At 39.1% G+C, this 288,358-nt stretch overlaps 3 protein-coding genes and 1 long non-coding RNA gene across 5 annotated transcripts; 3 read left to right on the top strand and 1 right to left on the bottom strand.

Moving 5' to 3' along the window:
* Positions 1 to 114: 114 nt before the first annotated feature.
* LOC308641686 (lysine-specific demethylase 4D-like) lies at positions 115 to 2,055 on the top strand (the record flags this gene model as incomplete). The annotated part of the gene is made up of 1 exon (XM_081280311.1): positions 115 to 2,055. The coding sequence occupies one exon, from the start codon at positions 115 to 117 to the stop codon at positions 2,053 to 2,055; it is 1,941 nt and encodes a 646-aa protein (XP_081136437.1).
* Positions 2,056 to 35,126: 33,071 nt separating this feature from the next.
* ENDOD1 (endonuclease domain containing 1) lies at positions 35,127 to 62,457 on the top strand. Of its 2 annotated transcripts, none has more exons than XM_081267809.1 (2): positions 35,127 to 35,606; positions 61,224 to 62,457. In XM_081267809.1, exons 1-2 carry the CDS (start codon positions 35,307 to 35,309, stop codon positions 62,424 to 62,426), a joined length of 1,503 nt encoding a protein of 500 aa, XP_081123935.1. In that variant the 5' UTR covers positions 35,127 to 35,306; the 3' UTR covers positions 62,427 to 62,457. The 2 variants fall into 2 exon arrangements, with proteins under 2 accessions (XP_081123935.1, XP_081123934.1); XM_081267808.1 differs by lacking the exon at positions 35,127 to 35,606 and adding an exon at positions 58,209 to 58,399.
* Positions 62,458 to 113,502: 51,045 nt separating this feature from the next.
* Positions 113,503 to 186,108, bottom strand: SESN3 (sestrin 3). The gene is made up of 10 exons (XM_081279317.1): positions 185,972 to 186,108; positions 151,213 to 151,278; positions 148,269 to 148,466; positions 146,491 to 146,673; positions 142,535 to 142,771; positions 141,026 to 141,200; positions 134,801 to 134,919; positions 133,831 to 134,021; positions 131,038 to 131,182; positions 113,503 to 121,530 (listed from the first exon to the last, which is right to left on the bottom strand). Exons 1-10 carry the CDS (start codon positions 186,047 to 186,049, stop codon positions 121,444 to 121,446), a joined length of 1,479 nt encoding a protein of 492 aa, XP_081135443.1. The 5' UTR covers positions 186,050 to 186,108; the 3' UTR covers positions 113,503 to 121,443.
* Positions 186,109 to 187,773: 1,665 nt separating this feature from the next.
* On the top strand, positions 187,774 to 237,018 carry LOC308642878. The gene is made up of 3 exons (XR_014020658.1): positions 187,774 to 187,859; positions 203,689 to 203,730; positions 236,177 to 237,018. It is a non-coding gene; the product is annotated as an uncharacterized lncRNA (long non-coding RNA).
* The last annotated feature ends 51,340 nt before the right edge of the window (positions 237,019 to 288,358 follow it).

Below are 288,358 nucleotides of genomic sequence, written 5' to 3'. Positions count from 1 at the left end.
GGAAGCACAGAAAATAAGGAGGAAGAAGACAAGGAGAAGAAATAATTCCCAAACATTCTCAGGAATCTATAATTCATCTAAGGTTTTAGAATCTGTTGCTGAAAATATTGCACCATGAAGTCTGCTCATTCTGGTACCCAGACAAGAAGTTGCACCATTATGACATTCCACCCAACCATGGAAGAATTCTCAGATTTCAACAATTATATTGCCTACATGGAATCCCAAGGGGCACACAGAGCTGGCCTGGCCAAGGTAATTCCACCCAAGGAATGGAGAGCCAGGCAGTCGTATGATGATGTCAGTGACATCTTAATAGCCACTCCCCTGCAGCAGGTGGTCTCTGGGAAGGCAGGTATGTTCACTCAATACCACAAAAAGAAGAAAGCCATGACAGTGGGAGAGTATCACCTCCTGGCAGACAGCAAAAAGTACAGAACTCCCCTTCACCTGAATTTTGAAGATCTGGAGAGAAAGTACTGGAAGAGCCGCCTCTATGACTCACCAATTTATGGTGCTGACATCAGTGGCTCCTTATTTGATGAGAACACTAAAGAGTGGAACCTGGGACACCTGGGAACCATTCTGGACCTGTTGGAACAGGAATGTGGAGTTGTCATTGAGGGTGTCAACACGCCCTATCTGTACTTTGGCATGTGGAAGACCACTTTTGCGTGGCACACGGAGGACATGGACCTTTACAGCATCAACTACTTGCACTTTGGGGAGCCGAAAACTTGGTATGCGGTGCCCCCTGAATATGGGCAGCGCCTGGAGCGCCTGGCCAGGGAGCTTTTCCCGGGCAGTTCCCAGTGCTGTGAGGCCTTCCTGAGGCACAAGGTGGCCCTCATCTCGCCCACAGTCCTCCATGAGAATGGCATTCCCTTCAATCGCGTGACTCAGGAGGCTGGTGAGTTCATGGTGACATTTCCCTATGGCTACCATGCTGGCTTCAACCATGGCTTCAACTGTGCAGAGGCCATCAATTTCGCCACTCTGAGGTGGATTGATTATGGCAAAGTGGCATCTCAGTGCAGCTGTGGGAAGTTCAGGGTCAGCTTCTCCATGGACCCCTTTGTGCGCATCCTGCAACCCGAGCGCTATGAGCTGTGGAAATGCGGACAAGACAGGGCCGTAGTGGACCACACTGAGCCTACAGCACCTGGTAGACAGGCGAAGACCACCTGGAGGGACGTCCTTTCACGTAGGAAAGCTTCCCCCAGCCTGAGACAGTTCCCACTCTCGCAAGACCCAGCAGCTCTGGACCACACCAAGCCCACCGCATCAGCAAAACAGAAACAGGTTCCTGGGAGACTGGCGCCTAGCCTGAGACACCTCCGCAGGCAGCAAAAAAGATGCCTCAAATGTCCTGTAGCCACATGCCGTGGGAGCTGTGGCTGCACCCCAATATGTCCTGCGTCCTGTAGCATGTCATCCCCAAATGGTTATATGCAGCCCAGGGCTACAGTTAAGGGCTGCTTCCCAAAGTCTGGAAGGATCCCTGTGCGAACCAAAACTGTCAATCATCTTTGTTCTTGGGAATTGGAGGCTCTTGAGCCTACTGTCTTGACAGAGACCAAAAGACTCCAAATGGTGGCCACAGGGAACACAGCTTCAGGTTCTGAGCATCAGCCCTTGCCTGAGGATAGAGCTTTGATGAAGGATTCTGTATCTGTGAGAGCTGGGCCCTATTTTCCTGCCAAGGCTTCTGGATGTTGCTGTGCCCCTGATCTTCAACCCTTGGGTCCCCCACTGGATCCTGACGAACCAATGCACCCTGGCCCATGCTTGCAATCTCTGGATAACATCACGCTGAATCTCCCTGAAATTGTCTCACTGACTCCTCCTGACATCATTCCACTTGTAAGAGTTAATAAGGATGCTACTGGGGACTGCATGACACCTGCTGAGGTTGTAGGCTTGGACCACTCTTATTCCTCTAAGATTCAGGATCCAGCGGAGGTCTCCACATTCTTCTTGCCACTAGAGGGATTTGATCCTTTGACTTTGGAGAAGCCTTGGCCACCAATGGATGCTCTTAATCTTGGCTACTGAGTATATTGTAAATGTGACTGTGTTTTTGACCCCTAGTCCTAGTGTTTTGGTTTAAATATTAATTGTTCCCCTGAACTCATTCAGAAGAATTATTCCTGTATGAGTGTTATTATTTACCTATGATGTGTCCAATAAAAGCTCAAGTGTTAAAATATGCAATAATTTCTATAAGAGAAATGATTAGATCACAATAGGTATGGCCTAATCATTGAATTAATCTAGTGATATGGATTAACTGGGTCAAAACTGTGGGCACATAAGGTGTGGCTAGAGAAAATTAGATCACTGGGGGCCTTTTGATAAGTATTGATTTTTCTCTCTCTGCTTCCTGGTTACCTTGTTCTGAGCTGCTCTTCTCTGCCACACTCTTCCACTGCACTGTTCTGCCTCACTGAGGCCCAGAGCTATGGAGCTGACCAACCATGGAAAGTATAAAACCCTGAGCCACATAAATGTTCCCTAAGTTGTTCTTGCTGGGTCTTTTGTTCACAGTGATGAAAAACCTGATTAAAACAAGGAGTCTTATGTTAATGGTTTTAAGAGAATTGAGAGTTAATCTGTGTATAGTGTTTATGTCTGGGACCTTTAGAGTTTGTGATTAGTTTAGATAAGGTCCTTAGGGTCCAGCTGTCATCACAGAATCCTAGTGACATTATAAGGAGAGGGAAAGAGACCATATATACACAGAGATATATACATGCTCTCCCTACCATATGATGCAACCAGTAGACACCCTTATAAGTGACTGCATCATCCTGTTTGGACTTTCGTTCTCCAAAATCATGAATCAAAGGAAATTCCTATGTTTGCCAAGTAGTCTGCCTTGGATATTCATTATAGCAATGAAGTCCTGGCAAATCCACTCAGGAAACTTGGAAGGAACCACAGAAGTTCTCAGTCATACAGCAATTCTGGCATGGGCCTGTCTCTAGTACCTGTTCCCTGTTACTTTCAAGAATTGACATTTCTGAGGATGCCTGATGCTTTCTCCCTCTATAACAACTAGGGCTCACTGTGGCCTAGGAAGTGGATCTCCCCACCCTATAAGCTGCCACAGGAAGTTGTAGCATCTCTCAGGGACTCTCAGACCACTCCTGAACATGGCTGTGCCTGTGGCCCCTACCATGGTCTAGATGCCATGCCTCCCTCTTGTTTCTTATGTCCTTGTTTCCTCCTCTATGGTATATGCTTCTACCTCCACAATCATGGGTCAACAGTGGATGATGCAGAGAACCTGACTGAGCTTCTTTACTTCATCCCCAAATTCCATCAAGGTGTCTGTCCTTAATAGGCCTTTCCCTGGATCTTGCCACTGCCAAAGTGAGACCCAGTAGCACCTCACAGCCTGACAAGTGTAACATGCTCTGCTTCCCTGGCTACCACCAACCACTGCTCCTGAAGAAACTAAACCTTTTGACCAATTGAGTCTGATTGTTCTACCCCGGGCAGGTTTTGTAACATTATTGCTGTGAAATAAATTTGTTATTTCTAATGTGTACCCACAAAACAAAGAGGGGGAAACCCTTAAAATATATTCTTCATATCAAAATTGTATGAAAGAGATATAGCTAAACAGTGTTTCAAGTAGATAGAAAAAAATATAATTGGCAAAACTGCACCAAGGAAAATGCAAACAAAGAAACCTCACTGGAGTCATGGATCTTAGTATCAGACAAAATGAGACCAAAGTTATGTAGAGGAAGGGTGTGTGTGTGTGTGTGTACTTTTTTCTAGTGTAGATGGACACAAAATATCTATCTTTATTTATTTTTATGTGGTGCTGAGGATGGAACCCAGTGCCTCATGCATGCAAGGCAAGCATTTTACCATTGGGCTACAGACCTGGCCTAGAAAAAGGGCACTTTAAAAAAAACAAATTTTAATTATTAACATATATGAATTGTGCAAATTAATAAGTTTTACTGTGACCTCTCTCAACATGAATATATCATGCTTTGATCATATCCACTGTCTAGAAGGTTCTTCATAATACTAAAGAACTCTTTTTTTTTTTAGAAGAAATTGTAGTTCTTTAATACTGACTTATTGAAAAGAGCATTGTTCCCTTCTACATGGTAAACCAATACTTGACCATCAATCTTTTTAAAAAATTAATTAATTTTACAGAGAATGCATTTTGACATATAGTACACAAATGGAGCACAGCTTCTCATTTTTCTGACTGTACATGGTTCAGAGCCATCCCAGTAGTGTAACTGTACATGTATATAGGGTAATAATGTCTGTCTCTTTCTACAGTCCTTCCCATCCTCACAACCCAACCCCTCCCCTTATTCCCCTCTATACAAATCAAAGTTCCCTGATTCTTCCCTATGTCCCTGCCCCACTATGGATCAATGTCCACTTATCAGAGAAAACATTCAGCTTTTGGTTTTGGGGGATTGGCTTATTTCACTTTAGCATGTTATTCTCTAGTTCCATCCATTTAGCTGCAAATGCCATAATTTCATTCTTCTTAAGGCTGAGTAATATTCCATTATGTATACATACCATACTTTCTTTATCCATTCATCTATTGAAGGGCATCTAGGTTGGTTCCATGATTTAGAATAGTGAATTGAGCTCCTATAAACATTGAAGTGATTGCATCACTGTTGCATGCTGATTTTAGGTCCTTTGTGTACAACCTGAGAAGTGGGATAGCTGAGTCAAATGGTGGTTCCAGTCTAAGTTTTCTGATGTATCTCCATACTGCTTTCCATAGAGATTGCACCAATTTGCAGTTCCACCAACGATGTATGTGTGTACCTTTTTCTCCACATCCTCACCAACACTTATTAATGGTTGTATTCTTTTTTTTATTGATTATTTAAAGCATTACATAGTTCATGATATATCATCTTTCATACATTTGACTCAAATTGTGTTTTGAACTCCCATTTTCACCCCAAATACAGATTGCAGAATCACATCTGTTACATATTCACACTAAAGAACTCTTTAAACACACTTTTCAATGAAAGTAAAGCAGTTATGAACGTCCATGCAACATTTTCTTTCATTAAATTTCAAATATTTTTGTTGTGGTTAAGTATATGTAACATATAATTTATTGTATTAATAATTTTAGTGACTATAAAAGACATTCTAATTATACAACCATCACAACCACTATCCATCTGCAGAACCTTTCCTCACCACAAAGTGGTACTATACCCATTAGGCAGTACTTCATATTACACTCTGCTCCAGCTGCCAGAATCCATTATTCTACTTCATTTCTGTATTAATTTGACTATTATGGCACCTACAACAAGTGGAATGATACAGTATGTGTTGTTTTGTATCTGGTTTGTTTCATTTAGTATAATGTGCTCATTCACATTGTAACATGTATCAGAACTTTCTTCTTCTTCAACACTAGACTCTGTCCCAGTCTGTGTGTACACAACATTTTGTGATCTATTCATCCATTGATGGAATTCATTTTTTTCCACCTTTTGGCTGTTGTGAATAGTGCTGCATGAGCACTCATGTACAAAAATCTTTTAAAGTCCTTATTTAAAGCCATTTTTATCACCCTTTAGATTCAGTTCCCTATTCTTTATTAAAATCATGCATGTATTGACCATATTTCTTACTAAATAACTACAGTATATTACTTTTTATATAATTATTTTTTAATTTAAAAAATTATACCTAAGGTTATTATTTTAGATTTAAAATGAACTGTGGCATTCCTGATGGGCATTGAGAGTCTGCTGAAAGCTACATAACTTCCCCTTTCACAACTCTACACACGTGAAAATCTATAAACATTTCAGGGAACTCTTGGGTCCCTTCTGTTTTATCCTAGGTGACAGGTTTATAATTCTAGTTTCTTTCCATATTTCCTCATTGTGAGGGTCTGAGGCTTTGGAGGAACACATTTCTTCTTCCCTTCATTAGTACAGCCTGGGTATAGGTATGCTCCATGTCTTACTCTTACTGGTAGTCTCTCTAGATTCCATGTGGCTTTTCTGGGTGTGGTAGACAGAAGGCTGTACAGTGCCAAGAAGCTCTTCCCAAGCTTCACACACTCAAGCATGTGGGATCCCATTGCAAGGTGTGGGCTGGACAGTGTAGGGCTCCCCACTTGTGCTGTCAGAGGTCACCAAGTTTCTGACTGTATCCAGAGCAGGTGGGGTGTGCTTGTAGGAGAATGAAGTGGCTTTGCAATATACATCTGAATCTGGAGAGTGGAGTCTCTCTCTGCTTCTAGATCACCATGATGTGAGCTGCTTCCCTCTGCCACACTATTCCACTATGATGTTCAGCCTTACCTTGAGCCCTGAGGAATGGAGCCCGCCTTCTATGGACTCAGACCTCTGAAACCGTGAGCCCTCAAATAAACTCTTCCTTTTCTAGAGTTGTTCTGTTCAGATCATTTAGTCACAGCAGTGAAAAAGCTGACTACAACACTACCTGTTTGCCCATGTTCAATAAGTTTTTCTTATATTCTATTTTGTAAAATCAAGAGACATTGATTAAGAAAACCTTATATACAGATAAGTGTAGAACTCTCTTTGTTCTCTCTACTTTTAGGCTTTTCTTCACTTCTAAGAAATAATGAGTTCTGAGTATCTTCACGGTTGTAAACATAAGTCTGCACACAAAAGTAGTATGTCATTTATGTTTCACCAACTTCTTCCCCACTGCATCATCTTTTTAGAACAATCAATGTACAAAATCTAAGCCTATTGCTACACACACATAGATCCTGGCAACTTCAAGATTCAATGGGAAAAAAAAATTCAATGGGCAATTCTTATTCTATCCCTTCCTCTGCTGTTGGACAAATGGATTACTTTCGCATCATTTTTTTGTTGTTCTATGGATTGAAACCAGTGGCCCTGAATCATAGAGCCATATCCTCAGCCCTTTGTATTTTTTCTTTTGAGAGAGGGTCTCTCTAAGTTGCTTAGGGTCTCACTAAGTTACTGAGGACACTCTGAACTTGTAATCCTTCTGCTTGGGGCCTTCCAAACCACCAGGATTACAAGTGTGCATCACCATGCCCAGCTACTTGCACAGCTTAGCTACCTCATACAGTACTTCACTGAATGTCTTCATACTCAGAAATAAGGTTGATGAGTTGTATTTATGTTTATTTTCAACTTTTCTGGGGACAGCTAGATTGGTTTTCAATTTCTATCTCCATTAGTACTCTGTATCATCACACCTATTAATTTTTCCTAAGTCAGTAAAAAGTACTGTCTCATGCATTTCTCCAGTTATTAGTGATCTTAAACATCTCCACATATATTTTGGCCCTTTGGATTTCTTCTGTTTTGGATGGTCTGTTCTAGGACTTTGCTTACTTTTTTGAGTTGACTATTTTTAAAAAAATCAATCTGTTGTCATTTTTTAATGCTATAATTATTTTTTGCAGTACTAAGGTTGGAACCCAGGGATTCTTTGCCACTGAGCTATACCTTCCAGACCATTTAATTTTTATTTTTGAGACAGGAACTCACTAAGTTGTCCAGTCCTGGCTAGAAATCATGATCCTCCTGCCTTCAGTCTCCTGAGAAGCTGGATTACAGGCTTGTGGCACTATTCCTGACTTCATTTTAGAACACTAATTCATTTTCTCCTTCATGTTCTCTCTTTCTCTGATACCAGGGATTGAACCCAGGTGTGCTTAACCACTAAGCACATACCCAGCTCTTTTTCATATTTTGTTTAGAGACAAGGTCTTGCTAAATTGCTTAGGGCCTTGCTAAATTGCTGAGACTGGATTTGAACTTGTGATCCTCCTGATTCAGCCTGCCAAGCCACTGGGATTGCAGGCCAGGCCAAGCCCCATAGTTTTGAACCTTTAGAACTGTGAGCTGAACAAACTTCTTCAAAAATTATCAAGCCTCAGGAATTTTATTGTACCATTGTAATAGTGGTCCATTTCATGCTTTGAATATAGCCCTTGCTGCTCTGCCAGGGAGGCTTATTTTAAAATGCACATGTTTTTCTTTTCCTCTTCTCCATCTCACCCTCCCTTTCCTGGGAGCAGAAAACTAGATTATCCTTTCCCATCCCAGGCCAAATTATCTGTCTTTGAGCACTGGCTCACAACAGGAAGGAGAGGGAACCAGAAGATCTATAAAGTGACTATCTTCAAAATTAGCAAATAAATTTCAGTACCCATCAGGGCAAACCTGGGATCCCCTGTCAGGGCACCCCTAGAATGTAGAGCTTGAGTAGCTTCTTGAAGAACCTTCTTGGACCCCTTATGGGCAGAATCACAGTCTCTGGGACAGGAGTCCCCTCTGCCTTCCCTTTGCTAGCAAAACAATAAACCTTTTTCCTTTTTCTTAAACTTGTATCTTCCTTATTAAATTTGCACTAAAGACAAGGCATTGGTAACAGCAACACAAAACAGACTAAGACCCTGGCCTGTCTATTTTGTACATACATGTATTTGTCCACTTAAACTCAAATGTCACAGTTTGATAAGTGAAAAGTCACTTTTTTTAAAAGAGAGAGAGAGGATTTTTTTTAATATTTATTTTTTAGTTTTCGGTGGACACAAGATCTTCATTTTTCTTCTTAAATTTTTATGTGGTGCTGAAGGATGGAACCCAGAGCCCCGTGCATGCCAGGCGAGCACGCTACCAATTGAGCCACATCCCCAGCAAGAAAAAGTCACTTTTTTTTTTTAAGAGAAATCAACTTTGAGATTCTTTTTTGAATATATGATATCTTATTTGAATATCATGTCACTTAATGTCTCCATGACTCTATTTCCTCACCTGAAAATAGAGTTCATAAGATTTTCATTGTAAGTTATTGTGAGGATTAAGTCAATGATTTTTTGAAGAGTAAATTAAACAGTGTCTGGCATTTGAAAGTCACCACATAAAACATATGTTCTTTTTAAATGTACTCTCATTAGTTCTCAGGGAAACAGACCTTATTGGGATACCACTATGCCTTTGCCTGACAGCTGAACCCTAGGATTTTTACCTAGGATTTGCAGAGGTGAAGAGCAATGAGCACCCTCATACAAAGCTAGTGGGTGTGATTTGATACTAGGGAGGATTGAACTGAGGGATGCTCTACCACTGAGTTCCATCAAGGCTGGCCTCAATCTTGCAATTTTCCAGCCTCAGCCTCCCTAGTTGCTGGGATTACAGGTGTGCAACCACCACACCAGTTATTTTAGCTATTTTTAGTAATATTTTGATTATGACTGTTGAGGTACTTCCGGTCACCAAAAGGCATGAACAGGAGAGTAAAGACAAACCAAGGAGTGTGAATAGATATTGTAATACTCATATCCAATAAAAAGCTGTATTATCAAGTACATAAAGAGCTATTACAGTTGACTCTCTGTATTCATGGGTTCCACTGCATCTACGGATTCAAGCAGTCATGGAATAAAATTATTTTTAAAAAATGAAATCTGTACTGAACATGTACTCTTGACACTCCCTAAACAATAGAGTATAACAACTGCCTCCATTGGATTTACATTGTATTAGGTATTATAAATAATCTAGACATGATTTAAAGTATATCAGAAGACACATGTAAGTTATATGCAAATACTACACCATTTTATATAAGGACTTGGGCATTCATGGATGTCTATATCTTCAGGGAGTTCTTGGAACCAGTTCCCCCACCCCAGATACTAAGAGATAACTGTACCAAAAAAGAGAACCCAGATTCCTGATATTTACCTATGATTTTCAGAGGTGAAAAGCAATGAGCACCCTCATACAGAGCTAGTGGGTGTGTAATATGGTAAAAAACTGTTGAAAAGCAGTTTGAATGATAGTTTGCATTCATGTTCTATGACCAAGAGATCCATTCATTAATATGAGTCCACATGAACACCTGTACACAGTGTACGAAGTCCAAAAATGATCAGGGTAATTGTAAGAGGCGAAAAGTTGAAAGAATTCAAATGCTCATCAATAGCAGAAATAGTCATACAATTGAATACCTTATAGAAAGAAACTGGAATAAAGTACAGCTACATGGAGCAATATCAGTGTCAAAAAAGTATACATAAAGCATATTTAAATATATAACTACGATTCTTTGTATGTAACGTTCTATAACGTTTTAAAAATGGGCCAAATTTTTGTTTATATAATTTATTAAAATTCTTCTACAGGAAAAAATTGTATTTTCTCTCCAATTTTTAAATTTATTCAACCATTATTTAAATCAGTGTGAACTTGTTTTATACTTTGGATCATACTACAATACTATTTTTATTTCATTGCTTGCTCAGTTTCTTTGAGAGTTGACCATTAGGAATGATTTTATACACCCCTTTCACAGACCCCAATGTTTTTGTTTGTATTTAGCACATCCTTATTTTCAGCATTATAAGACAATGGAGGTTCATTCCATGTATTTCCTGCCACTTTTTTGTAACTTTTTTATAAATGTTTTCCTTTTATTTAAGGAGAGGGTACTAGGGATCAAACCTAGAGCCTCAGGCTGGGACTGTAGCTCAGTGGCAGAAAACTTACTTAGCATGTGTGAAGCACTGGTTTGATCTTTAGCACCACATAAAATAAACAAATGAAGGCATTCTGTCTGTGTACAACTACAAAGGAAATTAAAAAAAAAAAACCTAGATCCTCATACATGTAAGCAAGTGCTTTACCACTGAACTATACATCAGCTCTTTTCATTTATTTATTTTTCATTTTGTGACAGGGTTTTGCCAAGTTGCCCAGGCTGACCTTGAGTCTGACCTCGAACTTGTGATTTTCTTGTCTCAGCCTCCCCAGTAGGTTAAATTATGGGTATGCACCACCATAGCTGGCTGGAAACTTTTTTGATTAATGTTACTAGTACTTTATTTTATTTTTATTTAAAATAATCACATTTCAGATTTATTAATTATTTCTATTTTTTAACAAACTTTTCCTTTTGTTTGTCATTCTGCCATTTTTATATCTCATTTTCTCTTTTTAAGCATTTTTAATACTTATAGATGGATAGAATATCTTTATTTTATTTGTTTCATTTTTATGTGGTACTAAGTGTTGAACCTAGTACCTCACACATGCTAGGCAAGTGCTCTGCCACTGAACTACAGCCCCAGCCCCAATATCTCATTTTCTTAGCAATGTCCTGTTTTGTATGGTTTTACTTTGCTTTTGCTAGCTGTTTGTATTGAACCTAAAAATCAATAGGTTTTAGAAACCTAGATATTAATTTTCAAATAAATATGGTTTTGCTCTTTGTTTTTATTGTTGACTTTAAATTTTACTTTATTGCGATCAAGATCATGTCCAATACATTAATTCTGTGGAATTTAATTAATATTTATTTTGTAGTTTGGGTAAGTTTTTGTAAATGGTTTCTATGCATTGAAAAGCATTTTCCATTCGCTTTGTGGTTGTTGCAGTTTAGTTGATCAAAGTTAAGTCTGTTGCTCAAACTTTTATAGCATTGTTAATGTTCTTCTATGTTATATTGGTCTTTTAAAAAAGCCCTTTGCATGATGTGTTGGTTTTACCTTATAATGCTCAGTCTTGTGTTTCTGTATCTCAGCTCTGTGTGGTTAGGAGCATGAAGTTATTTGCTGCAATGTATTCCTAGTGAGGTTTTTTTTTTTTTCCCCAATAGCAATAACATGTCTCTCTTTGATCTTATAAATCTATTTTGTATTGATATTTTTATCCCAACTGTTTTCTTTTTTTGGTAATCTTTGTTTGCCTTTTCTGATCCTTGATTTTCAACCTCTTGATTTGATTAGACTGGATTAAAAAGGGGGAGAGTAGATGGGTATGGATTAAATGAGATGTAAAATTAGGAACCTAGCTCTGTGATTACATTAAGTGGGTGCTGATTATATTAGAATAGAACTCAGGTGTAAAGCCAGGGTGTTCCTAACCTAGGCTTTCTGTGGATGCAGCTGCCAACAGGAAACTTTCTCTGTGTGCTGGAATATACCCATCTGGATCCAGGTGGTCTTTGGCAAGGCAGATATGTTCACTCAATACCACAAAAAAAAAAAAAAAGTCATGATGGTGGCAGAGTATCACTTCCTGGCAGACAGTGAAAAGTATAGAATTCCCCCACACCTGAATTTTGAAGATCTGGAGAGAAAGTACTGGAAGAGCCGCCTCTATGACTCACCAATTTATGGTGCTGACATCAGTGGCTCCTTATTTGATGAGAACACTAAAGAGTGGAACCTGGGGCACCTGGGAACCATTCAGGACCTGTTGGAACAGGAATGCGGAGTTGTCATTGAGGGTGTCAACACGCCCTATCTGTACTTTGGCATGTGGAAGACCACTTTTGCGTGGCACACGGAGGACATGGACCTTTACAGCATCAACTACTTGCACTTTGGGGAGCCAAAAACGTGGTACGCGGTGCCCCCTGAACATGGGCAGCGCCTGGAGCGCCTGGCCAGGGAGCTTTTCCCGGTCAGTTCCCAGGGCTGTGAGGCCTTCCTGAGGCACAAGGTGGTCCTCATCTCGCCCACAGTCCTCCATGAGAATGGCATTCCCTTCAACCTGGTGACTCAAGAGGCTGGAGAGTTCATGTTGACGTTTCTCTATGGCTACCATGCTGGCTTCAACCATGGCTTCAACTGTGTGGAGGCCATCAATTTCTAAATATCTTTTATCTTATTATCTTCCTATTTTCATGTTTTTTTTTTCCTCCATCATGAAGGCATCTTAACCACCTTCAATTTAACCTTTTAAAGCCTTTTGCAATGTATTTAGACATTTTACAACTTTTTACTTTACCACACAAAGATTATCTCATCTCCCTCTTTTTGGTTTAATAAGTACATTTTAATAGTTTGATGAGTAAAGCAATCTTTTTTCCGCCATGAAGGTATCTCGACCACCTTCAATTTAACCTTTTAAATCCTTCCAGTTATCATCTATACTGTACTTTTAAATGTACGTTTTCACCACCTACAGCTTCACTCTTTTAAACGAGGCTTAGATTCTGTTTAAATCGCTTAATGTTAGTTTACATGGCTGCCCTTCAACCAAAGGCTTTTTTTAAAACTCCATTAAGAAGCTTTGTCTCAATCTGCCATGTACAAATACCTTTTTCTACTTCCTTCCTTTCTCCAGCTTATAAAGTAAGTCTAGTTTCCTCAAAGTCTTTTTAAATGGCATTTTACAACTTTTTACTTTACCACACAGAGATTATCTCATCTAGAAACATTTCTTTTTCCTTTAACCTTTTATATTAAAATATATTTCCACATCTTGAATCTTTTTATACCTTTTTTCTAGCTATTAACCCTTTTTATAAATTCACATTCTGAAACAACTCTTATAAAATTTTTGAATTTAGAAAAATTACTCCACTTTAATAAGATGAAATAATTTCATGTTTTTTATGGTACTATAATATTGTAATTGAAACCCAACTGAAACTTCTTATACTCTTTGTATATAAATTACACATGATAGAATCTTAACACTTAGTAACCTTGTTTCAGCAAAGACACAGACCAGAGCAATATTAAACTTTTTTCTATTTACCAATTTATGAAAACACACATAATGTTTAAATATATTACCTTATGGAACTTAATAAGTAAAGAGTACTTGATTTCATATTTGTGGTTGATATTTTAACACTTTAGCTTTGTAAATTAATCAGATGTCTGTAAAAACCAAGATCTTAGACAAGTATAGTAAACAGAACTAGCCATCTCTTTCTTGTTGAAGAAAAATCCTTCTACAGGATACCATGATGGTCCCATTGATATACTTAATAACTCGTCTCTAAAAAGCCATAGGCTACATTTTTGTATTGTATCAACATATGTCCTAGCTGTTCTTGGTCTCACTGGGGTGCCTCCTTTCTCTAACAATTTCTCTTCCTCGGAGGCGAACAACTTCAAACCTTGAGTCAACCATTTTCCCCAGTTTGCCTGAGAAAGTTCTAGGAACAGGCAACTTGAAACAAAAAAAATCAAAACAAGAACACATTGTTTTTTGAAATGGTCACCCATTTTTTTGCTCTCCTTCAGGAGCGAGCAAATTCACTTACCCCCAAGCTTCAGACGTTCCGCGTACGGACCACCAAATGCCGCAGTCTTGGCTGGGCACAAAATCACGAGCCACTCACAGCTTTGTAGATTCAAACAGCAATTCTTTATTCCCGAACTCACACCGGCCTCTACACACACGTTCTGGGGAAATCCAAGGTCTGCCGCACAATTCACGTCCCAAATACTTTCTCAATTCCACGAGAACTCAACGGGAACTCAGGCAGCAGGATACGCCCTATTCCCAGCAGCAATAACCTTAAACCTGGAACTGCCTTAAATCCAGATTGTCCTAAACTGGGAACGCCCTAAACCCAAATTATCCTAAACCGGGATACTTCCTAAAACCTGCAGGATACACCCTAAACCTGGATCCACCCTCGTCCTTGAGCAGGATCACCTTTCTCAAACACACACGCAATGTCACAGCGAATTTCCAAGGCAAGTCCACTTAACATGGGGTACGCTGGCAAGGAAATTTCGATGCGTCATTCCTACTTGGCAATGGCCCTCAGCATCTCCCCCCTTCTGATTTTTACAATAATGGCATTTTTTCTAGTCATGAAAAAACTTAAAAATATTTTTATAAAAAATAAATTTTCATCAAATCCAAAGGCTCACACATGGTAGGCCTAAGAAAGGGAAAATCAGTTATGGCCATGACATTGTGGTAGCTTTTCCTGTGCAGTAGGTGAGAAAGGAAGGGGCAGTTCATTTCTAGATAACTGGGTGGAGAAATACTGGAGGTGGGGCCAATTTGAGGGGAAAGATCAGATACAGTCATAGCTAAAGTTTGATGTGGAAGGAAAATGTTAGACAAACTGCTTGCACATATGACAAAAATATAGCATGAAAATCAGTAGCTCCTTATATACTAGAAACTTTGAAATCTGGGAACAATTTTGGACCTGTTGGAGCAGGAATATCTCTGATAGGGCACAGTACCTAGTCAAGAACTTCCAATGGAGAGTTGTCATTTGCTCAAATGGAGAATTATTGTTTGCTGAATACAGCATAGATTTGCTTCAGATCCCCAGACCAGTGGTTCTCAAACTTAAATGTGCATTTCAATCACGTGGGGATGTATCACACTGCAGATTTCAATTACGAAATTTGGGCTGGGATCTGAGGTTCTATGTGTTCAAAAAAACCCCAGGTATTATCAATACTGCTGATCATAGATCATTATTTGAGTAGCAAATAATATAGAAGACTCCAGTGCAGTGGTGCATGCCTGTAATGCCAGAGGCGCTGGAGGATCATGAGTTCAAAGCCAACCTCAGCAAAAGCAAGGCACTAAGCAACTCAGTGAGAACCTGTCTCTAAATGAAATACAAAATAGGGCTGGGGATGTGGCTTAGTGGTCAAGTGCCCATGAGTTCAATCCCTGGTACCCCCCCACACACACACCCAATTAAAAAAAATGTAAAATATTTCATTGTGATTCTCCTATGGAAATTTGACAGCCTTCATCAGTGATTCTTGAAGTGTGGTTCCCTTTCTCAGAGTCTCAGTATCATCTGGAACTTGTTAGAAAAGCCAGTCTGGGGTCGCACCTTCCAGACCTATTGAATGAGGAGCTAGGGTAGGACTCAGCACTCCAATTTAACTAGTTCTCTGGATGGTTTTGTTCTCACATGAATTTGGCAACCACTAGAATCCATAAGTTGATGGTTCTAAACCAAGTAATATAATCTCTAGAAAGGGAACCTAGGCATCAACAATGTATATATTTTAAGTTCCAATGCACAAGGGACTCAGATGATTCCAGTGTTCAGTAAAGGATCATTGCCACAGAGCACCCACAGGTGCTGTGAACACAACTGAATCAGCAGAATTTTAAGGGACATGTGTCAAAGCTGCTTTTGCTACAATCCTGATCTGGTGGGAAGTTTTTATTGTTCTGGGCCCAATGTGAAACAGCTTTTTGTTCACCAGGTATATTGTATATGTTGCCTCCAAATTTCTAAAAGACACCTAAAGTTTTGTATCTCTTTCTTAGTATTTTGAAGTCTCAGGGCTCATCCATACATCCTTCACTTTGAAGGAGATACCCAAATGCAGGCCATTCCACTAGATTTAAAAGAACTCCACTGAGTTACACATGTATACTATCAAATCACCAAGAATATTTACTACGTTGTTTTTCCTGGTCCTATGAGAAGGATGTAACCAATAAAATAAATCAGTGTCCTGTGTTTTGGTAAGTTGGTGAAGATTCCATGTGACTAGGTAGTAGCTCAAATCCATAAAGAATAATACTTATGTTATATAAGTAATGTATTTTATCATCTTTCTAGATTAGTGTTCCTTGTGTATTAGAATAAAGAAAAATATTATGCAGATTCATGTGTAGATTGTGCAGTGATCTCTAAGAATAGAGCATTTTGGGCCTGAAAAGAATTAGATTTGCCATCAGACCAAGTTAAAAATCCTAGCTTTATCAAAGTTTATATGGTTATTGGAAATTGAGCAAATCCATTCAATATCTGAGTCTCAGTGTTCTTATCTCTAAAATATGAATAATACACTCACATCAGGGGCTACATAAGGACAATATTAGCTAATCCATGTAAATCATTTTTAACAGTGCCTACCACATACTAAGGGCTCAATTATCCCTTTATCTTATTTGTCATTTTAGAGACCACCAGGGAATATGGGTTTTGCATGGCCTTTGGAAAAGTCTGGGACACAATAAGGAAGAGTTTAGGTAAGTACCCTTAGGAGAATAAAAATAGAAGAGCAGGTCAAAAGACAATTTGTCATTCCCCCTAAGGAGGGAGTCAGAAGTTAGGTCAAGGAGAATAAGGGTTTTATAAAGTGTGTGTGTGTGTGTGTGTGTGTGTGTGTGTGTGTGTGTGAGAGAGAGAGAGAGAGAGAGAGAGAGAGAATTGGCAATGGCTTCTCTTGCAACAACGAGGAATTAAAATTGTTCTGTTTGGATTGACAACGAAGTTGTGGGTAGGGGTTATGTCCTTCTCCACCGAGGATGAAGATAGCAGAATGGGATGAGTGCAGGTACCGAGAGGAAAAACATTGACTGAGTTCCTTGGGTAGACGACAGAGAAGAAATGAGAGTTGGGGAAACCTGCCTGTGCCTGGTAACTCTGCTATAACAAACTCCCTGTGCTGTTCCTCATTGAGTGCTGGAGAGTATGTTCAGAGAGTGCCGCCTTTGCTTTACAGGAGAGCCAGAGTGATGAGGTGAGGCTTTAGATGTCTGCAGAGGTGCCCATCATAGGGGTTGCATGGAGGAAGCGCTGCCTGCCTCCTGCTGGGGCTTCTGCTGTAAGATGGACTTCAGGACAATTGATGGACATCGTTTAGGGACCTGAGACTTGCTGTTGATCTAGGAGGACAATTAGTTCTGTCAGTGGTAATCAAGGAGTGGAGAAAACTCTGTGGTAACCAGAGTTACATAAACCTTTTATAGCATTTGAGATTAACCCGTTAAAAAGATTTAAATAACCATAGTGAAGGGCACTCTGAAAAGACTTCGTACTGCTGCCATAAATGGAAGCATGATTAAGCCCTAGTCCTGAAAGCGTGTAGCTTTCTGCCCTGAGTTCTCCACTGCTTTGTTTCTGTCACTCTGTATTTTGGCATATCTCACCACTGCAACCTCCCATCAGTAAATGGTGTTGAGAGGCCTGCTCTGGATAGACTTGGTGGCTGTGATGTACAGAGCCAGATTCCCCCAGGGCCTCAGTCACTCCCTGCATTGTCACCTGGCTCTCAGGCAACCTTCCCTGGCATGGCTTCAGAGCGGCAGAGGGTTTCCTTCCTCCTTGCCAAAGAGAAGGTGACTCCCAGGAAAGTCTGACTGCTTGTCCATTACCAGTGACCTTGTATCATTGGTATGAGAAATTCCAGGAGGGCAATATCTCCGTGTAGCAATAATGGTTCTCAGTCCATTCCTTCCCCACCACCTTCTCCACAGCCTCTTATTTTTCTTTGAATGGTGAAGTAAATGAATGATGAACCGTTGATGTGGTGTGATACCTTCCTTTCCACAAATAGCCCATTCTCAGGTCAGGTATGAATCACGAGCGCACAGTTGAGCCTGCAGCGTGATGTGTTTAGTGGAGCAGAACTTTCCCTCCATCACTGTTGTCACCTTTCCAGCAGTTAGGGAGGAAAGCTGGGTGGAGTCAGCTTGAATGTGAGCTGTGCAATTTTCTAGTAATGTGACTTTCACAAAAAAATCATTGATTCTCTTAGATCCCAAATTATAATGTAAATTTTATGTGTGTGAAAAGATGCAGTGTGGTGTAAATGTGACAGGCATGTAGCAGGCACTCAATGAATTTGAAAAATAAAAAATGGCTTCTGTATTCCTATACACGAAACCAAAGGCAAACTTTCAAATGCTTTCATTCTGGGACTCGGTTCTACTATTGCCCTCCTCCCCACCCACACAGGCTTACTCATGAATTTTTTTGACAGATTATGTTTTGGAAAGTAGAGTTATCACATACCCTGTCCCTCAACACGTGCACAGAATCTCCCATTATCAACATCCACCACCACAGTGGCATGTTTGTTACACCCAATGACTCTACATTTATACATAGTTATTGCCCCAAGGCCATGGTTTATTTTAGGAATCAATTGTGGTGCATATTTTATGGATTTATAAAACTGTATATAGATATATATACCCGCTCTTATTATATTAGAAAAATAGCTCTACTGCCTAAATATCCTCTGTGTTCCACCTATTCATCCCTCCTTAGCCTCTGGCAATCCTGGATCTTTATGACAACTTTTTCTTTTTCCAGGGTATCATATAGTTGGAATCCCACAGTATGTATGTAGCCTTCTCAGATTAGCTGCTTCTACTACTTGTTGTTCTTGTTCTTCTTCTTCTTCCTCGTCCTCGTCCTTCTCCTTTTTTTTTTTTTTTTTTTTTTTGTTACTGGGGACTGAACCCAGGGGCCCTTTATACTGACTACATCTCCAGCCCTTTTTATTTGAGACAGGGTCTTGCCAAGTTGTTTAGAGCCTTGCTAAGTTCCTGAGGCTGGCTTTGAACTTGCAATCCTGCCTCAGTCTCCCGAGTCACTAGGATTTTAAGCATACGCCATCACACCTGGCTTCAGATTGGCTTCTTTTACTTAATAATATGCAATAAAGTCTCCTCCATGTCTTGTGGCTTGATAGCTTATTTCTTTATATTACTGAATAATATTCCTTTTATTGACATACCACAGATTAAACATTCACATATTGAAGGATTTTTTTAAGAGAGAGGAGAGAGAGAGAGAGAGAGAGAGAGAGAGAGAGAGAGAGAGAGAGAGAGAGAGAGAGAGAATTTTTTTAATATTTATTTTTTAGTTCTCGGCGGACACAACATCTTTTTATGTGGTGCTGAGGATCGAACCTGGGCCACACGCATGCCAGGCAAGCGCACTACCGCTTGAGCCACATCCCCAGCCCCTGAAGGATGTTTTTGTTACTTTCAAGTTTGGGCAATTATGAATAAAAATGCTATAGACATCTATATGCAGGTTTGGGGGTGGATAAATGGTTTCAATTTATTTGGTTAAATACCAAGAAACTCAATTGCTGGATTATATGGTAAGAATATGTTTAGTTTTATAGGAAAGAACCAAATTATTTTCCATCCATCACTTACTGTTCTGTTTTCTCATGATCCAACACATATTTGTACAAAAGGTCACACATGCTTATTTGTAAATTCCAATCCTTGTCATGTTTGGCCTTGTTGCATTGCTACCAGGGCAAGGTCAGGATTTCATAAATAGTCAGGAGCCAAGAGACTCAACCTTTCTTCAGAACTCCTACATTGGCTTTTTGAGTGATCTTTCAAAAAAAAAAAAAATCAGCTCTGTCCTCTGGGTCTCCATTTCCTTATTTAGGCGAAAGAAGCTCCTAGCCACATGACACCTGTGCTGGAGTTGGCACACGGGTTCAGACCAGTGTGAATAGTATTTGTGCTAACTAATCGTTGGCTATTATCAGTATTACTTATAAACTCGAATTTATAAGAGGTACATTAGAAACTGTACTTGAAAGCATACTTGTAGAGGTTTTGTACTTTAAGAGTTTTCTGATACTTCTTAAAATTTTTCAGTTATAGATTTTTTGTGACTACTTGGCTACATTGAATTTTTCATAAAAAATAGCCTATGCTAAATTATTTTTTAATATTTAAACAGTCATTTCCAGATGTTTAGAAATAACTTCACCATGATATTTATTTTGTTGGGTCATAGCCATGTATTTAAAGATTTTTTCTTTCAATGTTTGTGTTACCTATCATTGCTTTAAAAAGAAACACACAAAGAGTGGCTAGAAATTGACTAGAGAGAAGCAGGAAGGAAACAGATCTGAGTTGAACAGAACCCCAGTAAGGAAAAAACTCTCACTCTGGTGGCCTTGGGGTCCTCACTCTGCTCACTGGCTTCTCAGAATAAAATACCCAATGCTCTCTTATTGCTCTCATTGCCACAGAGACCTGTTTCAGTGGCCTGCAGTGACCAACAGGATGATACCTTGAGAATGTTTTCACCAATCCTCAGTGTTGTGGTTTAGTTGTGAAATGTACCCCAAAAGCTCATGTGTGAGAAAGTGCAAGAAAGTTTTAGAGGTGAAATGATTGGGCTGGGAGTGCTTTAACCTGATCAGTGCATTAATCCCCTGATAGGGATTAACTTGGTGGTAACTTCAGGCAGGTAGGATATGGCTAGAGGAGGTGGATCCATGTTGGGGTTTATAGTTTGTCCTTGTTGAGCAGATATCTATCTATCTATCTATCTCTCTCTCTCTCTCTCTCTCTCTCTCTCTCTCTCTCTCTCCTTCCTGGTGCCATGTTCCCAGCTGCTTCCCTCTGCCATCCTCTTCTGCCATGATGTTCTGCCTCTCCTCAAGCTCTGAAGAATGGAGCCACTGTCTATGGACTGAGACCTCTGAAACTGCAAGCCCTAAAATAAACTTCTCCTTCTCTAATTGTTTTCAGTTATTTTGGTCACAGCAACAAAAAGGCTGACTAAAACACTCAGCAAGGATTGGATATTATGGAGATAAGCCATTTCTGGCAGGACAAAGGACGGGCACATAGGGGAAGAGGGCCATTACGGAAGGTACCACCCTCCCAAAAGATTTGTGTGCTGGGTTTCTACATTTCCTTACCTCATCTCTATTTAGGATATTGGGATACTGGTATCCAGTATCCCAATATCCTAAATACTTAGTATCTTCCACCCCCAAAAGAACTGTATCCAGACCTGTGGATCTCAGAGTGTCTTTTCCTACACTCATAAATGCTTTTTTTTCTCCTGTCCCACTCCTCACAGCCTGTTCTTAAAATACCCACATTGTGTCAGTCTAAGTACTTTAGATTCATTCATTCATTCATTCATTCATTCATTCATTCATTCATTCATTCAATGAATGTTTACTGAAAACCTGTTGTGTACCAAGCACTGTTCTTGGAATCGAGGACAACAGTTTAAACTCTCTTGAGCCTACATTCTCATCATGAAGATTGACATAAAATAATATGCCACGTAATCAAAAAGGTCAAGAGAAAAAAATAAAGCACAGTAAAAGGTTAGAGAGTGACAGGGGCTGCCATATTTGGTTGGGTGGTCAGGGATGACATCTTTGGGATGTGGTCTTCAAGTGAACCATGTGGATGTGGAAGTGGAGCATGTTTATGGGAAGAAGGACAGGTACAAACGCCTTGAAGTAGGAACAATGTGCTTGCAGATTAGCAAAGAGGCTGGCATGAAGGGTGAGGGATTGGGAGTCAAGGCAGAGGTCTGGATAGGGCCAGACAGGAAGAATCATCTTGCTCAGGGCAAACTTCTCCAGAACATCACTGAGTGGTTGGAATAGTTGGTGTTTTAGGTAAGCTGGAGTGGAAGAACTTGGGGGCCACAGAGTCTTTGAAAGTACATGTAATATACAACTAATCCTGGAAATGACTGTCTTTCCTGCCAGTTATAAATCCTACTATAGCAGCACTGTTTGGAGGAGAGATTACTGAGGATTGACCCAGAGATGATCTACTACTGAGCTATACTCCTAGCCCTTTTTGTTTTATTTTATTTTATTTTATTTTGAGATAGAGTTTTGCTAAGTTGCTGAATCTCACCTCAGAATTGCGATCTTCCTACCTCAGCCTCCTGAGTTGCTGGGATTATAGGCCTGTGCCATTGTGCCTGGCTAAGAACTGTTGTTGTTGTTGTTGTTGTTTTTTCTGCTGTATCAGGATTCACAGTAGGTAGTTCATACTGGCATTGCATTAGACTGCATTCTGCTAGACACAGAGGATTTCACTATGTTTGCAGTCACATAGGCTGCCTATGAGCAACCCAAAATCAAGGACATGTAGTTGGCATGTCAGAAATTCACTGAGTTTCATATCTGAAGACTATAGAGGGCTATGAAGCTAGTGTGAAGGAAGGAAGGAGACACTTATCTCCCAGGGAGCCGGTGGCAAGAATTGCCTGGAGAGAAGATGTGAGGGAAGGGGAGGGGGGATAGTAGGGGATAGGAAAGGTAGCAGAATACAACAATTACGAATAGGGCATTATGTAAAATTGTGGATGTGTAACCGACGTGATTCTGCAATCTGCATTTGGGGTAAAATTGGGAGTTCATAACCCACTTCAATCTAATGTATGAAATAAGATATGTCAAGAGCTTTGTAATGTTGTGAACAACCAATAAAAAAAAAAAAAGAATTGCCTGGAAAAAGGGCCTTGGTCATGCCGAACAGGAGATCTACCAATGAGCTACATCCCTAGCCTCAGGGGTTTACTTTTAGGATGATAAAAATGTTCTAAAATTAGATCATATACTTTGTGAACATACTAAAACAATTGAATTCTATATTTAAAAGAGTAACATTTATGGTATACGAAGTATATCTCAATAAAGCTGATTCATTATGTAAAAAGTGGATCACAGACTAAATGTAAAAGCTAAATCATAAAACAAAAAAAGAGAATGTTAAAAAAAATTGCCTGGAAAAACAGCTACAGAGCGATCAGGTGCGAGAATAGAACTGGCTATGGATTTGGAGGGTAAAACTACACACAGGGAAACTGAGGCTCCAGATAAGGATAAAATTTGGGAGAGTATTAGAATCAGGAATTGGCAATCATCTCAGTAAGCATTCCTGGTGATTGTCAAGGATTGGCTGAGTAAGTTTCCCATCTGAAACTTACTCCTTAGGAACGAAGCAAACTTATCTTGCTTCTCTTGGGAGGACAACATCTTGATGGGACTTGTATATGGCCCTCTGGCATCCTAGTACTTTATTTTATCTACAGTTGATCTCATTTATTAAATCTAATTAATACAACTGGTTATTGTTTTTCTTACTTTTTTCTGTACAGTGAGGGCTTAATGAGTATTGTTGATTGAATGAATGACTTGAAATCATCAACACAAAGGAAAAAAGGGCCAGCTTTGTAAGAAACACTTATGACAAATAAATTATTGCTTCCACTTTAACTATCTTTTGAAATAAGATATACAGTTATAAGCAAGAGGTTAAAATAAATTGTAGAGCCAGAGAATAAACCATTTCTCACATTGCAACACCAGCCTTTCATTCATTCACCCAACAGTTACTGTTAAGCCAGGCAGTACCCTAGAGGCTAAGTATGGAGCTCAGAGTCTCCTTGGATGGAGTCACAGACAAGCAATTAGGCAGTTTCACCAGAAATGTGTCTTCTGTCAGGAGCGTCAGCCTCAACCTAAGGCCAAAGACACACAGGCCCTTGGAACTTTGTCAATCTGTTTCTGAGCTCTTGGTAGCCCTCTCAGTCCCCTTTTTTCCCAATCGTGACTGAAAATAGACCCACTTTTCTTAGGAGTAATGTCAGGCATAGGATAAGCCTCCAGGGACCTGGGGGTTGGCCTTGATTGGATGCATTGAATGATTTACTCTAGGAAATAGATAGGGTACTACTTACTATCAAATCTTCCATCTGTGCTATAGACATTCCTGGGCTCCTTTTAGTGAGTGTCGTCATTTAAATTCCATTTCCTGTGTTCCATTCTCTCTTGTCTCTACTCATTTCTCTTCCATGGGCTGAACCTTTCCTACCAAAATTCTTGTGTTGAAGCCCTCATCCCCAGTGTCATGACATTTTCAGGTGGGGCTTTGGGGAGGTCATGAAGGCATTGATGCCCTTAAAAGAAGAGACAGGAGAGTAATTTATCTCTATGCTATCTGAGGCTACAGGAAGAGAATGACTTGTCCATAAGTTTCCTTTATTAAGACCTTGACCATGATGGTACCTTGATCCCAACTTTCCAGCCTCCAGAACTGTGGAAAATGAATGCTGTGTAAGTTATTCAGTGTATGGTAAGTTGTTATTGAGGCCTGAGCTGATCAAGACATTCTCCAAACTATTTGTCTAAAGTTCATACTGGATACCCTTGGAGACAGGTAAAAACAAGGAGGGTAAAAGGATCAAGAAACACAGTCACTACATTGTGAGTGTCCACAATGGGCCTGGCTAACACTTTCTGTACCTCACTCATTTTCTCTCCCAAGAGCTCCATCGATATAGTAAGGCCAATGGAGATTCTGAACCCCAGGTCTACCACTTATTAGGCAACTGACTCACAACTCTGAGGCCCCAGCTTCCTGGAAAGACTATAGCAGAGTGGTTACTAGCACAGATTCTCTATTTAAACCCCAGTTCTGTTCTTATAAATGTGTGGTCTTGGCAAGCTGCTTCATCTCTGTGTGTTTCAGCTTCCTTTTTCCAAAAGTAGAAATGAACTAAAATAGCAGTGCCCACAACAAGGGTGGTTATGAAGACTAAATAAGCTAATATAAGTAAAGCACTTTGAGCAATAACCAGCTCAAGGTAAGAATGTTACCAAAGATTCTCAATACTCTGAACATGAGTTTGGAAGTTCATCCCATGGAAAAACCAATGTGCAAGATACAAGAGTTGGGGAGAAAGGAAGGTTTTATTTACGACCAAAGAATGCAGAAGTGGGAAGAGGTGTTCACATTTCAGCTTTTCAATTCCAGAAGGTTGACAGGTTACATAGATCTAGGAAAGGAATAGATTACAGATGTAAGAGAGGTTAGTCAGTTTCCATCATTTTGGCTAAATACCTGAGAAAACCAACTCGACTGATTTTGCCCTATTGTCCCAGATGTAAAACACCTATACAAATTTAAGTATATTATATAATTGTATAATATAATTATATAATAACAATATAACTAAAATAATATTAATATTTTAATCATTAATGTAATATTAAGGCAATAATATATGCTTTAGATCATGATTTCCAATTTTAGATTCCAGCTGTAAAGTATGATTTTAATGCACCTGTATCAATTTCATAGAATTAAAAATTGGAACTTGATGGGAAAGAGGAGATTTATCTTGGATCATAGTGGCAGTCAATGGCCCCACCACTATGGGGGGTGTACCATGGACTGCCACCATGATCCAAGATCTTCATGACAGGGAGGTGTGGTGAAGCAGAGATGGTCACCTCATGGCAGCTGGGAAGCAAAGAGAGAGAAGAGGCGGCTGGGCACAAGAGGTACCCTTCCAGGGAACACCCCTAGTGACATACTTTTTCCAACTAGGCCTTACCTCCTACAGTTCCCATCATCTCCCAATAATCAATCATTTACAAACCCATCAATGGGTTAATCCACTGATGATGTCAGAGCCCTCCTGATGCAATCACTTCCCAAAAGCCCCATTTCTGAACACAGCAGCATTGGGGAATAAGCCTTCAACACATGAGGTTTTGAGGGTCATTCCAGAGTCACACTAAAACAAATAATGAGGAATAGAGACAGGCTAATAAAGATAAGAAATATTTATGTCTATTTTTGGATAGACAGAGATGCTATAGTTTTGGACAAAACATTTCTCAAATGATCAACATCTCTACATACAGAGCCGAGTGGCATCTGACCCAAAGGTTAAGGCAACAAAGTGGACAGACACAAAATGAGAACAGAAATGACAAGTGTTTTCATCCCATTCCAGTCATCCATCAGACATCTGTAGGTCTAAATGAAGAGTCAGTTTTTTTCAATAAAAGTGGCCTTCAGGTCCCTGAAGAGTAACCTAGGCAACCACTATCATCATAACCCACATGGCAGAGGTGTTATCTATAGCAAAGCTAGTGGGAGACTAGTAATGTATGATCTCCATAATTAGTGATTTTTTTCAGTCAACAAAGAGCAAGTGAAAGTAGAAGGTCTATTTTTTTCCCTCAGTAACAAGGACAAACTGTTATTTTGCATCTTCTTGTTGAACATTTAAAAAAAAAGTGTTCTTTAATACAGTGTGTGGCAGGAAAGAAACAACAAAGTCTAGCTATTGTTTATTATTATTATTAGTTTTTATTTTTATTGTTTGAGTATTAATGTTATTATTACTATCATTCTTACTTTCAGACTTGGTGGTAACAGACCTACCTTCTTTCCTACTGGAGAATTTGAAAAGACATTGACAAAGCAGAGGGCTCTGGCTCCTTGTCACTCAAATCATGGGCTGGAATCCCTCTGTCTGGCATCAACTTCAAAAACTTGTTGGAATGAAAAGGCTCAGAATCTGCCTTTTAGACTAGATCCCCAGGTGAGTCATGAGTAAGTTTAAATTTGAGAAGCACTTCTAACATTGGTTCTCAGCCTTGGCTTGGAGACAATGCCTGGGCTCCTCAACCCTGCCCTGCCCCAGAAATTCCATTTTAATTGGCTGGAGCACAAAAGCTTAAAAGGTCCCTGGGTGACACTAATGTGCAGTCAAGGCTGAGAGCCACCCATAGAGAGCATTTGGCTGGGAGGAGTTAGGCTGCAGGGGTGCATGGGAGTTTATTTATTTCAGCAACTGCCAGTGAGAGTTCTGGTTTGTTTTGCTTCTTTTAAGGCCCAAAGAAAGTAGAAATAGGAAGGAAAACAAGGAGGACACATTCTTCCCGACCCACCCCCAACATTCCCCAGTCTTCTTTCCAGCCAACAGGACACGTGACAAGGCTTTTTGTCCAGCATTTCTGTTTCTCTTTGTTGCAGTTCTCAGCATCCAGGCTGTGTTGGTTGGCTTTGTGTCTCTCTCTGAATTTACTGTGCTGAAGGGACTTGTCTTTTCTGTGAAGGAAATTTGTGTTTCCTGGAAATGATGTCCTTCTCCTTGCTTCTTCCTCTCCTACCCATGGTTCATGGTTCATGGTACCCAGAAGCTGTTGGAGAAAACCTGATGGGAGATCTCTCCCTGACCTCTTATGTCAAGCCCTTGACCCCTGATAGAAAATTCATGTTCCCAGTAGGCTCAGGAAAGTTATCTGAGTGAATGCTGCTGTCTAGACAATTGTTCATGCCAGATCATAAAGCTAAGGACTCTTTGGGGCATAGGTGGGAGGCAGGGTCATTCTACATTTTAAAGAGAAGCCGGAAATCTGGAATTTTATGAAGACCCTTCATGTTTTTCAATGTTGTCAGTTAATTAAAAAACACAACAGCTTTGCTGGCCAAATAAAACATTTCCTGAGGTCAGAGCAGACTATGGACCTCTGAGGCATGCCTGGTATTCTAAACTGCCCATTTGGGTTGGAAAAGTTCCTTGAGTTATGGCAACTAAGCTTAGTGATCTTGCTTTACCTTTGGTATTGGTAGAAAACGTAAGATACGAGTATCATGTCTTCTGAGTCATGTAACCAAAGGTTTTTAATTCCAGTGACTTTCTCTGGATTTGTTATTTTGGTATACTCTTGGCCAAAGGCAAATCTTCCATATACACAGGCCCAAATATGGCTGTTTCCTCTATACCATCTAAGTCCTCTGTGTGCCCTAGGGTCACAGTGGACTTCTCTGCCTCACCTGATGCCAGACATTATAGGAGTTAGGCAGATATGTTACAATTTCCTGGGATAGCAAAATAGAAGGAAAGAAAGGAAGGTTTATATTATTCAATCTTCTCCCTCTCCTATAGCTTCCCCTCCCCTGCATAACAGCCCCAGCATTTGACAGAGCTCCTTGTTTAATGCTGCCATGACTCTGCAAGTGACTAAATGTTTCTCCTTCAATATTCTCTTTATACAAGATGACGTGACTTGTGTTTGTTGCTAATATTAGATTTGGAACAGATGCCCTCATTGTTGGGTCCAGGGTACATGCAGAACAGAGTAATAATCCAAAGACAAAGGCCTCAAATGTCCAGTGACTTACTTTTTTTTTTTTTTTTCTTTTTGTGGTGTTAGGGATTGAACCCAGGGCCTCATGCATGCAAAGCAAGCACTCTACCTCGAGGCTACATCCTCAGTTCCAGTGACTTTAATAGCAGAAATTGAGAACTTGCTGCAAGGGACTCTGTCTGGTTCATGCTACATGTTTGGGTCGTGAGACCCAAGAATTAAATACATAGTATAGCTCTCATGGAAATGTAGGCAGAGCTCTTGTGGGGAGGGATGAGGAGTACACAGAACCAAGTGATGACATCTTCATGTGGACATAAGCAACAATACCCAGGCCATCTAATCACCACTGGTTGCCAAAGTTAGGACCAGGGAAACCACATAGCAAGCTTAGGGGATCAATGGATACTTCGGCAGACAAGGCCAATGTCAGGGTTCTTTCTGTTCTTTTCCATTTTTCTCACTATAGCCTTCTTGGAAAAATCAGAGGAGGGAAGTTACAAACTATGAACCTTCTGGGTCCATTATCAACACCTGGGACTTTCTTTCCTCTTCCCTTATTCTCAGAATGCTCTCATGTTTGAGAGGTAATTTGTTTCTTAAGTTCTGCCAATGTGTTTTATTTTTCCTCAGATTTTAGTTGCCTGAACCCTTGTAGAAGTTAAGGTTGCTTGCCTTAGTAGAGAATGTCTGTCTCTGATGCTTTCTGCTCATAGCCACATGCTGCAGATATGGTTCTTAATGAGTACCTTCTGCCCTTGGCAATCCCAGCACTAACACATTGGAAAACTGCCTGAAACTTGGCTAAAGTCAATGGATCAAAAATCTTTTGGTCTCAAGGGGTTGTATTAGAAAGATCCTATGCCATAAAAATTCTCTCTTGATTTGCAATTGAATCATCAGATTAAATCCCTCAGCCAGCCATTTTGCAAACTGAGTGTAACCTTTATGGAAATAAAAACCAGAACCCTAAAATACTTGGCTTATAAAGTTCCAGTTTTTCATTGTCGCCTCCCCACAACCTTAAGTAAAGGTCTAGTGATCTACTTATAGAGGGGGAAGAAAGAACTAGCATTTATTGAGTTTTGCTGTAAGTCAGGTGCTTCACACTGGTTATCTCTCTGGAGAGCTTAAAAAGCTTGTAAGTGGCAGAGGTCATACTTAAACCAATACCTTCTAATACCCAGAAATACGCTTTTTTTTTTCCATTTGTCTATGCTTTTACAGTTCCCTTGCATTTCTCTCATGTTATCATGTGCAGAATAAGATAGACACATACAGATTTAGAGATAGGACTGAATGTTTTCCTTTTTATTTTAGAGATAAAAATAAAACAGCAATTGTTTTAAACTCATAATTAGAACGAAATAGATACTTAGGCTGATAGGTTTTTGAAATAAATGTTTATAGTTCTGTGTTGAAAACAGAAATGACCTGGTAGAAAGCTTATATTGTGGATTCCAAGGGGCCTAAAACCATGTTTTATTCACTCTGTATCCATAATAATTAGCACCAAGCCTGGTCCAAAAGAGTTCACTCAATATTTGTTGAATGAACAGTTTTCTCCTCTATCCCCATCAGCACTGAGAGGGAAATCTTCTGCTTTAAAGATGGGGCAGAGGCTGGGCCTCTTTCACCTACTGAGCAGACTGCTTTCTTCAAAAATACTGCATAATATTAACAGGTATTAGGCAGGAAAGTCCAGCCAGGCAGTTCAGCCACATCTGGAGAAGGTGGCAAGTTGGGTCATCTTGCTGCATCAGAACCTCCACCTCATTTTGTACTTTGGGGAAAAATGAACAAGCACATTGGTGATGCCAGTGAAAGGAAGTCCTCCTGAGAGTTTGTCTTAGCAAATTTATAGCCGTTTCCAAACTGCAACAAATTTAATATTATTTACCTTTTAAAATGTTAATTGTATATCAGAGATGGGCTCAGTTGTCTGTAGGCCAGTCTTTCACTGAAGGCTTATGGGGTGGGGGTTGATGTGTGTGTATGTGTACATGTGTGCATCTTCCATGAGATCTGAAATTGTCTAATATTTTTCTTTTTTTTTTTTCATCCATTCTAAGTGTGGTAAAAAGCACTTAACATAAATTCACCATCTTTATTATTTTTAAGTGTTAAATTCATTTACATTATTGTGAAACATATCTCAAGAACTTTTTCATCTTACAAATCTGAATCTCTGTACTCATAAAACAACAACTAGTATATTACTTTTAAACATCATCTAAGGTCTAATTTTGCTAGAATGAAGACAGCTTTGCTGTCAATTTCAGGAAAGCATGATTCAACCTCCTGTTGCTCATACATTGAGAACCTTCTTGGCTCAGTAAACCACATTCTGCCTTTCACCTGTGGGGTGAACCATGCAGGTCTTAGATTTGGTCATTATTAGGAAAATATATCAGGAATTTTAATCCAAATAAGCACTACTACTCAGCTTCCTCACCTCTCCTCCTCAGCCAAATTGGGCTAACTTCCTCATTGTTTGTGAATTCCTTATGAGTGCCAGAGACTCCACTGAGAGAAGAGTCAAAGACATGGCCCCAGAGGCCTAGAAATTATTATTCTAGTTTACAAGCTATGTTCCAACATGTCTCACAATTATCATTTCCCACGAGTCCCATGGTCTTTCCTGATCTGATCCTCCCCAGATTAGCCTAGGGTGATCCTTCTCCGCAGCATAACAGGATCGCTTTATTTCCTGGTGTGTTCCCTTATCAAAGCATTTCTCACACTGTATTGCAATTGCTTGTCTATCTTTTCTGCCACACCTCGAGTTCTGTGAGACCAAGATGTATATCAATCTTGCTGTGGAATGGAGCTAAATACATTATTAAGTCAATGTTATATAATCTTTGCCAGCTGTGAGAAGGTCCCCCTGCATTGCTATTGCACTTCTCTGGTCCACGGCAGAGCAGCTTGCAGAGTATCACTAAACTTCTGTGAACTGAGATGTGCTGGCATGAGTGCCATGAGAACAGGAGCCAGGTTAAGCTTTGCTGCCCTTGAAGACCCAACATTGAGCACAGTTGCTGGCTCTTGGTAGACATTTAAAAAACATTTTGAAAATGAATGAATCAACTAGAGCAATGAAGAAATAAAGTTTCATAGAGGAAGGATTCTTTTCTCTCTTTTTCTACTGCAGCATGCTTTGATAGAGGCATAGTATTTATGCCAAAGGAGAAGGTAATCATTATGATACAGGGAAAATACTGGGCTAGATAGGTACAATTAGAAGGGGCTCTTAATGGAACATAGGGCAGGAGGGGTGTGATGTGAGGGTAGGCTTGTCAGGAAAGGCCAAGGGGAGTAGTTTATGATGCAAAGGCTCAAAAGCAAGAGAGTACTGCATGTTTGTGGAACTGCAGGAAGTTGAATGCTGCTTAGGGTTTGGGACAAGGTGGGAAGAGAGGAGGCCCAACAGAAGGAGGGGCAGATCTCAGTGGTCTTGAGGTCAGCAGGAGAGGACTAACCTCATCCCAAGTCTAAGGAGAGTGACTGCAGGTGTAAGCATAATATGGCAGATTTATGTTAGAAAGTCACCTCAGCTGGAGGATGGAGTAGAAGGCATCATGGGATAAAACCCAGGCAGGAGAGATGAGGATGGCTTCATCTATGTGGTATCATGTCGGGGCAGGAGGCAAGAAGTGTTTAGAACCAACCAAACTGCAGAAGTACACACCCAACTCATTTTATTCCACAGCAGCCATGACTTTTCCTCTTTAGGCCTTTGTTGAAAGCTATTAACAAAGGATTGATTGGGTGTGAGTGTAGAGACCTAAGAGGATCTGTTTGAAACTTCCTCCTTTGTGGGAAGAATCATCAGAAAAGAAAAGGGACTCTAGGTGACCAAACAGACAGCAGTGACTTTATGATGGTCATTAGGTGTATCACACATGATGCTGCTGCTAAGGACAAGGTCCCCTGGAATGAGCAGCCAGGAGATATTTTAATTAGATCAAGGTGTCCACCTGCATAGTTTGTTCCAGATATTGGGGGTTAAGATATTTGTAATTTGCAAAAGTAAGTTAAAAATTTTAATATAATTTTATCCTTGGGAGGCAAGTACACAAAAAGAATCTCTTTGTCTTGTACTGTAAACTTCTAGAAGATAAACTAGGCAAACTCATTAGTGGGATGGGCACATGTTCTGTGTGTATGTGTTCAGCCACTGATGGGGACTGGAGAAACTCAAATCTGCCATAGAAGGTGGCAGGTAGGGACAGAGATTCTTATGCTTATCATAAAGAGGCAGGAATCAAGAAATTTTTGAGAAATAGTGAATTAAAGTCCCACAGATACTTCAGTCATATGGGCCAACAATTATAGTGTTATAATGTATCTGTTAGTTGAAGTACAATATAATCATGTATTTGACCTCTATTATTTGGGACTTTGTGGCAGCTTCTATGATCCAGAGATTAAGGAGACACTGCTTTGCCCTCATGAGTATACATCTAGTGGAAAAGACACACATAGGAATCATTATTGTCTTAACATGATAAGTACCACAATAGACTCAGTTAAAGAGCATAGAGAAGACAGCTATTGACTCCTAGTTATTGAATTGTTTTATACAGTTCTGTAGGATTGATACTGTAAAACCTATAAGCCTTCAAGCCTTGCAGGAGAGGCATCACTTCCATGAGAGGAATCTGACTGAGGCCTACAAGGATGAGATGACTCGACCGAGATACTACTACCAGATACCCAGGGTCATCACCCCAAATCAAAGGGGCGCTAACTTTAGCCTTTTCTGTGACAACACAGTAAATGTGTCTTTTTTCACAAATTTAGGTTTCATTTCAGGGACTAAATCTAGTCAACATTTCCAGGCCCTGGAATTTGTAACAAATTTGTTAAATTTCAAAGAATGTTCTCAACCTCCAGATTAGACTTAAAGGAAAGGCCATACTTGGGAATCAGAGACCTACTCTAAATTTATTCAGGACTCAACATTTATCTCATCAGGCAAGCGTCAACACAATCTGGTCCTCAGCTTCCCAAGCAGTAAGATTAAATAATAAGATGTCAGTAGAGGAAGCTGGCACTATCTCTGGCTCTATCTTTATCATCAGCACCCTAGTCCAAGTTACCATCTCTCATCTGGATTATTGCAATTGTTTTTTCATTCATTCTGGATCACTCTAATCTACTAGTCTTAGAAAGCAAATGTGATTGTATAACCATCATTGAAAAGATCAACACCCTCCACATGATTTATAATATTCTTTCCAAACTGCACATCATGAACCATGAGTGGATCATAGAAATAATTTCATGAGTCATCACCAGCACTTTAAAAATATATATATATATGTATATTTATAAAAATATATATATATATATAAAATATATATATATATATATATATATATATATATATATATATATATATAATAAAGTAGAGGAGAGATATAAGAATGCAGTGGCAATAATGAGTGTTTTACTCAGCTTTTCCCCACAGTGACCAAAGTACCTGAGAAGAACAATTCAGAGGAGAAAAAGATTATTTTGGTTCATGGTTTCAAAGGTTCAGTCCATGGTCCTTGAACTCCATTGCTCTGGGCCTGAGTGAGGCAGAACATTTTGGTGGAAGGGCATGGCAGAAGAGAGCTGCTCTACTCAGGCAGGGGAAAAGGGAAGGGGGAGAGGGGGAGGGAGTGAGGGAGAAGGGGAGGGAGAGAGATAAAGAGAGAGAAAGGGTCCAGGACAGATATGGCCATGTCCCATTTGTCTATAATTACTACCCAGTAGACCATTCAGCTATCAATCAATTAATCTAGCAAATGTATTAATCTGCTGATGAAGTCAGAACCCTAATCATTGCCTAAAAGCCCCACTTCTGAAACGGTGTTGGAGACCCTGCTTCCAACACTTTCCCCAAGCTTTTCAGGGAGTGTTTCAGATCCAAACCATAACAATAAGCATAAGAACTATTTAATAAAACGTGAGGGCCCAAGCCTACTGAGTGATATGATCTCTGTCTCCTAGCTCCATTTCCTCTAATCTCTGCCCAGTTCTTTGCTCTATCCACAACAATCTTCCTTAAGTTCCTCCAACAAATCATGCTTCCTTCTTCAGGAAGACCCCTTATGTGCTGTTTTCCTCTTCTCTAGTACATAGCAACCTTCAGGTCTCAACTCAGGTGCCACCTTTTCAGGCAAACTTTCCCAGACTATATCTTGAACCCTTATAAGGGTCAGATTCCCACAGTTCCTGTTCGTTTTCAAATTATTATTATTATTATTATTATTATTATTATTATTATTATTTTTAATAGCACGCTTCTTTGGTTAGCGACAATCTTTTCCATTAGGCTGGGGTCTACACGGCTGCAGGGACCCTGCTCTTGTTTAGCATTGTAGTAACCCAGTGCCTAACTCCCCAGGCACCTAGGTATTCAGAGGAGTAATGACTAACCTGTCAGCCAAGGATGCTGGCTGGTCTTTCTTAGCGTTCATTTGGTTTCGCGCTTGCACTAAGTAAACCACTGCTGGGCTGTACTGTCAGCCTAGGTTAGCAACTTCCTTTAACAGGATTCCTTAACTTGGGTGTTAGTGAGGAAGGGGAGACTGATCTTCATCTGGTTTCAGGAGGAGTCTGCTCACCCGATCCAGAGAGCCAGAGCTCCAAGAGCATCTCACGCCGCCCTTCTGCATCCCTGGGGGCCCGTGGGTCGCGTTTGATCAGAGGCTTCTAAGCATCACGCCTAGGCGACCAGCCCGTTCCAGTCCCTCGGACTAGGCCAGCCGGTTCAGACCTTCCACTCGTCGCCGTGCGCATACCCCTGGTATGCTGGACCCAGGCAGTGGCGGCAGGTGACCAGCCTCTCTAGGTTGGGGTGCTTCCACGGAGCCTCTGCAGCCATCTTCTGGGACGCAAAGGAGGAGGCAGAAAAGGGGCGGGGCCTTTGTACAGCCCGCCCCCACCGCTGGAGCCGCCCTGCCTGTCTCTGCTGTGCGCAGCGCCGGGGTTTGGACTTCCCCTCCCAGCTCTGCTCGGCGACGTCGCGCGCTCCCAGCCCAGCCCGCAGAGCCCGCTCCGCGGCCGCCCCGCCGCGCTCTCAGAGGCCGCCATGGGCACCGCGCGATGGTTCGCGCTGGGCAGCCTCCTGGCCCTGGCGCGGCTGCTGGAAGGCCGGCTTGTGGGCGAGGAAGAAGCTGGTTTTGGAGAATGCGACAAATTTTTCTATGCCGAGACCCCTCCTGCCGGGCTGGCTGCCGATTCCCACGTGAAGATCTGTCAGCGCTTCCAGGGCTCCGAGCGTTTTGCCACCCTATACAACACCCGCGATCGCATCCCAGTGTTCTCAGCATTCCGTTCCGCGCGTCCCGCGCCTGGCAGCGCCGAGCAGCGCTGGCTGGTGGAGCCGCAGGTAAGCGAGGTGGTTCCCGAGCCGGGCGGGGCGCCTGGGCCAGTCTCCAAGGGGGGGCTTTGTCGTACCGCCAGGGGCAGTGCCAGGAAAGGCAGTCCTTCACGCCTTTGATATCTTGGACCCGGGTTTCGGATCCACCCCATTGCGCCCGCGTAGTTACAACTAGCCTCACCCATGACGAAGCTACAATAAAAGCTGACGATCTTCGAGCCTTCATTAGAGCCGCAGGGGAGGGAGGTCCCCTGGGGAGGTGGTTCTCCTTACATTTCGGCGCAGACGTCTGCAGTGTCTCCTTCGTTTCCTGAGTAGCGTGGAGTGTGAGACCAAGACCTAGGGAGACCTTGCAGATCCGCGGGAAGCTTAGGAGGGCCACTCACAGGCCTGGGTTCATGTCATTGCTTCAGAATTCATTTGGGGTTGGGTGAGCATTTTCATACCCATTTTACAGAAGAGAAGATAGATGCTCAGGCCGGTGAAGAGTTTCTGATAACCTACCAGCTGGTAAGATCTGGCAGGTCTTGTGGTTAGACCTTTTCTTCTAAGGAAAGCTTCTTCAAAGCCCATCCTAGTGTAGAAATGCTTCCCTCTACACGCAACAGTAAGTACATTAGATCTGAAGTTGTATTGAATTAGAACAATAAAATAAAGGCATGAGTTTTAAGAAATGCCATGGAATAGTTACAAATGGTAGCGAAACATTGATTATCTCCAACTGCTGGGAAGGAGAAACCAGTTTTTCCTGACTCTTTACATCTATATTATCAGACCACCTGGGAATCATGTAACCTTTCATGTGGTTCTGTCTGGTGATAGTGACCAAACATGCCAAGAGGCCCTCAGAGACCCTCAGTACCTGCTGGCCTGTGCCTAACACATCCTGGTTCACCTCTGTCGGTTGGCTTCCTCTCCAGAACATTCAGTCCTGTTGGGCTTTGACCTCTCACCCCATCAGAGCTGCCAGGGGGAGAGTTGTCACATAGCCCTCAGTTCCTGATGGCCATAGCTGCCTAGTACCAGGTGAACAGCCAACTGGCTTTCAGATTCCTCATTCAGAGCCTTCGGGTTGAAATCTCATTCAGACGTTTCTAGTGCTGAGATATTGGCCAGGTCTCAAGCAATCTGCAATCTGGTTTCCTTACCTTCTCCATGTCCTTTCACCAATTTTATCTGAGGACCTATGAAATCAGGTATGTGAAAAAGACTGTGTACATTCTTAAGACATTTTAGTTTAAAATTAGTGTCCCCCACATATGCACTTAGAGCTCGAATACTATGTGACCCCCAGCTCCTTATTATGTACTGTGATTGTGGGCCTAGAAAGAAAATAGATGGCCTGATCCTTTCTTCTTAAGGATCTCTTGCAGATGCAATGTACACAGTAAGAAGTCATGGGAATGCATGCTGAACAAATATCAGTTAAATTCAAAATCATTTAGTAGGCACTTGCTGTATGCCAGACATTTAGTATACCAGAGAAACTCTAGATATATTCAATGTATGACTCCAGAACTCAAGGGCTTCCTAGTTTGTAGGTGGGTTTTTCTGCACGGAGAGGTGATGCAGCATCTGATTAGACACACCAGTGTGGGATCAAATCCTATTTCCTCCCTTGAGTGGCTATAAACTGGGGCAAGTTAACTTGGAGATAATAACACTAGTTATTAGCAGTAGTTATGAGATTAAATGATAAAGTTCTCAGGGAGGTGTCTAATACATAAGCATTAGATGTTACTGTGACATAAGCAAAAAGCCATAATTTAATAAAGATAAACAAAGTCCTACTAGATTTAATCTGTCTTTAAAGTGATAGGGGGCAAAGCCTTGGAGTCAGGATGACATTTGTGCTATTCCTGGAAGGATAAGGTAAAGTTCAGAAGGGAGATGAGGAGGAATGCATTTTAAAACTGAGGAAACATGAGCAACATCGGCAGATTCAGGGCTTATTGGGAGTGGTTGGAACAGGTAAACCATAGAAGTGAGTAGGTTATTACACTGCACTCAGGTGCTCAGAATACAGGGAAATCATGGAAGGGAGGGGCCAGGTAGGAAGGAATCATCAAGGAAGGCTTAGGGAGGCAGAGCAGTTTATAAAGTATTTGAAGGAGTCATAAGGGACATGATATGGCAGAGAAGAAGTGGAGAGGACTGTCACAGAGGTAGTAGAGACCTTGGGCGTGGAAATGAGGGTTGGGATTGGAAAGATAAAAGAGGATGCTGAGGGAGGGGAAATAGTTCCAGATGGCAGTTGAGAGATGAGATGTACAGTGGTTCTGAAAAGTACTGGAGGCCAGAGTACCCACCCTGCTGGGGAGATCAGAATGGCCTGGGAGCTGAGAACTGCAGGATGCTTTTTCCTGCAAGATAAATAGGCTCCCTGTGCCATCCTCCACCCTGAGGTCATTCGGGCAGAGAGGGAGGAAAGAAGAGAGGGAGGGATGGCGATAAGGAGGTTCAGGAGGACTACAGAGCGCATTGCAGCAAACCTGAGACCTGCCTGTCAGCCAAAGTCCCCACTGCAGAGAGCAGCTCAGGGCTCAGTATGTACTTCTAGCTGCTTCCAAGCAATTTATAGTGCCATGTTGCCTTGTTCCCAAATCATCTTCTTCTGAGGTCAGCATTACGAAGAGGCCCAGCAGACAGGGGAGGAAGAGGCAGGCAAGCAAAGGAGCCTAGTGCTGATGAGCCAGGCAGTGCTGATGAGCCAGGCAGGGCTGCACCAACACTGGGATCCTCAGCAGCTTTCAAGGCCGGCCCACAGTTCCCTTTGAAAAAAAGCTTCTAAATCAAAGATCACAGAAAATTATTACTCGTGCTCAAAACCTTTAAGGTTTTGGCTGCCTGACATCATCAGGACAAAGTTCAAACTGCAGAATGCCTTTTCAAGGCCCTGCATAGCCTGGCTTCTGACTCTGGCTCCAGCCCTGTTTCTTACCACACCTCACCTTCACATTTATATCCAAGATGCCTGGAGCTCCTCTCCTAAGCCATGCTGTTGCCAGTCTGTTTCTTTGCTGCTGCTGATTCCCTTTGCCCTGAATGCTCTTTGTATACTTCCTCCATCCTGCCTTTACTTCCTCTCCCTGCTCCATTCTTTATGACTCTGCTATTGGGTCTCCTCATCCAGAAAGATTTCCTCACCTGTTGTGGATCCATCTCCTGAGTCAGGCCCAACTCTTCACTTCTCTTATAATTTCTCCAATTTTGAACTTATAGCATTTTATAATTAATTACCTGCTTATCTATCTGTCCTGGCAGCTGGAGCCCCGAAGGCTAAGAACTGCATTTTATTGCTTATTGTATTCCTAGTGCCTAGCACACAGAAAGCACTTAATAAGTGTTAAATAAAAGAATTTGTTTAGAATAAAGTAGTTAGGATAATCTATCAGGCAGCAGTGGTAAGATGTTCTGCTTGTCTTTTCTCAGCAAGGAGCTTCCTGTTTCAGAAGCTTGTCCCTGTGACTGGCCAGCCACCCCTGTTACAGACATGTTCCATATGCAGAGCTGGAACAATCCTCAAAGGCCACCCCATCAGTCCTTGCTCTGACCTTTGGAGTTATCCCAAATGATTTGGATCTCTTCTCTGCATACCAGTCCTTTGGCATTGGATACAGGATCCCATGTCTGCTCACGCTGTAGGAGTTTAAAAAGAGACCTGAGGAACAGAAATTTAAAGAGAAACCAAAATAAATAAATAAATAAAAACCACAGGCGCCTGTTGTGGTTTTATGTGGAATTTCACCTTTAATTTGAAAATATAGATAAGGTGTGAAAGAGATAGGAGATGTATTCCCATCTGGCATGATGGAGATGGGCTGAAAGGTTTTCATTCTGGTCTCCAGGAACCTGAGACTTGGGATCTGATTAATGCATGGGACTTTAAACCATTCAGCTCAGCTCCTTTCCATGATGCCTTTCTTAAGTACATTCATGCCAGAAAACAAAATATAAGGCCTTATCATTTTCTAAATATGAATGCTAGAAGGAATTGGCCTTATATTCAGTAATAACAGTGTGCATTTATTCAGTCTTACCAAAATACTGCAAGGTAGATGTGTGAGGTAGATAGGAAATTGGTGCAGAAAGCTAGTTGTGGTATCTAAGGTCATGCAGCTTGGATTTGAATGCATGGCTAATTGCTCTTAGGCCTCTGCTCTTTTTATACATCATGGGTATTCTCCGATTTCACAATGGATCCACTGCATTGGTGGTGTTAGGTCTTTAATTATCATCTTTTAAATGAGAATCCTAATCTCAACTCCATTTCTGTTTCTCAGAAATCAAAGGACAAATGGGAGCACATATTTGAAAGCATAAACATTGTTCAAGTTGCAGTGTTTCTAGAGTGAAGAGGATATTTTGATCAACTGAAAAAGCATTTTCCTAGAGAGCATAATAAGGTCATATTTCAAGTCTCAGTAAATGCTTATAAAGTTTTCACAAGTTAGAATCTTGATTAAGTCCCCGATCTCTAATTTCCACCAATGGCTTCTTGCTTACACACCCTGAAACACTTAGAAACACTTTTTAATGGATTCTAAAGCTCAGATCTCTTCATCACATCAGAGGACAGATACATAGAAGACATCACAACTTAAATTTCTGTGTAAGGTAGCAGTGAATAGGACAATACTGATTCTTACTTCCTATTTAGACACTTGATTCAGACTGCTGCTGTGCCATTACAGGCTATATGTGACCTTAAATTCTTCCATACCTGTTTTTCTAGTTGGTTTATTAAAGATAATAACAATGTTTACCTTATAGAGTGGTTGTGACAACTCAACAAGAATAACACATGTAATCATAGTAGTTGGAATATAGTGAGGTCTTGATAAATATTAATTTGAATACTTTTCAAAGATCTTACTCTGACAGATGGTAGACATATACAGAAAGATAAATAGACACGCACACAGAATGTTGGAGTAGATAGGTGACTGCTGCAATTCTACAAAATGCTCCTATCTGTGTATCATCTCAGATGCTTGACCTATGTCCCTCATTCTGTAAGTGCTCAGAAAATGCATGGTGAGAGATTTGATTAAGTAAAAGATTGAATGAACAGATAGGTAGACAGAATTAGGTGATTAAAAAACAAACAGGGCTGTGGCAGTGACTCAGCGATAGTGCACTTGCCTGGCATGTGTGAGGCACTGGGTTTGATTCTCAGCACCACACATAGTTGTCTATCAACAACTAAAAAATAAATAAATAAATATATAAAAAAAAAGAAAAGAAAAGAAAAAACAGCAACAACCAGTTACCAGAGATATCTTCGCCCCCTTTGTCTCAAGCGATGAAGAGCGTGTTGTTGTGTTGTCATGAAACAGTGAGCAGTGGCGTTCTGGTCTATTATGCTGAGTCTGGGTAAGACTGGGAAGCACCTGGCTCTAGAGGATGGTTCAAGGTCATTCACTCACCCCTTGTTCTGTGATGCAGAGAACAGTCCCTCCTGCTGCCCTTCGTTGCTTTTTTCTCCTTTCTTGGCTTTGTCCTTTTTTTTTTTTTTTTTTTTTTTGTCCTTTGTTGTCTTTGAATTTGGCGTTCCCATTTGTTTCACAGATCATGCTCAGGAGCAAGTTAAGATTTTTGCCTCCTATTGGCAGAATGTTTTAGGGACATTTTGTTTGGAAAAAGGTCAGTGTTGATAATTCTCTATTCTTTGGGTTCAAACAAATTTTGACAATCCAGGAAAGGAAATATCATTTATTGATCCTTTACTATATGCGAACGTCTTCACAACCTGACTTATCTACATAATGACTTTAGGTATCATGATCCATGCTCTGTAGTTTAGGAATCTGAAGTTCTTGGAGGTTCAGTCGAGTATCCAAGGTCACCCAGCTGTTGGATGGCAGAGCCCAGACTGGAGCTTTGACCCACTGCAAAGGTTTTTGCTCTTTCTTCTTTATCATGCTTCTTTGCAGTTAAAATGCCTGAATCCTGACGAACTGGATTTGTTCTTTTATTTTTATTTTCCTGAATTAATCCAGTTCTTGGGATGATTTATGACTTCATCCCTATATACTATTCGGAAAATCCCAGCTTCAGATTGCTGTTATCTTAGTTGCCTGTAGATTTTATTCTTTGGGTTTCTAATTTCTCTCTCTCTCTCTGTCTCTCTCAACTTTAAACTCTAAAAGTAAAAATATGAAAAAAAAAAAAAAAAACACACACACACACAAATCTTTCCACTTGCCAGTAGCTCTTATTTCTGGTAGTCTGGTCTTGTTCCTAGAATTTCTGTCCGAGAATACTGGTTTTTTATTTTTCTTCTCCACCATGCATTTCATATCCTTTGAATGGTTACTTGCCCTTATATTCCACAAAACTTTACATCTATCATAGCAATATTGCATTGCCTGCTGGTATATCTCTGTGGCTATAGAAAGGAAGGAGAAATAAAAGAGAGAAACTGATTCATAGGCTGAACAAGAACAGAAGTACTGTTTAGTATTCCAGTCATGTTTTTGTTGACCCAGTGCCTGAAAGAAGTGTGGCTCAATCAAAATAAGTCAAGCTGAGAGCATTTTATATTTTTAATCAAAACCGAAAACGTGAGTACCTTTCATTTTGCAGAACAGAAGACTGCATGCAGGTCCTTGTCTTGAGGTTTGATTGACCTTCAGTTAGCAGGGACAATCAGCAGCTTTAACAAAGCCCTGGGTTCTCTGTTGTTTATCTCATTTAGACAACAGATGTTTATTGAGCCTCTGCTGTGTGTCAGGCACTATACTTAGCAATGGGAATAGATCAGTGAACCAGACAAAAAATTACCTATTATCATGAGGTTTAGTAACTCATAGAGGATACAGATGACAAATAAACAAGTAAAAAACATACCTAGCATGTTAAATAGTTTTAAATGCTAAACAGAAAAATAAAGTAAGGAAAGAGGATACAAGCTATCAGGGCAAAGGTGAAGTTTAAAAATGTTTCCTGGGAAGATATCTTTGAGGAGGCAACTTTGGGGTACAGATCTGAAAGAAGTGACAAAGCCAATCATGCAGATATCTGGGGTAAGAACATTCAGGTAGAAGGAAGACTAAGTAAGGGCAAAGGCCCTGAGGTCTGTGTGATCCTTGTATTTGAGGAAGAACTAAGAGGTCAATGTGGCTAGAGAATGATAAAAGAGAAGAGTGGCAGGAAATGAGGTCAGAAAGGTGGGAAGAGGGGTGGCGGATCATTCAGGTCCTCCTAGGACAATTTGTAAGAAATTTGATTGCTCCTCTGTGAAACAGGAAGCCATTGTGCAAGGTTCTGAGCATAGGGTTTTGACCTGATCTAACTTAGATTGTAATAGAATCATTTTGGCTATGGTATTAAGAACAGATTTATGGGACTGAGGACAGAAGTGGAGAGACCAGTTAGGGGTTTCAGTAATCTGGCAAGAGACAGTGGTGGCTTGACCAAGGTGTAGCAATCTGTTTTGCAGGATGGTGACTCTGTAGTTCTGGATGTCTTTTGAAAGAACCAAGGATCTTTGTGGGGAGATAAAGGGAGGTGTCATAGATGACTCAAGGGGTTGGGCTCACATAGCCAAAAGAATGGAATTTCTGTGAATAAGATGAGGCTTTATAAAGGAGGATCATAAAACTCCTTTGATCATAGAAGTAAGAACAAAATAGTGGTTACCAGAGGCTGGAAGGTGAGTAAATGGGGAACTGTCACTCACTGTGACAATGGACAAATAAGTTCTAGGTATCTATAGTACTGCACGTGCCTCTGGTTGACTGTGCTTGTGTTATACACTTCAGAATTTGTCAAGAGGGTAGTTCTCATGTTAAATGTACCGAACGCACACAAAAGAGGAAATGGAGAATAGACACAAGGAAACCTTGGGAGGTGTCTGTCACTTTGATGGTGATGATGGTATCAGGGTGTTTGCATATGTCCAAAAAGCATCAAATTGTACAGATTAAATATGTACAGTTTTTATATATCAGTCATTCCTCAATAAAGCTTCAAGTGGAAGGAGAGTATAGTTTCAGACAGGCTAAATGTGAGACACCCTCAGGTATTAACTGGGGTTTCAGGTAAGAGACTTGAGCTCACTGTGCAGCAGAAATTTTTCTAGGATTTTTTTTCCTACGTGTAATTTCATGTAATCCTCATATCAACCATAGGAAATAGAGGGTATGGCTATCCTCCCTAGACAGAGGAGGCAAGTGAGGCATATAGAGCTTAAGTTATTATTCCATGTTCACACAGCTAAGAAGGGGTTGGGGTTTGAACAGGAGCTGTCTGATAACAGCATACCCTGAGTTGCCTCTGTTACCAAACCTGTTAATGCATTGGGTTAATTCCTATTTAACTCTTAAATGAAAAGTTATTTTGAAAGTTCATCTGTTTATTTACTGCCAGGGCAGGTTCCCAGTGCCTCAGCCACATGCCACAGAACAACAGTGGTTCACAGACCCCATCCTTTGTGCCTGCAGGGTTGCAGATTCAATAAATATTGCATTGGACCAAGAGGCCTGCTGCCTGCTTGTGCAATCTTGTTCTCTTCTATCCACCTTGGGCACTTCCTATGATCTCTCCTATGCAGACATTTCCCTTAAGGCATAAGGCATCAGATTCAGGAAGGGGGAATAGATCATTTAAAAACTATGTTAGCTATGCTCTGTGAGCAACAGGTATTGTTCTCTAGTCTCAGAGAGAATGGCAGAGATGAGAGGGTGGGGATGCCCTGTTGTATCCACAAGGGTGTGGAGAGGCTATTAGGTTGGCCATGAGGTACAGGACTGAGGAGAGCCCAGCTCCTGACTGAATGCCCACTGCCATGGGAGGTGGGTGCAGACCAACCACACCCTCCCGAGCTGTACCTCTTCAGCAGAGGAACAGGACTCATCTACCCTTCAGCCTCAGTCTGTTCAGGAGTCCTTTGATGCCACCAGGCAGGCTCCTCAGGGAAGTAAAACCACTGTGAAACTTTATGACCCAGTGATGCAGTGAGTTCTACTTAGGGACAACAGTAGAGGGACTTTGCTCCAACTCAGAAATCCTCCCACCCCCTGCCCCCGTGAAAGTGCCAACATTCTTTCTTCTTTTATGACTGCAGTAACCTAAGTCCTCCACCTTTGTAAATTCTTACCTTTGTCCTTAATCCTGACTTCAGCACAGCTTGTCAAATAGGCCTTCCCCGTGTTTGTGAAATGACAGTCTGGTTTTTGGAAATCTGCTTGCCATTATCTTAATGTTAATAACAAGAAAAGGAATTGATCCAAATCAAATATGTTGATTGAATGGACCAGGATGCATGATTAAAGGGACCACATAGGGAAATGGCCACAGTTTTGGAATGCAAAAAGCATGGAAAAAGAACAACAGAGTTCATGAAACACACAAAAAAATTTCTCATTCTTGGATGTTTCTATTTTATATGGCACCATGGTACCCACTATAACAGTGAACTCCTTTGAACATGTGGACTCTTTTGGATAGTTAATGACCTTACTTTCTGCACCTAAGTTGGTCCAAATTCACTTCGGTAATCTTTGCTCTCTCTACTCTCAAATCCAAGCTCCTCTCATCTCTTATCAAGTCTCTGCAAAGCAGCCTGCTGATGTAGCCTATCGCTCCTGGTTGTCCTCTGGCTGTTCTCCACTCTGAAGCTAGAGAAATCCTAACATCCATCTCCTTGCGTCTCCCGTGCCTCTGTGGAAACCCTTTAGAATGCCCTGTTTCTCTCCAGATAAAGACACATCTCTTTATCATGGCCCCCAGAGTCTGCCCCCAGAATGATCCACCATTCCCTCTCCAGCTTTTTCTGGAGAAAAAGCTTGTCAGGCCTTTCACTCTGGCCACTGTGGCTTGGTGGCTCTCTCTCTCTCTCTCTCTCTCTCTCTCTCTCTCTCTCTCTCTCTCTCTCTGTTTTTCTTTTTTAAATGTCCATGTTCCCTCCTATCACAGGGCCTTTGTACCTGCTGGGTTTTGTTTGTTTGTAGCTTTTCATGCTATTCCCACCTAGGTCAACTGCCTCTAATACTCTGTAGTAGCACCTAACACTTTGCCTGTATGTTGCAATTACGTATCTATTTCTGCAACTAATTGTGTGCCAATTGAATAGACTCATAACTTCCATCAAGGTAGGGCCAGGACTCTCATTGCTCATCATTGAATCCTCCTTATCTAACAGGGCATGGCAAACTTTTTCTGTAAATGCCAAATAGCAAACATTTTAGGCTTTGCAGGCTATATAGTCTTCTGCAACTATTCAGCTATGCTGTTTTAGCACAAAAACAGCCATAGTCAACATAAGAAAACTTTACTTATGAAAAAGAGGTGGTAGGTTGGATTTGGCTCATGAGCTTTCATTTGCCAACTAGCTACATAATAGTGCTTAGAATGTAAATAACAGTCAACAAGTATTGAATGTTGGACACTTGGCAAATGTGCACTTAATAGTAGAAGTGACATTTGAAAGCTAAACAGTAATCCTGTTTCTATTATAACCTTAGATGTTGAACTGTGGACAAGTTTCAACTAAACTTTTTATTATAGTGGTGGTGGTTGTTATTTATGATATTTATATTTTTTATGATTATGAAAGTAACATCCTCATGGTAAAAATATTTTTGAACATTTTAGAGTATATAAAAGATCCCACTTCTCACAGATAGCCAGTCTTCAGTGTGTGTGTGTATATATATAAAATATTCCAGAAATTTTCATCCCACCTACTTAAAGACACATGTACTATTTCATACTCTTTATTCTAGTTATCAAAGTCTGTGAGACCACAATAAGGAAACTCCTTAAACAATTGTCAACTCATGGACTTGGAGAGGGTGGGGACCCTATTAATGGATGGGTTTGCACATAAATAATTTATTTCATTAAGCATTTTAATTTAGAAATAGAAGACCTGGGGACTTCAAATGAACAGTCTACTTCATCACATTTTTCTTCCAAGAATATGTCATATATAACTTACAGTTGGCTCAAAACGATGCAGCCCTCTTTCTCCTTTCTGTGTTCTTGCAGAGAGAGGCATTATCCTTTTCCTCTTATAAAGAGAACTCAGATACCCAGGGAATCACTGGTCTGTCAAAAGTCACAAGGCCAGTAAGTGGTAGAGTTGACAGATCTCTGCATCTCTAAACATCTCTAAACCAGATAGCTAGGGAGCCCAATTCACTATCTGTGGCATGGGGCTAGTAAATTGTCCCTATCCTAGAGAGACTCGAGGAAGATTCAGTGAGGCAGTGTGTGCAGAGGTCACTCTACACTGTGTGAAGCACTCAATTGTAACGTTAACTTTAATGAACAAAGAAGTAACCTTCTCTTCCCACACCATGTGTGCCTTAGACACAACCAGGATGTGTGTGCCAAACTCCCAGGGCTGACCCATAGACATTGCTGAAGTGCCCTTAGTTTCACATACTCCTGTTCTCTCGTCACCTTGACAATGACTGGTTTAAGCCTTTTCTGTGGAATCAGCTGCTCTGCATGATCCTGTTATTGTTATCCATTGAACTCTTCTCTTTTGGAAATTTTGGTAGAAATTCCTTCTCTGTTCCCTGGGATGTCTTGCTGATCTGCTTCCAGACTTCTGGCACCAAGACAACTTGTCTCTTCATTTATTCCCCAGTTTTAATCCTGTTATCTAGAAGGTTCCATTGCCTCATAGTCCCTTGTCCCAGTTCTCTCAGGGGCTTACTGGGTTCTGATAAGAATAGGGCTCCCATATTTCAGGCTTCTTGATACATGAATCATGCATGTACCCAAGCCAATCAGGTGAAGGGCAGGGCTGTCTTAAGATAGCCCTGTAAAATTTACAGGCACGGGAAAAGAGATGGTTCTCAAAGGAAGCAGAGCCGGAAAACTTCTAGAAAAAAAAAAATGGTCACAGAGTGTTCCGGGTCCTGTGCCCACTCTCCTTCTGTCTCTTTTCTTTTAAACAGCTCTGCTTTCCCACATGTCAGCCTTGCTGCCAACTCTGAGCTGTCTCTGGAGTCTGTGCACCCTTCACTGACTGTTGTTCATCTCTGAGTTTCTTAGAGAAAAGCCAGGCTGATGGTAGCTGACCAATTGAGTGGCCATTGCTTGTGACTGGCATGGAGGTGGGTAGGAGGGGTCATGTGTCTTCAGAGATCAGGTCAGAAAAACTCCACTGCCGATGTGATTTCTCAGGACTGGGAGAGTTGGGACCATGGAAAAGATTTCACTGAGCTTATATCAGCCATGATCCTGGCTGGAGAAGCAGATGGAACTCAAATAGTTTAAAAAAATGGAATTTAATGAAGAAACTATTTAGAGAGAACTGAAAGAGCCAGCAAGATATGGTCAAGTGTCTAGGGACTAGCACTGGCGGGAAGCTGTGAGGGGTGGAGTTTGGTGAGAACTGTGGCAGCAGAGAAACCACACAGCCAGGCAGGGAGGGGATGAGCAAGACTCTCTCTCTTTTCCTACCTTTAAGAGAATTCAGATGATACAGTCCTGGAAGTCAGCCTCCGAGTACTCAGAGCAAGGCTAAGGAGTCTGGATCTTGAAAGCAAAAGAGACAGTGCAATGGAACCGCGAGCCTGGAGCTCCATCTGAACACCCAGGGGAGGATTTAGGTAGCAGAGAAGAAATGTGAAAGGCACCCCCAGCCAGTGGTGGCAGAACCACTGCACAGAGGGAACAAGGAGTGTTGGCATTCCATCCACAGAAGTGGCATGACAGGCAGCTGGGAATGACCTGTTTTGATTGAATATAAAAGAAGGTTTGAGAGATGAGGTTGAAGGAATTTGGGGGGAAGGGTCATGAATGTGCCAGTTTATTATTAACTGGGACTATTACTATAGGATACTGTTAAAGATGTTAAAATTCAAAAGAGTATAAGTAGCACAGATGGACTTTTCAGTCCATGTATGAATAAGGCAGGAAATCCATATTTGTACTTTTTTTTTTTTTTTGGTACTGGAAATTGAACTTGGGGCACTCAATCACTGAGCCACATCCCCATCCCTATTTTGTGTTTTATTTAGTGACAGGGTCTCACTGAGTTGCTTTAGCTCCTCGCTGTTGCTGAGGTGGCTTTGAACTCTGTGAGCCTCCTGCCTCAGCCTCCCGAGTGACTGGGATTATAGGAGTATGCTGCTTTGCCCAGCTTATACAAGTTATATGATCAAATTATTAGCTAATCTAATAGGTGGATGATCCATATGGCCTACAGTATTTTTCTCCTTACTGTGGCATTATTGTCACAGCCCTTGCAGTCTGTGGATACTGCTCAGCCAGGGCACTCCCCAGGATGATTACAACTTTTGTTTTTCATTGTGGGGGCTCATGGATCCCCAACCCCTCATCAGTGCCACCCATGGTAGAGGTTAGAATGCATATTAGATTAAACCCCCAGGTCTGCTGCTCATATCTCTGTTGTGATGTACAAGAATCTGCATGTTTAACAAGGGCCAGCATTCTTCTGATACAAATTGAATTTTGATTATCATTGATTTAAGGAGACATTGCTAATTTTCTGTAGTGGCTGTCAAGGAGTGAATTATCCCATCAAAGAGCAATAAATGGGAATCTGACAAAGGCCTAGCCCAGTGGCTTCTAATTTGGAATCATATCAGAACCACCTGGGTAACTTTAAAACCATCCTGGTGGGGCTCTTTTTATTATTTATTACTCTGATTTAAGAGGCTTGGGTGAGGCTGATGGTATTTTTAAAGCTTCCAGGTAGCTTTAATGTGCAGCCAGGCATAAGAACCTTTGGTCTTGTCTGAACTCAGAAGGTGGAAAAAATTAGAAATGGAGACTTCTCAATTTAACTGACTTTTCTGAATTCTGTTCCACCTAGTAAATACTGAGAATAATTGCTCTGGAAAAGAAAGCGGAATCCAGAGTGGAAAACAGGCTTCTTGTGAGTAATGAGGAAGGAAACCCAAGAGGACCAGGATGATGTAACCTGAGAAGGTTCTGCTCTCTGGAAAGGTCTTAAAGGAGTAAGGCCTTTTCCTAGGCTGCATTGGAAACTCACTGTGAAAGGAGCAGCCAGAGGAGTTCCTCTGGAGGGGAGTCTCTTTGCCCTGGTGGCCCCCCCTTGGCCTACCCTCATGGATTTCTTGGTGGATTTTATTGCCAAATTAGAGTTGGTGCATTAAAAAAAAAAAAAAAAAAAAAAAGGATTTTTTTTTTAATGTTTCAAATTTTCAAGAAAAAGAAAAGTCTGAGATGGAAGTGGATACCCTTCCTTTGTCTGCATCCTCACAGTTCACCCACTGGGTTCCCCTGGATGTGCACCCCTCAGGCCAGCACTGGAAAGGCCTCATTCTTCCCAAAGCAGGAAGGTGTGTGTGGCCTGGGAGCCCAGAGGAAGGTGATTCACTGGGAGGAAGGTGGAGACATCAGCCCGCAGTCCTTAGAGCCAGAGGGCCAATCAGGAAATGAAAAGCTCTGCATTTCGGTGTCCTAAAAAAAGAAAAAAAGAAAAAAAAAAGGTGGTGGGGGGATCAGTATCCTTCTAATTTGTCTATAATTTGTCTAAAGCTGTTTCTGTTCCCAAGAGGATAAAGAATATTTTAGATGCCAAGAAGATAACTTTTTTTTTTTTTTCTTAAATGGGTGGGTCGGGATATGCTTTCCTGAGAGCTGAAAGGCCTCCTGGTTTATTCCTCCTCCAGTGTCTTAATCAGCTGTGCTGATTTTTTGTGTTTTGTTTTTTTCTTAAAAGCAGCTCTTTCCCTAGCTGGGTTGAGTATTTTCCGTGGTAAGAAGGTTCTCCTGGGACTTCCCCAGATCTCAGGCCTTGTTTATTATACCATGTGACCTCAGAGGATCTTTATGCCCCCATCCATCTCTGATAAGATTATCTGATGTTCTGATCATCCACTTTACTCAGGGTTCCTTGGAAGGAGGGGCTCTCAGGTCTATCCAATGATGCAGAGGTGATAGTGTCTCTTATATCTATGTGTATCCACACACACCATAATTCACACAGAAACAAAATTGGAACATCCATTGTTCAGTTCATCCTATTATTTATCTTGTTGAAAATTAAAATAACCCCCAAAGGAAACAGGCTCTTTGTCCCCCACAGAGTTCGTTAGATAGGGGCTCACTTGGTCTTCTCCTGACCACAGGATCTTGTCTGACTCATCCCCTGCATGCGCTTATCTAGTCTCAGCTTAAAATTCTCCAGGGGAAGGAAACTCCAACCTCTCCATGGTGACTCATTGCCCAATTTAATAACTGCTTTGATGATCCTTCATCAAGACTACCTTTTCCATGGATCATGGGGCAGAAGTAGAGTCTTGTCTGCAAACTGGAGGAAATCCTGTGTGCATCAGAAGATTGTTGTGGAAGTCCAGTGAGATCATCTTTTAACAAATGCCAGTTACTTCCTAATGTGCAGGGCCATCTTGCCAGGTATGGGAGCAGAACAAACTGACACTAGTCCTGACCCTTGAATTCAGTGGGACAGACAGATGGATAAACGTATGCAGTGACAGACCACCATGGCCTTTGTCTTTGGTAGTCATCCTTCTGACATTGCCCACTCACTTGCATCCTGTGCTCCTGGGCTCTGTCTGCACTCATGCCAGCTGCCTACCACCCACAGGTCATGCCTGGCCCCTCCTCCTGCTGATGCACTTCTCCTTCTTCCCAACCTTCTCCCCTTCCTTTTCCTCTGAACCCGTCTTGCTCTTCAGCTGCACCTGCTCAGTCCCTTCACGTCAGTAGTGCCATTAGTTATTACCTGAAACTCTCGGCCCCTGTCCACCTGGGTCTGGAGCCTCAATCTGTTTGCATTGACAGAGTTCCCATATTGCATACCCACCACAGCACCTAGACCAGTTCTTCCTCTGCCACTATCTTGGAGCTACAAATCATTTCAGGGGCACAAAAAGTACAAAAGCTGAAGCCCTGGCCTGGGCAGAGCTGGCCCTGCCCCTCCAGTCTCTGCTGACTTCCCCAGAGCCTCTTTTCTTCTCAGCAGCCCTTCTTTCCTCTAAATTTCCTGGCACAGTGACCTCAGGAGGCTCAAAATCTTCCCTAATCTCTCTGTGCTCAGGCCCCCTGGCTGCCATGGCAAATGCTGACCACCACATCCTGAGGAATTTTCCAATACCAGCCCCTCATTTACCCTTTACTCCTCCCATGGTCTCAGAAGAGAGTCCACTCAGCCTACACTGGCCCCTTTCAATGTGTTCCCCATATACTTGTCCTTATTCTCCGCTCCTCTTATTCCATTATTGCCTTTATGATCATCATCTTCCAAGAGCCTACCTCATGCAGAGCTTGTTAGGAGGACAGAAAAATACAAGAGATGATCCCAACCCTTGAGGAGGCTTCAGTATGTAAAACATACAAGGAGCAAACCCACAGGAGCTCACTTTAGCACACTCATTTCCCCACTCTCTGATAGCTCTTTTCTCTTGACTGTCAAGCCCCCTATTGTACGTGTGTGTGTGTGTGTGTGTGTGTGTGTGTTCTTTAAAGCTGACCTTAGTAGCACATTGAGAGTTTCTCTCCCCTCTCTTCCCCCAAGTCGTCCTAGCCCTCTGTAGAACTTTCTTGTGTTTGGGACATTCTGTCATCCTCTGCCTATTCCCAGGGCTACACTTATTTTGTTTCCCCATGGCACAGTCACCTGACTGATCTTGGAGATCTTGGCTGGGACTCCTAACTCCTCAGAGGAGCTCCCTTTTATCTGCCATGTCTCTGAAGTATGTCAAAGAATATGCTTCTGAAGGTGGTGTGATTCTAGCCTTAGAGGAGCTAGAAAGAGTGGGCGGAAGGAAGAGAGGAGTGGAGCAGGCTGGTGAGCCGCGTTGGTGCTGACAAGCCCTAAATCTCCATCTTTGTGCTTCTGAGGATCATTATCAAAAAGTAACTCCTTTCCCTCCTCAGAGACAAACTCCCCATGGCAAATCTACACTGTGTGACTCTGGCTCATGAGGTTTGTATGGATTTTGCAGCCCAGCAATCTTTGGGGACAACACTCTACTTCATGCTCCCTGCTCCTCCAGTTCATTGCCCTCTAATTGTTCTAGAGCCTCAAGAATCAGCTTTAAGATGCTCCTTTGTGCACAGAGTCAAGTAACCTCAATCTCCCAATGGCCCTTTCATTTGTCCCTGCAAAACCTTGTCTCTGAAGCCACGTTTCTGTTGATCTCCTGCCCTTATCCAAGACTTCCCAAACAAGAGGTCCACTCTGTAGCCTCCTTTTGCCAAAATCCACTCACTTCTACCTGCTGAGCCCTGCCACTACTGATCCCTAGTCATCCAAGTCGTGGCCTTTATTTCCATCCTTCTGTTTCCCCACTGTGGGAGGTGGCACACAGTGTTGATCAGGCTCTGGTCAAAGTGTTCTCCTGTCTTTACTTCTGACATGACACCAGGTTACTATCCTCACAGCTCCATCCTGCCTCTTCTTGTCTTCTCTTGGTGGCCACATGTGGTTCTCAGTTTACTCCTTGGCTGGTGCTGCTACAGGCGTACAGTTAGAAGCTTTAGAATCAGACAAGTGAGGCTTGAGTCTTGGCTTTTCCATGTACTTTTTGGGTGACTTCATTGCTGCCCCCTTATCTGACTTATTTGAGTTTCTTTTTTCCCATGTGTGAAAAGCACATGGTCATAATGTCTACCTTCTGGATTATGTGAAGAGTAAATGGGATGCAACAATATTCTCCGAATTTTTGTTCAGTTGTTTCCAATTAAACCTTGCACTTTTCCTACTGTGAATCCTATTTTCTCAGGCTGCTTCTTCCTGCCTCTAAGCCTTTGTGTAGAAATCTTACTAAACTGTTACTGACCTTTTGATTTCAGTAGATCTATCAAAGTCTAGCACATCCTCCAAGTCTTCCTTCAGGTTTTTTTTTCTTCCCAAGAAGTCTTCTCATAATATAATCATTATGTCCTTCCTTCCACTGAAATTATATTCTTTTTTCCCCTATCATTTATTTAGTGTTGGATATAACCTTTATTATGCTGTTGTTTTTCTCTTGAATTTCTATTTAACTTTGTATCTGTATCTTTTTTCCATAAATAAATGTGACACTCTTGATATGAAGATGTATTTGTAGGAATATAAAACATTAGCTATTGGGTATACTTTTTAAATTAATTTTTTATTTATATATCACAGCAGAATGCATTACAATTCTTACTACACATATAGAGCACAGTTTTTCATATCTCCGGTTGTATACAAAGTATATTCACACCAATTTGTGTCTTCATACATGTACTTTGGATAATAATGTCCATCACATTCCACCACCATTTCTAACCTCATGCCCCCTCTCTTCCCCTCCCATTCTTCTCCCCTATCTAGAGTTCCTCTATTCTTCCCATGCTCCTTCTCCCTAGTTCACACTCTGATCCCACCACATACTAACTGTGTGACCTTGGGCAAGTTATTTAATCTTGATGACCCTTAGTTTCCTCACCTATCAAAAGGCAATACTAATAACACATAGTTGTTATGTTTAGATGTTGTTATGTTATGTTTAGATGAGGGAATGAGTTAGCTTAGTCACTAATTCAATACATGTAAAGCTCTTAGCATAGTATTTGGCAGATAGAAGTCATTAATGTTGGCTTTTATTATCATTACCAATTCCAATGCTTCTTTCTATAGTGATAGGCACATATAATATAGGCTTAATTAATATTGATGACTATTTCCCCTCCAGTATTCCTTTTCAAATTTCTATCCCATTTGTTAAATATTACATTTATATTATCCCCCAAATTGAATGTCTCCCTTCATTTAATTCTGAAACAAAAAAGAAACCCCATGGGGTTAAATAGTTTTTACTATTTGGTATAAGAAAACAGACTAGCTTGTTTACAGAAGCAATGTTTTTCTTGGTACTAAATTTGAAAAGGAATTTATTATAAGATTATTTATGGAGCATGAGGCTGGTGGAATGGGGACAGCTCATTCTTCTAAAACCTACTTAACATGTTGAGATTAGAAAAAAAATTTCCATTAAATACAGCAACTCTATCAAATTACATCAGCAGCCCAGAGGGACTGGGTCACCAGGAGGTGGATCAGACAGAGAGAGCTTTGTATGTTCCCCTACCTCCAGAGGTTCCACTGGGAAGCCAAAGAGTTAAGATTGCAAAAGGACAGGTATAATCTAGAAATTGTAATCTGAAATTACTTCTTACGTCATAGGTCTATTTTTGTCTTTATGGAGCAGAGTTGTCAGTAATTTACTGTAATTGCAATAACCAGATCATTAAACTATGACTGTAGAAAGCATAGAAAAAATGCATCTGTCCTTTCAGTGACAGTAACAAAGAATATACTTGACTGTTTTTGTCAAGTACTATTCCCATTAAAAATCAAGTCTCCGTACCTTAGAGAGGTATTTTAGTCACATGCACACACGGGCATCCCTCAGAAAACAAGAGCTTATCAACATGTACTCGGTTACTTTGTAGAAGGTAGTGAGCATGTTAATGATGGGGAGCTGGCTTACTAATTTTATTTAGATTTTTTTTCACATGATTCTTTAACAAAGGCATTAGCGTGGTAGGACAGAATGGAAATTTAAGCAGTTGAAGAGCTGACAAGCTGTAGTTTTGCATGCTGAAACACAGCAGCTCTCCTTACTGACATTTAACTATAGAGGCTAGCAGCTGCTAACAGGTAACTATAACAGATAACTGCAGTGGCAGAAGCAGGAAACAATGTAGCAGGGACAGAACACCTTTAGGCTTACTGCAGTAAAAGTCTCTAAGCTGTATGAGGTAAGAGACCCTAGGTTGTTGACAAGCATATGCCCATGTAACAAATGTAGAGTGCACCTCTAATAGAATTGCACCAACTCCTTTGCCTTGATGTACCCAAAACTTGCTTACTTATAAAAGTAAAAGCCTTGCTGTGCTTGGGACTCAGAATTTGGGAATTATTCCCCTGGGCCATGGCGCCATTAATATTGTTGCTTCCAGATCTTGGTGCCCCAACCCTTATTTCCTGCTACATTAGAATATCAGTCATCTTGGCATCAGAAGAAAGTTTTGTCATATGTTAAAACACTGCATGTAAACCAGAGATTAGTTTAGCTTTAACAGGCATTTCTCTCAATGGAGGTTAGTTAGTAGGATATTTAAAGATCCTGGGATTTAATATCATTTTATAAGTGATGTGGAAAAGTGACTTCATAATGTAATGTCCAATTTTGGTGGATGATTCCATGTTACAAAATATAAAATCAATGGACATAAATTCCAAGAAAACAGAAATGCATCATGAACAGATGAAAGAGTTGTAAGTAGTAGCTAATGCAGAAGAGTTAGCAGGAAAACAGAATCAAATTGTTTATACTGGCCATTAGGCTTAGGGCAGGTCTGGGAGTCCCTGTACCCTACCCTTGGTGAAGGACTTCAGCCTATAACACTCTTGGCACCATCAGTAAAGGTGCCGAGAAGTGCTGCTCTGCTTATTCTAAACATTTATCCTGAGGTAGTCTACAAGCAGAAAGAAAGAGAGAAATTTAAGCAAAGTAGATAAATTTTGGGATAATAAATCTACAGTGAATTTAAAGGCATACTTTAGGAGACACTTAAGTCTGGGACAAGGGATAAGACTTCTGGCCTAACAGATGTGGAATTCTTTTTCTCCCACTGAAAACACACAGAAATTCTGGATAAAATATATTATTTAAAAAAATTAAATTCCTACTTAAGCAATTCCTTCTTGATGCCATAAATATAAGAAATAGATAGCCAAAGTTATGTGTGGGAAATCACAAAGATATTAGGAACTAGGTCTCTGATATTCCTGGGGACAGAAGTCAAAGCCACATACCACGTGCATGACATGGAACTGGAGCTGGACTCATGGGTGGAGCTGGGAGCTGGGAGCTGGGAAGGTGCTGCAGCACTGGTGAACCAGGCAGGAAAAGTCGACTCACAGGTTGTTATAGAAAGCAGCTACCTACACCATGTCATGAGTGTACACATGGCACCCTCCAGACCTAAGCCTAAAGCCAGCTCCTTCCCTTTGTGTAGGTTCAAATTTGCACTGCCTTCTCCATGTGGAAACCCTGAACTGGGAAGATAACTCAGAGTCAACTGCAATAAGTAATCTTATTGTCCCACCCACCCACCACCAACAGAACATCCTGGGCCTCTTGTGAAGTCAAGTCCAGCAACAAAAACTGCAGAGCACTTGTAAATACCCACCACCTTGAAGTCAGTCAATTGGTCAGAAGCAACAAAATAAACTGGAAAAAAAAAAACCAACAACAAATAAATAGAAAATATTGTAAGGTACTTTAAAATAATTGTGTCTAAACTAATGAAATGTTAAAAAGAATTAGATAGAAATAATTTGAAATAGAAATTCTAGACAAGAAAAATATCATTGAAATGGGAAAAAATCTACATAAACAGGTCAAAAAGACTAAACATAGGGAGGAGAATATAGTTCAGTTGGGAGAGTGCTTGCCTTGCATACACAAGGCCCTGGGTTCAATCCCTAACATCATACACACACAAAAAAGACTAGGCATAGCTAAAGAGAGCCAGTGAATTGGAAGCCAGATCTGAGGAACTCACCTAGAATGCATTATAGAGAGATAATGAGATTAAAATGGGAAAAAGAGGATACGACACAGAAAGGATAGAAGGTTCTCCAAAGAGAGAATAGAAGGCTTATGAAAGATCATCATATCTTCTTATAAAACATTGCTATCATTTTTGTCAGAGATGTAATACTGGATTAGATAAACCTTGGGAAATTTCCCTAGTTTTTAGTTTGTGTTTTAATTTTGTAGTGATATACACATTAATTTGCCCACTTCAGTGTGTTGTACTAGGGCCATGAGCAGACAAGCCAAGTCAACAGTGTGGACACCGCCGGGATTCCCGATGGAGGAGCAGCCTTATGCAGACCACCAGAGTTCTTTCTCCAACACCCAACACAGGGCTGATGGACAGAGGTGGGCATTGGGCTCAAGGACAGCCTGTTTGTCATGGCCTGGCATGAAAAGAAGAGCTGAGGAAATCGGACTCTGTCTTTTTAGCATTTAAGTAGGAAATTAAGTAACAGAAGAGGCTAAAATGGAAGGTTAACGATATGTCAAGTGGCTAGAGAGTGCACAGTGGTCCCTGTGCAAGCTCAGATTATGAAGGAACAGCGATCAAGTGTAAGAAGCAGCCCTGGAGAAGAAAAGAGCTGTGCAGGAAGAAATAGGGGGCGAATCCAGGTAGGAGGGAAAGAGGGCGGCTGACAGGTCGAGTGTGACTGTCTCTCAAAGGCAGGCAGTAGTGTCTGATCAGTCTCAACCACACACCTTCTGCCCAAATTCTCTTGCACTGCCTGGAATCCATTTCTATTTCCAGCAGTAGAGGTATACCACATTTCCTGGGTCTTTGTGGACCCTGTTATTTAAACTTTTCTTGGGTTTCTGTGCCTTTTATCCTTCTAATGAACCCATCATTATAGGGAGAAACTATAATGAGTCTTTGTTCCTTGAAAATAGAAGGTCTTAAGGAACACCAACCAGAGTCCGTTAAGCTATACAATTTACCTAGGTCACCTTGGTTACATAGAGTCCCTTTCCTGTTTAATTCACCCTGTGGAGTGGGAGTGGAGGAGATTGTGATGGGGCTGATTTTCTGATTTTTTCCTCAGAAAGTCTACTGTGCCCGGATGCTTGCTCTTCTGTGTTACCTTTGCTGGTGTGAAGAAGGAAAGGGCAACTGTCAAGGGAGGTGCTAACAGGAACAGTGCCTCCTTCTAGAGAGAAGATGGAATTGCAGACAGTGTGGTCATTTTTCCCTACTTTCTGATAGAGGAAACTGTAGAGCTATGTCCATGAAGATGATGGGAAATGGTATGGCTTAGTGACACATGCTGAAGGCAAGACCCCAGTTCACATCCTAATCCTGCTGACCATTACTGGATGACTAAAAAGTTACTTAATTTTTCTGTGTCTTAGTTTCCCCATCTAAAAAGTAAGTTCAAAACACCTTCTGTATATTATATTAAAAATATTTAAGGTATAATTCAAAGAATATTAGTCTCCAACACCTCCCACATTAGTATGTAGGTAGACTATCCAGGCATTCTATCTCTATTTTAGACATGATATTGTCGTCAAATCTAGGGTTTGTAACAAATATAGTGATCATGGATATGGGGTTCTGAAAAAGTCAGAGGGAAGGGGAGGGAAGATGTGCTTTCTACCTCCAACATGTCCAGTACATATAGTTTCATTAGTTATTCCTAGGAAGGGCTGCTCAGAGGAGCACACAGGGCCCAGTGTGGAATTGGGCCCTGACCTTCCCAGGCACCTGGGCAAGAGTCTTAACCTGGTTGCTGGGTGCATGACTGCAGAAGAAATCTGTAGCCCCGTGAACCCAAGTGAACTGAGAGAATGTAGAAGTACCCAGCTCAGCCTCCTCTGACTGTAGCAACCCAGAGATCATGTTCTGCAGTTTGGAAGTCAACCCAGTATCCTGGTTTCTGCCTAAGAACAGGATACTAAATGCTTGCCTGCCTTCCTCCCCCCACCCATTTTTCTTCCCTTTTCTATTTTTCCCTTTTCTCCTCTTGCCTCCCTCACTTTGCTTCTTTCCCTTTCCTCATCCAAGAATCCCTGTCTTTGCTCTGGTCCCAGGCCTGCCAACTATTCTTGTGGGCACCATTTCACCAGTGGGTGGCCCTTGTGATGAAGGCACTTTGGCAATGCTGCCTCTGCTCTGTCACAGGGCGCCAACTCAGAAACCATCTCCAGAGTTCCCCTAGAACAGCTGAAGACATTACACCAGGTTAAATACCATCTTATACCTAAGGCCCCATGGATCTTAACTCTGCCATATCTTATCTCATGATTTAGGAATGAAGTGAATATTTCCCTGGGGTATATCTATCAGCTGGACAGAGATAGGAGATTTGCAAAATGAATGTGTTTCTTATCTCTGTCTTACAGGGGAGGTGGTGGGAGTGGAGAGCGTCTAGGATCATTGCTCCATCTAAGACTGGGGGAAGAGTGGAGTGAGTGAGTAGCTCAACCTGTGGGTTACTCCATTAGGCTTCAGCAGATATTCCTGTTTTAAGATAAATCACTCATCCATTGCCCTCCCTACCCCTACATGAGCATGCATGAGAGGGAGGGCCTGCACCTGCCACTGCAGAGATGGAAAAATGTGGGGTTGTGCTGTGCCCAGATGGGAGGTACAACACAATCCCTGTGGCTTTGATTACACTGGGGGGTTGTATGATGGATTTAGCGAGTGACACCAGTACTAGGGGGTCAATTCCCTAGGAACCTGTGCATTACATTATTTTAATTAGTTTAATTGTTTGTTGATTTCCTTTTAAAATTACATATATTATAAATAATTTATGGTTTGATGTAGGTAGGGGAAGTACAAAGAGGGAAACAAGAACATCAAGAGGAAACAAACAAACAAAAAACCATCATTTGCATCTCCAAGAAGCAAACAACCACTGTTGGCTTCTTGTGTCTGCTTCCAAAGATTATTGTTGCGTATTTTTGGCTTTTTTAAAACAAATTATGATCATTGAATTTTATATTTTGCATTTTGCTTTCAACATCATAGCATGTAGTTTCCTACCACTGTGAATTTACCATAATTATAAATGCTTTTTAATGGATTTGAGATATTTGTTTGATGAATATAACATTATTTATTTAACTTGCCTTGTTTTTGCAAATGTGGATTTGTTCTCTCACCTGCTATTATAAATACTGCAATGATGAGCATCTCAGGGCCTGAACATGAATAAGAATAGGCCTTGAGCTGGATACTGTGTGTGTCAGGCCTTGAGCTGGATTCTATGGAGACTGTACAGGGCCCCTGGTGTCAAGTAATTTACAGTCTAATTTGGGAAATAAAAATATAGTCCTTGGTTAATCCTGATCTCAAACAGCAGTCAGTCTAATTTGAATTTGAGCTTTGTCTGATATCTAATAATTGACAACAAATTATGTTTTCCTCCCAGTTGGTTTAAATGGTCTGATTAGAGCAGTTGTTTTTATACATCCTAAAATCATAAGTATTTGTGAGGAACCTGTGCATTAAATTGCAGGCAGCACTGACATAATTCTTGAGTGCATTTCTGATTTTTATGGGCCTATTGAGATCTATTCTCCTCTTTTTTTTTTGTTTTTAAAATTACTTTGAATCTCATGGGGAAATATTCCAAAAAAGAACTATGAAATTCCTAAAAGTTGAGGAGATTCAAAAAGAATGCCATGGGCTGGCTTGTAACTTAGTGGTAGAGCATGTGCTAATGTGTATAAGACTCTGGGTTCATTCCTGGGGGGGAAAAAAAGATGCCACAGCTTTGTGTGTTTATGTGTGTGAGTGAGGACATGGAGCTGCAGATCAGGGATGGGGAGACATACAAGGAGTAAAATAGAAAACAACCTTTTTGAAGGATGCTTTCAAATTCCAGGATTGTGAAATACTAGAATGCAATGTATGTATATCTGAGCACCAAGTCTTTTCAAACTCAGCTTTAGAAATGTTAGAGTAATAGGGACTTCCCCAGAGTCTTAGTAGAATGATCCACTGTGTACCCTCTGCTCTGGATGGGGATGCATCTCAGCATCTGTTTTCTTTTTTTTTTTTTCTTTTTTTTTTTTTTTTCATTTTTTTTTTTTTTCAGCATCTGTTTTCTTCTTACAGATCGATGACCCCCACAGCAGCCTTGAGGAGGTGATGAATGAGGCTGAGGCCATCACCTCTGTGAACAAACTGGGAAGCAAGCAAGCCTTGAATACAGATTACCTTGATTCTGTTTATCAAAGAGGACAGCTGTACCCCTTCACCCTCAGCAGTGATCTCCAGATGGCCACATTCACTCTCACAAATTCAGTTCCCATGACCCAGTCCTTCCAAGAACGATGGTACATGAATCTCAACAGCCTGGTGGACCAGGCTTTAGTCCCGCACTGTGGCAACGGGGAGGACCTGTATATCATCACAGGTGCAGTGCCCTCAGGCAGCAAAGTTAAAGACAAAGTGACTATCCCTGAATTTGTCTGGCTGGCAGCCTGTTGTGCTGCCCCTGGAGGAGGCTGGGCCATGGGCTTTGTCAAGCATACGGGAGACAGTGACATCATTGAAGATGTGATGGTGAAAGACCTCGAGAAACTGCTTCCATTTAACCCTCAGCTTTTCAAGAACAACTGTGGTGGGACTGAGCAAGACACAGAGAAAATGAAAAAGATCCTCGAAATGGTTAATCAAGTCCAGGATGAGGAGCGAATGGTGCAATCTCAAGAAAGCTCTAGTCCCCTCCCCAGCACCAAGAGCAAGAGGTCTGCCCTGCTGCCTCCAGAGACACCTGAGGGAAGTCGTAGCTTTTTGGGAAAACTCATAGGTTTCATTGCTACCCCATTCATCATGTTTTTCCAATTAATTTATTATCTTGTGGTGGAAATCCTGAAGAACACTGTCTATTTCCTGTGGTGTGTTACCAAGCAGGTGGTTGATGGCATAGAAAGTTGCCTTTACAGCCTGGGCTCGGCTATCATCTCATACTTCTTAGCTATTGGAGAAGAGTTGGTGAGCATACCCTGGAAGGTGCTCAAGGTCCTGGTCAAGGTCATAAGAGCCATTCTTCGGATCCTTTGTTGTCTGCTGAAGACCGTTTGCCGTGTTCTGAGCATCCCTCTCCGAGTCCTTGTGGATGTAGCCACTTTCCCTGTGTACACTGTGGGTGCACTTCCAGTCGTGTGCAAGGACATTGCCATGGGAATTGGTGGCACTATCGCTCTGCTGTTTGAGACTGCATTTGGCACTATGGGTGGCCTATTTCAGGTTGTTTTTAGTGTTTTCAAGCGGATTGGCTACAAGGTTACTTTTGACAATTCTGGGGAGTTATAGAATTCAAAAAATAAATAGCATCTAGTCAGAGTGAATTTGATCTTTTTTTTAATAGAGAAAGCTGGAATATTTTGTTTTTACAATGGGTTTCTTTTTTTTTTTAAAGAGAGAGTGAGAGAGGAGAGAGGAGAGAGAGAGAGAGAGAGAGAGAGAGAGAGAGAGAGAGAGAGAGAATTTTTTTTAATATTTATTTTTTAGTTCTCGGCGGACACAACATCTTTGTTGGTATGTGGTGCTGAGGATCGAACCCGGGCCGCACGCATGCCAGGCGAGCGCGCTACCGCTTGAGCCACATCCCCAGCCCAATGGGTTTCTATCACTGTTAATTGTCATTATATTTTGGCTCTTGATGAGGGTGTTCACCTATTTTTGCAAAGAAATATGATGCAATTTAGATGACCCAAGAGAAATGCTCAGGGAGGGGTTAGGTATGGGAATCTGCAGTGTATCTCTAGAGATATGTGAAAATTCCAAGCCATTAATAACGTCAGTGATTCACTAATACAGAGTAAAACACCTGAAACATTCTGATGTGCATTTATGATAAGTAAAAATTACAGGGAAAAGAAGCATTAGGATAACTTTTAACCAAAAGCTTTCTGAGAAAAGGAAAAAGAAACCTTGTTCTTCTCATTAAGCTTTGAGATTTAAGGCAGAACCGATCTAAATATCCTCAGCCAATTTCTGAGCCTTTGCTTGTCCTTCTCCCCAACTCAGCTGACCTTGGGAAAGTGCAGAGGATGCTTTTCCATTGAAATAGCTTCTTTAGAGATATAAAACCTGTGATGTCTCTTAGCTTTCCATGGTTCTCAAGAACCTTTAGAGTTTTATTTTCTTCCAAAGTTGAAGATTGCATTTTTATTTTAGATAACGATAAGCATTTTTATGCCAATTGTGGCATAACAAATTTTGGATGCAGCCTTGAATGGAGTAAATACAGCCCCTCAGGTGTAAAAAAAGGGAACACAAGGCTAACAGTGTGCTCTTAAGTGGATGCTGCAGAACCAAGGATATCTTCAGCCAAGCTTGGATTAACTTGATGTATATTAAATTGCTGGCTGACAAGACTGAGCTCAAAGGTCTACATGTTAAATAATATGAAAATTTATACTCTGCAACATACTACATCTTTTTAATGTATCAAGTAAGTACCCAATACAGAAAAACTGTTTGACTTCTCTCCTTAAATAATTGTTATGGTTTATCCATATTGAAATACAAAAATAAAAGAATATTCTGGCCATCCTGGGGAAAATTTTATGTATATAAATACTTAAGAATCTTTATCTCTTAGGAAATTATGTTTTTTTAAAGAGAGAGAGAGAAGAGAGAGAGAAAATTTTTTAATATTTATTTTTCAGTTTTCGGTGGACACAACATCTTTATTTTATTTTTATGTGGTGCTGAGTATTGAACCCAGCACCCCGTGCATGCCAGGCGAGCACGTTACTGCTTGAGCCACATCCCCAGCCCCAGGAAATTATTTTTATAGTGTGTTTGAGGCTAGAAATGCAGGTGAAATTTGAAAGCCATTCCCATTTTTTGGTCAAGCACTTTTCATTTTAAGTCTTGCACTAAACATGGTAACAATAAGAATCAGATTTTGCTTTGCCTTCCACAGCTAGTATAGTCATCTGGATTTTTCTGAGTGTTCTAAAGAGTTTCTGTGACTAGGAAAGGGCCACAGTGGTGAAATACTGAACTTGGTATAGCCCATGAATCATCAGAAAGTTAGATGCAAAAGTTAGGAGTCTGGAAAGGTAACAGATCTGCATGAGAAAGAGTGTAGCAAGAGGTACACTTTGTAGAAAAAGAGTTGAGTTGCACCCAGAGTGAAGCAGGGGCCAGCAGGCTGCCAAGCTGATCAATTTTTGATGCAAGGTTAGGAGGGTGAGCACAAGAATGGTACATGTTAGGGACAGATGACACTTGATTTATCCAAGAGTCCAAAGCAGTATTTGCCTACACTTTTCTATGGGTAAAGAGGAGGGTTAAGATTTGCCTTAGTACATCAGGTCAAGAATCCTGCTGGATGAAAGAAAAGGAATCTTAGAAGTGACCAGAGAGACAGAACTCATGAAGAGCTTGAGGCACAGAGAGGCAACAGGCTTGTCCTCAGTTTTATGACTAGCTGAGAGCAAAGCAGGAGCCAGTGTTGCCCCATTACACCTAGGATGGCAGATATGGAAAAGTGTACTGTCACTCAACTATCTCCTCAAACCATAAGCAGGATTTTCTCATCCACCAAACAGGCTCTAGGCCCTGAATTTCGCATGTGCAATGCTTTCAGATGCTCAATAAATGAAATGAAATAAATGAAAATGATTGTCATCCATATGGTACATCGTGCTTACTGCATTTCATGTAAACTGTTTTCCCTTATAGTACATATTTGCATACGGGAAGGTCCAAATTTGGAAACTGAGAAGCATCTATGGCAGTTTAAGTCACTTAGCATCACGCAAAGAATAGGACATCCAAACTGCTTCTTGAGAACCATTTGGAAATGTCTTCTTTTTTTCCACAGTCATTTCTTTATTGTCTATTTATTTAGACTTTCATGACATTTTTTGAGACCTTAGAAGGAATAATGAAAAAATATTCATGAGGTTAGGTGGCTGAGGCCCTTTACTCTGGACCAATAGTGTTAACTGTACCTCTAGTTCACTGGAACTGGTTGTGTTGGTCTTGAAGCTCCACCAGGTACTAGACTGCAGGCTTGTTCCAAACTTTGGGAACTCTGAGGTAGGAGTTTGGATTACTGAACCTCTGGCTTGAAGATTCTGCTGTGGCTCTGTTCTGTTCTTAGGCCCTGGGGGAAGTCCACCACTCTTACTCATTTATGGAGCCTGATTTTTTTTTTTTTGGGTCTATGGATCAGTCATGCCTTTGGACTCCTCTTTTCCATTGTGCCTTTTGAACGTTGGCTTCTCACTCAGCATCAGTACTTTCAGCAAATTGTAGATTAGGGAGTTGGGAGAAGGAGTGAAAGTGAAGCATTCTTCATTCTTCAATCATTCATTTATGTAGCAAACCTGTATTTAGTTATCAAGACTGTAGAGATTCATAATGCATGGGTTACATCATTAAGGAGTTCAAATATGGTGGGAAGAATGCATGCTACAAACCATATTTGTGAAACATCTTGGTAAGTGCTACATTAAAGCTACTAGCAGCATGCCCTCTAGAGCACAGGAGGAAAAACTATAAAACCATGAAAAATAAGGAGAATTTTCAGAGAGTATGATAGAAGTAACCTGACATTTTCAAGCTGTGTACAATGCTGTACATCTTTCAGATGCTCAATAAAGTAACTATTGGTAACTCATTAGTAGTTCTGAAAGAAGAGAATCTAAATGGTTGAAATGAGGTTTGGGGATTATCTACTGATTTTCAAATATTTTTGATCCATATTAACTCAAGCAATTCCTAGTCACATCTAGCTTTGTTCATTTTTAAAAAATATTGAGTCATACATGAGAAATAGAAGTTTTAATCAGTGAAACAGGGCTTAGAGCTACTTTTCAATGTTATTGGTGTCTTTCACAAATAAAGACCAAAGGCTTATTGCTTCATTGAGTCTGAATCACATAGAAGAGTATAGAAACACTCTAATTTATTGTATTTCCATTAAAAATCTCCCACAGTGTGAGAAATTACAAGCAGTCTCTGAAGGGAGGGCTGGTCGTCTTTGTGGATTTTAGTGGGGTGCCCCTCTGGGTGGAGATGGCAGTAATTCTTGGCTGCCTTTCAGGTAGGTGTGTGTGAGCCATGTGGTGTTCAGCATTCTGCCTAAGTTCACCACCTAAGTGTGTTTTTCCCAACAGCACACTGTAAGCAATAGCATGACCTGCTTGCCCTTCATAAGTGAGTTCTCAGGCTTCTCCTTGGCTCTTTCTATAGGTATTTTCCTCAGATCATTGTTTAATCTCTAACAGTTTACACTCTAAACCAATTTTTAAGCTTCAATTTCAACAAAGAAAGCACTCATGCCCACTTGTCATTGATCCTTGGCTTGTCAAGTGGGAGTACATAGTGAGCTGTTCTTAGGATGTGGACTTCCCAGAAGGTCACTCCTGGAGGCCAGTATTACCTAATAGTTAAGAGCCCAAGTCCCAGAGTCAAAACTACATAGGCTAGAATCCTGGCTTCCCAACTTAATAACTGTGGTCTTAAGATAGTTACTTACCTTGGCTTCTTTACCTATAAAATGGGACTAATTATGAATAATGTATCAGGAGGGTTGTTGTGAACATTAAAGGAGTTAATGAATAGAAAGTTTTCATTACTCTACCTGGTCCATGGAATCGATCAGCACACGGCAATTGTTATAGTCTAGCTGTTGTTGGCAGTAACATCCACATAGCTTGGGTGAAATTGGTTGGAAGTTGCCATAAAGGCCAGGTTTTCTAGATCAAAGCTGGAAGGGCCAGGGTCAAAGTACAGTCTGGGAGTCAAGGTCATGGATGAAAATGAAGGAAGCCAGGGCCTCATCAGAGTGTGAGTGACTTGGAGGATCAGGTGAGTGTTGGACCCTGGAGTCTGGGAAGAAGAGTGTTAGAACACAGGAGTGTATCATGGTTCTAGCACTGCAGAGTAGAAGACATTTTTCCTTCAGGCCCCTGCTGCACTGAGTCCACACTCAGTCCACACTGAGGAAGTTCTGGCTTCCTCAGAACCCTATTACTTACAAGGGAGTGAACTATACAGACAGCATATATATATTTTAGCTGCTATAAAGGATGGTAGCTCTCATCGTAAATAGTCATTATTTTTCAGTCTCTTTGAGTTAAGGCATTATGATTTATATCCCCAAAGATTAATTGATCCTGAAAAATTGATAACAGAGAATTTCTGGACCCCCATATTGGGACCCCTAGACCTATACTTGCACGATCACCTGCTTTCCCCACACCAGTATGCACTCACCAGGTACTTCCTCTTCCTCAGTGTTGCATCTTTCCACACATAGTGTCTACATCCACAGCACGTGCTAACATGTTGGAACATTGGAGGCCTGGGTTTGATACAAAACTACATGATCTCTGCAAATTTTATAATAACATGTCATTTTTAATGAGAAATTATTTTGTTTGATAAAGAAGAACCATGCATTGGATTTTCTAAGCCTTGACCTTTCAAGACTAGTCTCCTCCCTAAAAAGATCATTTTTCAATCCTGAGCCCCTTTCCTTAGGGAAAGCTGCTCAGGCAGCTCCATCCAGAATGGTCTTACCTCATGAGCACCTTAAACACTCAGAAATCTCTGGACAAGGGTAAAAAATTACAAGAGTAATAAGACTTTATCTATGCAACCACCTAAAGTTAAACTTACATGGTTTTAAAGGTATAGGAAAATGCATGTCATGTTTAGTGAGAAGGGCTTATGAGAATTAATACAATAATTTGATGGGGGTTGAGGAGATGCCTGATGTCATGAATCAGCTCTCATTAGTTCTCATGTGTCTGTGAGCCCTTCCTAAATACAAACATATTTTGGACATTCCTTGCTCATTTACAAAAGTATATTGACTTCCTTTTCATCTGAAGATGGCAGTCTCATCCACATAGAGTTTGCAAAAGTACTTTTACTTACAGGGTTTCATCTGATTTTTCCAAACATTGCATAGAATGCAGTATTGGCTAGTGTACTTATATCCATTCAGACTTTGACAGTAGGAGTCTAGAATTTGATTCTATTTTGTGTAGAAAAAGGGCACACTTGCTAAGATAGACCAAGTTGCAATAAAAAATTGATTTTTTAAAAAAAGTTTATGAATGCAAAGAGAAGTTCTGCCTAGTCCTCTGTTAATCAATACCACTTCCAATTTGGAACATTACTATTTAGACCATCCTGTAGAGTTTGGGGTTTTGTTTTGTCTGCCTGTCTGTTTGTTCTTGAGCCCATATTTTGGATTCTGCAGTTATAGTTTACTTAAGACACATTTGGGAGTCTCTAAACCTTTGCAACCTTTCTAAAACTTATCTATAAAATAGGGCTAATAAGAATATAAACCTCATAGGGTTTTATAAAGATCAAATAATCTGCATTAAAACATGATAAAATATCACATAAATGTAAAGATTCAATATTCTAGGAGACTCCAGGGTTGGTCCTATTTATTTAAAAATTGATGCAAAGTTCGTTTTTTAAAAGGTGGTCAGATATCAGTGAAACATATTTGTCCCAAAACCATAAAATGGCTTAGCCAAACATTGGATTTAACAATAAATGTTGAACATTAATGCCTTGGGAAGGCTTTAACTTAAGGTCCTGAGAATTCTGCCTCTTATCTGTCCTTAAGTCTTCCTTTCTTAAAACTCAAAAAATTTCCCTCTGTGGTAAACTACTCCACACACTTCATGCCCATTTGCTGCTCTGTATGAGTCACCCAAGTCCCTTTCATTTAATTGAAATGAAAGACACCATATGAGTCATATAATAATAAGAGCTGCACAAGAAACAAGTGCCAGAGAATGCAAAGTCACAGGTGACTTTCAGAACTGGCAGAAGCCACCAGACTTCCTAGCAACCTATAAATTGCAGGCCAGCTCAGGCCTGCCCCTGAGAACACCATACAGTAACTCCTGGGAGTATGTCCTGAAGGTTGTAGCAAGTGTGTGTTTCCCTAAGATAGTTGCTGATTAGGCCTATTCAGGCATATCCTGTTCACTGCATCCAGAAATAAAATTCCAGAAAAGTATAAGTCCCCAAAGTGAGTAATTAACAGACTGGTGGAAAGGGGAGGGTTCTGTTGGGAAACAGGATACCTGATTTTGCTTTCTGTGATTGACTGCAACTTTTCCAGGGAATGCTATTGGTATATTTACAAAACAAGAAGAGAGGATCAAGCAAGATCATCTCTAGGGCCTTGGAAAATTGTAGATAAAGAATTTTTCAATAAACATTTTCATATCATTGGGCCACAGAGATTCTGATTGAGCTTTATCCACTTATCTCCTATCTGAGGCTTACCAAAAGTCAGAGAAATCCCCTGGGACATTATTGGGAAAGACAATGACAGATTAGTTTTGGAAATATCATCACCATCATCATCATTATTATTATGGGTATTTCTTCTCTCCTGACTTACAGAATTAATTAGCAGGGTAATGTGAGCATTTAACCTGAGGGTATTTCAGAAATTCTGGTAATACTCCTTACTCCCCAATAACTCCCCCAGCAGCCTGCAGTGTTGCCAGAAATCTCACCACTTGGCACTCTTCCTGGAGGCTATGAAAACAAATAGAATGAGGAGAGTTAATATATTGTGTCAATACTAGCCACTTAGAGTAAATGATTTATTATGAAATCCTTCCCACTAGCTGGGAACAACTCCTACACACAAGCAATTGCTCTGAGAGGTAAGAGGTGTGGTGGGAACACTGCACTGAGAGACAGGAGGTGCCTCTCTTAGATCAGCATCCCATGATTGTACATGGAATCTTCCTTACTAAGGCAAGCCTTTTATTAGGAGGGCTGGGAACCAAGTGTGAGGCCTTCTAATGTCTTAGAAATAAGGCCACCAAATTGCCCTCTAAATGTCAAATATAAGATCATCCTCTAATGGACACACCTGAAAGAAACAGCAAGGCCGGAGTCACAGACAGTAGTGCGCTGGTAAATATTGAACAACCAGCTTTCTGGGAGATGGGAAAAGCCTCAATTTGTAATGTTTGCCATTTTCTGTTGTGTAAATGCTCCCACTATGGCTGATGTCAAGCTTCCAGTGTGGAATCACTGAAAGCAGAATAGGGATGATCTGTGAGCAATCTGGGTTCCTGAGCTGGTGGGAATTCCTGGGAACTGGCTTCCCCAACCATGACTTCATAATCCAATTGAGTATATCTAGATATAGATATATCGAAAATTTCCATTAGAAAGGAGTTGAAAAGCTAAAGTATAGCAAAGGAAGGAAAATCACGGAGAACCTTGCCACACCAATGAGAAATAATATTCAGAAGTGGGGTATTTGGGGGCAATTTGTTTTGAATATTTTCAAACCTGAAGGCTTCATCAGCTCTCCTATAAAAGGAATGCGTCAATTTATTTTGGCTCAATGACATTAAATCACTATTTATCTAACACTTCTTTTAAAATCTATTCCAACCAATCATTTAACCATGACCTGGCTTTCTCTGTTGATTTGCTCCTATGGAGAGAGTACATTAAACACACAGATTTTAAACCTCCTTGACAATGCTTTATTACAGCAAAATTGAACAAAGTATTTTTATTGTGTTTCAACTTCCCACAGAGTGTAAGAACATAATGTACTTAAGATGCTAATGAGAGTATTCCTGTCTGTATATCAGTTATAATTTCCAATTTAAATTAATATCATTATAGCATTGCCTTCCATCTCTCATGGGTTTAGTCTGAATTTGTTTCTCAGAGCAGTCTCATTTCTTTGAAAGTTCATTAGAGTCCACATTTGAACTTTTGAATCTAGAAAATACTATGTCATGGTGTCCAAATCAATAGAGAATTCTGTACACCTTGGCTAACTTTCTCTTTCTCCATCTATCTTTCTCTACTGCCACATTTCTATCTCCCAAATCAGACCGTCTTCCTGGGAATCAGATATCATGAAAACTCTGCTGCCATTATATTTCAAGGTAATAGAATGCATTAATCAGGATTCTTTTGGACGCATGCAATAGAAATCCATCTCCATCTAATCTAGTTCAACATTTACTAGATCATTTAACAAATGCTTGGAAAGGCCCTGTTGATATCAGGGACTCAAATGATCACAGAACCCTCTCCCCACCCCTGACCCAGTGTCATCTTCATTCTCCCTTAGACTAGATGGTCCTTTTACAGCAGTGGTCAAGAAGGTGAAATAAAATGATTGATCCCGATATAGTTATGGATGCATGTGATGGTGGTAGACATTGTCATAGAAGGACAAAGAGGGGATGCAAGATAGACATCTGTAATAGGCCCTCATAGATTCACTTACAGTGTTATTTAAAAGATATAATAATGCCCTTTATTTATTTATTTTTATTGTTGGTTGTTCAAAACATTACATAGTTCTTGACATATCATATTTCACATTTTGATTCAAGTGGGTTATGAACTCCCATTTTTACCCCGTATACAGATTGCAGAATCACATCAGTCACACTTCCATTGATTTACATATTGCCATAATAGTGTCTGTTGTATTCTGCTGCCTTTCCTATCCTCTACTATTCCCCCCTCCCCTCCTCTCCTCTCCCCTCTTCTCTCTCTACCCCCTCTACTGTAATTCATTTCTCCCCCTTGTATTATTTTTCCCTTTCCCCTCACTTCCTCTTGTATGTAATTTTGTATAATCCTGAGGCTCTCCTTCCATTTCCATGCAATTTCCCTTCCCTCTCGCTTTCCCTCCCACCTCTCATCCCTGTTTAATGTTAATCTTCTTCTCATGCTCTTCATCCTTACTCTGTTCTTAGTTACTCTCCTTATATCAAAGAAGACATTTGGCATTTGTTTTTTAGGGATTGGCTGGCTTCACTTAGCATAATCTGCTCTAATGCCATCCATTTCCCTCCAAATTCTATGATTTTATCATTTTTTAATGCAGAGTAATACTCCATTGTGTATAGATGCCACATGTTTTTTATCCATTCATCTATTGAAGGGCATCTAGGTTGGTTCCACAGTCTTGCTATTGTGAATTGTGCTGCTATGAACATCGATGTAGCAGTGTCCCTGTAGCATGCTCTTTTTAGGTCTTTAGGGAATAAACTGAGAAGGGGAATAGCTGGGTCAAATGGTGGTTCCATTCCCAGCTTTCCAAGAAATCTCCATACTGCTTTCCAAATTGGCTGCACCAATTTGCAGTCCCACCAACAATGAGCAAGTGTACCCTTTTCCCCACATCCTCGCCAGCACTTGTTGTTGTTTGACTTCCTAATGGCTGCCAATCTTACTGGAGTGAGATGGTATCTTAGGGTGGTTTTGATTTTCATTTCTCTGACTGCTAGCGATGCTGAGCATTTTTTCATGTGCATGTTGATTGATAGTATGTCCTCCTCTGAGAAGTGTCTGTTCAGGTCCTTGGCCCATTTGTTGATTGGGTTATTTGTTATCTTATTGTCTAATTTTTTGAGTTCTTTGTATACTCTGGATATTAGGGCTCTATCTGAAGTGTGAGGAGTAAAGATTTGTTCCCAGGATGTAGGCTCCCTATTTACCTCTCTTATTGTTTCTTTTGCTGAGAAAAAACTTTGTAGTTTGAGTAAGTCCCATTTGTTGATTCTAGTTATTAACTCTTGTGCTATGGGTGTCCTATTGAGGAATTTGGGGCCCTACCCCACAGTATGTAGGTCGTAGCCAACTTTTTCTTCTATCAGACGCTGTGTCTCTGATTTGATATCAAGCTCCTTGATCCATTTTGAGTTAACTTTTGTGCATGGCAAGAGAAAGGGATTCAGTTTCATTTTGATGCATATGGATTTCCAGTTTTCCCAGCACCATATGTTGAAGATGCTATCCTTCCTCCATTGCATGCTTTTAGCCCCTTTATCAAATATAAGATAGTTGTAGTTTTGTGGATTGGTTTCTGTGTCCTCTATTCTGTACCATTGGTCCACCCGCCTGTTTTGGTACCAGTACCATGCTGTTTTTGTTACTATTGCTCTGTAGTATAGTTTGAAGTCTGGTATTGCTATACCGCCTGATTCACACTTCCTGCTTAGCATTGTTTTTGCTATTCTGGGTCTTTTGTTTTTCCATATGAATTTCATGATTGCTTTATCTATTTCTACAAGAAATGCCATTGGGATTTTGACTGCCATTGCATTAAACCTATAGAGAACTTTTGGTAATATCGCCATTTTGATGATGTTAGTTCTGCCTATCCATGAACAGGGTATATTTTTCCATCTTCTAAGATCTTCTTCTATATCTCTCTTTAGGGTTCTGTAGTTTTCATTGTATAAGTCTTTAACCTCTTTTGTTAGGTTGATTCCCAAGTATTTTATTATTTTTGAGGATATTGTGAATGGAGGGTTTTTCCTCATTTCCATTTCAGAGGATTTGTCGCTGATATACAGGAGTGCCTTTGATTTATGCGTGTTGATTTTATATCCTGCCACTTCACTGAATTCATTTATTAGCTCTAATAGTTTCTTTGTAGACCCTTTTGGGTCTGTTAGGTATAGAATCATGTCATCTGCAAATAGTGATAATTTAAGTTCTTCTTTTCCTATTTTTATGCCTTTAATTTCTTTTGTCTGTCTAATTGCTCTGGCCAGTGTTTCGAAGACTATGTTGAAAAGAAGTGGTGAGAGAGGGCATCCCTGTCTTGTTCCAGATTTTAGAGGGAATGCCTTTAATTTTTCTCCATTCAGAATGATGCTAGCCTGGGGCTGGGGATGTGGCTCAAGCGGTAGCGCGCTCGACTGGCATGCGTGCGGCCCGGGTTCGATCCCCAGCACCACATACAAAACAAAGATATTGTGTCCGCCGATAACTAAAAAATAAATGTTAAAATTCTCTCTCTCTCTCTCCCTCTCTCACTCTCTCTTTAAAAAAAAAAAAAAAAGAATGATGCTAGCCTGTGGCTTAGCATAGATTGCTTTTACTATGTTGAGGTATGATCCTGTTATCCCTAATTTTTCTAGAGTTTGGAACATAAAGGGATGCTGTACTTTGTCGAATGCTTTTTCTGCATCTATCGAGATGATCATATGGTTCTTATTTTTAAGTCTATTGATGTGGTGAATAACATTTATTGATTTCCATATATTGAACCAGCCTTGCATCCCAGGGATGAATCCTACTTGATCATGGTGTACAATTTTTTTGATATGTTTTTGAATCCAATTTGCCAGAATTTTATTGAGGATTTTTGCATCTAGGTTCATTAGAGATATTGGTCTGTAGTTTTCTTTCTTTGAAGTGTCTTTGTCTGGTTTAGGCATCAGGGTGATGTTGGCCTCATAGAATGAATTTGGAAGTTCTACCTCTTTTTCTATTTCCTGAAATAGCTTGAAAAGTATTGGTATTAGTTCCTCTTTAAAGGTTTTGTAAAACTCTGCTGTATACCCATCCGGTCCTGGGCTTTTCTTAGTTGGTAGTCTTGATGGTTTCTTCTATTTCCTCAATTGATATTGGTCTGTTTAGGTTGTCTATATCCTCCTGACTCAATCTGGGCAGATCATATGACTTAAGAAATTTATCGATGCCTTCACTATCCTCTATTTTATTGGAGTATAAGGATTCAAAATAATTTCTGATTATCTTCTGTATTTCTGAAGTGTCTGTTGTGATATTGCCTTTTTCATCCCATATGCTACTAATTTGAGTTCTCTCTCTTCTTCTCTTCGTTAGCATGGCTAAGGGTCTGTCGATTTTATTTATTTTTTCAAAGAACCAACTTTTAGTTTTGTCAATTTTTTCAATTGTTTCTTTTGTTTCGATTTCATTAATTTCAGCTCTGATTTTAATTATTTCTTGCCTTCTACTTCTTTTGCTGTTGTTTTGCTCTTCTTTTTCTAGGATTTTGAGATGAAGTATGAGATCATTTATTTGTTGGTTTTTTCTTTTTTTAAGGAATGAACTCCAAGCAATGAATTTTCCTCTTAGAACTGCTTTCAATGTGTCCCATAGATTCCGATATGTTGTGTCTGTGTTTTCATTTAACTCTATGAAGCTTTTAATTTTCTCCTTGATATCTTCTAAAACCCATTGATCATTCAGTAACCTATTGTTCATTCTCCAAGTGATGCATGATTTTTCCTTCCTTCTTTTATCGTTGATTTTCAGTTTCATTCCATTATGATCAGATAAGATGCATGGTATTATCTCTACTCCTTTATATTGTCTAAGAGTTGCCCTGTAGACATCATATATGATCTATTTTTGAGAAGGATCCATGTGCTGCTGAGAAAAAAGTGTAGCTGCTTGATGTTGGGTGGTATATTCTATATATGTCAATTAAGTCTAGGTTATTAATTGTGTTAATGAGTTCTATAGTTTCCTTATTCAACTTTTGTTTGGAAGATCTGTCCAGTGGTGAGAGAGGTGTGTTGAAGTCTCCCATGATTATTGTATGGTGGTCTATTAGACTCTTGAAGTTGAGAAGAGTTTGCTTGATGAACATAGCTGCTCCATTGTTTGGGGCATATATATTTATGATTGTTATGTCTTGTTGGTGTATGGTTCCCTTGAGCAGTATGTAGTGTCCCTCTTTATCCCTTTTGATTAACTTTGGCTTGAAATCTATTTTATTTGATATGAGTATGGACACTCCTGCTTGTTTCCGAAGTCCATATGAGTGATATGATTTTTCCCAACCTTTCACCTTCAGTCTATGTATATCTTTCCCTATCAAATGCGTCTCCTGTAGGCAGCATATTGTTGGGTCTTGTTTTGTGATCCATTCTACTAGCCTGTGTCTCTTAATTGGTGAGTTTAAGCCATTAACATTTAGGGTTATTATTGAGATATGGTTTGTTCTTCTAGCCATTTTTGTTTATTTATGTTACTAAACATGGTTTGTTTTCCTCTTTGATTATTTTCCCCCCTTTACTGTCCTACCTCCCACTGTTGGTTTTCATTATTGTTTTCCATTTCCTCTTCCTGAAATGTTTTGCCATGGATGTTTTGAAGAGATGGTTTTCTAGATGCAAATTCTTTTAACTTTTGTTTATCGTGGAAGGTTTTAATTTCATCTTCCATCCTGAAGCTTAATTTCGCTGAATACACGATTCTTGGTTGGAACCCATTTTCTTTCAGTGTTTGAAATATGTTATTCCAGGATCTTCTAGCTTTCAGAGTCTGTGTTGAGAGATCAGCTGTTATCCTGATTGGTTTACCCCTAAATGTAATCTGCTTCCTTTCTCTTGTAGCTTTTAAAATTCTCTCCTTATTCTGTATGCTGGGCATCTTCATTATAATGTGTCTAGGTGTGGATCTCTTATGATTTTGCAAATTTGGCATACTGTAGGCTTCTAGGATTTGGGATTCTGTCTCATTCTTCAAGTCTGGGAAGTTTTCTCGTATTATTTCATTGAATAGATTGCTCATTCCTTTGGTTTGGACCTCTATACCTTCCTGTATCCCAATGACTCTTAAGTTTGGTCTCTTTATGTTGTCCCATATTTCTTGAATGTTCTGCTCATGGTTCCTTAACAGTCTTGCTGAGCTGTCTATGTTCTTTTCAAGTTGAAATACTTTGTCTTCATTGTCTGATGTTCTATCTTCTAGTGTTCTACTCTGCTGGTAGTATTCTCAATTGAGTTTTTAAGTTGGTTTATTGCTTCCTGCATTTCTAGGATTTCTGTTTGTTTGTTTTTTATTACCTCTCTCTCCCTGTATAGTTGATCTGTTGCTTCTTGGATTTGTTTATGTAATTCATTGTCAAAGTAATCTTTCATTGCCTGATTTTGCTGTCTAATGTCTTCCTTGAGACTCCAGATCATCTGAAGCGTGTATATCCTGAATTCTTTATCTGACATTCTATCTGCTGCAGCTATTACCTCTTCTAAAGTTGAGTTGACCTGCATTGCTTGTGGTCCTTTCTTTCCTTGTCGTTTCATATTGCTCGCGTTTCTTTCTGCTTGGTGAAACTGTTGTGTTTTTGAAATTTTCCCCCTATATTTATATTACTCTTGTATACTTGAAAAGTCTCCCTTGCAGGGCGGGCAGCAGCTGTGCTCCTCCTCCAGTTGGTGTGACGTGTCTACAACGCCTGCGGACCCCTGGGGCTGTTCTGCCGGTCGGTCGCAGGTCTGCCTACCTTGCAGGCACGGGCAGCGGCTTTGCTCTGCCCTTACACCAATTGGGGTGACGTGTCTACCACGCCGGGGGGTCGCTGGGCCTGTGCTGGGCGTGGGTGGCAGCTCTGCTCTGCCCCTACTCCAATTGGTGTGACGTAACTACCACGCTGGCGGGCCACTGGGCCTGTTCAGGGTGCGGGCAGCGGCTGTGCTCTGCCCGTACTCCAATTGGGGTGACGTGACTACCACGCTTGCGGGCCTCTGGGCCTGTCCCGGGCCGGGTGGCGGCTCTCCTCTGCCCCTCCTCCATTTGGTGTGACGTGACTACCATGCCCGCGGGTTGTTGTGTCTGTTCCGGATGCGGGCAGCGGCTCTGCTCTGCCCCTACTCCAATTGGTGTGACGTGTCTACCACACCAGTAGGCTGCTGGGCCTGTCCCATTGGTCGGTCGCAGGTCTGCCTACCTTGCAGGCACGGGTGGCGGCTCTGGTCTGCCCCTTTTCCAATTGGGGTGAAGAGATACCATGCCTGCGGGTCATTGGGTCTGTTCCGGGCGCAGGCGGCAGCTCTGCTCTGCCCCTACTCCAATTGGTGTGACGTGTCTACCATGCCGGCAGGCCGCTGGGCCTGTCCCACTGGTCGGTCGCAGGTCTGCCTACCTTGGAGGCTTGGGCGGCAGCTCTGCTCGGCCCCCAGTGCAGTTGGGGTGAAGCGATACCACGCCGACGGGTCACTAGGCCCACTCCCTGCGCGGGCGGCGGTCCTGCTCTGCCCCTACTCCCATTGGTGTGACGTGTCTACCACGCTGGCAGGCCGCTGGGCCCGTTCCGCCAATCGGCCGGTGGTCTGCCTACCTTGCAGGCTCTGGCGGCAGCTCTGCTCAGCCCCCACCACAGTTGGGGTGAAGTGATACCACACCGGCGGGTTGCTGGGGCTGTTCCAGACACGGGCTGCAGCTCTGCTCTGCCCCTCTGGCCCCCACAGCACTCAGCAGGATCCGGACCGAGAAGCAGTCTCCGTGGGTTCCTCAGCCCTGGGTCAGAGCAGCTCCGGGAGCCAGAATTCGGCCGCTCTTAGCTCGGTGCATGCCCTGACAGGAGCAGGCCCCAAGAAGCAGTTTCCATGGGTTCTTCAGCCCTGGGCCAGAGCAGTTCCGGGAGCCAGAATTCGGCCACCCCGGGCTCCGTGTATGTTCTGATCGGAGCAGGCCCCAAGAAGCAGTTTCCGCGGGTTCTTTAGCACTGCGCCTGAGTACTTTGTCTGCGAGACGCAGGCGAATGGCAGCCTGAAATTACCTGTTCTATGGTTGAATGAGCTGCGATCAGTCGAAAACAGGGATGATGACGTCAACTCTCCAAGATGGTGGCCGCTGGCTTCCTCTGTGGTCTGACCGGTGGAGAACCGAACTGGACCGCTTCCTTCCCCCGTCTCAAACCCAGAATTCAGCACTGTGTACAGTGATTGCACAGCTGGCAGGAGCCCACAGAATCCGCAGCGCTGTATCTTTGCGTTGCTATCTCTTGCTTCCCAGTGCGTGCTGCAGATTCTAGCCGCGGGGCGATTTGCTGAATAAGCGGCGTGACCCTCTGTGCGGACAAATTGCTCGCGTTTGAGTCCCTGTAGCTGATCCTCGTGCGATGAAAATCCTTCCACTAGGTTTTGGAGCACCCCAGTTTTGCTAGAAATTCCTAACAAGATAGTTTTTAGCTGTTCTAACTCATCATTCTCCCGAACAGTGACGTAGTACACGAGAGTGATGCACTCCCTTCGCCGCCATCTTCCCTCAATAATGCCCTTTAAATCTGTAAGGTACCTTAAGATTTATAAAGCTCCTTTGCATTTTTTAGTGGACCACATTTGAACCATTGATAATGTTTAGTTTCTGGGTTATCTTACACACACACACACACACACACACACACACACAAATTCTGGCAATTCTGGGACAGCATTTCTACGAGGCCATAATGCACTGGAGCTGAGAGGGCAGGGTGAGCACTCTGCAGTTTGTCATAGTCACCATCATGTCTCTGTTACTCCTCTGACCTGACCCACTTTGCTTATTTAGTTTATTCCTATGGCTACTTGGATTTGCTGATTCCCAACATGATATCATTGCTTTCACATGTGTCACTAATTGTCCCACTTTACATTTTAAACAAAGATTCAGAGATTCAACTGACCAACCTAGTTTGTCATCCTAGGTGACACTCAGAAGCCAGATCTTAGAGACTGAGGCTGTCGTGTCCCACTGCACAAGGCTGTGCAGATCGTGCACAGGTTTCATGCTGTCTTCTGTGTGAACAGAGCCCTCCAGGGTTGTCTGATCAGCACTGTACCTGGAATCCCTGAGGCAATTTTTCCTTGCATTTCACTGTAGTTATAATACGGTCACAAATTTGATTGAAATAATGCAATTCCTTCAAAATTTACTGTAGAAAAAATGCTCGTGATTAAATGAAGCAATGAATGATCAAGTTGGAAAAATACCTCAGTTATTATATCAGTAAATCCTACCATAGAGCTAGATATTTCCCCTGACTTATGGACAAGATATACTTAAATCTGCTATGAATAACTCACTCTCTAATGGCCACTCTCTAGTGGTAATTTCATTGTCTTGAAATTGCCCTTGCTCCACAAGTAATCCTAATCTCTCAGTTTCCATGATTAAAATGAGAGTTTTTGTCTTCAGCTTTTCTGTTAAGACAGTGATATTTAATCCTGGCTACATATTAGAATCACCAGGGAGATTTATTTTTAAATTGCTGTTTAGGCTTTATCTCCAGCTTTTTTAATAGAAACTTTGCCAAAGAAGATATACACATAGCAAAACAAACAAACAAACAAACACACCTGGAAAGATGACCAGTATCATTAGTCATTAGGAAATTACAAATTCAAGTCACTATGAAATATAGTATTCTCTCATACACCTAAGAGTGGCAAGGATCTGGATCTCTCATTTACTGTTGGTGAAAATGTAAAATGTCACAACCCTTTGAAAAACTGGCACTCTTCTTTTAGGTTTTTACTCCAAATAAAATAAAGCATGCATCCATACAAACACTTGCATATTTACAGCAGCTTTGTTTATGATATCCCCTAAACAGAAATAACTTAAATGTCCAGCAACAGGAGACAAACTATGGTGCATCCACACAATGGAATACTATTTAGTAATAAAAAGGAATTGACACATACAACCACACAGGTAAATCTTAAAGCAATTATGCCATATTGAAGAAGTTAGACAAGGGGCTGGGGATGTGGCTCAAGTGGTAGTGCACTTGCCTGGCCTGTGTGGGGTACTGGGTTCGATCCTCAGCACCACATAAAAATAAAATAAAGATGTTGTGTCCACCGAAAACTCAAAAATAAATATTAAAAAAAATTCTCTATCTCTCTTTAAAAAAAAGAAGTTAGACAAAAGAAAGACATACCTAAATTCTAGAAAATGGAAATTAATTTATAGTTCAGAAATCAGATCAAAGTTTGCCTGGTGGTAGGGATGGAGGATGTAGAAAAGGATTAAAAAGGGCAGAAGGAAACTTTTAGGACTGTATTCTATATATTCATTATCTTTTTTAAAAAAAAATAACCTATTGAAAAAAAAGTGAAACTATTTCTAGCGAGAAAATTTTAAAAAATTTAAATCTTATTCAGTATCTTGATTACAGTTATAAAATAGGATGTATACTTTTGTTATCATTCATCAAATTGATTGTTAAATATATGGAGTTTGATGCATACAGGTGTACCTCAATACAGATATAAGGAAATACTGATGCCAGGATTTCTCAGCCCCAAGATTCTGATTTAATTGGTCTGGATTGGGCCCTAGAATCAGTGTGTATATGTTAAAACGTCACATATTATTTTGTGGGACAGACTGGGTTAGTTCTATAATTTTTAGATCGTTACAGTTGCCCTGGGCTGGGTGGTTTGGGAAAGCCTTCCTACTCGTGGATTAGAGCAGAAAGGAATGGCTCCACAACAGCTTGTCTTTATGAAAAAGTGTGTAAAATGTTCAAATCCATCACTCTCATGTCCAGTGGCTAGGTCTGGCTGCCTGAAAACTGGGGCTACTTTTTGGCCTTTCATAAAACAGAAGCATCCTCCACCCTTGATACCTATTCATCTACTCCCGAAGGCCTGACGCTTTCTTAAGACTTCACTGTCATTTCAAAACTGCCTTTCATGCATGTTGATGATATATATCTAAAGACATTAGTTGAAGGGCTCACATATGTAGAAACAGTGTGACTTAATCCATTCAAACGATGTCAGTACAACCTTGGTCATGATGAGAAGTTGACATCAGATGATCAGGTTTCATAGCTAAGACAGCACACTATTCATCCATAATCCTTAAAGTGAGAGGAGAAATACTCCCAGGCCCAATTCTTCCTACGATGCCAGCAAAACCTGACCAATGTCACTGACCTTGGACCACGGCAGTCAGGAACTCCAACTGGAGGCTGCTCCTTTTTGCCAAAACTCTTTCTACTCAGCCCAGGGACATAAAAAGATTCTGTTCCAAGTTTCACCCTGCCTCTTACTACTTTGAAAAAGTCAACCTCTCTTTGCTTTCATTTCCTCAGCTATAAAATTGAGATACCAAGATTGTCTCTACTTACTGCAGCAAGGTTATTGTGAGGATCAAATAAAAAAAAATGGATGTGATTATAATTTATAAATAGAAAGGCATTATTATTTACCTAGATTATGCCAATGTTTAGTAGAAAGGAAATGGAAAGGCATAGACAAGGTTTTAGGAAACTGGATGAGCCTCATGGGTCTGCAGGGGCCTAAGGAGTCCCTTCATTGCACAGTCTCTAGAAAACTGGACTTGCTGGGGTAATAACAATCAGAATGATAATAATAACAACAACAGTGGCTACAATGTATTAGCACTTATGTTCTAGACATTGTACAGAAGTGAACATCTATTTTACTGAGTTTACAAAGTAAGGCATTGAGGCATCCCCTGGCATGAATCACCCCTTGTTGCAGACAGGTGTTCAACTCCCGGCCTCTCTGAGTATTCCAGTCCCCATTTGAGTTGTTCAATCTCAGAAGACTGTGAAGAATTGTTTCCAGGAAAGTGAAGATTGAATAATGCTCATCACAAGTGTTGTGCAGATCCTGAAAATACCGCATCTGGATGCCCTCTGAGAGAGGATTTGCCCAGGTAGCCTCAGGGGGGGTTATAGCCTTAGCAGTTTGACAGAAAAACAGTCTGGGGAAACTGTACAGTTTCTTGTTGAGACTGTTCCCAGGAGAAATCTAATCTTCCTGTGAGAAGGACCAGAACTTTGGCTGAGGTGGCAGCCTGAACTGCTTCCTGAAGCTCCTCTTGCTTACTTCAGCCTTGAGGCAGTTCAACCAACTGCCCGGAACCTGTCAGCTGAGCATACCCATATGTTGTTCTGCAGAGAGAAAATTGAGTTGGATGAGGCAGCCGTCCTTGAGGAACCTGTGATCAGGTCCCTCTGGTGAGTCAGTTTGTTTATTGTCCCTGCCTTTTAGCTTGCTTACTCTCACATTCCCAGAACAATGCAACCCCAGAGAATTATGCATTTATGACTAGTTAGTTCATTATATGGTGAGAAGTGAGAGGATATATGAAAAGTGCTTAGTTCATGACTGGATACATAAAAAGTGCTTCCTAAATAGCTGATGTCATGCCAGCAGTTATTGGTGACCATCACCCTCTTTCCTGACTCCACTGGCAGGCTGTCCATGCAGGATGTGAAGTCCAGCTGCAGATCTCTGACACTGTCATGAATGCTCACATCCCATAGCCCTTGGAGAAGAGTTGTACACTGCTCCAGCTCCAAGCTGTTGGGCTGGACAAAGAAGACAAGGAAGGTGATCTGATCACCAACACACATTTCTCTCTAGTGCATTTACAAAAGGATTGAATCTCAGAATTACTCATGCTGAGAAATTATATATTGTAGGTATTGTCTCTAAATGATAATATTATGCAAGGACATGGCATTATTATTTTCACAAGGCAAAGGGAAAAGAGTTTTCCATGTTAGCTCAGGTTGAGTCTTGTGAAAAGAGCACAGAAGTGATCAACCGTTAAATAATGAGAAATATGTCCATCTTCACTGAGGGAGACAGCGTTTGCATACAATGAAAACATAACTGATCAATGAAATGAAACTCAGGATCTATCTGGATTTTTCTAATTACTAAAAAAAAAAGCAGACCTTATACCTGGAATCTATTTTATCCCTGACTTTCATCAGACAAATACTCTCTATCTCGAACCAGTAGCATAATCAATCACTTGGACAATGTCCAAACACCTAGGGTTAGCTGGATGTAGGAAAATACTGCAAACATGGCTAAACTTAATCCCACTAATTAAATGGCTTGAATAAAATTATAGAGATCTCCTAAGGGCCTAAGTAAATGATTTCCCAAAGCTGTGAGGTTCTGAGTGGACCTGTTGCTCTGACCTCAAAGCTTTGACCTGGGACCTGAGAAGCTGACTGGAACTTTTGATGTGGTTTCTCCTCCCTGCTCATTAAAGCATAGAAGCCTGACATGCTGCTGTTCTGATGGCTACTCTGCTGCCCTCAGCAATGTTGCATCTGACATATCGCTAATGAGTACTTTGGATCCAGTAACACATATCCCTAAAAGCAGCAGAAGCTCAGCATGGGATGAAGGTTGTGGACCACCATGTGAGCTGATGTTGATGTGAACTGCCTCTAAGCTGGCAAAGGAGGAAGCAGAAGATGATGGGGACTTGCCTGTGGGTTATAAAATGGGTGGGACACAGATGGACTCCTTTCAGATCAAGGCCAATAGAAGAAAGAATGGAGGCCTGTCCTTCCACAGGTATTCTCCCCAGGGCTCTGTGGATCCCTCTTTCTCTAGGAAGGCTGTCATGGTTTCCCAGGAGTGCTCAGCAAAACACCTCAGAGCCATCTTCTTGCAAAAGGTGGATCACAATCCTCTAGACACATGTTAATCCCAATGGGCTCCTGACTGTTTAGAAGTAGTGCAAAGTATGGGAGCACATCAGCTCTTTACAGATGCACCTCTCCCTCAGAAAGCTGATCATGGCTTCCCGGGTCCACTGGACCTTCTCAAACTCTCTAGATACATCTTGAACTAGAAGGACTCCTTAGACACCTCCTTGTGACCCAAGAGAACCTGTAATGATTTCTCAGTTTAGCTTCCAACATCTAACACTTTTCTAGTGAGATACTAGAAAGAACCTCCAGCAAGTCTTTAAAGCAATGGAAGAGCGCCCGATGCCCTCATTAGTCACTCCCAAAGGAAAGCAAAGATAATTTGGACTGTCTTTGCCAATGCAAAATAAGCAAGCAAAATCCCATTATGGAGGTAAGACTACCTTCAGCATGGCTTCAAAGGCTCTTCCCCAGCCTTAGGAAATTTCAGATAAGCTCTTCATCTAGGATTCATACTTTGGACTCTACCTACCACCAGAGAGCAGGTCTCTGACTCAGACCCATCTCTTTGAGGAAAATACTTAGGTCATGGAGCTCTGATTCTGAAAATAAAGGACCAACTCTTTTGATTCCAGTCTGATCCCTAAGTGGGTCAAGTTCCTGGAAATAAGGCTGATCTTAAGCCTTCTGGGGCCCAGACTTAATAGGTAGAGAGAACCTTGGAAGCTTAAGTGAGACAAAAGAAAAAAATGTCAAAACCATATTTTTAATATAAATCTAGTCATATAAGGAACTTGGAGTACGATTTTTTGGAGCAAAAGAGAAAAGCAGAGAAGTAGAGAAGTCTGTCCAGTGGGGAAAGGGGCTGGACCAGAACCAGTCAGAACAACAGAGTGTAGAGATGCAGAAGCCACTGGCACCAGGCTGCTATGCTGTTGAACACCTGGATGGAATGCTCAGAGAACTAGTGAGGAAGAGAAAGGGAGATCATGTGATTGAATATGTTAAGAAGAATAAGCCTAAGGAGAAGAGGGATATGAAGGTAAGGCCTCCTTGCAGTGGCCTGGCATCTCCTTCCAACAGACTCAATATCTGGCTGACCTATCACCAGGATGGAGTAAAAAGATCCAGTGTATTTGAGCCAAAGCATTTTGCAGACTTGCAGGCAAGAAGAAATGGAAGAAAATGCTGGAGTGTTGACTTTGGGTATGGTCATAGAGGGTTAGGCATTCAGCTGCCACATCTGCCTTGTCTAACAATTGGGGTTCACCCAGACCAGCAGCATCTTGTTGGTCTTTGATGCTAGAAGAATTTGGAGCTGGAATTTCTACCTGAATTTCTCAGCTATTCCAATATAAAGGAAACACTGATTTTTCAGTAATCTTAGGACATCTAGAATTTGTTATGCTTAAGATTTTTCTTTTACTTTTAAAAATAATCAAATATCCACATTTATCAGAAAAGCAAAAAGTCCCTGAACTTGTACTTCCAGCATTAAGAAGAGGGTAGATGTGAGACCACACTGGGAGAGAGGATTGTTTTCCTCCCTAGAGAGCAACCAGCAGCACAGACTGCATCTCTGGCAGTTGGCTGCAAAGACCATTGACATCAACAAGTTTTTATGGTTTATGAACAATAACTTGGGTTCATATAAATGCAAGTTTATAAAAACAATACCAAATTTGGCTCAGACAGAAGCCAAAATAACTGCAGCCCAGCTAGTACTGAACAAGGTCAAGGTGGAGAAGGAGAAGTGAATGAAAATCAGCTCTTTTAGGCTATAAAATAACCAAGCACAGAAATTTGGAGACAAAGTGCAGAGCTTACTTTTCTTCCAGATAGGTCATTTAGAGATTTCTATGGGTACCAGGTACTGCCATTGCTTTGTATATGCATAGAAAAAGATAATTGAACCCCTGAATAGGTGCTAAGAGTATCCACTAATGGCCACAGAGTCCTACAAGATCATCATCTTGAAGGTGTGGAGCAGAGGGGCTGATGAGGAGTTTTGGTCATGCTGGAACAGTTTTCCTCCAGTTCCATTTAAGAGGTAGGAGCTACTGCTGGATTTCCTGGTGTGAAGCAGCTCCACTCCTACTCATAAATAGTTTCCCCCCTTGGCCAGCACTGCCCTGAATTTTACCTTCATCTTGGCAGGTGGTCCTGTACTCTCAGGCCCCTGGCCAATTCTGTTGCTTTTTCAGTTCTCCAGGTCTATTTCTGACACCAGGAATTTACCACCAAGTTCTGAGGTCTACTTTTTTTGGGGGGTACCAGGCACTGGACCACTGAGCCACATCCCCACCCGTATTTTGTATTTTATTTAGAGACAGGGTCTTACTGAGTTGTTCAGTGCCTTGCTTTTGCTGAGGCTGACTTTGAACTCGCGATCCTCCTGTCTCAGCCTTACAAGCTGCTGGGATTACCTGGAGTCTACTCTCGGCTCCTGGAGTTCACCCTCCATCGGCTGGTGTTCACACCTTGGTCCAGAAGTCCATCCACCAACCACTGCAGTGTTCCTTAGACCACACAGGCCCTTAGCTTCTGGAATTCACTGCAACCTCTTAGTATCCCACCTACCCAAGAGTGCATACCAATTCTCATCTCCCCAGTGAGGAGTTCTGGAACTTCAGAGGCCCCCACTTAACCTCTACAGCGGTTCCTGGAAACATTTCTCCCTCTTCCAAACAAAAAGCTCTGTCCTTTCCCCGCCAAGTTTCTTTGTTTGTTTTCTAATTTTCCATACTTTCTTCCATAGAAAAGCTTTGTTGATTTTCTACAGGGGACTTCTTTATCTCTAGAAGTGAACAAATAAATTCTCCCTCCTCCTTCATGGCACGACTATATGGTAACAATGAAAATGATAACAAATTGCTTAATGAAAAAGCCCTGTACTGTTTCATATAAACTATCATCACAGGCACCCGGAGAAACATGAACAGAAAAAAACAAGAGAGAAAATTTTCAAATAAGAAGGGCATTAAAAAGGAAAAGAGATCTGACTTGTAGTTAAAGGAAAACTATAGAACAATGAAACAAACTTCTGTTGATTGGTGTGAACTTAGACTGTTGGCAGCACCTTGTGAGTGATGGCTGGAACGCCTTAGTGGTCAGTTAGGCTGAGAATAAAGGGCCCATTCAGATGGCTCCTCCCTCTGCTCTGGGGTAACATCCTCTGTTTCTCAAAAGAAGCAAAGAACTTTCTCAAATGTAACACAGAGTTTAGGATTATCACTGAAAGTTAAAATTCTAACCCCTATTTTTGTGTGAAACTCATGGTCTGTGAATCAATTTTAAAGATGATTTTAAGAAACTATAAAACAAGGCTCTGTGTGGGAAACAGTGATAGCCCATAAACTGTAGCAGCTGTTAACTCTTGGCTGTAACGAACTCAAAGTGAACTCTTCAGGGTTTTTTAAAAAGCTGGTTTCACCTGCCTTTTAAAACCCCAGCCTATTAAAAACTTAAGTAGAGTCAGCTGGGAAACTCAAGAAACAAGCTTCTGCTGTTAATTTTCCTTGATGTAGTTGTTTGAAATAAAGTTGAATTAAAGGAATCTCTAGCATTTTTCTGAACCCATATATATCAGAGTGCATTTTTGTGTTTGTGTGTGTGTGTGTGTGTGTGTGTGTGTGTGTGTTAGTCTTTCTTTCTTTTTCTTGTCCTTTTCCTTCTTCTGGTTTTGTTTGAGTTGTTCTAGGTGCTGAGGGGCTTGGTGAATGAATTAACAATGATGAATTAACAAGACCTGGGAAGAGCTCTGAGGACACCATAAACTGGTTGGCACTTGAGCAGAGATGAATAAATAGGTGACTTCAGGATATGGAGCAAGTAGCCCCAGAACTGTCACTCAAAATTCAGGTTAATACACAGGAAATATATCAGTAGTCTTCAGAGCACAGATAAGTTGAATAATCACAGCTGGCCCAAATTAAAATGACTCACTCCATTCCATGTTTGGGAAGTGTCTCTCTTCTCCGCATTCCTCTCATATAACTCTGTGCAGTAGCTGTCCATATGTTTGCCTTGGCACTGGCCTGTATCTTACTCATTTTTGTATTCCACTTCTTGGCATTGCCATCTACCATACTTCCTGGCACAGAACAGATATTGGTAAATAGTTGTGGGATTAAAGAAATAGTCAAGAAGGAATGTCATCACTGGGTACAAGATTAAACTAGAAGAGCTCCAAAATTTTTTCCTACCTGGAGATTCTATAATCATAATAAAGATCTGACATGAGGCAGGTGTCCATTAAATATTGACTAGAAGATGCTTCATTTGAGGGATTTTATACCTGTATTTTATTTTCTCCTCATAAAAATAGTTTACTTTTTTCAACAAGGGTAGTAATCATTTACAGAGTACTTTATTAATTAATTTGCATTTATTATCTCATTTAATTTTCACAACAACCCTAGGAGATGGCAAGGTTTTTTTCTTTTTCTTTTTTTTTGTACTGGGAATTGAACTCAGGAGCACTTTATCCCCAAGCCACATCCCCAGTCCTATTTTGTATTTTATTTAGAGACAGGGTCTCACTGAGTTGCTTAGCACCTCAGTTTTTTTTTTCCTGAGACTGGCTCTGAACTGGCAATTCTCCTGCCTCAGCCATCTGAGCTGCTGGGATTACAGGTGTGCACCACCGTGACCAGTGGAGATGGTGTTTTGGTTTGTATAACAAACCACCCTATAACTTAATGGCTCAAAAACAGTTTGTTGTCTGTCTTGGTTTGAGCCCATGTGCTCATCTGGATCATTTATTTGGGGTATTGTGGTATTACAGTTAGATGTTGGCTGAGGTCATAGTCATCTGAAGGCAATAGGGGTTTGATGTTCAAGAGGGCTCACTTGCTTGGCTGGCAATTGATGCTGGCTGTCGACCGGCAAGATTAAGCACAGCACTTACACATGGTGTCACTGAGTGCTTAGAATTCTCAGAGCATGGTAGCTAGGTTACAGGAAGTAATGTCCTAAAAGACCCAGACAAGGTCACTTACTTTGCCTTGGAAGACCCAGAACATTATTTCTGCCACATACCAATAATCAAGCAAGTCACTGGGGCTAGCCCAGACACAAGGGGGGCAGAACTGGACTCCATCTATTGGTGGAGAAATAGCAAGTTTATTTCTGAAGAGCAGCTGAGATGGGAAGAATTCTAAAGGCATTTATGGAAAACGCCATCTGCCACAAGTATCAATATCTCTATAGGTAAGAAAATTTCAAAATGACTTAGCTATGTTATATGGTTAATTTGTTTAATGGTTGTAACTATTATACTTTATGTAGGAGGATTGTATTCTAAAACTTTGATAGCAAAGGAGTCACCCTTTCCAAAGGTGCAACATTTTCAAGAATGTAAAAACCATAAATTATGGTAAAAATTGTGAAGTAGATATATAAATTTTAGTAGCACTGGTCATGTTCAAGAAATATTACTGAAGGAGGAACCAGCACTGTGTCAGTGGTCCAGATACTTACAAACTATATGTAAACTTGTTTAATCCTCACAAAAACCTTTTACCCCAGATGAAAATTGGTACTCAGAAGAATTAAGTAACTTGCATCAAATCACATAGCCACTAAGCAACCGAGCTTGGATTTGAACCAAGCCTGTCTCAGTCCATTCTGTGCACTTTACACCTAGCTCTATGTTACTGGTAGGGATTCCTGGGAATCACTCTGAAATGAGATTAACATTAGGAGAAGTTAGTAGAAGTTTACAGAGTGCTTAGGGGTAAGTGAAAAAAAAAATCAGTGACGTGCTAAGCAACTCACTGAGACCCTGTCTCTAAATAAAATACAAAATAGGGCTGGGTATGTGGCTTGTGGGCAAGAAAAAGACACAGGTAAGTGGTAGGAGCCTGCTGGCTATTAAGACAGTGACTTGTGATGCAGTCAAACAAAGTACTCAGGAGACTTTTGGAAGCTCTGAAGCTGGGGCAGCCCTTCAGAGTTGTCCCATGGCAGGCGCCACAGCAAATGCTTGCTGAATAAACAAGTGCATCAAGTGGCTGCTGGAGGTTGATTATAAAGGGATACAGCATTACAGAAAAGAGGCACCGTGACATGAAAAGCCGCCAGTCATAGCCCTGGCCAAGGACGGTCTTTCCTGCTGGAGACTAAAATAGTCAGAGCCCTAACTCCCAGACAATCCTCAAAAGGTGAAGTCAGGTCTCTCAGTCCTAATAAATAACTAAGATAAATGCTACAACTGCCTCCTTGCAACAGGCCCAAGGAGTCCTCAGCACAGGCTGGTTCATTTTTAATGTGTTGAATTCCAACATGGGCACCAAGTTGAATCAACTTACAGTATCGAATTTGTTTACTCTCAGATTCCAAATGGTGACCAGACACCCAATGAGTTCCAAAAAGTAAATAATTCAGAAGCTATTCACTCATAGAGGTAGGTGGTAGGAGCCTGCTGGTTATTAAGACTGTAACAACCAGTCACTGAAGTTATCTTCAAAAGGTCGAGTCCCAAGTAAGTGGAATAAAAGAAAGGAGACAGACCTTTCCCAGACCCCATTCTTCACATCTGTGCCTGATCCCCCTTACCTTCAGCCTCTGGAGAATAGGAGGAAGTATAGCAGATTTAGAAATCAACAGGGAAGCAGGAAAAATGAAAAAAATGAATGGAAATGGAACTAATTTGTTGAATATGTGTTGGCTCACTTAATCTTTATTACAACTCTATGAATTGCTGTGATTGCAAGTTTTCCAGGAAACTGAGATTCAAAAAGACTTATGGAGATCCCATGGGTATGGGAAGAAACAGGGAAGGGAAGAAAAATGGTTGAAAGGAGATGAGTTGGGGGCACATTGGTCAGAAAAGTGGACAATTTTTAAAATATTGCTATAACACCATGCCCCAGAATGTGGGAAACCCAGAGGCAAATGAGCCCCTGGACACTCAGCCCTCATTCTACCTTCCTATTCTCCTCTCTAAATATTTCCAGATCCTGCATGAGGTGTCTAAAGACCTTTGACAGGCAGTCTTTCCAGGGGTTTCTAGATAACATGATCACAAAAGTCATTCCTGCCTTCACTTCTAATAGAATTTCAGCACTGAGATTAACATTTACTGAGCACTTCTTATACATCATGAACTTACATATTTCTGTTTTTGTGGAAGATGAATCTGAAGGTCAGAGAGGAAAAGTATATGGTCCTAAATCACGCAGTATCAGAACCACTGATTTAAACCAGGTTGCAGCCTACATACTTCTCACTTGCTCCTCAGGCCTCAAGGCTACTGAGGTCTATGAGCCCCATAGACACTGCTCTGGCCTTGCTTTTGGTTGACCTGAACATTCAAAGCCAAACAGGAATTACAAATTCTGCTCAATTACTGAGTTAGCCAGTACTGGGAATTTAGTTTCTATTTACTTGTGTGTGTATGTGTTTGTGTATGTGGTTGTTGGTACCCATATATCATGCAGGCCTCCTTCACATTAACTTCCCTGTATTGAGCCATTTCACATGCAGTAGCAGCCCACAGGCATAACAAATAGGAGCAGTGCAGGAAAAGAGAGAAGAGGGAGAAGAATTTTGTTACATGAAGCTGTGAGTCCAAGTATCCCAAATTACCAACACCCTCATGCTGATATTCCCTCAAGAAGTAATTGAGTCACTTCTTGGTTATTTCAGAACCAGCATCTACTGCCCTGAGCCCTAAGCAGTCATGCTTGCACTGGGACCACCTCTTGCCTATATGGATATTTATAGATGTTAATAGTTCCTCAAAGTTGGTACCATTATTCATAGCACCCCTAAATTTCTGCAGGACAGATGGGAATCTCTGGACCTTCTCAAGTCCTGGCAGTAGGGCAGAAAGATTTGCCAGAGCATTGACAGAAGGCAGGTGAGCCAGACCCTGAAAGAAAGGGACCATTCTACAAGCACATCCCTTCCAATCTGAGCATGGAGGAAAAGGGTATATGGGATCTGGCACCAAAACACTCCAACTGTGATCCCAAGTGCTACCAAGCAACAAAGTTGGTGAGTGACACATTGGCTGGGAAGATGCTATTTACCGTGGCACATGGTAGAACTGGAGCCAAGAAATGCCAGCTACAGCTTTTGGAGGGGTAGTGGTGTTGGGAGGGTGGATTGGGGACAATGATGGGTTGGGGACAATGTCTAAATGTGTCAACTTTGAATGGTGGAAAATGTCTGTCTATCTATCTGTCTATCTATCTATCTATCATCTTCTCCAATTCAGACAGTGCTGGGTTTGTAACCCCCTCTGTCAATCACTGATTGCAGGACCTTGCACAAGATACATAATGTAACATAATGTAATGAGGGCCTGTCCCTTCTGGGAGGGCTATCAGGAAGGATTTGAGTGCTGGCACAAAATCAAAGTGCAGAAGTTCATCTCTTCTCTTCCCCTCCCTCAGGGGGTTAGAAAGAGAGACCTCAAAGAAGAGGGAAGCTTGTGGCTATCTTTGGAATCCTCTAGGGGGAAGGAGTCCCAGCACTGGAGGGGCGGGACCAGCCACTGCAGAATTGAGGACAAAAGAACATTGTTTCTGGGGGCCATCCTGCCGGCGTGGGCATTTGAGAAAAGTCCTTCATCTTGGCGCCCGATGACCAACCCCAAACAATAGTTTTATCAAAATTCAAGAATGCAGGAAAGTGTCAGCAACTGTACCCTTCCCCCCCCTCCCCCGCCCCCTGCCCTGGGTAGATGGGGAGAAAGCAGCTCTTCCCCCCCCCCCCCCCCCCCCCGTCTGGATGGAGTCAGCCGCACCTGTGGTGTGGTTTGTTGTGTGGAGTTGGGAGGACTTCAGGATGGCTGCCAGGTGGCAGCACCACCCATTCCTCTTTAATTACACCTCCGAGCCTCTCTTAATTTGCTTCCTCTGTGCCAAATGCAGATTCTGATACTTAGGATGCAGAGGTCAGAAATGAAAGGAGGATGAAAGAAATACCATAATAGGCCTGGCACAGAGCAGGCCCGCCTCAAATGCAAGCTCTCCTCCTCATTTCTCCCCGAATCCCACGCCCAGTACAGGGAGTGAGTGGATGCTCAGTTCCAAAAGTTAAGCTAGCTTATATTTTTCCATCTTCTAAGATCTTCTTCTACTTCTCTTTTTAGGGTTTTGTAGTTTTCATTGTATAAATCTTTCACCTCTTTTGTTAGGTTGATTCCCAATTATTTTATTGTTTTGTCGCTGATATACAGAAATGCCTTTGATTTATGCATGTTAATTTTATATCCTGCCACTTTGATGAATTCATTTATTAGCTCTAATAGTTTTTCTGTAGACCCTTTTGGGTCTTCTAGGTATAAAATCATGTCATCCGCAAATAGTGATAATTTCCATGGAATATTACGCAGCACTAAAAAATGACAAAGTCATGGAATTTGCAGGGAAATGGATGGCACTAGAGCAGATTATGCTTAGTGAAGCTAGCCAATCCCTAAAAAACAAATACCAAATGTCTTCTTTGATATAATGAGAACAACTAAGAACAGAGCAGGGAGGAAGAGCAGGAAGAAAAGATCAACATTAAACAGATACATTAGGTGGGAGGGAAAGGGAGAGAAAAGGGAAATTGCATGGTAATAGAGGGAGACCCTCATTGTTATGCAAAATTACACATAAGAGGTTGTGAGGGGAACGGGAAAATAAACAAGGAGAGAAATGAATTACAGTAGATGGGGTAGAGAGAGAAGATGGGAGGGGAGGGGAGGGGGGATAGTAGGGGATAGGAAAGGTAGCAGAATACAACAATTACTAATAGGGCATTATGTAAAATTGTGGATGTGATTCTGCAATCTGCATTTGGGGTAAAAATGGGAGTTCATAACCCACTTGAATCTAATGTATGAAATATGATATGTCAAGAGCTTTGTAATGTTTTGAACAACCAATAATAATAATAAAAAAAAGATGTTGTGTCCACCGAAAACTAAAAAAATAAATATTAAAAAATTAAAAAAAAGAAAAAAAGTTAAGCTAGCAATCCTGTCATTGCAACAGCGGGGGTGGGGGGGGTGGGGGGAGATGAATATATATCGTGTCCATCTGCAAAGAAACCTGGTAACTCCTTTGACAAACTACTCTGGGGTTCCAGGATGGGGGCGGTGCAAGACAGATTCTCAGCTTGGATACTAGCGACTGCCTCTTGGGTCCTCAGCGGGTGCCTGGGCCTCTCTTTCCAGGGCTCAGGCCCCAGAGCTCAGGGAAGGGGATGTTGAAACCTGGTTAAGGAATCAAGGTTTTCCACTAGGTTTCGTGGGGGTCGGGGCCTGCCTCCCAGCAGCTGGCCCTGGGCTGGCAAGGGCTGCAGAAGTGGCCCTCACCTCTGTTCTGACACCTACGCTGCCCCCACGCTCCCCCCCCCCGCCCCCGCGCATCTCTGGTGACTCTTGCTGCAGTGAAGACAGACTAAAAAGTAGACAGAGGTCCCTTCCTGCTGGGTGGGTCTTTGTTCATCCTCCAGATGGGAGGCTTAGAGAATAGAGGGAAACCTTGAATCTGTCCAGAAAAAGAGATCTTTATCTACCTCTTCTCTCGAATTATCCTGTGGGGCTCTGGACCTGCTGAAGACTCTAGTGGGTCAGATCGTACCTGGAGGCCTCTGGGTTAGTTCAGTCTCTCCTGTCCCTACTGGGGCAAGCGTTTGGGTAGGTCCAGGTAGTGCCAGGTAGCAGCAGATCTCCGAGGCCTCGCCCTGTGATTCCGCCTGCAGAATGGTCCCCTCTCTAGAGGCGGTGGGAGGTGAGGGGACCCAGAGCAGAAGAAGTTGCGGGAAGACAGCCCACTCAGAGTAGAGCTAGTCAGATGTAGAGCTAGTCAGATGAATTCAAGGTGCTCTAACAGCCTGTTGCCGTATCTCAAGGTAGCCAGCTCCCAGCTCCACAGGGCCCTCCTTGCCTAGAGGCATGCCCCCTTTTTTGACGCATTATAATCAATGTTATAAATTTATTTTTGATGACAAATCATCATCTGTTAATAAATGTAATCAGGTTACAGTTTAGGCGACTGTCTTGGCACACAGGTCTGTCTCTGCACTCTTTCTCTTGGAGCTCATTTCCTAGCTTCACCTGCAGAGGGCAACCTTATTCCAAGTTCTTGAGCATCTCTTCTCTCCCTACCTAACTGGTGCAGTGGCACTCAAGGATCTTCCAGATGTCAGGCATTTCCTTCTCAGGGTTTCTCTCTCTTCCGGGTCTTAGGCATTGGATATACTTCAGTAAACCTAGTAGGTTGGGCTTCTCCTACACCCACATGAAGGTTTAGGGGAGAAAGTACTGCACTTTCTGTCTCTGCAGAGCCAGTGTGAATGGAACTGGCTCTGTGGAGGTGATGTTCTTTCTTTTATCCCTCCTCCTGAAAACTGTTGTTTTAAGAAGCTGAAGAGTATGCATCATAAAGAAGTGAGCCATGAGGGCTGGGATTGTGGCTCAGTGGCAGAGTGCTTGCCTCATACATGTGAGGCACTGGGTTTGATCCTCAGCACCACATAAAAATAAACAAAGATATTGTGTCCATGTATAACTAAAATAATATATATTTTAAAAAGAAGTGAGTTATGAAAAAACAGTGTGTGTGTGTGTGTGTGTGTGTGTGTGTGTGTTGTGTGTGCATATGGAGCACCTCTGAGCCTGGCACACTTTTGTAGTTTTCTTAATGGAACTCTGGGTTTGCAGCTGTAAAAACTAGTTGGAATTCTAGCTCTTCCATATGAATTTTCCCTTTAGTTTCCTCTTATAGTAGTACATCCTTTTCATAGCCATTGAATGCTTATATAATCATTTTATCATTTAATATATATTTATGGAGTACCTACTATGTGCCATTAAGTTAACCTTTAATTGTCTAAGCAGACACATGTCTGGAGAGGGCTGGGCAGGAAATAGAAAAGTGAGGTTGACAGGGTACAAACAGACTAAAAACCATGGGACTGGAGCAACTATTTAGAGAATGAGCAGAGACAGAGGAGTCTAAGCCTGGAGCCCTGGGACCTTTTCTGCTGGACCACAATTCACATGATCCTCTCTCATTCACAGCTACATCTCAGTACCTGCTCAGAGAACATTAAATGAACAAATCCAACTTCTCTAACTTGTACTTTTGTTACATGAAAAATGAGTATCAACACGATCCCTTATAAGGTTGCTGTCAGGAGAAGTTAAATGAGGTAATGAAACTGAAAATGCCTTATAAATAGTAGGAACTTGGTATGTTTCTAAAATATTGATTGCATTATCTCACTCTCTGCTCCCTTTTTTATACCTCAAACTTATTTGAACTCTATGGTTTATGTTACTTGATTATATCTCCATGGTTTCTGATGCATGCATGGAAAGCACTGTTATTCTCATATTATAGGTGAGAAAAGTAGGCTCAGTGAGGTAAAATAACTTCTTGAAGGTGCATATCTAATGGTATACCAGTGACTAGCCTACATGAGCATATCTGTCAGGCATCATGTTAACGATTTTGCTTGTGTTATCTTGTGACAACACTCTTTGGTGGTGGGCATTATTATCAGCACTTGCAAATGAAGCAATAAAAGCTTAGGGAGGCTGGTTTACTCAGCCAAGTTTCTACAGTGGGTGGGTGGCAGAGCCTGGCTCATGAAGCATACATAGCTCCTCATCCTGACCTCATAGCTTCTCTTCCTCATTCTCCTGCTGGACTCCTGCCAGGACTGGGCCTCATCATTTTTTGTCTTGAAGCTGGCATTTTTTTTTTCTCTCCTCACACTTCCTTTCTATCAAGCCTACTGCAGGTTCTAAAAATTCAGTCACCTCTTGAGAACTTTCTGGAGCAAACTAGGTCAAAACATTTTGGATTGATGTTCCTTCCCTCTGGCATGCTCTTTCCTTTCTTCTCTGCTTGGCTAGCTCCTGTGTATTTTACTACACCCTGGTAAACTTCTATGTGTCTTTCCAAATCCAATTCATATGTCAATTCATATGTGAAGCCTCCCCTGACAGCTTAGTTCACATGACACTTTGTACCTCTGCAACAAGAAAACGACCATTTTCTATGGATTTGACAGATGCTCCTGTAAAACTGTGATATCTCCTAGGAAAGGTTTTTTTTTTACTGTTTTCATGTCTTTGTATCCACTATGGTATTAAGTGACTTGCTCAAAGTCACTCAACTGATTAAATACTGAAGTCTGAGCTTCACAGAGGTAAGGAGATTGTATCTTATGAAATTTCCTGATAATTGGTGAAGCCCAGAGACTTCAAGCTCCAATTTCCTCCTTTTTCCTCTGCCAACCAGGGTCCTGGAACCTTCCCTAAAATGATCCAGCAGGTGGCAATAGAGGCCAAGGAAGATGAAGAATTCTGTGGGGACCTCCAGGATGGGGTATGAGAGGATGAGCTCCATAAGGGCAGGGTCAAGGTGACTTAAAAAATTCAGGAAAGAGAGGAGTATTTTATGCATCTATCGTTTGTAACTAGAAAGAAACTGTTTAGATGTTTTAGTGTGAGCACTGGTCTTTAAGTCAACATGAGGGAAAGAAAAGGCAGTCAACAGAAAAGGAGAGCAAGTAGCGAAATGCCTCATCTGTGGATAGAAAAGCTACTGAATGTCCCAAATCACTGACTTAGAAAGTAGTAGGAGTCTATCTTAGGGCCCACTGTATCTCTTGTCTGCAGAGCACAGAGGAAACAAGGTTAAGATATTGGTGCATTAGGTTGGACCTGGTGGGGTTTATTCTTGGGCTGATGGCTGCTTGGAGGGTTAGAACTTCTAGCTTACTGTGGGGCTTTATCCCCAACTCTGTCCTAATAGATAGTTTTTTAGTGAAGCTCACTAAAAAAAAAAAAAATAGTGGAAAGGTCAGTGCATCTGCCAAGGACATGAAGCTCTGAGTACTTGCAGTTGCCCATGCAGAAGTACATGGAATTGTACAAGGTCAAGCCCTATGAGTCTGTGGGGAAATGGAAAAAGGTAGCATATGTTCAAAATAATTGGATAAGGCTAGCAAATAAGAGGCATGACTTAGGAGTGTGAGAAAAAGAATGGGGTTGGGCTTTTATTACAACCACTAACCTCTGTAAGGCATTTTTATCAACTCTTTATTCCTCACAACATACCAGTGAGGTATGTGAATTGTGAATTGCACCTCTGTAATTCCGGAGTTACTTCTCTGTTTTTGCTAATAACTTGCATGTTCTGCTCATTCTTTTTCTTCAGAACATCTCTCCCATACAAAAGCTATCCCTGCATTAGAGGAGTGCACCCCTCTTGTTCTGTAGCTACTGCACATTCTCTTCGTTTAATCTTACCCTAACTTTCCTCCCATTCAGTTATTTTATGTCACATGAATTGAGTTGCCAGATTTAGCAAAAAACAAAAACAGCATGCTCAGTTAAATTCAAATTTAGGAAAACAACACGTTTTATAGTATGAGACATATTTATGTTGAAAATTATCTGTTGCTTTTACAAAATTTAAATTTTACTGGGTATCCTGTATTTTACATGGTAGCCCTGTATATCAGTAACTGTTCTGAGATATTTCCATCATGCTAAAAATATCCAGTAGTTTCTTGTCACTTACAGGGCTACGGCCACATAATCAAATTCTTACAAGTAGGTAACATAAGTGTGTGGATTGGGTGATCAATAGGAAAAGTGGGCCAAAAGGTAAATTGGAAATTGAAGAGCAGATGTTTCCCCAGCCAGAAATCCATATTTAGATTTCAAAAATAAATAATTAATGTAATGAAAGCAAACACACATTTGCGCTTGCACACATGCTGTGGCTTCTAGTCTGAAGCCTGGGCTAAGCCAAACAACATGGTCTGGAATAAGAGGCCCCAGGTTGGACTTTCTGCTCTTGACACTTGCTGTGTCCCAACATGTGCCCTGTCCTCCCCTGCTCTCATTCTTCCTCCACTGTCTAATCATGGCCCAGTTCACTACATCTTCCCACCAGGCCAATCTCACTGCTCCTCATATCCACAGTGGTATTTCCCTTCCTGTAGTCTATCTCTAGATGCCACATCGTTTTTCTTTCCAATGGTCCTAAGAGAAGACAAGAAATGACATTGAGAGGCTCCTACCATGTGTTAAATGGGATTGTATGTGAGTTATACTATACTGCGCCAAGTCCTCTGTGCAGATCTTTGCTTATTTTTGTCCCTTCTCTTCTTAGTGATTTGGCGAATTGCTCATATACCTTCAAATGCCATAGTGAGTGTTGCTATAAAACACATGCTCAGTGTGTACTTAACCAGCAGGTCCAAGAACGTACAGATGCATGAACTCAATAACTGCAGACTGAAAGCAAATCTCAGGTCCGTGCTTCCCCCACCCCCACACTTCCTCACCACACCTCTGTCACCTCCTTCCAAGCACTTTTCAAGGCTGAGGCTTTAGCCCAAGTTTAAGCTTTGCCTTAAATAATCTATTTTTTACAGAAGTGAGTGGAACCTGAATTTGGAAGATGGTTCTTTTTTTGACCTGTCTTGCTGGGTAGATTTGCTTTACTAGAAAATTAGAAATAGCACCTACAAAGCCCTCCTCTGGTGCATGTAGAACTAAGCTAGATGTTGAGCTTTAAAAAGAATGTCTTTTAATCTTGGCAAATCCCACCTTTTATTTCTAAGGAAGAAAATGCCCAAGGAACACAGATAACTTGGGGATCATTTGTACCTAGGCCTGATTCACTGTTGATGGGGAGTCAGAATCCTATAAATACAGAGATTACACACTAGCTGGGACGGAAGAAACAAGTACTGACCAGGCAACCTTCAGTTTTGATAACAAAGATTTTTAAAATATCATACCCCCCTTCTGATTCCTTGACCTGCCCAGCTATACTCTGGCTGAGATGTGGTGGGTGGGGCTGGGATGCTGGCTCTGGGTCTGGTTTGTAGCCAGCTGTGCCTTCAAAGAATCCTTCTTCAAGACTCCAACTTCAGATTCTACAGCTGCTTCTACGAGCTGTGAGTCCAGGGACAGACCTTCTAAAAGTCCTGTTGCTTTTGAACTCTGTTATTCATAAGGTCTCTTTCTTGGGAAAAGGTGTCATAACAAATGCATGTCTCTATTTTACCATTGGGCTCCAAAGTTATCCAAGGGAAAAATGTGTGTGTGTGTGTGTGTGTGTGTGTGTGTGTGTGTAGTTTAATTGAATAAACTAGAAGTTCTTTATTATTCCTTAACTTCAAAGATACTACACTAGGCTCCTTGGACAGGACTACAGAGCAGTATTTCCCAATTGGAAATTATGACCAGAAACATGCAGAGACCATTTGAGGGACTTTTACTGAATTAGTGGTTTTCCTTAATTATCTAGTTAGTGTTTGGGAGGAGAGGAGGTTGAGTGTGCTTGTGTGCCAGGTGCTGGCAGTGCTGCAAGCTGGAGATGTAGAAATGGGTAAAATATAATCCCTGGCTCTCCCCACCTGGTGGGGGAGATAGAGTCAGCATCCTGTGGACAGGAGTAAGCAGTTTGGTGCAGTGATTAGGAGCTCTTGTCTGGAGTCAGAGGGCGTGGTTTGTGCACTGGCTGTGCCACTTATGGGCTGTGTGGCATTGAACAGATTACTTAACTTCTCTTTGCCTTCTGTTTTGCATCCTAAAATGGTGTTAATTTTAAAACCCACGTTACAAGGTTCTTGTGATGATTTAGTGAGTTAACGTATTAAGCACAGAATTTGGCACTTGCAAGTGTTTATCACTATCATTAAGGAGGTGTGGAGGAAGTGTGTGGGGGCACAGAGTAGGTGTAACTGGCTGCTTGGATGAGGCAAAGGAGGCTTCAAAGAGGAAGTGACCTTTGATTTGTACTCTGAAAGATGAGTAGGAGTAGACATGGGTGATATGAGGGAATCCAGGCACTGGGTGTGCGTTCAAAGGCAGAGGGGAGGGATGGCTATCAGGAGTGACAGAGAGGCCCATATGGCTGTAGCCAGGGACATGGACTTGGCTGTGGAAGTGGAGTGAAAGCTTAAACTTGGAATCTGGCAGGGTGATTTCAGGTAGATTGGGAATGACTTTGTGCCTTCTCACAATATTTAAGGCTGCTGCCTTAAAACAGTGCTTCCCATTTGCTAAGTATATAAGAATTATACTATACTGTTTACTCTTTAAGAAATAAAATAAAGGAACCTAATAAAGCAGCCTGACATGGACTACATACCATAAAATAAATACCAAACCTTAGGCTGGGGTATATTTCAGGAAATCTAGGTAGAAAACTCTCTGGCTGTATCCCCAAGGTTCAGGCCCCAGAAGTGTAGCCATCTGACAGGCTGGTACCCCAGCACACAAAAAAAAAAAATCGCCATGGCAACCCCAGCTAGTATTTCTTTGGAGTCTACTTGGCTATGTGAGTGTTACCCAACAGTTTCTAGGTCACTTTGCTTTAACCAAGACATCATTCCCTTAGGGGCGAGTCACAGACCAGGTTGAGCAGCTCTTCAGGCCTCAGAGAAGTGTCCAAACACCCTCCAACTGGACCAGGGTCTGTGATACCTCCTCTCCAACCCCCTCATGGGCTGAGCTTTTTTTTGCCTGAGTGGATTCTGCAGCAACTCTCCCCTTGCTTCAAGAGACATTCACTGGTCAAAGCATTTAGTCCATATATCTCCTGCACCTCCTGGAAGGTTTTGGGAAGGGAAGATCAAGGCCCCAGTAGGAAAGCAAACACAGGCGGTTCCTCCTGGAATTCCCCTTTCATAAACACTTCCCAGTTATTGTGTATTGGTGTCTTCAAGCCAGAGTTTAAGAAATCACATGGGCCCCCTGGGGCAGCTGTCCCTAATTAGCATCCCAGTGCAGATTGGCTGATCTGCAGAGAGCTCTTTCCTGACTCACAATTTATTCTTATTCCTTGACTTTCCCTTTGCTCCAATTTATAGTTATTATAATTTTGTGGTTTTCTTACTTACTGTCTACCGACTTCACACCTTTCCCTGACCGTAAGCTCTATGCAGGCAGGGGCCACATGTATTTTATTTCCTGCTGTAAACAGCTCTAAAGGCAGGCTGGCATGTGTCTTTTCTCTGCATCATTTAGCAATTTCATTTTAGTCTTTTCACTGGTTCAGGGCATCCTCCTCCTCCTGACCTTTAAGTAGAGTCCCTCAAGACTGGCTCTTAGGTTACTTTCATCTCTCACTCTTTAGCCATTTCACGTATAGAGCTTTAATTAGTCTACTTGACAAATCTGTATTTCTTAAATGCATCTCAAATTCCCAGCTACTAAGGCAACACACATTATCTTCTCACTAGAACTTGGAGTCTTTCCAGTGGGTTCTCTGAGTAAACAGTTTCACCAGACAGCAAAATGGGCAAGCCAAAAACTTAGGAGTCATCCTGATACCTCTGCAGTGTTTATCCTCCCCCAAGTCAATTACTCAGACACAGTTTTTTTTTTTTTTTTTTTTTTTTTTTTTTTTTGCCTCTTATACATCTCTCAAACCCAACTACTTCTCCCTATCTCTGTACTAACCACCCCTTTACCTGATTGGCTTACAACATAACTTCTTGCTTTATTCTGGTCCCCCCACCCCATGGTCCAGTCAGAGTGTCCTTGAAATGCAAATCTGATCATGTCACTATCATTACAGGGCATCTCCTCACCCCACCCCTGGGTGCACTCATGATTTAAAAGTCTTCTACAGCTTCCATTGCTCTTATGATAAAATCCAACATCTTTGCATGGACATTAAAGCCCTGAATAGTCTAAACCATACTGAATTGGAAGACATATGCTTTGGTGAATCTCCTGTGATTCCCCCAGCCTTTGGCCTTTGTGTGCCTATGTGTTGGGGGCCAGTATCCCTTCAACATGGCTTCACCTGATTACCTTCCAGGCCAAGGGTAGCCTCCCTTGGCCAACAGAAGGCTCAAACATCCTTGCTATGCCAAATGTTGGAGGGACAGTGGTTCTTGCTGCAGTGCTATTTTGAACAGGACCTGCCACTATGGGCAGCTTGTGCCACAGTTTGGCCTGTGTGCTTTCTTTTAGATTGAAGTTTTCCCCAATCCCTTGACCTTGACCCACTCTTTTTGACCTCTTACCCTCTCATTCATACCCTGTACATATCAGGGACATTAGCTCAGCTTCAGTCTACAGAGGTTTCTTCTGTAAGGGAAGACTCTGAAAGGCACCCCCAACCCTGGATGGAAGCAGGGGAGACCTCAGTGCTGCCAGACTCTGGCCAGGTGGGGCAGCCATGTTTCTCAATCCCTTTGCTGCCATTAAGTAGTGAGAGTACTTACTTTTTTGCTCAAAAGCCCCTTGGCTGTCTTGGCCTTGCCCTTCACTAAGTCTTGGTTTAGCAGGAGAGTATTCCTGCCTCATCTCATCAAAGCCAGCAATGAATGAATTAATGAAGAAGATGCAGTTTATCACAGTGTTGTGACTTCAGAGGGGCAGCCTATGCACCTTGAAAGGGGTATAAATTGATACAGTCTTTCTGGAAAGTGATACAGAAGTATGTATCAAGAGCATTAAATGTGTTTTTGCCTTTTTGTTGATAAATTCCATTTTAGGTATCTTCATTACAGAAGCAGTGTCTAGTAGAGTCTTGTAATGGAGTTTATTTTCACCATGGGGAATGCATCTTTGATGTTGCTTCTTTTGGTTTCTATTTGATTTGCTGTTTTAATGACATTTAAAACTTCTTCACTTTCACAGTTATATATGGAGCATAGAGGGGAGGTGCAGGCAGTCAAGGTGAATTTAAAGCCATGTAACTCTGGATAATCTCATCTGAGAGATGATTCCAAAAAGACATAGGGTTCCCAAAAGGTGACTAGCATGGTGCTCAGTGTGTAATACTTGTGGGGGAGCTAGTAGAAAGGAAACTGTGTGAGTCCTGCACCTCCCATTCTGATTCAGTGAGTCACAGTGGTTTTCAGGAATTTCTGCTTTTAACAAGCTTTCCTCATTTTGATTCTCAGATAGAAGGTCTGATAGTCACTATCTACCATAGTCCATTTAGGTTTTAAGGAATTCCCCTAGATCCTACTTCATTGAATATTGTGTGTCACCTGGGATCTATGCATTCACAAACTGTCTGCAATATCAGAGAAGGATTCTAGCATTCTTACCACAAAGTTAAGGGAGAAGTGTAATTATAAATAACAACAACAACAACAAAAATAATATAACCCATATACCACACTCATCAGTGCACACAATGCACATAGATATAGAGAAATCTAGAACAACAGCAGTATGCACAAGTATTCTGCTCACTAGCAAGCAGGGGCACTTGATTTTTTTCTTCTAAGGGTCCTAGGAAATGGGTTTATTTCTCTTTCACCTTCCCAGCATTCCTGAGACTTCACCATAAGGAAATGGATGGTCTTAGAAAGAGCTGAAAATATTTTTGTATCTGTCTAAATCCAACTGTCTGTTCTCCATTTTGCCTGCAGGTTAGTTTGGTAAACTAGAGCTGCAAGTCTTTCTACTGTTAGGAATATGTTTATTTGATGGGATTAATAACATAATTTTTCCCAGTGGTTTTAAAAAATTTTTTTAAATGTGCTGTTTGTGAGAATCACCAGGAGAGCTTCTAAAAACCACATGTCCTAGATATACCTCAGAGGAAGTACATCAGAATCTCAAGGTGGGTGTAAGTTCTCAGTGTCAGTATTTTTAAAGTCCTCAGCTAGTTCTAGATGCAGCAAGTTTGGCAGCTATTAATTTGGCCTGAAGTCCATTTGAGGTAGCAGATCCTTCGTTGAAAAGTCAGGATAAAAAGATCTCTTTTCTTTGTGTCCTATACCCATTTATGATTTCGTGATGACTTGGGTGTCTTGATGTGCCTGCTTGTCTTCTGTGCTTTTTTCTGGTTCGCTTTTTTTTCCTCTTCACACCCTTCCATTATCACTGTGTGTACCTGTATTAAAGTTTTATTATATTTAGGACTGGAAAACTCTCTCTATGATCTACCATTTTCCCTCAAAGCCTGATCATGTATCTCCCAGTTACCCAGGATGCTTTTTAAAAGCAGAGGATCCTATACTCACCAAATCAGAATTTCTGCAGGTACTTCTGTATATCTGGATTTTTTGATAAGTTCCTTAGTGTTTTAGTCAGTGTTGTTCAGAGAGGAAGAACTGATAGTGTGTGTAGAGAGATATGAAGGATCTGTTAGAATAATTATCTCACTTGAATATAGAAGTTCAGAAGTTCTATGATTGGCCATCTGTGGAGGGGTCTGCTGGTGGTACTCCCAGTGTCCAAGTCCAGAGAACTTGGAGTTGTGATGTTCCAGGATAGAAGAAAAAGGGTAGCCCATCTCCAGAAGATAGAGCAAGAATTCTTCCTTCTTTTACTTTTTTCTTATGAAGACTCTCAGCTGATTGGATGGTACCCATCGTAATGAAAGTGGATCTCCTTCATTTAAATGCTAATCAACTTAAATGCTAATCAATCTCAAGAAACACCCTCAGAGACACACATGGGGTAGCCCAATCATTCTAAGCAAATAACAAACCACCTGGATTTACCTTTCAGCAGAAGAGACTAGGGCTTAGTGCCCACTGAAGCATTGTGAATAATTCATGCTTTACCAGCTATCTGGGCAACACTTAATCCTACCAAATTGACACCCCAAAGCACCATCATACTATTGATACTTACATTCTAATGTTTCAGTATTCATACTCTAAACTCAACAGTATGGAAACACTGATATGTAGAGATAAAAACATTGAGGATGAAGATCTATGAAGAAGCTTAACAGGGCTGTGATATATTTTAACCCTGCAAAGATGGACATTCTGAGGTCAAGGGAAAACAAGGGCCTGATCATTAGGTTACTAACTATATTGTCTCTGATTTAAGACTATTCAAGGCTGCTCCTCTTGCTAGACTGTGGTATAAGGAAGAAATTTCCCAATCTAGATTCTTTAGATGAAGTGTCAGCCACCTCCATCATTTACATTAAATCAGTTATCTATTGCTACAGCAATACAATATGGTCTACAACCAGAAACCCCCAGTAGAGCATGAGTTTTGCTCATGTCGTGAGTTTGTGGGTCGGCTGGGTGTTTTAGCCGATTAGCACAGGGCACCTTCATGAGTCTTGCAGTCAGTTGTATGTAAGCTGGTTGACTTTACTGGTCTTGGATGGGCTTTCTCATATGTCTGAGATTTTGGACAGAACATCTAGGATAACTCAGTTACTCAAGGTGGCAAATTCTCTAGTGGCTTTACTTAGATATGTCAGAGGTGTGTGTGTGTGTGTGTGTGTGTGTGTGTGTGAGAGAGAGAGAGAGAGAGAGAGAGAGAGAGAGAGAACGTGCAAACATGTTATTTTAGAACCTAGATCTGAAACTTGTAAAATGTTACTTCTGCTGTATTTTATTGGCCAACTCAAGTCATAGGATGAGCCCAGATTCCAGGGAGTGAGAAAGAGAATACCTCTTGGCAAGAGAAGTTGTAAAGTCATATTCCATGGGTGTGGATGCAGGAAGGACAATGATTGGAGCTATTTATGCAAAGAATCATTGGGGTTATTTATTAAAACCATAAACTGCATCTATTAAAATTTATCTATTTTCTGAAGGCTGCCATATTGGTCCTGAGCGTCAAAAGAGTTTATATGCATATGCACGAGAAGGTAAAGTTGTATGTCAACTTAGAGTAAGAATCTTAAACTTTCCCAATAATAGGCTTGTGTATATCACCAAGGGGGATGTTAAAAAGTAATCTGGAAAATTTTCAAGATATTCAGGAAATTCCCCTGTGCCTAAAGAAGGAATTGTGGCTACCTTGAAGATCTTGTTTGATTGCTGTCCTGAAATTCTTATCAGATTCTAATTATCAAGGAAATGCTATTCTTTCAAAATGGGACACATAATTGTATGAAAGACTCATTTAAATGACTTTCATGAATCTGTCTCAATCTGGATTTTACCTCCTTTTTAAAAAAGAATTTAAAAAGTTTAACCCATAATCTTTTAGACCCTACAATCTGTCCAAATCACACTTTCTAAATTTATCTTCTGATGTAAAATTCCACACATATGCTCTCAATATCAAACGGTGGGTTTCTGTTCTTTCTGCCCCTTCTACCTACAATGTAATAGTCCAGAGTCTCTTCACATCTAAATCTTAGTAATCCTGTAAGTACTTGTTTAAATATTACTTGTTTTTAAAGCCTTCACTAACAACAACAAAGATGCACCATTTTCCTCTTTATATGGAATAAAGGAAAAAGTATAGCAATGAAAGTCAGACAGACCTGAGAACAGTTCTGCCATTCACTTATTGCTTGACCTTAAACAAAGTGCTTAATTTTGCTAAGCTTATTTTTCTTAACTTTTCAAAGTGGGAATAATACTCACTTCCATAGTGATTATAGTAAAATACTCTATTTAAACTTTCTAACGTTTAGCAGGTTCTTGATAAGAGAGGGCTGTTTTATTTTTTAATCCTTGTACAAACCATTACCTTATTATTTTCTGTGGCATATGATACTTATCTCTCCTACCTGTACTTCCTCATTCTTAAGGACGAGGGTTATGTATGTCTTCTTTCTTATTACTGTCCTCCTCATTTTATAGATGAGGCAACTGAGGAGCCACAAGATTAAGTAACTTGTTCAAGGCCAGATAGTTAGCAAATGTAGACTTGAGATTTGAATTTATTCTAGGCTCTGTTTTTTAACCCCCTACCCTTTACTGCTTTGTGTTAGTCTGAGGTCCCTGGCAAATGAAACCCAAGATCCAGGTTTATTTGGAGGAAGAGTGGAGGACAAGGGAGTGAAACTGGAATATGAAAGGAATGAAAATCTTAAGAATTGGACTGCTTTTCCATCCCACCAGGCCCTCTGAGTTCAAACTGTGGTTTAGGGGATGAAAGAAAGTAGTATTGTCATGGGAAAATAAGTGTTAACTGCCTGTACTTTCAGTTGTGCATGCTTGGTGGAAAGACAGTACCCTCTGACATCCTACCACATGCAGGAAAGCCCAAGGCAGGAACCAGAAGTAAGCAATTCAGGGACATAAGAACTGTACCTGTGACAATATGACCTAAGCTGATGGGAGCTGGTTGCCACAGTACTGGTGCAGGAGGTAGAAATGGGCCATGGTGACTGGTAAGTGGCACACAGAAGGTATGTGCTACATGCATCTTAGCTAGTAAAGAAGAGAGTCAATGTGTGTAGAAAAGTACTGTAGCCACTTTTCTTGAATTTCAACATTGATGTGAAAATGACAGAATTGTTTAATTTTATGTTAGGAGTAGTCTAGTGAAAGAGGGAGCATTAAGAATTCTTGCCTCAAAAATTCAGAGTTTCATGGAAAATTTGATATTGATCTATAGTTTTCATCATTTGTTGTGCTCTTGTCAGGTTTTGGTAACAGTAACTCTGGCTCCATGCAATGAGTTTGGAAGGGTTCCCTTCCTTCTGATTCTATGGAACAGTGTGAAAAGCATTGGTACTAATTCCTCTAAAGAAGTTTGGTAAAATTTAGCAGTGAAGCCATGTGACTCTGGGCTTTTTTTTTTTTTTTTTGTAGGTAGATTTTTTTATTGCTGATTCAATATCATTACTTGTTATTGATGTACTCAGGTTTTTTGCATCGTCTTGGTGGTTCAGTTTTGGTAGATCAAATATGTTTAGAAATTTTTCCACTTTTTCTACATTTTCTAATTGGTTAGCAAATAGTTTTCCAAGGTAATCCTTTGTGATCCTTTGAATTTCTTTGTTATCAGTGGTAATATCTCACTTCTCACCTGTAATTTTATTTTATTTTTTTTTTGTTTTGTTTTTGGTTGATCTAGCTAAAGGTTTATCCATTTTTTGGCCTTTTCAAAGAAACAATTCTGTTTCATTGATCTGTTATATTATTTTTTAGACGATTTCATTTCTTTGTGCTTTCATCTTTATTATTTATTTTCTTCTATTTTAAGGTAAAGTTCTTTTCTAAGACTTTGATATGCATCATTACATTGTTTATTTGAGGTCTATTTTTTTTTTATGCAGGCACTATTTGCTATAAACTTCCCTTTTATTATTGCTTTTTCTGTATCCCAAGGGTTTGTTGTCTTTCCATTTCCTTTCATTTTGAGGAATTTTTAAATTTCTCTCTTCCTTAATAACCTACTGTTCACTCAAAAGTGTGTTGTTTAATATCCATCTGTTTATATAATTTCTAAAGTTGTTTTTGCTTTTGGTTTCTAGTTTCATTCTATTGTGCTCAGAAAGTATACAAGATATGATTTTATCTCTTTAAAAATTTCGTTGAGACATTTTGTGGCCTAATAAATGATCTACAATAGAGAAAGTTCCATGCACTATTTATGTGTATTCTGTAGTTGATGGGTGGAATGTTCTGTAAATGTTAAGTCCATTTGATCTATTGTGTAGTTTAACTGTGAGTTTCTTTGTTGATTTTTGTCTGGATGATCTACCCATTGGTGGGAGTGGAATACCAAAATCTCCCTCTATTATTGTGTTGAAACTTATCTTTCCTTTTAGGTCTAGGAGTGCTTGTTTTATAAAACTGGATGCTCTGACATTAGGTAAATACAAATTTATAATTATTGGAGCTTCTTGATAGGTTGATCCCCTGATTATTATATAGTGACCTTCTTTTCTGTTCTGTTTTTGTCTTAAAGTCTATTTTGTCAGATATAACTATAGCCATATCTTCTTGTTTTCAGATTCCATTCTCTTGGAATATCATTTTCCATCCTTTCCCTGTCAGCCTATATATGTCCTTACTGTTTATGTGAATTTCTTGTAGGCAGGATATTTTTTAATAAATCCATTCAGCTGGCTTATGCCTTTAAATTTTATCATTAATGAAAAGTATGAAAATGCCTATTATGCTGATTATCTTCTAATTGTTTTGAATATTTTTTATTCCTCTTTTATTCATTTTTTGTGGTTTGATGATTTATGGCATTGATAATATTTATTTTCTATTTGTCATTTGTGTATCTATTCTTTTAGGGTGATATATACTTTTATATGCTAGCATGATGATAGCTATCTTTCCTCAAATTCTGGATGCATAAGTCCCTTAAGTATCTTTTGTGACACTGGCCAGGTGGTTATGAATACACGTAGTTTTTGCTTATCTTTGAAGGTGTTTATTTCTTCTTCAATTCTGAATAGCTTTGTTGGATATAATAAGAAGAATGTTGGTTGATAGTATTTTCTTTTAGGACTTGATCTACATCATTCCATGCCCTCACAGTATATAGGATTTCTTCTGAGAAATCTTCTATTAGTGCAATGGAATTGCCCTTAGTGAGTAGGCAATTTTGCAGATTTTAAAATTCTTTGTCCTGTACTTTGGAAAGTTTGACTATAATATATCATGAGGAGGATCTTTTCTGAACATGTCTATTTGGGGTTCTATAAGCCTTGTGTACTTGAATGTTCATGTCTTTCCCAAGATTAGAGAAGTTTTCTGTTATTTCATTGAATATATTTTCTATACCCTCAATCTTTATTTCCTCTCCTTCAGGTATGCCAATGATGCAGACATTTGATCTTTTAATGGTGTCCCAAAGAGCTTATATTTTCTCTATTTTTATATTCTATCTGAATGTGATATTTTGAAAGACCTTGAGTTCCATTCTTTCTTCTGTGTCATCTATTATGTTCTTGAGGCTTTTAATTGAATTTTTATCTGACTTAAGTTTTCCATTATTAAGATTTCTGAAAAAAATTTAATAAGATCTCTATTCTCTTTGATGAATTTCTCATCTATGTGCTGCATTGTCTTCCTAATTTCATTTAAGTGATCTGTATTAACTTGGATGTCATTGAGCTTTTTAAAAATCATTCTTTTGATTTCATTTTTTATACATTTTGATATCTTTGGAATATGTTACTACAGAGTTATAATCTTTAAAAGGTGTTATATTGTCATATTTTTTCATATTTCTGTGTTTCTATGTTGAGATTTGTGCATCTAATGGAATAAATGGTTCTATCACTTATGAAATATACTTCCTAATGACTTTCTCCTAAAGATGTGTCTTGGGTATCAGTTTGTTGTGTAATGTTGAGTTTATTTACAGCTGTATTCCGTAGTGTATTCTCCCAGTACCTTCTTTGGCTGTGATTAGTGAGTTTGACACAGTGTACACCATATTGGAGTCAGAGAGATCCACTATCTCTATGGGTCAGCCAGTTGTTTGGACACTGTAGCTGTGAAGGCAGAGAGGCTGTAGACAACAGTGTGTGGAATGCACAATGGGAGTTGTCAATAGACAATTGAGTGACGAGAGTTTCCTCAGGCACTGTTGATGTTGGCTCTCTTGCTTGGGAAGGTCTCTGGTACTGGGTGAAGCACTTATCCTGATTTGACACTAGTGTAGATCCAGGTGTTTCCTGGGAAGAGGTGGCTGATGGTATCACAATGTTCCCTCTGTGGCATTTACACTCATTCTTCTCTATAGTGCATGATCAGACAAGGGGTGAATTATGCAGGGGATCCATCATACAACAGCAAAATTGTATTATTATTTTCTGTTGCTACTGTGAACTTGCTTCCCCAGGATCAGGACTTCAGGACTCCTCCTTCCATTATGTGCATACTTGGGGATGGGGCTTTTCTTTCCCATATTATCCAAACCATAGTGTCCACCAAGGATCAAGTAGTTCTATCACTTATGATAGTGTGGGTCAGGGAAAATAGAACCCAGTGATATTCCTCTCAGCTGAGGCACTTACAGGAGTGGACAGGAGCAGAACACAGCTGGTGCCCATCAAATTTTCTTTCTGGACCTTCTTAGGCTGCATGCCAAGGTACAGATTGATGGCCTGTGGCTTTTCTCCCCATGATTTTTTTCAGTTGTAGTACCCATTAGGGTTGGTGCAAGAATGGATCACATCTAAAACTGAGCAAAATTCCCCTTGGCAGAGGTACTAGGGGAGTGAGTGGGAAAAGAACATGGCCAGCACCAGGCAAATTATCTCTAGACACTCTCAGGCTTTGTGCCCTGGGGGTGGGGCAATGGTTGCCACCTCCCACCCCTTTTGATTTTCTTAGTAGTAGTACCTGGCACGGATCAAGTGGGAGTGGGTCATGTCTGGAGCCAGGCAAAATTCCTCTCAGTTGAGTGAGAGTGGAATGTGGCCAAACAGGGCAAGGTATCTCTCCAGTCTTCCTAGACTGTTCCCTGGGGCAGGCTATAGCTGGAGCTGCAGTGGTATTGCTCCATCACAGCTCTCTGTATGGGCAGAACAAACAGTAGAACCTTAGTTCTTTCTCTGCCTTTTTAGTGACAGGCACCCATGCATAACTCTGGGAGAGAAGTGGCAGGAACCGTGGGGCAACTGCCCACTGTCCTGGCACTGTATGAAACCACAGGCAACTGGTCATACCCCTGGTCTTAGAGGCAGGTTTCTGATCCCCCAGTTCTTGAGGGTAGCACCTACTACTCCCATGTGTCACACCTCCCGAGTAGCACTCCACTGAGCCAGCTATCAGTTGATTCACTGCTGTAGAAGGTCTGAGGGATCCCAGAGGTGGGAATATGAAGTAGCTGATGCCTGGAGCAGTCCAAATTCAGACAATAGGTTCTTTCTTAAGATGCCTCCTGGTTCCAGCCCTCTGGAAGTTCTATGGGAGTTGAAAGTGAATTCCTATTTTAGTCAGATGACTGTGAAGATTTCAGGCATTCTGTGTATTTAGGCTGTAGGTCTGTAAAGACCATGAAACTTCCTAATAGCTAAGATTGCCACTATCTCTGATGTTAGAGGTTGCTAGGACTCTTTTTATCTTTGCCCCTCCTGAGGGGAGACTTCCCTTCCCTTCTGCTGTAGAAATAGGTAGTAGGTGATGGAATATTTTGTTTTTCTAGGCTCCTGTCCCAGGTTTCTGGATTTTACAAGATTTCCATTCTTCTACTGTTGAATTCCAGTGTTCTTTCAAGGTCATTGACCTCCCAAGGTCATCCACCTGTTTGGTTTTTCTTTGTTAAGAAGCAGGGGTGCTGGGTGCATCTATTCAAACCACCTTCTGACTCTACATAATTAATATATAAAGGAAACAATAATTAGTTTTTGAACTATAATAGTTCACTAATGCAATATCTAGTGATTTTTAAAAATGTCAGAAGAAACCGGGCGTAGTGGTGCACACCTATAATTCCAGCCACTGGGGAGGCTGAAACAGGAGAATATTGAGTTCAAAGCCAGACTCAGCAACTGCAAGGTGCTAAGCAACTCAGTGAGACTCTATCTCTGAGTAAAACACAAAATAGGGCTGAGATGTGGCTCAGTGGTTGAGTGCCCCAGAATTCAATCCCTTGTACCAAAAAAAAAAAAAAAAAGAAAGAAAGAAAAAAAGAAAGAAATGTCATAAGAAAAGTGTGGGTCAGGGAAAATAATGAGTCCTACAATTCTGATGTCTTTCAGAAGGCATGTTTCAATGATCAAGGAGAAACAAACCTAGGTGAAAATGCTACTTTAATAATATAAATAAAGAAAGAAAATAATTGGGTTCAGTTTTGCCAATTTTATTGAACCAATAAAATTCCTACTAATAACAATGAAATAAATTTCTGCAAGTATAAATGTGATACAGTTTAACAAAACCCATTGTTCTGTACCTATAAATAGATTTTCAAAATGTCATAAAAAGTGCAGTTATGAATTGTTAACATGTTAATACACAATTCCTTTATTTCAAATGTGTTTGTCTTGACTCACTAACAGTTCCTTCCACATCTGTTCAAATAATATTACCCATCCCTCCAAAAACACAAAATAAAAAAACAAAAAGAGTCATTAAAGCACTAGAATATTATAAACTGACCCATTCAGGTCAGCTTTAGTCAGAATTGTAAAATCAGCAACATAAAAAAAATAAAACCTAGTTATACATACAAAAAGCTTTCATGGGTTCTAAAATCTCCTTAACTGCTGACTCATGTGGCATTTAAGAGTTGAAAAGGCTTATACGGTTAACTACCTTAGACTATATCTACAGCAGGGTCTGGTTTGCCAGAACAAGTTTAAAGTGGCTGTTTTATTAAATTTTCTATTTTCAGAATTGAAACTATAAATATAAGACTGCCATTTGACACTGAAACTTGCGTGAATCCTAAACTGCATCAATGATCTATTTGATAAAAGCTTATTCTAATTTAAATCCTTATAGAGTAAGAGACTGATATATATATGTGTATATATATATATATTAGCAGTCTTAAAGATCATATCATCCGCCTTAACATTAGTCCAAAGTCACGTGCTTCGTAGAAAAAAAAAATTACAGTAACAAAGCACAGGACTACAAAGGCAAAACATCACAGCTTTTGATTACACTGAATAAAAAGTACCAAGGAACGCAAAGGATAATTCTGTATTAATACTGATGAATTAAAGAACTATAACAGACGTTTCACAGCATGCTACATATATTGCTCACAACTTAAGGATAAAATGATGCCTATAATTGAAAAGTCAAGAAGTTGGCAATCTGATTTCATGTGCAATTCAGCTACAAATTCTTAATATATACATTCATTATGTAGCTGCCTTGCAAAATCAGGATTAATAAAAAGAGTTTTCAAGTTCAAATTCTATTTCATAAGTTAAAGGATACATCCAGTTCTTCCATGACCAGGAAAGTTGTTTTCAGGTTTGAAGGAACTAATTCAAGTGGCAAGGCCACGTTCCAAGGTGACCTGACAGAGTTCTTGTTTACCTTGCTCAGACTGTGTGTGGATGTGTATATTCTATAAGCACTGCGAAGATGCCAAACTGGCTTATGATTTGCTTTCACTGTCTATCTTATTTTGGGTTAAAAGAGTTAATGTGAAGAGAAAGAGGGAGGGAAAAATTGTACTTTCTTTCTCTCCAGAGAAGACATATGAATGCAAAGGAAATATTTGCACTAGAAATAGAGTTTGGATCACTTTCCTTGGCGAACAAGGGTACCGTTTAACTCGGTTTTTATTTTAGAGAACCAGTAAAATTCATAAAGGAGAAAATAGTTTCTCAACTTTACAAAGGAAAATCCTTGGCCACCTAACTGATATATTTCCTTTATCCTATCTTTTGATTCTTATCAGAGTTGGGAGATCCAGTTGAAAATGGTGAAGACTGATTAAGAAAGAAATGTGTAATTAGTTTTATTATATATCATAATGTATGCACTTAATGATTTGGGATCCATGAAGAATATTTGAACATTAAAGACTGGAGATCCTCTCTCCTTCTTTAATAGTCTTTCTGTAGAAATTATACATTCATTTTTTTAAGAGGCTAACTTGAGGGGTGCAAGAAAATAGACTGTTTTTAGCAAAATTTTACATACCAAAATTATATTTTATTATATTTAAGACTTACTAATGCTTGATGATGTCCCATGACTATAACATGGAGTCTTTGTTCTAAAGGCTATTTTATGTTATGCACTGCATTATTTCAGAGTATTCCACAAGCACTCAAAAGAACTAGGTACTCTATTTTTCCCCCTATATATTTTTTTCTATTTCAGTTCTGTACTTCATGGTGGTACAGTCATAGTTAGGTTAAAGCTAGAATGAACATTTTATGACACATGATTTAACAACTCTATCAGTCTCCAAGTTGTACTAGGTCACCAGTTCATTCCTGGGTCCTTAGGGCATTTATTGAACACTGCTTCCAGGTTGGGCTATTTATGATTGAGATGGAAAACATCAAATACCACAAGAGAACATAATAATCTACACTTTCAAATAGGGTTCATCTTCAGATGAGATAAGCATCTGTAGAAACACATTCTCCATGTTAGAAACTTGTTTCCTATATGTTAGAAACACACATTTTATAGTGTGAGCCATACTGAATGTACATCAACTAGAGGAGAATTTTCAGTTTCCTCCTCTCTGCATTTCCTCTTTTTAAAATTATATTATGAGAATTTATATTTTCCCTCTCTCTGCATTTCCTCTTTTTTAAATGACAGGAATGGGGGACAGGATTAACATAACCCAGCAAGTCCTGGTCAAACCCTCATGTGTCCAGTCTTGTGGGATTTTATCTCCATTAAATCAAATGGTCTTCTGTGTTCCACTCAGACTGTATAAATACCTCTTTTCATATGTCCTTTTATGGCAAATGTGTCAAGGCCCAAACACCACCAATAAAACAAATGTCTGAAAAACCACCCTATTTGTATGCCAGAAATTTCCTGTTCCACTAAAGGGTTACAGGTCAGTCTGGATTGCTAGATAATTTTAACTTTACATTCAAATAACTTGGTCTAACATCCGTATTCATTATCTAATATAGATCCAAGTTTAGGATGGCAATTCAATCACTTTAAAATCCTGCTAAATGCTAAATTCTGCATGGTAGAAATAGTTCAATTTCTGTATCATGTATAAATATAAAGATTCCTATTCTGATAGAAGGCAAAAATCTTTTACGATTTATTTAAAATATGGAAGTAGTATTACTGAACAACAGAGAGTGAACCCATGAAAAGGTTGGATACTCTAAATTTATAGGCTCTTTGGGGATGAGGTAGAGGAGAGCAAGATATTTTGGCAGCTGGGAAAAGGGTAGAAACAGTATGGGGTGGACAAGATTACACTTGATGCTGCATAACATCTGGTAGGGCATCTAGGGCAAAAGTTGGCCCAAGTATATATAGATGGATGGATGAGGGATTTAGAGGGAACTGAGACACAGCCATTTTCTTAATGAATGAGGAAAAGTAACTCAGAAAAGTAAATGCTGGTGACTATCAGCAGGTGGCTGGTGATGTTTGGTTTGGATTGTGAAAGGCATTCAGACCAAGAAAGGCTGAGGAAAGGGGAGCAGAGTGCATGTACAGAGGTTGAGGCACTTGGAGGATGAGAAAGCAGGCAGGAAAGGGTGGGCTTAGCAGGTAGGAGCTCCATGTGGGAAATGTTTCCTTTGTATTAGGTACACAACACTGAGGACAGCCACAGTGTCAGCTTTATGTTCCATGTGATCTTTGAAAGCGATTCATTCCTCACAGGGTTCTGCCTCGACATATACCTCTACCTCATAATCTACTTTGCCCCGGCTATTTTTGTTCTAGGTATCCCCTGAGCAGATACTGCTGACTATGCCAAATTAGCACTGAAGTAAGCTCCACATACAGTGGGCATTTAAATTCTGTTGACTGAGATAAATACATTCAGGTTACAGTACTGCTTTGAGGAAAGACTACTTAATTTGATTCTCAGTCTCCACACAGGTACATTAGGGAAACACAGTTTAGGATGATGGCCACCTAGAATGGGTTCTGATTATACAAATTACATAATTTCAAACTCAATCTGGGGTGTGTGGCTCAGCAACAGAGTGCTTGCCTAGCCATATATGAGGTCCTGGGTTCAATCCCCAGCATCACAAAAACAAAAAAACAAAAATCCAAGATCAAACCCTTTAATCTAGGGCTAGGGATGTAGCTTCATGATAGGATACTTGTCTAGCATGTGCAAGTCAATGGTTCAATCCCCAGTAATAAAAAAAAATTTTAAAAAAGCAGAAAACTTGATTTGAACAGGGAGCAGAGTAATCACATGTCTTTCAGTTTGGTGTTGAACTATGCTATTTGTACAGCATTACTATTGTGTGCTTTTTACTCCATGTAAGACCATTTCTTTGCATTTAAGATGAACAAGACCTATGAGATAAAAAGAATAATTTAAACTCTTGCTTTTTAGAAAAATTATATAGAATTCTTTTTAAAGCAATATAACACAAAACAAAAAGCCTCATATGCACTGAATTTTGTGATTTTCCCTGATGAATTGTCTTTAGTGTTTAAAAAGAATCTCACCATATTTGCATGCACTCTCCACTAAAAATGGTGAACTATTTTAAGTTCAGATCTTTGTTTGCTGATAAATTTATTTTGCTGCGGCACAGAAATCTAAGTTTTTCATTAAAAAAACTTCATAATGTGGGAAAGGAAAAAGTTGCCCTACTAATATTAATTAGATTTTAGATGTATTTAAAGTCTTTAGGAGACATTAAAGCACAAATAAAATAGGGGCTCTGGTTCAAATTTTACATGATATTTTAAATAAACTTTACATTTGAGTTTTCTGTTCTAAAAACAGCCCTGTGTTGCTCTGCCATTATTTGGGTTTAAAACCATAATTAAAAGCCAAGGAATTGTCCCAGATTCCATGTTTGCCAACTTTGATTTAAAGAGTAGCCCATGTGGGACAAATTCTTCCTGAGATTGAGACAATATACTTAGTTCATAAAGGTGAAGCAGTCCCATCTCTAAAACCCATTTCCCTTTTATTGTCACAAGCCCACCTGAGGAAACCTAACCTGAAGGTTCTGAGGCACATGCCTGGACCTTTCCATAGTCAAGGGGTTAAAGAACAGGTTTAATTTCACATGGGTGGAGGAGGGGGGCATTTTAATATTTCCTAAGGTGATCTGAAAAATTAAGAGTTACCATCAAAGCTGGAAAACTTGGAATTCCAAAGTAGATATTACTCAAGCACACATGAGTGGATTATTAGACTGATTTTAACATAATAAGCATGTAATTAAAGAATTCACATTCATATGTGCTTTTTTTCACATATATTTGCACATTTAAGTTTGGCACAATGTGAGCCCAAGGTGTAGATTAGCATATCAGATAATCACTTCGTTATACCAATTGAACCAGATATCTCTTTTTAAAAATATCACATTTTTAATATAAAAACTACACTATAAATTACTACATAGTAAATTCAATACTTTGAAAAAATACCACCCTGCAAAACCGCATCAGAATTTCAAGTTTGCACTGGATAAAGAGAGTGGACAGCAAACTCCTGGTCAGATGGGAGCCAAGCCTGGAATGCTGTGCATGCTGCATCCTAACAGGTGCTTTGGCACCTTCACTAGTCAGTTCCTCTAGGCTGGTTCATTGAGGTTTATTAATATATTATCTTATTTCTGTTTATAGTTCCAAGTCAACTTATTTTCCTGATTATTAATAAGACAGATCAATGTTGAGCTAAAAAGAAACTTTGCTAGGAAAAAGATCTATTAAAGGCACTAATATTTCTATAACCCAACCTCTAACTACTTATATTTCTGGGGAAAAAGTAAAAAGGAAAAATTAAGTGGCCATTTTAGTTATTTAAACTTTGTTTCCTCTTTTGGTCTAAAGCTCATCTGGTGTCCTGTGAGAATTTCTCTTTCTATTCAATACATAAAAATCATTTTTCTTCCTGTAATACAATTCACCTGCACAAAAATATAGGGCTATTATTTGAAAAGATTCTAAAAAGAAAACAAACACAAGAATAAAAGATATCCTCAACTTGAAAATCCTAAGGTAAGGGAAATCTAATGAACATTTATGCTGCCATCTGTGTTTTGCCATTCTCCTAAATACTTTCCTTGCAGCTAATATGTATCTATATAATTTGATATTGAAGAAAATCAACATATGGTATATGCAATAAACAAAACACAAAGAGATCTGGTGTGAGTTCTTTGAATAGTCTCTTTAAATAAACCACCCTGTCTTCAAAAATATTAGTAACTTTTTTCCTCACATGGAAGATTTCAAATAAGATCCTGGAATCCAAAAATGCAAACTATCTTATATGTTAACAGGTGTATAGTCATCTTTGTTTTCTTATCTGGAACAAAGCTAAAGCAAAGCAACTTAATGTACTGTACCAGAGAAGGATGGCAAATGGAATGGGAAAGTGATTTAACAAAACACTACCCCATGATCCTTTCGTGAGAGAAAAAAAGTAGGTCCTATATAATAAGTAAGTATATATAAACTGAAATCTTTGTGGGAAATATAACGGAAAATTTTAGCTATATTATTTACTATTAAAAATGAATATGTTTTTTAAAAACTAATATGTATGTGTAAAATTCAAGTCACCCTTAATTAACCAAAAAGTGTTTAAGCAGTGCAGTTGTGTCCTACTGGATAGTTGTAAGCATCTCTTTAGGCACTTCACTGGTTCATTAACATAATACAAATTAAAGCTATAAACACATAATGTTGTGCTCTCTGAAGATAGTCTAATAAGCAACATAAACCAATGCAAAAATGTGACTTTTTGGCTGCTTATTCCTCCCCTATGACTTGACATCTTTTTTTAACCAGTTGTCCAAAGAGATTTTTTCTGGGGAAGAGAAATGCTTTGGCATTATGAAAAGAACATTTTGAACCCCAGTAAGGTAAAATTGAAAAAAGCCTAGTTCAATAAAGAAATTTACACAAAATTTCTTTATGGCTCTGTTTAAAAGGACACTTCTGCAGTGACTTAATAGGGGGAAGTTGAGTATTTCTTAGAACATATTGCACTCATTTTTTGTTGTTGTTTAATCACATTAATGCATAGAAACACAATTTTTAACCTTTGAATAATAATATGTTTAATCTATTATAGGAAGAAAATCATGGAAACAATTTCTAAAAGCCTAATTGGAAAAATATAGGCATGTAACCTTCTTTTGCTTACCATAATATAGAAAAAACTATAAGAAAGGAAAATGTGCAAAGAAAATTTTTGGTCAGTCTTGTGTGGGTACAGGTTTATATGTGCCAACTGAAAGAACTGTGAGCAGCACTGTGACCACTGATTATTTAAGGTGACTGAGAAGTACTGTCAGTGATAGGAAGGATTGTGCATAATTCTGCTTTTCATATATACATCTGATATGGAAAACTGAAAATTCCGGTTTAGAAGAGAAAGAAAATTGCTAAATTTGGCATTTCAGTAGCATGCGATAGAATTCATCATGATTAACTTCACATTAAATTATGGACAATGGCTGTATCACATTTCACGTTATCGCTAATAGCAGGAAAAAAAAAAACCAAACCCCAAAACAAACAAACAAACAAACAAAAACACAGTGCCTGACAAATAATTTCCTGGGGACACAAATTTGTGTCCATTGAGCAGCTTGGTTCAACAGCGCATGCTTTTCCTCCACCAGACTTAGGACACAACATGAAAATTTTAGAATGGCCAGAGGAGGTCATTCTTTGCTGAATTCCAATATCTGAAAAAAATTAGCTTGACCAGATTGTAAGCGCTTTTCCTTATTTAAAAAAAATGAGGGGCAAAGAAAAAAGTATACATACACACAAACCCCTAAGCATTGAAGTTAAGCATTAACAAACCAGGTTCATGATTTATGATCAGTATCCAAAAATCCAATTATAAACAATGCAAAGTAGTGCTCCTCAGTATTATTTTTGCAATTGTTAGTAATGTTAAGCATCAAGAAAAATAAAACACATCATTGCACATTACAGCCGGAAAAAGAAAAACAACAACAACAACAACAAAAAAAAAAAACAACGACTAATCTTTGACACTAGAGAATTGGATAATTTTTGATGCTATATCACAAATAGTTTCTGATGTAAATCATATGTGAAAAGGTCTTTACACACATGCCATTCTCCCTGGTCAATGGTTCAGGTCAAATGCCGAGTTATAGCCCGAAGGGCATAAAGCAGTTCAGCTTGCATCCTTGCTTCCATTAAAAGTAGATTTACGTGAACCTGGAAAGGAAAATATTATCAGGTTAGTGAACATAATACCCAAAGGGAAAATCTTTAAGGTTTTTCCCACATATCACATTTACAAACATTCTTTATGTGTATAGAGATTATATACAAACATACATGCCTGGGTATATCTATGCATATACAAATGTAACATTCAAATGTGTATTTATAAAGATAGTTCTGCAAGTAGTAAAAACAACCCATAATATCTATAAAATTCTATAATCTTGTTAAGACTATACATTATGTAAAGCCAATTAACCTTTTCAATAACAAAACTAATTTTTATAAATTATAATTTTCCTACAAATTATACTTCCAAGTCATAAAATTTGACATGGCTAAAAATTAACCCTACATTTTTCACATCATATATCTCTCTATATATATGATGTGTATACATATTATATATGCATATATATATATATATATATATATATATATATATATATGTTTATACACACACACACACACACACACACCATGAAAAGCTCTTCAAAATTTTACTAGTATTTACTTTTAAAGTGAAACTCTGATGCTGGACACTTTTTCTATGTAGTGTCTGTTATTTATTAGCTATGCATAGTTTCCTTAGAGTCTTTCAGGTAAAATTGTGAAAAGCACTTCTTTTAGGAATACTTCTCAGCTGACAGTTAAAAGAATACATGCAAGTTTTCAAAATGTACTATAAGGAAATATAATGTTTTGATATCTTTCTACCAGTTGAATATATTGTTGGATATAGTTTCCTGATTAGTAAAGAAAATTTCTAGATAGAATCTAGAAAAGGAGAAAAAGCTATTGCAAACATATAAACAGGGCATAAAGATCCACCAAGAGATGCTGAAGATAAAATGGGAAATTACCTGAGTGTGACTGGCTTTAAGACTTCAAAAAAATCTGTCAGATACTGAGGTCATAACATTTCTATGCCAAGGTCATAACAGCTAATTAGTGTCTGTTGGAACCCTAGAAATATTTCTTATTCTCAAGTGTAGATATAAATGAGACTCTTGGATTTAAGGATTAAAAGGCCTAATACATAAAGCTAGCTTTTTATATTTTAATGTTGGTTAAAAATCCAAACATTTATTAGGTTTTAATTTAAATATGATTCCTATATATTTCCTGCAAAAAATATTCTTATATAATAATATATTTGTCTAAAAGGTCCTATATTATATTATCAAAATACCAGATTATATGGGCTGGAATGTAGCTCAGTGGTAGAGTGCTTGCCTAGCATGTGTGAGGCACTGGGTTTGATTCTCAGCACTGCATATAAATAAATAAAAAATAAATAAGGATCTATCTATAACTTAAATACCAGTTATTAAATTGAGATGATAAACTATTGTTCTAATAATTCTTGTGGCTAGCTAAAGAATCTTTAAATGGATATGCTTCTAAGTCAAGATACAATTATACCACTAAAACTTATTAGTAGGTTTTTTTTTTTTTAAAGAGAGAGTGAGAGAGGAGAGAGAGAGAGAGAGAGAGAGAGAATTTTTTTTAATATTTATTTTTTAGTTCTCGGCGGACACAACATCTTTGTTGGTATGTGGTGCTGAGGATCGAACCCAGGCCGCACGCATGCCAGGCGAGCGCGCTACCGCTTGAGCCACATCCCCAGCCCCGCAGTAGGTTTGGTTTTTATTGAAAGTTAGAATGGTAGATAGGTTCTCATATTTTTTTCTGTGCAAACATTTATTTTACTTTTTTTAAAATTGCTTTTATTTTTTAAATACACGACAGCAGAATGCATCACAATTCTTATTACACATATAGAACACAATTTTTCATATCTCTGTTTGTATATAAAATATGCTCACACCAATTCATGTCTTCATACATGTAAAGCTGTTTTTTCCTTTTTTTTTTTTTGATAGAATGCTAGGATTCAATCTATATTAAGAAAAATCTGGATTACAGAGGTAACTTTCATCCTCTTAAATCAATAACTTATCATTATTTTTTTTTTGGTCGTTCAAAACATTACATAGTTCTTGATATATCATATTTCACAGTTTGATTCAAGTGGGTTATGAACTCCCATTTTTACCCAGTATATAGATTGCTGAATCACATCAGTTACACTTCTATTGATCTACACATTGCCATTCTAGTGTCTGTTGTATTCTGCTGCCTTTCCTATCCTCTACTATCTCCCCTCCCCTCTCCCCCCCTCCCCTCTTCTCTCTCTACCCCCTCTACTGTAAATCATTTCTTCCACTTGTATTATTCTTCCCTTACCCCTCACTTCCTCTTGTATGTAATTTTGTATAACCCTGAGGATCACCTTCCATCTCCATACAATTTCCCTTCTCTCTCCCTTTCCCTCCCACCTCTCATCCCTGTTTAATGTTAATCTTCTTCCCATGCTCTTCGTCCCTACTCTGTCCTTAGTTACTCCCCTTATATCAAAGCAGACATTTGGCATTTGTTTTATAGGGATTGGCTAGCTTCACTTAGCATAATCTGCTCTAATGCCATCCATTTCCCTCCAAATTCTATGATTTTGTCATTTTTTAATGCAGAGTAATACTCCATTGTGTATAAATGCCACATTTTTTTTATCCATTCGTCTATTGAAGGGCATCTAGGTTGGTTCCACAATCTTGCTATCGTGAATTCTGCTGCTATGAACATCGATGTAGCAGTGTCCCTGTAGCATGCTCTTATTAGGTCTTTAGGGAATAGACCGAGAAGGGGAATAGCTGGGTCAAATGGTGGTTCCATTCCCAGCTTTCCAAGAAATCTCCATACTGCTTCCAAATTGGCTGCACCAATTTGCAGTCCCACCAACAATGAACAAGTGTACCCTTTTCCCCACATCCTCGCCAGCACTTGTTGTTTGACTTCATAATGGCTGCCAATCTTACTGGAGTGAGATGGTATCTTAGGGTGGTTTTCATTTGCATTTCTCTGACTGCTAGAGATGGTGAGCATTTTTTCATGTACTTGTTGATTGATAGTATGTCCTCCTCTGAGAAGTGTCTGTTCAGGTCCTTGGCCCATTTGTTGATTGGGTTATTTGTTATCTTATTGTCTAATTTTTTGAGTTCTTTGTATATTCTGGATATTAGGGCTCTATCTGAAGTGTGAGGAGTAAAGATTTGTTCCCAGGATGTAGGCTCCCTATTTACCTCTCTTATTGTTTCTTTTGCTGAGAAAAAACTTTTTAGTTTGAGTAAGTCCCATTTGTTGATTCTAGTTATTAACTCTTGCGCTATGGGTGTCCTATTGAGGAATTTGGAGCCTGACCCCACAATATGTAGATCATAGCCTACTTTTTCTTCTATCAGACGCCGTGTCTCTGATTTGATATCAAGCTCCTTGATCCATTTTGAGTTAACTTTTGTGCATGGGGAGAGAAAGGGATTCAGTTTCATTTTGATGCAAATGGATTTCCAGTTTTCCCAGCACCATTTGTTGAAGATGCTATCCTTCCTCCATTGCATGCTTTTAGCCCCTTTATCAAATATAAGATAGTTGTAGTTTTGTGGATTGGTTTCTGTGTCCTCTATTCTGTACCATTGGTCCACCCGCCTGTTTTGGTACCAGTACCATGCTGTTTTTGTTACTATTGCTCTGTAGTATAGTTTGAAGTCTGGTATCGCTATACCACCTGATTCACACTTCCTGCTTAGCATTGTTTTTGCTATTCTGGGTCTTTTATTTTTCCATATGAATTTCACGATTGCTTTATCTATTTCTACAAGAAATGCCGTTGGGATTTTGATTGGCATTGCATTGAACTTATAGAGAACTTTTGTTAATATCGCCATTTTGATGATGTTAGTTCTGCCTATCCATGAACAGGGTATATTTTTCCATCTTCTAAGATCTTCTTCTATATCTCTCTTTAGGGTTCTGTAGTTTTCATTGTATAAGTCTTTCACCTCTTTTGTTAGGTTGATTCCCAAGTATTTTATTTTATTTTTTTGAGGATATTGTGAATGGAGTAGTTGTCCTCATTTCTATTTCAGAGGATGTGTCGCTGATATACAGGAGTGCCTTTGATTTATGCATGTTGATTTTATATCCTGCCACTTTACTGAATTCATTTATTAGCTCTAATAGTTTCTTTGTAGACCCTTTTGGGTCTGTTAGGTATAGAATCATGTCATCTGCAAATAGTGATAATTTAAGTTCTTCTTTTCCTATTTTTATGCCTTTAATTTCTTTTGTCTGTCTAATTGCTCTGGCCAGTGTTTCGAGGACTATGTTGAAAAAAGTGGCGAGAGAGGGCATCCCTGTCTTGTTCCAGATTTTAGAGGGAATGCCTTCAATTTTTCTCCATTCAGAATGATGCTAGCCTGTGGCTTAGCATAGATTGCTTTTACTATGTTGAAGTATGATCCTGTTATCCCTAATTTTTTTAGAGTTTTGAACATAAAGGGATGCTGTACTTTGTCGAATGCTTTTTCTGCATCTATCGAGATGATCATATGGTTCTTATTTTTAAGTCTATTGATGTGGTGAATAACATTTATTGATTTCCATATATTGAACCAGCCTTGCATCCCAGGGATGAATCCTACTTGATCATGGTGTACAATTTTTTTGATATGTTTTTGAATCCAATTCGCCAGAATTTTATTGAGGATTTTTGCATCTAGGTTCATTAGAGATATTGGTCTGTAGTTTTCTTTCTTTGAAGTGTCTTTGTCTGGTTTAGGCATCAGGGTGATGTTGGCCTCATAGAATGAATTTGGAAGTTCTCCCTCTTTTTCTATTTCCTGAAATAGCTTGAAAAGTATTGGTATTAGTTCCTCTTTAAAGGTTTTGTAAAACTCTGCTTTATACCCATCTGGTCCTGGGCTTTTCTTAGTTGGTAGTCTATTGATGGTTTCTTCTAGTTCCTCAATTGTTATTGGTCTGTTTAGGTTGTCTATATCCTCCTGACTCAATCTGGGCAGATCATATGACTTAAGAAATTTATCGATGCCTTCACTATCCTCTATTTTATTGGAGTATAAGGATTCAAAATAATTTCTGATTATCTTCTGTATTTCTGAAGTGTCTGTTGTGATATTGCCTTTTTCATCCCATATGCTACTAATTTGAGTTCTCTCTCTTCTTCTCTTCGTTAGCATGGCTAAGGGTCGATTTTATTTATTTTTTCAAAGAACCAACTTTTAGTTTTATCAATTTTTTCAATTGTTTCTTTTGTTTCGATTTCATTAATTTCAGCTCTGATTTTAATTATTTCTTGCCTTCTACTTCTTTTGCTGTTGTTTTGCTCTTCTTTTTCTAGGATTTTGAGATGAAGTATGAGATCATTTATTTGTTGGTTTTTTCTTTTATTAAGGAATGAACTCCAAGCAATGAATTTTCCTCTTAGAACTGCTTTCAATGTGTCCCATAGTTTCCGATATGTTGTGTCTGAGTTTTCAATTAACTCTAAGAATTTTTTAATTTCCTCCTTGATGTCTTCTAAAACCCATTGATCATTCAGTAACCTATTGTTCATTCTCCAAGTGATGCATGGTTTTTTCCTTCCTTCTTTTATCGTTGATTTTCAGTTTCGTTCCATTATGGTCAGATAAGATGCATGGTATTATCTCTACTCCTTTATATTGTCTAAGAGTTGCCCTGCGACATAATATATGATCTCTTTTTGAGAAGGATCCATGTGCTGCTGAGAAAAAAGTGTAACTGTTTGATGTTGGGTGGTATATTCTATATATGTCAATTAAGTCTAGGTTGTTAATTGTATTATTGAGTTCTATAGTTTCCTTATTCAACTTTTGTTTGGAAGATCTGTCCAGTGGTGAGAGAGGTGTGTTGAAGTCTCCCATGATTATTGTATGGTGGTCTATTAGACTCTTGAAGTTGAGAAGAGTTTGCTTGATGAACATAGCTGCTCCATTGTTTGGGGCATATATATTTATGATTATTATGTCTTGTTGGTGTATGGTTCCCTTGAGCAGTATGTAGTGTCCCTCTTTATCCCTTTTTATCCCTTTGGCTTGAAATCTATTTTATTTGATATGAGTATGGACACTCCTGCTTGTTTCCGCAGTCCATATGAGTGATATGATTTTTCCCAACCTTTCACCTTCAGTCTATGTATGTCTTTTTCTATCAAATTTGTCTCCTGTAGGCAGCATTTTGTTGGGTCTTGTTTTGTGATCCATTCTACTAGCCTGTGTCTCTTAATTGGTGAGTTTAAGCCATTAACATTTAGGGTTATTATTGAAATATGGTTTGTTCTTCCAGCCATATTTGTTTATTAATGTTACTAAACCTGATTTGTTTTCTTCTTTGATTATTTCCCCCCTTTATTGTCCTACCTCCCACTGTTGGTTTTCATTGTTATTTTCCATTTCCTCTTCCTGTAATATTTTGCCAAGAATTTTTTGAAGAGATGGTTTTCTAGCTGCAAATTCTTTTTACTTTTGTTTATCGTGGAAGGTTTTAATTTCATCTTCTATCCTGAAGCTTAATTTCGCCGGCCGGATACACGATTCTTTGCTGGAACCCATTTTCTTTCAGTGTTTGAAATATGTTATTCCAGGATCTTCTAGCTTTCAGAGTCTGTGTTGAAAGATCAGCTGTTATCCTGATTGGTTTACCCCTAAATGTAATCTGCTTCCTTTCTCTTGTAGCTTTTAAAATTCTCTCCTTATTCTGTATGTTGGGCATCTTCATTATATTGTGTCTAGGTGTGGATCTCTTATGATTTTGCACATTCGGAGTCCTGTAGGCTTCTAGGATTTGGGATTCTGTCTCATTCTTCAAGTCTGGGAAGTTTTCTCATATTATTTCATTGAATAGATTGCTCATTCCTTTAGTTTGGACCTCCATGCCTTCCTGTATCCCAATGACTCTTAAGTTTGGTCTCTTTATGTTATCCCATATCTCTTGGATGTTCTGCTCATGGTTACTTAACTGTCTTGCTGAGCTGTCTATGTTCTTTTCAAGTTGAAATATTTTGTCTTCATTGTCTGATGTTCTATCTTCTAAGTGTTCTACTCTGCTGGTAGTATTCTCAATTGAGTTTTTAAGTTGGTTTATTGCTTCCTGCATTTCTAGGATTTCTATTTGTTTGTTTTTTATTACCTCTATCTCCCTGTATAATTGATCCTTTGATTCTTGGATTTTTTTATGTAATTCCTTATCAAAGTGATCTTTCATTGTCTGATTTTGCTGTCTCATGTCTTCCTTGAGACTCCAGATCATCTGAAGCATGTATATCCTGAACTCTTTATCTGACATTCCATCTGTTGCAGCCATTACCTCTTCTAAAGTTGAGTTGACCTGCATTGCTTGTGGTCCTTTCTTGCCTTGTCTTTTCGTACTTCTTGCGTTTCTTTCTGCTTGGTAAAACTGTTGTTTTTTTGAAATTTTCCCCCTATTTATTATATTGGTCTTGTATAGTTGAAAAATATCCCTTGCAGAGCGGGTAGTGGCTGTGCTCCTCCTCCAATTGGGGTGATCTGTCTAGTATGCTGGCGGGCCGCTAGGCCTGCTCTGCCGGTCGTCGCAGGTCTGCCCACCCTGCGGGCGCAGGTGGCGGCTCTGCTCTGGCCCCACACCAATTGTGGTGACGTGACTACCAAGCCCACGGGTTGTTGTGTCTGATCCGGATGCGGGCGGCGGCTCTGCTCGGCCCCTACTCCAATTGGTGTGACGTGTCTACCATGCTGGCAGTCCTCTGGGCCTGTTTCGCTGGTGGGTCGCAGGTCTGCCTATCTTGCGGGCTCGGGCGGCAGTTTTGCTCGGCCCCCACTCCAAATGGTGCTACCTAACTGCCACTCCCGCGGGTCGCTGGGCCTTTTCCGGACACGGGCGGCGGCTCTGCTCCGCCTCCACTCCGACCAGTGTGACGTGTCTGTCTCGCCGGCCGGCCGCTGGGCCCGTTCCGCCTGTGGGCTGCCGGTCTGCCTACCTTGCAAGCTTGGGCGGCGGCTCTGCTCGGCCCCCACTCCAAATGGGGTGACTTGACTGCCATGCCGGTGGGTTGCTGGGCCTTTTCCGGGCACAGGCAGTGGCCCCGCTCAGCCCCCACTCCAATCTGTGTGACGTGTCCACCCCGCTGGCAGGCCACCGGGCCTGTCCTGCCAGTGGGTCGCAGGTCTGCCTACCTTGCAGGCTCGGGCGGCGGCTCTGCTCGGCCTCTACTCCAAATGGGGTGACTTGACTACCATGCCATCGGGTCACTGGACCTGATCCAGGCGTGGGCGGCTGCTCTCTTCAGCCCCAGCTGCAGTTGGGGTGACATGATACCACGCCGGCGGGTCGCTTGGCCTGTTCTGGGCACAGGCGGCAGTTCCACTCTGCCCCTCTGGCCCCCACAGCACCCAGCAGGACCCGGACCGAGAAGCAGTTTCCGCGGGATCCCCAGCCCAGTGCCAAAGCAGCTCCAGGAGCCAGAACCTGGCCGTCCCAAGCTTGGTGCACGCTCTGCTGGGAGCAGGCTCCAAGAAGCAGACTCCGCGGGTTCCCCCAGCCCTGGGCCAAAACAGTTCCGGGAGCCAGAACCCGGCTGCTCAGAGCTCGGTGCACGGTCTGCTAGGAGCAGGCTCCAAAAAGCAGTCCCTGTGGGTTCCCCAGCCCTGGACCAAAGCAGCTCCAGGAACCAGAACCCGGCTGCTCAGAGCTTGGAGCACACTCTTCTAGGGGCGAGCTCCAAGAAGCCGTCTCTGCGGGTTCTCTAGCCCTGAGCCTGAGCTATCTGTCTGTGAGACGCAGGCAAATAACAGCCTGAAATCACCTGTTCCGTAGCTGAATGAGCTGAGATCAGTAGAAAACAGGGATGATTACGTCAGCTCTCCAAGATGGCAGCCGCTGGCTTCCTCCGTGGACTGACCGGTGTGGAGAACCGAACTGGACTGCTTCCCTCCTCCGTCTCAAACCCAGAACTAAGCACTGAGCGCAGCCATTCCACCGTTGGCAGAAGCCCACAGAATCCGCAGCGCTGCACCTCCTCGCCGCCACCTCTCTGCTTCCCAGCGCGCGCCGCTGACTCCGGCTGCGGGGCAATCTGCCGAACAAGCCGTGCGACCCTCCGTGTGGAGAAATCGCCCGCGACCGAGCCCCCGCCGCCGATCCTCACGCGATGAAAATCCCTCCACTAGATTCTGGAGCACCTCAATTTCGCTGGAAATTCCCAACAAGACAGCCTTCAGCTGTTTTAACTCGTCATTCTCCCGCACAGTGACGCGGCACACGGGGGTGATGCACTCCCTTCGCCGCCATCTTCCCTTCCTCAGTTTCTCATATTTTAAAGACATTAAAGACACTATTTGAAAGATACACTCTATCACAGACTGATGCTAAAATTTACTTTAGACACTATGATAGACAAAGCATCCAACTAAAATTTAGTTAATATTCAATAACTCTGAATTTAAAAACATAAAATGCTAGATAATTCCACTTCAATTTCAAAAGCACAAATTTATTAGTACAGCACTTGCGTCATTTTTCATAATCATTACTTATTATACTGAATATCTGTCTATGGTATAATGCTTTGTCATGAAACTTTACCTTTTCTGAGTGTTTGAACTGCCGCCAGTAACTATCATACATGCGCTTTGTAGTTCTCTCAGGATAGCAGGTTACTGTCTTAATGTAAACCTTCAGGCTTCGTTCAAGTAATTGGTTAACTTCTCCATAGTCATAATCATCATACCTATGAGCAACAGGACAACAGCTTTATTATGATACAATTAAAATTTTTAATTTCTAATGTTGTAGAAAGATTGTCTAATAACTATATACCACTAAGCTCATTAATTAATTAATTTAACAAATATTTGCCGAGTGACTTCTATATGCCCTGCACCTTTCTAGGTACTGGGGATTCGCTGATGAACATAGAAAAAAATCAATCCCTGATCTCATTGACTTTAAATTCTATATGGAGAAAAAAATTTAAAAGATAAAGCATGTAGTATACAGATGGTGATAACTGCTAGGCAGAGAAAATGAAATCTGTGGTCTAGGAGGAAAGAAGTTATGATTTTAAATAGGGTGGGCAGGATGGCTTCTCTGAGAGATTGACATTTGAACAAGTACCATAAGGTGAAGAAGGAACAAGCATAAAGGCCCTAAGGCTGGAATCAAGTGTTTCAAGGATGACAGAGTCATCATATATCTAATATGCTGCTAAACAATCAGATAAGTAATAATTGCAGACTGACCACGGGAAGTAGCTAGCAGAAGTTATTGGTAACCTCAATAAGCACAGTTTTGTAGGCATGGTAGGAGAAAAAGCCTAACTGTGTAAGTTCAAGAGAGAATGGGATATGAGAAAATGGTGACAGTAAATGCAATTTTTTTTCAAAGAAATCTGCTATGCATAGGAGTAGAAAAATGAGGTAGCAGCCAGAAGGAAAAGGAGGATGAAAGAATTTTCTTTAGTGATGGGAGAAATAATAGCATGTTCCATACTGCTGGAAAAGATACAGGAAAGTAAAGCTGACTATGTGGGAGAGAGGAGGGAGAAGTGAGGACAGAGATCTTCAGAAGTGAGAGGATGTGGGAGTTTGTGTCTAAGTGCACAGCAGCATAGACAGGCATCCACAGAAACAGAAGAGAGAGAGCAGAAAGAATAGGCACAGGCACTGATGGGAGGGGGTCTGTGGTCCTGGAAGCTTTTGCAATTTATCTCCTATATTTTTAAATCCAAAGTATTGCTTTAAATACATGATATCTTGATGATTTCATAAAAACTTTATTTAGTAGCATCCAATGGATTAAATATGATTACAACATTTGTTACTTATTGCCTTGTATACTATCAATATTTATTGGACTTAAATTTTATTAGTGTTTATTTTTCTTAACTATGTAACTATAATGTGTGTGTATGTATGTATGTTTTATATAACATCAGTAATCACTGGAGATAGAATTAAGACTAAATTTGAGAATCCTTCCTGGAAAATGGACTAGTTAAAAAAAAAGTATATTGTGCCCCTTTATATATTACATATGGTTTATATACACATATTATGTGTGTATATATATACATTATATACACTATATGTATATATATATACACTATACTCTTCCACATAATAGTGTACATTATATATACACTATAGTATATTTTTATGTGTGTGTATATATATATTTATATATATATATATATATATATGATATATGTTTAAACATACAATAATTCTTTGATAATTTATTGTTCAGGATAGTCAATGGACAAATAGCATAATTATTATACACCATCATAATGCAGGATGAGAATCCCTGCTCCAAAATGAGTGTGATCAGAAATGTTTCAGAGTTCTAAGTTTTTTAGATGTTGGTATACTTGCATAGACTTTATCAAACATTCCTAATCAGAAAATCTGAAATCTCAATTTCTCTAAAACCCCCCAAATTTTAATAAGATAAAAAGTTTAGGATTTTAAAGTATTTTGATGTCAAATTTTCAGATTTAGGATGCTCAACCTGTAGTGGTTTTCTTTTGTTTGTTTGTTTGTTTGTTTGTTTGTTTACATAGAATGTTTCATTATTAGTTGATTAATCGGGAAATTTTGTGATCCTTTAGCTAAAATTACAGAAAATACTCTGCTTAACAAATTGAATTCTAATTTCATTCCAAAAAGGCTTTCACATAATATATAAGAAAAGATACACTATACAGTCAAGTTAAATGTATTCATAACTGCAATTTTTTTTCTGTAAATCTATTCCATAAAAAGCCTTCCAAACTCAGCCCCAAAAAGCACTTCTCCAAAAAAGAGCTTTCTTGATTAGCCCATTCAATCTCCTTCCCGCATTTACTCACTATCATCTCAATGCTAATTTCCTAAACTTAGAAGCCTTAATTTATATTGACTGATATGTTTCATTTCAGTATTCTTATGTGAGCTTACATAAGCTTTATGAGGACAAAATCTATTCTAGTTTTGCTTATGCCCCAATTACCATTCCTTCAAAAATAAATTTAAAAAAAAACAATTTATTACAGTGATCTAAAGAGACACAATACACATTTTTTAAAAAAACTAATCTATTTTCCAGGAAGGATTCTCAACTTTAGTCTGATTCTATCCTATCCCAGTGATTACTGATGCTGTTTCTCCTTTCCTCAGTAAATTCTTCCTGCTGCCCTTATATGTACATCATTGTTAAGATTTGCAACACTTAAATGAAGAAAAATGCTCTTTATAAAACAGAATTTTTTTAAAATCAGAAGTTCACATATATTATTCTCTCCCCAGAATCCTATAATTACAAAGTGGGATATAAATAAGACTCATGTCAGAATTTTCACTTAAAAATAGTATAAAACTTTATGCACATAGAACATACCTGATTCCAAACATACAGTGAACATAGTTAAATAAAGCTCTGCGCAGTGTGGTTGTGTCAACATCCTCATGGGTGGCCATAGTGTTATAGGTGAGATTGTAGACCATTCTAAACTTCTCATCAAGAAGATGTCCAATGTCTGAATAAAGTCTGTTCACCAGGGAGAACCCATGATTTTCCCAGGTGTAGTCCTAAGTGAACAAAATGTATCCAATATGTTTTTATTGAATTAAACTACTGAAGCTAGTAAGTGAGCATACTTCTAATTCAGTTCTAGGTTTGCAGCTTCACTATGGCTTTAACAAGAATCCTTCACAACGGTTTGCAGATTGGAGTGCCAGAATGTTTGCCCAGTGTTTGTCATGTTTAGTAATGAACTCTGGCCACCTCTGATGATCAGGTACCATGCACACTATACCTGAATCTGAAAGGAACCTCGAAGATCTTGGAATATCCCTATGTCACCAAACTGTTACATGGACTGTTAGCATAGAAATCATCTAAAATAGGCATAAAAGAATCTGTGTAATTCAAACCTACACTCTCTTTAGGACTCGCCTAACTATAGTTGGCTACATTTTCAGGAGTGGGAGGGTGCCCTTAAGCCCATGCCTGCTGGTATATGATCTTATTACAAAATACCTTTTTACATATAAACATGACCATACCATTTGATTTCCTCCCTGCTTCCTTTAGAAAAACACATGAACAATGTACAACTACCATGTAATAATGAAAGTAACTAAATAAAGCAGATAGTTTCCTTTTGCCTTCTTAGGGGGAAATGCTAAAATAACTATTCACTTATTGGGATACCAAATTATATGAGACTGAAAAGGAGGATAAATGCCAAGATTTATAGATACTATCAAATGACCAATTTATTTTGAAGTCAATTTATTTATATTTCAACAGTTAATAGTTAAAATGGCAGTTAAAGTGGCTACTCTGAATTAAAGACATCTTATACCTGAGCTCGGAATGTTGGCAAATGTTCTTCTCCTCGTCTCGCAAAGTCTTCATACCCAAAACCAGGGTCTTCAATATATCGCGAGACATCAGATGTTACAATCATGTCATCTTCAAAATCTAGAGAAAATAATGAACAATCCAGTTCATAAGGATATTGAACCTGGATAAGATAATAAAACAGAACCCCATTTTCCACTACTTTTTAGCTTTATCATTAATTTATTAACAATAATTAATTAACATTAATTAATGATTAATTAATTAACATTAATTAATGTTGATTAATTAATTAACATTAATTAATTAACAATATTGACTATGTGGCTTAAATTCATATTCAAAACTTCAGCAGCAGATATTTTATATAATTTCATTTCTAAATTCTGGGAATTAAATTTAACTCTAGTTATCCAGGCAAAAAATTGACTAAATTTAAAAAGTCTAAACAATAGTAGCAAAAGACTAATACACTAATTTTACTAATTTAGAAATGGAAGATAGGATGGGCCTGTGAATATAAAGTTTAAACATCCTTTTGTTCTCTCCAGGTGATAAAGGGGATGTGACGAAGGAGAGGAGATGAAGGTACAAGACCATTTTAGATTTAAGATAAACTGTGCTTAAATTACATATTGTTTCATCTTGACCTATTCACAGTAAAAATCAGTTCAATAAAGTTTGTTTTTAGCTTACAATGTGGTATGTTATAAGGAAAAGGGTCAGGAAAGAAGCTCCAGGGAGGGGAGAGTGGACTTTTGAATGACACTATCATTCTTTTTATTCAACTGGGTGCTAAACAGGAGGGTTCAGTTTGTGAACATTCATTGAGCTTTACACGCAATGTGTGTTCATTTTTTCTGAGCACATGAAAATAAAAACATACACGTGAAGTAAATAACTTGCTTTAATAAGACTGTGAGTAGACTAGTACCAAACTGGCAGTCAGGAAGATAGACAATAATAACATTTTAAGACAGGTGACAACTACATAGTTGATGATATTAAAAATTTACCACTGGAAAAATTTAAATGTTCAATGCATATTAATTTAGCTTGAAGATAATCATCTTCTAATTCACTGGTTTTTTAAATATTTATTTTTCAGTTTTCGGTGGACACAACATCTTTATTTTATGTGGTCTGAGGATGGAACCCATCGCCCCACGCATGCCAGGCGAGCATGTTACCACTTGAGCCACATCCCCAGTTCCTAATTCACTGTTTTGTTTTTTTTTTTTACTTTAGTCTGTATTTTTAATTACTTTTTCCTGATTTCAACCATTAAAATGGAATGCATGAGCTTCATTTTCTTCTTTTTGCTCTAGAAAATAAGTATATATTTCCCAAAATTAAAGAAAAAAATAAGCTCCTATGTAAGCATATTTTCTTAACTAGTATTTTAATTAATATTAAATATTTTTCGTATTTAATAAATAATAAATTTTAAATACAGTTAATAAAAAGTTTTGAAGCATAGTAAAAACTATAATTCTTATCTAGTCAAAATTTGGGGAAGTTTAAAAAATAAGTGCAATTATAGTAATTCTTCTGAAACATTGTTAGACTAATGAATAGGACACTTCATTATGTTTAATATTTGCTATTTCACAACAATCCCAACAATAAGTATTCTTTCTTCCTAAGTTTTTTCCTTTCTTAAGGTTGCTGTCATAGAATTATTGGAGTTCTTTTTTTTTTTTTTTTTCCACTAAGGAATGAACCCAGGAGCTCTTTACCCCTCTGGGCTACATCCCCAGTCCTTTTCACTCTTTATTTTGAGATAAGGATTCACAAAGTTGCTGAGGCTTGGCCTTGACCTTGCAATTTTCCTGTCTCAGCCTCCCAAATTGCTGGGATTACAGGTGTGCACCACCACCATGCCCAGCCAGTGTGCTTCATAATAGTAGGAAAGGCTATTCAACTTTAGATATATCTTGTTAAAAAGGACTTGTAATCAGCACACTATGGTGACATGACCCCATCCATGTTTATAGCTAAGCTATGGAACCAACTTAGGTGTCTGCCTTTCAGCAGATAAATGGATTAAAACTTTTTTTTTTGGCATATATACACAATGGAGTATTGCTCAGTCATAAAGAAGAAGGACATTATGGCATTTGCTGGTGAATGGACGGAACTGGAGACTATCATGCTAAGTTAAATAAGCCAATCCCAAAAAACCAAAGGCCGAATGTTTCTCTGACATGTGGATACTAACACATGGGGGGCAGGGGGGGGGAATAGAAAATTACTGGATTAAACAAAGAGGAATGAAGAAAGGGGAATGATGAAAAGGAGGGGCCTGTGAATAGAAAAGACAGTAGAATGACTTGGACATAACTTTCCTCTGTTCACATATGAATACACAACCAGTATCAAACTCCACAATCATGTACAACTACAAGAATGAGAAGTTACACTCCATGTATGTATAATATGTCAAAATACAGTCTATGTCTGTAAATCTCAAAAGGACAAATAAAAAATTTAATCCCCAAAAATTCTCATTAAAATAAGAATTTTAAAACTTCTTTATTACACATAAAGAGAATAAACTTTGTTGAGTAATTACTAGAATGCCAGTTATTATGCTATACTCTTAATATCTATTTTTGCTTCATTAATACAAAAACAAATGTCAACTAAAGAAATGAATAAATTTATTCATAATAAACTTACTATAAGTTATTAATACTCCTGTCAATACTAAATGTCAGTGAGAAATTCAATGTGAATTAATATATGATGATGTGGAAAAGTAGTTTAATGTCTAAACATTAAACTACTTAAATTGACCTGAAGTTTTTAAGTGGCTTTCAATTCTCTAAAAAGAAATTCTAGGCTTATTCCTACCCCAAACCCATAACCACTTTGTATTCTCCTTGTGCTTCAGCACTCTGTTAAAATGAATAGAAACACTACCAATAGCATTTTCAATGCATTATCTCTTAATGTAAAAGTCTCTTATTTTTCCAAGTAAATTTCATAATTGCATTTTTTATTTCTATAAGGAATGACATTGGGATTTTAATTGGAATCACATTGAATCTGTATAGTGCTTTGGGTAGTATGGCCATTTTGACAGTATTAATTTTGGCTATCCAAAAGCATGGGAGATCTTTTCATCTTCTAAGGCCTTCTTCAATTTCTTTAGTGTTCTGTAGCTTTCATTGTAGAGATCTTTCACCTATTTTGTTGATTCCCAAGTATTTTTTTAAGGCTATTTTAAATGGGATTAGTTTTACTAATTTCTCTTTAGCAGATTCATCACTGGTTTATAGAAATGTATTTGATTTATGGGTACTGATTTTATATCCTGCTACTTTGCTGAATTAATTCTAGAAGTTTTCTGGTGGAGTTTTTTGGATCCTCTAAGTATAGAATCATGTCATTAGCAAATAATGATAGTTTCAGTTCTTTTTTTCCTATGTGTATCCCTTTAATTTCTTTCATCTGTCTAATTGCTCTGGCTAAAGTTTCAAGGACTATGTTGAATAGAAGTGGTGAAAGAGGGCATCCCTGTTTTGTTCCAGTTTATAGAGGGAATGCTTCCAATTTTTTGCCATTTAGAATGATGTTGGCCTTGGGTAAGCTCTAGTTATCTTAAAGAAGTTCTTAAAAACTAACGTCTGAAAGCAAACAGATATTACTAATCTTAATAAGAATGTTTACATTTTAAAATACTGGCTTATTAGAAGGTTCATCCCAGCTTCATTATTTTCCTTTGTCTCTGCTTGTTCTCCCTGGGTTTCTATAATCAACTTTGATTTTAGCCCTGAGTTACATGCTGATAATTTCCAAAAATTCTCATGAAGGTTGTAACCCTCTCCTCATCTCCTGTGCTATTTCAAGTGCAGTTTACAGATTGGTAGCACTGACATCACTCCCGGGCTTCATGGAAATGTGGTCTCTTGGGCCACCCAGACTGACTGAAAACATCTGCATCCCAAGGATACCCAGTGACTCTTGAGCACACTGCAGTTGAAGAAACACTGCTGGATGTCTCTAGAGTGGATGTTTTACAAACATGTCAGGTCAAAATGTCCAAACATGAAAGCTTACATGCTCAAGATTAGAAAGGCCATTATGATAAGGCTGATATCTACCTAACCAACTTCCTCTTCTTACTGCCTACCTCATGATTTATGTCCTAAAAATATAAAAGTACTGTTCCCATATGCTGCATCCTGTTTCCTTATCATCATGCCTTTCCTCAGGTCTGGATGTTATTGACCTCAGGAGTCCTCTTGTGCCCCTGCCACACTCAGCCACTGCTTGGCTTCCTCACACTCAACTCCCAAGACATTTAAGAGTCAAAAGAACTACTACTCTTTCTCCTCTAGGTTCCCATCAGTCCATGCTCTTTCCCTACCATGTTTGGGTTCATCGCTCTCTTCTATGCCCAGATTTTTCACTTTCTACTGTGTATTATAATTATTTCTCCTTTTCTCACTAGCATAAAAGTTCCCTGAGGCAGGAATCATGTCTTATTTAGTCTTAAAACCTTAGTTCCTACCATAGCACTGAGACTATGTTGGGTACTCAACAAATAAATATTAAACCAAAACAATAGGTTTCTTTTTTGGGGGATTTCCTGTTGAGTAAATGTCTGATTTACAGTTATAGTAGCCTTCAATGAAGTAAATGAATTAAAATGGCTATCCAATAGGGTAGATAAAAATCTTTCATGAAAAAAGATCATTAGTGTTTTGGGTTTTTTTTCAACACTAGGGAACGAATCCAGGAATACTCTACTCCTGAACTTTTTTTTTAGGGGTAATCATGAAAAGGGTTCTTGTTCTTTCTGTAAACTTTTCAAAGTTATAGATCAATGCATTTTTGGCAGTAAAAAGTTAAAGCCAAAACAATTCTCCAAAATTAAGATTGACAAGCCTAGCCTTAACACAGTAATTTCTATTTTAAAAAGAAATGTTATGAAGAATTATGACTTCTAAGAGTTTCAGCTTTGGGTTGAGAGTTTATGGTATTTTAATAAAATTTACTATGTGGTGTTCAATATCCTTTGGAGTTAAAATTGAAAAGTTTCCTTTCTATTTCAAAGTCTCATAGAGTATTAGAAAAAGTGCATTTTTAAGACAGGAATTCTAGCTTTCGATACAAAAATGAATATTTTTTCAATACAAAGTGCATTTTTAAGACAGGAATTCTAGCTTTCAATACAAAATGAATATTTTTTCAATACAAAGTTCATTTTTAAGACAGGAATTCTAGCTTTCAATACAAAATGAATTCTTCCAAATTCAATATAAGACAATGACCTAAAAAATACATTTTTAAAAAATTCCAAAGAATGCAAGTATAATGTAATTTTAGAACTAATCTGGAAAAGTAACTGAGAGAATGATCCTCCCCCACATATGCCACCCACAAAAATGGCAATGAATTTTTAAAACTTTACCTATTAAAACAGAATTTCACTTATTTTTTAAGTCACAAAAGTACAATGAATTAAATATTCCTATCTAACTTTATAAATGATTGGTTTGCTTTAAATAATATTTTATCCAAGATAGAATGCAGACAACAAGCCTAGAAGTTTGTCCCAACTGAATCTGAAATATAGTCCCAATACTTCATGGTAAGATTTTTGTTAAGGATGTATTACATTTACAAAGGTGATACCATAAGATTATAATGGAGCTGATTGCCTTTGATGTAGTTATGGCAATATTGGAGTGCACTTCTGACGTTTGTGGTGATGCTGATGTAAACAAATCCAGTGTACTGCCAGTCATATAAAAGTACAGCAAATACACAATTATGTATGGGTTATATACTACACTGTGTTTTTTGTTACTTTTGAGTATACTCCTACTTGTAAAAAGAGCTTACTACAAAACAGTATGCCATGTTATGCTGGTAGTAACCTCATACATCTCATGTTTACTGTTATGTCTTGTTTGCATTAAGAGGCCATCTCAAGGGTCTGACCTACACCACCTAGGTTTACGTAGGTATACTCTACAATGTTCCCTCAATGCATTTATCAGAACATATTGTCATTCTAAAGTGATACATAACTATACATTCAAAGATGCACCGCCTAAAAGGGCAAATAATAGGCAAAGTAGAAGAGCAAAACTAAATTAAAGGAAGATGGTAACAGTTATTTTTACATACTCATATGAAAAATACTAAAGATCATTCAGTAAGGTTCTACAAACAACTAAAAATAAAAGACAGTGGTGGTGGGGAGAAGCACCTGAATGAGGAAATGAATGAAAAGTATCTCCAGAGACCACAAAAAGACTTTCTTTCTTCTCCTTCTCAAATCGCGTGGTCATTTCTTCCTGAGATGCCTCTTCATCTTCCCTTTCTTCTTGAAGCCTTTTCATCCTTTCCATTAAGGCTTCTAGCTCACTTAGAGAATCCACAATCTGGAACCACATAAGATAATGTCAGATGCTATTAATATGAAAAATTTTTCTGGTAAACATCTTCATCTTCCAGTCACTCTATTATGTATAGTGGGTCAGGCACACTTATTAAGATTGTAGGAGAGATGTTTGTCAAATTATAAGTAATTACAATTAGATACATTTTTAAAAATGTGTCTAGAATTGGAAAATATGTAGTGACAGAATATAGATAAGTAGTTGCCAGGGGCTCAGAATTAGGGAAGGATGGGGCAGAGGAGAGAAATGGGATATGACTACTAATGATTATGGAATTACTTTTTTGTTCTAATTAGTTACACATGACAGCAGAATGCATTTTGATTTACTGTACATAAATGGAGCACAACTTTTCATTTCTCTGGCTGTACATGATGTAGAATCACACCATATGAGTAGCCATACATTTTCCTAGGGTAATGATGTTCATCTCATTCTACCATCTCTCCTGCCCCCATGACCCCTCCCCTTCCTTCCCTCCCCTGGAATTTCTTTTTTATGTTATAGTAATATTCTAAAATTTATTATGGTGATGGATGTACAACTCTGATCACACTAAGCACTACTGGATTACTTTAAATAGGTGAAATGGATGATATATGAATTATTTTTTATTAAAATTATTTTTAAAAAGTCATAAGTGAGTTTTTCACTAACTACAAAGAGAAACACATGACGGATTCAGTTAAAAAGTTTACAAGTACATATATACATGTGCATATAGATATATATTTTTAAATGTAGAATTACAGCATTTGGTATATATGAAATTATATTATAATTTATTGAAAAATGAGGCATCCTTAAATTTTCTACTTTCTGCTTTCATATATTTTCTGTTAACTGTTCCAGCATCTTATAGAAACAGATACATTGTTTTGAAATTGGGCATGTAAAGGATCTAAATTAAAAGCCTATGATTAGGGGCTGGGGTTGTGGCTCAGTGGTGGAGTGCTTGCCTAACATGTGTGAGGCACTGGGTTCAATCCTCAGCACCACATACAAATAAATAAATAAATAAATAAAATAAAGGTGATGTGTCCATCTATAACTAAAGATATTTTTTTAAAAAGCCTATAATCTCTAAAATCCATCAGTGTTTAGTTTTTATGATTTTTAATCTTATCTATTTGCTTTAAAAAGGCCTCTTGAAGACAAATCAGAACTTTAGGTATTAAAGTTTTATAGTAATAAAAATTATGCAAAAATATTTCAAGTATATGATATCCTATTTAGTCAGAAAATATCTCTAGACATTTTTAACATTAAAAAATTTAAAGCAAAAATGGTAAAGAAACATAATTAAGAAAACTAACCCCAAAGTTGTTGCCTGTAAGGGATGCGTTTTCTATGTTGTTGTCATTAGCAAGATCACAAACACAGAAATTGTTGACTGATATTAGCCTGAATCCATTGGAAATTTCTGGATCTCTTTCTGGATTGATGCCACTACCAAAAACAAAGCTTGCCAAAGCATGATAATGTGCCAATAGGACCACAGCATGTACCAGCTCAGGCAGAGACCAATTATTTTCTCCAGTTTTGACAAGTTTCTGAAATGAGAAAGCAAATCAGAGTAAATATGAAAATTATAGAATACTACAAAGCAATTTTAAAAAGCACAGAAAATCTAACAGGTTTCATATACCTATTTATAGTAATGTATTTAAAACTCAATTTAAAATTTTTCACAGGCTCTAGATTCTGCTTTGGTCAAACAATGTTACATTAATAACTTTCATACATAATAATATAATTATGTTATAGCTTCTTCTAAATGCCTTATTACATGATCCATCTACTGCTTCCAAAGCCTTTTATACCTTATGTTATTTTAATGAGATATTTCATGGAATCAAAGAACATTACAGTTAGAAGAAACTTTAAAGATCTTATAGCAAAACCATTCACTTTTTGAGGTTTTGGAAACTATATCCCACAAAATCACCTGAAAAATCCAACTTAGCAAGTCAGCTTTTAGATATCCTTTGGATACCCTCCAATAAAGATCCTATAGCCAATGATAGACTGTAGAATACTCCCTTACATTTGAATAAAAGCATATGCTTTTTTACTCAATGCTCCACCTGAATGATAAATTAAAGCCATTAGAAATAGTAATTCCTTCCCCCCCCCCATTTTCTCTAGGAGTGAATTCCATCAGTAAATCCACCAGGGATTCTTTCCCATCAGTTCACACATTCACTCACATGTATGCCTCCTCCCACCCCGTGTGTGTGTTTGTGTGTGGGAGGTGTGTGGGTTTCCTTTTCCTTCCTTTCACTTTCATTTGGCTCATTTCACTGCTAAATCAGAAAAAAAAAAAACTGCTTTCTTTTGCTTTGCTCTCTATTGTTCAACAAAATACACACCTACACACACACACACACACACACACACACACAATTTAATATATTAATAAAAGCTCAGGAAAAAGAAATGGAAAAGATCAGTTAAATTCTTAAAATTCTACCACACTAATAGAACTTTTACTTTTTTTATAGTCATGATTACAAGTTAAAACTATAAACATCTATTTCTATGCTTTTCAAATCTGATATTTTGACATGTTGACTTTTCATGGAGCTACAATGTCATATGAGTTTTTAAGTCTATGCCTACATGATACATGAAAACATATACATGACTATTTCTCCATTCCTGTACTATTAGTTAAATTGCTTCAATTTTTTGCTATAATAAATAGTTTCCTCATGCTACACTTTTGTTCATGTTTTGGAAACATTTCCTAATAGGATTTTTAGGATAAAGAGTATTAATATGTTTATGATATTTTTATAATACTGCCAAGAACTTTTGAAAATCACTGGTAGAATTTACAGTGCTTTGGCCAATCTTTGCAGGATTATCATTAAACCTGAAAATATAGCCAACATTCATCATCTGTAATTTCTCACTTCCTCACATTCATTTCTACTTTATAAATTCACTATAATCTGATTTTTTTCCAACAAACTTCTAAAATTACATTTACTAAAGTCATACATGATGACCTTTCAAATGGCCCAATCTGACTATTTCATTTTAGTCTGTGTCCTGTTTGGTCTTTGCAGAGTTTACTTTGTTCACTTCCTCCCTTCCTGAAATTCATCTCCTGACTACAATAATTATACCTTTTCTACGCTGAGATGGATCTTTCTCTCACTCACAGCCAGCCCTCATTGTTATTACTTGCCTTCAAAATGTTGGCTTGCCCTGGTCCATCCACAATCTTCTTTCCTTGTACAGTATCTTAAGACCTGAATGGACAGTTCATAACTATTGGATTTTACTTCTAATCCACCCTTTTTTATCTTGAACTATAGACCTGTATTTCCTTTACTAACTGGACATAACCTTGTGGGTGTTAATAATCTTCTCAGTCCTATAAATGCTCATTTCATGAACCTCAGAGTCATTTTCCTCCCCTACCCCCTTCCTCCATCTTCATATTCTGCCAGTTACCAGGTCTTGCTTATTTTCATGTAGAATAATTACTATAGTCTTGTTCCTTCTCTTTATCTTAACATGACTTTTTTTTTAAAAAAAGTCAGCTCTTAAGTATAGTACTGAGTAGTCAGCTTCTAGTCTGTTACCACTTGTAATTTACCTTCTACATCACCAAATAAGTTTATATTATAACTTGGAACAAATACCTTTAATGATCTCAATTGTCTAATACAGTGATCTCTTTTGATCATATACATTTCTGACAGTGACAATTAAAGGGTCCAACCCCTAATTTTATAAATATATACTTATAAATTATATTTTATTTAGAACAGATACATATATGCACTGTAATAATAGTACAAAATACACCAAGAAATCTTTTAAAGATAACAATATATGAACACACATATTTTCTAATGTTTTGAAGGACTGTCTCCCTACCCCATGAGGTACTGTAACATAACTTTGAAGACCATAACTTTCTGAGGATAAAAACATAAATTCTATAATAATATAGAATTTAATGGGTCATACAATATTATCCCAATTCTTCCCATTTCCCATCCCTTACCTTACATATATATCCCTATACTTCAATAACCTGAATGTATTAGCTATTCTTCTCACAAATCATACATGCATACTCTACTTGAAAACCTCCACTTTTTTGAGACCTAGCTCAAATGTCACCTATTTTAAGAAACATTCTGATCCTATTCTCTTTATCCATATATTTGAACATGATTTTGGTAAGATTACTGTCATTACCCTCTGACTCTTCTCCCCTGGGCTCCAAGCACATCCAGGGGCAAAGTCTTTATCTTCTTAGCCCTCCAAAGTATTTCACAAAGTAAGATATAACATAAGAACAATGGTTAATTAATTTCCTAATGTGCTATCAAATCAGAACATAAGCCTTAGGATAGCATTGTGTTCACAGATTCCCAGAAAGATCCTCAGAATCTAAGAGTATACAGATTGACATACGCTACATTTGGTTAAATAACTGGGCAAATAACCAATAAAAATATGGTTCAATAGGATAACAAAAAAAAGAACATTTTAATGCATTAGAAACAGGGGTTTAAATAACTAATGCTTCTACGGATAATAATTTAAATGACAGCTCCTATTTATTTAATAATTACCATGTACCAAGCAAAGTGCTAAATATACTGTATAATGACCTCACCCTGTTGGCCTTTGATGGAAACTCCTTTTGAAATTCAAGTGCTCTTATTCAATCACAACAACTCTATTTCTCATCTAGGCTCTAGTTTCTGGAGGCATTTAAGTATTCACATACCAGCTGGCAAATCATTTTTTATTTGCAAAATTATTTTTTGTGAATCTTAAAATGATGAAATGTTACTACTACTAGAAAGAATTTAGAATTATTTAATCTAGACCCCTCACATTACCAAAGGGGAGAACTGAGGTCTATAGAAATTGCTAAAGGGTATAAACTTGTGAATAACAAAGACCCTAGAACCCAGGCATCCTGTCATGATTCTATAGTTTCTTTGTTCTATCTACTGCTTGAAAATATAGCCAACTTTTCTCCTACTGCTCACCAAAGTTCTAGTACAAGCTAATTAGTCACTACTTAAGGAGGATAAGTATTCATTTGTACTTAAAGTAAACCCACTGACTTCCTAAATTTACCACTGCTTCACAGATTAATTTATTGGGTTTTTTTTTTCTTTTCAAGTTCCTAATATGCAAATGTTAAAATTAAGTCTTAAGAAAAAACTCAACCAAAAAATTAACTCAGAATCATTAGTAAACTTCCTTTTTATTTCAAAGAAATGCTCAGTACCTGAATGTGCTCTTTTGTGATCAGCCAGGGTCGGTGTGCTAGCAGCTTATTTATCTCATTAAGATTTTTCAGTCTTTGTGGTACATATTCCAAACCATTCAACCATTCAGCAATACCTCCAGTCTTTAAAAATTCATCCACATGCATGTTTATTAAGTAAGAACACTGATGTCTAGCTGCAGCCTAAAGCACAAAGAAAAGAATTTGATGTTAAAAAAAATCAAAATAGAGTCTCATTCAACTATTTATGAACAACTCAGATGGAGTTAATGGTTTTTATAGCTAACAACTCTTTTATTACAGAATCTTCTTTCAGAATGTTTATCATACTGCTGCAATAGATTCTTGAATCAATATATTAAGCTGATATGTACTTGTAAAAGCAAATAATTATCACATGAAGCCAATTACTTCTTCATCCAGAAGTTTATATTGATTAACCCAGAGCCCACTTTCTAGCTATTTTAAGGAAATACATACCCATTTCAGTATAAACATATACTGTATTCTTATTTAAAATAACACCATAACATTTTATTAACTTATATTCTAACAATTCAGAATTCATACTAATTGAGTACTTCTCTTATTCACTTTATGATAACTGTGAGCTAAGCGCAGTGGTGCATGCTTATAGTCCCAGCTATTTGGGAGTCTAAGGCAGGAGGACTGGTTGAACCAAGGAGTTTTGAAACTAGCCTAGATAAGACAGTGCTCAAGTCAGAAAACACACACACACACACACACACACACACACACACACACACACACACAGCTATAATATCAGTCACATCTATCTACACTGTCCTACTCAGATGACACTGAACTTGCTGATTGTTTCCTTTCTATGTAGTCAAAATCAGTCTCAGTGGCCAACAACTTAGTATAATTCATGTAAATCAGACTTTTGACTTCTCCTTGCCTTAGGGATACTTCTCAGTAAAATAGTATTTTTTTTAGTATTGTTTTTTTCTTTCCATTTTCTATGTCTGGGTTCTCTCTTAGTTTGTGAGTATTCTAAGTCTGCTTTTTCAGCCTTAATGTCACCAAAGCTGAAAAATTAAAATTATCATCTTAGTCAAGTTCATTATTCAATAAAACACAGAATTCTTTTTGTTATTGTTCAAAACTTCAGTGAGAATATAAAAAAAGATAATCAAATCACACTTGGTAAACACTAATCTACTAAATCCTGGCTAGCTCTGCTATTTCTGTCAGCCCAGCTGTTCCCCTAACCTCTCCAAACATATAAAACTTGCATCATGTTCTCCTTTTTCTCCATTAGCAGTCCAACTATAGCATTATTCTTTCTACTTTTCTCATGCTTACTGCTTGTTATCCAAATTTATAATTCTCCTCCATGACACCCATCACCTGCCAATAACATTAGCTAGTTAATTAGTGTATAACAAGAACGATAGAAGTGTCATCATTCATTTAAAAACAAAACTTATGAGATATTATTTTAGACCCTAGGAACATCTTGAACAATAAGAGATTAAATACGTAAAATGATTTTACTGAAAATTAAATGAAAAACATTCAATATATTAAGTGGCTTAAAGTACCCCAAATGTATCCAAAGGACTTGGTGTTCAGAAAGCAATAGGCATCTTCAATTTTTATGTCCATAAAGTTATACTTAGTTTTCTGCATATATATGATGTGTGTGCACTCATGCACATGTACACACAAACACAGATATGCTTTTAGAAGGTAGGAAGAAAAGGGGAAGATGTCACATGAAAATAGGAAAAACTAGGAAAATGGGCACTTACCATTATGGCGATGTAGTGCCTGTATGGTAGAGGAAGGGGACCATCCATGCGCAACATGTAAAACTGGCTCCGCAAGAAAGACTCCAGGTACTGAGTGTGTAAACTCATGACCTGAGTAATGTTGTCCAAACGACCAGATGTAGAATATTCTTCCACAAGAAAGTTTGTTCGTTCATCCACTGTGTTTGCTTGGACAACCTATAACAAAGAAAACCACAAAAGAGCTATTGTGATGTAAACATATCCTTGGTTTACATAAATTTTGCTACTATTGAAGCAAATGAATATTCATTTACTATTTGCAGACAGAGAAATTATGCAGTTGCTCATCATAGCATTTTTTAAAAAGTTCCATTCATTTTTGGCTCTGGTGCCACAATTTATTAAACAACAAATGTTAAATCATCAAACATTAAATATACAGCTATAAAATTGAAGAAAAAAAGCTTCCATCTGCTTTGCTAGGCGTATATTAGGCAGATTTTCAGAGCCCACTTGCCTGGCCATTGTCACACCAATTTGTGGTGAGGCAAAGGGAGCAGCATTTGACTACATAAATTTATAATTTAATCTCATCAGCTTGTGAAGACAATCACATTATTATTTTGTGTGTGTGTGTTTGGGGGTGGGTAACCAGGGATTAAACTCAGAGTTACTCAACCACTGAGACACATCCCCAGCTGTATTTTGCATTTATTTAGAGATAGGGTCTCACTGAATTGTTTAGTGCCTTGCTGTTGCTCAGGCTGGCTTTGTACTAGCAATCCTCCTGTCTCCACCCTCCGAGCAGCTGGGACCCTGCTTACTTTTAAACAAATAATTTTAAATCATTCTTTGCTTGTTTTTGTTATTTAACATCTAAAAAGTTTTCTGAAGTCTTTTACGGGGCATAGAAACATATGATAGTTTCTAGGAAAGTGTTAATAAAAAGTTAGTAAGGTCATAAGAATTCTCTTGTTGGTAGTTTGAGCCTAAAATTTTAATTACTAAAAACAAGTTAAGTTAGTAAAATGGACAGGCTTTATCTTAATGAATCCAAAGAGCTTTCTGAAAAGTAGATTACTTATATAGTTTTATATACAATAAGAGTTTGGGCATTACACCAAGAACTGGCTCTGAAGGCATGAATAGCTTATTAATACCTTGTGGAAAGATGACTCATTCTCAGAACTGATGAACATATAATGCATAATTCTAGTATTGGTTCATTGTTTATATGTATTTAGAATTACAGTTCTAGACTTTTTCTAGACTTAAGATGAATATGTTTCTTATTTTAGAGATAAGGAAACAGAGTCTAGATGAAATTCAAGTTCATGCACCTAGTTAATAGCAAAATCTGGTTTGGAATCTAGATCTCCTAGAGATCAAAGTAATAGTCTTTTCAAAGATTCACACTGTTATCAAGAAACTCTGCTTACTCTTCAGTGCTAGCTTCACATAATTTTTTTCTGAAAAATAAGAACAAATTATACAGAGGTACTAATGACTGAGGGAAATTAAAAATCAAAGGACTATGTTTGAAAAATACTAATTTACTATGTTAAAAAAAAAAAGGCAGTTTCACTGAAGCTCAGTTAACCTTCAACTGCCCACTTTCTCCTACTCTGTCAACTATAGGAATCAAGATGATAGTTAAAAATATAAAAAGATCTAGATGAACCATACATAGTTAGGGATAGAATATTTGTTGTTTTTTAATTTGCTTTTTCCAGCAGACATTTCTTAAGTCTAACTGGATGCCTAAGATACATTAATAAATTGATGTGATGCAATAGATCCTGAAAAACCAGAATAGCTTCAAATATATACTGTGAAAATGTGCTTTGGAAGCATTTTATATGTATTAAGCAATCTCTGGACATGAGGAAAACAGGAATACACATGGCAGCCTGGCCAATCTAGGTGGTGGCCAGCCTATAGACAAGGCTGGCCACCACCTAGATTGGCTATTGTCACCAAGCTCTGGAAAGTTTACTGTTACTTTAAATTTTCATTCAATGAGAAGGTCACTAAAAATGTGAGATGAAGATAAAGAACTGCTGACTCTGGCAATGATCTGGTTTTATTTTAATTCTATTAGTCTCTTTAAAACAATGTCTGGCATATAATAGGTACTCGTTATTTGTTGACTAATTTCAGAACAATAAAGGAATAATCCTATTGCTTTAAGATAAAATATGTCTATGCAAATAGTAAACAGTGAACCTGAATATATGATAACTATATTTGGTATGCATGAATAACTCCTTAAAGCAGAGAAAAACTCCTTTATCAATGATTTAAACTGTTCTTAGCCTAAGTATATCTAAGAGTGATCTAGGAATCTAGAGAGTCCTGCAGATGGTTGTTATTTTTAAGAGATCAATACCAACAAAATAGGCACCGACTTTGTATTGATTGTAATCTCCTTTATATCATTTTAACCCTCTTCCTTGCATTTACCATCTTGACTCCCCACCCTCACTAAAGGTACACAATTGTTTGGAGATCCTGTGACATGTTTTCCAATCAAAGAACAAAATGTATCTTATTTTAGATTTTTAGTTAGGAAACTCATTTTTTCATTTCAAAATATCTTTTCTAAACGTTATTTCACAGTGAGTATAGTTTACATCAAACAATAAACTTTTTAAAACCAAAAACCTTCAATTTAGTATTAAATTTTATTATTCTTAGCTACATATTTTATTTGATTCTATATATCAAATAAAATATTGTTAATTTTTTTTGTCTTTTTAACTTTTCAGTACTCCCTAACTTTAATAAGTCACACTTAGATTTCTAAGTGAAGTTGAAAAGAACATCACTGTGGTTTTCTGACATAGGAATAAAAAGCTCAAGAGTGAAACACATTATTATCTCCATATTGAGAAGAGATATTCTTTGATAAAATGAAGTTATTTTAAATGACATTTCATGAATTTTAAACAGATAAACTTACTTCTTTCTCTGGAATAAAGGCACTTGGTCCTCTTGACAAGGGTTGAGATACTCTTATTCTTTTATCCTATAAGAAAAGTTTAATGTATTAATATTGACTTTTTCTAAGAAATGTTAAGTTGATACATATTTATTCTTAAGGTATTAAAATAAATAAATAAACAATAGAATAATGTGGAATCAGAATAAGTTTTTGGTCCCGATTAAGAAAATCCAGAGAGACATTATGTGGATAAGGTAATAGGACCACAGTGCTGGGTGCATGGTAAGGCTCAGCAAAATATCATTTACCCCAGTCATATTCTACATCCATATATTTTTAGCCCATATTTTACATCACTGAAAATTCATTAACCTCCATAATAAAATCGTATCTGATAGTATCCCAGTACAAGAGTATTCTGTTAGATATTAATCTGAAAGCTGAAGAACATGTTTAAACTCAGAGGATTGCTAGCAAATTGACAAAGCAATCACCTGACTTATGGGTTTTTTTTCTGAATAAGATATCAAGGAACATATCAATATAAATTTATTGAACTTTAAGAAAAAATGTAAAACTTGGGTGAAGCAGAGATTAACTGGATTTAAGAAATGAAGAATACTATAATTCTTACTGTTCTACTTGCTTGTCAATTGTCAAATGTCTAAGTGGTAGATTTTTTTTAAGTTTTAAATTTTTTTTAAAGTTTAAATTTGACAATGTTTTGGTGTCCTCATTTAAATTATATACAAAATATGTAATTATATGCAAGCCATGAAAATTCCAATCAAAGAATTGCTTCCTTTTCCACAGGCATGTTTTAAAGAAGGGATAGTCTGAGGAAGCCTATGATATTTTTAATTCCTTCTTAGCCAGGTGAAGAAAGAGGGGTAAATGACTATTTAATTATTAAAATAAACCTCATCAAATCGTATATTTATTTTTATGTGGTGCTGAAAATGAAACCCAGTGCCTCACTCATGCCAGGCAAGCACTCTACCACTAAGCCACAATCCCCAACCCAACCACTTAATTTTTTTTTTTTAGTTGTGAATGGACATGATACCTTTATTTTTATTTATTTTTATGTGGTGCTGAGGATCAAACCCAGTGCCTTATACGTGCTGGGCAAGCACTCTATCACTGAGCCACAGCCACAGCCCCCTAACCACTTAATTTTTTAACAATAAAATATCCTAAGGTTTTGAAAAAGAAGTCCTACAAAGCTAAGAACTATGCCATGGTTTATAAAGATAATAAAGACTGAGTGGGTTTGTATTTGGGGTAAAAACGGGAGTTCATAACCCACGTGAATCAAATGTATGAAAGATGATATGACATGAGCTTTGTAATGTTTGAACAACCAATAAAAAAAAAAAAAAGACTGAGTGGGAAAAACTGAGGAATAACGGAGCACATATCTATTAGAAAATAGTGTATAAAGCTTCAGATATCACCAAATCCTCCCAAGGAAACTTCTAAGCTGAAAATAACTCAGATATTTCCTTATCTGAAAATGCAGTATCTCTTTCACTTGAACTGGTCTCCCAGCCACATCTGACCAGAGCAAGATCCCTACCAGTCAAAATAGAAGCTGATCTGCAGCCCATGGAACCTTGATGTAAAAGTTCTGCCTAGAGTTGACAGTACTTAGCAGAATAATTTTCCTCTTAGGACTATGTACTAGAGTTATGTGAAAGCAATGTCATCTTACAGAAGAGAAACAAAATAGTACTCAGAATAAGAGGCAGAGAGGAATAAATGAAAAACACCAGGCAGGTATCAAGAGATACCTGCTTCTAAGGAGGGAAAAGCACCAGTTTCTATGGGTTCCTAGAAAAAGTAAAACTTAGTCATGTTCATTTATATTCATGCTTCCTTTTCTACTGGTAGGTAACTTAAGTCTTTTTTGTTCCTTACAAATCAAAGAGACTACCAAAGACCGAGTAGTTATTTAAACACCGAAAATCCCTTACAGCAGTTACAAAACAAACTAACAAAGTAAGACATTCAATAATTTTTTTGAGAGTGATAGACTTTGAGGATATTTGGTAAGGAGGAAATACATGGTCCCATTCCTCATGAGTTTAGCACATACTCTTCATATATTTTCAGGGTTCAACTGAAATAAATAAATAGATTACATAATGACAACCTTAAATGGCTTATGTTTTAGAAAAAAATATGGCATCTAGATTATAAAGTGATGATAATAAGTCTCAATTTACTGGTCAAGCATGCTAGAGGTCTATATGTAAAATGGATTCAGAATTTCCAGTATTGGCACTTCTTGTCTAAGTAACCATAATATAGATTGATTGAGAAAAAGAACTTATAAGAGGATAATAGATTTCTTTTCTTTGCTTCCCTATAGAAAATAAAATTTCAGAAATTCTCTACTACTATGTGAAAAGCAATTTCCTGGGCATATTTTATGGTGTTTAAAATTGTTTCTTTAGAAAGATTCCCAGAAGCAGATTTAACTAGGATTTAAGTTGTAAGTATCTTTAACCTTCTTGTTGTTTATTGCCAATGTACTAACAAAAATGTTTTAACAATTTTGTTTTCATCGGTTCTCTTCACTACTAATTTCAAAAGTGTGATTGAGAACTTTTATTACATGTTGATTTGTAGTAAAAAATTCTTAAGCAGAGATGTGATTTAGATTTGTGTTTTTAGTAATACAATTCTAGGGGTGAGGTAGTACATGGGCCACAGACCAAAAAACCAGCTGGGAAGCTATGGTAACAGTCCAGGAGGAAAACTATGCAGAATGACCTAAGAGAATTGTTTACTCATTGACTAGAAAATTAATTTTAAAGTTTTTCATCATGTATGGTTCCTTAATTGTATTTTTCAATGGCATCAATTTTAAAATAATCAGCCTGGTTTTTACATCTGTACATGATGGATGACTATTTTGTATATTCATAATGATGAAAAACATTTTTTAAATATGATCAAAGCAATTCATAAATTCTACTCTCAACTCATTGTACTTTGAAAAGAAATTTTGCCAACCTCTATTTGTGTATGTTTTTAACATTCATTAGGTTCAAACACAAAAGAAATATACATCACAATATCCAAAAGATTCATTTTAAACCATAAACTGGAGATCCAGTCATACCCTTTCCTTAACTTTTAATTCAAATCCCATGCCAAGGACTGCATTCCTACTTCATTCACACTCTGATGAACTTTCTTGAAGTCTCTAGACCCGTGTTGTTCAATATGAGAGCCATGAGCCACATATGATAAAATTTAAATTAAAATTAAATAAAATTTCTCAATTTCATTAGTCATACTTCAGGTTTTCAACAACCACCTGTGGTACAGCTCCCAAAGGATGGTGCTGACATCTCTATCTGCCTCTGCAAAGTGCTCTCTACTGGACATGCTGCTCCGGAATCTTCCTTTGGTTTTTCTTTTTTCTTAAATCACATCTTCAGGCATGTTTATGCCTTTTGAAATGATAAACTATAGCTCTACAGAGTTATGGTCATTCCTATTCAATCCCAGGATCAAGAACTTTAGCATAACTGTAGAAATGTTCTGGACCAAATCAAGAGTAAACCCAGAGAGTGCCAAATTGGGAAAAGAAAAAAAAAAATCCACCAGTTCCCAGGATCTTTGTTTCAATTCCTGTTCATACTACAGTCTCCAGGAAAGTATCAAGGACTCTTTCTTTATCTTTCTATAAAAAAAACACATGAGATCTACCCTTTAACAAGTGAGCATACAATACAGTGATGTTAACTGTAAGTACTTGATTGTATAGCAGATCTCTAGGGCTTTTTCATCCTGCATAACTGAAACTTTACACTATTTAACAGCAACTCCCTATCTCCCCTCACCTCCACCTATGGGTACCACCATTCTATTTCTGCTTTTTATGTAAGCACATTCTTCAGATTATAGCTGAGTTTCTCACAGGCTTCTATTCTTAAACAATTCAGATCACCACCTTCTGTGCAATGCTCCCTGTGTTCAGCTTCCACATGAACCATCCAATCAACTAACCTGTTTGAGAGCTAACCATTATAATTTTTCTTTGTCACATTTCTTCCCCCTATGTTCACTCTTTCAAGTGAGCTTCTCTTTCATGGCTTGCATCATTATACAAACAAAATTCTACTGAAATTTGTTACAGTTATAGTACTGGGAAGATGGTGGAGCAGATGAGGGGAAAATAAGGGCTTGAAATATGAAAATGAACATGCCATGTGACTTCTGAAATTTCCTATATTTGCCCAACAAGCTAGCCTTTTTCTGCCCATAAGTCTTGTCTTTGGGGCATTTTGTGACATCATCTGGATGAAACATTAGCACCTTAAAATCAGGCTTAAACCAATCTTTTCCCCTAAACTAATTGTTGTTCTTCACTTTCCTTTACAGGTTATAAAGTCACCATATTCAGCAGTAACCCTGGCTCAGACTCACAGGATTATCTTTGGATCTTTATCTAAGAAGCTTGATATAGCAGACAAACCCTGTAATCACCTTTTTCCAACTGAATTTCCCCTGCTCCCCATGCCCCAGTACAGGAGATTGAACCTGGGGGGGTGCTTTACCATTGAGCTGCATCTTCAGCCCTTTTTAAAAAATTTTGAAACAGGGTCTTGCTAAATTTCCTAGGCTGACTTCAGACTTCTGACCCTCCCAATTCAATGTCCCAAACTGCTGGGATTACAGGCGTGCACCACTGCACCCAGCTCCCAACTAAATCTTTTAAGTCATCCTTTTATAGCCCCTTCTCAATGTAAGAATTTCTCTCATGCTGAGAAGTATTTTCTCCTCACAATGTCAATTCTGGGCCTCAGCTTTCCCCATTTAGAAAGATTTGAGAAAACCTAAAAAATGTAAAAACTGCAAAGCACAATACAAAATAAAGTATGTTTTATTTTTCCTTCTGCCCATTTCCCCCAATGTCAAATGCGTGCACACACACACACACACACACAAGAAAAAAATCCCACCATTTCAATCAAGATACACTAGTTATAAAATACTTTCTATATGTCATTTCTATGTTCTAAAAGATTATTTTCCCAGACTTGTGATCTTAATAATGCTAACAAAGAAGTTTTTTTCAGATACAGCTGAAATAATCAGTTGAGAATGTGTATTCAGTAATTATCTGCTGGGGAAACAAAAAACACTGAAAAGGATAGAGTTGAATTATATTTAGAAAATTACTTATTTTGACAATAGCTGAATAGTTTACTAGATCACTTTATATAAATTAATCCCAATAGAAATGAAGATACTTAGAAGTTAGGAACTCTTAAAATTATGAGTCTTTAGGAATAATCAGCAAATTACTTGCCCCTAAAGGGTGACTGCGGATTAGAATTAGTTGCTGCATTTTTAAACTACATAATGCTTTAAAATAAATTATTAAATGTAATGTTTACTTTACTTTTCTTCAGTTTATTCCACTAGGAACTGGAAAAGCAAAAAGTGTGCATTTGTATACATTAAAATGTAAAAGCTGCTTATGTATTTATCTCCATAGGAGAAAAGAATACTAATAGTAAAATGTGTAATTAATTTTCCATAGAGACATTTAAAGAAGAGACTTAAAAAAATTCTGGCAAAGTGTAATCTGACTAGTCTGAACATATTAACCTCACAATTTTTAAAGACATCCTTAAGAGACAGTTTAATAACCTCAACATTTGAATATACCATAATGACAAAATATCTTAAACATGAAACATATGGACCAAACAAAAATTTTGGTTGTAAATGTAAAGAAAGCCAGTTGTAATTGTAAATACAAATAGTATATTTTAGTTGTTGACTCTACTTTGTTGTTTGTAGATGTCCCATTTTGTCAGAAATATTGAAAAAGGAACAGAGATGTTGGCTCAATGCTATGAAATAATGCAGGTGCCATGTATTTATTCCTTGGCAAATAATTTCAAGTAATAGAACTTTTTGTAGAAATTAATGATATTGCATATTTCAAGGGAAAGAGCAAATGGAAAAGAACACAAAAAATTGCTTTAAAAACTCTCTAACCCTACAGGAGAAAAGAATAGTTTTTAAATTAGATTAATTGTAATGGAGTGTAATTTTATAAGAAATTCAACTTTAAATGTCAGTCATTATCTGGAACATACAACTGTTCCTCCCATCCCTAAAGGATTATTTTTAAAAATTGTGACATCCCATGCTGGATTAAAACATGTATTGTAATTTGCAGTATTATTAAAAACTAAGATCCAAGGTCATTTGGCAAGAAAAGATCTCGAAACATAAAATGGCAATGGCACTGAGGCTGAGTATCTTCCAAATCACACCAATATCTTTCTGCTTATTTGGAGATAGAGTGGTTCAAGGAACCACTGAGTATCAGGAGCTCAGAGAGGCACTACAGAGAGTGGAAGTTCACTGATACCTCAAAGAGCACTCAAAATTTCCCTTCATACTGGGAATCCCATCTCATTCTTAGAGCTTGAGACTCAGGAATAGACTGCTTTTAATTGAGTTATTAAAACCAAGGCTATCAAGTCCTTCCTTCTGGGTAGAGTAACTTGAGTATCACAAAAATTCTGTTAATTTACATTGTAAAATTTAGCCTTCTTCAACAATACATATGGATTGTCAAAAATCTCAAACATTTCCACTCAAAAGCATTTTCTTTATTAGAACTGTAGCCAGCAATTTCTTTATCTTCTCTCTCCCCTATTAAGCCAATTCCTAACAGACTGGAATAGTCCTTTGTTCATCTTTGTGTGCTTCAACTTTAGTATGGCAGATAGTGGAAATTAGCAGTGTTTCTTGTAGAAGCAGTAAAATATTCAAAGATGAATGGGACTCATCTCAGAACTAAAAGGATTAAATTGTACGAAGAATTAAAAATGTATATCCATATAGCAAAAGGTAGCTAATGAATTAAGTATGCACCACAGTATACCTAAGTTTCTAAACAAGCTTTCCCTTGGCTAGTAACAAAATCCCTTAAATATTACTCAGTAGAAAACTGAACCTGTTCAAAGTGCAGTCAAGTTTTCATATTTAGTGGATGCTCCACATTTTACAATGGTTCAACTTATAATTTCTTTTTTAATTTATGTTGGTACAAAAAGCAATAAGCATTCAGTAGAAATCATACTTTAATGGTGAATATCTATACAACTATTCCAATTTTTGCTTCATTATAGTACTCAATAAATCACGAGATATTCAACATTTGACCTTAATATATCAATTTCTAACACAGTATCTGTAGCGTCATAGCACAACAAAGTAAAAATAATAGAATCTCAAATATTTATTGAATTGGATTTAAAAGTCTGGCTATAGCCCCTTGCATCCCTTTTTCTCTTCTTTAAACAGAATAAGAGCATTTTTTTGAAATTAAGGAAGTTCTCTTATTATTAGAAACATGAATAAATTAAACTAATAAGTTAAACATAGTACTGGACATCAATCTACTTTTCATGGATTCTTTCTTTAGTTTCTTACATTGTTAAAACAAATAGTACCTGAAGTTTCCCATATTTGTACAATTTTCTTAGGAATCAGTAATAAAATTGCAACCTGTGACACTAATCTTGGGCAACAAAGGCTCCTACACAAGCTTTTAAATATTTGGCACTTTGGAGATGTAGAGCTACAAAACATAATTGTTGAATATGCTATTAAAATTTTGAACTAAAGCCCAAAAAAATGAGAAGAGGACTACAAATCTTACACCTGAGATAATGTAAGCTCATAATAACCACCTACCTCAATGCTTCCCTATTAACACATAAACAATATACTTTAATACTACTAATTATAAGATCAAATCCCATAGAAATATTAAAAAGAGTTTGCTTTTACACAGTTTCTAAAGTTTCTGTACCGTGTAATAAAACTTCACCCTGAGTTTTAGAAAGCATTACCTACTAAAATTGTATCCAAATTAGATTAAGAATTAAATTAAAATTGAGAGTTTTAGAAAGTAAAATTCTTATTAGAGGCAATTTCAGTTACATAACATTCTAATATTGCTCCATAGAGATGCTTGATAGCTACTAGTCTTTTTTGAGAAACAAACAAACAAAAATATGCTGTGAATGTACTTATCTTGGTATGAGGGAAAAGCAGAGTTTTAAATTAAGCCTTCATATACAGCATCTACTAGCTTGACTATAAAAACAATTAAAGGGCTTAGATTATTCCAATGGAAAACAGAATGACAGAATAGTTTTAAGGTCTTTTTAAACACAATGATGACAAAATACAAGTCATAAAGGAGAAAAGCAAGTACTGTAATTCATATATCAGGTTGGTTTGAATCCAAGTTAGGCAGTGTACTTATTCAGAGTTTAAGGGAACGTGTAGTTTCAAAATGGTTATAAATGGTTATAAGAATGCAAAACTAAACACCCCTATGGAGAGGAATTTGAAAGTTTAGTAAAATCGCATATGCATTTTTCCTTTGTAATCCCACGTAACAGGAATCCATTCCATCAATTTAAAATACCATAAAAAAGATGAGGGAAATATCTATATTCCAAAAAACAAACAAAAAATCTTGAACATGAATCTAATCAGACCTTTAATATTAACTTTGAACGAAAAGGAAATACTGGGTTTAGAAGAGTAAATTGAATGTCAACACAAAGCAGAATTTAAAAAGTATGAAATTTAATACTATGACTCTTATAAGAAGAACTATTGATTCACTCAACAGATTTTTTTAAGGCTATTATGGACAAAATATTTGTTTGTGCCCCCTCCCCCAATTTATAAATTAAAACTCTAACTCCCAGCATGATGATATTAGGAGTGGAGCCTTTGGGAGATGATTAGGTCATAAAGCTGGAGCCCTAGGAATGGGAATAGTGCGCTTACAAAAGAGAACACAGGGATCTCCAGACACAGTAAGACAGTTCTTCACAATGAACCAAAAAGTGGGCCCTCATCAGACACCAAACCTGTTGGCACCAGGACTTCTTAGCCACCAGAACTGTAGAAATAAAAATGTTGTTTCACTCACCCAATCTTTGATTTTTGTCATAGCATCCTTAATGAAATAGGCTTATTACCTGTAAGATCTTGAGCTAAGTACTAGAAGTTCAAAGATAAATAAAGCATATGTGCTAACCTCAAGGAAACATTAAGTAAAATTCCTTGACACTAATCTTGGGCAACAAAGGCTCCTACACAAGCTTTTAAATATTTGGCACTTTCTTTGGAGATGTAGAGCTACAAAACATAATTGTTGAATATGCTATTAAAATTTTGAACTAAAGCCCAAGAAAATGAGAAGAGAATAAATATGAATGCACAATTATAATACATATTAGGAACTATAACAGCTGTGGCCAAAATAGGAATGCCTAACTTCGCCTGAAGGACTTCAGATCAAAAAAACCTTCGAGATAAGATAGAATTTTAAGAAGGAAAGTGTCAGGCTACTAGAAAAGTATAGATAGGTCTAAGTATGCACAACATGTCAGGCAAAAGGAAAAGCAAATACAAAGGTATGACACACTTTGGGAACTATATGTTATATATGACCCCTGAAAATTTGTCACAGAATAAGACTAGAGACATAGGCAAGAGTTATATCATAAATGCCATACTAAAGAGGTTTCAGGTCATATATAAACAATGGGTAATAGTAAAATGACTGTCTTTTAGGAAAATATTTCTGACATCTGTTAAAAAATGGACTGGGTTGTGGTACTCAGAAGGAAACAGATCTATTAGGTAAACTACTACAGTTCTCTAGGAAAGAGAAGATTTGGGTTACCTAGGCAGTATAGATTTAGGAAAGAAACTGTTGAAAACTACTTGGGAAACAAACAAACAAAAAAAAAAAAACAATTGAGTGACTGACTGGATGTGAAGGTACTAAAGCAATGAGAGAAGTTTAAAGTGCTTTACAGAATCCTGCATTGGATGACTGTGTGGGTGAATAATGGAGTCACTGACATAAAATAAGTCATCACAATGAAGTAGTATTGAAGTTGATTCTAATAATCCTGTGATATATGTTTGTAAAGCAGGAATATAGGTAGATATGAGTTTCAAGGAGGTGGAAGTGCTGGCAAGAGTCAAATATTTAATTAATTTGTATTTAAAGACCTACTAAACATTTAACACTCTATAATGACAACTTCACATTTAGGTTATCTTGCCACTTGCTCACATTTTTTTTTCAATGACTCAGTATGCTTTCTAACCACCACTACTCCCCATTATTCTATCATTTTATCCTCAGAAATGGGGGTTAGAGTAGGACAGGGGTTATAAAAAAGGTAAGATTTCAACATTTTGTCACCTAACCTAGCTTTCCAACTTTTGTTTCTCAAGTGTTCCTCATATGAGCACTTCACTTCAGCTACTGAGATCTGTTGACTCCCTAACATTCCTTTACATTCCTGTGTCTTAGTTCCTTTTTTCTTGAATTCCTCTGTGGAATGGCAAATCTCTTCATATTTATTGCAATATTACCAACTTATCAACATGAGGCTCAACTCAGTTCTTGCATGCTCTATAATGAGTCGTGCAAACCAATAGTGAGTTTTCCCCTCTTGTAGTTTCTCATTTATATGAAACCTAGTATTGTTTTATAATCAAATTAGTGTTCTAAATGAGTATTATCAGGTCAGTTGCTCAATAAATTGTTGACTGATAGCATGCTATTTCTATATATTACTGAGCCTATTATACATTTAATGACATGAATAACTATTTTTGGACAAAAACCACTTTAAAATTATTTTGGCACACAGGACTCTTGCCATTCCTAAAATACACACACACACACACACACACACACACACACACACACACATTAAATAAAATTATTTTATAACATCTGAAGATATTGATTCATGTTTTGACAACAAAATTCTCAGAATATAGTTTTTGATTGAGTGAGCTGTTATGCTACAATTAAGATCTGTGAAAGTAATTATCTTCTAATAATTATAAGGACTTTCTTTAATTTGTCATTTTCCTTACATCTTCTCCCATTTTCCAGACTGGGTTGCACACAGGTGTGATTTAGGTACTTCATTCTATTTTAACCAACTTATTTTAATTAAGGATAACAGGCTTTGCTCTATTTAGCCTATACTTAAGCCTTGAATGTTAGCATACTAAATCCTTAGTTTTTCAGTTAACGTACAACAAATAAGATCATTGATATGATCTAAGCATTACTAAGATTTAAGCAATAAAAGGACATCTAATGGGGACCAGAGCCTTGCACTAGGCATTCTAATTTAAAAACATACTTTCATATCAACGAAAGCAACTAACCAGTATATACAAACTGAATTTTCATTGTTAAGCAGTTTATATAGAGACTGGTATTAAGAAAGACCATGCAAAGTATAAAGGGACATACAAACTAGTTGGTATAATTAGACATAGATACCCAAGCAATAATAATCAGAATGTCATATGACTCAATGCTAAGTGACATAATGAAAAGAGTACTAATAATCAGAGTTCTTTTCCCTTATTGAACATTGGAAGACCTTGATTAGTTTCCAGGGCATCAATTTTTCTCATCTGAAAAGTGAAAAAGACAATCCCTGAGAGTCTTTTTGCATTAACATTGTATGGTTATAGAGAATGCTATGAGAAATTCTAAATGCTACAGAAAGTTTTCAGAAACAAAATACATAATATTTTAAAAATTACTTCCCCACTATTTTTACTAGTTTAAAATAAATATTTTATTATTTTCAAAAAAACATTTTAATTAATCTACTAATAAACTGATAAGCCTTAAAGTTCTGGAATTTGATAAAATGAAGATTAAGAAAAAAACCTTATATTACAGATACAAATATTATATTACAGATACAAAGCAATTTTGAAAATTATATATTTACTTATTTTAATAAAAGAATCACTTTAATTTTAAATACATCTAAGATTCTTTTCAATGTTCTATACTCTGTTCTCTATAAATGATCCAATCAAGAAAATAAACCACTCTAAAATAATTAAAAATAAAAATATATTGTCAGGATTTATGATGCTTAGTGATTTTCTTCTTTCTTTAGTTTTTTTCCCAAATAAATCCAATGATTACAATAAGAAATCTTATATGTGATGAAGGTTGTTTTTAAAATAATCTTTATAAGATGAATAATCTTTGTTACTTTACAATCTTTATAATATACAACATATTACAAATAATTTTTGAAAGTCTTTTACAAAATAATGAATGGATTTGTCATTCTCAGATATTTCCATTAAAAATTATGGAATTTTAACTTTAGCATTCAAGATTAAGATGGCCTGATATATCGAGTTTTAACTTTTCAAGCTTTTGTTAGGGAATTCATATAATGCTACCAGGCCTTTAAATACAGCTGCTCTTTTCCTAGAACAAAATTTCCAAAAATACATTTTTCTCTTCTAAAAGAAGAACTAGATGATCATCAGTGTGCCAAGCATGTTCACAGCTATTGAGGCATATGGGTTGGCTGGTAGGTTGAAATGCTTCATTCCAATGGCTGGCAGCCGGTACTGGCTGCTGGTGGGAGTGCCTTGCTTCTCCTTCACAAGGACTGCTATTGCTTTCTCAGAACTTGGGAGTGTGGGTCCAAACAGAAGCACCCAAAAGGGCAAAGGCTGAAGCTGCAAATGTTCCTTCTGAGTTTTTACCATTAGCCCTTCAAAAGCTAATTTTATTTTGTAATGCAAAGAATGTTAGTTTCCCTGGTTGTACCCCAAATTATCAATTCCTCTAAGATGAGTGTATCACACTGGGAACAACTATGACATTTTTCAGCACAGTTACATGAGTGGTAACAAATCCTAAGAATTAAGTTTCATTGACAAAGTTCATTTCCAAGCCAATAAAACTAATCGAATGATAGTTTTTAGAAGCCTCAGACTAATCATATGATGACTTGACTTTATAATCAATAGCAGTGAATTTACCAAAGTTAAGTCACTCTTACTTTTAATGTGAATAAAATTATTTTAAAAATGGTTTGCATAGGCATACACGATGATTTAATCTTCTAAATTTATAGGCATATGTTTTAAATACACACCAAGATGTCTGTATTTCATATAGCACATATAAATACAAAATACTTGTGTATTTTGTTAATGTTAATTGATTTCTTAGAGAAATGCATGAAAATATATAACAGGTTGATTTCATTAATAAGTAAAATTTATTTCTGTATTGGCAAAACATGAAATATAGATACATAAGTCTTGAGTGGCAATATTCCATTAAGTTAAAAAGCAATCCTTTGCCACAAAAGGTAACAACCTTTTTTCCCTAGAAAATATGTGCTTCTTCTAACTTAAGAGAATAAGATGGCTGTTTTCTCCTTATTACAAATAAAAAAACAAGTGAAATGCTCCCCAAATACACATTTTCCCAGAGAAAAAGAAAAGTATTATGGTATGATTATATTAGTGCAACATCCAACCTGTAGGTAAATATTTAATCTCTTTAAATGTTAATGTATTCTTTCATGCAGTAGGGATGACATCTCAACTTCACAAGATTGTTATGTGAATTAAATAAAACAAGATATAAAGAAAAGAATCTAGTGCTCTGTCAAGAATTTAGTAACCACAAAATGAAATATAGCTGTATGTTCAAATTTTAGATAGAATTATACCTGGCAAGATTTATTAATTTCCCCTCAATACAGATTGTATTTTTCCAAGAGCTTCATTAAGAAATAAATTAAAATACTGTATCTCCCCAACATCTATTTGTGTACACTATCTCTCTCTGTAGTTTTTCTTTTTCTTTTTTTTCTTGACTATAAAACTTTGTCCAGGTGGTATAAATAAACAAATAAAAATCCTTTATAATATCAACATACAAAAATAACCACTGTTGGGCTGGGAATAATAGCTCAGTTTGTAGAGTGTTTGCCTTACTTGCACAAGGTCCTGGGTTCAATACCCAGCACCACAAAACAACAACAACAACTGTTAACATGGTTTATTTTATCTTTCCAAGGTGTGTAGGTACACACACACACACACACACACAGACACATATTTAATAAAAAATGCTAGAGATCATAATGTGAAATTTTTATGCTTTTTCTCCATAATATCCCCCTGAAGCAAAATTTTAATAATTTCACAATAATTAACAGTGCTTTTATTATACATTGGTGAAGTTCCATATTGTGCCCTCACAGGTGTTAAAGGTTGAAGACATCTGTGTTCTAAAGTGATTCAATTAAAAGAAAAAAAGAAACCACTGAATTCCTATACCTAATTTTTACATTTATAATTAGTACAGATTATCCTGAATTAATCATATTATTATAATAAAATTAACTAAAATCCAAAGATAAATTTTAAAATGAAGATAACATTTTTAATTATAATCATTCTGCTGTAACACAACATGTTGGGCCTAAAAACAAACAAACAAAAATCCCTGCAAAAAATAATGCAATAAAAAACACAGTACTTACAGGGAAAATGAAGTTGAGGGCATGACACACACGCGCGCGCGCACACACACACACAAAATATCACTTATAGATTTTTTTAAAGGAATGTACTAAAAATGGCACCAGGGTTTTATGTAGGTTAAGTGGTTTAAAAAACCTGAAAGAAATATATGTCACTTTATATTGAAAAAGGCCTGAGTTTACTTAAAAAAGTGTGTGTTGGAAGGGCTACAGCTTGTAAGTTATTCAGCTGAGAAGGGAGGATATCTGAAATTGAATGGACTGTTGTGATAGCATATGTAGACGGACAGAGCTAATAATAGACTTGCAGAATAATATTAAAATTCACTGTTTTGCTAAAACTATTTCCTAATCTATATAATGAAACAAACTGCATAAATGTTAAAGCAGAACTGACATGATGCTTTCTACCACTACATTACCTAAGCATATTCTTACTAAAACAAAAAGGAGGCAAAAGAAACTTATTATCCCAATATACTAGATTCATGAATCTTTACTAAATAAAGGTCTAAATTGTTCTTATATTCAAAAATTTAATTTGACAAAGTTCACAGGCAAGGTGAAAGAAATGAAGAAAACTCGAATGTACAAAATGTGCTTTATGACATACAGTTAATTATAAATAATATTTTATAAATAAATACTTGCCTTCCTTGTATCAAGGCTTTGGCCATGCTTTAAAAAAATTAAAATCAAAAGCAGAATTAGTTGAAGCATCTTATTATTACATTTTCATTATTTGAAAACCAAATTCACACACACAAAATATCCAATTTTATCAAGAGAAGGATGAGCTGCTCTGACATAATTAGAGTGAAAGGAAGTCCATCCCAGATAATCATCAACTATTTCCTGGCATATAGAAAAGTATATTTTTAAAACAATAATGACAAATCAACTCAGACGGACATTCTCAATATCTAAAAAGGAAAGCATATGAAAATTCAAAGTTTTACCTCCATTTCTATCTTATTAATAGAAGTTAATTATCTTACTATTTATTATTAATTGCCAAGGCGTTTTCATCCAAGAGCCTGATGATTCTATCTCCTTTCCATTCATAATTCTGTGTATCTGATATCCTCATTTATAAAATGGAGGACAATAATAACACATACCTTATAGGGTAGTGTGGTATAAAGCCTAAAATTAGAGCTCAATATTATGTGCTGCCTTGACATCAATATCATAAGGACCTGAAACACCTAACTGCAAGATCTCTTCCCCACTCTACTCATGTAGTTAAGGTCCCCTGGTCAAACATCCTCCTAATCAAGTGAACTAGGTATAATTTCTACTTATTCCTCAGTAACAGGCTTCAGTTCACTGCCAGCCCATGGAATTATTCAAACAAGCCAATCACAGCTTCCTGCAGAAACTAGGGAGCTCTTCATCCTTTTGATTCTACAAAGCTTGCTTCCCACTGCTCCTGGCTGCTCACTCTGTATCCAAGTGCACTTTCCATGTGGCCTTGCATGGATGAAATGTCCTCCTCCCCTGGGCTGTGAGTATATATGACTAATAAATTGATGTTGATCTCATCTGTCCAGTGATGGGTGTTGCATGGTCAGTCACCCTCATGATTCAAGGTTGGGAATCCTTCCCTCACCAGTGGAATGAATAGGAAGGCTAACAAAACAGACAGTGGAAATAGTATGTGAATAAATACCTGTAAAGCTCTTAAAATAGTGTGATTTTATCTACTGCATAAACATTTGCTAACAGAAATATGCCATATTGACAGCATAAAGTACAATATAACTAAATTGAAATGTTTAAAGATCATCTAACAAACGATTTATAAAATGGACTTGGTTTAGAAAAATTATTTGGCTCACAGGAATCCCTTGATTCACTATATTGCTCAACAAATGATTCAAAGTGTTAAAAATGTAAAAGAAAGACACTTAAGAAACACTCATTTATAAAATAACAGATTAAAGCAAATCTATAATATTACCTATAACATTAATTTTTCCATTTTCAAGAATTAAAATTTAGATTTTAAAAAGTTATTAAGAATAAAGAATGTCATCAAAAGCACATCTTTCTCCCTTGAAAACTAGAACAAGTATTTAACTACCCTTCTTTACCACATTGTAACATCCTTGGATGACTGAATTTTTCCCGTGCCTTCACAATTGTTGATGATAAATAATAATCTATGAATATCTATAAAAAGTCAAAAGGGGGTTGCTGGAGTTGTGGCTCAGTGGTGGAGCACTTGCCTAGTATATGTGAGGCATTGGATTTGATTCTTAGCATCACATAAAAATAAATGTAAATAAAGGTTCATCCATAACTAAATATATGTCAAAAGAGTATATTTTTCCATTTTTACCTCTCTTTATAGTTATTTATAGAAACATCTTTCTCTCCAACCACACAATAAGCTCTCTAAAATCCAAGGTCAGATTCTGGATACATTTTATTCTTTTAAAAAACCTTAGAACATACATAACATTGAACAACTCTCTAAATTTTTATAAAATAACTATATTTTTCTATCTTCAGGTCTAGATAACATCTCTACATCCAATTACATATTTGATGTTTCTAAAATTTGTGCTTAAAAGAGAATAAAATTATGGCATTTGCAGGTAAATGGATGGAGTTAGAGAATATCATGCTAAGCTAAGTAAGCCAATGCCAAAACACCAAAGGCCGAATGTTCTCACTGATAAGTGGATGCTGATCCGTAATGGGGCGGGGAGGGGGGAGGCGGGGGAAGCTGAGGAAAATGGAGGAAGTTTGATGGGGCAAAGGGGAGGGAGGTGGGAGTGGGTATTCGGGCAGGAAAGATGGTAGATGAGATGAACATTATTACCCTAGGTATATGTATGACTACACATATGGTGCCACATTACATCGTGTACAATCAGAGAAATGAAAAGTTGTGCTGAAATTGTGTACAATGAATCAAAATGCATTCTGCTGTCATGTACACCTAATTAAAATAAATTAATTTTAAAAAATAAAATTTGTGCAATGTCTTGTTAACTACCACATGCTATAAAAATAGAACAATATGACTTCAGCTATCTTTTAAATTGGAAATTAAGGAGAAATACTGATTTTCTGATGAAATATTAGTAAATATTTCAGGTTCCTGAAGAAAAATCCTAGCACAAATGATATGACAGCATAAAGGAATATGCTATATAGACAGCCACAATAACTTCATTCAGTTCATTATATATATCAAAGTTTACATATGAGTTCTTATTAGTCACATATACATATACTATTATTCCCTTGGTGATTTACTCAAAGCTTCTATGAACTTTTGTTTTCATCCAAATATAAATGCATCTTAAATTTAAATTTATCATCTCATTTGAATTTCCTCTCTTCACTATCCTTCACTTACGTTATTTGTTCTTCTCTATTATTTAAAAGCAGTAATAGCCTTTAAATTTTTTTAAAAAATACATGTTTAACGTTAAAAACAAAAAGATAATGAAGTACTTGGTAAAAATAATCTCCTACAATCCTTTTCACTAAGAAATCAATACTGTTAATTTTTGACTCCATCCTTCTGTACTCTTTTTTAAAAAATGAAAATAAAAACTTCATATACTTTCAAAACCAGCCTTTTCCACTCAATAACCTACTAGACATTTGTCTACTTCTACACATAGATCTACATCCTGAAAGTTGCCCAGTTTTGCACTGTATTTATGACACGTCATTTGTTCAACCAATTCCCTCCTTAAGAGCAACCTTAGAGGGTTGGGTTTATGGCTCAGTGGTAGAGTGCTCCTAGCATGCATGAGGCACTGGGTTTGATCCTCAGCACCACATAAATATAAAATAAAGATATTGTGTCTATCTAAAACTAAAAAATAAATTTAAAAAAGAGTAACCTCAGAGTGTTAAGTATTTATAAGTGATCCTTTAAAGATGAAAACTGATTCAACTAGAAACATTATAATTCTATACTGAGATAAGGCTTAGTCAAAGAGGAATCAACTATAAAAATGGAAAAAACAAAGATTATAAATGATAACATGGTCTTACTTTCTAGCCTCTAGTCTAGAGGACCCTCACCGATCTTTACTGGAGGGAAGATGACCCAACTACTAGAATCAAAGAGCTCTGCTTCTTCAGTCGGTGTGGATACAAAAAGAAAACAAGGGAGGCAGATTGCCAGTGGAACAGGATAAGTGATCTGTATACCCCAAACTGTAGGAACTGTTTAAATACAATATATATAATTCTGTTTAAATATAATCTAGAATGACCATAATTTATTCAGCATTTACTCTTTAGAAAAATAAAATTCTTTAGAAGGATAAAATTACAACTGGTGCAAAGCAACCTTTCTTTCTCAGGCATGGGCCCCAATCCTAAGCTTATTTCTGAGCTTCTTTAGTTTCTTATCAGTCTCAAGACAACGTTTATCATTCATTAATTAAGAGAAGGAATGTTACAGCATTTCAAAATGCTCAGATGAAGTGCTATGTTAAAAAAGAAAAGAGATGTTCTGCTAGCTTAATCAGTCATGCAATAACTGACAGGAAATATTCTCATACCTTACTTTTTGCCATACTGCTATTTTAGACCATGAAAATGCTTTTATAAATTTCCTTTTTTATGAAACTCAAAGTCAAAAGCTGACTGCCCATTGCCATGGAAACAGTTCTATTTAAGGTACTGTATTAGTCCTTTCCTCACAGAAGATAGAAAAATGGTCAATAGAAAAGCATCACTCTTCACGGTTTAGAATTAAGTAACTGCATACACTTCTGATGCAGCTACTACACAAGAGAACTTGGAAGTATGGTGGGGGCAATTTAATAGAACCCATTATTTTTCCTAAATAAGATCAATACAGGCTAAATTTTAGTACTAAATTAGAGACAATATGAGGAAAACAGCCATTACCTCAAAATTAGATGCAAGCAAACAATAAAATATAATTATAGTCACTGTCCTAGATAGACCTGAAAATAAGTGAGACAATTTTTTCCTTTTCAAAGAACAACCTTCTATTTGTCTAGGGTCCATGTATAATATATATATATGTATCCTAGATATGTTGTCTTTTAATTTGTAGACCTCCTGATGTGACTTTCTGATATACCATTTGTAATTAAAAAGCAAACTACTGTAATTGAAAAAGAATAACCATAATATATAAAGAATAACCATAATATTCATATGTAGATACATGTGTATGTATATATATACACATACACATATATATATGTGTACCTGTGCTCTTGATTCAAAAGAATTTTTAAAAATGAATTCAAAAGAATTTTAAAAAATGAATAAATCCTAAATCTGTCTTTAGGACAAATGTTATAATTTCTTCTTTGATTTAAGAAAAAAAGTCCTTCTCTTCACAAAAGATTAGATTGATAAATCTCCTTTGAAATACAAATAATCTTAGATAGAAAGACCCACCAGAGTCTACCAATGTTAGTATTGAAGCACTAATTTTTATGTAAGCAAGAAATGTCAAGAGATATTTTCACTTTAGTAATAAATAAGTTTTAAAACCCAGTTCTTTTTCTTCTTAAGCCAAAGTTCAGAATCTAGTAACAATAGGGTATTTTCATAAGATAAAAGCAGATTATACCTGAAAGTTTTAAATTGGTGACCTTTTTTTAACATAAGCAAAACAACTGTTAATCCACGTTAAAGATGAAATGAATGTAAATAATTTCCATTTGTAGAAGCATTTGATTTAGTAATCCTAGATGAGTGGTTCTCAGTTCTCAGAGTGCATCAGAATCACATGATAGAATTATTAAATACAGATGGTTGGTTCTCACCTCCAAAATTTCTGATAGAGCAGATTCAGGGGTGGTGTCCTAGGAACCTAACAAATTCCCAAGTGATGCTGATGTTGCTGGTTCCAGAAACACGTTTCAGAACCTTGTCCTAGACAAGCTTATTAGCCAATGGAACTGTTAATCTCTGTTAACAAATAGTTTAATCACCCCAATCACCCACCCAATGGAAGTTTTAGTTGGAGTGGGAAAGCATAATGACAATCATAGGAACTTACAAAGGATATCTAATTCAGTCAAGAAGCTGAGACTGTAGCTCAGTGAGGAGTATATGCTTAGCATACATGAGGCCCAGAGCTCAACCACCAGCACCAAAAAAAGGAAAAAGGTAAAAAACACCTTCACTTAGTCAAGACCTACTTAATTCCTACAAATTGCTGTCCAATGTTTTGCAAACTGCTGTGAGTTATGACATTAAGAATAAAACCCTGCTGAGTAGTAAATATCTCTGTCACCTATGAGTTCAATTGACCTTAAAAAACAAACATCTACTATAAAATGGTGAAGAGGAACTTAGTATTTGTATGTAAATTTTTCTTAGATATAATTGTAAACCAGCTATGTTTTACATATGTTCCAGAAAAGATATGTATCAGGTTTCTGTGAGTCCAATTTAGCTTTTCCACTTACACCTTCATTTTAAAAATCCTTTATCTTGGATTATCTATAATAAACAGCACCTTACATTTTAGTTTTCAAGTGCTCCATAGTTTCTGCCAAACAGTTCATTGTTTGTGAAGATTAAAATGACGAAGATATAGGTATAATAAAAGGGAATGAGCTTTATGTAAAAATGTAGCCCTCTCCTCTTTTTAAAAAATGTTTTTATTAGTGCACTATAGTTACATGTAATAGTGAGGTTCATTTTGACATATGAATACAGACATGGAATATAATTTGCTCCTTTGCAACACCTAGTACTTCTATTTTACCTCCCCTCTTCCCTCCCCTTGCTCTCCTTCCTCTTTTCTACTGGTCTTCCTTCTATTCATTTGTTTTTTTAAAATTGGTGCTTTATAAAGTTGGAATTCACTGTGACATATTTATATATTTACGTAGCAGAATTTGGTCAATTTCATTCCACAGTTCTTCCCTTTCCCCATCCCTCCTCCTTCCCTCTCAATCCCATTCTTCTACTCAACTGATCTCTCTTTTATTTTCTTGGGATCCCCCATTTTTTATGTTTTCTTATTTCTCTCTAGCTTCTGCATGAGACCTTTGACCTTCTGAGTCTAGCTTATTTCACTTAGCATGGTATTCTTCAGCTCCAGCCATTTACAAGCAAATACCATAACTTCATTCTTCTCTATGACTGGTAAAACTTCATTATATATATATATATACCACTTTCTTCATCCATTCTTCTGTTGGTTGGTACCAGAGTTGTTCCATAACTTGGTTGTTGTGAATTGTGCTATCAACATTGATATGCCTGTATCACTGGGGCATGCTGATTTTAATTTTTTTGCATAAATACTAAGGAGTAGGATAACAGGATCCTATGGTGGTTCCATTTCTAGTTCTTTGTTTTTTGTTTATTTTTTTTTAAACCAGGGATGAAACTGAGGGGCACTTAACCACTGACCCACATCCCCAGCACATTTTATTTTTATTTTGAGATAGGGTCTCACTATGTTTCTCAGAGCTTCTCTTGAGTTTCTGAGGCTGATTTTGAACTTCTAATCCTCTTGCCTCAGCCTTCCAAGCCCATTCCTAATCTTCTGAGGAATCTATGTTTTAATCCGTTTTGTTGTTGTTGTTGTTGCTATGACCAAAAGAACAGTGTAGAAGAGGAAAAGTTAATTTTGCCTCATGGTTTCAGAGGCCTCAGTCCATAGATAACTGACTCCATAGGTCTGGGCCCAAGGTAAAGCAGAACATCATGGAAGAAGTACATGGTGGAGCAGCTCAGGACATGTCAACAAGTAAGTATAGTTCCATTCACCAAAGACAAAATATAAACTCCAGTCATGACCCCAGTGACCTATTTTCTCTAGTCACCTTACTTGCCTAGAGTTACCACCCAACTAATCCATCAGTGGCTTAATCCACTGATCAGGTCACAAAGCTCATAAACTTATTTCATCTCTGAACCTTCTTCTTTGTTTCACACATGAGCTTTGGGGGAGAACCTCATATCTAAACCATAATACTCCATACTGCTTTCCAAAGTAGTTGTACTCGTTTGGATTTCCAACATCATATGAGTGTAACTTTTCCCTCACTTCCTCACCAGCATTTATTATTTGTATTCCTGATGTTTGCCATTCCAACTGGGGTGTGATGAAATGTCAAGGTAGTTTTGATTTGCATTTCCCTATTGCTAAGGATGTTGAACATTTTTCCATATATTTTTTGGCCATTTGTATTTTCTTCTTTTGAGAAATGTCCATTTAGTTTTTTGCCCATTTACTGATGAGTTATTCAAGGTTTCTTTTTTTTGTGGTGTTTTAATTCTTTATACATTCTGGATATTAATCCCCTGTTGGAAGAGTAGCTAGCTGACAAAGATTCCCTCTCATTCTGTAGGTTCTCTATTCATTTTTTTTTTTTTTGCTTCCTTTGCTGTGCAGAAAAGCTTTTTAATTTGAAACCATGTACTTACTGATTCTTGTTTTCATTTCTTGAGCTTTCAGGGTCTTGTTAAGGAAGTTGGTGTCTGTGTAAGTACATTGAAGAATCAATTTTCTATGAGCCAAATCTAGCTTTTCCACTGACTTACATCTTCATTTTAGAAATTCTTTTATCTTGAATTGATTGACCTACAATAAACAGTGCCTTACATTTTAGTTTTCTAGTGGTGTACAGCTTCTGCCAAACAGTTAATGAACTGTTAATGAAGCAGGAATATTAAAATGATGTTGAAGATAAAGGTAGAATAAAAGGAAATGGGCTTTATATAACAATACATTCCTCTATTTTTTTTCCTAGTATGGGGATTGAACCCAGGAGTTCACATATCCTAGGTAAGTGTTCCACCCCTGAGCAACACACCCAATTCTTTTTTATTTAGAGACATGATCTTGCTAAGGCATCCATCCTTGCTGGCCTCAACTTTCAATCCTCCTGCCTCAGCCTCCCAAGTAGCTGGGATTACAGGTGTGTGCTTCCATGCCTGGCTTCTCTCCCTCTTTTCTCATTATGTAATGAATACCTGCCACTGAAAAAAAGGTTGGACAAGTTAGGAATTAGAATACAGATCACATTTCATTTTTATGACATCAGAGTATTTTTTATGAACAGAACAGTGGTTTTTTTAAAGGCATGCTGCTACAGTTCATTTGAATTTTAGTAGCAATCTAAAATGGAAGCAGGAATACCCTGTAGCACATTCATAGCAATATGCAAGTTAGTTACTTGGTATTTTAAAAATCTAGTTGTTAGATTTGTATCCCACAAAAAAATTGAGTTGTTTCTATAAGTATCTGAAGTTAAATAAGTTATCAAGGTAAATATTAATTATAAATGTCTTCCATTTTCCACTGTGATAAATATGTTCGCTGTAATACCTCTAATAAAGATTTAGTCATCAGTATACATCAGTATAATTTTTTTCATGTTCATATATAATGGGATTTTTTTTAAACCAGAAGCATCAGATTAGTGATTACTTCTTAAGATAAAAGAGAACAGAAAGATAACCACATGAGCATATGGTCTCCCATAGATAATCATAACAAGAACTAGCCAAAGAACTTCCCACTAGATTTAACTGGAGATCAGACCCAGAATGCTTTACAGGAGATATATCCCCCATCCTTTGAGATAGTTTTACATTGAGTTGCCCAGGCTGTTCTAAAACTTGCAATGCTCCTGCCTTAGTCTCCCAAGTAGCTGGAATTATTGGTGTTTGCCACTGTGCCTAGCTATTTTCCATCATTTTTAAGAGTACCAAATATTAAGTAGCCTCCTATAAAATAAAAAGAATATCCACTATTTCATGCTATTTCTAGGTGTTCAACAATACACTTTGCCTAAGGAATGTGTGAATCTACAACTTATGTTTAACAGCTACACATGTATTTCATGAGATTATTAATGGTGTATTTCAAAATCTACTAAAACAATAAAACTATAATGCAAATAGATATTCCAAAACATGAGAATTTAATCTTAAGATTCAAAAATTTATGGTAGGAGAATTGGAATTTTTATACCCAAATTATTACCCTATTAATGTGGAATGAACAAGGTAGAAAAGACAGCTTCAAGTGAAGCAGTTATTTAGATTTTGGGATGTATTTTCCTTTGAAAACAATGTTACAGCAGCTAGGTTTCCAGGCTAATCAGTAAATGTTAGATATGTTAAATTTATTATAATCAGTAAATGCTGGATATATCTCTAATATTACTCTGGAACTTAACTACGTATCTTACTGTGCTTCTATGGAAAACTCAAGAGTTGTAATCCATAAATAACAGCCCTACATCTGCCATAATTTCCTCTCTCCAAAACAAATCTTTTGTAAGACTGGAAACTCTTCTGTAGAGGTAGTATTTTTTTGTAAGGAATGTGAATAGGAAAAAAAAAAGGAGGGAAAGGATGCCCATTGTAGGGTTTTTGCTTTGTTTTGCTCCCATAACTAACATTTTTGCCTTATACAGAAAGCCAAAGTGAATGGTGGAAATGAGCACTAATGTTATTTTTTATTTTCATAAATAACCATGAAAAATTTACCACAAAAAAATGTAACAAAAAGAAAATATTTCTTAGAAGTCCTATTCAAGAAACACAATACTCAAATTCAAAATGTTTATAGGGGATAGGATTGTAGATCAGTGGTAGAGCACTTGCCTAGCACATGTGAGGCACAGGGTTGGATCCTCAGCACCACGTAAAAAATAAATAAAATAAAGGTATTGTGTCCATCTACATCTAAAAATATTTTTTAAAAAATGTTTCTAGACACTGTTGTCAAAAGTACTACAGCAGTACTGAATGATTCAGTGCCACTGAAATGATGAATGACTAGTTGGTAGGAAGTGATGTGCAAAATATGCTAGGAAGTTAGGGGAAAAAATTATGAAAGAATGCTCACATAATAGTGGATTTATGGAGATAAAAGAGAAAAGTCCAAGAGATTAAAACTCTTCAATAAGATTGTTTCATTTTTAATGAGAAAATAATAGAATACATCTCAATGAGGAACTTTAGTCCTTTTACACAATTTTATACTTGATAAATCATCTGCATAAAGAAAAACACAGTGCTTATATCTGAATAATATGTTAATCTTCAGAGTTCAAACTGGTTTCAATCCTGAGTCTATCATTTATTGGTACTTTAACCTTTAGTAAGTTACTAAAGCCCTCTGAGCCAGGTTCTTCATCCATAAAGTGTGAGTAATAGTTCCTCATCATTTATTATGATACTTAAATATGGTAGAATATGTAGAACTTAAAAATAGCACAGACCAAGGGCTGTGTGTGGTGGTGCACACTGGTAATCCCAGCAGCTTGGGAAGTGTTAAACAACTCAGTAAGACCCTGTCTCTAAATAAAATACAAAATAAGGTTGGGTATGTGGTTCAGTGATTGAGTGACCAAATTCAATCCCCAGTACCACCACTGCAAAAAAATAGTACAGACTATGGTATACAGGCAGTATTCAATAGAAGCTACTGTTATTGATGTTACAAAATATATCCTGAAACTAAGAGTCAGTCTCAGATAATTATAATGATCTCCCACAAAATCCACCTTTAGTTACTCATGAGGTATATTTAATCATTCTAAATATTCAGTATGTATCTATAATTGGAAAGATAAATTTCTTCAACTGACCATCTTTACGGTAGAGTAAGATGTGAAAATAAAATAGACATCTAGAAATAAGATGGTATTCTTCATTATAAGTAGTATTAATTAGCAGAGAAAAAAAGTGAAAGTATTTCTTACTAGCCATATTTTATATCTGCTCATTCTTCTTTATGACATTTTCAATATTGTCTTTAAGACACGTAATGTAAAAACGCCAGTCATACCTTATCATAAGTTTTGAGCAGGAAAATGAAAGGTTTTTCTGCCCAACATAAGGGTAAAATATGTCATAATATTTATATCCATAATATTCATAATATCCCCTCAGGGGCAGCCAATATCCTGGCCCACAGACCAATGAATGATTCACTTCTGGGTGGATCTAAAAAATAAAGGCTAGTTATAGGGTAGTCCAAGCCTAAGAACAATTCTGTTTCATAGTTACCAAGGGAGTGCCTGCTGGCCAAGGGGATTGCAGCTGGCTTGGGAGATTTCCAAGGTAAAGGGCTGGGGGTATGTGGGGGAGGAAAAAGTTTAATCAGAATTCTATAGTCAACCTGGAACTTTAGGAGGTAGCTTACAGAGAATCTTGGAAGTTTGAAGATATGCCCTTAAACACTCTAAACTAGCCAATTCCCAACAGAACTCAAGCAGATTCCAAGAGGAAGAACATGTGTCCACATGAAAACAATGGCCCCTTTACATTTCTGAGAAAGACCAGCAGTTATGGCTAGTGTCCTGATGCCTCTCTTGGTGGGCAAATATTCTTACTCCCTGTCAAAACTCCCTTCAAAAAGTAGTATGATAGTTAACTGAAACATTCTTACAATCACAAAGACAATGAAACAAAAACAAAAAACCCAGGCACCAGTGCACTTTTTTTTCTCAAATAATCCTTACTATTGCACTTCTGAAACTGTTTCTTAAAATGACAACAAAATAGGGCTGTAAAGAGCAAACACTTTGGGGCTGGAGTTGTAGCTCAGCGGTAGAGTCCTAGCCTAGCATGTGTGATGCACTGGGTTCGATCCTTAGCACCATATAAAAAAAGTAAATAGACAAAATAAAGGTGTCCTGTCCATTTATAACTTAAAAATTTAGGGATTTCATATCCTAAAAAAAATATCTAACTTATTGTAGAAAATGAGAAATTTTCATTGTATTAGCTCAACTATATTGTACCCAATACAAAAATACCACCAGTATTTGTCTTTAAATCAAAGTCACACTTTGCTAAAAAATATTTTCCATTAACCAGATCTCAAATAAGACAATTTATGTTACGGAAAAAAAAGTGTTAACTTGTTAGTTATAATTCAATATGACAATTCATCATTAATGCTAGTTACAACTAAATTATTATTGTTATTATATACCAATAAATACAGTATAATTGGATGGCATTGCAATCTAGAGGATAAGCAGAAGGGGGAAGAAAGTTGGAAGATTAGGAAAGGCTTTGGGGAGATGTCACAAGTGTTTTGAAAAAATAACTGAAGAACAAATAAAAATTCCATACATGAACTGTGGATATATTTTTTAAAATAGTTTATAGCCAACCTACTGATGGGTTTAAGGAAACTGCATGGGAAACATAACTAAATGTCTGATATTTTAGTGTATATAGCAAATTTCACTTCCTTCCCCATCCTCATTTCCATTGCAGTGATGTCTAAGGGACAGGTTAGATATTGGTAGTCATAAGGTCTCACCAAATCTAAACAGATAGAATAAATGAACCTTTATCCTCATCTTCGAGACCACACTGCAGGCAGTTGTAGGCTGCCATAGCTTTTGTGTAGAGTGTACAAACCTGACACACACACTTCACACTGGAAAGTTCCCTATAGGTTTGAGAAATATGATTAGGGACTATCATATTCAGAGCTATCCTATCTTTTGTCTATACTGAGGATTTTGCTTTTGTGATAACAATGCTTGTTATCAGTAGCATATATTGACACTTTTGTCTGATTGTATTTTGTCCCTTCCACTGCTGTTTCTCCCACATTCTCAGCTTTTAGCTGTACTACTCAGGGTCTTTCTCTCCTTTGCAGCCAAGCATCAATCACTGGAGCATAATGTTCAAATCTGACATTTCTTCAGTTATTGCACAGTACTAGGGAGAACAGTCCTTACTGTCAGTAAACTCTGGCTTAGCCATTCTCAAAGGTTTTGTTCTCAGATTCCTTTGTACACTCAAAAAATTGAAGACACCAAAGAAGTTTTACTTATGTGTGGGTTACTAATAGAAATTAAAGTTGAGAAAAGTTTAAATGTTAAATTCACTGAAAATAATAACATTCATTACATGCTAACACAAGTCATATATTTTTTATGGAAATAACTTTATTTCCCAAAACAAAATAGTCAGATTGATATTTACATTTTTTACAAATCTCTTTAATGTGTGTTTATTACAAGACAACTGGATTTTCTCCATTCATCTATTGTGATATGTTTTGATTGAAGTATGTGAGGGAAATCTAGCCTGACACAGACATGTAGTTGGAAAAAGTAGATAATGATGATTACTCTTTGATACAACAGAACTTGATAACTATACCTTCTGCAAGGCTAATTGCAATATGGAATGTGAAACCACATCTGTGAACTTAACATTCTATATTACATTAATATCATTTAGTTCATCTTGCATTTTGAATGGCTCTTTTACTCATGTATGATTTTGGTAAACATCTAAAAAATGAGTAACGTGATCCTGAAAATTCAAGGACAACAAATGACAATATGCACTGCCAGGGATAAAAAGAATGGCTAGATTTAAGATTTTGTGTCCATTATGCTTTAACTGGTTGTTCCCTGGTGAAAAAAACGAAAGGCCCTGAGTATCAATGACTTTATACAGGGGTCATTTAGAAAATACTGATTCAATGAGTTGTACAGATCTTCCAAATGTTGACACACTTTATTACACAATATCAAAAAATCACATTTATTAATAACATCCTTGATCTCAAGGGGAGCACCTTTAAGAACGGGGAAGGTTTCTAGCTTAATGAAGGCAGATATATGTTCTCCAAACTTAGTTTTTCCTTGCATGCTGAGCTTTATCACTAGCAACATTGTCAATTATTTTCCTTGAACTTTCAGTTCAAATTACTCATCTTTAAGATAAAAATTTATTAAATACCCAAGTCTGAGTAACCAGTTTGTCTGTAAAAATGGGGTTCCATGAAAAAGTGGCTAGTTCAGCTTGTAACTAAAATAACTGCCCAAGTTTGCCCAGGAGACAACCAGTTTGATATGAAATAGAAGCACTTTATAAACTTCCCATTTCATCAACAGGTAAAAAGATGTGAGTACTCAACAGTCAGGATTTAAACAAAATTTAAGTTTTCACTGTCCTCCAAGGACATTCTTCAGAGAAAGTGACAATTTTTCCCCCAGTGTTGTGTAGTGAAGGAAACAGTGATCACTATTTTGGGCCACTATCTTGATTTACATTAAGGGGCCAGCATAGTTATACCCCCATTGCTTTGTACACAGAAAAATGACAAAAAAAAAATTATGAACATAAGTTTGATCTCCTAGGATCACTGAAAGAGTCTTGGATACCCACAGGGGTCTAAGGACCATATTTTGAGAACTATTACACTGTCTTATTAAAAAAAATTAACCAAACAACTGCTAGACATATAATAAAAGTAGCCAGCTTACTCTACTCTCCTTCTCCTCCAATTGATCTGCAATAGTATGTTAAAAAGTGGCTAATTTTCGGGGCTGGGGATGTGGCTCAAGCGGTAGCGCGCTCGCCTGGCATGCGTGCGGCCCGGGTTCGATCCTCAGCACCACATACCAACAAAGATGTTGTGTCTGCCGAGAACTAAGAAATAAATACTAAAAATTCTCTCTCTCTCTCCTCTCTCACTCTCTCTTTAAGAAAAAAAAAAAAAGTACCAATCAACCAACCAACCAAATAAAGAAACAAAAACTGAGGTACTAATAAAAAAAAAAAAAAAGTGGCTAATTTTCAATTCCCAATCATTATTATCTGGAGAATTTTAGGTACCTATGGGTACTCCACAGATGCTACGATATTCCACGGAAACCTTAATACTGCAGGAGACAATTTGAATAGTTTATTACAGAGACAGCATTAGATTTAAGTGGACTTCCTGGTTGTATGTCAGAGATAATGTAAAAGTACTCTTAAAGTTGTGAAGATCATTACAAACCTAAATTGTTAGAATCCAATCTTTCCAAGGGAGAAAATGAAAAGAACAGAGATGGGAAGAAAAGATTAAGACTTTTAGTTTTATAACTCTTCTCCTGAACTAATTAAAAAATCTGTATTTTATGCTAAGTTTATCCCCATCCTTTATTAAGCACAAACAACCTTAACTCTTAATCTTTTTGCACTAAAAAGCAATTTCCCTTAACTGCTGAAGTATCAGAGGTAATTTAATTATTTGAAAATCCAAAAACAATGCACTTCATTACCATTTAACTAAGGGGTATGTGGAGTGAGAGAATTGAAATATGGAAATAAAAATATGAAAAATGATCATTCTAACTAAAAGCATAATCTTTAACTCTCATGCAGGCAACAAATTGAAGAGAAAAGTGAACATTAACCAAATTACTCAGCATGTACTGAACAACACAAAAAGAACTTAAGATGTTCTGGAAAAAGTATAAATATATAGTCTTTTCCTTTCCTTTTTGTGTTTATAGTTGTACTTTGTGATTTACAAAGTACTTAAGACACATTATCTTCCTTGAGCTATGAAGCAACCTGTGGAGCAGGTAGACATTATCCACATTTTCCAAAGAAAACTAGGTTTTAAGGACATTGGCTATTTTGCTCAAAATTAAAAGACCTGTTATAAGATTCAATTGTAAACACATCTTTATGGCTTCCAGTATCACTACATTAGCAGATAGGCCTTTTTTAATTTTGGTGGTAGAGAGCTGGGGGAAGTAGCAGAATTGCTTTTATAAATTAAATCTCATATTGAACTTAAATTATGAAGCATATAAATATACAAAAAAATGGATACATATTTTAGTTATAAAGTAACAATTACTGATAACAGTATTTGTGTTCTCACAGAAATTTAACATGAGCAGATATGTACAGGAATTTTTTTTAAAGGCCAATGCCTTCATAATTAATGAGAATCTTTCCTGTAGATAACAGCAACAAAAAAGTTTAAATATATGTACAAAGATAACAGAACAAGTTTAATTTAAAGGCCTGCATAAGAATAATCTTGTTACAAAAGATAACTGTGATATGCTCCAATGTGGTGGATTATGTATACATGTTATAAGCAGCTATATTCTTAAATTTTTAAAATAATTTAAAAGATACTTAAAATTTCAATCCAATTTAAGTATTTTAAAACCCTGAAGCATCTTATAAAGTAGTTTGAAAACCACTGCATAAAACTTTGCTGTCATAAATTCATTGTTTGATTTCCTCTTAGGTTATTTAAGATAATAATCAAGTAAAAAACTGCTTTTGACAATCAAAACTGTGTAACACAAGAAACCTGATTAACCAAAGCAGAATAAATTACTAGTCCATAGTATAAGTAAACCCATTCTATTGGTTGAAATACATAAAAGTATTAATATTTAATAAGCTTCCTAATCTAAAATTTTCAAATTTGACAGTATCTATGCTTACAAAACATTAAAGTGTTGTCAAAATTTGTGATTTTATAAAGAAAATTAAAAAGCATAATAATCACACAAAGATATATCACTAGAACTCCTACACATACCAACAAATTTTAAATGTTAGAGTAATAATAAGAGTTCAATACTCAAAATACATTGTAATATACCAACTTTTCTTTACTGGAAGATGACTGGACTGACAATTACCTACCTTCCTTAGTTTCACATTCCACTTTTCAAATTAAAGGATCAGATTCATCTCAGTGTCACTGGAATTTCTTCAAGTAAAATATGTCACATTTCAAAACTTGTTAACCTTACAAAGTAAATAGAGGAATTTCCTGTTTCATTAAAAACTTTATTAAACTATGTGACAATGGAGTAAGTTAGACTTAATAGGAGTTTTGAATATGATGATAGTTTGTTCATTTGTTCCTAGAGATAAGTTAGTACCTAAGTTATAAATTTGGTACATTTAATATTTAAGAAGATACTGAATCAAATTTGTAAGGACACTTCTATGAATAAATATGATTCTCATCCAATATAAAATTGAATATTCAAGTACTGGATTAAAACAAATAGGTTTACTTGACTGTGAATTCAGTTCTTTTTAAAGTTTCTCCCAAATTAAACATATTGCCACATAAAAAGGTGACCTTTCCCTCATCATTAATGAGGGTTTATAACAGCAAAGTATAATTTACACTAGATACACATGATTTTCATTCTTCCATTGTAAGCTACACTGAACTAAAATTCAAAGTGCTATGATCCATTTGTTTATTAGTGTACACTGCATTAGTGGAAAACACAAGATAAACTCACAGAATCACATTTTTTTAAAGTGACAGATGAATTTTACTTACATTCTATCAAAAAGAAAAATATGTCCTTATTAGAAATAAACCCTTACATGCTATTCTTAGAATGATGAAAAATTTAAATTGCTAGACACTGATTTAAGAGCACTTAAGAAAGGCAATCTTAAAAAGCTACAAATGTTGCCAAGTCATGTCATAACTGGCACAAACAATTCTATTTCCATCTAAATTCATTTCATGCTACTACATGAATCAACATTAAATACCTTGTAGTTACTAAAAACTGGAGTACTGGCAGAGATGTGCATAGCAATTATAAAATATAAAAATGTTCACATCCATTTTCCATATTTTCTCAATAATGTCTAAAAATGAAGATGTTCTTTCTAGGTAAACAAATACTAGTTTTTAACAAACTAAGAGAAATAAATAAAGATGTTTTAACTAGTAAAATGTCATGGATCCATAGCCACAGTTTTCTCAAAAGAAAAATAAAATAGTTTGAAGCCCTATATCACCTTCAAAGCTTTTGTTAGCCTAACAAATTGCCATAGGCATTAAAAAATCTTTTTTCAGTCAATAACAGCACATCTTTTTCTTATTTGATTAAAAAAAAACTTGCTGTCATTTTAACTAAGTTTAAGTTTAATCAAAATATGTCTTAAAGACATTTTTTTTATGTCAAAGACAACCTTTCACTTTTAAAGTAAGGGAATAATATTTTTTAAGAACTAAATTCAGATGACAACTGGCCCTGCAGTGAAAGAGTTAACATTCAACTAACCTGATCTGCACTTCTGATCCATTACATTTCTCACAAGCTGCCCTACAATGAGCTGAGCAAGTATCAACTGTAATTTGATCCCGAAGTTTATGGAAAAAAATAACTGCACATACTCAACATGCACATTTAATAAAAATCTGTTTCAAGAGAAACATATCCAATAAACACAATTTAAGGCATATTTAATTCTTTGATTAACTTCAAATCTGCAATCTCTTTGCTTTCCTCAAGCTCTCAAATAAAATAGGAGGAAAAAAAAAAGCAGCAGCCCTACTGCAGGGAAAAGAGGCTTGAAAAACAACTTTGATTGGCACTTGGCCTGACCCACAGAGGAAGAAAAACAGTTTTTGGACAAAGAGCGCAAATATTTGAGCTTGCTTACTTATGTGCTTTCTTGCTTTCTTTCTTTCATATATAAAGAACAATCCCAAAGTGACTGTATATGGAGAAATTGTGTGTGTGTGTGTGTGGGGGGGGGGGGTACCATATTCATTTTAGCTCTCAGACCCGGTGCATTTGCACAGCTCAGCAATTTTAATTCATTTGTACTGGACAAACAGAAACACCTCATCTAAGGTTTCCACTTAATGCAATGCAAAAAAATAAGAGTTTGGAGAAGAATAAACTGATTATAATATTACTCGTGGAGGCAGTTAAAATCTAATTTTAAAACTCTTCTCAGTCTAAAGAGACAGTTTTTCATCTCCTTCTTCCATCCTATCCTCCCCATCCCCCACGGAGTGATTAAGCCAAGTAATCTAAACAATACTGGAGTAAACTTTCTCTCAGTCCCTATGGGAAGCATTAAGCTGATGGTGCGTCTGATTTTTCTGCATCAACACGGGGTGGGGGTGCTAAGGAGGGAGACAACCCATGTCCATCTCGGTCTTCTCCCGTAACCCCAACAGAGGAACTGTAAGATCGAACAGCATTTCCCATGGGCATAAAGTTCAAGATGCCTTAATAGTTCCTTCGTGACTGAACTATAGACACAGGACTACCATCAAAAGAATGTGAAAAGGGGGAGTCCGGCACGGCGTGCAAAGCAAAGGCAACAGAATAAACAAAAACAGCACCCATCAGAGTTAGCCACAGCAGAGAGGGAGCCAGGGTTCCTCAAGACCAGACCAGGCTGCTCTGATTTCATCCCAACCTCCATCTACGGCTAAACTGCACAGGGAGGAGGCTCCAACCAGTCCCTCCCTCAGTCTGACCAAGGAGCAGACCGGGGATAGCCAGGTACCCAGGCGAGCTGAAAACAGACCACAGGCATTCCCCCACCCCCAAATCCCAACCCCTCGGGACTAGCTTCTGTCCCGGCGGAGATAAAAAGCAGCAAACGCCCGAACCCTCCACCCTCAACTCACACCCCCTGTTTCTGTTTCCGTGCATGAACCAAGCCAGGGATCTTTTTGAGCCTCGCAGGGACGATGCCAGGGATCCCTTCGAGCCTCGCCCCGAGCAGCCCGACCCCGGCCGGCAGGCGCCCATCTCCGGCCGGACCTCAGGCTAAGCCCGTACCTTCCGCAGCACTTTCCGGCAGTTGGTACAGAGCAGGTAGTTGGCGGCGGCCGACGGACTGCTGCCGCCTCGGTTCATGGTGGCTGCGGGCGCCGAGAGTGAAGGCTAGGGCGGGCGGCGGGTCGGGCCGGGCTGTCACTGCCGCCAGTCGCGCAGATGCAGGGCCGGACCGTCCCCCGGTCGAGCTTCAGCCTCAGCTTCCTCCGGGCGGGATGTGGAGATGGAAGGCAGCGGCCCGAAAGCAAGCCGGGGTGCGCGAGGCGACCACCGGCGACGGCTGTCGGAGCGACGGCAGAGACGGCGGCGGCTGCTCCTCACCGGCCCGTTGTTCCTCCCGCCCCCATCCTCAGACCCCCGCCCCCGCCAGCCTAGGACGAGCAGCCGCCACCACAGCCGCCGCCGCCGCCGCAGCGCCTCAGTGCGGGCCCCGCCCCCGCCGTCCCACCACCTTCACCACCACCACACTCCGGTACCGCCCCCTCCCGCTAATCGGCAGCTCTAGCCACGCCCCCGGAGCGCTTGGCCGCAGCCAATGAGCTTCTAGGGCTTGGCTGAGAGCCTCACCGGCCAATCGCAGAGGCTGAAAATGCCTTGAATCTCCGGGCAAGTTAAGTTTATCTCCGAGGCTCAGAACTGAAGGGAGATGGCGGGTTAGGTAGTGATGTGGGAGGGAATACAATGTGCACGGCTCCGCCAATAAGAAAAAGAGGGTGTGTTATATGCAAATAACACTGGCAGATCAGCTCCACCCCCAAATCAAGCCACGCCCCTCTCCTAGGTCTCTACAGAAATGGTGAGGAAAGTGAGATAAATAGCTGGAAGCTAGAGCTCGCTAGAGCGTCTACGATTGAGCTAAACATTTTCTGATTTCTGGAGAAAGGGGTGGTGTGGGGGTGAGAGAAGGGTAGAGATTAAGGCGTTCCTTCCTTCGGGGCAGTGGTGGGCTTTCCCTCAGCCAAAAATCTAAGCTTAGCTCTAAAGGAGGCTGCAGTCTTGATGCACTTTGCATCCAGAGATCTCAAAGAACTTTATGCGTCATTTATTGTGAGACTTGTGTAAAAGACTAGTTCGTTACCTGAGGCTTGAGAATGGGATGGGGGTAGATGTCTGAGGCATATTTATACAATAATCCAGTTGGTGGGGGAGGGGGGAGACATATCGGGTTTAGCAGTTTCCGCTTCTTCTCTGAAGCACCTTCTCACAGTACTCTTAGCAGTGAAAACACGAAATGACCAAAGAGAGGTTTTTCTTCTTACTCCAAAGTCCATTCTTAAGCAGCCGGTCAGATACATGCAGAGCACAGAGCCCTCCCTGGGAAGGTAGCTTCGGAGAACAAATTGCCACCTAAAACGATTGGGCAGGACCAGCTTCTCCCAAAGCTAAAAATGGTGAGTCAAGGGTTTTACGTCCACTCTGAGGCAAGAAGGCAGATGTAACAGCTGAAAGCTCTGGCTGACAAGGTGCGGAGGGACAAACAAATGCGGGTGCCAGGTATACCGAGGGGGCCAGCAACGCGCGTGCGGGCAGAATGCGTATTGCGGGGGATGATAGATGCCCGAAACCTGCTCCCCAGTGAGAACAAAGGCAGGAGCTGAGCAAGAACCTGATTGGTGCCGGGTGCTCACCGGTGACCGCCGGGCCCCGGAGATAACTCGGATTGCCGGCTGGCGCAGAGCTCGGTGCTCTTTGGAGCCGCAGCTCCCCACGCGGCCTTGGCAGTGATCACACAGGAGTGTGCGTTATGACATCACCTGTTTTCGCTTTTTAGAACCTGATCAGTATTCTTGGCTTCTCCTCTTTTAAAGGTCTCTAGTGTACCAGGATTTGTGCGGGCCTGCAGCTCGTAGAATGAATCTGTTGGAGATGATTTAAAAGAACCGTTCCACTGGTTTGCATTTCTTTTTATTTTTAATTTTAAAAATCTATCGTGGCTTCCTTTGGGATTCGGTGTGTTGTGATGCAAAATCAGGAAGGTACACTTGGAGGAGCTAGCAAGTTTAGCATATCAAAGCTATTAGACCAAATTGCGTGTTTATAACTGCCAATCTCCTCATTTCTCAACAGCTGTCTCCACTCTCCCTTTTAGAGACTAACACGTTAAACCAAGTCTACACAAGGAACAAAGGAAATGAAAATCTGCTGGTGTCAGGTTTATATAGATTAAATTAGACTGGAAAATCCCCAAACGGTCTAAGTTTTGTGGTTGGGTAAATGTCTCGATCCATTTAGTTAGTGATTGCTGAAGGTTGCTTGATGATTGTGTAGACCTACATAACCTAGAATAGCAATAGTGTGGGAAAGGTGCTTAACATTCAGTTAGAAGAAGAAACTGTAAAAGCAAGAAAATTTATCGGAGGGAGAAATTACCACATGCCCTTCAGTGCAGAGAACCAAGAAATCCAGGCAAAAAGTCAGCAAGGCACAGTTTTTCCAAGAACTAAAACACATATGTGTCCTCATTTAGTGGTAAATTTCTTGGGCTATATTCCTGGCTTGTTCTGTCTTTTAAAGCATATTTTATATGAGTACATTTTAGAAGGAAGGAGAGTTGATGGATGAAGTGAATTTTTGTACACAGTTTGAATTTTCTCAAATAGTGTTTTAACTTCAAATTATTTTCTAATATGTTCTTTTTATAAGTTTTTTTTTTTCGCCTAACAGCTCAAACCCTTTTGCAATAAATGATAGGCAAGAGGGCCAATCCTGCACAATTATGCCCTCTAACAAAGATGACCAAAAGGGAAGTTTTAGGGCCTGAATATCTTCAGTGATACCTGGTCAGATACCTGAGGGGCTCTGTCCACTACAACGCTCCTCCAAACTTTAATAACATCTTTTTAGTGCTCTTCATTTGGCTATTAATCAGGTAGTGCATCAGGACAGTTCTTAATTTCCATCCTTTCAATTCTCAATGCTGGTAACTCATTCTCAGTACACAGCAGCTACCCTTTCTGGTCTTCACACCCTCAATTCTCACTCCCATCATATTTGTTCCCTCTCCTGGGAGAATCCAGCATCTGAACACTTCCTCACCTGGTCTTCTTTTAGGTCCTGGCCAGCATGGATACAATCATGAGAATGTGACTTAGTAAATGATTTGCCCCAAGTCAGGATCACTGATAAGAGGAAAAGAATTGAAAGTAAATTCCTTTGATTTCACACAAAACAAACAGAAACTCCTCCCATTTCATTTTCTGGTATGTCTAAAATAAGGAAGAACTTTAGAAAAATAGGATATGGGTGAAAATTATAAACAAGGTTGAGGGCTGGGGATGTGGCTCAAGCGGTAGCGCGCTCACCTGGCGTGCGTGCGGCCCGGGTTCGATCCTCAGCACCACATACAAAGATGTTGTGTCCGCCAAAAAAAACAAAAAATAAATAAATAAATATTTAAAAAAAAAAAAAAACAAGGTTGAGAGCTTTTTGTTTTTATTACAATTAGGATGACACTTCATGAAACATTTTCCATCATCTTGAAATGTATTTCATATTCATTTTTGCTTGTTTTGAAATATTATTTCAAACTGTGATTTTCTTTTTTTAATGAGGAATACATAAAATCGCTTGATGATTGTGTAGACCTATGGCTTGGACGTACCGTAAGTTTGTTTAACCATTACTCATTGATGAACATGGGGATTGTTTCTGACTATAATAATGCTGTGATACACTTCCTCATATATAAATTTCTGGCAGCATCTCTGATTCCTAGACTTGCAATTTCTGAGTAAAAAGGTATGAATATATTTTAAGGCTCTTGAGTGACTTGCTAAAAATATTTTGTGAAATGGTTTGAAAAAGAACATAGGAAAAAGCAATCATTTGAAAGCACAAATTTTATCTGTCATTCTCCTGCATAAGGTCATTAATATTCCACCTACCTCTGCCTCTAATGCCTTTCCCCTCCTTCTGCTTGGTAATTGATTTTCTTTTGCTGTTCAATGATTTCCTGATAGAGTCAAGCATCAGTCCAAGTATCCATGGAGAGCCAAGCTTCTTTACCAACAAACTCACTACCGAAATGATTGGTGTAAACTGTTTTCTCTTTAGGCTTTGAACCCCTGGAGGGCAGGGAAGGAGTTACATTTAGTTTGCATGCTTGGCTTCTCGCTCAGCCTGCAGCTAAGTCCTTAAAAATGGATAAAATCTTGAATTAGCGCTCTTACTTTTCTAAATAAACCATACATTCTTTCAGGGTCTCTCTAATAACAGATATTGGATCTTATAAAATGATTCTGGTAAACATTTATGAATAGAATTGTTTATAAAAACTACTTATGTGGAGCAGAAAGATTGAGTTAATGTCTTTGTCACTGATGCTCTTTGTTACATTAAACATTGGTTATTGCCACAGTCTGGCTAGGCACAATTCAGGAGCCACTTGTCAAAAGAAACGAACTTTATTTTTAGAACCACACATGCCAAACAAAACAGCTCCTCAGGAAAACCTTCAGAGCCCAACTGCCACCACCACCGGCTTCCCACAAACCTCTCCCACTAACACAAGCCTCACCACCTCCCACAATCCTCCTGCTGTTGATGCCGATTGGCTGGGTCGTGTGGGCGGAGCCAAAGAAGTCCCCCAATGAGCATCACCGCAGAGGAGCCAATCAGCTAGATGTTACTGGGGCCACTGTGAGCCAATCATCAGCTGGCAGTCTGAAAGTTTGCTGGCAGCTGGAAGTTTGCTGGGGCCCCTTGGGCTGTGGCTCTCCACATGTGATTATGGCTTGTGGCTTACTATCTCTTTTTTAGAATGAAGTTCTTGGCACAAATTAGGGATATAGGGAGGACTGAGGGAAAATTTTTATGTTCAGCTCTTTTGAAAGAAGATACCCAGTCAATCATATACTGTGACTAAGGATTTGAATTGTTTGTTTACTTTCTAGACACTCTCATTCTATTGACCTAAAAACTGGGACCCCCTATATTTCCTAAGAATTTAATGGAGAAAATCAATTACTAAAGATACTTTTAAAATTTCATTTCTTGGGTCAATAGGTTATTTTCCTAGCATTTTCCTTTTTCAAATTTGTTTTTATTTTTCTGGAGAAACCCAATACATTCAGGAAAAAGTGCTATATTGTTTACAAATTTGCAAATACTGTAATTTATTTCTTGCCCAAAGGAATTTGCACTTCACACAATTGTAAATTGATTGCTACCTTAGAGCTGTTAATTAGGTTCTTGCTATTTTTCCTTATGGTCCAAGACCAATACTACTCCAAAGGGGGAAAGAAGAGGATCAGCTCCAAAAAGGCCACTGGTTTAATTAGTTCCCATTCCATCCCTCAATCATCCACCTCCACCACATAAATTATTCTAACCAAAGTACATTTTTCAAAAAACAAATATTCCACTAATTCTTTTCAGCCTTTTTAACTTGCCATCTCAGATTTTTCTGACTTCACCCATTATAAAACAGGCTACAAATAAAAGTCCTACAGATGTGAAGTTTGTTTGTTTGTTTGTTTGGCCTGCAGTGTCAGCTGGTTTAGTGCTTTTTAAAAATGAACTGCTTTAATATGGAGATTCCTTGGAAATCTGGGAATGGAACCACCATTTGACCCAAGCTATCCCTCTCTTCAGTCTATACCCAAAGGACTTAAAAACAGCATACTACAGGGACACAGCCACATCAATGTTTATAGCAGCACAATTCACAATAGCTAAACTGTGGAGCCAACCTAGATGCCCTTCAGTGGATGAATGAATAAAAAAAAATGTGGCATATATACACAATGGAATTTTACTCAGCAATAAAAGAGAATAAAATTATGGCATTTGCAGGTAAATGGATGGCATTGGAGAAGATAGTGCTAAGTGAAGTCAGCCAATTCCAAAAAAAAAAACAAATGCTGAATGTTTCCTCTGATATAAGGAGGCTGACTCATAGTAGGGTAGGGAGGGGGAGCATGGGAGGAATAGATGAATTCTAGGTAGGGCAGAGGGGTGGGAGGGAAAGGGAGGGGGCAGGGGGTTAACAAGGATGGTGGAATGTGATGAACATCATTATTCAAAGTACATGTATGAAGATACGAATTGGTGTCAACATACTTTAAATACAACCAGAGATATGAAAAATTGTGCTGTATATGTGTAATAAGAATTGTAATGCATTCTGCTGTCATTTATTTTTTTAAAAAATCAATTTAAAAAGCAAAAAAATAAAATAAAAATGAACTGCTTTAAAATATTTACAATTTAGGAGATATGCTTATACCAAAAATCTAGATTTTTTTTTTAATTGTCAGATCTAGTCACCCTGGGTTCATATTCCCACCTGGCAACCCTCTGTTGCTCTCAGTATCTGCTATTCGGTTTAGATGTGCACTTTCTACTCTACTATTATCCCTGACACACCCTGGCATTACATTCTTGCTATTTTATTTGTATTATTTTCCCTAACCTTAGTATGGATTTGAGTTTGCTACTTCTATAAACTTTCCCCAGTATCTAAATTACATATCTGTTCATAGTTATTCATAATTTTATCATAGAACATAAATTAAAAATGAATTTGTCATCTCTTGACCATTGCAAAAGTTGAAGAAAGGGGTCAAGTGAAAGGAACATCTTGGTGTATGATGATGGCAGGTGCCCTGATTTTAGGTATACACAGTATGTATATCAGAATTGCCAGGACAGGGCCTACTATTCTTTATGCTGCTATCCCCATTCCTGATCCTAACCCTGTCCACATGCCCATTCCAATTGTTGCTTTAAAAGAAAGAAACCATAGGGAATGGATGTGGCAATAATGGAAGGTCAAGGAAACCATGGCAGGTGCATTGAGGATATTTTTTTTTTTTTTTTTTTGATGGGCAGTATCACATAGAAGCTAAGAGCCCAGACTTTGGAGTCAGAGATGAATCAAGTACTTACTTTGCCCCTTACTTACTTAAAATGACTAAATATCTCTATACTTAAATTTCTTCAACTGCAAGATAAGAGTCATGCTACATATCTCAAAGGGTGATTGTAAAGATAGAATACTATAATGAATTGTAATGCTTGGCAAAGTGACTGTAACACTGTAAGCACTCAATAAATGTTTGCTGCAAGCTGCCACAAAACAAAGAATGTCATGCTTTCCCCACACTGTGTGAACTCGGTCTGTATGCTTCACCATTTTTTAAAAAAATATTTTTTAGTTGGAGGTGGACACAATACCTTTATTTATTTTTAAGTGGTTCTGAGGATCAAAGGACTCAGTGCCTCACATGTACTAGACAAGCGCTCTATCACTAAGCCACAACTCTAGCCTTGCTTCACCTTTTTGTTTCAATTTTCATTATCTGAAAAATGAGGATAATATGATTAGCTTAGTCATGAAATTGTTTTGAAGATTGAGTTCTTGGGCTGGGGATGTGGCTCAAGCGGTAGTGCGCTCGCCTGGCGTGCGTGCGGCCCGGGTTCGATCCTCAGCACCACATACAAACAAAGATGTTGTGTCCGCCGAGAATTAAGAAAAAATAAATAAATATTAAAAATTCTCTCTCTCTCTCTCTCTCTCTCTCTCTCTCTCTCTCCCCCTCTCTCTAACTCTCTCTTTAAAAAAAAAAAAAAAAAAAAAAGATTGAGTTCTATGTAAGCACCTTAAAACAACCACTAGCATATAAGAAATGCTATATAAGTCCTATTATTATAAATTGTCATCAGGAGATTTCTTTACTTGCCTTTTTTTTTTCATTGAAGGTCTTTGACTTTCATGATACTTATTCTCAAAAGTGAAACAATATAGGGTAATAACAGCAATGGAGAGGAAGTCAGAAGGTCTGGAGTTTGTACAGTGCTGCTATGAACTATATGATATTGGCCTTCAGTTTTCTTGAAATGTGAAGAGAACTCTTCTAAAGATGAAGGGATAATTAAGTTGGATCAGGGACAAATCCAGGTTCTGTGGGGACTTGAAACTTACATACTATGGGATCTTCTTTGAGAAAAGAATTTAATATTGTAGATGCAAAATTAGTTATGAAAGTAAATATTTATTTTAAATTCAGTAACAAAATCATAGTTAAAAAGCTAAAAATACCAAACAAATCACAAAATTGGATTAATAAGAAAATGTTATTAACTGCCTGGCACAACCCTAAATTAATTACTACATCTTTGGAGCTGAATAGTCTGATTTCCTTTTCATATGATAATAATTTTTTGCAATATCATCTTTTTTTTAGAGAGAATGGAAAGATATCCAGTCTTTCCACTAGCAAATACTCTCAGTGCTGTGTGTTCTGGGACACATGTTTATCACGAAATGTGAATAACCCTGCCTTGTGACATGATGCTTGACCTAGTGCATATTGGAAATATTACTTGAACCCATTCTTCCATAGGGACTAACTAGAAATGACTTATCATACTCTGAAATGACTGCGATCCACATAAATATAGCTCACTCTAACAAGATAAACTTATGCCCATCTCAACCTCCCCTTCACCAGATCAACAAATATAACCACAGCTTCTCCAGTGCCTCCAGCATGAGGAAAAAGATGAAAATCAGAATACAAAGAAACTGTGGTCTTAGCCAACAATGGTAAAAGAGTTTACTTTTTAAAATTTGACCTTGTGAATACATTGCTTGGACCTCTCCCAGGGCCATGAGAGGAGTCGATGGTAGTGATGAACCCTAACGTTGAAACTTCACTGAATTCATGATTAAACCAGATCTGAGTTAAGATTTTTAAAGAGCTCCTTGGACTTTTCAAAATATGATTTTGAACTATAATTCTGTGAATTTGTTTTGTCTTAGTATTTCTATGAGAAGCTAGTGTAAACAGAAGAAATGGGAGAATTTCTTCAAGTAGGCAGAGAGAAAGAAAAAAGGAGTCTATTCTCCAGACTCTCTACAAGTGTGTTGGTTTTCCTTTGTTTGCTGAGGGATTTTCCCTCTTTACCTCCTTGATGTTCTACATTTACTGTCCCAAGTTTTCAATGTCTTTTTGAGACAGAAATATTTTGTATGTCTCACAGAAAGATAACCATGAAATACACAGTCTAGGTTTTAGAAAAGGAGAACTATAGAATAAAATAGAAAAATCCACATGAGAATAAGGTAGCTTGGAGTAAAGGCTAGTTAATGGGACTATGGAGGGGTTATAATTTGTTGAATTAGAAGTCTTATTCTGTTGTAAGGTATTTGCAGGGAACCAACACATAGGACTGAAGAGGGATTGGAGGGAACCCCTAGAAGGGAATATTCTGAATGTCACCTTTCAGATCCTACAAATGTGGCTATGGTACATCCAGACTTTGAGCATCTTCAGCAGTGAGTCTTATTCATCTGAGTTTTTCCACTACTTGGAATCTGAGAGGTGTTCAAAAGGCTCATTGGATGAAATGATTGACCGTACCAGAGTTTGTTAACTAGAAATCAATTGAACACATCATTTTTACCTACAAAAAGTTCTCAAATTATCTTTAAATTATAAACATACTTTCATGCAAAGGTAAAACTGAACTTGTTAGCAAGAAGAAAATCTCTGTAACACCAAATGATAACAACAAAGATAGCACTTCAAAGATAAAAATTTGGCTTCAGTTGATGCATTCCTGTATCACCTGAAAGCTTGGAATCAACAGCAATGTGAGATTCTAGAAGGCTGCCAGGTTGGAAGAGTATACCTTGAGATATATGCTGTCAAGATACTCCTTAATTCACTCATTATAAGACAAGCTTCTAATCTCATAGTGAGTCTTTGCATTGGTATAAAGGATAAATAGAATATGGAGAATAGAGAAAAAAAGAGATTATTAGCAAAGAACTCAGAAAGATCTTTTGAACATGTTTGTCTGTAACTGGATGCCTTCCCGTGGTAGTGTTGCTGTGTTTCAGTACAGTTTACAGTGTCAACAGGAAGATAGGATTAGCCCCTATAAACACTAGAGAACAATACAGAACAGCATATGATGCAATCACCTCTTAATTCCATGTTAATTACTCAACTCATTCTTGCATTAATGCATTTGTTCATTCAGCATATGTTTATGTAGTGCTTACCATGTGCCAGACACTTGGCTAATCAGAGTGGTAAGCATGAGAGTCAGAATCTAAAACTGCCAAGAAAATGGACTCTAAACAAGTAATGCCCCTATGTAATGATTGTTATAGTAGAGAAAACACAGGCAGGCAATACCCAGCAAGGAACTCTAACCAGGTCTAGGCTTCCCAGACAAAGTGAAATGTATACCCAACTAGTGTGCATACCCTCCCTAGTTTTCAACAGTAACTCTCAAGTATTGCATCTAAGAGGACTCCTCTCCTCTTGCAACTCTCACCTTAATGCTTCAATTTCCCCTTTTATTATAGTTCATGCTCCATTTACAAAACTCCTATAAATCTTGGCTATAGTATGAGATCCCTCATTGTTTTTCCTAAGAGCACTACCCCTATTAAAACTTCACTAGAATTTTAACTTCCTTTTCCTGATTAAAGAATATTAGTTAGCTTTATTGTCTCACATTTAGTATTTTACACTTAACCTACCACTCTTCTGAGTTCCTTTTATGTGTTGCAAGTTATATGTATGCACTCAAAACTGTAAAGTTCTTGAAAATAGAACCCTTATATCTCTAATCTGTGTTTTCTAATCCCTGTAATACCCATGGTGTTGATAATCATCATATATAGAGTAATAGAAGCAGCCACTTCCATTTACTGAGTATTTACTACATGTCAATCATGCAGTAGCTTACATACATTATCTTGCCTACTATTTATAAAACCTTTGTCAAGTGGTTATATAATCTGCATTTTTTATGATTCAAAGGGATGAAAGTTTGATCAAAGTCACACAGTTTTTCAAAGCAGAGCTGTGATCTGAACCCAGATTTTCTTCATATAACCTGCATTTACAGTGTTATATGATTCCACCTTGGCATTATTCAGTCATTATTATAATATTCTTTGAATAAATTCTCTGTGTTAGGTTGCTGAACTGTCAGGTTAATTGACTTAGAGCTCCCATATATTCACCCAATATAGTTTGGTCACCTCTGTGAATTGGATTTCTATTGAAATGAATTCTATGGGATCAAGCGAAGAAGTATTCATTATCCCTATTTTAATATGTTATTTCCCACTAGTATGTTACTCTAACATAAAGCAAATAAGTGATCTTTACATAAGGAAAAGTATGTTCATTGGCACTCTAAAATTCCAAATGTTTGAGATAAAAGTCTGAAGACTTTTAGTTGTGGGAAAGGTGCTTTTGTTATTTTCACATGCTATATCAAGGCAAATCCAGGTCTATTGCAACTAACTCAATTTTGCTAATAAACTTGTTCCCACATAATCTGCCAACACATTTGAAATGTTTATGTCAACTTCACACCAATTCTATCCTTCTCTAAGGAAGTCTTTGAGCTGGTGGCCTCATTCTGCACAGTCATACTCAATATCATCCTCTATTAAATGTGGTTGTACCTTGTCTAAGATGAGCAAACCAAGGGGTAGATATTTGACCTGCAGAACCATTCTTTGGCCTGGCCATTCTTTGTATGGAATAGTTTAAAATGATAGTCTGAACCAATCAGATCCCTTTCTTGGAAAATCAACACTGATAAACTAAATACTAAGCCAGTTGACAGCAAAGTCAGATTGTCAGAGAATGTTATAACCATACGTGAACTAAAACTATGCAGAAACAGATCAGAGAGTAAAGAGCTGGCAGGGGAAGAAGGGTGAGGCAAGGCATAGAAAGATGGCAAAGACATGAAGACTCCAGTACTTAGAATTGCCTTACATTTTGGTGTGTTCCACTTCTAGTCCCTGTGTATCCTTGTAATAATTCCCTTCACACAACCTAATCTCCTCCCACTGCTAATTTTTGAAGTAACTAAATGTACCTGGGATCCTTTCAACCAAAAGAAACTGACCAAAACAGTCTTCCTTCTTTTTCATTATTGGGCACTTATAAATATGAAATATTACTCTTAGTTCTCATTAGTAAATGGATGTGAAAGTAAGACATTCTGAAAGACAGAACTAGAACTGACTGGACCAGAAAGCCCCATGTAAGTTTTTGCACATAAAATATTCTTACAGCCTATGTTTCATGAAGAAAATCTGCTCTGCTGAAACCTCAAATTATAGAACCTCTTTTTGTTATTCATTAGAGAAGAGTGATCTGTAATCTTTTACTTAAATTGCTTCTCCTCTTCAGAGTTAATACGAAAGTAATTCTAATATGTATATGCTATCAATTGCCTCAAAAGAAAACTTGGAAAGGTAAAAGTGTTCTCCCTTTCCACTCATTATCCTTCATTCAGACTTAATACCTGCAGGCCCAGTTTAATAATTTTCTAGAGTTTATGAACCAAAAAGATTTTTTAAAAAGTAAAAGAAAAATTTTCCAAGAATTAAGTAGTCAAGAAAAAAGATAAAGTGAATGAGGACAGTTTTCTGTCAGGAGATAGGTTAAAGATCACTGTGATGTTTCTGTGGGGTACAAAGGGGATCTATCAGGTATATACTAGGAAGTCATTTTGTTTTGGAAATACAAACATGTATAAACATTTTCCTTTGACCCAATTTTCCAGATGAGGAATGTGCCTTAACAGCTAACTGATATGTTTCTATAGAACTAATCACTAGCTTTAGAGGAGCAAGTCTTAGCCAATCTTAGTAGATCTGGAATTTTCTTGGTTTCCATTCCTGTATACCATATTCCTGGTCTCTGCTGGAGCCACACTCTTAATCACTCTGTCTCTCTCTTGTTTATACTAGGCTCACTTTCATAGTTAACTCTTGCAACCCTTGAACCCATTTGCTATCTCCTAGGTGAAATTGTTCTTAGGATTTGCTAAGCCCGTGGAAGATAAAGGAGGTACTTGTCTTGCCCCATGAGCTCATCTTTGCAGGAATGGTGAAGAAAAGCAAAAGGCCTCCCTGGGCAATACTAGAAGGGCTGTGATTGTGCTGGCCTTGATGTTGAGAAAATGGGCTGCTCTTTCTGTATATACAAGACTTGTCACTTTGTACTTTGTTTCTTTGTGAAGACATGAACATCTAGAGATTGAGGTCTATGGGGAACTACAATGTCTAGGAATGGAAGCAGATGGAAACAGTTTCATATTATACACATAATTTTAACTGTGACCTGAGATGGATTGTCCAGTACTTCTATAAAGGCAAAACTGAAATTTTTGTGGCTGTTTTCTGCTGTCATATTGTATAATCTAGTCACTATTCAAAAACTCTTCAAACTTCAGTTTTTAGTACTTATTTCATAGAATTTTGTGAGGAATAAATGCAAAGAACAAGTAAAGGGCTTAGAACAGTGTCTCTCCTATTATGAGTGTTAGCTACATTTATTATTTTAAAAATTCATATAACAATAATGTATCTTCTTCAGTAGTGATTGAACCTTCCTTAAATTTTAATGTCCCTGATTTTAGGTTCCCTGATACTTTTACCAAGGTAGGTTGTTTTGATTTAAAAGTCCTCAAGTGCTTGATAACATGCAGGGTTTATCATTAAACATTTTTATTGCATGTGTATTTGCAAAGTACATTTTGGTCTTCTATGAGTCTACCCAATCACCTTCTAAGAGAAAACTTAGTGTCAGAATACTGTTGAATAATGATGAGGCTAAGGACGTGGAAAATTAAATGACAAGAATGCATCTTTCATTCAAATCTCTCAAGGAAGATGTCTAGAGTTTGGGTTTGCATGTGTCTACAAATAAGTGTATGTGGGCATCCAGTGTGAGTATATAACATTTATGAGTCCTATTATCAACATTTTTTTTCCTAAGTTAAAATAGGAATCATTCTTTAAGCTTTTGGATAAAGAATTTCAGTTTACCAGGTAATGGAAAGGAAATGTTATTACCACTTAAGGGCTGGAACTCTGAGGTAGAGTGCTTTGGAATAATTCAAGATTGCTTACTAGTCACAGCTAATGATTCCAATTTTACTCTGCAGGAGGCAACTACCATTTGCAATGTGAACAACATCAAAAGGGTAGTATGGGGGCTGGGGCTGGGGCTTAGTGAGGCACTGAGGCACGTGTGAGACAGTGCACTGGGTTCAATCCTCAGCACCACATAAAAATAAAATAAAGGTATTGTGTCCACCTACAACTAAAATACCCCTTATTACTCTGGAAAGAGCCTAACCATATTATAAATAGGCCTGGCTTTTTTAAAGATAGGGCTGGACTGAGAGGGTTCTCTGGTTGGTATAAGCAGTAGGTATGGAAAGCCTACACCATCTGCCATGGGTTCTGCCTTCTTCTGTTTATAGAAATTTATTTGTGAGTCTGTATTGGTCATCAGGCAAATGCCTTATTTGTTTCCTGATTGTTTATAAAACCAAGAAGCCAGGCGACAGGATATTTATACTGTTGTTTATCAAAGCATTCACTGTGAGAAGAGACAAGCAATTCATCTGCCAAAAATATTGTGGTCTTTGAATTATGAGGGCACATGTGTAGGGTCACTGCATTACTAGGTCGTAAGTAAATGATTTTGCTCTCTTAAACTAATGATGCACCTCATTTAGGTTGACTTCTCTGTCCTCAGACTTATAAGCAAAATTTCTGCCTTTCACTTACAGCTTTTTAGCCCATCAAGCAGTTGCTTCTCCACATCCTTATTCAGAACTTCAACATCATTTGCCCCCCTTCTAGAGTGAGATCAGGTGAATTCCAGAGCTAATCAGACTGTGTCATCCCTGCTTCTGGTTTCCATGAGCAGTTTCAACAATGTTTTGTGATTACAAGACCTTTTAATGTCTCCTCCCTTTCACCCTATCACTTATCTGATCTACTTCTAATTTTTCATGTTCCAGGCTTATATTCCTTTTATTAATCTGCTTCTTTCTTCATCATCTGCCCTACCTCTGCCACTTTGTAACTATAGCAAACTACTAAACTCCAGAACTTGGGCTCTGTTGTTCAAATTCTCAAAAGTCATCCAAATTATTCTGGTAGCAAAGTAGAAGAGCTTAAAAATATTTTTAAGCTTAGAAAGACTCACCTAAACATGGCCTGCTTGCTACCTGTAGTCACACTCCTGTCTCGGGGGAAGTTGTGGGTGGGATTTTACCTGAACATTCTTTGGACATTCTGTGTTTGGTGCTGCCCACATTGAATCAGCTATTTTTAAAACAAGTGTCCTTGAGGGGTAGTAATGGAAATACTTGGAGTTTACCTCTGGCTTTGTCCAGGAACAAAATCTCAACCCCAGCCATATTCTTTAGAAAGAAAAGACCATTTTTACTGTTAGACTGTAAGCTCCCTGGGGGGACATATCTCTAGGATCTGTTCATCATGTATACCAAATGCCATGGAATGGAGCCTTTTCCATTGTATGTATTCAGTACCTCTTTGTTCATTTGAATTTCTATAATTTCTATCTGATGAAGGTATTAGTCTAGTATTGCATTGCAATAAGGCTATTTTCCATTAAATTGAGGACTATATTCTCTCTTTTTCCCAGTGTCAAATAGGTATGACTGAGTAAACTTTAATATAGCAATTAAAATACACAGGAGAAAAAGATCATTTTATCCATCAAAGTGCTTTGCATATACATAGATTTCTGAGGATTATAAACATATCTCAGAGACCAGGATTAGTGGCAATGTAGAAATATGCCAAAATTTAAGAGATATCTCAAACATGAAGGATAGTGGATAAAGAAAAAATTTATGTTTTAAAAAAGTTATAGAAATACAAAATTGATGAGTTCCCTGTATATCTGCACATCAAGTATTTTCCAAGGATCTTATTACGTTACTCCTAAACAATTTTTTAAATAAAATAAAAGATTTATTTTGGTATCTTACTAGATCCTTCACAAATTTAAAAATTATGGTATTATGATTATAGATTATTGAAAATTATAGAACATAAAAACTGAAGACTTCATTCTCTTTTTGGAATGGGATTACTGTGGAACAGAGTCTTGACCTAAAGTTGATGGTTGTACTACCTTGTATATTTGAGTTTCCTAAATCTGTATATAAACATTTTGTATATGTGCATTTTTTCCATGAGGAACAAGGATCCATAGTTTTAATCAAATTCCCAAGGTAGTTAGAGACCCCAAAACTTTATAAAACTATGGGGTTATAGTATTTTGTCTTTCTACAAGATGTAGCAGAACTGTTGTGTGTCAGTTTTATGCTAAACATTTATATGCATTAACTATTTCACCCTAACTTCATAATATCATAAGTAAGGAAGATTTTTGTACAGTTGATAAGAGGTAGAGCTGGAATACCAGCCCAGGCAGAACCAAAGGGCCCTGCTTTTATTCATTACATAGGACTACCTTTTGGGTAGAGATAGCATATGTCAAAAACCAGAGCCTTCTCAGTCTAAGCCATCATTTCCCCTTAAATCATCCTTTATATAGTAACTGCTTCCTAAGCTTCCTAAAGCTTTAGCACACTCAAGCAGCCCTCCTCAAAGTAACAAGCCTTCTAAGGCACAGAAGCCACTCTCTCCAAACTGCTCACCTCAGTTTTTTTCCATTGTACAGCTAGGCTGCAGTAAGCAACATTTTATTTTAACTGTCTATTGGAGACTCAAGTCTTCCCACATGGCACAAATGAACAACCCATATATTTGGAGAGTCTCCAAAAAATCCATCCCAAGCACTGAATGATCCTGGCTCAGTTCCAAAATTTTACTAACCTTCCACAAATTGTGATTCCAGACACGTTTATACCTTGGCCCCCAGGATAATGGAAGCCACAAAAGAGGCAGAAATTAAAATGTCCGTCCAGCTGGGCCCACAATGTGGGCCAGCAATTACAATGGAACCCATTGCCTCTTAGGTCACCTGAGGGTAGCACATCTGTGCTTTCTGCAAAAGGAGTAACAAAGTTATTCACAGCAATTTTCTAGATTTAAAAAAAAAAAAAAAAAAAAAACCCTCTGTAAATACAGTGCACTACTTATCAACAACAACCAAGACTTTAAAAAGCAATAGGAACACATTAAAAAAAAATCAGGTGAAAAGCAGAAATCAGAATTGTGGTAAGCCAGGTTTCCACCATTATTTAGGAGCAAAATAAACTGACTATATGGCCAAGTCTGGAGAGGGAAGTAAGAGAAAGCATTTATGTTCTAAGAAAAGAATGATAATCACCTTCTCATTTAGCTCAGATTCTGGGAGAAGGAGTAGCATGTCCTGTCACTGCAGACAAAAAAAAAAAAAGAAAAGAAAAAGAAAAACATATGCATATATATCTGCAGCAAAGATAATACCTGAGAGATCATAACTTTGTGGGAATGCAAAAAAAAATTGAAGCAGCAACCCAAGAAAAATAAGTGAATACAGAGGACCCAAGTCAGAACCATGAGTAACAGAAGGGATGGAATAGCATGGGAATCATGACACTGCTAATCTCCTCATTTTCTCCCCTTTTTTGGCAGGGGATACTGGGGATTAAATTCAGGGGCACTCAACCACTGAGCCACATTCCCAGCCCTATTTTGTATTTTATTTAGAGACAGGGACTCATTGAGTTGCTGTTGCTGAGGCTGGCTTTGAACTAACAAACCTCCCATGCCAATGGGATTACAGGCCTGCACCACTACACCCTGCTCCCTTTCTCCTATTTTATTCCTTATAGCTCCAGACTTTGATGAGTATCACTCGTTTGACCTGAAGTCATTGGTTGTGTTTTCTGTGTCTCTAGAAGGTGCTGATTTCAGTGTGAGTGTTGTAATGTCATATTTATCTCTTTGTTAGGTTTGAAATTGAGACTCCAAGCAAGCAGATTCTTTTCTTCTGGTATGTATGCCAGTGGGGGAAATGGATGGTACTCCAGCAAAAATAACCTTCCTCCCAATCTGCTTTATAACTCGAAGAGACACCTAGTCAAGTAAATGAAGAAAACTGATATTTAATCATAAAGAAGCTTAATTAAACTGTTTCATTTTATCCTTTTATATCTCTATACAATAAAATAGATATAGTTTTCTTCATTATAGTATTTTTCACCTGCTTTGTGATTGTTTTTTTTTACTTGGCTTCCTTCTGCATAAGATTATGGGCTTTTCAAGGAGAGTTTTCTTCATCATTCTATCCTTAATTGAATAACTTTTTAAGAATAAATTAATAAATAAAGTCAGCATCAAAAAGTCTTCTAGTCTGTGTGATAGGAATAGTGAATTATTATCAGGTTAGTGAAATGTGGGTTGTGTTTCTTGGGAGTATATAATAAACAGTAGTTGTAAGCTGAATTTACATTATATGTAAATGCAATGTTGAATCTTAGTTGTAAGTTTTGGAATAAGAACAATTGTTTAGGTCTGTGGTGAATAACTATTATTTTTGTCATCCAGCTATCATTTTTCATTTGGGTAACTCTTGGCAGTTGGGGTCTGGGAAACTGCTCTCTCTCAACCAGGCCCTTGTCTTCTTGCAGTAGGAGCCTCCTTCCCCAGGTATGGTGGGTCCAACGTTGGTATGTGATACTCTGTTCCTTCAGGAAACTGCCTTTCTCAGGACCACAAAGGTTTTTTTAGCCACAGTCCCAGCTGGTCCTATCAGAGCACTTCTGGAGCAGGAGGCTGTTTTGTCTTTACTCTGGGAAGAAATGAATTAGATCTGTGAGATCCCTCCATGGGCAGCCACACAGATGGGAACTGGGGACAGAAAGGGAAAGGGGAGGGTTCTTTTGATACCTTTAGGAGCCAATAAGTCACCAACATCTTAGTTTTTTCTCTCATTTGCCACAAAATTTTTACTAACTAGTTCCGAGATGGCATTGTTACTTAGTTTTTATAAAAAGAAAAGGATCATTTTAGAAGGCTCTAAAAGAAAGTAAAATTTGGTAAGTTCTTGGTCTTGTTAGGAAATTCGTCATTTTATTGGACTGAAATCTTCTACCCTAGATATAATATTCTAGTTTCTGGAACTACAGATAATTCACATGCATGTAATCTCTCTTCAACCTGACAGCTCCATATGGAGAGAGCAATTATGACTCATTTGTTCATTCTTTCATTCAATAAATATTTATTGAGTACTTACTGTGTGCATGCACATCTTTCATTCAGATTATATATTTAGACTGTCTTTGAACTGTTTCTCATATCACAGGGATTCTAGGCCAGTATTGCTGTTTGTTCTTTAGAACTTCCTTGTGTCAAGTCACCTAATATTGCTATTCCTTCTTTAGATTCCACTGTGTCAAATCATCGCCTTGAAAATATGGTATCTGGAGCAGAATATGATGGCCTTGTCTCATTTATGTTGCATATATTTTAAGTGCCAACCAAGTCCTAGGCCCAAAGGAAACAACAATGAACTAGACACAGCGTTGTGCTCAGAGGACTCCCTGACCAGAGGGAAAATGCTGTGTGAATAAACTAGGACAGCACAGGGGGCTATAGCAGATGCAGAGGAGGGAACTGACAGTTCTGTCTATAGAGCTGAATCCCTAAAGTGCTTTTGATGCTGAAAAAGTGAGCTAGGAAGTAGGGTAGACCTTTTTTTTTTTTATTGGTTGTTCAAAACATTACATAGTTCTTGATATATCATATTTCACACTTTGATTCAAGTGGGTTATGAACTCCCATTTTTACCCCGTATACAGATTGCAGAATCACATCAGTTACACTTCCACTGATTTACATATTGACATACTCAAGTCTGTTGTATTCTGCTGCCTTTCCTATCCTCTATCATCCCCCCTCCCCTCCCCTCCCCTCCCCTCCCCTCTTCTCTCTCTACCCCCCTCTACTGTAAATCATTTCTCTCCCTTGTATTATTTTTCCCTTTCCCCTCACTTCCTCTTGTATGTAATTTTGTATAACCCTGAGGGTCTCCTTCCATTTCCAAGCAATTTCCCTTCTCTCTCCCTTTCCCTCCCACCTCTCATCCCTGTTTAATGTTAGTCATCTTCTCATGCTCTTCTTCCCTACTCTGTTCTTAGTTACTCTCCTTATATCAAAGAAGACATTTGGCATTTGTTTTTTAGGGATTGGCTAGCTTCACTTAGCATAATCTGCTCTAATGCCATCCATTTCCCTCCAAATTCTATAATTTTGTCATTTTTAATGCAGAGTAATACTCCATTGTGTATAGATGCCACATTTTTTTTTATCCATTCGTCTATTGAAGGGCATCTAGGTTGCTTCCACAGTCTTGCTATTGTGAATTGTACTGCTATGAACATCAATGTAGCAGTGTCCCTGTAGCATGCTGTTTTTAGGTCTTTAGGGAATAGACCGAGAAGGGGAATAGCTGGGTCAAATGGTGGTTCCATTCCCAGCTTTCCAAGAAAACTCCATACTGCTTTCCAAATTGGCTGCACCAATTTGCAGTCCCACCAACAATGAACAAGTGTACCCTTTTCCCCACATCCTCGCCAGCACTTGTTGTTGTTTGACTTCATAATGGCTGCCAATCTTACTGGAGTGAGATGATATCTTAGGGTGGTTTTGATTTGCATTTCTCTGACTGCTAGAGATGGTGAGCATTTTTTCATGTACTTGTTGATTGATTGTATGTCCTCTGAGAAGTGTCTGTTTAGGTCCTTGGCCCATTTGTTGATTGGGTTATTTGTTATCTTATTGTCTAATTTTTTGAGTTCTTTATATACTCTGGATATTAGGGCTCTATCTGAAGTGTGAGGAGTAAGATTTGTTCCCATGATGTAGGCTCCCTATTTACCTCTCTTATTGTTTCTTTTGCTGAGAAAAAACTTTTTAGTTTGAGTAAGTCCCATTTTTTGATTCTAGATATTAACTCTTGTGCTATGGGTGTCCTATTGAGGAATTTGGAGCCCAACCCCACAGTATGTAGGTCGTAGCCAACTTTTTCTTCTATCAGATGCCTTGTCTCTGATTTGATATCAAGCTCCTTGATCCATTTTGAGTTAACTTTTGTGCATGGCGAGAGAAAGGGATTCAGTTTCATTTTGTTGCATATGCATTTCCAGTTTTCCCAGCACCATTTGTTGAAGATGCTATCCTTCCTCCATTGCATGCTTTTAGCCCCTTTATCAAATATAAGAAAGTTGTAGTTTTGTGGGTTGGTTTCTGTGTCCTCTATTCTGTACCATTGGTCCACCCGCCTGTTTTGGTACCAATACCATGCTGTTTTTGTTACTATTGCTCTGTAGTATAGTTTGAAGTCTGGTATCGCTATACCACCTGATTCACACTTCCTGCTTAGCATTGTTTTTGCTATTCTGGGTCTTTTATTTTTCCATATGAATTTCACGATTGCTTTATCTATTTCTACAAGAAATGCCGTTGGGATTTTGATTGGCATTGCATTGAACTTTATCTCTAAGAATTTTTTAATTTCCTCCTTGATGTCTTCTATAACCCATTGATCTTTCAGTAACCTATTGTTCATTCTCCAAGTGATGCATGATTTTTCCTTCCTTCTTTTATCGTTGATTTTCAGTTTCGTTCCATTATGGTCAGATAAGATGCATGGTATTATCTCTACTCCTTTATATTGTCTAAGAGTTGCCCTGTGACATAATATATGATCTATATTTGAGAAGGATCCATGTGCTGCTGAGAAAAAAGTGTAACTGCTTGATGTTGGGTGGTATATTCTGTATATGTCCATTAAGTCTAGGTTGTTAATTGTGTTATTGAGTTCTATAGTTTCCTTATTCAACTTTTGTTTGGAAGATCTGTCCAGTGGTGAGAGAGGTGTTTTGAAGTCTCCCATGATTACTGTATGGTGGTCTATTAGACTCTTGAGCTTGAGAAGAGTTTGTTTGATGAACATAGCTGCACCATTGTTTGGGGCATATATATTTATGATTGTTATGTCTTGTTGGTGTATGGTTCCCTTGAGCAGTATATATTGTCCCTCTTTATCCCTTTTGATTAACTTTGGCTTGAAATCTATTTTATTTGATATGAGTATGGACACTCCTGCTTGTTTCCGAAGTCCATATGAGTGATATGATTTTTCCCAACCTTTCACCTTCAGTCTATGTATGTCTTTTCCTATCAAATGCGTCTCCTGTAGGCAGCATATTGTTGGGTCATGTTTTGTGATCCATTCTACTAGCCTGTGTCTCTTAATTGGTGAGTTTAAGCCATTAACATTTAGGGTTATTATTGAGATATGGGTTATCGTTCCAGCCATATTTGTTTATTTATGTTACTGAATATGATTTGTTTTCCTCTTTGATTATTTTCCCCCCTTTACTGTCCTACCTCCCACTGTTGGTTTTCATTGTTATTTTCCATATCCTCTTCCTGTAATGTTTTGCCGAGGATTTTTTGGAGAGATGGTTTTCTAGCTGCAAATTCTTTTAACTTTTGTTTATCGTGGAAGGTTTTAATTTCATCTTCCATCTTGAAGCTTAATTTTGCTGGATACACAATTCTTGGTTGGAACCCATTTTCTTTCAGTGTTTGAAATATGTTTTTCCAGGCTCTTCTAGCTTTCAAAGTCTGTGTTGAGAGATCAGCTGTTATCCTGATTGGTTTACCCCTAAATGTAATCTGCTTCCTTTCTCTTGTAGCTTTTAAAATTCTCTCCTTATTCTGTATGTTGGGCATCTTCATTATAATGTGTCTAGGTGTGGATCTCTTATGATTTTGCACATTCGGCATCCTGTAGGCTTCTAGGATTTGGGATTCTGTCTCATTCTTCAAGTCTGGGAAGTTTTCTCGTATTATTTCATTGAATATATTGCTCATTCCTTTGGTTTGGACCTCTATACCTTCCTGTATCCCAATGACTCTTAAGTTTGGTCTCTTTATGTTATCCCATATCTCTTGGATGTTCTGCTCATGGTTGCTTAACAGTCTTGCTGAGCTGTCTATGTTCTTTTCAAATTGAAATACTTTGTCTTCATTGTCTGATGTTCTATCTTCTAAGTATTCTACTCTGCTGGTAGTATTCTCAATTGAGTTTTTAAGTTGGTTTATTGCTTCCTGCATTTCTAGGATTTCTGTTTGTTTGTTTTTTATAACCTCTCTCTCCCTGTATAGTTGATCTTTTGCTTCCTGGATTTGTTTATGTAATTCATTGTTGAAGAGATCTTTCATTGTCTGATTTTGCTGTCTAATGTCTTCCTTGAGACTCCAGATCATCTGAAGCACGTATCTCCTGAATTCTTTATCTGACATCCCTTCTGCTGCAGATATTACCTCTTCTAACGTTGAGTTGACCTGCATTGCTTGTGGTCCTTTCTTCCCTTGTCTCTTCATACTGTTCGCGTTTCTTTCTGCTTACTGAGACTGTTGTGTTATTGAATTTTCCCCCTATATATTTGTATTACTCTTGTATAGTTGCAAAGTCTTCTGCACAGGCGCGGGCAGGGGCTCTGCTCCTCCTCTAATTGGGGCAATGTGCCTACCACATCGGCAGGCCGCTGGGCCTGTTCTGCTAGTTGGTAGCAGGTGCGCCTACCTTGCAGGTGCGGGTGGCGGCTCTGCCCATCTGCGGGCCGCTAGGCCTGTCCTGTTGGTGGTCGCAGTTCCGCCTCCTTTGCAGTCGTGGGCAGCAGCTCTGCCCCTCTGAAAGCCACTGGGCCTGTTCTGCCGGTGGGTCACAGGTCCACCTACCTTGCAGGCGCGGGTGGCGGCTCTGCCCCTCTGCGGGTCGCTGGGCCTGTTCTGTCAGTGGTCACAGTTCCGCCTACCTTGCAGGCATGGGGGGGGGGCAGCTCTGCCCCTCCGCATGCCGCTGGGTCTGTTCTGCTGGTGGGTCACAGGTCCGCCTACCTTGCAGGCGCGGGAGGCGGCTCTGCCCTTCTGCAGGCCACTGGGACTGTTCTGTTGGTGGGTCGCAGGTCCGCCTACCTTGCAGGCAAGTGGGGTGGCTCTGCCCCTCTGTGGGTTCCTGGGCCTATTCTGCCGGTCGGTCACAGGTCCGCCTACCTTGCAGGCGTGGTTGGCAGCTTTGCCCCTCCGTGGGCCACTGGGCCTGTTCTGTTGATGGTCACAGTTCTGCTTACCTTGCTGGCGCGGGGGGAGGGGGCAGATCTGCCCCTCAGCAGGCCGCTGGGCCTGCTCTGCTTGTGGGTCGCAGATCCGCCTACCTTGCAGGCGCGGGGGGAGGGCGCGGCTCTGCCCCTCAGCAGGCCGCTGGGCCTGATCTGCTGGTGGGTTGCAGGTCCGCCTACCTTGCAGGCGCGTGGGGCGGCTCTGTCCCTCCGCAGGTTGCTGGGCCTACTCTGCTGGTGGGTCGCAGGTCCGCCTACTTTGCAGGCGTTGTTGGCAGCTCTGCCCCTCCACAGGCCACTGAGCCTGTTCTGTTGGTGGTCACAGTTCCGCCTACCTTGCTGGCGTGGGGGGAGGGGGTAGCTCTGCCCCTCAGCAGGCCGCTGGGCTTGGTCTGCTGGTGGATCGCAGGTCTGCCTACCTTGCAGGCGCATGGGGCGGCTGTGCCACTCCCAGGTTGCTGGGCCTGACCTGCTGGTGGGTTGCAGGTCCGCCTACCTTGCAGGCGCGGGGGGAGGGCGCACACCTATTTGCATTTAGACAGTTACGCGAAATGGAGGACGTAATGCTTGGGATGAAAGTTGGGGGGAAGGGGAAGGTAGGTGCTCTTGAAAAGAAAGAAGGAGAGGGAGATAGATAGCATAGAGGAGAATGGAAAGAGCAGTAAAACTTGGAAGGGGAGAGAGAGGGAAAAGGGAGAGAAAAAAATAAAATGAAATAGGAAATAAAATTAGGTCTTAGAGAGATCCATTTTTTTCTCTTCCCGTAGGCAAAGCTGTGCCCTCCGGGCTGAGTTTTGCCCTCAATGTGTCAACAGCAATCCCTGTAAGGCGGTTCCTGGGAGTCTCTCAATCCTGTTGGTCCAGAGCCGTTTCACTCCTATGGCCCCTCCTCCCCTTCCTCCTGCCAGCCAGCCAGGTCCTGCTCACCGGAGGCAGTTCCCCAAGGATTTGGTTACACTTTCAGCCCCACCGAGTGCTCTATTTCCCTAACTACTGAGCACTCTCTCTGTCATTCATCTAAGCCCCAGTGCTGTGGAGATGTGGTCTGGGAGTCAATTGTTTAATTTTTCCGGACCCCTTTGGTGGGCACACCTTCGGGATCTGGCAGCTAAGACCATTGGTGTCGCTGCTGGTGGTAATAGGAGTTGGGGGTCGAGGATCCCCTCTACTTCCCTCAGCCCCTAGAGTCACAACCACTCTGCTGGCGGTAGGAGGAGTTGGGGGTCTGGAGTGTCCTCTGTTTCCCTCCGCCCCTACCGTCACACCCTCTCAGTTCGCGGTTGGGGGAGTTGGGGGTGGGGAGTCTTCTCTGCTTCCCTCTGCCCCTACAGTCACGCCCACGTCACTGGCAGTAGGGGGAGTTGGGAGTTGAGAGTCCTTTGGCCCTTAGGGTCACGCCCACGGAGAGATTTTGAAGTTTCCCGGTTGTTTGTATCTGATGTGGGTGGGAGTCACACACCTGCTAAAGTAGATTCCGCTGGGAAGGAATCTCTTTGGCCGAACTTTGGTGACTTCCCCTCTCTGCTATGGCGGGCCCCTGGCTCCTTGCCAGAGTGTCCGAAGGGAGGGGTGGAACTGGCTTGTCTCTGGTGTGACACAATCTCTGGTTTTAGTTCCCAGTTCGCTATTTCGTAAAGGGTTGGTTAGATTCCCTTCACACTGTGGGGGGGGGAGCCGTTCGCCGGGTGGGCGGGGCCGCCAGGAGAGCCAGGATGGCAGGGGCCATCTGCCAGCCAGGCGGGGACCCCTTTTGCTCAGCCAGGCCACCGGGGAGCGTCTGTAGAGCTGGGCAGCTGCGGCCGCATGGCTAAGATCCGGGCGGGCGGGGTGGCCATTCGCTGAGCGAGAGCGGGGCCTCCCGGGAGGGCCAGGATGGCGGGTGCCGTCTGCGGGTTCGGGCGGGCCGCGGGTCACCGGCCGCTTGCGGAAGCGGCTGGTGGCTGCGGGACTGGACCTCTGCACCCGTGTGGCTGGCCAAGATCCACTTGTCTGGGACAAACTGACACTTCCAATAAAACTACCAATTCCCGGCAGGTCCCCTCTTAATGGAATTTTGCTAGAAGTTCCTCAGTAGGTAGACTGCAGCTGTTCCAATGGGTCTTTCTGATCCCGTTAATGTGGAGACATTGGAATCGCTGCTTCCTCGCCAGCGGCCATGTTGGATCCCGAGGGTAGACCTTTGACAGGTGGCTGGGGTTGGGAGAGGTTATTCTAGGGAGAGTCGGAGGCCTGAGCAAAGCAAAATGGAATAAAGACGGTATAGAACAGCTTAGTGAGTGCAAGGTCCTACAAACGCTTTGACAGGAGAGGGGGATGTGGGAGGGAGATATAAAAGAGGTGAGACTAGAAAAGTCATCAGGGATATAAGCTCATGATAGAGCCTTGAATGCTTCACTAAGGAGATGGGTTTTTTTCCATGAAGTGACATGGAGTCTCTGAAGGTTTTGAAGAAAGGAGATGACATGATTACATTTCCATTTTAGAAAGACATTTTGAAGATGTATGATCTAGGGGATGGACCTCTAGAAAACCAAGTCAGGAAAACAAGCTGGGGGACTAGATTGGGTGGGAGGTGAGGAAGAAGATGGGTTAAAGCCAGTGAGGATATGCAGGCAGGCTGTGCTGCAGACCTTTGCTGCTCAAAGTGGGTGAGAGGACAGGGGGCATCAGCAGTGCCTGTAAGCTTGTAAAAAAAAAAAACATGCAGAATTTAAGGCCTCCCCAATCAGAATCTGCAGGTTAACAAGATCCCTAGGTCATTCACAAGCACATTAAAGTTGGAGGGACACTGACATAGCTCCTCAGCATACAGTGATGAAGACAGCTTAGGTCCCTGCCCTTGTGGGGTCACACCCCAGCAGGGAGGTAGATTTAAAACAATAATTCCACAGCTGACATTGAATGATGGCTGTGATTAGTGCCAGAAAGGTGAAACATAGGGAACTGGGCAAGCATCCAATTGAGGGACCCACCCTGGGTCTGTGGGTTCAGGGAAGGTTTCCCTGAGGTAAGTTTAAACTGACAAGCACCAGTGAACCAGATAAAGCAAGTATTGAGTGTTGGATGTGGTGTGTGTGTGTGTGTGTGTGTGTGTGTAAGTAAGTATAAGAATCTTCCATGCAAATACCAGTGTCTTAGAGTTAACAGAAAGAGCCAGAAGAAGCAGTATGTGAGTCAGGAGGAGTGTAGGAGTGGGGCCTGAGGTCAGGCAGGGGATCAGGTCCAGCCTTACTATCATGCAAAAGAGATTTGATTTTATCTTCAGAAGGAAATGGGAGGAGAAAGCCCAGAGCAGTATCGGGAAGCCCACCCAGAAGAGAACTGACATAGCCTTCTCTGGGGTTCTGAGCACAGCCCCTTCATTATGGAGACTATTGCTTTAGGTGTTTTAGTTTTGACTTTTAGTTTTCACACAGTTTAAGAATGACTTGTTGAACATGGTCTCTGTACTAGGCCTTCTGTGAACAAGGGGGAGATATTAAAATATGTGAGATGCAATCCCCACCTTTAAAGATATTCCAGTTTAGTAAAGATATTCTGCTCCATTAAAGAAACTCATACATAATAAAACCAGGAAGAACTTCCAACTAGTTAATCATCGACTATGTCTACTCACCCAGACTGCTTCAGAGACAGTTTTCCCACCTCCTGTTCTGATATACAGTGTTTGATTTTTTTAAATTTTTTTTAAGTTGTCAATGGACCTTTATTTTATTTATTGATACATGGTGCTGAGAATCAAACCCAGTGCCTCACACATGCTAGGCAAGCACTCTACCACTGAGCCACAGACCCAGTCCTTGATTTTTTTTAGTACAAAATTTTACATTTTTCTTGGTTTCAGCTATCCTCCCAAATTGTCCTTTTAAAATCTTGCTTCAATCATCAATTTATTAGCTCTCTCTTTCAACTCTCACCTATATGTAGATCTGATGAACATGTCTTCTTTTTGTTAGTTTAAGGCCCTACTTAAAAAAAAAAATGTTGACAGATCTCAGGGGCCCCTTAATTCCCTTAGCTTGGCAGTAGTAGAAATTCCCTTCCAGGGAATGATTAGCCAATATTGGTTAGTGCCATATGGCATTTTTTTTTTTTCTGAAACATGGTTCCCTATCTTGTTGATAGAGATAAATGCCCTATTTATGGGTACCCACAACACCTGTGAATACCTACTTTACAGTACTTGTGACATTACATTTTAATTTTGCTATATTGCTATTGGTAAGGGAGTGCTCTTTTACTTATTCGTGTATTGTCAATACTGAGCACAGTACATTTCATATGATGGGCATTCAATAAGTATTTGTTCAGTAACTTAACCTGCATAACTTTTATAGATGTGAAGAAATTGTGTAAAACAGACAGACAATTAGATATATTTTGAGGACTGAAATATAAAATTTATCCCTGCACATGGTTCCCAGGTCTGTGGACAGTTCAGGTCTATGTAAGTGAGTAACTGGGGCTCAAGTTGATTTCTCAGATTGGCTCCACAGTATTATATACTTTGCTTTCTGGAGTATTTCCTGACATTCTGTAGAAATTTTAGCCTCTTTGGTTTATCCTAGAGGTTCTACAAGTAATGCAGTGAAATCAAGAGTAAAGAGATGTGTAACTGCTCATATACATGACTGATCCCCAATTTCATGGACAGTAAGTGTCAAAGAGCCTGGATTTTGCTAGTAGAACTCTGGTTAGCAGGTATACAGAACATAATAATATGGGAAAACTGTCAAAATAATAAATATCCTCCTTTTTTATGTTAATCATCTTAAGGTGTTTGTAGATTTTCATTTTGTCCTGGCAAGTCTCACTGTTCTCTTGATTAATTAAATTATAGATATCACAGACACTTATTTTTAAAATTTACTTTTATTAATTCCTCACTGCCTTGATTCTATTTTATCCTCTTACTATATCTGGTTTGGCAAAAAAATACTTGATAATATCAGTTGGGACTTTTCTGCATTCTACATTCCTTTCCTGTATTATGGATTTCATAGGCATGGGCCAATTCAATCCTCATCAATGAGAGACAGGAATACTATTCTTCTTAGTTTATGAAAAATGAAATGGACAGGGGGGTGGTTAAATCAGTCATATAATTGTTTCCATCCCTCTTGCTAGTATGGTGGCATGTTTCAGAGCTGAGGTTTGAATGATACCTGATTCTAGAGCCTGAATTCAGCATACACAAGTCTGCAGAGGGCCAAAGACATAGGATGCCACCTTGAAAGTACCTTTAGAGATTATCTAGCTCAGAACACGATGCATGCTTGTGGATTTGATTGGCTCTGTCACTTTCTGGGCAAAATGAAACCCCCATTGGAGACCAAAAGGCATGTAGAAGAGAGGGTTAGAAGAAGGCTGTGGGTGGTGTAGGTTAAATCTAATCCCAGACTTCCAGGAAAGGATTTGCATTTCTGGAGCTTTTGAATTGTATGGATATTCTGCAAAATTTCTTTCTTTTCTTTTTTTTTCTTTTTCACCTTTTAAAAATAAACTTTGATTCTACAAATTTTTAAACCTACATTGATTGATATGTTTTCTCATCAATAAAATACTGAATAAGTAAGATTGCCATCTCATTTTAGCTTTAACTGCCACCAGTTAGCTATGTGACCATAAGGTTTTTTGTTTTGTTTAACATTTACTGAGTGCTTCTGTGCCTTTTTTAGAGAAATACATTTCAGGCAAGAAAGGCAACAAGAGCACACATGTGCTGTTCCACTGAGCAGAGGGGACAGTGGGATAAAGGGACTTCCCAGGTTCACTCTGGAGAGTCAATGAGACAAAGATTCTGTGTTTTGATATGGAAAAACTGCTTGTTACTTTAACACAGAAAGAAAAACAAAAAGCTGTAAATTTCTATTTTCATAGGCAGTGAAAATGTGAAGATCTGAGCCATATGAAATGAAGCCAGTTTTCAGTGAGTGCATTTTGCTGAAACTAAGAGTGACCTGTGTGTGTCCATGACTTCTAGAAGTTGATAATTGAGTAGTCCTTTGTCACACAAAGGAAGCAAAAGACCTGAGGATCAGGGGGACACATGACTCACAACACCCTCCAAGGCAAAAAGGACAAGTATTAGGAAGGTGAGAGAAGCATGCAAGGTGTATGCATCAGCTATGCCCATGATGCAGTTCAAGCCAGAGTGCTATGAATTGAGGCCACTAGCACAAAGGTCAAGGTAGAAAATAAAAACCTCCACCTCCATTTCTAAGTAATGTGTGTCCCTCGCTCTCTCATTCCTTTCCTCCAACATTTTAGCTTCATAAGCCTTTGTTGAAGGATTTTCTGTCTCATTTAAAAATAAAGGTGGGTGAGAGAGTGTTGTTTTCAGATGAGCAGGCCAGATGCGACAGCCTCCGTGGAGTAAATACATATTCTCATTTTTTTTGTTTGTTTGTTCTGCTTATATAAAAATAACTTATGGAAGCTGAAATATTGCAAGTGTATATTAAAAGCTGAAGAGACAAGGGTTTGGAGCAATGAATGAGATGAAAGAGAAAGCTGCTTTAGGCAAGATGAAAGCCAAGCAAAGGGCGGTTAATCATCCCAGCTGGAGATAAACAAGAGAAAAACAGTGTCTCCTCAGAGGCGAGGAGGAGCCCCACTATCCACCGTGGAAATGTCTCTGACATGGAAGTTGCTGAGCTGGTTACTAAGCTTTCTATTTCTGCTCTGTCAAAGTCATCCCATTAAAACTTAAAATAAGCCTGCAACTGGATAATCTTACCCTTATAGAAGCCTTATGTAATATATGCAAATGTGCATTTGAATTATTAGGCTTTTATTTTTTTTCCCTCAAAGCTGCACTTAAGTAAAAGTGTGTTAAAGCCTAGAGATTTCTAAAACAAATGTGTTTTTAGGTGCATCTCTAAAGAAAACCTGAAGAACAAGGTTATCTTGAGAAAACCTAAGAGGTTTAGAAGAAAAGGCCCTGTATGGAGGACTAGAATTGCTGCGTCCTCGTGCTGGTTTTTCTGCTTTAGATTGGCTCTTGCAAATCATTTAGCTCCCAGGACTGAAAGATGCTTTTCAAGTAGAAAGAGTTCAGAAACTAGGGACAAGAAGCCTGAGTTTGAGTCCCATTTATGACCTAGGTAGCTAGCAAAGAATTTAATATTTGGGGTCTTTTGTGTGTGTGTGTGTGTGTGTGTGTGTGTGTGTGTGTGTGTGGTGCTGGGGATTGAACTCATGGCCTTGTACATTTGAGGCAAGCACTCTGAGCTAAATCCAACTGAGCTAAATTCCTAAACCTGGAGTCTTGTTTTCTTATCTATAAAATGGGAGAGGTAATAGTACCTAATAATACCTAATTGTTAGGACTGTTCTAACATATGAGTAACATATGAGAGTACATATGAGACTATATATATATATATATATATATATATATATATATATATATATATATGGAGTGCTTTGCAAACTGTAAATAGGCAACTTGACCAAATAGATTAGTTGGCCTTTGCCATCATTTTCCTAGTTGATCTATGCCTCACAGAATGGTGGGAGAATAAATGAGAGCTAAAATGCCATTTATTACAGAAAAGTCATAAATACTACTCCACAATTAATTTTAGCAAGTGAGGACATACTTTAATTCGATTGGTAAAGGCAGACATAAACCAATCAGAAACCCAGCCCCATCTGGGTGATGTGTAAAACACCTTCCATCTACAGTAAAAGAAATATATTAAGGTTCTTTCCTTAGTGTCTTGAATTCTAGAGGGCATTGGGGGTTGGGTGGCTTAAGGTGGCTTAGAGAAGACAGTGCAACACAAAAGCATTTGCTAGGTTATGGGGAGGGGTGTGGGGGGGCGCTATGCTTTAAGAGCCATAAGATGACTGGAGTAATCACACAAAAAGGAGATTTTCTAATTCCATTCGAGCTATAATCTGATTTCGCTGTTGAGTACAATGTCCCTTTCACAAGAATCTGAAGTCAGTATCAAGGGCTGCGCTGCAGAAGTTTTCCACCCAGCAACAGGATGATGTCAGCGGCCAGGAAGAACAACCAATCAGCAAGCAGAATGAATCAGAGTGTACTGGGATTTTGCTCAACTGTCTCCTAGCAAAGCTAGCTCAGCTCTAAAGTGCAGGGGCTATTTGCACTTCCTCTGCACTTGAAGCTGAGACTGAATGGCTTCTTAGCTGAAAGGGTACCTATGGGTGTGCAAGCAGTTATGATTATTTTTGTTGAAACAGTCTTATGGGTAATAAGATTCATAACGTTGCTTTTCTGCAAGTGTTTTTTTTTGGGGGGGGGCAATGAAAAAGTCAACATTAATAAATATTTTAAAGGTTCGATTTATAGATTGTGCCTTATAATTGTTTGGAACTTGTTTCATGCATTAAGTGCTGCTGAGCAGCTAATGAGCTAATCACACATGAGCCGAATGTAAAGTTCAGCATATACTCCATAAACCTTATAGTGTTTGAATTTGCTTGTGATATATCAAGTCCTCCCTTTAATGACAAGCACTCTGGAAATCAACAGCTGTTTCATATCTGGGTCAAAACCTCTACTTCTTTGATTCCAGTAAAATGTATTGTGTATGCCTTAAAGATAAGTCTAAATGAAAAGGTTACAATGTGGCTTGTAGGCATTGCTTCATAGGTAAGGGGAGACTTTGTAGTGTTTCTGAAAACATGAAGTTATCTCAAATATTTTGTCAGTTCTCTTTGATACACAGTGATCCCAGTATTAGAAGAGGGAACAATTGAAGGGTTAAAGTTACCCAACCAGCATCTCAGTATATCACACCTCTTCTGAGCTAGCTAAGGTTGGAAGGCAGTCTCTTCCTTAAGTGGTGAAAACATATCTTTCCCAAAAAAAAGGCTATATAACAGAGAGGGAGTGATTTTTCCATCTTGTCTTCTTTCAGAGTCTTTGTAGGACTCAGGAAACATCAGACTAGGATTTATTAGCCCAGACCTGCCCTAATCCCTTTCTTTTTATATAGTTTGCTTCTTGGCTGAATGCCTCCTTTCCTTCATTACTGAAATGAAAACAGGATTTATAAAAATGAGCTAATTTGAGCTAATTAGGGACACATCACAACCTGGAATGTTGAGACGGGATTCGAAGATATTCTTTGGAGAGACGCAGACTTAATAAGGTCAGAGGTCCAAACCAGGCAGGAGGGGAACACACAGGTTGGTTTTCCTGGGTTTGCATCTCAGCTCCATCACTTACCAGCTCTGTAACTCAGGCCAAATCCCCATTCCACAAGAGCAAACTAGGGCAGTGGAATGGGGATTGCAAGGATGGTTGTGAAGATAAATAATCTTTCACTGAGCAGGGGCAGAACACATAGTAGCTACTCAATAATTCATAGACCCTCCACCTCCTTTAAACTGGAAATAAACAACTTGTTGGCAAATAGAAATCCCAGAGAGACCCACTTTCACAAATACTGTGGGACTTATAATTAGCATGTAAAAGGATTGCTTCCAAGCCCTGAAAGCATGCTGTCCTTTAAAGGCTCTTAGGCAGGCTCCGGAAGCCTTGTTTACATTTTGGCATTAATTTGCTTAGCAAATCCACACTGGTAGAGCAAAATTAAATTTCAGTTTAGACTCTGTTTGATTGACCCCAAACTCCGAATGATGGTGGCCTTACTGTGATCTCAGTTTCACTTTTCTGAGAGCCATCAGATTAATTGCAACTGGCCTTCTAACATTCTATAACATCAGTGGTCTTTACTAGAAAGATACAAAACATGAAATATCTGAACCAATGTTGTCATGACTATTTCCCCTTCTCCATCTGAATCCCTCAAAGGGACATACTTCCAATGCTAAGGAAATTTAGAAAAGCTGTCTGCAGAACAGGTTAGACCAGAAGCTTGTGCTAGGCAAAAGCCCCAGGGCAGGTTAGAGGTCACAGCAGCTGTGGTGCCCAGAGAAGAAGGCAGAAGGAAGTCGGTGGGGGATGCACTTCCTGGGTGAGGCCGAATCAGCTATTTTGGACTCTGGTTCCTCATTAGTCAATAACCAAGAAGACTACAGAAATGGTCCGCTGGGCCCTTCTCCTGAACAATGCATTTGCTGACTAAGATGAAATGTTGTATTTGTTGTTCATTCAAGGCACTGATCTCTGTACCATGGAGAAGCCCCATTTTTTCCCACTGTACAGAACCATAAACGAGACTGATAGATCACTTGGGGGTTTCTGAAGGTTCATATTAGGACAGCAGGGTGCAGAAGCCGAATGGGAAAACCATCAAACAGGAAGTTGGGATCTCCTGACAGCACCTCACTGTTCCAATCACTTTGAGTCCAAATGGAGGAGTTAGAAAAGGGTATAAACTGCCACTGCAGCTGTAACCAAGAGTCAAGACCTGCCTATTTTTTAAATGAATGAGTCACTGTATACAGTGCCACATCTTTACCTGTACTTAGGCAAGGGGAAGCCAATTTATTCCAATAGTGTCTACTTACAGATCTGTATCTACAAAGATTCCCCACCACTTTACAGGTTGGAGTATAGAGCAGTTTTGCCGTTCTCCAGGCAAGAAGTAACTGCTCTACACTCCAACCTGTAAAGTGTGTGGGGAATCTTTGTAGATACAGATCTGTAAGTAGGATTCCCTTACACATACCTCTATAGCCTGGTTTTGCCTAGAGAATATGTCAGAAATCTAGTTTGGCATCAGCTTCTTCACATATGGACCAAATATCCCCCTTCAGGCTTGTTTCCTACCAACCCTCTCCAAGTTCAAGTTCCTTCCCCTTATCCCCACATTTCATGTATCTTAACCACACTAAAATAGTATTTCCCAAACAAGCCATGATGGTCCCTTTTCTAGAATCCTGTACCTACCTCCTCCCTGGAGGCTTCCCACCTCCCTTTTCCCACAAAACAATAAGCAGTTTGAGGACAGGACCTCTCTCATTCACTGTTTCTTCTCTATCACTCAGTACTTTCCTTAGCATATAGGAGAAGCTTGACAACTATGAATTAAATTGAAGAAGGGAGCCTTCAAGACTCATTCCAAACTTTTACCCCCATTTGAATACCTGAATTAGGAGTTCCTTCCCAGATGCCATTGCCTTCTTTCATGACTTTCTTATATCAATTCTATCCCCTCCATGAATCTCACCAGATCCATGCATGGTATTTTGCAAATAAGTATAGACAGTCCCTGACTCATGATGGCTCAACTTAAGGTCTTTTTGCCTTTGTGATGGTACAAAAGCATTTAGAAGAAAACAAACTTGGAATTTTTTTTTGAGAATTTTTTAATATTTATTTTTTTAGTTTTCGGCGGACACAACATCTTTGTTTGTATGTGGTGCTGAGGATCAAACCCGGGCTGCACGCATGCCAGGCGAGCGCGCTACCGCTTGAGCCACATCCCCAGCCCCAAACTTGGAATTTTGAATTTTGATCTTTTCCTGGTGGTATGATACTCTTTTGTAATGGGCCATGAGAGAAAACCACAGCTCCCAGCCAGCAGCACTATCAGATGATCATCACATATAAAATAGACTTTGTGTTAGATGATTTTACCCAACTATACAGTCATGTCAGTGTTCTTAGCATGTTTAAGATAAAGTAGGCTAAGCTATGATGTTTCATATTCAATGTATTTTCAACTTAGGATGTGTTCAATTTATGATGGACATGTTTGGATATAACTCCATCAGAAATGGAGTTTATATTTATACTAAATAAATGTCCATTTATTTAGTATATATTTATGCTAAATAAATGCTTAAATAATAAATCTTGACTATTGTGTTTATGTGTGGTGTTTGTTTAGTGTGAAAATCTTTAACTCATCTGAAGTTAGTGGAAAAATTTAACCTCGACTCCATCGACTTGCTTAATCAGACTGTGGCAGTAGTTGTTTAGTTCAGAGAACTGGTTTCCTGTAGAGACCTGCCCTTCTTTGGAGTCAGTTGCAGTTAGCTCCCTAAACCCAAGTGATACTGGGAAACTGTAGGGCAGGGCCTCTTCCTCCATTTCAAGGGCAGAGTGAAAATGTACAGAGGGGTCAGCACTCACCATGATGGTCAGCAGCTCAGCCTAAGGACAGTGGCTAAGAGCTGGATAGTTACTAAAAATGAGCTCTACTCAATGTGGGTATCTTCTCTATTGTGCCCTCATTTTCTCCTTCTGCATGGCTCAGTTTGTCCAAACAAGGTGGGAGAAAGTGAAGTGTCCTGGAAAGTGATAAGTCTTCTTAGTAAATGGTCCCAGTGGTGGGCATCAGCTGCTGGGTCTGATCTTACACATAGGCAGTCAGGAGAATCATTTACTGAATTATAATTATTTCCAATATGTGCATTGGAAACTTACTACGTGCCAAGTTTTTCTCTCTCTCACTTTCTCTGATTTCAGTAAATTCAACTTAAGTCTTCATTATGAGAATTGAGGCTGAAAATCGTCAATTGATGTGTCCAAGGTCATGCAGCTAGCAAGGTGCAAACCCAGGAACTGAAATCTGTTTTATTCAACCAAACTTGTTCTTTACCACTGAACATCTGCTTTCCAGGCCATTGCATTGTGTCCAATTAATTAATTAATTAAGTACACATTATTTATTTAATACCTACTATCCAGTTGTAGTTGAGGTTCTAGAGTTAATGTGGTAAACATTACTGATAAAGTCCCTGCTCTCACAGAGCTTATGTTCTGGAGAAGGGAGATAGACAATAAAAATAAAAGGAAGTAATTTTAAAATCAAAGAAAATAAAATATGTCAGAAAGTCTGATTGGAGCCTCTGCAATGGTCACAAATAATCTCTGCCTGTAGTGTTGATGCCCTTTTATAATTACTTGAACATCAACTGAATTGTGATTTACCTCTGATGAACAGAACAAGGCAAAGATGCAGGGATGGTATTTCTGAAAATCTGGTTCCAAAGAGAATTTTGTATTTTTGAAATACTTTAGGCATGTAGGATTAAGTAAGATGCACATAGTACAATAAGTAACATTGCTATTAATTTACATTTGTTATATTAAATAAATATTTGCTTTTGAGACAAACCTAAAACTTTCAACTATTTTGTAGAAGGAACTCCTCCAACTGATGATACCATGTGTTTCACTTTCTTGAACCAGAAGACCAACAGATTTTGATACCCTCTGCTCAACTTTCTTTCATGTCTCTTGCCAGGTCATTCCAGCTCTCAAGGCAGACAGGGAGCCCATTATGATTTTCTACAATTACCCAGGTTTCTGAGAGCTGGAAATATTAAAGTCTGACCTTGACTTTATGGGTACTGAAAGGCAACATTAAGAGTTTCAGGGAATATTTTTGATATTCATTTTCTCAAGCTATGAAGAAATATGGAATGAGAATTTTTTTCAATTAGACAAGGTCTCGAATAAGAGTTTAAAAATTAAACATTTATGAATAATAAATATGTGAAAAGGTATAACCTCACCAGAAATCAAAGAAATATAAAGGCAATGATGAGATGTGATTTTTCACCTTTCAAATCAGGAACTATAATTCTTCATGCACATAGGGATTCAGTGAGATGCAAAGTCGTAGACAGCTCCTGAGGAAGAATTACGGGGCAAGCCTTTCAAGTGCAGCAGATGGTCATATGTCGAGATCCTTAACCCTATTTATCTCTTTTGACCCAGTGACACCAATGGTATCCTGAACCCCTCAACTGCAGCTGGCACCTAGTAGATTTTTAGTATTTAAGGAATTAACTAGTTAATTAAATCTGATGTCAACCTAACAAAGCTTAAAAAATATATCAGTTATAAAAATGTACAAAGATGTTAATTGAAGCATTTATTTTAATAAGGGAAGTGAAAATGATATGAATACTTAAAGCAGAGGCTTGTTTAAATAAATTATAGCATGTCCATTTGGTGGAACATTTTTCTGCTCTTAAAATGAGGTTTTAGAAAGATTTTTAATAAAAAGAGATATGGGCAAATGCCAAGACATTAACTGGATATCATGATCTCCAAAATGCATATTGAAGAGGAAAATAGTAATTTATACAGAGAAAAAAGTAATTTACAAGGAAATACTCTAAAATAATGATTATCTCATAAATGATTTTTCCTGTGGGTTTTTTTTTTTTTGTAGTACTGGGGATTAAACTCAGGGACTCTTATATGTTAGGCAAGTGCTCCAACACTGAACTATTTCCCCAGCCTTTTTCCAATTTTATTTTGAGAAACTGTCTTGTTAAGTTGCCCAGACTGGCCTTGAATTTGTGATCTTCTTGCCTCAGCTTCCCAAGTAGCTGGGTTTATAGATGTGCACCACTCACCCAGCTCCTATATGTATTTAAATTGTTTTCTACAATGATATTGATATAGATTTATGGTTAGGAAAATAGCAGAGCATGTACTTTCACAATAATTTTTCAAAGCTAATCCTACAGAATTGAAGCCACTAAACCTATGCATATATATTGAACCAAAAATTTACAGTTAAAAGAAAAAAAGCTTATTGGTTTTTCCTAATTATTGGAGTCATGCTAGTTTTTCTTCTTTTATTTCTTTTAAATCAACCAAATCAATTTGGGTAAACACAGAAGAAGGCCATATGGAAAAGTGGTTAAGAGCCTATTCTCTGGATCCACGCTTTCTTCATTTAACCTGGGCTCTGATACTTACCAGCTGAGTGACCTTTGGCAAATTATTTAGCCTCAGCTTCTCTGTAAAATGGCAATATTAATTGTATCTATCTCACAGGATGATTGCATATATTACATGAGAATGATGTATGTGAAGCACTTAGAAGCATCCTGGCACCTGGTGAATGCTACTTGTGTTTGCTTTTGCCACAGTGATGATTTCTAACCAAGTATAGCTCTGTTTAGTGTTAACGTTTGAAACCCAAATCTTCTACCTGCTCTCTTTTAACCAAGAGAATCTAAATGAGCCTTTGAAATTATTTTGATATTCATATGTGCCTGATTTATAGAAGAAATGACAAAGATGATAAATTGAAAGGATGTAGATGAACTGAACCTTAAATGTCATAGCTTTTTAAAGCAAGCACTTTGGAATGTACTTTTATGGGCACTTGGAGTTCTCTTGCCATTAAAATGTCCAAAATAATACCAAGCTCTAAATCCACAGAGGGTTCTCTCAAACTAAATAGACAAACAGAAAAAGCACAGGCATTTTTTTTGCCTGTGAAATTAAAGTGTCTTTGAACCCTGAATGAACATCTGAGGTCTATCATATTCTTCCTTCTCCAGGAAGTCTGCTCAACCTGCTCAGCAAGACCAAATTCCTCTCTCTTCTGAAGTCCCTGAGCCCCCTTTTTAGAGCTCTTTGATGACTGTTCCTATTCCTATCTCATTTTATTTTTTAATGTGTCAATGTAGACCTTAAGTTTCACAGTTTATTCTTGCTGATAATGCCCAACTGTACCTAGCATAATTGAACCTGAATAATTCAATTAAAAGAATTAATTATTAGGACTAATTATAGAACTCCAAATTTTTAATGAAATAAATAAATAACGTAGACATTTAGAGCTGGGAGAGGATCTTAAAGATGGCATTTTAGAGCTGAAGGTCTGGAGGCGTGCTAAAAACTAATTTGCAAGGAGATCCAGGGGCTTAATCACACATAGGCTGTGTGATTTTGGAAAACTTCCTAACCTTTCTGATAATCACCGTCCTTATCTGTAACAGCAGAGAACAGCAATACCTATCTCACACATAAGAGGATGGAAAGATAATTAACACACAAGTTGTCATCCCTCAGTAACACAAGTGAAAAATTTTGCTCATGGCCACATAGCTTGGTCGCTACTTAAGCTGCTGTCACTCTTTCTTCTTTCTCTTTCTTTGATCAACTTTGAAGTTCTGCTTAAATTCTGTTAACTGTTGTGAGAATCTAAGAGGAGAGGAAGTAACCTTTAATGATATTCTGCTATGTATTGGACAACTGTGCAGGAGATTTGCCTATAACTTCTGAAGCTGCCTTTGGGGGCAAAGTCTATGGGTGAAAAATCCAATGAGCAGACCTGATCATCTCACTTCAAGTATTCTTCCTTATCTTCTTGGGAGAACTTGCTCACTTGATTCCCTTCCTGTTGTGGTTGGATGAGAGGTGTCCCCCAAAAGTTCATGTGTGAGACAATGCAAAAAGGTGCAGAGAAGAAATGATTGGGTTACAAGAGCCTTAACCCAATCAGTCAATTAATTCCCCTGATGGGATTAATTGAATGGTAACTGAAGGCAGGTAGGGTGTGGCTGGAGGAGATGGGCATTGGGGGCATGGCTTTGGGGTACATATTTTATATTTGGTTAGTAAAGTCTCTCTGCCTGCTTCCTGAGCATCATGTGATTTTGGAAAACTGCTTCTCTCTGTGCCATACTCTTTCACCATGATGAAGCTGCTGGATATGGACTGAACCCTCTGAAACTATGAGCCCTTAAATAAATTTTTCTCCCCTACAATTATTTAGGTTGGGTCCTGAAGTCACAGGAGTGGATAAACTGACTAAAATACTTCCTTCAGAACTCAACAACCAAGGTTCCTAGAGATAGCAGATTGAATCATGGGATTGAAAACTGAGAAATAGAGCAACATTTACTTATTTGAGATAACTGGAATTTCTGGTCCTTGAAACTCCCTCCATTATAAATGTCTCAGAGCTAAGGGGGCTAAATGGATTTACAGGCTTTCCCTGAGTCCTGCAGGGAATATTTCAAGCAGTGAATAACCTGGCCAATGTCGTAGGGAGTACCATAGCCAATGTTCTGCATTGATTGTTCTCAGTTATTTTTTTAAAAATAATGCATTTGTCTATTCATTTTACTTAACAAACATTGAATGAGTATGTTTCAGACATAAAATAGGGAAAATATAGAGTTCAAAGGAATTTTTCCCCCAAGGAAGCTCCCTCTGCAGTACCCTTATTTTAAGGCCCTTGGGACTCTGCCACTAAGGTCAGCTGATTCTGTTTGTATCTAGTTGCCCAAAGAATGATTTTGAATAAAATCTCATCACATCCTAGGAGAGCCATCTTTGCTGAAATTGCGAGTTTTTAGAAGGTAATTTACAAGCTAATCATTGACTCAGTGTGGGGAATATGGGAACATTGTGAGCAGCTGGTCCTAGTAGGTGTGTGGGGCATGGCCATCCTGCCAAGAGTTTAGGCTGTGACTGCATGTAACACAGTTGACTCCAAATTAATGATGACTGTACTCCTAACAGGTACTCTGAACAAGGGAACTGTTGGTAACACATTTTTCTGAATGTAGTAATTGAAATTGTTGAAGTTTATGGAGCAAATGTTTTCAGTTGACAATGTATGTCAAAAGAAGTGTTGAAATGAAGGCTGGTTTCAGGGAACCTGTTCAATGAAAAAAAAAAAAAAAAACAACCATACTGTGGGTCACGTGGCTTTCTCTGTTGACATCAGAATCTTGTCCCAAAGCTTATGGTGGTATAATACAGTGGTTGATAGATGTCTTTGAAGTTAAGAAGAACTGGGTTCAAATCTCAGCCTTCTGTTTCACTTACCCTCTAGTACTTGGATACACTAAATCCTCTTATATTTAGCTTTCATGAGGCATCATCCTCAAATGTAATACACTTTCCTACTTCTTAGCATTGTTGTGCGGATCAAATGAAATTATTTCTGTTATGATACATACATAGCACAGTTCCCAATAAATAGTAACACTATCAAGAGCTCACAAAGTATGAGCTCCTCAGTGGTGCACTGTGGTGGACATTTATAATCCTGGTAACTGGGGAGGCTGAGACAAGAAGATTGCAAGTTCCAGCCTCAGTAATTTAGCCTCTGTCTCAAAATAAAGGGACTGAGGACGTAGCTCAGTAGTAAAACACTCCTTGGTTCAATCCCCAGCACCACAAAAAAAAAAAAAAAAAAAAAAAAAAAAAAAAAAAAAACCAAAACAACAACAACAAAACGAGCGTCTCAACAACAAGGATTTTGTCTATTTAATCACCTGTGTATCCCTCACATCTGGAACAGTGCCTGGCCCACACTGGAAAGTTAGTAAATATTTGTTGAATAAATGAATTCTCTAGATCAGTCATTCAACCTTTAGTATCTATTGTGAAGTTCTGTCAATGTTATGGAAGGCACAGAAATGAATAACATGGGTTTCTTTTCCTAGAATTAGAAGAGTGAAATGTGTAAATGGAAAATGACAATCCAAAGTGATACTTTGAAAAAGTTAAAAACTTCAAGCTGGGATTTAGAGAAGAAGGAAGAGGGATATGGGAAAGCAAGCAAAAACTACAAGTTGAAATGGGAAACTTAAATAGATAATAGAATATTGACAAATATAAATAATAGAGGAAGGTTGTGGGAGGGCAGGCAGGGAATGGAGATGGCATTCCTGGAAACAAGCATCATGAGCAAAGGTCTAAAAGCTGGAAAGAACCAGGTATGTTTGGAAATAAGGAGAAAGCCAATTTCACTAACAAATAGAAGACTTGGAGAGAACTTAAGGACAGGGACTGTGTTTCTGGAACACTTTGTACAGAGCTCAGAATCCCATCTAAGGTTCAGTGAATGAGCTATGAGTCATTGCAATGGAGGGCTGTTGAAATGAACATCCGGAAGGCCGTGAGGAGATTGCTTAGCCACAAGAAAGGAGAGGACTTGGGCACAGGGATGACTATAGACCAGTGATGAAGCATGGGATTGATTATTGTGTTGTTTCTAAACCCACCCAACTGCAGTGTCTGGGAGGATTTCACCAAATTCTAGGAAATTAGAACTTTGAAAACCTGGGTTGATTGGCTTGGGAATAGCCTGTCTTTTCGTTTTTCACTCTAAATAAAAAATATTGGTATTTTAATCACATGCATTCATTCATTTGGAAGAGGACACAGTTCTGAAGAACAACTGTGTAACACAGCTGTGTCTACCAAGTGGCATGGAGCCCCATCCATACTACTTCATCTTGGTGGTTAGAGCCAATGGGAAAAAAATACTATCAAAATTCTGCACCACCAAAGAGTATACAGAACTGAGAGCAGTGGATAAACTCTGATCTTCTTCAAGGGTCTACAATTGTTATGTAGCAAGATCAAGCACCCTCACCCTGCCTGCAACTTTTCCTCCTGCCTGGATTAGTAGAGGACAGTAACAGCTAAACTTTTCTAAGTGTAGTTCTATGTGCCAGACACTGTGCATTATCCCATTTCATTTAACTTCAACCCAATGAAGTGGCTTCTACTAATCTCACTATTATATAGTTGAGAAAATAAAGTTTTGTGAGGTTAAATTGCTTAAGCAATAAAATACAAAGCTTAGACTCAAAGCCAGGTTTACTTGATGAGTTAATTGCATTTCATTGCAATCATAGAAAAAACATTTCAAAAAGTTAAAGAAGATTTTATCTTATAGATATAAAGAACTACAAAACTTCCTGGAATCAGGGCTGAACTAAATGGGGAGGAAATGGGAGTCTCAGAATGCACAAGAGGCAGAAGTCAAAGGTCAGCAAATGGAGAGGAGATAATTACAAATCTAACAACCCCTGCTTTTTCTCCTAAGGTGTCAATAGCTCCCCTCCCTAATAGTGAGGTGGAGGTGGCTGCTTCAAACTGGTTTCATGGTTTCCCTGGCAAGTGCCAGATATTTTTAATAAAGCCACATTGTGCATCAGGTCTATGTTCAGGGCCACAAGGGTAAGGCTGCCAGGCCTCCCTGAGACACGGCCATTCTGAGTCCTGGGTACCCACCCCACAGAGCCCTCTGGGGTCATTCTAATTAATTATTAAGCCTGCAGATTTGTACTTAGGAGACACAAGCCAAGTTCCAGACCCATGACATAGGAGCTTACATTTCTCACGCCTCACCAGCCTGGTGTACTTCCTGGAGTGAGCTCCACCTACCATCCCAGATCAGCAGCCACCTCTGGAGCCCAGGGAAGAGGAAGGAGCTGGTCATGTGGGTTTGGAGGCTTGTAAGCGACCGGAAATGGAGTAGGAAACTGAAAAGGCAAGCTGCGGTTGGTTGGTTGGCTGTGCCAAGATTTCCAGTTTGGAATTAAGTCAGCAGAGTGGAGTGGAGGCAAAACCCACCACTTTTAACAAAGGGAAATGTCTCCAAACTGTTTTTATGTTTTGAATTGAAATTTAAGGTCCTATTTAAAACTGAGTGCTCAGTCACATGTGCTCTGTAAACCCCAGGCTCTTAGTGTAAGTTTTTCCCAAAGATTCCTGTTACCATTCAGCCTAAAGTTTGAGTGGATAAAAGCACAAAAGGTCCCAGATAATTAAACTGAATTGTGAGGGTGGAAGGGAAGAGGCTCAAGATGCAGACCCTGCTTAGAGTATTTGCATTTGGGGCAAGAGAAAACAAAGCAAAATGGAAATCAGATCTTTGACTAATCTGTCAGCCTGGAGTTGCCTCTGCAGGATGAACAATTGGCTAAGTATTCAGACTCTGGGCATATCCAGGAATGGCAATCAGTTTACCATTCCCCTGTCTAAAATGGCTTTCCTTTGCTCTTAGGAGAGGGATGAATATCTTTAATGCATTTATGAGGTCCTGCACAATCTGGTCTCTGTCCTTTCTGTTACAGGGCTGTAGTCATATTGACCTTCTCTCTGTTACTGAACAGCCCAGCACCATGTTCCAGTCATACCCAGCCTTAAGCTTGCAAATGCTTTACTTCCAGTGTGTTTCTTTCCTCCCTCTCTCCTCACCACACCAAACAAAACAAAACAAAACAAAATCATCTCTTTTCCTCCCTGAAAGAGAGGATTAACAACTTGGGTACAAGGACCATGTTGTTCTTGTTCCCATTCTAATCCTACACCTAGAATAATTCCTGGTTTGTAATCAGTGCTCAATAAATATCTATTAAATGAATGAATGCAACCAGGTTGTTTCCAACAGTCACAGTTTCGTGGCATAGTATTGATCTGTTAGATAAACATTATGAACATAAAGGCTGGTCACATTTCATTCTTCTGCAGTATGCCAAAAACTAGATGTCGATCAATGAGCAACTCACATCTATAGGGCACCAAATTCTATGCTTAGAGCTATCAACCTTACAATTGAACAATATGATGGGCTCCAAGGCTCCAGAGGAAAACCTTAAGGAGGTGGTGGTGGGGAGGAGAATCCAGGGAGAATGCTTGTGTCTTTCCTGCCCCAAATAGAGAAAAATATAAATGAGCAGTGTGACATTTTTAGTATAGACAGGGAACTAGCTCATAGGGATAGAGTATCTTTGATTCAGCATTCATTCAATAATTAAAATATTGAGAATTTACTTGATTCTCTGGTGAAGGAATACCAAACAAAACTGACAAGCCTAGGGGAACTAAGGTTCTGATCTACAGGAACTTCCAAACTGGTGCTATAATACATACCTGGTTTCTGCCTGATGCAGCCTGATGGCCTTGTCTTTGTATTGCTTAGCATCCTCTTCCATTCTCTTCGGTGAAAACATTCTCATTATATCCTCTACCCTCTCTTCTATTCATAGTCAGTACCTGATCTCAACTCCCACTTCTAGAAAAAAGAGTTCTTGAGATCTGAACTTCCTTGATTTCCTTTAACTGAATATTTATCCTCAACTTTATCCAACTTTTTTTCTTCCATTCAGTTGTAGGATATGAAGAGTCTTTTCTTCATTCCACTGTTCTAATTAGTGGGACATGAATCAACCTAGTGGGTTGTGACTAGTATTTTTTTTTTTTTTGAAAGAAAGAAAAAAAAAGAACAGATAAGAAAATGTCAGGGTATAAAATATGTAGTGAGGGTAAATATTATTTCACAAACTTATATTACACAAGTGATCATGTATACTTCTTTGTGTATGTACTGGTCTTGAGTTAGATATTTCTTACAATGGAATATGGTTAGAAATTAAAAGCTCTATCCTCTTCAAGGATATTCTCCCCACCTCTTCATGCTCCACAGAGCTCTCACTCCTGTGACTGCCTTCTCTACATATTTAATTGCTTACTTTCTAGGGATTCTTCCCCTCAGTCTATAATGCTCTCTCATTGCTTTCAGCAATGATCTAGGTTTCCTTCAACTCATTGCTTTTCTTAGTCAAAAAGCACAATTTAAGCTCCAGCTATTCTTCCTTTTACCCCTGGCCTCCATACTATTGAGCTTGCCTTTTTAAAGTGTGCAAGCTCTCATCATGGTACTAAATGGAATGGGTATTACTTTAGGCCCCTATTAGCTGTACTTTTGTGTTTATTTGTTGTTGTGGGCTGTCTGCTTAACTTTCAGATTCTGTATTTCTGGTTCTTCTTCTCTGAATCAGGTCTCTGCTGCCCCTTCATAAATTCTTCATCTTTTCCCTGCCCCTTAAGCCTGGGCATTCCACCTTGATATGTTTCCTGGCTTTTTCTTCTCTATATCAGTTGAAGGCTGCCAAATCTGTATACCCAACCCCAACTCTTTCCTGGGCTTGGATTTGTTATATCAAGATTCACGCTAGGGCGAGGCCCAGTGTCAAAGGCCTGTAATCCCAGAGGTTTGGGAGGTTGATACAGGAGGATCTCGAAGTTCAAAGCCAGCCTCAGCAAAAGCGAGATGCTAAGCAACTCAGTGAGACCCTGTCTCTAAATAAAATACAAAATAAAATACAAAATAGGCTGGGGATATGGCTCAATGGTTGAGTGCCCCTAAGTTCAATCCCTGAAATTGAAACAGGGTGTCACTGAATAGCTGAGCACCTCCCAAAAAGATTCCTTCTAGGTTTCTTTCTTTCTCTCACAACAGGTTCCAAGCTGGGATCATCATTGCCCCTGAATCTGCAGCCCCTCTATTTCTGTGATCAGGCTGGTCCTTGTGTCTGCAATACCCTTGCCTGCCTTGATTCACATGGCTGACTCTTATATGTCTTTAAAACTCAGTGTAAGTTTCATCTCTTCAAAGAAGCCAAGGTGTGCCAGAAGTTCCACATCACCTACCAAATTGTATCGGCGTGGTTTATGTGCCTGTCTTTCTCACTAGACTCTAAGCACCTTAAGGGCAGAGGATTTTGAGTAATTTTTGTGCTCCTAATGCATAAGTGCTTGGCATGTTGTGTTAATAAATAAATATTTCTGGGAGCTGTTGTCCTAGTAAAGAAACAGAAACTCATATGAATTCATAATCCACAAATAGACCCTCAGATCATTTTAAATTAAGTGGTCTGCCCCAGGCAGATAGAGAGGCTGATGTGACCTATTGGTTAGCTTTCCCAGATTTACTGTTTAATTGTCCTGCTTTTTAATTGCTTTGTGTTGTGTAGACCTGGATAAAAATGCAAAGAGGAAATTTGATATAAAAAAAATAAGACTCAATTAGCTGTTAACTAAAACTAATGACTTGGAGAATAGACATTACACATCTTATCTAAGTTATTGAATATCCCAAAGGAAAAGAATCAAGATATGGTTGAATTTGTTCAGAGCCTAATTAGAGAAACTCTTTAAAATTGTATCACATCCATTAGGGATTTAATCATGCTCCCCAATTGTTGCCAAGACAAGTTTATTCTATTTTTCATGGCAGGCCTGTGATAGAGTTACAGCATGTCTGTCTAGGCTTATGACTGAAATGCTATTGTGTGCTTTCTGTGCCATGCATCTGAAAGGTCACTCCAAGACTTTGGTGGTCTCTCCCACTTCCTTCAGTACTTTGTATATTTGGTGCTCAGCTGTAATGTTAAAATCTAGGAAATTGTTAAAATCTAGGGAATTGAGAAATTGGTGTTGGGTGAGTTTGGAATGAGCTTCAGATGCATTTTTTAAAAATCAGCTTCTTAGAGGTAGGATTTGTTCAGGGTGGGGACAATGGCACTACACTTAGTCTATGTAATTATTACCATAAACTACTTAACAAACACTTGAATTAATAAGAGCATGCTCTGCTGATTTCATTAGTTCTAATGATGCTTGCAGTGAATAGTGATTTAATTTTCTCCCACATGAGTTGATTTGTAGGATCAGAGAGCCAGTGATATATTGGAAATGCCATTATGTCATGATTTAAATTTATACTGATTTAGATTTCTCATATTTCTTCCATTGCTTCATCAGATTATAAAATGTGGTCTCAAAAATAAATGAGGAGCCCCCTGTAGTTCAATAGAAAACATTAATAACTCTGCATATTAGACTAGCCCTGTGTGGATTGTCCAGAATTTTATACATATTACTTCACTAAATTCTCAAAGCAACTCTCATAAATATTTCTGATTTAAAATAATTTAGTTACAATTCAGAGAGGTTAGAGTGACTTGTCCAAAGTCATCATTAGTGCCAGAGCCCCAATATTATTTGAAAGTAAGAATTTTAAATTTTTATTTATATTTTTGGTGCTGAGAATTGAACCCAGGGGTGCATTACCATTGAGTTACATCCTAGCACCCTGGCTTTTGAGGGAGGCAGGGTCTTGTGTAGTTGCTGAGAGTCTCACTAAGTTGTTGAGGCTGACATTGAACTTTCCATCTTTCTGCCTCAGCCCCCCAAATTACTGGGCTTACAGGGATGCACCAGTGCATCTGGCTCTGAAAGCAAGAATTTTTCAACAAAAAGCTTTTGAAATCTAGTTTAATTCAGTACTAGATTTAGGGTAAAATATTTTAAAAACCCGAATTGACCAATAGCTCTTACCCAAGAATTATATGTTCTTTCTGATTTCTGATTATCATAAAATATTTGTTGAGGTAGATTTCTTATGCTGCTTCTCATATTTCCTGACTTTTTCTGTAGTTAGTATTGGCATAGAAATGTCCTCAGTTTTACCTTCGGCGGGGGGGGGGGGGGGGGGTTAAAATGAGTGGGATTTATGTTCACCTCATCCCATCCACTAGTTCAATGATAAAATAAAACCCCTAATCATTTGTTGTCTCTAATCCCCTCACAAACTGTCAAAAGACCATTAGAGCTAGAAGATTCAAGAGACCATATTGTTCCACCTCTGGCACATCATTTCATTCATTTTTCTTTCTCATTCCTGTACATTTTTACAGCATATGTTAAAATAAGATCATGAGACAGTTGAGCTTGGTGGGAGAAAAAGCCATAATGGATCAGCAATGCCAGCCACTTCTAAACTTTGGGTTCATTTTTATTCTTCTTTCTTTTGCTATTTAACTTCAGCCTGTCAGGAAGTACTATCAGTTAAACTTCTAAACTATATCCCTGATTACTTTTCAACATTTCTATAATTAGTACCTTCATCTGTTAGGATATGCTAGATTGTTCTGTGGCTTCATGACCACGGGAGGAGATCTGCTCCACTTCTTCCTCACTTGGGGCCCTTGAGTGAAAAGGGTCCTGATTTGGAATATCAGCAGTCGCACCGTATGTGGTAAGGGAACGTGGTCTCACCCAGCGTCAGTGCTCCAGTCTGCGGTAACGCACATCATCTCTTCTCCAGTGTGCTGGCCAGAACTAGTCACATGGCACCACCCAACTGCAAAGGAAACAAAGAAATAAAATTCTTTGTGCCTGAAAGGAGAGTAAAATAGACATTGGGCTACAGTTCTAAGCAACTAGCATTTCTCACATGGATCCTAACTAGTCTCTTTGCTTTTGTTCTTGCCCCACTGAAGTACATTCTTCATAGTGCAAAAAGAAAATTTATTGAATATATAAATTATAATATCTACCTTCAGAGAGCCAGCCAACTGACACATGGGAAGAACTTTTCTTTGGGAAAGGAACTTCTATTGTGTCCATAGCACCTTCTGTGTTGCCGTATGTTTCTATAAACCTGTTGGTCTCTTAAATCTTCTCTTTTGAACAGGAATGAGTCAGCATATCTTCTCACCAAAACACAAGGAGGTGGGTAAAAGGGAGTCCTTATACAGAGCGGCCTTTTATGTTGTTTTCTTGTGGAAACCCAAGAGGAGTTGCTGTAGGGAGGTGAGGGCTGTGTCTACTGTTATGTGGGGTGCTCTAAGGTGAGGCTAGTGGCCCTAACTTCATCACCCATGTCCTGCTCCCTGGTGCCAGCTATCCTGGTTCAACTTGGTGTAAGAGTTTGAAGGAAGTAGGCAGTGACTTGTTTTCCCTCTAAACACAAGCAGGACAAAATGGTGTCCAAAAGACAAAGACCTAGTCCTTTCTCTTTTCATAGTTTGTTTCCTGCTTTCAATATCCCTAGATCATCTGAATCTTCCAAAGCTCTTTGATAGAAAGCAATCCTCCAAAATTTTTGCCAGTGTCTTACTTGAGGAAGTATCTGATTTCACCAGTATTACTTTTCTCATTATTTTGACAATAATGAGCACCTATAGGCCTAGATACCCATATTAAGAGGGAAATAAATGCATAAAAAATAAAGAAGCTCTGTCATAAAGTATGATCTCTCCTTAATGTTTTCTGTTTTTCAGAGCTATTATTATGCATTCTCTGACCTCAGACACTGGACTTTGTCTCCACCACCTTACTGCTCTGGATGATTTGCTTGGGCCTGACTTCTGACCTGTGGAGATTTATGTGGTATGGCAAACCTTTTTAGTCTTGAGTACTTCTCCAGAGTCACTCCCCAGATGTTTTCTCTTGTATAATTTCATTTTACTATGTCAATCAGTTTCCTTGGTCATGTATCTGGCCTCAATATCCAATAACTATACCAACGTATTTTGTTTGAGTAGGTCTCAACATGACGTATATCTTGGGGGAGAAGCTTACGTCTCATCATATCACCATATCCTAGAAAGAAATGCTCTGAGAAATATAATTCATGTAATTTGGAAAAATTGTGGAATTTCTGAAATATTTCTCCAAAGTATTTAAAGTAATTTCATAAATGTGAATTCACATAAAAATATAGAGCTGGAAAAAACATAGAAATATAGAGATTGCCTAGTTATATTCTAATGTATAATTTTGAGGAAATTGAAGCCAAGAAAGAACAAATAAATCTCCAATATCACAGAGTTAGCTCGTGTTGTGCTGCAATCCAGATTCCTGGATCTGGGGCACTTGGCCTCTCCTCTCTGTGATGCTATCTTTGAGTTTTACATTAAAATCTTTAAAATGTTGATGTCCAAGTGTTCATTAGCAAACTGAATATATTTTAGGGGGGAGATTCATCTTTACAGCATAGAATTGTATAAATAAGGAAAAAGATATACCCACTTGTAGGATGTAGTCATAAAAATTTTAAACAATATATTTTTGGTATGATATTGTCCAAATCATATTGTTATATTGTATGCATATAAATATATAACAAATTCCATCAATATGTACAACTATAATTTACCAATAAAAATGTGGAAAAATACAATTTTCATAAAAGTACTGTAAAATAAAGGCAACAAAATAAGAAATTAAAAAAATGAAAGATATATATTGGGTTTCCACATTACAATTCTCCTTTTTTTATATTAGAAAACTCTGGAATTTCTATCATCACCAAGTACAAATCAAATCTAGATAGGGCATAAGAATTCAAATTATTATTTGGTAGAACCAAAAAAATATCAGTGATAGAAAAAATATGGCAATTTGTTGTCTAACATATTTTCCTTCCTATTTTTTCTAATTAAAAAAAAATAGTTGCTCCTATGAGCCACAAATGTCAATACAATTTTCCCATTCTCTGAAAATTTTCGTGGTGTGACATCATTCTCGTCCACATTTGGCTTGTAATACATCTACCCACTATTATACCCTGCTTACTCAGAAAAATTTCAAAGTGTTTAGAAGCTCAAAATCTCCTTTATGAAAATAAAACACATCTCCAAAAGGCATGAAGCATGGAAGCTAAGCAGTTCAAGCCTCCCAAATAGAAAACAGATGACCAAACTGTCAATTTCTCTGAATTTTAAATACTTTATAGGTTTCAATTCTACATACTAATTACCCCAAATTCCATTTTATTCTGATCTAGGTGGCTGCAAATGCTACCCTGGAAAGATGATCACTCTTTACCTACACATGTTTTCTGCCTATTCTTGACCAGTAGAATAAGATACAGCTAGTGAGAGACCAGAGTCAAAACAGGTTTCTATCAGTGACTTTCTCTCTCAGTCATGGTGAAAGCTGTGGCTTTGTACAAGATAAAAATTCAAAAGTCTGAAGCACAGGTAAGGAATTTGAAAGGCTTGGGTCTAATGAAGCCGTGTTATGTGGCCTTGGGGAATGTCACTCAATGTCTGGATGTTTTCATCAATCAACAGAGTAGGTCAACAGGTATCTGTTTCCCCATAGTGCTAAGAATTTGCTTTCAGTCATGATGGCAGTGAAATGTATGGAAAGACTCTTCAGTATGTGAACTTCTAAGTCAGACTCTGGTCAGAATGTGAAGAGACAGCCAATTTGGGAAAGGAGAGACTGTTTATCTCATATAAATTTGAGGGATTATATACTTGAGATTAATTGCATATTCTGAATAAATGAGCACAAGCCACTAAATCTCTTTTGTTTTATTTTTGTCATTAAAACTGTTTCTGAATAACTGAATGAACTCCTGCATGAATGTAGAATTCTGGAGTTAGAACTGTATTCAGATAATGTGGAATGTATTAAATATATAAGCATTCACCTATATCAACTTGAGTAAAACAGAGCTGATAATTACCTTGCAAATTGGTTGTGAATATAAGATTAAGTCAAATGGATATAAGATCTCAAAAACAAAGCATGGGTCAATAACCCCAAATATCTTAGGTTGAGTTACTGAGCAGCCGAGACAGGGATTTTTATGCTAGAGATTTTTTTAGAGAGTGTTCTTGCTCTCAGGTAGAACTTGTCAGGGAGTGAGTGAGAGAAGCAGGAAGAGGAAGAACCAGATGAAAGTGGGCAATCAATCACCTTGATCCCCTGGGGAGATGGTGAATTATAGCACAAAGGGGGTGGGCTATGTTGGGACGCTTTTATAATCATCAGCTATTTGCCTCCTCTAGAGATATTGTGCAACCTCCCTGGCTTTTCTGGGAGAGATGTTCCATCCACTGAAGGCAATTCTCAGGAGAAGGGGCTACACTGAGCTGTTAGCAGTCAACACCTCAAGCAATTTTGGGATGAAGGCAGGAGTCTGGTCGAGGAGATGGGCAGGACACAAAAAGCATCTTCTATAATAAAAATAAATAGATCCTTATTGAGAGCAGAGACTATAGCTGATGTGTTTTTACATTTCCTTATTCACTTATCAATCAATCATTCCCTCAGCAATTGTCGATCATGTGCCACCTCTATGCTGAACACTCCCTGGGTGCATGGGATACATCAGTGAATGAATGAAAGACATTTTCTTACATTACAGTGGGAGAGAGATAATAGAGTAAATAATTACATACCATGTTATATGGTAATAAGTACTATGGTAAATGGATAACAGCATTTTTTTCCCCATCACTAAAAATGTACACCTTTTTTGACTTGATGTGTAAACTACAATCTCTTTGTGGAGTAGTATAGACATACATTATATAGAACCATATTGGCATTTTTTATAGTGGAACATCATGGTTTGTATATGAAGTGTTCTCAAAAGCTCCTATGTCAATGCAGGTATGTCTGAAAGTAAAATGATCAGATTATGAGAGCCATAACTGAATCAGTCCATCTCAATTTGAATGGACTAACTGGGTGGTAACTGAAGGCAGGTGGGGCTTGGTTAGAGGAGATGGGTGACTTGGAGTGTACCCTGGGAACATTCGTCTCTCCTGCAGTTCCTTCCTCTTTCTCTCTACCTCTTGGCTATAAAGCCCTAAGCAGTGTTCTTCCATATGCTCCACCACCACAATGCTATGTCACCTTGAGCCCAAAGCAATGGATCATGATGATTGTGGACTGAAACCTTTGAAATTACCAGCCAACATAAACTGATAATTTCCTCTTAAAGTTGTTCTTGGTCAGATATTTTGGTCACAGTGATGAAAAACCAACTACCACATGGAAAAAACCATGGAGATTAAATTTAAGCTTTGATTAAATTTGCACTGATCCCTGGCCATATCTTAATTTGTATTTTGAGCATATGTTTGATATGATTTATTTTGTCTTTTTTTTCTTCCAAAGTTGGAGTGTTGTTACTTTTCAGTTAATTACATGCTTTCTGATAATTTGAATTTATTTATTCACAAATTCTATAAACAGCATTTTAAATGTCTACCATGTACTAAACACTGATGAAATTTGGGAAGGATAAGACAAAAGTCTCTGACCCAGGAGCATGATATAGTATGAAAGATAAGCTGAGTATATTAATTTCTTGACCACAAGAAAGAAAGCACCAGAGTCAAGACACCTACACCCAAAGCCTGTGGAAGAGTCAGAGATTACTCAGTAGCCATGAGGGTTCAAATAAACCATCTGGAGAAAGCTCCCCTTGGGGCTCAGAGAGGCTAGCTGGCATGTAGACACGCAGACATGTAGGTGATGGGTCTTTGGAGCAAAGAGAATCTATAACCAAGAAATAGAGGCAGCAAGAGGCTGAATGTATTTGCAGAACTTTGGTTTGGTCTGTTTTTTGAGGTTAAATAGCAGATTGAAAAGATAAATTATGACTCAATTGAGAAAGACTTGATGGTATTCTATCCAAGGATATTTTGATAGGAAAAAACAGAAACACATTTCAGTTAATACATATTAAGAATTTGGTAAAATAAAATAGGGAAATTCAAGAAAGAAAGTACAATTAGGCCTCATCAAAACTTGTTGTAGGAAATTTCAAGGGATCTCACCATTTCCCAGGAACTGAATACTTCTTATTTGTCTACTTTACCTTTCTCTTTCCTTTATGGGTTTCCTGTATTTTTTTTTTTTTTTCATAACCCAGCCCAGGATAGCCACTTAATCTCTCAAGTCTCATGACTCAAAGTTTTGCAAGACAGTTTCTCGCTGGCTGCCTTTGGACAGTATGCCCACCCTCGTCAAGCCACCTTGCGCTGGAAGAGTCTTTATGAACCTGCTGCTGTCTACTGAACCACCTCTGGGTTCAGTGTCCTTGAAAGGGAATCCCGGCAGGGCAGGCAGGTCTGAGCATTTGCAATGCAGTTGGCTGAGTAGATCCCTTCTGTAGGAAGAGTTGGGAGTCTGGGGAACTTTCCCAATAGGAGGCTCCAGTTTATTTATTTATTTACTACAGTTGCTTTGTTTCTCAGTTTCATGAACTGCTAGTAACATTGTTATCCTTCAAAACTATGTCAACCTTGCATATAGGAACATCTGAAAACAGAAAGTAGATGGCCTTAGGGTTTGTCAAGGGTTCAACTGCATTAGGGGCTTCTCTGGGAGTGATACCACAACCTCTCAGTAGACTCACTACATTCAATTGAAAATTATGTCTCTGAGTCTCTCTCCCTGTTAGGCTGTGGGTTCCTTAAAAAGGCAAAGAGAGAACCCTAGCACTGTTACTAAATAACAAAAACAAAATAGCACAAACCAGGATTTAGGAAGATTTTGGACTTTGAAATAAGCAGTTTGGGGTTTGAATTCCAATTTGCCATTTCCTGATTGTTACGACCTAGGGCAAGTTACTTATTTGGTAAGTCTTACTTTCCATTTTTTCATCTATAAAATGGGAATACAGGTTAAGTATCTCTTATCTGAAATGCCTGGGAGCAGAAGTAATTGCGGATTTTTTCAAATTTTGAAATATTTGCATATACAAAATGAGGTATCTGAGGAATGAGACCAAAGTATAAACATGAAATTCATTTGTTTTTATACCTTACATGTAGCCTGAAGGTAAATTTAGAGCATACTTAAGTGTGTCTTAGTTTGAATTCACCTGTCACGTGAGCTCAGGTGTGGAATTTTCCACTTGTGGCATGATTTCAGAGCTTGAAAAGTTGCAGATTTTGGAACAACTTGGGTTTGGAATTTTTGGACTATGGATGTTAAATTGGTAATATATATTATTTATATATGGGCAAGTTTGTGTGAGATAATAAATGTGAAACTCCAAGTACAGTGTCTGATACATAAAAATTCCAACAATTATAGCTACTATTAATATCAGTCCCTGGACTTTTTACCATGAAAAAAACTATGATAAATCGTCTTCCTATAAAGCAGAATTCTGAAAAAAAAAAAAAAAAGAGGAGGGAGTGGTTCCCCAATAGGCTTATAACACAATGATTAAGCACAAATTTTGTGTCCAATCATATCCTGAGCAAATTAGGCCTCAATTTTCTCCTCTGTAAAATGGGGATAGTAATAAACCCTGCCTCTGTAAGGTTTGGAGGGAACTCGAAAATTAAATACAAGAATGCATGAACAGTACTTAGCAGTGGGCCTGGTGCATAGAAAGTTCTCAATGAATATTGATTTAAAGCAGCAGCTCTTTCTCTCTTGGTGTCTCCCTCTCACACTTACTACCACCACCACCAAGCTGATCAAATATCTTGTCTTTGCTTCATTTGGTTCTTATTCCATATGGACCAATATGGTTCTATGATCATTAGTAAACATTACACAGAAGGGCTGAGGGAAAAATAAAAAGAAGTGTTTGTACTTTATGCATGTAAGAAGAAACATTTAAGGCTATCACAAGATTCAGAATAATTCTTTCAGAGACCCTGAGCAAAGGCAGTGAAAAATCAAAGCAGCTAAATCCCCCTCAATCCCAAACCAAGTGTTTACCTCCCTAGCAAAACAAAGCTACTGAAAAGGAATCAGCAGAACAAAGGCAGAGACTTGGAAAGCAACTTTGAGAGATATTGGAGGGAATTGCAAAGAACCTGTCCTTTCTAATCCCAGACTTGCTGAAACTACAGAAAAGCCAGTGGAAATTAACTGTTTGTGTTGCAGGCAGAACACCATATGCTGCTTGCCTTCCCTGGAGAAAGAGCGGCAAGCAATTGCTTCCCACTCCCCAGCGGGGCTGCTGAGCTCAGCCTGCGCTCCCTTGGACGCTCTAATGAAATGCAATTCAACAAGCCAGGCCCCAGCATGCTTAACCTTTGGACCACAGATGCCAATGTTTCTCTGGAGAAAGAGCCAGTTGTGCTTGTCTTGGTGACTGTGATGCAACCACTGAAGGGAAAAAAAGGCTTATACCCACTATGATTTTGCAATGCCTCCAACAAAGGGCTTAAAGGATTTCAGATGCATTTGGAAATTAAACTCTGCTGGCCCTCCTGAGCCAGCATCTCTTCTGAATACCAGAGGGACTGACAATGACAAAATCCAGACCCAACTGCTGATGCAAGCTTGGTGGTATTTGGATTGTCTAGTCATGACAAGGCATAAACAAATCTCTTTGCCACTGTTTGCCCGTGAAAAAAATAGCACCTCATCCAGCTGCTTTCTACCCAGCTCCATTGGCAGGTTGCCCCAATACTCTCACCCCGCACTCCCCAAAGAATCTTTGGGAAATTGACCTTGAACACAAAACATGAAATTTTTAAAGGGGATCTATGCTCTCATTCCCTCTATAGTTATAGAGATATTTCTGGTCAAAGGCAGATGACAGTAAGAGATTCAGGATGGCGGGACAAGAGGTCAGCTCCTGCTGGCATCAGTGAAAAGGGTGGCGTCTGAGTCAGAAGGAAATGAAAACTGAGAGCTTGCTATAAGCTTTTTTTTTTAAGTACATTTTTTAACATAGCAATTTCTTCTGATATGTACTCTATACATCTAAGACAGGGACCAGATTTCTGTAACCTGGACAAGAGAAAGAAAGGGGGCGAATGTGTGGCAGGGGTCAGGAATTTTGTTGCCATTTGTGAGGGCATGGAGAGTCACACATGGAGAACACTGGGCTCTAATTTCATTTGTTCTACTCCAAATTCTGGGATGTGAGTTAAAAGACAGATTTTTTGCGTAATGAAAGATGGCTAGGATCCTACACCAAAGAGTCTAATTAGGCTGAGTCAGGAGGTATGAATGGTCTGGGACTTATGATAGTGCAGCTTACAATTTTTTCGCTTTCTAACGCAGTTAGTAGAAACCGAATTTTGAATTTTGATATTTTTTTGGTGTGTTACTCTCTTGTGATGCCAAGAGTGGCCGTGAACTATAGCTACCAGTCAGCTATCAAACCACGAGGGAAAACATCTAATATTCTACAGCGGACTGCCTTGCTAAACTATGGTATCAGTGGATTGGATATATTAGATGCATTTTCAGCTTATAATATTTCCAACTTACCATGGTTTATTGGATTGTCACCTTATCATACATCAAGGAACATGAGTGTTGCTCAATAAATATTTGTTGAATTGAATGGTCATATTTCCAGATTCACATTTTTTGTCACCGTGACTTTCTAAAGTGAAATAGTCTCATCATAACATGACTCACTGACATACAAAATCACACTCTGCTTACCACCCACGACTTCAATATAACACTGCACAAGTACAAAGCAGCGGGTGAAGGAGGTTCAGGCTCTTCCAACTCCACCTGTGCAGGGACTTCCTCCACATCTAGTGGGTGGGGAGGCAAACTGAGTCATGGCTGCTGTACACAGGAGTCTGGGGAGTCAGTCTCTGCCAGACCCCAAATAACTAAAGGGATGCATTGCCTTTACTCTTGTCTTCCTGCCTTTACTAATAGTAATAATAATAATAATAATAATAATAATAATAATAATAATAATAAATTTTACTTATTTCCCTCTATGTAAATTTGGCTTGTTAGACTTTCACATCAGAACATGAAAATAGACTGTGTGGTATGAGTGAAAAAGAAAGACATGAGGGGAGAGAAAGGACTAGGAGGAGGAGGAGGAGGAGGGGGAGGGAGGAAGGGAGATAAAAACAATATATACATGATAGAAGAAAGCAAACAGTTTTAAGAAGTCAGATCTACAGTGAAGTTGGCTACTCAAGAACCAGAAGTTATATTTGAGCTAGACATAAAAATCAAAAAAGAATTGCATGTGCATGCGTGTGTGCATGTGTCAAGGTAGATACAGTCACACCAGGTCACCCCAGCACATGCCAGCTCCAGCACCCACAGTGGAAACTCTAGCCATCTTACAAGTAGAAACTTGTAAGGAGAACCTTTTCTTGACCCCAACATCAAGGGAATTATTGGGTTCTCTGATTACCTGCGTTAGTCTGGTTTCCAGCAAAACAAAGCCAGAGACAAGTCCTATGGACAGTGGTTTATTTGACAGTGGACCCAGGGAACAGTGAGAGGGAAGGAGAATGAACAGAGAAGGAGAATGAGCTGAAACAAGGTTATGTTACTGACTTGGCCAATGCTGCAAATTCTTGTTCTTGAAGGATCTTTTGTGTGTGTGTGTGTGTGGGGGGGGTACCAGGAATTGAACCCAGGGGTACTTGGCCACTAAGCCACATTCATAGCCCTATTATGTATTTTATTTACAGACAGGGTCTTACTGAATTGCTTAGCACTTTGCTTTTGCTGAGGCTGGCTTTGAACTTGAGATCCTCCTGCCTCAGCCTCCCAAGCCACTGGGAAGCAAGCGCCACTGTGCCTGGCTTGCAGGATCTTTTGAGGAGCATTGTGAAATGTATCAGAAGGGTCCTTGCAGGGGACTCCTGTCTACCATCACTCAAGTCTTGCCCCGTGAGCATTTGTATCTTCGTAAAGCTGCAGTGTGTATGAGATTTTGCAGGGTGGATTTTTGGAATGCTCCATGCAGCAACATCAGAGAAATTTGGTCAAGGACTGTGGAGTACATGGCCTGCAACTGGTTTGCACCAGGAGCTAGTTAAAGTTTGCACAGAAAAGACAACTGCAGCAGTGGTGAGGGTATAGAATGGGCTAGGGAGGATCTGAAGTAGTGCACAAGAAGTAACTTTTTCCTACTGTCACTGCTTTAGGGCATCACTTGCCTGAGTAATTACAGTAGCCTCCTAATTGATTTCTCTGTCTGTAATTCTCTTTCCCTTCAAATTCACTATTCAATACTGCCAGAATCATCTTTCTAAAACCCAGATCTTATTATATCACCCCTTCCTTTAAAATCTTCTTCTCCCTCACTCATTTCTTTTTTATTCATTTCATTCCATTGTACATTTCTTGACTTTCCTCTGAGGTTTTGGTATGGCACAGAGGTAGTTTTCAAAATTTTGCCCCAATACCTCCCTGATCTCATTTCTCACACTAGTACTGATGCTTCCAACCTGTGTACTCCAGAGTCCTATGGGATTATTTAAAAAATAAGTATATCAAGATTTTTTTTTACCTGAATAAGTAATGTGACCTAAATATCAGTTGTACGTTTACAAAACTTAACACACTTCTCGGATATGTAGAGAAAATGGTATTTTGTAATTTGGTTTAAATCTAATCCAGTTTCTTTCATGACATTTTCTTATTCCATGTTTTGCTAGTAGTGGTCAAAAATATTAGCCCATTTAAGAGAAAGTGATATTTCTTTCTTTGGTCATATTTGCCTGGGGTCAGGTGGTGGTCCTGAGTGATGTACTAAGGGTAAGATCAGGAACTGGCCTGCCACTGATAGGCTCTCAGCCTTGGGGAATTGTCCTTTCTTTCTATGAACCTACAAGGTGTCCTCATTTTAAGGTAAATAAGTTCTCGAGGACCCCATGCAGATCCCTGCCAAGACCAAATCTCAGCAAAAGTTAGATCTCAGTTAAGCAAACCACATAGCACAGAGCCTGATGATTGTTTTTCTTTCTGCTACCTTGTTCTCATGCACAACACAATGGTATTTCTCTTTCTAGTCTCTCATGACAGCTCCCTTATCTTGTCCTTTCCCTGAAGCTCTCTAAATCTTGCCCATCTGGTCACCTTCCCCACCCTTCCTTGGGAAGATTTCTTCTTGGGGTGGAATGGGGTGGGGAATATTGAGTTCCACCTGGATTTACCTAACAACAAAACACTTCATCATTATGAAATTTCAAGTTTTTTTCTTCTGAAGATAATTTGGCCCATTCCCACCTGAGAAATACAACCCTCAGTTTAAATAGCAGTGATTCTATTAACTGCAAAATAATAATGCTGGAATTATTATATTAAGAGAATAGCACCGGCTGCATGAATGCAGGAACATTTGTTGTTTATAAGTGATATCTAAGCACCTGGATATATTTATCCTAATATTTTAAATGAAACTATCCTTAAAATATGTGTTACTGCCCATAACACATAATCAGATAAACTCTTCTTCCCTCCCTTACTCCCTTCCTTCCTTTTTTCTTACTTTTCCCTTTTATATTAGTTTTTTTTCCCCATTGTGCCCAAAAGACCTGACAAGAACAATTAGAGAAATAAATGTTTATTTGAGTGCTCACAGTTTCAGAGATCCGAGTCCACAGATGGTAGACTCCATTCCTCCTGGCCCAATATGAGGCAGAACGTCATAGTAAAAGGGTGTGGCAGACAAAAGTAGCTCAGGACATGGCTCCTGGAAGCAGAGAGAGATTCTGCTCTCAGAGACCAAATATATACCTCAAAGGCACACCACCAATAACCTGCCTCCTCCAACCACAAACTATCTGCCTATAGTTACCACCTAGTTAATCCCTATCAGTGGAGTAATTCAGTGATTAGGTTAAGACTCTCACAACCCAATTATTTCACCTCTAAACTTTCTTGCATGATCTCTCTTTTGGGGGACACCTCAAGTTTGAACATAACACTCTTTCTTTTCTCCGTGCTTCCCTCCCTTCCCTTTCTTTCTTTCTTCAATGCCTCTCCACCTAGAGCTCCATCTACCCCTTCCTTAAATAATTCTAGTGGGTAGTGAGGACTTGATGAGAATGGTGTCTCAATTCTGTCAATATGTTACAATATTTTAAGGATAGTTTCATTAAAAATATTAGGAGAAATATATCTGTATTTTGTGCTCTCTCTCTCTCTCTCTTTAAAGAACAAGAGACGAGAGAAGAAACTCTTTCATCTTAGAGGTGGTTGCCTGGTTTCATGTCATAGAGTCAGTCACTGCTTTCAAGCTGTTTTAATTTTACTGTAACTACATACCTTTATTTGCACCTCTATTTCTTGTTATCACATCATGGAGAGAATTATTGACTCTTTGTTATGAAAGACCACGAACTCACCACCCCTTGTGCTTCCTTTCTTCTTGTTTCCTCTTCTTTCTCACATATTTTTTTTATTTTTTTCCTTTTTAGATCTGAATTTTAGGAACTCTCCTTGACTTTATCTGATTTAATCATCTGTTATATTCATTGTTTTATTTGACCCACTTATTGAATGTCTTTTCTTAGAAATTTTAATATCTAAGAACTATTTCCTGTTTTAGATGATTTTCCTTTTTAAATATGGCATCCTGTTTTTATTTAATGGATGCAACATCTTGAATCTCTGAGGATTCTAATTTAAAAAAAATTAAGCTTATTTAGTGTTTCCTGGATTATATTTCCTCTGTGATCATTTGCTTAGTATTTGGGTTCTTTTCTTTGCAATTGGTTTAAGAACATCTGTTGATAATTCCCAGGTTATATTTGTAAGAGTTAGGCCATTGTCACCGGATTGGAGAGAGGGGACTGGGGGAAGGAAAGGGGGATGGGAATGGGAAAAACAGTAGAATGAATCAGATATAACTTTTCTATGTTTACATATGAATACATTACCAGTGTAATTCCACATCATGTACAATCACAAAAATGGGAAGTTATTTTCCATGTATGTATGATATGTCAAAATACATTCTACTGTCATGTATAACAAATAAAAAAAGATTAAAAAAAAGAGTTAGTCTATTGGATATATTTTCTCTGCACCTGTATAGATCCTTGAGCTTATAAAGGCTGCTTATGGGACCTTTCCTAAATAGGTAGGTTTTCCTCCAGAAGGCATTTAGGAACCCCTACTGCAAAAATACTTTGCTTTGGTGCCAGAGAACTTTGGTACGTTGCCTTTCACTCATGCATAGAGTTGCTTCTCTTTGTGGCTTCTCAACTGATCACTCTTCCCCTATCCCTGACACATGACTGATTATCTACCGCAGTCAGGCTGCAGCAAAATGACCGGGGAAGGCGGGGGGGGGGGGGGGGGGGGGGGGAGGGGGGACGAGCAACTTGTGTAGATGGATACAGCAGGAGTGGGAGCCGTTTATTGTAGGACAGGAGGGGTATATATACATTCCACACAGCTTATCTCCATTTTAATTTTAACGGAACACTTAGGGAAAGGCAAGGCAAATTAATCTGATATCATCTATTATTATATTTGGACTGTACATTAATGTTGTGATTAATAAAACACATATTAGTTTAATAATTTAAATACATATGTGGTATATTTTGTTGTGATATTCAATCGGGATGCTAAAGCTGCAACTATTTTCATATAAGGGTGAATAAGACTGATAATAACATTGTTGGGTATATTTTTATTTTGCATTTCTCCTTTTTATTATTTTTTATTGGAGCACAACACGATTATTCTATAGAATAGTGTGTTTCATTATGACACATTCATACATACACGTAGCATACTTTGATTAATATCAATCCTCAGTACCTCCCCTTGACCTCTCCTTCTCCCTCCTCTTGACTTCCCTCCTTTTCTTTATTGGTCTCCCTTCTATTTTCAAGAGATCACTTTCTGTCTTTTTTTCTCTCTAGCTTCCATATACGAGAGAAAACATACAACCTTTGACTTTCTGAGTCTGGCTCTTTTCAGGACTATCTATCTTAACCACTTGGTCTTGATCATCCTGGAAGTGATGCATACTTGATAACTTCATGCTATTGTCTCACTTGGAATACACATATAGCCTCTTCCAATTGCAAAACCCTACCATCTTGAAGGGCTAGCTCAAGGACCAATTTCCTTGTGAAGTTTTCCTCCATGCTCTGAGACAGAATTAATTGCTCCATCTTCATTATTCCCCGAACACTCTGTCCATCCCCCAGCATAGCAATTACCATGGAGTATGGCAGTTGTTTACATTCTCTCTCACTACACTCCCGTCTTATTAATCTTTTAATTTTTTAATCTCCAGTACTGAACACAGAATGAATATGTGTTGACTTACATTGAAATACAGATTTTGATCTTATGATGTCTAGTGATTCCAACTGACTATTTATGAACTAAAGAAGGCCATAAAAGAGGGTTGTTTTTAACCTCAACCCTGTGAAGATTTCCAGGGATAGACCAGTTATCTGAATCATCATTCCTAGTATTTTTTAAAGTTGTGTAAAGAAAAAGTTCCTGCTTACATGTGTCTGCTTAGATTATTCATATTCCTTACAAAGGCTACATAAGAGTAAAAACTCTTCTTAAATATCTTAAAAAGAAATGAGAAAGAGAATTAAATAATATTCATTGAAGGCAAGAGTAGGGGAAATGAGAAGAGAATGTGTCTCTTTCCATTGTCCAAAAGTTCCCTTAGAATAGGACTTGTGTTCATTATTGCCTTTGTTTCTTTCATTCATTCTTCTGTATACTTGATCAAACTTTGTTAAGTGCCTGTGGAAGGCCAGGCACTGTGTCTGGCCTTAGGAAAATGCTGAACATGGTAGACCAGGTCCCTGTTCTTATGCAGCTTACAATCTCCTGGACATTTCACAGTGTTGTAGAATGACTCCTGGGGAAGTTATCCCTAGGGCATGTAAATAGGCAATTAGCCAATGGTACTTGTTGTGTATTTCTTATGGATTCATCCAGTGCTAGGCTTTGTAAGTAGTTTAGAAGTATAATAAATCTTATATGTAAGAAATTTAAAATCAGTAGAGACCTATGCAAAATGGCATAAATAATCAATAAATTAAATGGTTTATAAAACAAGTAAATTAGCAGTTTGCAGAGTCCCAGAGATGAGTTTCTTTGGAAGTGCTGTAGATGGAAATGTGGGAAGTCTTTTGATGATCCCCTTAGGCCCCTTTCCTTCTCTCCCTTAACACACAGACTTGCCTGAAGAAAGAGTCAAAAGTGTTTGCATAGTTGAAAACCTGTGTAACTGTGGATCCAGATGCACAGCCAAGTTTCACAGGAAGTGACAAGGAGCTTGAGACCTGAAGGGTAAGGAATAAAAGGCTTGTGATGAGGCAGAAGATTTCAGGAAGAGTGAAAACATGTGCGAAGCCCTGCAGGAGGCAAAGAACATAGTTTTCAAGGACTCAATTCTGCCAGTATGGTAGGAGTGTAGAAAAGGCAGTGGAGGTATGGCATGAGATCAGCCTGGAAAGAGAGTTAGGAGCTAAATCATGGTGAATTTTGTCATTTGATGGTGTTATCCAAGATAGAAGCCAGCCAACAGTCCTCTGCCTGCCTAATGCCCATTATGACATGATATACTATAAACTAGTTTCTGACTTCAGGTTTGGCAAACCTACACATTTATATATACACCCCCAAACTCCACACACACAGACACACACACAGTTATATGAACAAGCACTTAATAATTGAAGTCCTTCGGTGACAAAAAAAAAAAAAAAAAAAAAAAAAAAAAAAAAAAAAAAAAAATTCAGGTGGGTGGTTACTTTTGTTTTAGCTTTGCAATGTTGACAAAAGGATAAAGCAAGCAAGTCTCAAGACAAAATGAGTCTATTGAACAGGGCAGATGGTTAAGTATGAAGACAAAGCACAGGACGATTGTTATGGAAAAAGGAAAAAAACAATAGTACCCAGTATAAGAAATACCCTTTGTGTGCAACTCAACTCCAGCTTATAGTGAGTTCTATTCTTGTATCTGTCACAGGAGGAATCTGGAAAGGACCTCATCTTCCTCCTCTTCTAGGTTTGCTGAAGGGAGAAAAGCTAGCCTATTTTTTTTTCTTACAAAACAACAGAACTTGCTCTGGAGAGTGTATTAGCCAATTACAGCTGCATACTTAGAAATGCAGACAGCTTTCAATTACTGGAATGGAGAGCAATGAGGATGCAAAAAAGCCTAACAACAGATAATCCAAAAGTCATTGAATCTTGGCTTTTGAATGAATTGTATTGTTTTCTTGCAGCAGATTTGTGTTCCTAATTAGCCTTGCTTAAGCCAATATTAAAATGAGTTTGCATTCCCAGAGAAAGCACACACCAGCTGGGCAAAGAAAGGAGAGGGCCTGAAAACTTGCTGAGTGACAGGGTAGGGGTTGTTGTGAGGAAAGAACCTAGGACTTGCGGTAATCATCAAGAAGAGCTCCCCCAAATTCCTCCTAACCCCCAAAATAAGTTATAGGCACACATATACATACACATGTGCATGTTTATTATTGCCAAATCAAGGAACCAAATAAAAGGCACAACTTTATAGATGAACAAAATAATTTAATGTTTAGGATCATCCTGTATTATGAAAGCTAAATTACCTTTTTTTGTAATTTGGGGTGGATCAGGGAGAAGATCACATTTGAAAGTTGCTTGACCTCAGTGGAATTTAAACTTTAATTATCACTTAACCTATGAAAGCTCTGCCAGTATTATAACAGCAAGTCCCTTCAGAACCGTAATTAAATTTCTGCCTGTGGGTTATATGGGTAAATCCTGTAAGAGGGGCAAATCAATTATGTGATCATTTAAGTGAACTATAAAATCCATGGTTCCTTCTGGAGACAAGAACTCCTAAGTGTTGGAGGATTCTAGGATTGTGTCAAAAGAATGATTTTACCATCTTTTCTAGAAATAACTAAGATTGATTACTGGGCCTAGGAAGGGAGGGCTTGGATCTTAGCCACAGAATTTATGTTAAGAGTCATAGAATATCAGAGCTCTAATGCTGATAAGTAACAGCAAGGGGTTGGGGTTGTAATTCAGGGGTAGAGTGCTTGCCTCACATGTTGGAAGGCACTGGGTTTGATTCTCAGCACCACATAAAAATAAAATAGAGATATTATGTCCATCTACAACTAAAAAAAAAAAAAAAAGTAACAGCAAGATGCAGAGGGTGTCTGTCTTGGGCCCTGCCTAGTTCTGAGTGGTTGACCTGTGATACTGTGTCCTGCATTCACTCTTAAAGGCGAGGAAACTGGGACATTAGGGACAAGGAATGGGCAGAGGCAGACTGGAGAACAAGATTTCAGATGCCTAACTCTGGGCTTTCTTTCTATACCAGATTCCTTTTCTGTTGGTTGGCAGATCCTGTCAATTGATCACCCCTGCAGGCTTTTTAATTTATTTTTATTTTTATTTTTTTGAACATTTATTTTTTAATTGTCAGCAGACACAACATCTTTGTTTGTATGTGGTGCTGAGGATCGAACCTGGGTCGCACACATGCCAAGCGAGGGTGTTACCGCTTGAGCCACATCCCCAGCCCCTCTGCAGGCTTTTTTAATTTTTTAAAAATGAGATAAATGTGATGAATTTAGTGGAAATGCACAGGCTTGACAGTCTGACCTGCATTTGGTTGCTCCTTTCCTGCTTGTGAGCATGGCCTCCTGCATCACTATTCTGTCTCTCCATGGCTCCTGTTCCTCTGGGACTACCTAGAATACAGTCCAGCTTTCTGACTTGCCCTGTGATACTGGCCTGTGTGGCTCTAAGCTATACTAATCTTGCCTTGTGCCACCTCTCACCTTTGCTCTAGCTGTTGTGGCTGTTTTCAATTCTCTGAGGGCCTTGCCTCCCTCCAGCATGGAGGATCTATGGTGCTGGGATTATGTACTTGTCTCTCTCATGAAGAATTTCTCAGGTCAAAGCTTTGGTCTCATTTCCTCAGGAAAGTCTTCTTGAATCCTATGACAGTCAAGTTCCCTTGTGACATCTTCTCGTGGCATCCTTACTTGCCCTCTGTAAAGTCTTATTTTTACCAAAACTCGTTGATTACTTGTGTCGGTGTTTAATTGACACTCCTCTACAAGAATAGAAGTTCTGCCAAGGGCAGAGACAGGGTCTTTGTTATCAGTACAGTATTCCTAGTGTTGAAGTGCATCAGAGGCACTTGGCAAATGTCATATGAATGAAGGAATCCATCTAGAGCCTCAGTTTTTTCTTCTGTAAAGTGGAGATAATGAACATTGAGGATTGTCGGTGTTAAAAGGCACATTGAAACCATCCAGTGTAGTGTCAGCAGTATAGAACTTGGTAAGTGAGAATTTTGTTTCAATGCACCCCCTTCCTTTTAGGACACTGTCATGAGGCACCATGCCTGCAGAATACCTAAAATCATGGAATTCTTCTCTGGATAGTTATGGTAAAAGTATATTATTTATGTCTTCTGGGTCTTTGAGTATGGTTGCCCACTGATGATGGTCTATGTTAGCCCTCCATGAACCAGTGTACTTGACAAAGCAGAATACCTTGCTCCCCAGCTGGACATGACAAGGGTTCAGTGTAGGCTTATTCCTCTCAGGGTCAGAGACTTAAACTAACCCCTGCTGAATAGGGGACCCATGAAGGGGGCAGCTGCTCTTAGCTGATGAGTTGCTGGAGCTTGAACCAGTTGGCTTTCAGGGCTCTTTCCTCTAAACCCAGACAGTGACAAGGAGGCTGCTCATATTTGTGCTGACAGGGAATGTCTGGCGTGCAGTGCTTTCCTTTGGAAGGAAAGGCTTTCTCTCCCTTCCCCCAAGGCTGGACTCCAGACTCCCGCAGACAGTGCACTTTGTTTCCAACTCAGCAGGCTCTCCTGTGGATTGCAACTCTCCTGCAGCCCTTGACCCTCTGCAGCTTTGAAAACTCAGTGGGGAGTGTGGGAGAGGAAACTGATGCTATGGGAGTTTGCCCCACCACTTTTTTTGTAACATGAGGGAAGGTGAGGACTAGCACGTTCAGGGATGTAGGCAACAGAGAAGGCACGTCCCAGAACCTTTAGAAACAAACTATGGATGGGTCAAGTGTGGGTTTACATTAAAGAGAAAGGAAAAATCTCAATGTATTTTAAGGCAATATAGCGGTGGTGTTTAAGACTTAATTTAAGTCTTTAAGACTTGGAACCAAGATTTGACACTTATTATCTGTGTGACCTGTTTAATTACTTTTCTAAAACTCAGTTTTCTCCTCTGCAAAGTGGGCATAATTTCAGTGTTTTCATAGGGCAGGAGTTCAGTAAAATTGTTTTGAAAAGGATTAGATAGTAAATATTTTAGGCTTTGTGGCATATATAGAGTCTTTTGTGCATAGTTTTTATTGTTTGTTTTTATAAGCCATTAAAAATGTAGAAAACTATTCTTAGCTCAAAGACCATACAAAAACAGGTCCAGAAAGAATAAATAAACAAACAAATGGATGAACTTTTTAAAAAGAAAAAAAAAGGCCCAGGACCAGATTTGGCAGTTCCTGTTGTCTAGGGTGAGCAAATTAAGCCTGTAATCTCAGCTACTTTGGAGGCTGAGGCAGGAGATTTGCAAATTCAAGTCCAGACTGGGTAATATAGTGAGATCCTGTCTCAAAGTTAAAAATAAAAAGGCCTGGGGATGTAGCTCAGTGGTAGTGCAGCCCTGTGTGCAATTCCCAGTACCTCCAAAAAAAAAGAGGATTAGAAAATTAAATGAGATAGCATACGTAAAATGGTTTACCTTGAACCTAAAACAGGAAATTTTCAATAAATAGTGACTATGATAATTCACATTGGTGACCGAATGGGAGACTAACTAAAGGTGTGAAGGCATGAAGCTTCTGGCTCATATTGGGTAGCAACCCTGCCGCACACCCATCAGAAAAGACATTTAAAAAAGGAAAATACAACTCATACAAGTTAGAATAATTATTTGATCTCATTATTTGATTTTAAGCATTTGAATATTACACATGGTCAAGAGGGTTGGGGTGAATGGACATTTCTGGGTGCCAGCTGTTTTACCTTGCCCTTTCATGTGTTATTTTATAGCATTCCTGCTGGGTTTTTAAAAGTCATCCATCTTACAGAAGAGGAGCAGAGGCTTGGGGAAGAGAACTACCCTTGGAAAACAGGTCTGTCTCCTGAGAGCTCATGTTGTGCATCCTGCACAGCTGGACACAGTGGCCCTCTGACCCGAATGCACATTCCCTTTCTAATACACACTGATTCACGTCATCTCTTGACCCCTGCCCCTGGACTAAATGACCACCTCCTGAATGGACTTTAAGAAAAGGATTTCGTGCTTAGCCTGGCACATAGTAGGGCTCAGCAGGCCTGCCTGACTTTACCACTCTGTTCTGTTTTCCCACTTTGTTCTGCTTCTAATATCCTGATGACCAGGTCATAGCCTAGACTAAAGCTGTTCAAAGGCTGTTTCTAATTGTATTCCTCTTATGTGCCAAGCCTTGTGCTACACACTAGCATTAAAGAAATAAAACAACAACAACAAAAAAACCTGTCTGGCACAATCCCTCTGGTTGAAGAGCTCAGACTTTGGCAGGAAAGACATCACTTGTATGGCTGGCTCATCATAACATATTATGAAAGTATTCTATTAGTAGTGTTCAGCAGAAAGTTCCCTAAGTCAAGCCTTTGTCTTTGGAAAACCAATGTGACAACGCTAGGATTTATATTAAAAACACCCAACTTTGATTCTATCACAATCGGCCCACTCTGATATAAAATTTTCATTGGCTCCCTATTACCCAACAAATAAAGTTCAAACTTCTTGGATCAGATTCAAGGCTTTATACCAGAGCTTCCCAGTGGGAATGCCAGATGGGGAGGTTGCCCATCCATCCCATGAGCAGCAGCCTCGCTCATTTCCCCTGCTGGGCACCACAAATACGATCATTTTTCTACATGAGCTTCAATCTGAAGTGGTTTGGGAAACACTGTCTTTTACAACCTGTCAATGACCTACATTTCCTGCCTATTTCTTTCTTTCTTTCTTTCTTTTTTTTTTTTTCAGTATGGGGCGCTTAACCACTGAGCCACATCACCAGCCCTTTTTTATATTTTACTTAGAGACAGAGTCTCTCTGAGTTGCTTAGGGCCTCACTGAATTGCTTAGACTGGCTTTGACCTCATAATCCTCCTACCTCAGCTTCTGGAGCAGCCGGGATTATAGGCCTGAGCCCCTGAGTTCAGCTGCCTGCCCATATCTCTCAACTGGGTTCCGTACTTGCAGTCTGTTTTCTGTTCCTTACACCTTCTTCACTTTTTGCACCTCCTCCCATTGGCTCATGTGGTTCTTTCTGCCTACAAGTGTGCCCTACTGCTTTGACCACTTCTGCATAGTTTGTAAATTCTTAAAACAATCATCTAGAAGTTACCTATTTTGTGAAGAATTCCCTGAGTTCATTGTCCTTTGAACTTCAGTAGCATTTTATCTTTTCAATGGCACATGCTCTGGGTTCCATTCTTTGGAGTGAAAGAATTGAGTTCTGAGTCTGGCTCACAGTAGGGCTCAGTTGGCCTGCCTGCCTTTTCCATCCTACTTAAACAACCTTAGGGAAATTACTTAAGTAAGTTGTTCTTAAGTGTGGCTAAGCATTAGAATTGTCTTAAGAGGCTTTTTTGTTTGTTCTGTTTTAATATTCTGATGACCAGGCCATGGCCTGAGCCAATTAAACCAGAAACCCTAGCGGGTGGGTTCTCTCTGTCAAAGCTCCCCAGGTGACTTCAAGATGCAGTCAAGGGGCTGGGGCTGGGGCTCAGTAGTAGCGCACTTGCCTGGCATGCGTGAGGCACTGGGTTTGATTCTCAGCACCACATATAAATAAATAAAATAAAAGGCTACCAACAACTAAAAAAAATATTTAAAAAAAAAGATGCAGTCAAGGTTGTGAGCCACTGGGTAAAACAATCTGAGCCTTATTTCCAGGGTTGCTGTGAAAATTAAATGTAATATTTGCAAAAGCTTTGTAAAGTGCCTGGCACTTAGTGAGTGTGCAGGAACTGCTAATCATTGCACTGTGTTTTACCCTGGCTTTGCATTTCGCTGCCAACAAAGTCTTACACATAGTAGTAACAGAATAAATGCTGGTCGAATGAGAAAGCCACAGCAGGTTGCTACAGAGAGCTGGTTTTAGTGGGGAAGGGAAGACTGTGCTAGAGCAGAGGCCTGGAGAAGGCTGAGGGGCAGGTGATCTGTCATGGGTGTGGGTCATGGGATTAGGGGAGCAGGGAGTGGACATTGTCTTTACTGGATTGAAAAAAACAATGATAAACAAATAAATATTGGTCTGCTTTTTATTATCATCATGAATTGGAAATTCTCAACAAAACAGTGATAACATGTTTTTTGCAGGAACAGACTTCTCCCAGCCTCAGCCTTACCTAGGCACACCACTGGCCTGGAGCCCAGCAAGAAAGGACTGCAGAGTTCTTATAGTCAGCACTATTAATGAGCTAAATGGCTTGAGAAAGAAACAAGGGAGCTGTAAATTATATTTATAAATTAAGTCACATAAAGCTGGACTAAGTAATTAAACTGTGCACCCATAATTAAATACTTGTCTAGCTTTTGGGCCTTGAGATTTCTTTCTGCTGTAATAAACTAGCTTTGACCTCAAAATGTTTGGCAGTCTATGTGGTGGGCTGATGACTCATACAGAGGTCCTGGGACAAGGTGATGCCAAGGTCAGTCTCCAAACAGAAGGATCCTTGAGGGATATCCTTGGATATGGTCACAGGTTTGTGAAAGCAATATATAGAGAAGTGAGAGAAGGTCCTCAGACCCCCAGCAGCATCTGAGGAGCAGTATTAGCATCCCAGATTGGTGAAGGAGGGCCAAGTACTCTCAGGCTGATCACAGAGGGAGGGCCTTTGTGTTTTTGCTCCAAACAACCCTCCCACTTCCATTTCCTATCCCCCACTTCAGCTGCCTCACCCAAAGCCTCAGAGAGGCACTATGCATTCTTTGAATGCAGTCTGCTTGTCTCTCTGCCCTTGTGGTTCCTGCTTGCTTTTCCCTTCTGCTTGTCTTACCTGGCCATTGAGTCCCTCAAGATTTAGCTCCCAAGTGCCTTGTGAGCAGGCAGTAAACCTTCCTCTGGCTTCTACAGTTATACTGCGGTACAACCCGCAGTCTCTCCCCTGTTAGATGCAAACACTATCTAGCAGAATGGAAGGTGCTTCAAATATATCTGCTGAGTTACTGAGTGAAGAGCAGCTCTGTGAAGAAAGGAAGGTGGGCTTCTCATTTTTCAGATAGAAGAGTTAGACTGTAACCTCTTGAGGCCAGGATCTGTGTCTCATTCACCCAGCATGGTGCTATTGCTTCATGAACCTTTACTGGGTAAACAGGAGACAATCAAAAAAAAAAAAAAAAAAAAAAAAAACAGACTTAGGCACAAATGCCCCTCCTTCCATCCCCCAGTGAGAATATCACCAGGACAAGTGTCAGTGTCAACTGGTGTTCACATAACACTGTTGTCTGAGTTAATTAAAATATGGAAGGCCAAGAGATGTGCACCAGATCTATGATCCAAAGGAGATGTGTCTGGGAGGGTGGAGGGGAGACAGGAGGGAGGAATGTGGGAGGCTGGTGGGCCCTGGTGTGGGAATCCAGGGGAAGGAGGAGAAGAAGACTGCAATGAAAAGGAGCTAGAGCAGCCTCGGAAAGGAGGTCACAAAAGAGAGGAAGAGTTAGGAGGGAGGGGTTTAGGAGGAAGGAGATCAGCTGTGAGGTGTGCAGCTTGAATGGCAGAGGCTTTCAGGTGGTGCTGATGGGGAGAAAACAGGGAGGGGTGGGGACTAGACCAGGAGTGCTGAGAAAGACCAAGCAGGGAAGCCCCCATCTGTCTTGCCCACAAGCACCCCGGGTGGTTTGGACACACACTGAGGTCTGGGACCTGCTGGTATTGCATAAAGAACTGAGATGCTGGACACAGACTGAGATGCCTGGGGTAAAGGCCTGCCTCTGCTCTTTATTACATGTGTGACCTTGGAGATGTTGCTTCAAATTTCTAGATCTCAGTTTCCTTACACATAAAATGGGAATACTATAATAAATATGTCTACCTGCTTGGCACACAATGAAAGCTCTATAAACATCAGCAATAATAAATATATATATAACACCTAATTTGACATTTTACTTGCTAACCCATGTTTTTCTGTACCCTTCTACCTCCAGGGAAGGGAATACCAAAAGGGTCTCTGTGCATCCCTTATTTCTGTAGGTCACAGATGCAAGAAGCTGGAGGGGAGGGAAAAAGATATTCCTTAAGCGTTGATTTCACTAGGGCTTCATTACATCCATTTGGTTATAAAACTATTGTTTCCCATGAGGAAGCATAATAGGCAGCTGTGTGACCTTGGGGAAGTGACCTGTCCTCTCTGAGCCAGTTTACCCATGTATGACTTCGGAAGGATGATTCTCTAGCCTCCAATAGCCCTTCCCACTGTAACATTCCATGATACTATCAAAGATAAATCAGTCAGGAGTTGAGATGAGAGTGGGAAGGAGTCTGGAGAGTGAGATTGGGACCAATTTTGGGTGCCAGGAACATGTCAGCTCTGTATGAAGTTGAACAACTGCCAGGGTCCTTAGGCTGAGTCCTTGAGAATTCCCAGAATGGCTTCATATGCTATAGTGGGGGAGGGGCAAAGGGGGGACTGACCCAGAGTACCTCTACTCTGGTCACATGGTGACCATGAAACATTCACTGGGGAACGCACCAAGGAAGAAGAAATGCTGCAGGAGGACATCATGCACGAGGAGCCTTGGTCTGCTGTAGCCCTGCACTGGAGGATGTCAGGCGCCACAACTGTTTCATCACAACTGTTCCAGCGGTATGTGCTAGCGCAAACGCCCTCCCTCCTAATCCTGACAGAGAGCACCCTGCACTCTCTGCTTATGCCATCACCTTCATTTAGTTCCTCTGCAATTTGAGAAGATGTCCCCAATAGTCAAAGGCTCTTTCTGATGCTTCTCTCTCTTTCTCTTTCTCTTTATTTGCTGTAAATACTGCAGCTCAGCTCTGAATCGCAGATCAAAGGATCTCTTCTTCATTCATCTTTTGAGGCCAAATTGCAATTTATAATGTGTGTGGTTTATACTAATCTGTTTCCATGTCATCTCGCTTTAAATCAACAGAAAGCAGCTCACAATGACACACTGGAGCTGCCCTGCGGAGGCAGGGTGTGTAATTTGAGCAGCACATTATTGAGTCTCAGTACCCACAGGTAGAAATATCTAGAGCCTTTATTATACCCGGCATTAATCTTGGTAAACAACTTGTTTTGATGAAAGCTGAAAACCAGATGAAACAACGAAATTGTGAACAAAACGAAGCAAAACGTGACCCCATTCTCCTCCCCTCCCTCCTGCACTTATCAGTGACATTTAAGGTCAGGTTAGACCTAATAAAGGAACGGTGGAAGCGGGGCTGTTTCCCTCAGAGAATATGCCTATAGACAGTTCTGGAACCTTCTGAGAACTGAACATTTGTAGAGCCAGGGTCATAATCCAGGCCTGGGAGGAATTCTGCAGAGCTATAGGTTTTGATTATTTTGTTTTCCTCCTCAGAAGAAAACATTTCTGATGGTCATTGTTATACCTTGTTTTTTTTTTTTTTTTTTTTTTTTTAACTCTAGCTGCTTGTCTCTGACATTAATTGTGTTCACCTCAGGTTTCCGTTGAAACAGGGTCCCCTAGCAGCTCTGGGGTCTGGTAAGAGTGTGATACACCAAGAACACATGCACTAATGGGAAACATTTGCTCAGACAGGCTAAAGTTGAACACAGCCAGCACAGAACAAAAACCGTATTGTAATGCACATCAGTTTTCAAAAAATGCTGGATAAAAATGATAGTATGAATAATATTTATCATTGCTGAATTTCTCTGGGAGACTTTAAGGAGCTTATTTGTCACTTAGGCCAAGGAATGAAAGGTTGGTGATTTACCAACTCCAAGGCTCAGGAGTGCCTGAGGGTTTAATTCCAGGCCCAACTTCCTCCAGGCTGAATAGAGTCTGCCCTACTTTCCCAGAGACAGAAACGGTAAGGATTCCCTTGTTTGATTTTCTCCTGGGGAATATAATGACCATGGAAAGGGGCAGCGGGGTGGGTGGAAGGATGGGGGAGGGGAAGTTATAACACCAGTCCAGTCTTTCCTAGAAGGAGAGGTACCATCAAAACAACTTATGGGGTCTGGGGCTGTAGCCCAGTGGCAGAGCACTTGCCTAGCATGTGTAAGGCACTGGGATGGATCCTCAGCACCACATAAAAATAAATAAATAAATAAAATAAAGGCATTCTATCCATCTACAACTACAAAACAATTCAAAACAAACAAACACTTTATGGTATGCTTCAGTTTACCAAGAAATTTCAGATTAAAAAGTCCTACATAGGATAAGCAGGACAGGGGACATTATTTTTATTTTATAGATGAAGAAACTGAATCTTTGAGAGATTAAGGTAAACTAAGTACCCATGATCGTACAATTAGCAAGCGGCAAAGGGAAAGTGCTAAAGCCAGTGTAGATCAAACTGCCTATGAATAAACTTGGAGCTGGGTCCTTGGAGGTTTAGCAGGTCATTCAAATCCACTGTAACTGGGCGAGACTGATGTTATTTTCCCATTGTACAGGTGGGTGAACTGAACTTTGGAGTGTTTAAACCTTCCCAGTGTCACTTACTCGTCAGTGGCAGAGGTTGGATTTGAACACAAGTCTTCTGATCCTAAGTTCAGTTCTCTTTATCACTTTATTGGGGATAGGAAAATCATTCTGGAAGTAAGGGGGGGGGGAATCCCTTTTGCTCTCTTGAATTATCTGGATTGATTGTCTATAATAGGAAACTGATGAAAATTTGCCTTTAGCTTTATAGTTATATTAGATTGTGTTGAACAATCTGTTGTCCTAATTATGTGCAGTTTGATTTTGTTCCTTTCTTCTGAAGACAAAGGCTACCTAAAGGATGTACATGCCAGTGTAGTTGGGGAATGATTATCTTATAATGTTGGAGATGGATTTTCAGGCCCGTCAGTAAGTTGGACAGGACAGGACAATGAGCAATGTAGACTCAAAAGTCTCACGTGATTTTAAAAAAGAAGGGTTTGAGAAGGAATAAATGACTAGAAGCAAGGATTGTGGACATTTTGAATGGTAAGAAGTGGAGCAGTTTAATTACCCTAGGAGAAGTGAGATCCCAAGCAGAGTGGCTAAGGGAATCCCTTGAGAGCAAAGACTCAAGTACACAGGCCACCACCTTCTTAGCTGACACCCAGATTAAGCACCCTTGCCTAGAGGCAAGACAAAAGAGGATTTAAGGACCATTTATTAATCTCAGTTTGCCAGTGAAGCATCAAGAATTTGGTCTTGTTTAGGGGCAGAGGGAGTGAATCCAGGAAAGCAAGAAATTGTTATGGGATTTATCATTTGGATCTGGAAGGAAGACTTGCATTTGAAAGTAGAAGAAAACCTGATGCCCCCCAAATCAAAGCTGAGCCAGGCAAATGACATCACAAAGCACTTAGCCAACCTGATGGCCAGGTCTGCCAAGGGGATCCATGCCAGGCAGGATTGGTGATTAACCTGGGAACAGCATTTATAATTTATTTATCAGTTACAATCACATACTTTGACCTGCTCCATGTTGTAGCCAAGTCAATCTTCTTTCAATGGAGTCCTGAGAACATGCTGCTTATTGAGTCACAGCATAAGAAATGGGGTGAGGGCACGTGCCAAGCTACCACACCCATGACACCATGAGGAGAGGAGCAGGTACCTGTATTCGGGAGGGAAGCTGAAGCTGATGGTGCCATCAGTGATTTGTTTCCCAAAGTCCAAAGTTGCCTTGCTGAGGGTGGTCCTGCTCAGAGATATGTATGGGAAATTATTGGGGTGTCAGCTTTTAACTTCCTACTTGTCAGCTGGTCTTTTCAGCAGATGTGTCAGTTTTAAGACGAGTGGCACTTTTAGAAACTCTCTGCTCTTTAAAGTTTTAGGTGTTTCTCTGAAGGTTATTCTGTTCATCTGGCCTGGCAAAGTTAGGGAGTCAGGGAAGGGGATGCTTTAATGCTGAAGTAGGGTGTAGCTGAAACAGAAGTAGAACTAGCTGGATTACCCTATGCTCTTCTTCAAAGGAGGAAAGGAACCCACTGCTCATTCCTCCCTATGTGGTACTTTGGAGAATGTAACTGACAGGTGATTTAGACAAATGAAAGATATAAACAAAAGCTGCTCAGTCAAACCTTTTCTGTAGGAGCTAGGAGCAGACAATCAAGATTTATTCAATGACACTTAACTGTCACTAAACTACCATCCCTACTTTGGCCAGGTGCTGAATGTGTTACATGGGGCCAGGGATTGTACAGTCCTTTCCGTATGTGGACAAAACTTGTTAACTGCTAGCATGAAGCAGAATCAAATAAATGGGAATAATGGATTTGGGTAGCAATCTGGAGTTACAATTAATTTTGACCTATGGCAATTAAAGACGGTCTTATCTGGTTGTGATTTGAAGTGAGTGAATTTGGGATCTTTCGTCTAGGAAGAAGAAAAACACAAGTCAGCAAATGGACCTCTGGTTTTGGAAAGCCAAGAGAAGACTGATGGGGATCGCTGGAGCTGGGCTGAGGTTAGAGAGGAGGTACACTGCTCCCATTTCAGACCCTCACAAAGAAGATTCATGGCACCCAGGTAGGTCTTGAAGCTTGAGTAGCATTTTCATGATCAGGATTTCTCAATATTATGAGCATTTGAGGCTAGGTAATTCTTGGTTGTTGGGGACTATTCTGTACATTGCAGGATGTTTAACAGCATCCTTAACCTCTGCCTACTAGATGCCACTAGCATGTTCTACCCGACCCATGACTTCAGGCATTGCTAGATGACCCCCAGCTGAGTACTGCTAGAATAGCTACTAGAGGCAAGATGAAAACATCTTAAGGAGAAAGGAGACTTGTGGAGGTTCAGTGGTGTGCTTCTGTCTGGGCATTTTGGGGAATGTTGTAGTAAGGAGTCAGGGACATAAGAATCTAGAAAGTAGTTTAGAGATACATTGAAAATCTTTGCTAATAAATTAGTCCTGATTTTGCAGATAGTTAAAAGAGGATGAGATTTGGGGGGAGGAGAATGATAGGAAGACGTATGTGGCAGGAGTATGGAGATTAGAGGGGGGTAGTTGTGAGGTGAAGACAGAAGATCAGAAACCTTGCCTGCCTCAGATAGAGGTAAAGGGGACTGAACTCAGTGAAATGGGTGTGGAAGATCTGCATCAGGGAGATTTTGGAACCTGTTGACAGCCAGGATGTGGTAGGGGAGGGCAAGGGAAGAATCAGATGGGTGAGGGGAAAGATAGTGATGCCCTTGACTTAGAGAAGAAGATTTGAGGAGGAGGAGGAAGAGATCTGACATTTAAAAATGATTTCCTAAACCCTGCTTCAGTCTGTGCCTATGTATGGGCATGTGGTATGCACTCAGTAAACCCTTTGTAATGGCTCTTGAATCACGAGTTATTGGTGCAGTGGAACAAGTCATATGTTCAACGGGGGCAAAGACAACCACCATGTCAATGATGCTATCATTTATTTAGCACTAAGTGCCAGATCCTAAGCCAGGCTTTTACTCACTATCTCATGGGTCAGTCCCACAGAAACTCCCAGGAAGATACAAATGGAAAACTCCCTTACAAGGCAGGTCTCAGGCCCAGTGCTGGCACTTGGGAATTCTAGAATGCAGAGCCTGGATGTGAGGAGGGGTGGCATGTATTTCTGAGTGACAGATTATTGAATTATCAAGAGTTCATCTGGTTCCTGTGTGCTTCCCTGATCTCAGCTCTACGCAACCCCAATCAGCCAGGTGTTTCATTCCTGAGTTATAGCCAGGATCCCAAATTTCTGTTACGTCCATAAGAAATAAGGTGAGTCCGTGGAAAGCTACCTTCATCTATCTTTAACCTTACCTAGTTTATACATTTTGTACTACTCATTAGCTGCCCTCTCAGTTAAACAAAATAATATCAGCTATAATCTAAGTCCAAATGTATCATTCTTGTTCACCCTTGATCCCAGACCAGACTCTGCTGTGATCTAGCTTATTTATTTGAGGACTTGTTTATTTAATTATTCGCAGTACTAGGCATTGAACCCAGGTGTGTTTTACCTCTGACCTTTATCTCCAGCCCTTTTTATTTTTATTTTGAGACAAGAGTTTCACTAAGTTATTCAGGCTGGCCTCAAACTTGTGATCCTTCTGTCTCAGCCTCCCGAGTAGCTGGGACTTCATGTGTGCATCACTGTACCCATCCCCTATTTAATGTTTTGCCTGGACCAGGGGCAGTGGCCTTACACCACTGGCCACATTCCTGCCCTAATTCAGTTGAGGACAGAGTTGCCAGTTTACATACCTGGGTGAAAGCTCTGCTCTTTCTCAAGAGGAAGAGGAATAGTCCAGCTTTGATCTCACTCTCGAGCAGGAAGGACGGCTGCTTTGCACCGTACAGGCCTGGGGCCTGAGGGTTTTGTCTGTGACATAAAACATCTAGTTTGTGGCAGTTCATACTGGGGATTGGTGTTCACTGCCCCACACTGGGGAGGAAAAGTCAAACTGATTGGATACGGAATGCACAAACTTGGCTTTGGGGCCCTGTACATTCAAATCAGTCAAAAAGCTTTTGGTCACAGTATAACTGAAACAATGATACAAGTGTTTGCTTGTAAAATAAAGGAGTCTGGAGTGGCTGCAGGTTAGACTGGAGCCCAACAGCATTATTCAAGGTTGCTTCTGACTCTCCATCTGTCACCTCAGTGTTGGCTTCATCCTTACACTGGTGATAAAATGGCTGCTGCACTCCCAGCCATCACTCCTGGGCCAATAATGGCCAGAAGAAAAAGAAAGGTTTGTTTTCTATTTTTAGAAACAAGGAAACTTTCCCAGAAGCCTCCTAGCAGATTTTATTCTCAAGTCGAATGGGTCAGAATGCCCATTTCTCCACACACCCTTCTTTAAGGGAATGGGGCTACTATGGCTGGCTTTTGACACACCAGAGTAACCATCTGGAGCTGAGTTTAGCCTAGCTTCTGCTGAAGCACATAGCTGTGTGAAGGAAGGGGCAAACCTGAGCCAGATCTCACTTTTGTTCGAAAGGAGGGAGAGAGGTGGGCAACGGATCTTGGTTGAGCAGCCAGGAGATTTTGCCTCAACAGCTCATCCTCCAGTTCCCACACGTCCCAGGCTGTCTGCACACCAGAGAGGGGAAGCTACTTGCCCCTGTATCTTCCCTTACTCAGCCCTACCCTGGGGCCTCCACATCTGATGCCTCTCGATTGTGCCAGCTGGGCTAGTTATAATCTTACTTTGTACTCAGGAAAAGGCCTTTCTTCCAGTAAGCTCCAGGCACTTTTGCAAACTTGATGACCTCTGCCCAAAGGATTATTATCTTCCATTTATAGAGGTGGTGTGAGGGTCACGAGGCAGTCCCCAAGGCCCAATCTGGAGGCAGAACACATCCTCCTCTGGGTTCTCCAATAGGAGTGACAGCCTAGAAGGACTCCACCCACAAGGAGGGCTCTGGATGCAGACCTGCAGTCTCCAAACAAAGACTTCCTTTGTTTGACTGGAGTTTCTGGAAGAAGTTAGCTCTCCAGCAGTCTTGGAGAGGTGCTCTGTGATTACACAGAGGCAGAATGGATTAGAAAGGCTGAAGTCAGTATTTGTCTATCTTGGCTCATTCTAGTTCATTCCCTTGCCTTTCTGCAAAACCATATGAAGCCATGGGAGTCTTTCAAGTGATATTCAATCTCTTTTCTTTGGTGGTCACTATTCTAGGCACTGGACACATAGCCATGAACAAGACATGGTTCCTGACCTCAAAGAAATTGTGGGGAAGAAAACTCAGAGAACAAGCAAAGTCAATACAATAGGATAAGTGCTTTGGTCTCCCTCTATTGAGTGCAGGGCTTCCAGGGAGAGCAGTTTATGCTAAGATTTAAGGAACAGGGAGGAGCAAAATATTGTCTGTTTCCAAGAAAGATGGTACCTTTTTCAGTGTTTGAGGAACATTAATTGTACAGGTAACTTAAATCAATGGGGTGGGGGAAGCATAGACAGTTAGATAAATTTGAGACGAGATGGAGTAAAAATCTGAAGGACTTCACCTAGCTTTTAATAAATGTACTAATGATACCCATGAATCACCCTGAGAGCTGTGGAGTATATATTTCCCAATCATATGTGACCACAAAATCCTTTTCCCTCTCTTCTTTCCAAGATGAGTGATTTCAATGCTGAGAATTCAGAGCATCGTGAGTTGAGACTGAGGGTAAGGGTGGACAGTGGGTCTGAGGAAGCACTATGGTTCTGCTCTGAAAAGTACCAGGGCCAACTTTTGACATAATTGCTGTTCTTACAGGCTTATTTATATTCATTATTGTACACTATGGTCTCCCTAAATAATTTGACTCACCCAATTTTGGCAAACATATTCTTATAATAAATAGTTAGCAATGAACATGTGGCTCCATTTTCTGGCCAATGAGATGAAAAAGGAAATAGGGAAAGTTTCCTGCACTAAGATGAGAATCAGGAAGAGGCAGCTGCTATTCTTCCTGGGGGTATTGGTGTCTGAATGTGATAGTTGCCAACAGCCTGAGGATAAAGCCAATACCCCAGATGGTAGAGCAGAGACTGAAGCAACCTAAGGCTTGATGACAGTGTTGAGCTACTCACTGACCAAACCAGCAGCCTGTTGCATCTGTTGACTTAACTTTGACTTCTTGCATTAAGACATTCACTTATCTTTTAACTACTTCCAGCCAAGCCTTCATATTATTTATAGTTAGAAGCGTGCTGGCTAAGGAACTTTCTTATTTTAATCTTCTCCCATGCTTTTTCCACTGGCATATGGTTACTTTCTTGATCAAAGCTAATGATTTAGACTCTCAGAGTGGAGGTAGAGTTGTCTTGGACTCAAGTGTCTCATGCAGCAGGTGATAATGATGCCAAGAGCAGAATCAATACTTACCTGGTGTAAAATGGAGATGGTTGTGGCCCACATTGCAGGAGACCTGGTTGATGCATGGGTCTGAAGAGCTGAAGGGGCCTCCTAAGACAACAAGGCAGCTGGGACTCAGGAGTCACAGCACAGGTAGAGGAGAAGGAGGTTGCTCTGCCCCTGCTCTGAAAAAAGTCTGTGTTCTCATACAAGGTTGCATACCAATGGCCCCTCCTTTTGCCACCTGGAGACATAGAGAGAATTTTGCTTCAACATATCTTCCATTTTCCTTCTTCAGTAGTAACTATACTTTAATGTTTAGTAGCTTCTTTTATTTGTTATCAATTTTTAATGGTTCACATTTATTTTTTTTCACATTTATTTTTATACATGCTTGATGAAATGCCTTTTGGGAGGAAGGTAATGATCTTTTAATATGATTTATTGGCAATTGAGTTCATTACTTTTAAAAAAGCCATCTTTGCCCTTTTTAAGAGTATGACCCAGTAGTGGGAAGTACTTCACATTGTGAGACAGATACTCAGAACTTTTTTTGTCTTGTGTGATGGTAAATTTTGTGTCATTAATTCTAACACAATTTTGTGTTAATTTTGGGTCATGTGATGCTTAGAGTAAGCAGCATCTCTGGGAGTGTCTGTGAGGATGTTTCCAAAAGATGTTAGCATTCAAATCTGGGGATTTAGTAAAGGGAACTACTCTTACCAAAGTGGCTGGGCATCATCTCATCATCTAATGTATGGCCTGGATAGAACAAAAAGAGAAGGGAGGAAAGTTTATCTCTTCTGCCTGCTCACTTGTCTCCTGTCCTTGCACTGGAATTTATAACATCAGCTCCCTTGGTTCTCAGGCCTTTGCACTCAAACTAGAATTACACCACTGACTTTCCTGGGTCTCCAGCTTGTACAAGACAGTTTATGGGACCTCCCAGCCTCTATTGTTGCATGAGCCAGTTTTTCATTATGTGTAATATTGTTTCTGATATATATGTGTCTATACATATATTCTCTATATATGTGTGTGTATATATATATATATATCACATACATATATATATCACATACACATCCTATTGTTTCTGTTTCTCTGAGAACCCTGACTAGTAATAGATATTGCAAAACTTAAATTCTATGCCCCTAACTCCCTTTCCCCTCTCCTGCCATGGTAACCACTATCTACTTTCTCTTTCTACAAATTTGACTATTTAATATCTTACATATGTATAATTATACAATAATGATCTCTTAGTTACTGGCTTATTTTACTTAGCATATTCTTCTGAACATAGCATATGAAATAATATTTCATTGTGTTTATATACTATTATATTCTATTTATCTGTTCATCTACCTGTGGACATTTGAGTTGTTTTTACCTTTTAGCCTTAGCATCACTTTTGCCTATTGGTTGACTGAGGCTTAGGTTTCTAATTCTATTACTTATGTTTCATTTTGACCAGATTTCTCTATTGTGATTCATGGAAGCCAATGCCCAAGAGATACTTCATCCTTATAAGGATGATTTTGCCAATTCGTTTTTTAAAGAAAATAATTTATTTTGAAAATATACTCCCTAAAGTCAATTCCTATGTGTTATATGTATGGCTTTCAAAATGTATAAAGTAGGAGTTAAATACCCTTTTTTAAATGTAACATCTTCTCAAATTTACTTAGTATTCATAATCCCAGCTGAAACGTAAAGTTATTTAAACATTCATTTCCTTACCCATAAAAGGTAATACAAGGTCAGTAAAAAAAAAAATTAAAATAGCAATAAAAACTATCATTCAATGAGGTCATATTTTGTGCAGGCCACTCTACCAGGCACTTTAAAGTTATTCTTTTCAGCCTGAACAACTCATCCATAGTTGCATGCCGTCAGTACCAACAGCATTAGAATTTGGTGATTTTCCTTATTATCACCTCCCTTTCTTTTTTGGCAGGGGTGAGATGTAGGGATTGAATCTGGGGTACTCTACCACTGAGCTACATCCTCAGTCCTTTTTATTTCTTATTTTGGGTCAGGGTTTCACTAATTTGCTTAGGCTCTTAATAAGTTGCTGAGGTTTGTCTTGAATCTGCCATTCTCCAGCCTCAGCCTTCTGAGTTGCTGGGATTACAGGTGTGAGCCACTGCAGCCAGCTCTAAACAACTCTTTGAAGTGGGTGTTTGTAATACTTCAGGTACATTAAAGATTGGTGAGAGGACATCTGTTCCCCAACATCCCATGGTGCCCACCTCCACCTGGACACTGATTAATTCACCCAGGACAGGGAGCTGGTTTAAAGTGAAATGGCTTCTTGTAACGTCAGAGCAGAACAGAGCGAGCAGGTGCAACCCAGTTAGTGGGTTTTTCCTGCCCTGACTACTCAGCTGCCAGCGACATGTTCTGCTCTGCTGGGCCAGGTGTCTAGTAAGAGTTGGTCAAGAGCTTGGTTCTTACCTCACAATCTGCCCTTTCATTCTTGGGCTTACAACATCATCTTAGAAACACCCAAACTAACCTTTGCATCTCTAGTAAAAAGAATGTTTACAAACACTGAGCCCTCTTGGTTCTTGAGCCAAACAGTACAACCAAGCTTGTAAGTGACCATTTTCCTGCTGCTCACTCCAGCAGCTGATTCTTTCCCCTTTACCTTGGTGATTTAGATGCAGATTTTGAACTGATGGCAAATACATTTCCATGTAGCTTGCTTATTTATTTATTTATTTTACTCTCCAGTTTACAGATGAAGACACCAAGGAAGGTTAAATATTTTGCCCAATGTCTAACATTTAGTAAGAAAGTGTCAGAGAGAGAATTAAAATTGCTGTCAGCCAGAGTGGAAAGAATACATAAGGGTTTGTGACTTGACAAAGTTCCTTATCATTTTAGGGTTTCACTTTTCACATCTAAAATGGGGATCATAGTAACTATTTGAATTGTCTTACGGATTAAAAATAATATATGCAAAGCCCCAAATACAATGCCTGGCTCTTGGTGGGTGGTCCATAACTGGTAATGATTATAACTGTGCTTCCTGACTCCAAACCTTGAGCTTTCCTTGGAACAATACCCTTCCCACAGAAATGTAAACCGATAGGGAGGAAAAAAGAAAAACAAAAGAAAAGAATACCATAAATCATCCATAGTTGCATTCCGCCAGTACCAACAGCATTAGAATTTGGTGATTTTTCCTTATTACCCCCTTCCTTTCTTTTTCTTTTTCCAAATATTTCCTGATGGCTGTAATTGCACTGTGTATAAGATTCACTATTTCCTTTTCATGTTTCATCTCATGCTAGAATGAACTTTAATATCCACTCTCCTTCTACTGGGTTTTGTGGGGACCAGCAGCCCTGGGGGTTAGAAGCCTATTCAGCAGCAGCCCTCTGGGAAGCATTAGCCTCTCTGGGTGGTAAGTAGGAGCTTGTTAACTGCTTCTCATCCGTTAGTGACCTTGAACTGCCTTTTCAAAACTGGAGCCACTTGGCACCTTGGTATCTTGACCTTCACCATGACTGTGTACTGGTAGTCTGTGAGCAGACACTTTGTCCTCTGAGACAGCTTCCCATTTCTCCTCCTGCTGAGCTTCTGCATTGCTCTGATCATCAGTGCCCCAGATTCTCCACTTGTCAGCCTCTTCCTCATGTGCTGGCTATGCAGTCTGTGCCATAGCTCAGCCCTTTCTACACTGCACTTACCAGTATGTTGGGATCTTCACCCTCTCCTTATGGTGATCTCCCGGGCTCTGCTTCCCTTCTGAAACTGCAAAGCTTCACTTAACAAGTCTTGTAGTCCTATGATCTGAGACCATTAACAGGTTCACACTCATCTTAGCTGGGCTCTTACCATTCCGCAACACCTTGGCTTTCTTCCTGCTGGGTCACAGTTTCATGCACTATGCACAAGTCGCAACCCCCCATCCCCCCCCGCCCCCCCCCCCACCCCCAGGAAAAAGGATTCACAGGGGAAAGTACATGGAGATGCTTCCTCAACTTTGCTTTTCTCTGTCTCAAAATTTCCTTGTACTTTTGGGCTCCTTTCTTCTCTTTGGTCTTTGAAAAGAGTTCTGTCTAATTTCTAAAGTTCCTCTCATTTCCTTTTTCCTCCTTTAGGATGTTCCATTAATTTTTCATTTCATTGAGTTTATGTTAGTGCATATTCTGACTATTTTTCCAAATTTTTACAAGTCTCTCCTATCCTAAAGATAAAGCAGTAATAATAATAATAACAACAATAGCAAACCACGTCTTTAATTCTACTTACTCCTAAGTTATTTCTCTCTTCTTTCTGTCACCAAAATGGCTGAATGATTAGACTATCACCATACTTTTCTTTTATCCTGATTTTCTCTTTATACCCCAATATGATTGTTTTCTTTAAAGTTGTGAAGAACCTTATTCCTGCTAAATCTTACATTTTTTTTTCATTCTTCACCATCTCTATTCAATTCAATATACTTATTGAGCCCATGACCACTCCTGGAGAGACAAACCTAGCCCCTTCCCTCCAGAAGCTCACTGACTACAGCTTGTGACCATGTTGATCAGCTCTGCCCTCTATGATGCCATCCTTGACTCTGTGTCCTCATTCTTTTCTTTTCGTTTTTATTTTATTTATTTATTTTTGGGTACTGGGGACTGAAATCAGGGACACTCAACCACTGAGCCACATCCCCATCCCTATTTGATATTTTATTTTGGAGACAGGGTTTCACTGAGTTGCTTAGTGCCTCACTGTTGCTAAGGCTGGCTTTGAAGCCATGATCCCCCTGTCTCAGCCTTTTCTTATACCCTTTGCAATATTCTTTACTCACATCCTTTACTGACTTTTTTTTTTTATTCTGTCTTGGAGATGGAAGCTTTAACCAGTCCTTGGCCCTTTTCTCTCTGTCTTCACCCCCTCTTTCAGCATTCATTCGCCTTCACTGGTCACTATCTTTCACTAGCCTTTATTCCCATTCTGCCAATTTACTCTCTCATTTTGGATTGAGATCATTATAGCTCACTAAGATATTCTGCATGCACCACCCACTCAAAATATCCAAAACTGAGTTCATCTTTTCCTCACCTCTTAGGCATTCCCCGCCTGACTCCCCCAAGTACCTCTTCTGAGAACTTCCTCTGCCCAGGGCGCAACCATGATCCTGCACCCTTGGCCATAGCTGGCTGAATCTCCAAGGATGTGGAATTATGGCAGACACCAGACTACTGCGTTGAACTGGGAAATGATATAAACTTGAAGGTAAAACTGCCACGGTGGGCAGACATCTTCAATTGTGTGTGTGAAGATGCACAAGAAGCTGGCTTGTGACAACAGCCACAGATGGAGCACAGAGAGGCAGGGTTCTGAGACTGGAAACTTGTGATGACTCAGCATTGCCAAGGAGAAGCAAGGCCTCTAGTGTGCTGCCACTTCCTGATTCTGGGCCCTTGTGGGGTTCAGCTATACATTCTGCCCTTAGTTTTGGGAGATTCCATATTCTAGTAAATTCTCCCTTTGTACTTAAATCAGCTTATGCGGCTTTATGTGAAAGAGATTGGACTATAAAATCCCACACCCAGATCTTCATTGCATTCAGATTTTCTTTTACAGGAGGACCTTCTGTTTTCAAAATCCAGGTTGACGACATTCATATTATCTTTGTTACTTCCCTTAGCTTATTTCAACTCCCCATCATTTCATTGGTTAAGATATCCAATGGGCTTGATCTTCCACATGACTCTTGTTTTGGAAAAAAAAAAATGCTCTTGAATCCTCCCTTCTTTTTATTCCTCCCATCAGCTCAAGATCACTGCCTCTTAGTGAGACAATTAAGAGCCTCCTAACTGGTTTTCCTGCTTCTGCTCATTTTCTCCTCCATTCCATCAGAGATCTTCAAGGCTCCTTGTTTATACACGGAAATAATACCATACTTCTCACCTGAAGCTTCAGGCCTTGTTTCGAAAGCACCTAGGTACCTACCTTTCTGATTGACTTGTATGGATCACATCACCAGGGCTCCTCTGTGCTTTGATTTCTGGTTGAGTTCAGCCACTTTATAATAACATAAACCAAAGAAAGCACTAAGAAAATATTAACTGTTGTTAGTAATATATGCCACCACTTCTTAATTTGTCTTTTACTGAAGATTAACTGGATGGCATACTCTTCCTAACACCCTTATACTTTCTCACTATTATGTCTTGAAAACACTAGGATGCCACCCCTCTTTTTTTCTGTTCTTCTTATTTAAGCCTCCAAGTATCTGTAACCCTTCTTACACCTCTTTCTGGGTGCTTTCCTCCATTCTGCTTCTTCTGAGATTAATATATGTCCTTAGTATCATCTTTTTCCCACTATGGTATTAGCTTCTTTAAGGTAGAGATTGTATTCTATTTGTTTCTTCTTCTTTTTCAATGCTTTGTCTTTAATTGAAGCAAATTAAGTACTAGACTCCTAAGATCCATTTTACTTGTGGCAACCAGAATGATCTTTCATAAACATAATAGAGATCATGTTGTTTTCTGCTCAAATCCTCCACAGACTTTATTCCACATTTAGAAAAAAATCCACCCCCCCCCACCCCCGTGTTAACAAAGCCAAATGCTCTACCACTATCTGCCTCATGGAGTCATCTGTATTCCTGGAGTGCATTGAGGTTGTTTCTGCTTTAAGGCCTTTCACTAGCTGTCCCCTCTGCCTGGGATGATATTCCTTCAGATCCCTGCAAGATTGGGGACCCCTTGCTGGCACCCAAACCTCAGCTTTCAGACCTTCTCTCCAGAGGTCTTTGTGACTTCTCCATTTATTGTAGAGTTGCTCCTCATTTCATTTCCCTATTTATATTTATTTTCCACATAGCACTTCTGTTTGTTTGTCTTTTCTTCTTCTTTTTGTGGTACTGGGGATTAAACCCGGAGCCTCATTTATGCTAGGTAAGTACTTTGTCATGGAGCTATATCCCTAGCCCTTTTTTTTTTTTTTTTTTTTGTTTTGGTATGGTTATTGAACTCAGGGCACCTAACCACTGAGAAACATCCCAGCCCCTTTTTACATTTATTTAGAGACAGAGTTTTACTGACTTGCTTAGAGACTTGCTAATTTGCTGAGGCTGGCACTGAACTCGCAATCCTCCTGCCTTAGCCTCCTGAGCCGCTGGGATTACAGGCGTGTACAACTGTGTCCGACTCCCTTTCTTGTTTATATTTTAGTTTTTAAAGTTCTTAGAGTCTCATTAAGTTGCTGAGGCTGTCCTCAAACTTGTAATCCTCCTGCTTTAGCCTCTTGAGTTGCTAGGATTATAGGTGTGTGCCACCATGCCCTATTGTTTCCTTAAAACACCATGGGATTTGTCTATTTAAAGTATACAGTCGAGTGGATTTTAGCATATTTACAAAGTTGTGCAACCATCAAAATAATTCAATTTTAGAACATATTCATCACCCAATAATACCAATTCTTGCAACATTAGCAGTGGGGTAGTGCCCCATCCCTCCCAATTGTTTTACCCTCCAGCCTCTGGGAACCACTCGTCAAATTTTTGCCTCTACAGACTTGCTTATTCTGGATTTCTCACATAGAACTATATGCTACATGTCCTTCTCTGACTGTGATATTCTGGAGGCTCATCCATGCTGTCTACCATTTCTTTTTACTGCCATATGCTATTCCTGTCTGTGCATGCACCACATCTTATATGACTTTTCATTAGCTGATCGTCGCCAGGCTGCTTCTGGTTCCTTTTTACTGTTCATTTTCTGTCCCCCTTTATGAGTGAGAAGGATCCTTTCCTACATCTGTGTCATTTGTTGTTTAAAACCACAAGCACCCTCATGGTGTAGTTGCTGTGTGTCTATGTGACCTCCCTGGGACATGAGGGAATATACTGAAGTTGGGACGTGGAGTGGAGCAGACTTCTATTCCCAGGGCTGAGAACAGCATTCAACAGAATAGATCATTCCAGGATGAGAAGTTTTTGCACTGAAGAAGATAGTGGGTAGTAGTGGTGGCACCAGGTATTATGTGGAGTGTAGCCACTGTCTGCCAACGTGCTTCCCCCTCTCCCACTGTTCCTCCTCCTCCCCTCACTCATTCTCCAGGGGCCTGTTGCAAGTGGCCATACTCCTGGTCTCAAGCAGAGAGGAGGCCAAGGTACAAGGAACCTCAGAAGCAAACAGACACAAAGGATTGTCAAAGAGAGCCCCGACCCTGGCTCCCTGATCCCTCAGATCTCATCAGTCTTCCTTTGACTCTAAGCTTCTGCAGGATCTTCCCAGGTATATGAGTCAATAAACTCCTTTGTTGCTCTGGCCAGCTTGGCTTGGCTTCCTGTTACTTGCTACCAGAGAGTTCTGATGAATACAAATAGGCTCCTACTTACCTAACAGGTCTAGTCACAGTAACAAATAGGATTTGTCCAGGTTGCTCAGAGGAGAAGGTATTTTCGTACTCATTATTTCATTCTACCTTCTTAACATAGGACAGTATCACAAACCTAATTTTAAGCATGAGGAAACTGAAGATCAGAGGCACCAAGTGACGTGCGTAAGGTTATATAGCTTTCAAGTTGCCCAGACCTGCCTGGAAACTAGGTCCTTTGGCTGCCAGTTCTGTGTTCTCCACCTACACTGGGAGGAAGAGGTGACATTTGCTCCTGGATGCTTTGCTGAGCATCAGGTGCCTAGCACAGGGCCGCCGGGAGTGTTTGCTGAATACACAGATGCATTACTTTGAACAGATTAAGCAGCCAAACCAGGAAGTTCTCTATAGACGCCCTGGATCTCGTTCCAGGCTCTCTGGTTATATGAGACTCAGTAGTAGAGTAGAAGGGAACTTGCTGGAGCAAGTTACAAAGTGAAAAAATCAAACATTCTGCCCTTAGCAGGGGCCAGATACAAAGAGATCAGCAAAGGGCCATGTCTTCCTTCTTCGTTCACTCCTTTGCACTTTTATTCTAGCTCCTGGCTTAAAAATCTTTTCATTATCAGCTGGTCCAAACTGAAGAAAACAGCAGAGTTCTGTCAAGGACCATTCTTGGGTTCTGAGGGATACCCAAGTCAGGTTTCATAGAAATGTGCATCAACATCAGAAAAAGGAGCGGTAATAGGTCAGTTCTGATGTTAGAGTTCTGGTCTCACCTCTTGTCTCCATCCCATCACAGGATCCTGACCTGCTCTTTCTTCAATATTCCTCTGTTGAATCTAACCATGGTACCACAGCCATACAAACTCGTTCAACATACCTCAAACTGGCCATGTTTTCTCTTCTGCCTCTTTTGTTTCCTGCCTGGCTCACTCTTATTCATCCTTCAAAACCCAAGGCAAATGTTAGCTCTTTTGAGACTGTACCCCAAGGATTCTCGCTCTTCTGAGCTTCTGTGTAAATATCATACCGCAGCACTGTTCTACCTACAATAGATGTATGGCCATGTTTTCTCACTTGACTATAGTTTATTAGAAAACTGGCTTTGTCTATGGAGTTTTGTCTCCTAGCCCTGGACTCAGCATCAGCACAATAGTAAATGCTCAATAAATGCTGAAATTTCATGAGTGAAGCTGTCCTCTCCTGGGATGAAGGTCTAAGACTAAAACAGTATATTCAAGGAAAATTTCTTAACACTTTCTCTTGAAAGTTTTTTTTGTAGGATGACTGATGAACAAAATCAGCAGTAGCACAATCAGGCAAATGATCAAAAGTCCTTGGAGAACTTCTCTGGTTATGAGTTATTCCTTTATAGATAGTACTGAGAAAAGCACTTTCCTATGTTGATTGCTGTCTTACACTTGGATAATGAGTGGCATTATTTTGATTTTTATTTTACGGCAAATCATGTGGTGGAGAGATGTACCTAAGGTGATTATGTTCATTTCCTAGGGCTGCTGGAGCCAACTATGACAAAATTAGGGTGGCCTAATCAACCAAAATGTGTTGTCTCACAGTTCTGGAGACTAGAAGTCTGAGATCAAAGTGTCAGCAGGGTGGAGTCCCTCTGAGGATTGTGGGAAAGATCTGTGCCAGGATTCTTCCTTACCTTCTGGAAGCTTGCTCTCAATCTTTGGCATTTCTCGGCTGGTAGATACATCACTGATCTCTACATTCATAATGTCTTCATATTAATATGGTGTCTACCCTGTGTGTCTGAATGCAATTTGCCCCTTTTATAAGGACACCAGTCATGTTGACTTAAGGCCCATTTAGTGAACTCATTTTAACTTCATTATCGCTGTACAGCTTCTATCTCTAAATAAGGTCACATTCTTAGGTACTGCGGATTCAGACTTCAACATGTGATTTTTGAAGGAACACAACCCGTAACAACAACTCTGTGAACTGATGGTTGAACTGAGTTCAGAACCCAGAACTCTGAAACTGGACTGGTAGGACTAACAGTGGAATGATTCTCAATGGGTCCATCTGCTTTGAGCTATCCTCCAATGCTAGTAAGACTTCTTTGTGCTACTGCAGAGTCACAGAAAGACCAATGCTAAGAATGCTCCAGAAGGCACAGCCAAAAATTCATATAACTATATAACTTTCCCAGTACTAGGCCCTCCCAGGGCAAATGAACCTGATATAGTGGCAAGTGATGGGGAGGAGAGATCTCTCTTTTCCCAAGGGTTGGGGGGGGAGAGGAATGAAGTGAAAAAGGCAGAGTACAGAAAAGAACCTGTTTCCAAGTAGAGGCAGATTTCCCACAAAGTAATGAAGATTAAGCTTTCAGGGCTGCTCCTCCTCCTCCTCTTCTCCTCCTCCTCCTCCTCTTCTCCTCCTCCTCTCCTCCTCCTCCTCCTCCTCTTCTCCTCCTCCTCCTCCTCTTCTCCTCCTCCTCCTCCTCTCCTCCTTCTCCTCCTCACCTCCTCCTCTTCCTCCTCCTCTTCCTCCTCCTCCTCCTTCTTCTCCTCCTCCTCCTCCTTCTTTTCCTTCTCTTTCTTCTTCCTCCTCCTCCTCCTCCTCCTCCTCTTCTTCTTCTTCTTCTTCTTCTTCTTCTTCTTCTTCTTCTTCTTCTTCTTCTTCTTCTTTTAAGGTACTGTTCTTAATTTGGGGTTCTTTTCTTAGAAGAGGGAACTTTTCCCAAACCTTGAATCTGCCTTGCTTATGAGGAAAATGTCTGGCTTGTCCTTGTGGCTTAAGTGAGATGTAAGTATCCTACCTCTTGTATACACAGCTGGCCCTCCATGGATATGGATCCAGTGTCCATGTCTGTGGATTCAACCAATTTTGGATAGAAAATACTTTAAAAAAATCACATTGGAACTGAATCTATACAGAATTATTTTCTTGTCATCATTTCCCAAACAATATAACCATTTATATAGCATCGCATTATGTTAGGTATTATAAATAATCTGAGATGATTTAAAGTTATATGGGAGGATGAGCATAGGTCATAAGCAAATACAATGCCATTTCATTTTTTATTTTTTAAATTTTTTATCTTTTAAAAAAATTTTATTCTAATTTGTTATACATGACAGCAGAATGTATTGCAATTCATAGTACACATATAGAGCACAATTTTTCATATCTCTGGTTGTACACAAAGTAGAGTTCCCCTGTTTGTGTCTTCATATGTGTACTAGGGTAATGATGTCCATCTCATTCCATTTTCTTACCCCCATGCCTCCTCCCTTCCCATCCCTCCCCTATCCCCTATCTAAAGTTCATCCATTCCTTTCATGTCACACTGCCCCCCCCCATACCCATTGTAGATCAGCATCCTCATATCAGAGAAAACATTCAGCATTTGGTTTTTGGGGATTGGCTTACTTCACTTAGCATAATATTCTCCAATTCCATTTACCTGCAAATGTCATGATTTTATTCTCTTTTAATGATGAGCAATATTCCATTGTGTATATATACCACATTTTCTTTATCCATTCATCTAATGAAGGGCATCTAGATTGGTTTCACAATTTAGCTGTTGTGAATTATGCTGCTATAAACATTGATGTGGTTGCATTACTATCGTATGCTGTTTTTAAGTCCTTTGAGTATAAACCGAGGAGTGGATAGCTAGATCAAATGGTGGTTACAATGCCATTTTATATAAGGGACTTGAGCATCTACAGACTTGGGACTTGAGTATCCACAGACTTTGGTGTCTGTTAGGATCCAGGAAACAATCCCTCATGGAAGGATGACTGTACTTAGGAGACTCACCTGGTCTTGCTTAACTGAAATGCTTCAGTTTCCCAGCTCCACATCTGTTAGTAGCTGTTCCTCTTGCCCTATTTGCCCCACCTACATGAAAAGAACCTCATTCCCCTCTCAACACAAGTGGCAGCTTTGGAGTCATATAGAGCTTCCTGATGCCTGGGCATACTCCTGAAACAAACATAGAACCAGAGCTCAGGACAAACGCCTACCACAATAAGGAACGGCCAAGGGAAGTTTAGGAGGAGTTTCCAGTTTGCCTACCAGCTGTCTGAAGGAGAAGCCGACACTGGCCAGGAATGCAGAGAGTGGGGTGACAAGCTCTTTGGACCGCTGGGCCCCTCCTCTACAGTCCGCTTCCCCTCAGGCAGCAGGATGCTGGAACTGCAGAGGGGGGAAATCATCCTTTAGGGAAACACTACTTAGCACAATTAGCAAGTTTCCTTCTCTGAGCTTTGCCTTGATCTTCTCCAGTTTCTGGGTTTTCTCTTCCCTATTGTGACTGTGGAGCTGATGCCTGAGGAACTGCTCTTGGCCAGGGCTGGCTCTTCAGCAGCAGGTAATTAAGGTTGTGGAGATGGTGGTATTGAATAGCTAAAGCTGATTGATCAAAATGTCAACTACCTCATTTTGCAAAAATGCTTTATGTGTGTTGTATTTTTCTCCCTAAGCACATGGTGTCTATTTGAATTTCCCTCTTTCCTAGATGAAATTAATTGCACCATTCGGGCAACATAATGAATGTCTTCCACAATCTATTTCACAGTGAGCATCCCTGGATTCAAGAGGCCTGAGATAATAGGCCATCAGGATCAGTATATTTATTGGTCTGCCATTTAGATACTTGTCAGACTTTTACAGAGTGAAGCCAATATTATCTTCTTCTTAAGAGAACTAAGTTGTCAGGACTTAAAAAGTTCATCATTACTTCATATTTCTAAACAATCAAATCAGGTGGACATTCAGTGCTTGCATGGTAGTGGGATGTTAAAACATCTCTAAAAAACCCCACTTAAAATCAACTATATATTCATGAAGGCAATCAACTCTGTAGGCACGGCCTAAGAAATAATTATCCCTATTTTGCTGATGAAAGCTTTGAAGCATAAGGAGCGAGTGGCTGGCTCATTATAGTGACTCAGGCATATAAGTCACAGAACACAAATGAAATCTTTTGCTGGGTATTTCTGATCTCAGTCTAAAAATGGGGCATATCATAAAGACTAGCATAAAGGATGCAGAAATATACAAAGAAGAATTTGATGATGGTTTGGCCCAAACTCACAGAGCTTAGAACATCAAGGTCATTTGGAATCCACAGGAGTTCCAAGGACTCGTTTAAAAATCTTGTTCTAACTATAGCAGAAGTTTGAACTCTTTAGTTCTCAGCCATTCCTGGTACTGTATAGCCTGCCCACTTTTCTTTGTTTGACAATTTAATTGAAACTTATCAGTTTTTTTTCCTCCCATGAAATTCCCTTTTGAATTGCACTTTGTAACCAGGTTCCCTTATAAATGGCAATCCCTGGAATAGTTAGACTGGGGGTTCCAGGTTCATTTGGGTATGTCTTGGATGGGGTATATATGGTCCAAACGATGGCCGCATCATTTAAGTCACAGGTAGGGCCTACTCTTCTTGGCCAAAGGTGGTAAGTCCTTTAAGAAGAGATAGTGGGGGAGGGTGACCCTCTGATGTACTGTCCACTCTACATTACACATTGACCTCATCAAAAATATTCTCCAGGTAAATGGTCATTTATGCCAAGCACACATATAGCACAGGGTCTGATTTAACTTATCTTCTGGCTTCTTTTAAGAGAAGGACAACTGAAGATAGTTGGTGGTTGTAGCAATTTGTGGGACCTATTTATAAAGCTATAAGAGACCTCAGACTCCAAAAGAAGAAATAAAGAAGAAAGTAAGGGAAGAAAATAGTTATCAATTAGAGGGCTGATATTTGTGGTATTTCAGCAGTAACATTATATAGTTAATGACTAGATGTAGGTCCCCGGGACATACAATTATTCACTACATGGCCTGAAGCAAGACATGGCTTGGAGCCTGGTTTGCTTCTATAAAACAGGAGATGATAATAGCATATGCCACCTACCTGCCTCTCCTGGGGTGTCTGAGGACAAGTTAACATTTGCACTGTGCTTTGAAACTCCGGGATGAAAGGTGTGAACTAACTACAAAGAGGTATTGTACTTGGTGATTTGCATTTGGTCATGAGCCACTTTGGATTCTTGTCTGAGGCCAGACATTTGGAGGGGTGGGGGCAAAGCAGGAGAGGAGACAGAAGTACCCCAAGAGCAAGGATTTGTGAACTGACACCTTGGGGTAACCCAGCAGAAAGAAAGGAGCTTCAGCCTCAGGGGATTTGCTCTCTGAAGAGAAGTTGTAACTTGTTTCTGATTTGTAAGAAACAACAACAAAAAAAGTTTAATAAAAGTAGCAAGATTGGACCAACTGAAGTTCCTTCCCACAGTCTTGGTGGTCAAAGGATAGCCCTGGCTCTGCATGGCTCCTTCTAATCTCTTTAGTCACTTTGGGGTGCATGTTGTCTCCAGGCAGAAGCTGGGGAGGCACTTGAGTGTCCAGCCAGAGAAGTACAAGTTTCATAAAATATCACCACCTCTTTTAGGTGGTGCCTGATGACCATTTTATCTTTCTGTACCACTGAGATGACTGTGGTAGGGTGAGCTGTTAGTAGAGGCTTGCCCAGTACCTAGGCCCTAGGACTTGCCCAGTCATATTCCTAGAAGCTCTATGTTCTCAAACCTAAGGCAAATCCCTGCTCTCTTCATTTCCCCTACCTGTCTGAATTAGAATCCTATGACCTTTGGTAATTCACCTCCTCAATACCTACCAAAACAATCTTGAATAGGTTGATTACCTGGTGAATTCGATGATTATAAGAAATACTTAGAGATTTTAAAAGGTAGATATTGAGACTCCCCATCCCTTATCTCTAGGGTGCTTGAGAAGTACATCTGACCACTAAGTCCGATTTCTCACCTGTTAAAACGAGATTAAAATGCCTATACTACCTATTCACAGAAACATTTTGAGAATTTTATGGTTTAAATTACTTGAAAGCACTCTGTAAACCATGAGCCACTATGCAAATGTTAGCAATGATGCTGAAGATGGTCATTAGTCCTGGACCTGTGCAGAGTACATTGTACACAGGCGATAAACTGAACAGGATTTAAATTAGCTAATTAAATTGGAGTTCTAAATTGCTTTTAACTAAGCCATTAAGAAGAAGTAGGGTCCAAATGCAGACATCTGAACCTCTGTGTACACAAACAGGCCTGTCTGAAGGGCATCTCAGTTCTTGGGTTCTGTAGGCATCAGCGACAGAAAGCATGTGAGCCTGACTTCTATGTTGGTCCTGTTGACCCTCGGGTGATGGGGTTCCAGCTCTGGAGATCTTCCTCGGGGGATCTGATATCCTGGACAATGTGGTTAGGACTGTATTTTAAGGGCAATGGGAAGCCATTGGAAAGTTTAGAATAGATGAGCAACCTGATCTAATTCATATTTTAAAAGATGTCTCATGCTGCCTTATGGAGAATGGAATGTTTTTTTTTTTGTTGTTGTTGTTTTGGTTTTTTTCCAGCTGACAAGCCTCTGAGAGTTCATCCTGTGTCTGAAATTCTCCTACCAGGAGAGACTTAAAGGGAAATTGTCCCCAGTACCTAACCCTTCTAGAAGAGAACACTCCCAACAGCTGAGACTTTCCCAATCCCTCTGTGGCAGCTAAGGAATGGGTACCAATGCGTCACCTGGGACTTCAAATCTGGTTCTGGTGAGACAATGACTTGGGACAAAGCAGATTTAGCCCAGTGATGACAGAGGGGGTACCATTAGAATCCAAAGCCTAGTGCCAAAGAAGTGTCCAGGTCTAGTAGAGGCAGTGATGACATGTTGGCCAACTTCACCTTGCATCATGACTTTATTGCAGCTGACTCTTCAGCCTGCTTGGTTCCTGTGCAACTCTGAGGCTGATTCTACTCTCTCTATCAATTTTGTAAACTTCTCAACAGATTGCTAATGATCATTTTACTGCTTAACTTCACTAGAGTTGGTATCTATTGTTTCACTAGAGTTGTTGGTATCTATTGTTTGCTTGCCTGGCAGAGTGAAGAGACTGTTTGGGGGGCTTTCATAATCATCCAGCAAGAAGCCACAGTGGCTTGAGTTGAGTATGGAGGTTTAGGTGGAAAATGAATAGAATGGATTTAGAATGATGCTGTAAGAGGAGTCAGAAGAATTTCCTGGTGTTTCATATGTAGTCTATTAGTTTGCTAGAGTTATCATAATGAACTAGCTTGGAATTCACAGAAATTTATTTTATCATGGTTCTGGAGACTAGACATCTAAGATGAAGGTGTTGGTAGGTTTCTTGTGAGAACTCTCTGCTTGGCTGTCTTCTGGGGTCTTTACATGGTCTTTCTTCTGAGCACATGTATGTCTGGGTCCAAATCTCCTCTTCTTATAAGGATACACATCCTGTTGGGTAGAGGCCAACCCTAATGATCTTATTACAACTTAATCAACTCTTTAAAGATCTTATTTCCAAATACAATCACATTTTGAGGAGCTGACGGTTAGAAATTCACTGAATTTTGAGGAGACAAAATTATGCTCATAATAGGTGATAAAGAGGAAAAGAGGAATCAAACTTGATATTTGGCTTGAAAACATGTGCATGTTTGTGTAAGCCCAGAAACCTTTATCAACAATATGCACCCAATAATTTATATTGTATGTACTTCATAGTTTATAAACAAAAAGTGATAGCATTATGGATGTTTAAAATGTAGGTCTGATTTTTAAAATAAAATATAAAAATATTTTTAAGAAGAACTTTTGTGGAAAAATTGGGAAGGTATTAAAGACAGAATTAGATTAATGGAAAATATTTGGATCTATTGAAAAGTTGAGGGAAGAAATGAGGAGACTTTGTTGGCTAAATAAAAAGAAATGCTATTTTGAAAGAAAAAGAAGGGAGCCTAATGTAGGAAGATTTTAGTAAGAAAATCATCAATCATTATACTCTGAAATGGAAGATTTCACAACCAAGTGGCACAGCACCATGCCTCCTTAAATAGCATTAATTACATCTTTTGGAAGTAAAGCTGCACTGAATCCAAAGCTATCTAGATTCGAGACCAGATATTTAGCAGCTAGTAGGAGTTTACCTACATCAGAGATGAGGTATTTCTGAGACAGCTTGTGAAGAGACTGTGTAATCTTGCTTCCTCCCTAGCAATCTGGGCTTGGGAGGGAGGTGTGTTTTAGGGGAAGATGGGGCTGGGCCAGGGGAAGCAAGGATGAAGGCTCACTTTCCAAAAGCTGTGGGGAAAGATCAGTTTGTCAAAGCAAAGCCGGGTTAGTTAAGACCCAAACCTGAGTTTAAACATGGAGAGGTCGGCAAGCCAATTTGTTCCTTTCAAGCCCTGTTTGCCAAATCCTGAAGAGGTGAGCCCAAAGCAGAGTCAAATCCAAATGGATAACTGACCAAAAAGCCAAAGCATAAGGCGAGGAGGAAAGAGAGGCCTCTCAATGGGCCCCATGCAGGCCTGGAGTTGGTGAGTTATGGGATTCAGTGGTGGGAGTCTGTTTTGGTTGTCGAAGAGTTCTTGAAAGGAATGGACATCTTTTCTAGTCCCAGGAAGTTTTCCTGAGACTAAGACCTATATCTGAGGGAAAGAAGGACACCCAAACTGCTAGTCCTTAGTCTAGATTCACCCGTCCTTCTATCCACCCATCCATTTAGCCCTAAGATTATTAGAAAAAAAAAAGAGTGTAATAAGTACTGACTTTATTCATTCAAACTAACTTTGGGAGAACACTTGCAAAGAAAAGCATTTTTATGAATATCAAATGGGTAGGGTAATAGGTTAAAAGAGTGTTACCGACTAGAGGTTCTTTGAAGATCAGCTTTTAAGACCAGATAAGAGTAATTTTGAATAGCACAAAAATGATTACATGTAAATGGATACTTCCGTGGTTTTAAAAATACGTATTTTTAAAATTAGGCTAAACAAAATTTGGCTAGGATTTTGTTTATGGTCTTCACTTATTTAACAGGCTTTTTATTTTTTTATTTTTCTCCCCCACAGCATAAAGCTAACCTTCATTTCAGACAGTGTCTGAATTAGTAACATATTTAAAAGAATAGATTTCCTTTTCATGAGAATTATTTCTACTAACTGTAACTTAATAAGAAAAGTACAGCAGCTGGAAGACAAAAATGTGTTTGTGCTGGTATACATAAAAACTCACGGTAAGTGGTCTGATGTTTTGAATTATTTTAGTTTGTCTCCACTAGAGAGGATAAATCAGAGTTAATGAAATCTAGAAGTCACAGGAATAAAACCATGAAGTTGAAAACATGGCAATACAGTTGCTAGGCTTCCTCTGGAAGCTTCATTTGAACCATGGAGGGGAGTGACAGTGGAAATTCTGTTCAGAACATCTTCAAAAATTTCAGTCTTTCTACTGGGCAGAGAGCATTGAGATGGTTACGTGCTTGTCCCAGTGGCTCAAGTTCACCCCATGATTAATTACAATCCTGTTTGCCTGGTGGTAATAAGCCTTCCAAGGAGCTAGGCCCCTCCCCCTCCCTGAACTCTGAAGGTATTCTTCATCTTCAAGCACTGTGATTATCAACCAGAAAAAATAATAGTGGCTCTGGAGGCTGCTGGGGCCGGCTTGCTTGCTGGTTCACTTTGCATCTTTTCTCTGTCCTCTTCCTCTCACTTATTTTCCCTGTGTTGTTTCTCCTTAGGCCATAAAGACACACATGTTCACTTAAACCCCTCCTTACACTGCCTGAGAGCTTAGCAGAAAACAAGTCCATACTTGTGGGGAGCTTAGAAAGGCTAGGCCAGGAAAGCCAGGCTCCGGTGGCTGCTCGCCACCGGCTTTCTGTTTTCTATCCTGCCAGATGGTTTCCAACCCCCTCTCTGTTCCACAACAGCCTAAAACCCAGGGCAGGCAGCCTGCCCTACCCAAGTGACATCTGTGTTTCTAGGAAGGCCGTCTTCTGCAACTTCCTGCTTATCCTAAAAGCCTACACCAGGGGATACTTATGTTAGTAGAGGTCATAATCCTCCTTAAAATGCAAATCCCCCTGGGTGAAGAGAGAAATTGTAGCCCAAACATGCTTCATACTTGATGGGAGTGAGTTTCTGCACCAGGAAGGGCACCGACTTGCTTGGTCTCTGTAGGTCCAGAACATGAAGGGATTAAGCTCTCCTGAGCACAAGGTTAACAGGAATTCCAGTGATGACACAGACAGGAATTGAGGCATCTGGAGAGGCACATTCAGGGACCATCTGAGACAGTTCTAATCTCCCATAGTAGCTCTGGTCTGCCTTACTATTGTAGCATAGTAACTGTTTATCGTAGGCTGTCTTCCTACCCAAGAGCAGGCAGAGACTGCATTTTTTCATATCTATATTCTTAGCTGAGCACAGTGTCTTAAACACAGTGTGTCCCCATGGACTATTTGCAGAATGCATGAATCAATGAATCAATGAATAGCATGTTGACTGTGTTCTCCCACATTAAAAGCCTCTTCTAACAATTCCCCAGCATCCTTATCAAGACTGGTCACCCTGGAACAACACTGGATGTCACCTTTGTCCAAACTTGCAGGGACTTCTGAATCTGTCTTTGCACAATAGGCACTGGGGCTCTTTGCATCCCTCTGGGGGCTGTGCCAGGGCAGCTGCTTTCCCACCCTGCTCATTCCCCAGTTGAGTCTCTGCTTTTTTTCCAAACCTTTCCACCTGGCTGAAAGCCAGGGAGGCCTCTAAGTC

This window comes from Spermophilus citellus (assembly GCF_964194105.1).
Source record: "Spermophilus citellus genome assembly, chromosome: 2".
Classification (NCBI taxonomy): Eukaryota; Metazoa; Chordata; class Mammalia; order Rodentia; family Sciuridae; genus Spermophilus; species Spermophilus citellus.
Note: the sequence above shows the minus strand (reverse complement) of the source record. Positions and strands in the feature narration are given on the sequence as shown.

Bases quoted from the DNA above. Each gene is read 5' to 3' on its own strand.
- SESN3 (XM_081279317.1), bottom strand. From the start codon at position 186,049: ATGAACCGAGGCGGCAGCAGTCCGTCGGCCGCCGCCAACTACCTGCTC. The intron at 146,674-148,268 runs GTAAGTGCCCAT...TTTGTGCTTTAG, and splicing joins GGCACTACATCGCCATAATG to GCTGCAGCTAGACATCAGTG. The intron at 142,772-146,490 runs GTACTGAGCATT...TTCTCATTTCAG, and splicing joins TCACAAAAGAGCACATTCAG to AAACTTGTCAAAACTGGAGA.
- ENDOD1 (XM_081267809.1), top strand. From the start codon at position 35,307: ATGGGCACCGCGCGATGGTTCGCGCTGGGCAGCCTCCTGGCCCTGGCG. The intron at 35,607-61,223 runs GTAAGCGAGGTG...TTCTTCTTACAG, and splicing joins GCTGGCTGGTGGAGCCGCAG to ATCGATGACCCCCACAGCAG.